Below are 288358 nucleotides of genomic sequence, written 5' to 3' on the forward strand. Positions count from 1 at the left end.
TTCACCAGTTATTAAGATTCGCGTTTTCTTTACGTGATTTAATTTTCAAAATATTTTTTAATATAAGCTGGTTTTTTTAAACCACTTTTTTCACAAACCACTAGAAATTATATCCTAGGCTGACAAATCATCTTCGTTCAGAATCGTTTTTCGTATACAATGATAACTATCATTGGATTCAAATTTAACACTCCTATAATATATAATAAATAATAATGATCCATACGGCACCTAATGTACAGCAGAGCGGTACTCACTTGCCCGCTTTTTTTATAATTAATTGGTAAGTACAAATACCAAATATCTACCTATTTTAAAGTTATTCAGGACCAAAAATGAGATGATAAATAAAGATTTACATGTTATTAGCCTTTGTAAATACAGAAATAATTAGAAAAATTACACTGACATGTAGACAAAATTATGATTTATCAGAAAAATAAATTGCAACCAAAAATATACATATAAAAAAAAGCAGATAGCTGGTTTTTGTACTAAACCCTCTAATTTAAAATAATTTAAAATAGATAAATACCTTAGATTTTTTAATTTCTTTTGATGGACTTTTTCTATAACAAAAAAACAATAATTTATTTAATCATTAAGTGAATCATGTATATTCATTGCAATCCAATGTGTATAAGTAAAAAGGAAGGTTAGGTTCCTAGAAAAAGGAGAAATACCAAATTACACATTAAATTATCCTATACCTATGTATAAAAACTAATATCTAAAATAATTTATATATAGAGTACAAGCAGATAAAGTTAATTTAAAATCGTTTTACAATGTCAGTACATGATTTATATTATTGTTTTATTTTATACTTACAAAAAATTTACATAATCTGTACACAAAGAAGTAGCAGCCAAATCTAAAAACAAATAAATATATTACCTATCTTTATCCATTTAAAGTTTTTAAATTACTAACTGTGAATTTTTTTGAAGGGTTGTTTAAAATCCAAAAGCATTTCATTGCATTCATTTAGTTTTTTTTTTTTATAAACTTTCTTCTTTGTTTGAATTGGATCATATTCATTTTTTAAATTATTTATAAGTTGAATCTAATGTGAAAAAAAAGTTAATGAACCAATTTTAATAAAACTTAAGGACAACATTAAAAACCTGTTGATTTTTTTTCTTTTCCTTTTTAATTTTTTTTACTATCCTTCTCAATCTAAAAAAAAAAAATAATGTTAAAAATATCTTTTTAGTACATACATATAGTTTTACAAAACAAAAAACCAATTAAAATCACTATTACATTTTTATTATATTATAGATAGTAAAATAATTAATAAAATTGATTGTATTTATACAATAAACCTAATGTTAGTAACCAATAAGTTAGGTTAATATAAAATATTTATAGCTAATTTTCGTGTTTTGGGACTATTAGGTTATTTGAACATTAAATAGTATTGTGTGTAACAAATTTTGTTCTTTTAAGTATACATTTTTTTACACAATACAGAGTAGAAAATAACACAAAAGATATCGATATCACTGGGAATTACAAAAAACTTTTTTTTTTTAAATTTAACTACTTTTTAATTTGCTTATTTTATTAATTTATCAATTTTATAAATACCTTGTATACTCATCTTCATTTGTAGTATATAGTCGAGTTTCTTTATTTATTGTTTTTGTTTTTCCTGAGTTATTTAAAAACATAGAGAATTAATTTAAACCTTTTGAAAGTACAAACTAATACAAATTTACTAAACAGGGTTAGAGGAAAAAAGCATCAGTGAAAAACGCAAGTCAATAAAGCAAAATACATATGGAAAAAAAATGTATAAATTAAATATAAAAACTGGAAAGTATATAATTCAAGTAAATAAAACAGACCGTTATTCCATTTTTTTTAAGAGATGATGGTAAGGTTACTTTTATTAGTTGTTTGAGTTTTTTTCTTATGTTCATTCAAACAAAAATCCTCTTTACAATCCTTGTTTGATTGAATCTTTTGATTTTTTTCTGTCTTCAATACAACTTTATTGTTATCTAAATTATTATTATTAAGCACCTAAAGAAAATATAACAATATTATAAAATATTTTTATTGTTTCACAAGAATACAAACCTTTTTTTTATTTTTCACTTTTTTCTTATTTTTTTTTCTATAATTGACATAACAATCAAATAAAATAACGTATGAATAATAATTACTTAAATACATAGTATATAGGTACCTACATAATATATTATAAGTTTATAACAATCATTTAATCATTTATTTAATTTGTACATGGGCAACCAAAAAATTAAAATTAAGAAAACAAACAGATTTATTAAAAAAAAACTCTTTTTACTATTTAGATATATGTTTTTTGAGCACATACTAAACCCCACAAAATATAATTTTTGCTATAACTGGAGTCACATTTTTAAGTTAAAAAAAACTTTAAATATCTATATTAATCTTAAAAATGATAAAAATATTTTTTTTATCCAAAGTAATCAATATCAAAATAAACAAATTATTTAGTAAAAAGATACTATTGTGTATTTAAATTTTTTTGTTTTAAAAAGCTCAAAATAATTTTAAAAATAGAACAGAAATTTATTGAAACACAAAAGCTAAAAATTTAATATTTAATATTTGTAAATGTAGGTCTCACTAAATACTTTAGAATAATTTAATGTTAAAGAAATTTTATTTTATTTTTTTAAACATTGAATAAAATAATAATATTAGTATTTAATATATTAACTTTCATAGAAACTTACAATATAGATTCTATGTCACTTCCTTCTGTAGCATTTGAAATAGAAATGAAAGTTGCCAATTCATCTAAAAATTAAAATTAAAATATTAATGAAATACAGTAGAAATTGGACAAGTGTACCAAGAGCCAGCATTTTTTCTCCATTTTAATTAAAAGCTAGTTGTATACAGTTAGTACAAGTACTCATTGCAAGTGTTAAGTTGGAAAACATTAAAAATTTGAATTTGGTTGATACTGAAAAAAGTTTTTTCAAAAAACCATATACAACTAATAACAAAATATGACTGTAGTGTTCACATTAGTGACAACACTCATAATAATATAATATGAACTTGAAACTACCAGTACTCATAGAAACATGTTCATATATTATTTAACATATATGAATATGATGTACATAATTTATAATTAAACATTGTTATTTACACATTAAAAGATAAAGAGTTGCTAGTAGTAACCAAAAGTCGGTGATACTCAAAAGCGCAAATCAGCTTTTTTTTTCGATAACCTAAAAGCGCAAAATTTATTTGAGCTTTTAAACTATAATAATGGGATAAAAGCACAAAAAAAAAATGTAAAACCTGATACACTATATTTTACCAGTTTCATGACAAATAGCAACGATGGTTATTGCATTTGTCTGCATTATAACAAATTACGATGACAATCTAAGCAAGTCTTAAGTTATGACCATTATTGAAACATGGAACTTTTTTTGGAACTTATTTTAATATTGCAAATTTTAATATCACTGTAAATCATTTATTAAATATAAATATAATAACTACTTGGTATTTTAATAAAATTGATTTGGGCTTATGGGATATTTATTTTTGCACTTGAGCCATATTTTGCATTTATGAGCTAAGCCACCAAAATTAGCAAGTTATATGAATAATACTTTGCTCGTTTTAGCCAAAATCCTTTTCTACATACATACAGTGGAACCTTGATAACTTGAATTGATTGGGGGCGAAAAAAAAATTCAAGTTATCGAAAATTCGATTTACAGAAAATATATAAAAAATATATTGTAAGGTAGGGGCCAAGTCATTTTTTCGAGTTATCGAGGTTCCACTGCATAACATACTATAAAATCATATGGACTTGTACTGGGACATAGCGTTTTGATCGTACTTAGTAGTATTTTGATCTAATCAATGTTCGTTAAAATTATTTTCACAATAACAACTCTACAGAAAAACACACTGACCTTTATTTAATTTAGTAGAGTCAATTACGTCTTTATTTAAATTCTTGCAAATATCATTACAAGTCTCAGTATTAAACTCATCTGATTTCAATGCAGCTTTCTTTTTTTTTATTTTTTTATTATTTTGTTCCTAAAAAAGATGTATTAATTTAATACCTAAATGATTTATACTTATTTTTAAAATAATACAAACCCTTTTTTTATCTTCCTCTTTCTTTTTCTTTTTCTTTTTTAATCTATAAATTAATATTCTTACATAATTTCTCATTTTTAAGAACTTAGGGATGAATAAGTCATTATAAGTTAAAAATTATAATATGTGTTTAAAATGTCACATTAATAACAATATAGTGATCATAAAAATAACTATACAACAATTAATAATTTATAAAAACTGGAATTGGTGTTTTTAAATTAAAAATAATTTTTCAGTTATTTTATTAAAAAAATAATTGTGTACAAATTAAACAATAGGTAATAAAATAAATAATTCAACTATTTATAATTAATTGTACAACATAATATGAATTATTCAATATATAATAATGAGAATATTAACTCATTTTAACTTACAATGTTAATCCTTTTTCGACTTCTGAAATATATTTTGCAATAGAAATATGAGTTGAAAATTTATCTAAAGATTGGAACAAATATATTGCATATAAATTAATTAATAACATATTATGAAATTATATAAAAGCAGACCTTTATGTAAATAGGTATCTTCGGTTTTGTCACTGGTTTCTGAATAAAGGATTTTTTTTGGTGATATGGAGATTAACTGAGTCTAAAATAATAAATATATAATTAAAACATATTTATAAAGCAGTAACATTAACCCAATAATATTTCTATGAATATTATTTTAAAAATTTAATAAATTACATACATTACATTTCAATGGATTGGCTGTAGAATAATAAGATTTCATTTCATTTCTAGTTGATAGCTATAGTAAAAAAAAATAAATAAACTGATTATGAATACTAATTTTATGAATATATTTTTTAATTATTTAAGACACCTTGGTTTTTTTCTTTTTCTTCTTCATTTTTTGTTCAACTTGTTTAATCTACAAAATAAAGCATTTATTAATTATACAAATTATTTGGTATAATAGCATATTTAAATAACTATTTTTTTTTAGATAAAGTTCAATTCATAGGAATTTGTTATATTTTTTTTATAATGAACTGAAATTATAAACTAAAAAAAAATAAAAATGCTCAAAGTTTTGTACATTACATAAAATAATATTAATGTTAAGGTATAAAACTATTTGAGACTATAACAAATAATGGTATAAGTATTAGCACTATTAAAAAAATTAAATTAAGTAAAAACAAAATATTTTTTTATATAATTCAAATGTTAATAACAATCTTTTTAGTTTGATCTGCAAAAACTGTGCGAGCTTAATGAAGAAAAAAAAGTAGGTCAGCATTGCGGTGGAGGAAGTTTATCCATATCGTCCCTTCGGTTTTCGTACAGGATAGTGTAATTTTTCAGTACTTGATAAAAAACAATTCTGAGCAGACGAAAGAATATTTTTTTATTTAATTAAATATTTAAATATTATTCATTTCTATAGTGATAAACAAAGCGTTAGAAATTGAAATCTCATTATTTCGTAATTTTTCCAGATGCATTAAATAACTATTGAGAAAATCAAAAAATGACCTCTCTAAAGTACCAACTCAAGAACATTACCTTTTAGAAAAGATGCTACACTTGATACTTTTGAGCAAGTTAAGATTAAGTGTTTATAGAAAAAACAAAAGAAATAAATATCTTTGTGAAACCAATATATTCCTCGCTAACTCAGAATCTAAAAATATGCTTTAAAAATGTATGATAAAAATTAAAATATGAAATAAAGCTTATAACCTAACTTAAGTCATAGATAATATTATAAGCTTTAAATTTAAAAACCTTAATATCAAATTTACATAATTTAATTCTCTTGATACCAGAAATACAAGACTACATCAAAATTCTAGCTAATAATGTCCAAAGCTCATTCTTCAGTACAAAAGGTTAATTACAGACTACAGTAGAGTTTTGTTAATACGGACTAGATAGGACCCAAATCCAACCGGATTATTGAAAATCCAGATTAAACGGAATGACGTTCTTTTTTTTACTAATAAATATTTTTCCAAAAACACCTTATCTTTTTATACAAATTAAAAGTGTATTGATTTACAATTTTACATTACACATTATTATTGTTATTAATCGAAACGATAATATCCTTATTATAGGTATTCTTGAATATATATAAATTATACAATATGAGCAAAAGTACAAAATATAAATTGACCAGATTAGAGAGACTATAATGTAATATACTATAGTCTATATCCTATAACTTGTATGCACAATCACTTCATCAAAGCTGATTAAAACAGTGTCATTCCTATAATCTAAGTTGACTCTGCAGTATAATATGTCTGATCAGATAAAACGTCAATGTTTTTCTGTATTTTATAATCATCAAATTAATAATATTACTTATATCATGTTAAAACTATCAAATGTAGATCTATAAATATCTTTAGATGATAGCCTATAGGCTAGGAGCACTTTTTGTTATATACCTAAAAAAAATTTTTTTTCTAAACTTATATTGTTTTTTTCTCCATCTCAGAAAAAGTAAGTTATTGTTGAGTACCAGTTATTAAAATGAGTATTATAGTATTGTATGATTGTTAACATTGTTAATGTTAATGACTTCAATCACAGGTACTTGCAATAAAATTAAATAAAAATATAATATATATAACAGGTAGGCATGTCTTTTATATTAGGTAACATACTACACCACTGAAGTACCTAGCAGCAAACAGCATATCACACAAACATAATTTTCTATTGTTGTGGCCAATTTTCTTCATAATACAAATTATAATCTAAATAAGATGTTATATCTATACAGTCAATACTTATTTACGCTCTTAAAATACGGAGTACCCGTGTGATCAATATATTAGTTTATTAATATATAAGTAATCAAATTTTGCTTACCCGAGTCATTATAAATTATAAGCGGTCGTGTATTGATCTTGATTTTTGTCTCTAAACAACAGTGGTGTATTAGTAGAAAAACGTGAATTATATTAATAATAAGAACTATACATACATTTTGTTACTTAATATTTCCACGTGACAGCCGTGATAACCATAGAATCATTGGTAAGTTTTCATAAAAAAACAGATTAGAAAAATAAAAATTCTACAAAATGTCAAATTATCATTAATAATTTGTATTTTGGAGCCAAATGTTGAAAATATTATCATTTTATATTATCACAGATTATTGATAAATCCCTAGATAAATCTATGCATGATGCGTAGAGAAGATTTATACATCGTGAATCTATGTTATGATCATGGAGATGTACCTATATTGTATATACCACTAAGGTAAAAACTAAAAACCCTATACCATGGCTAAATAGACATTTAGCCATGCCCTATACTGAGTGCACCGAAAGCACGGTCTTCTAAGACCGTGACCGAAAGAGTGCAAGTCGGCTCGCGCATCCTCCCGCGTCTCTCTGCTATCGAAACCGGTTGGCGGTTTCCCTATGGCAGAGTGACGTTTGGGATTGCGTAGTAAAACCGACTTAGGTCGCCGCCGACTTGCGCTCTCTCAGCGCACTCAGTATAGTACATTTTTTTAAAATAAAAATGTGTTCGATAATTAGATAATATATTATTATGTTGTTACTTGTTGCTCTAAAGCCATACTTATAGTACCTAATAATAATTTCTATTGTTTTCTTAAAAGTTCTGGGGTGTATAATGTATATTATTATAAATATAATTTTGACAACTATTAGATGAAAATATTCTTATATCATATATAATAATAATAATATATATATATTTGAAAAAATGATTAGTATGTTTTATTATAAATTGTAATTAAGTACACAGTATATGGTATACCTACCCATGTGTTGTATTAAACGTTATTTAGGTGTTAATTACTTCCATAAATACCTCATTCAGTAGTTAAGGCTTCAACCCCTTAAATCTCAAACGCTATTTGCGCTTATGGGCTATGACCCATTGTTAAAATGATTCATTTAATTTAAGTTATATTATTTTAATTTGATTTTACACCCGCAGATTCAACAGATAACTGTTGTCAATCAGACAGCTAGCCACATAGTGTATATGTAGTATGTACCCTAAGCTCGGAACCTGCGAGATGATGTCTAGAGAATAGGTGGTTCCCCCTTCTGTAAAACCACCACTGATAATATGACATATCTATAAAATTAAAAACACTATATATTTAATATCATTGATTTAAATACTTTTTTTGTAGCCCATGGCCCATAAAATTTACAAAAATTATTTTTTTTTTTTAATATAAAATATTAAAAGTTAATAATAATTACATATTATATGTATGTATATTTTTATTTACTATTTACTTATTAATTAAGGGTGCTACACCAACAAATGTTTTTTTTTATTTCACAAATGCATAACATAGAAAAATGTAAGTCTAAATAATTAATTAAATACTGTCATGATAAATAATATTTAAATTGGTTTATTATCAAATTTAAAATTATGAATATTATCTATTACATTACATGGGTTTTTTGGTTTAGAATTAAATTTTAAAAATAAACTTATGAAATGTAATAGATAATTTTCATAATCTTAAATTTGATAATAAACTAATTCAAATAATATTTATCATAATGTTGTGTTTAATGAATTATTTAAACATACATTTTTAAAATTTAATTCTAAAGCAAATAATGAGCATTCTCCATGCATTTATAAGTCATTCCAACTTCTTGAAAATCAAAATATTAAATAAAAACTATGAAATTCATTAGATAATAGTACCCATTACACATTACTTTTACACAGCAATAAAAAATAAAAATCTTTTTATACTATTTATAGTTAAAAATAAAGAACATTATTTATTATAATATTATATCAATTTATATAAAACATGTACAATTCACTTAGAAGTTGATAATAACATTATACAAATAAAAACAAGCAACAGATTAAACAAGTTTATAAATTTCAAATAGATCATCAAATTCGACTTCACGTTGAGTTCCAATATCTTCTTCCTCATCCATTTTGAATTTTGGATTAATTGTCATAAATTCTTTTATACCAGCTAATACAAATTAATAATATAATTCAAAATTACAATTAAATCACAACATTAATGTTCATAAGTAAAGTAATAAATGAATATATCATATTTTAACAAATAATAACATAACTATCAACTTACAAAGTACTTGAATATGTAATGTACATTTATAAATGTGATCTAGACGTGCAGTTATAACTGATGATAAATGCGGTTCACCACATTCATTCATGGACATAATCTGTAGTCATATAAAACAGAAATATGTTTAGCTTATGATCAAAGACATTAATATGTAAAATATAATAATAAAAACTTGCTTTGAATTGTAATAAATCAGAAATTTGTAACTCAGTAATATTTGTTATTTTTATCTGAGACATGTTCTTCCAATCCACTACTAACATATCACAAATTTCACTTGTAATGCTATCACTAGATTTATTGTTTTCATTTTCAGTATAACTATTATTTTGTGTAGAAGTTATAGGTGTACATTTTTGACCACGTACAAATACTGGAACTTTATGGAATTTAATATTTAATTGGTTTTCATTTTTCCAAACTGAAATTCAATAGTAGGTAGTTATAATAAAATTAAAGTTCAGTGAAAACTCTTTTTGGCGAATCTGAAGGGACTAAGAGATTTCTTTTGTAATACAGTTTTCATAATAGAGAGTTAAAAATATCAAAATTTTAATTATTTATATACCTATGTATTATTATTTATCATACATAATATTATTTTTACATTACACGAGAAGTTAATTACCTACATAATATACTATTAAATTATTAAATGTAAGTTATATTTTATACAATAATTTAAATCTTTATTAAACTCGTTTACTCTGCCAATATTTTTTTATAACAGTATTATTAACAAGGCCGTAGCCAGGGGGTGTTTAGGGTTCAAACTCCCTTCCTTCCCGAAAATTTTTTTTAAATAAGACTAAATAGTTAGAATTTCATATTTTATTACATAATATAACATATTTATACATTAACCCCCCCCCCCCAAAAAAAAAAAAAAAAAAATAAAAAAATATTTTTCTGGCTACAGCCTTGATTATTTCGATGATAAAAGTAGATAATGAAAGAATATAATTGTACTTGTAAATTTTGTCTTTTATGCCTATTTACTTTTATAATTTATATTTTGATAACACGTAAATTGTATTATGAAACATAAAATATTACTTAGTTATTTGAAGTGACGTATTCGATATAAAGAATGAATCCACTAATGAGTTATATAGTAAACCAACTATAATTATGTAATGTTAAAATTATTTAGAGTTTTTTGTTGTAAAGGTTTCGTTATAAAAAATTTTCACTGCAACACATTTGAAGTAAAATAATTTAAGATAAATGTAACATACTAGGAAGACTTATACTTTTTTGTTCTTTGGAATTGAGAGTTGGAGTCGCTAATGAATCACAACGAAAAACTTCTCTTGTTACTTCAAGTTTTTCTTCTTCAGATTGTATGGAAGGAGAACTATCTTCTTGAAGGTTTTCTGCATTATCTAATTTAAAACGTTTGTGCATTTTACAAACTTCCTTTGAGGATACAATAGAAGTCTCAGATAAAGTACCCACATAATCCTAAAAAATTATTATTATTTATTTTTATGATGAGTATAAAATAAGTTATAAATTAAATAAATTACATTTTCAACAGGTTCAATATTTTTTTTATTTTTTTTATGTGTTCTCTTGCGTATTCTTTTCTTAGGATTTTTTAATAGTGTAGATGAAGTTGAATTTTCAATATCATTATTGGGTTCTTCAATTACTTCACGATAAAGGGACAAAACTCCATTGGCAATATTAGGAACCATATCAACATCTATAATATTTGATTCGGCTTGAGTATATTTTGGTTCATGATGAATATTTTTACTTTTTTTCACTATAACCCTAAAAAAATAATAAGGTAGTAAACTAACAATTTATTAATAAATGTTAATTAAATACTGTTTTTAGTCTGTCAATGGTTACACGGGATAAATAATCTATTAGTGTATTTATAAATATTTTGTTTTAAGTTTTACATTGTCTGTAAAAAAAATCAGTAATTCTAATTAGCTTATCAAAATCATATCATAACATTAATTGATCATGGCATTATATTTATGGAAAACAAATTTTAATTTGAAAAAATTAAACTTATAAAGCAATATAAAATGTATTTTATACTATGTGAATAAAATAATTATGTAGGTATATACATTAAATTATTAGTAATTAGGTATAAGTTACAAAATAACAATTTATCGTGGCAATTTTAAAATATTTTGAACATGGAAAATATTTATCTCACACAACCACGGTAGATAACCGTGCACACGACCAAGCATTAAAAAAAAAAAAATCATGCAATTAGTAACAGGTTAAAAGTATACTAACGCTATTTCTTCATTAGCATTAATTGCATTGATATCATCTTCATCCAGAAATGGTACATTATCGTAACATAATTCTATATCACGAAGTTCGTTTAACACTTTTTGTACTTTTTCTTTAAGTTGTTTTATTGATGTAATACAAGACTTGTCTACATAGAGCCAGTAAACGGCTGGACTCCTATCTGGTGTCAGTTGCAAAAGGTTTAATTTAATACGCATTTTTAAAAAAAAATACTCCAATTACTTGTGTATTTAATATAATTTAAAATTAATAGTAGACATTCATAAATGTAGTATAGATTAAGTAAATACAAGAATGACGATTGAAAAATTTATAAATTTTGAACAAATAGTTGATTAGAAGTCACTTTTATGTATTTTTTTTATGAAAAATTTAATTAAACGAATAATATTAACTAAATAAAAGTTATTTCGATAATTTCACTGTAGGTATACATTTATTACATTTAATATCTTATAGACGAAACAAGTCAAGAAACACGATGTAAAGTGTAAATTGTAAAGTGAGAACTTATGACTTACGAGACACCGGGCAGGTAGATTAGGACGATTAGGTAAGGGCCAAAACAAGTTGTTTTTATACATCTGTGGTAGTGTGGTAAGGGCATAGCATAAATTTTTCAAAATATACCGACTACCGACACTACCGACACACGATGTCGATAGACAACAAATATTCTTATCGCTTTTGGTGAACGATGCCAACTGTACGATGCCCAACAGGGAAATCACTGGTAGTAGCTGCAGTACTGCGGCTACACTGGAATACGCACGATTGGTGTTATCACAGTTTTAGAGCTTTTAAGCGTTATCGAGTTGTTATTCAAAAATTTCGAAAAAATCCGTTAGCATAATACCATTGTTTTCTTTGGTCTTAGTGCCATGTCAGTATGTGATAAAAAATTATAATAATTAATATTTAATAATAATATAGCCAAAGGTATTGGACATTAGCCAATAACATTTACGGTTGTTATGTTTTTGAATAATATATTATTATTTTTTTTTTATATAATTTGGGTGTAGTATAATTTGTTGTGTTTTATTTTGAACGTTTTCGTCGTATATTCTCATCGACGTAGTGTTTTTTTGATAATAAAATTATAGCTATAACAATAAGTAAGTTGAAGTCGTAACGCTCGTTTATTTTTAAACCGTGTACCGTTGTAAAATAATAAATCATTATGGCTCCCACGTCTAAAAACTCAAGAAAATCTTTGTCAACAAAATGCCAATTACCTGGTAGCACAACAATTGACAAAGAAAACGCATTCTTACATAGTGTTAGCGAATTTCACAGTAGAATTCGACGGAGGGAATCGATAAGACTCAAGTATAAGGTAAGTAAGCCTAAGCTTAAGTCTAAATGTATCATCATATATGTGGGTTTACTGGGCTTGGAAAATAGTGATATATCCGAGGATATATCTATTTGTTATTATTTTTCAATTCTTGTTTACAAAATTCAACAATTTGTACATTTTTAGTACACCAAGCCGAAAAGATTACCTAGGTATTTGAATTAATAAGTGAGTGGCTTGATTTGAGAGATCATTAGGTGGAGCACTATAGACTATTTGTTGTAAATGGATAATAGTACAATAGGTACCTTATGCCTTCATAAAATTATTATTTATTTTATTTTATTAATCAAAACTATAAATAAATTGTCCATTTCCAATACTGGTGTTATCTTTAATACTTACTTAATTTAAATTAGAGGATAAAATTAGGTATATATAAATATACCTATAATATATTATCTAACTTATCTAATAAAGTTTGTATGTATTTTTATCTTGGCAATACAATATTATTTTAAAAATTTATTTTATACCCTTGCATTACAACTTTCAGAATTATTTTTATACACCTTCCTAATATATACTTGTGATTTGTCCTACATTCTAGCTTTAATTAAAATTTATTTATATTACAATAGGTAATCGGTGGATTAATTTGGATATTTTTCTATCTTTTATTCATAGAATTAAGAATTAATATAATTATCATTTTAGACTGTGTTATACAAAATGATGTTAGTAATAGTACAGCAAGTTTAAAAAAGCATACTGTGGATGGGTCCTTTCAAAAAAGTCTCAAAGTAAAATTCCTTGAATTATCTTGAAAATATTTCATACAGCTTAAAATTGAAAACTTCGGGTCATTAGAACATAAACTACCTTTTTCACTAAATTTAACACTTCTATTAAAGTGACCTACTATACAGCAGTGTGTTACTCACTTGACCGAATTGACTGCCCTATTTTATAATTATTTATTTTTTGTATCCAATTCTCAATATTTTAGATTTAAAATACATTGTAGATTTTATTATACTTTTGGGCTTTAGAAGGCTAAAAAAGGTGGTTTTTATTTTTAAAAGTATTTTTCTAACATAAAACAGAAATTAAAACAACAAGCTTTGTGGGTAAATTAAAAAAAACGATAGGAATATTTTGATTAGACTAAATACCATGTTGATAATAATTTCCATATATCCAAAGGATATTATATTTATTATTATATTATTAGATATTATTATTATTATTATACCTATTATTTATTTTCTTAAATATTAAATGAGTTTTGAGAAGAAAACATTTTAGATAAAAGTCATAACAAGTGTAAAATTATTAATTGTGAATTATTAATATAGGTAAATACAAATAATGAAATGGTACCTATATTATTACTATAAAGCTTAATTATTTTAAGGAAGTTCATTTACATCTATCCTTATACTTAGTTTATGTATGAGAATTAGGGATATTACAAAATATCATGATAAAGTATAGTCACAGTAAAATATTAACACTTGACTGCTGTAATTAATAAATAGTTTAAATACTTTTATAATTTGTATTATTATTTATTTACATAAACTTTAAGATATTAAGTAAATAAATGTATTATACTTACCTACTACTTGTAGGTTGCATGAACAATCACTAAGCATTTTTTAAATCAATAGTGAGCTAATTGTTCATTTGTCCCATAAACATGATTTATCTTAAGTTAAAGAATTTAAGTACCTACATACATAGATAGTTGAATGAATTAGTTGCAATTATTTATGAGTTATAAATAATACACTATCTATAATAAATTTATTTTATTTTTATAGCAGTATTATCTTATTACAAAGAAAAGTTAAACGTTTTTATTTTTAAAAGCTCAACGTTTTTCGATTGTAGGTATATGTGTAGTATATAAATATTTGGCAGACTTAAAATTTATTCTAACTTTCTTTTTTTATATACTTTTAGATTTAATATTTAATAAATTAATAAAAAAAAGTTGTACTTCAAAGTTTTGTAAATATATTTTTTGATGGTTATTTTAAAAATGAAAAAATGTATAATGTAGTGATATTCTAGCGAGTGTGTGATTATTTTTTCCTTATTGAATAACGCTGGTAGGTACGGGAGCACGTTTCCCCCCTTTTATGACTGCCACTAGCTGTGCCATCCACTGACTACCGGCGGGCGGCGACTGGTTGTATAGAAACAAATTATTATCTATTGTAGATGTATATGTATGGTGTTCTCGAATTGTGTCGAAATTGACAGGCAACCTGCATAAACGTTATTTAGATCAGTTTGTAATGTACGTCTCACGTGCCCAGGCTATTCTTGGTAGACAATGTTTTTCAACAAAAAATAATTTGAATTTATAAAAACTGGTGTTGTACAACATAATTTACATACAATTTTATTGTAGTTAATTATGCTCTTGATTAAAATCTAGATACTTTTAACACCTCTTTTCTAAATTTAACTTCATTTTTTGGCTAATTTACACCTAATTTTATTAAGTATTTAGTAATATGTTATAATACTATCGTGCTCGTTGATGTAGTTTTTTGTGAGTTAAAAATGTATAATATACGGTTGTATATAGTGCCCGAAGACACTTGTCAAGGCATGCAAATTGTCAAGAATTCTATTGAAACAATGAATATACATAAGGTATTTAATTTTGCAATAATCTCAATTTCTAAATGTGTATAATATTATACAACACGATTGAATGTTTTTTTTAAATGCAAGTGTTAAAAACTTAATTTTTTTTACTAAGAAAATAGAACTAAATGTTAAAATGTTCTGCTGTCCTAGTCTCCTAAAAAAACGCCATAAATCGAAAAAATAATAAGATCATACCTACTATATTACGTTTAATATTTTAGTTTTACAAGTTTTTCCAAAGCAAAAATGCCGTAATTATGATTATTTATAGCGTTAGGTTTAGGTATGTAATTAATAGCGTGCTTGGTATAAATATCAAGACACCGATATCTTGGTGAAATAAAAACTGAATAGTTTCATTGCATTTATCAGGTATATTGCTATGGCCTAGGAAACTGTGGATTTTACTTTGAAAAATATTATATTTATTTACTTAAATTTTAGAATTACAAAAAACTACTCTACTACTTAAAATGTAATTTTTCTCAAAATAGTATGGAGGGAAATTACGGCATTCTTCCTTAGTATGGCAGTATTGGTATATAATAGTCAGGAAAAGAGATTTTTACTTTTGTGGAAGCCTTTTTTTATTTCATAATAAGTTTGAAATATTTTTTACTGTAACCTAATCAAGTGTGAAAATAATTAAAGAAACAAGCGGAAATAATACAAAAAAAAAAATATAGGTACAATATAATGTACATTATAATATTAATATTAATTCTTATTTATAATCTTATACAATAAAAAATTTGAGTTTGATTCAACGTTAAATTAAATAATAAACTATACCAGTATATTAATTAGTGTTTATTCTGGTTTAATAGTACATCCACACATGAGCAATATGAGCATATTATACATTTTAAAACATATTTACGGTATTAACTTTGTATTGCAATTTTTAAATCATTTACGAAATTTTTAAGAGAAAATATACTTATAATACACATATAAAATTATACTAGTTTAGTGATATTTTTAATATATATTTCAATATTTGCATGTTTGTATTAAGAAAATTATTGGAATTATAACAACGATTTTGTAAATTGAAATGTAATACAAGTAGATACTTAAGGTTTCCATTGGTATGCGCGAAGTGTGGGGGAATGACTATAGTTTTAGAACAGCGTGCCGCTGTAGTTGCGATAGCAGCACAAGACGGCCGTAAAATCATAACTTTTTTACAAAAAAACATGGTTTTGTAATTCTAATAGTACTCAAGTCTTATTAGTTGTAGAAATATGATTTTGGTACCAAATTAAACGTGAAAAGTTATACTAAAAACTGTTGGAACAGAATTTTGATATCTCAATTTGCTGATTTTATATATAATTTTTTTTTAAATTTTAAAACTACCTAACAAATTTCAAATATAAATCAAATCGGTTTGAAAACAAATTTCAAAAATTTGTTCCAACAGTTATTAGCACAACTTCTCACATTTAATTTGGTACAAAAATCATGTTTCTGGCCTGAGTACCTACTATTGGAATTACAAAATCATGTTTTACGGTTGATTTTTTCCTAGTGTGCCAGCTTCTTAATATATTATTAATTTTTAACCTATTCAACAAATAAAAGTGTTGAAGCACATATCTATTTGATAAAACCTATTGGCCATTGATATATTATATTAACTAATTTTCCTTTTTTCAAATAAGAAAAAGATTTAAATGTGTCTAAACAAACATACCTATTATAGTAACATTATATTATAATATAGGTATTAAATATCTTATTATCACATTATCTTATTTTTATTAAAAAATGAGTCTTAATTAATTACTTATTAAAAATTTAGTACCAATTTCACAAGAAAAATGTACCTCGTTAGATCGAAAAGAGAAAAAAGAAAAACGGAAGGTATATTTTGATAAGAGAAAAGTATCTTTAGACAATAGGATATGTAATAATAGCGGTTATGAGATGAAAAACATTTAGGTGGACGTCATAACGAGTGTAAAATTGGGAATTGTTAATATAGGTAAATTCAAATAATGAAATATAATAGACAATTGTACCAAAAATGAAAATGTGAATAGGAAAAAGGAAATCGGATTTTTATTATCAAGGAAAGTGTTTATTAAAGGGATAATATATAGTATTACACTAGAAGAGTGAAAAAGTGCATAATATAAGTCAGTAGTTCTTAACCTTTTTTGATTTATGACACCTTTAACCACTAGAATCAAACACTACTGTCACCCTAACATCAAAATAAATCTTAGCTTTATATTTAAAAATTATTCTATTAAAAAAAAAAACAGTACCTAGTACCTACACAGAAAAAAACATTCGATACAATTAGTATGAATATCATATGATTTTTTTTAAAAATTGTTTTTCCTTTTCTGGTTGAATTTTCGTGTCACCCCTAAGCTGGGTTCATGTCACCCTAAGGTGACTTGTCACCCCGGTTGAGAACTACTGTAATATAAGCTATAGGTATAGGTATTATAAGCTGAATTTAACTTAGAAGAATGTAAAAATCTGAAAAATTAATTTTGATAGGTTAAGGTAGAATATTTTAAAATAGCTTTGTGCTTCCATCATCAGACATAGCAGTCAGACAGACATAGTGTAAAATAAAGAAATATTATTTTTTTTTTTAATTAGGCGTATATGGTTGGAGCCCGTTTTTTCTATATCTACTATATACAATTATTATAGATGTATTTTCAAGACGTTGCCATTGGTGGGTAGCAAATATCGTGCGCCATCACCTTTCTTAGACAATTGGTCATTTTAAACCATGGTAATTTTATTATATGTTCATGTTTTAAACAATTGAATTATTATATTGTATTATACTCCCATAGATAAATCTTTAAAACGGGACTATGCCTATCTAGTCAATAAATTAATACGATTATATTAATATTATTATTTTATATACTATGTAGGTAAAGTATAGTTATATAGTATCTAGAAAAAATATACGTATCTGTTTATCTATCTACCTATTAATCAATTGTTTTACATGATACATATAAAATCATAATATGTTGTTTAAAATAGAATGTTTTAATGTGTTTTGTTTTTTGTGGCACATATTATACTGCAAAAAGTTTATAATTATCTTTAAATACGACCAAGTTTTTAATTTGAAGTCACTTCTAAAACATTTTATTACTATTTATTATGTATTCTATACAAATGTTTTAACGGTTATGATATTTTTTATTCTATGATTAAGTGGATTTTTGTACTTAAATAATAAACTACTAGATGTTTAAGTATACAATTAAGGTAGTATTATTCATCAATAAACTAAATATTAAACTCTTAATAAAGTTACACAATTAAATTATTTGTCTTGTGCTTCGATAAAAATATCAAACTATAAATAGGTAAATGAAAAAAGTTTATTATTAAAAAAAAAATTACTTTGATAGCTAGGTATATTTAGATTTTATTTATATTAGTGAAATTATTTAATTTTTGTATCGTTTCTTAATATATTCTACTGTCTAAATCTACTTATATACATTGTTTGTATAATATTATAATGAATTCTTAGGTTGTTAAAATGTTTTTTTTTTGAAGGTATATAGCTGGTATGTATTTTTTTACAGATATTTTGTGAAAGGTAATGAGTATTAGTTCTCGTCATGCAGCAATAGATTAGTAGTTCTAAATTTTATCTTATTATTTAGGTACCCCAATTCATTGATTGTTTGACATAAATAACAACTGTTTTGTAAATATAATAGGAGAATAATATTTTAATAAAATTATGATATCCGTGTGTTTGTTTGAATATTATGAATGGAATGCTGAAATTGTATCGTTATGTAATAATACTTATATTATACGCTCTTGGTAGGTAGTCTAGTATTTATAGTTCTATATGGTGTACCTATATTATTTTAATACTACCGTATATTGGATAAATCGAACAACATTCCATGACAAATCTCATTTATTTACCGAGATGTTAATACTCGTAATACACGAGAGCGTGTAAAAATTGAAATTTTTAAATCTAAATGCTTATTTGATCTACTTATTTTATTTTATAACTTATTATTCATATATTTTTTAATATTATGTTTTTGTAGACTAATGTGTTTTTAATATAGGTTTTTATTTAGGGGGTTTTCTCTAGCTAATATCTCTTTTTTGAATTAAAATATTGTACTATATTTTATTTTTACTGATGCATTTCTTTCAAATCGAAAGAAACCAGCTCTTTATTTGATTATATTTTAGTTTTATTTGTTTTTATAATTTTTATAATCAGCTAAATAACTTTTTGATAATAGGTATATTGTATATATGTATTATATATATAAACTAAAGCTATATTGATTAACTTTTAACTCAATTGATCAATGATGCAGTTTAGTTTTAATCTATGTGATCAGTATATTATCTTTCTTATGCCTTTAGAACTTAAATAGGAATAAAATTATTTTTTTTAATAAATGTCCTTGTGTATATTTTTACCTAGTGTTAACATTGTGAACAATTCGTGTACATTTTCTCTTTTCTGAATTGACTACTGCGTTTTCATCTTCTATTTTTGTTATGTATTAAATAATAACAATCCACAGTCCACACAAACAATAATAACGAAATACGTGTGTGACAATCTTCATTAAAGTCCACTGACCGATTGAGCTATAGGTAAAAAAGAAAACTCCTCTATGTGTAATTTCAAATCGAAGTTTGAGGCTTCTATGTATCTTATATCTAGGTACCTAATAATGTAGTTTATTTATTTTAAAATTTAAATATATTTTTACTTAAAAAAAACTACCATACGTGAGTACTATACTACTATCAGTACTTATACTAAGGTTTATTAAAAAATAATCATATATTAAGTATAAATATTTATTACAATTTTAATTTTAGTAAAAAACTTCTAATAAAAAATAAACATTCAATAAGTAACATAAGATAGTCCATAACTTCTTTCATAAGATACAATTTTAGAAGGTACAATAATTTTTCTTTAAGTCGACATTTTTAAATTTGTAATGCCGTGATTTTTTTTAGTTTATATCAAAATTGACCAATTCATCATAATCCACGACTGTTATGTATAGTAATTGTAATATTTATTAGTTATTACTTATTATATTAATCGACAACGATTAACGGATGTTATCTATCGTTGTTTATTTATTATTAAATTTAAAAATAAATGTATTTATTACAAGTTCTTAGTAACATTTAAATAAATAATAAATCAATATAATAATTATATTATTAATCATCACAAAAAATTCGTATATTTCAATACAATCTTTAATACATTGTTATTTTATTAATACGCGCTAGATAAAAATATACGTAATCTATTATCCGATTGTTGACTGTAAGATCAAAAAAAAAATATATATTATTGTTATTCATTTTGTGTGTCATAACTGTTTGTAATCTGATTAGAAAACCTATTATGATGTACACAACATGGATAATATATATATTAATTATATAATATTATCTACGGTACACAGGTATTAGTGAAATTTTTTTTCTTGTAATTTACAACTTGGCTTCTTCATTTTAAAACTGTATATCATTAAATTAATCAATAATATTAATTAAATATAATATAATGTTACTTATATAATATAATGATTGTGTTATTCTAATTGACGTGTTAAATCAATTGAATAAAATATTATACTTATAGTTATATATTATAGTTATAGGATGTATAAAATATTTAATAATGATTTAATTTATAGTTATTGTATGAGTTAAAATACTTTTTAAAATTTTCTATTTACCTGAATTAAACGTGTAAATGAATAATATAAAAAGTAGTAAGAAAATAGTATACTTACATAATTGGTTCACTTTTATTTTTTTATTATTATATTTTATTTATAAATCGCTAAATGGTCATGAATATGTTCTTAAATATTTGTTTTAAAATAAGTAGGTTAATTTTTTTTTATTTTCCTCCCTTACTTTTTTTTTATACATATATTTCAATATTTATATCCGTTTTTTTTTATTATACTATTGTGTTTATTTTTTATTCTGAATTCATTAGTTGCTTAGTGTTTATACATGATATTTTCTCACCAATTAGCATTTATTAATAATTCTTAAATTGGGTTCATATTATACAGTGTCGTGTCGTGTCATGTACCGTACATTTAATACTCAGGTAGGTCGTAGGTAATACATATAGACATATTGTTAACTACAACTTCAACCCTATAATACGACGGTATTGAAGATTCGACTTCATTCAATTTCTATTTTATAAACAAGCACTTAACTACAAAACAGTAATATTTAAAAAAAATTAAATATGATTTAAATAAACTAGTTCAAAATGTAATTAATACTACCTATTACATGAAAAAATTTTCATAAAAAGCTATTAGGTTTGACGTTTTTTGAAATTTTTATCACCTTTTTTTAAAAAAAATAATATATATTAAAACATTGTAAAATTAATTTAGTAATTATAGTATAAAGTATTGATTAGAAACTTAATTGTTATTTCGTTTTGAATCTATAACATAATAAAATATACCAAATATTTAGTAAATACAATATTGATGTTGATATATTTATAACCAGATAACCTCAACCTGTATACTATAATATACAAATGACATTTATAACTAATTGTATATCATAAATAATTGTTTTAATATATTTTAGTAATGTGGGCTTTATAATTTAGGATTCACAAAATATTAACTTCATAAATTTATATTTTATAGTACATTTTCTGAAAATGTACCTATAAGATGTGTGAATTGAATTAGTTTCGCACGAATCCTAAGAAAGCGTAATAATTGATTTAACTCTGAATTAATACTTATATTTATTAAAGAACATAATATTTTAATACCTATATAGTTACTCTTATATGAACTATACATGCTTTACTTTTTATTGAAAAGAATTGTTTTAAAGAGTTTAACTTTTTATTTGTATAAATTCATTATTGAATGTTTATGTATTAATTACCTATACACTATACAGGTTATAATAATATGATAATTGTTAATTATTAATTATATTGTTTGAATTGTATGCAGAATTAAATATAGAGACTGCTGTAGGATATCGTGCAATTGTTTCTATTTATATACCTAGATACAAAACTGTTGTGTATTATTATTTTCTATGGTTTATATGTTTCAAAAAATAATGATAGTGTTTTTAAAAAATGATTATTGGAAGAGCTTGGTTCTAAAACCGCGCTTGCAGATATAATTAAAATGTCTTTAAATTATTAAAAAAGAGACAAAATATTTTGAAAATTTTAATGTATATAGGAAATACTAACATAAACATTTAGTGAAAAATATATACGATTACCTATTAGTTTTTAAATTACACTAAAAGCACAAAATCGGGTTTTGTTAAAAACTAGTTTTTTGTAAAAAAAAATCTATTTCTCTTTGATTGTAGACTCTGAACAGATCAATAAATGTATTGATTTTACAATAATAGTTGTTTTTTCTGTCTGTTATCCTGGTCATTCTAAAAGGTGATGATATACCTACACAACAAATAAAAACCACATTATTGAAAAATTAATGCATTCATTGCTCTGCTCAAAATCTAAAAGTTGAAAAATAATTATTTCACCTTTTTAATAAGGTATCAACTTAATGCAATTACAAACTAATTAATGATATATAGCTACATAAAAATCTCCGCAATATATTTTTTGAAGAAAAAATAACCAATAACCACTAGATTCCATGCTTCTTCAATTTAAATCTAATTTTTTCTCTAAAGACCTATTTTCTTGTATAATAATGTACTCTTGTTATTTATTAAACATTTAAAATAAAGATTTATTTACTAGCAATTTTGTTAAAAGTTTTCAACTACTTATAGTTTCTGTATTCAGTGCCACAGTGCCGTCACTAGGTTTTTCGCTGCCCTGTGCCAATTACCTATAATATGCCGCATTGCCACCCCTAAAATTCCAAAATCATTTGTCCCACAGGTTGCACATGCCTTCCGCCAGCACCATGACTGTATTTATAAAAATTATTTTATTTGCTTATATGATGTTTACCATGTACGTATATATAATATTAATATTGTTATGTAATTGTATGCATTGAAAATACATTCATTTTTAAAATTTTAATTGTATATTCAAGTATTTAAATATAAAAGTTTAAAACAAATAATTTAATAAAAATATAATTTCTAGTTTTTACCAATTTTTAAAATATAATTGTCCATCCATTAACAATTTTTGTAATCGTCATTTTAAACAATAAACAATATGAATGTTTGTTATTCTAAATGACCAATAAAAATATAAGATATACTAATGCAGTAACACTTTAATACTTTATATTATGATGTAGTCATATATAATATCATTATATATTATTTTTCTATTCAATTAAGTGTTGTATACTTATATTAACCCAAACCTAATAATGAAACATTGCAACCTACCACCCATCCGCTATTACATAATATTATGAACATAATACTGACAATAACACACTACTGATGCCACTGTTTCTGTCGAGGTTAAGTTATTATTATTATTATTATATTATATATATGTATATCAGTTAAATGGGCGGTACTCTTTTCGCCCAAAAATGACCCTTCGCTTTTTGCCCACGTCTCTTTTCGCCCAAATATTTTAAAACTACTTTCCCTTTTCGCCCAAGATATTATATAGCACTTTTCGACCAATTTTTATAATACACACTTTGGGAACACTTACTTTAAAATATTTATCTTTAACATAATAATAAATTTGTTATATTTAAATTATTTATTTGAGTTAATTAGTTTTATAAAGCCATTTAGCATTACCCAGAGAGTACCACGAGGAGGCGGCTTCTTTTACTCTCCAAAAATGTATTGTGTTTTTGTACATTAATATAATTTTTATATAATATAAGTAAATTTTTATCAAAAGTATAAATCATCAAAATTGTGTTAATACAGTATTAAATAGGATAGTTAAACGACATTGATTATTTATGTCTAAAAATATCTACAAACGACCAGTCAATATCTTAATCTTATCTATATAATCTTTGGAAACTATATGTTTATAATTTCTACAATGGTCCGCGCGTGTATATATCGATCTCAGTGTAGTCTATTTATTATTTTACAAATATAAGGAGATAATAATTGTATACTAGCCTTAATAACATGTGCAGTTTCGTTCACATTCGATTCGAAGTGTTCCAGTGCGTTTTTCGACAGAAATGTTTACAATGTTTACGTTTACATCCAACATTTACAATTTGACGATGAATATTTGCTGTATCGTACGATTCGTGATTATGTTCTCCAGTCGTTGAAAGAAAAATATCATTCTTGTTTGAGTATATTAGTGCACTACAAGTTCTCGTAACACATCTCCAACGAGTAGAACCGTCTTTTTTACTTGTCGATCCGAAGTTATACTTAAAATTATTATACACTACCATACGACATCCTCGTTTACTTTCTAAGAACTCCATAATTTTATTTAAATTTTCAAAAATAATAAAATCGTCAACAATGTTTAATAAAAAATAACTATCAAAAAACGCACTCGAACACTTAGACTCGAAAGTAATCGAAACGGCAATCAATTAGTTTAGTATAACATTTCTGTCGAAAAACGCACTGGAACACTTCGAATCGAATGTGAACGAAACTGCACATGTTATTAGGCTATATACAATTATTATCTCCTTATATTTGTAAATAATAAATAGACTACACTGAGATCGATATATCTACACGGCGGACCATTGTAGAAATTATAAACATATAGTTTCCAAAGATTATATAGATAAGATTAAGATATTGACTGGTCGTTTGTAGATATATTTTAGACATAAATAATCAATGTCGTTTAACTATCCTATTAATACTGTTATTAACACAATTTTGATGATTTATACTTTTGATAAAAATTTACTTATATTATATAAAATTATATTAATGTACAAAAACACAATACATTTTTGGAGAGTAAGAGAAGCCGCCTCCTCGTGGTACTCTCTGAGTAATGCTAAATGGCTTTATAAAACTAATTAACTCAAATAAATAATTTAAATATAACAAATTTATTATTATGTTAAAGATAAATATTTTAAAGTAAGTGTTTCCCAAAGTGTGTGTGGCGACGTGAACAATACACAACGAGCCGCCCAAATTATTTACGATGTCGACAGCGTACAATAGGAAAAACCCATGTTCTAGAATATTCCACGATGGTCTCGCTAGAGTATACTCGGGGATGTTCTAGAACAAAGCGGAGCCTATAAATACCAGCTGATCAGATGCTCAATTTTCATTCCGTCAGTGACTACGTATCGCGACTTACCGTGTTATTCAGTTCGCAGTAATATTGTACGCGTAATTGGTATTTGTTTGTTATATTTCATTCTTGTACATACATATCACAGTAATATAGTGCTTATATTTTATAAATTGTGAGTGATTATTTATTACCATAAACCACAAATTGGTGACCTCGACGTGATGGAAAACAATGAATCGTCAGTAGCAAGAGTCGCGGTGAAAATTCCCGAGTTCATTTCTTCGGATCCCGAACTTTGGTTCGCCATGGTCGAGGGAAGTTTTGCCAGCGCAGGTATCAAGATCGACAGTACGAAATTTGGGTATGTTGTCGGCGCATTACCACCCAAATATGCGGTTGAAGTGAAAGATATCATAATGGCACCACCATCGGAAAACAGGTACGTAAAAATTAAACAAGAATTGGTCAAACGTCTCAGCGCATCCCAAGAAGAAAAAACTCGCCAACTATTGGAACGGGTCGAAATGGGTGATAGAAAACCATCGCAATTTTTACGCCATCTTCAAAGCCTAGCTGACACCTCCATTCCTGAAACACTGTTAAAAACGCTGTGGATGGGCCGACTACCGAAAAGTATTCAGGTAGCGCTGGCGATCGTCAAGGACTGCAAACTCGAGGACCTCGCAGCACACGCAGATAATATTGCAGACGCGTCTGGTCCTATGCTACCTCAGATCGCGGAATCAACTGTGAGTAATACTCTGAAAGCTACGTTAAATCTTAAGCTTTCACAGCTAGCGCTAGGGATTAATCAGGAAATCACGGCGCTGAGAAAAGAAATCGCTGAGATCAACACCCGTCCTGCACGTGGGCGAAGCCCCGATCCTAGTGCCCATCGTTCAAGATCTCGATCACGAAGTCGTAATTCACACGGTGTCAATGGAATCTGTTGGTATCACTGGCGTTTTGGATCCAACTCCCAGAAATGTGTAAAGCCATGTACATATAAGTCGGAAAACTAGAAAGGCAATCACTGATGGCGGCCAGTGAGCCAATGCCATTTCCACGCCGCCTATTTCTAACCGATCGTGTCTCACGAATACAATTTCTTATTGACACTGGAGCCGATTTATGTGTATACCTACCCACGCAGTGTGGTTCAAGGTCAACGAGATAAATCGGACTACTCCCTATCAGCAGCCAACGGGACGACCATTGCTACGTACGGAACTATTACACTTGCTCTTGATTTCGGACTTCGTCGAGTTTTCACTTGGAGATTTGTGGTCGCGGATGTATCCAAGCCTATCATTGGTGTGGATTTTTTAAACCATTATAATCTTTTGGTAGATATACGTAATCAACGTCTCTTGGACGGTCTCACGCAACTCACTGTACAGGGTCAAGCTGCGAAATGCGACATACAATCCATCAAAACAGTTGTCGGAACAACAAGGTACCATGACTTATTACAGGAGTATCCTGAGATAACCCGACCTGTTGGAGTAATCAAGGACATCAAACACAACACCAAACATTACATCCACGACACCAGGATCTCCCGTCGCGTGTAAACCAAGGCGTCTAGCCCCTGACAAACTCAAGGGAGCCAAAAAGGAGTTTGAGACTATGCTAAATTTGGGTATAGCTCGACCTTCTAAAAGCCCTTGGTCTTCACCACTCCACCTGGTTTCAAAGAACACTACGGACGCATGGCGACTCTGTGGAGATTATCGTGCACTTAATACTCGAACTATCCCAGACCGCTACCCAGTTCGTCACATCCAGGATTTCACACACTTCCTTCACGGAAAAACATTTTCTCAACAATCGATCTGGTAAGAGCCTATAATCAAATTCCTGTAGCAGAGGAAGATATCAATAAAACGGCCATAATAACACCATTTGGACTTTTCGAGTTTCCTTTTATGTCTTTCGGACTCAGAAACGCAGCTCAGACGTTCCAACGTTTTATTGACGAAGTACTCCGTGGACTTGAGTTTTGTTTCAGTTATATCGATGATATACTGGTAGCTTCTACTTCTGAAGAAGAACATATCAAGCACTTACAGATCATTTTCAATCGGTTACGTGAATACTCTCTAGTAATCAACCCTTCCAAGTGCGTTTTCGGACAAAAAGAAGTCAAATTCCTAGGTTACCTTATTTCCACAGATGGCACACGTCCTTTACCTGACAGAATCGACGACATCTTGAAATACAAGAAACCGACATCAGCAAAAGGGTTACGACAGTTCCTGGGTATGATAAACTTCTATCGACGTTTTATACCCGGAGCTTCAGAAGCACAAGCACCATTGAACGTCTTACTGGTTCCCAATCTCAAAGGCAAAACTCCTATCAACTGGACACCTGAAGCTACTGCTGCTTTCGAAAATTGTAAAGAAAAACTTGCCTCAGCCACGTTACTTGCTCATCCTCGCGACAATGCACCATTGGCCATTGTAAGTGATGCTTCTGACACCGCAGTGGGCGCGACTCTCCAACAATTCGTCAACACGGGATGGCAGCCTCTCGCATTCTTTTCAAAAAAACTTTCAGTAACTGAATCTAAATACGGAGCCTACGATCGTGAACTCCTTGCTATCTATCTTGCTGTCAAACATTTTCGACACATGGTAGAAACTCGCAATTTTACCATTTTCACTGACCACAAACCCATCACTTTCGCCTTTCAGCAGAAACTTGAAAAGTGCTCACCACGCCAATTTCGTCACCTAGATTATATCTCACAGTTTACTACAGACATAAGATATGTGCCAGGTAAACAGAACATCGTGGCCGACGCTCTCTCTCGAGTGGAAGTTCTTTCGGATACACTGGATTATACTGCCCTGGCTAAATCTCAACAAGAAGACGACGAATTAAAAACGTATTTACGGAGTGACACTGGACTACAGCTTAAGCAAATTCAAATGCCCGGCATGGATGTTCCTGTGTTTTGCGACACCATGACACCAACCGCCCGACCTTTTATTACAAAATCTTTTCGACGTGCTGCTTTTAATACTGTCCATCGTCTTTCACATCCAGGCATAAAAGCCACTACCAAGTTGGTAACACAACGGTTTGTATGGCCTTCTATCAACAAGGACTGTAAACAATGGGCCCGAGCATGCATCGAGTGTCAACGAGCTAAAATAACACGTCATGTTTCAGCACCACTTGGTTCATTCCCTCAACCATCACAAAGATTCGAACATGTACATTTAGACCTCATCATTATGCCATATTCAGAAGGATTCCGCTACTGCCTTACGTGTATCGATAGATTTACTCGATGGCCGGAAGTGATACCTTTGGAGAACCAAGAAGCAGAGACTGTCGCCCGAGCATTTTATACACATTGGATTTCAAGATTTGGTACACCTCTTATTATAACGACTGATCAAGGGAGACAATCAATCGAATCAACCTTTTCAAGTATCTAGGATATTTGACTGGTACAAATCACCTTAGGACTACGGCCTACCACCCTTCAGCAAACGGTATGGTAGAACGAAGCCATCGACAGCTTAAGGCCGCTATCAAATGTCACCAGAACAAACGGTGGACTGAAATACTCCCAACAGTCTTATTAGGCATACGAGCAGCTTGGCGCGAGGATCTGAAGTCCACATCCGCAGAACTTGTATTCGGAGAACCACTTCGTCTACCTGGTGAATTTCTCTCAACAAGATCAGATGACGCTAAGTTTGAGAACGCAGCAGAGTTCATCAAGGATCTTCGACACCAGATTCGCCAGATACAACCGGTAAATGGAACCTGCCACGGAGAAAAGAAAAATTTCATATTTAAGGACCTCGCCACCTCCAAACAAGTGTTTATTCGTCATGATGGACCGAAAAACTGTCTACAAATGCCGTACGACGGCCCATACCCAGTTGTAAGTCGCAATCGGAAAACCTTCTGCATTGACGTGAAAGGGAAAAAGATAACAGTGACTATTGATAGACTGAAACCAGCCTACATAATTGCTGATGACATACACGAGGAGGTTAGCTCCAGAAACATGAAACATGCCACACCCGAAACTATCGCAAATAAGGAACCAAAAACAGAAGAACCGACACCAGAAACAAAAGACAGGAAAACGCGTTCCGGTAGGAGAGTCCATTTCCCCGAACGTCTTCAAATAAGTTCCTGCTGACTCCATCACTGGTAGGGGGGTGATGTGGCGACGTGAACAATACACAACGAGCCGCCCAAATTATTTACGATGTCGACAGCGTACAATAGGAAAAACCCATGTTCTAGAATATTCCACGATGGTCTCGCTAGAGTATACTCGGGGATGTTCTAGAACAAAGCGGAGCCTATAAATACCAGCTGATCAGATGCTCAATTTTCATTCCGTCAGTGACTACGTATCGCGACTTACCGTGTTATTCAGTTCGCAGTAATATTGTACGCGTAATTGGTATTTGTTTGTTATATTTCATTCTTGTACATACATATCACAGTAATATAGTGCTTAATATTTTATAAATTGTGAGTGATTATTTATTACCATAAACCACATGTGTATTATAAAAATTTGGTCGAAAAGTGCTATATAATATTCTTGGGCGAAAAGGGAAAGTAGTTTTAAAATATTTGGGCGAAAAGAGACGTGGGCAAAAAGCGAAGGGTCATTTTTGGGCGAACGGGGTCTTGCCCCAGTTAAATATCACATACCTACCTATTAATTTCTATAGTAGGTTCAAAATTATTGAGCGAACAAAAATATATTTATTTAAATAGTATACCTATATTTTTCAAAATTACAAAATATTTCAAATAGATTAATGAGTTTAATTTTATTTTGATTTATAATTTTATCTTTTATAATTGAAACATAATTAATTATTTTTAATCCATCAGATAAATATTGTTAAAAATTATTAAACTATATTTCATTTTTATTTTACATTTGAAAACGAGTTTATACCTTATATATTTACCTTTAGGTTTAAATTAAAAAAGTGCATAAATATATTCTTTCAGAGAAGTACATAAAATGTAAATAATGATCTACCAATTATGATTTAACTTAAAATATGATTGTTTATTGTATTAAATATTACTAAAGAAAAAAAATGACGTATCATAGTTAATTTACTATAATTTGTGAGTGGTTACGAAAACTTGATTTTAGAAGAGATTGACTGTTCGTTATCAAACAAATTCGTATTTCGGTCTTTTATAATTACAGATCACTCTATATTATTCTGACTAGTTTATTCTTGATAAAACGTTTTAAATATTTTTGTTGGTAGGTATATTTAAAATACCAGCAATTATACTTTACAGTTCATTATTACAGCTTTCTTGTAGGCTTTTATGGGCAATAATAATATAGAAAAATTGTTTACCATATTTTTATTATGATTGATGGTAATTTAGTAATACATATTTTTGGTCCATAGCTGCAAAACTGGATTTATGAACAAGCACGTTAAATTGTGCATATATTATGTTGATTCTAGGGCAAGTCGTTTTCGTTTATTATAATTTAATAAGTTTTATGTGTTATGTTGTTAAAAATAATAGTCTAAAATAATATTTTAACAATATACAATTTCTTAATAAAATTTATGTATTTTATTCTTCTTATTAATGTGTAAGTAACCAATTATAATGTATTAAAATAAAATATTTATTAATAAGTTTATATAATATGGTACAGTGTGATTTTTAATGTAGATGAGTGTAATTTGACATTTCCTACCTGTGATTTAATTTGGATACACGATAGTTAGTACAATTTTATTAGGCAAGTGCATCCGTACGTAAGTTCCACAAAACACAAATTGTCACAAATACAATTTTTCTTCTCTCTTTATTCACACTTATATATGACTGAAAACTTTAATGTATAGTTGGTATGGTTGAATTTTGTTAGGTTAGGTTAGGTTATAACTTATAATATAGTAATATACTTATGCAATGTAAGGTATAATCCACATATTATATGTCATAATATATAGAATAATAATAATAATAATAACAGTAAATTAAATTATCAGCGAATATTGAATTTAACAAAATGGATTGTTCATACACCATAGGTGATAAAAATAAGTCTAGATAGTAGTAGATATGACACTTGGTACAAAAAATAATGCATTTAATTTTATCGTCTTGTAGGAAAATACCCATTGGTGTATTTTTATTTGTATAGAAATTCACGTATGTAACCGTTTACCTTTATGATTTGTGTTGAAGCTTACCAAACCCCCGGCCATGCATGCTCACTAACATTCAAATGATAATTGCAATTGTGAAGTAGATAGATAATTTTTTTATGTGGATGTTTCTGATTTGAAATTTGAATTAATATAGTTGTTGAGTTATTGCATTTTGTATAATTTAAGATTAATTTTCAGTAAAAACGTTGGTTTTCATATTTTAAAGAAGTTATTATTGCTATAAAACATTTATTTATTGCATACATATAAAATATAGTTCTAAGTAATTGAAAATAATATGGTCTTAAACTTTTTTAAATATTCAAAAATTCCAAAATCAGGATTTCAATAAATAAAATTAAATAATATAAAGTCGACGACTATATATGTTTGTTCTAATCTTTAAGTTGCGTATTATAAGTTTTATTACTTTACTCTTAATACCAAAGTTAACAACACCAAATTTGTTTTGTTGAACGCAAATTTGCTGTGTTTAACATTTGTAAGACGGAGAAAACACAGGCGGATGTTGAGATCTCTTAAAACTACATCTGTTTTTGCACATATTATTAGTACATTATTTATTTGGTTTATACCTAGGAACTAGGGTTCCTACAAACCAGGGTAATACACCCTAATTCTTAGAATTATGGAACACATATCGACCAGTTTTCATGAAATTTGATCGGGAAACAGGTTTAAGGGTAAAAACTATGTAGAATAAAGTTATATCGATTGCATTGCTATTCATCAGTAGGTACTATTTGATACACGATTAAAGATATATCTTTAACCGTGGTTTGATATAAGTTAACATATGTATTCATCTTGGCAGAATAAAATATAATCTATTCTTGAATAAAAATGTTTAATCTTCGCATTTTGTAAATATGTAGGTAGTGCATACGGGTATATTTTTTATTTTTTTTTAATACGGATTAAACTATTTACATTTTATAATGTTTATTACATACTTACTAACTTATTTTACTTCAGAGAAAAATTAAATGATTTCATGTAAGTATCTAAAAATTAAACAATATACCTATTTGTCGGAAATTTCTGATTTTTATTAAACGGACATATTTTATTGAAATTTAAAGGATCATGTAATATCGTGCACAATATATTATTATTTTATGTGTATGCATATTATTTTTTATATACATAAATTATTAACAGAACTCTCTTTATTATGCTTTGCCGGGTTCATATATTTTTCATTAATTATTGATTGGATACATTGATTTTATAAGTACGAGTATTTACCATTCGATTTTTACGTAAATTATTTAAATTTATTTTATGATAATTTATAGTCTCGTTAAGGAAGTTAATAACTATTTAGTATTTATTTGTATTCCATTTTAAGATATTTAAGTATTAGGTCTAGATTATTTTATCAAAAATAATAAAATGAAATATAATATTGTATAGCAGTGTTAATTTATTATACATCGATTCTTACTAGCATTTCTCCAATGTACTCCATACAATTTTTTTTTCGTATATATTTGTACACAAACATTCCGATATAACTTTAAATCTCTTTAATCTTTACAATTTATAACAAAACAATTTAGTTTAGTAGTTATAACATTCCTGTATTATTTCTGTATATAGATATAAACTCATTCGTATTCTTCAAAGTTTAGTATCTAAACGTATTATTTTATCTCACCATTCGCACCATAAATGTATAACTTACTGTCTGTATTTAATGTTGAATATTTTTTGTTTATTATTTAGATATTTAGATATTAATTGATAATAATTGTTATTATAAATGTGAATTATGTGTCATAGTGGTATTTCTTTTTAGTTAAATAATTATTTTTATGTTTTTGAAAATATTATAAAATATGAATGCACAATTATTGTGTATTTTATATGTACTTGGATTAATAATTAATTATTAGTAAACCGACCGTGAAATTTATTTTATTATAAATCATATCAATTTCAATCAAATTAATATACATTTTTATTTGTGTTAAAATAATAAAGTTAATTTTTGATTATTCATCAATCATCATTAATCATTAGAATGGCTCAAATTTTAGAATTATAGGAAAATATAGAAAAAAAAATATTTCTAATTCCTTATCATGTATATTGTATAGTATCACACAATTAAACATTCATTACCCTTTTTGTTTTCACACTTTTGTCATTTTGGAAAAAAATCATATTACTTATTGAATTTAAGTTAATATATACTAGAGAAGTCGACCTCCATAACTCCTATATAATAAAGTAATATACCACTTGTTTTCATGTCATAATTTTAAATGTCGATTAGGTCCAATAATTTATTTGAATATACATTGTAGTAAATTATAGTTTATAATACAATAATATAAGCTTATATATTGTTTATAATTAATTGTATTGCTATTTTAAAATTTATTATTTTTCATCGGATATTTCTTAGCTAATTTATTAAATCGATCAAATGTATAATATTTCAAATGATTTGAAAACTTCATATATTTTAAAATTTAAATTTGAACCCGAATGCCTGATATGGATACCATCAAATACGATTATAAATATTAAATGTAAATAATATTACGATTTATACAATTTCATATAATATAGAAGTGCACAAGACTTAGCCTTTTTAAATTTAACTTTAGAAGTATATCAATAATTGACTTGATCTAGACAAGAGTCCTTAGTTCTTTTTAACTCTACTTTTTATACCTAATGATAACCAATAGGTATTATATGACTTCTGGTGACGGGCACTTGATAGTGTGATTCGAATAGACACTTTAACTGTCTACTGTCATATATATGTTTACAAAATCGTCAAAACCTGTGTTTGTTTAGGTCATGAATTTGAACTGATTGATCTATGAGTAATAAGTTTAAAGTTATTTTTTTATTTACTCGTTATATAATATATATATAGTGTATACATAATACCACTGAACTGTATACTAGTACCTACACTAGTAAAGTTCAGTGCATAATACTTATATATATAACTGCATCGTTTTTAGGAGACCAGAGTTGAAGGAGGACCCTTCGCCTTATTGTCTTGTATGGTTTTTTTATCCCAAAATTTAAATATTTTTGTGTTTATTAAATTGAATTTGACCTATCATCTTGGAAATAAGCTTATAGACAGAAATACATGTTGTAATTTTTTCATTTTTATTGAATGCATAATATAATTAATAGAAATATTTTTATTTCTAAAATTAGACACGTTGGGCCAAAGATATAAACACTATATTGATTTTAAAAATATGACCAAAATAAAATTTAGCTTTAAATTAATAAAGAACACGAGAAATTATTCTAAAACATAATTGACCTTGCTAATTTTCAAACGTAAAAATGTGAATTTGTTTTTTGAGAGTTATATGCAAATTATATATATATATATATCAGTAAGAACCTTTTCCCTGACTAGATAATAGGTATGCCACATAATATTTTGCATCCGATAGTCGTCATCGTTATAGTCTTCAATCATCGTGGGCGGTGACATCATCGTTTCCTTCGCCGCACGATTAGTGCTGGAATCAGCCGGCAGGTCGCGTGTCGTGTACCGAATAAAAATAACCCACGCCGCGTCCGACATTGGCCCTCGCGCGTAGTACCGTAGTCGTGCGTTCGTGCCAGTGGTCGCTGTACCTGCGTTGTTTGTCAATCGCTTGTTTAATGTGAGTGTTATAGTATAATGCAGTGCACAGTATCATAAATCTTAATACTATAGTGTCGTATATTATATTATTCGAGAAACGGAAACCGACTTCACCGCCATCGTATCACTAATTGATGTCCTGCTTTGAATATTATGTAAGTTCGTCACGAGTTAGATCAAAAAAATAATGAAGACGACCAACTCAGTATTTCGGATAATATTATAATCTATTGTGCGTCGTCGCCGAAGTCTACAAAGTCAGTCGTGTGCGTTGTTTACGTTCTCTCCCTCTAGGTATCCGTTGACTTCAGAGTCGATTCACGGTGTACCTATGTACAACTTATACTCTCTATTTACGACCCTCGTCGTAATATTCTTTCTCCGTTCAGACGTTATCACCGAAAACAACTTGTATAATATGAACATTTTATACTTGGTAAGATCATATTATTATGATCGTTATTTTACAGTTTACGATGTACGTTTTTACTTTAATTTGCAGTCAGAAAATGTTCAACACATTTTCTATCCGCCGAGTTTTCAAGTGTGTACAACTATTAAGAGGCGTTTTTTGAGTGATTTATACGCTATACCGCCGCATATTATAATACTATCACATATATTATATATTTGTTTAAGTACCGGGTTGTTTGAATGTATGAGAAAAGGTGATTAAAATTAATTGTTATGGAGGTCCGAGATATAGGATATATGATGATTATCGTGATTCGTTACTGAATATTAGGCTTTCTCGAATTTTTAACATTAAATCTTTTCGTTTGTTTTTTAACATATTTTGAATTCTTTTTTTGTTTTGTTATTTTACATTGATCATCTTTAACAAAAGATCCGAGGGCCCATAATATTATCATTGACAACGTTTGGTTATATTAGGTAGATCGTAGGTATATTATAATTTGATAAATTCGATGATTTATACAAAATGTATACAGAATGATGGACGTTAAAATGTAAATCCAATAATTACAATATTGTTCAGTTATGAGATAATATTGTTGATCATGTTTTTTTGTTTTTTAATATATATATATATGCGTATTAAGTTATAAATATATGTACCAATGAGTAAAATATTTTATCAATTTCTTAAATTTTTAGATAAAATATAAATCATTTAGGTTGTAGGTACTAACATAAACAAATAGCATATAAATTATAAATATTATTTTTGATAGATGTTTATTTTCCATCATATATTACTGTAGATAATTTATAATGCGTCCGTTTACAAATTTATTATATTAAGTGCGAACCAATACTCGAACTTCGAAGTCAATCAATATAAATTGTCTAACATCAAATAATATTTATTTCAAGACAGCGTATGGCTCGCGTTTGACTCAAATGTTTTAAGTTTTCAACAGTAAACTATGAACTTTCCACCATAATAATATGATTAATAACCATGATAAAAATATTGTTTAAGGTTATATGGGCCCCATTTGATTGTTCTAAACTTTTTTGCTTGTGTTTCTCAACACTCTGTGAAAGGTGCGGAACCGGTTTTCGCGTGACATTTCTATAGCGAACGAAACCGGGCGGCAAAACCCTAAAAACATTACTATTGCCGTCTAAATAAATCGTATTTGATTTATATGTTTACAAGTTCATTAATGATTTCCTACAACTGCTAGTGATTTGTATTTTGACTTAACGACCGAAAGCTTTTAAATGTTATCTTTTATGTTTCTTTCCCGATCATAGTGTTTACTATACTCTCGTGTTATCATTTCAGTAACTGCAAACACGTGTAGGAGATTATTCAGAATTTATTTGGTTTACTTATCTGTTTATCGAGAACATATTGTATTTTTTTAATTTACCATTTTAGCTATGTACTAACTAGTATACTGATGAAATTACCCTAATCATCGGATTAATAGTATGAATATTATTAAAAATATTATAGATTAAGAATCAAGATAGAAACATTGAGTATCTATAACTATTACATTTATACATAAAACATAATATATAATACATATTTCTTCGTCTACTACACTTAGTATTTATTTTAAATTATTGTTTACTTCATATTTTTTGATCGAACATATATCTAAACAAAGATTTTATAGTAGTATATAATGCTATTTAGTGTCCTATGATGTAAATCATTAAATTGGCTTAAGGGTCTTCGTAACCGACATAATCGATACTATTATAAGTTAAAAGTCTAGTTATAAACTTTATTTCATATGAAACAAGAGTATTTGTTGAAAAATGTGATATGATTATCATTTCTCATGAAATGATACATTTTAATTTAAGTAAAATGTTATTAGATAAGTAGTCTATAATATATATAATATTTTTTTATAATTTTAAAAAGTCATCAAAACACAATATTATGTATGATTATAATATTGATGTTAATCATTTTTACTTTAAATTATGTCCAACTGTAATCTTATTCATACTAATATTTATCTTTTAAAATTAAATGAAAATGAATAATAAGTGGATCATAAAACTTACATATTTTTTAAAAGATTCTTATTCTAGTATTTATATATTTTATCCGTTTGGCTGAATAAATACAATAATAGTTTCATACTATTTTAATGACATTCAAATTGTCGTTAGTAGTTTTTAAAAATAAATTAGAAAGTCCGAAGTGTAGTACTCATCATAATAATTCATAAATAATAACAAGAAGGACGCTGGGTTTGGAAATTTGATACACGTATTGTTCATCGAGGATTCGTTCTCCAGACGGCCCCTTTGATTAATTGCGTGCAAAAATTAACAAACATCAACCGTTTGTCTTAGAAGCCTTAAACTTCAAATTATTTGATCAATTAAAAACAAAATCAGATTAAATTAAACATTACTATGATATATGTATACCTCAACAGCTGTTCATAAACTTTAGGAATATGAAAATCAGTACTGAAATGGCAAAGTAATAGGTATATTATACTATATAGGTATGTAGGTCACCCGAAAATGTCAACAACATACTTTATTATTGAATAATAATAACTGATATTGTGACATTTTACTTTTCTATCTCTATTCAATAAGCAAACAATATACCAACATAATTTTTTTTTTTGTTAACTAAGCTAAAGTTCGGTGTACCAAGTTTGATGTGTACCATGTACAGTATGTATCTATGTAACGGAGACGTTATTGTATATGGATTTAATACATACCTAATTAATTTCCTTATATTTACGTATAGCCACGTAGATATATGTATATTGTACTTCTTTGTTTTTATAGGTAATGTGAACCGATATTTTATATTGCATTGCGAGGTATTATAATTTATAAGGATAATATTTCTAAACATTTTAGTTTAACGGTTATTTGTTTCGTTAAACTACCTAATAATATTAAAATTTTATAATTCCGTGTATTTTTTCCTTAATCTTATGTTGTGGTTTTTTGTCCATGTGTTTTTCTAAATTTTCTTTTGTGTGCATCTAAACATAATTTTATGCTTCTGTATATCCTTATATAAAATCATTATCTTGATGCTGTACTATGAAAAGTGTGGTTTAGAATTTCAAGACTTTGTTTTAAAAATCTTAAGTATAATAGTACGAAGAAAAATGATTATAACTTATTCTTAATGTTTATTGTAAATTGCATAATAAGCACGGCATGTGCCCTTTGTGATCAAAGAAGAATGAGCGCCTTTCTTTTGTCGATGTTCTAATTTTTGTTTTTGGTAATTCATGCGAACCATTATTATTTTTCTATGTTTTAATACATATATACTGTGGTTTTGACCGATAGGATATAATAATATGTTAGACGTTACAACGACTCGACTCACGACGATGGCGACGACCAAAATAGAGAGAGACATTGCTGATTTGGATCAGATCCACTTCAAGACTTAATAATTTTTTCTCCACCTTTGTTTCTGCCAAAGTGTAAAATTCCATGCGTCCCTTTTACAGTAGTCAAATTCGACCATCGGCCATGAATTCGTGTTTCCCACCATTGGCCGCTTTAACACTGAAAGATAAACGCCGAAATTCCGCTTACTTGGAGACCACCGGAAATCAAACCAGTGGAAAACCTAACGTTATACAAGATATGGAAATGTTTTATATAAAGCAAATTGCTCATAATCTTAAGGTAAGAACCAAAAAGAATTTTTAAAAACATTTTAAGCGTAGGTATATACTATGTATATTGTTTTTATATATAACAATATTATGTATGTATCTAGTGACGTAATTGATTTAACAATTTAACGTTTTTTCCTATTAAAAATATATTATATTTTACATATAATAGGTAGTAAAATAAAGTGTGTATCATCTATTAGATATGATTTATACGATAATTATTTAAAAACCATGTATAAAAAAAGAGGTAAGTAGGTAACCGTCCTACTGTACAGTAAATGTCGATAATATCTTATTATTGAGTAAGTCACTTTAATGTATATGTTCAATTTTAAATTTAATAATTAATAATCATTTCATATAAAAAAACGATTTTTAACGAAGACAATTTGTCTATCACCTATTACTAAGTATGTTTATATTGCTATTATAGTAATTTATTTTTCTATTAGTAATACGATAGGATGAATTAATTTTTGCCAAAAACATGATTGCATTTGAAAATTTTTTTGTTTGTATATATATTATGTTCAAAGATCAAGTACTCAATAATAATAATTTTTAATCACAACAAAATTACTAAAACCGTTATTCTTCGTTTAAATATCTAATTTCATCCAAATTTGAACTTGAAATGTGTATAAACTAAATTTTGTTTTTTATATTTTTTTAGATTTTTTTGTTACATTATATAGATGGGTGGCCAACTTAAAAAGATCTGTGATTGACCTCTAAGGTTCTTTAGGTTGTCGCGATCGAAAAAAAAAATACTATTTTTATTTAAAAAATATTATATGTAACATGTACATTGTACATACATATATTAAGTATAATTAATAGATATCAGTTTATAGACTCATTTTTCAGAATTATTTATTCCCTTTTTCTAAATCTAATTTTTATATAGTGAGATGTACAAAGATACACTAATTTACAATAAACAAATATTTTATTTGTTTTCGGAAAAAAAATTTAAGAAATTGATAAATGGTATCGCGATCGACCCTAATTCACCTTGCTATCGACCTGTTGGCCACCCCTGAATATTATAGATTACTTGAAAACCTTGTATACATTTTCAAACCTTTTTACTAAGCTAAAAATGTTTTATAGATATTTATAAAAAACTAAACAAAAACTGTATTAAACTATTTTGATTATAATTGCTAATTATATAATAGATAATAATATATATTATGTAAATATAATATATTATAGATATTATATAACTTTATGTTATCATATAATATGATTGATTGTAATATTATCATTTGCGAATTTTTTTCGCACGAGTGGTTTTATATAAATAATGATAAATAACTTTAATAGGAAGTGCTTAATGATAGAGATTTTTGACAATACTTTATTACATTTACTGTGGTTCACACGAGCATATTATAGTTATTGAAACTATATCTCAAATAATATACTAAGCTGTTTTTAAATTAGTTTTTGCATAAAAAGTTATATTTTATTCTATATTAGAACACACGGGCTAAACTCTTTTGTACATAAACAAGACATTATACATTGATAGGTATACAAAAAAAAAGAAAATATACATAAAATTATTAAAAGAATTTAAAATAATTTAAATTATAGAACTTTATATATTATCATAATTTATTGTTGTATAACTTAAAAAGATTATTATGTTAATTTATAAAGCATTCAAATTCTGCCATAAACATTGACCTCGTGGCTGTTTAATACAAGAAATGGCTACTCAAAGTAAATCAATCTAAGTCCATAATGATATTCTTCTGTCTTGTTTCTTGTCTTGAGATATCTTTTTAATTGATCGAAAAAGTTGGTTTAATTATTGACTATCGCTTTACCTATATAATAATTTTAATCACATTACATTAGAACCAAAGACAACACATGTCTTCTTATGCTTGAAATTTTAATTTCAAATAACCAACACACAAATTTAATTATTGCGATTATTTTCATACTTTTTCTTTATCTGTTTTAACATGAAATAAAGTTTTTAATATTAACTAATCTATCTGAGAAATTTAACCTGACCGATTTTATTAAAAGTTATATCGATAGATTTATTTAAAGTCGGGGTTTTTATTAGTTTCTTTTCAACCCTTAAAGGTTGGTATAGGGTAGTTCACTATTAAATAATTTAATTTTGGCTTACAACGATGGAATAATTATGTCTTGTATGTTTTATCGTCGGTTACAGAAATAAAATAAAAATAAATAAATTTTTTTATAAATAATTTTGAATTAGTTATTTGTTATTCAAATGTATTATAAAATAAAAGCCAATGCACTAATGTTTGTAGCTTATAGACCCTAAGACTACACGACCTTTTTTAAGAGTTTTAGTGATTGTTTTTAAGGATATCAAGAACCGATGTAGCACTGTATTTTATATTCGTTTTGTTTCTGGATCGAAGTTGAGTTTCATAGCTACAATAAGTATATAATATACTAGTATATATTAGCATTATCCTATTCATAATTTACAAATTATGGCTTATACTAGGTATCTAATCAATTGTTTAGTTATATATTATTTATAATTACTTTATGATAAAAATGTTTATCAATTTTTATTAACCATGTACTTTGTAGTGTAATTATATTACTATAATTAACTAATTTTCAAGTTAAAACATTACTATGAGCCTATGAAGATTATAATCATTAGTCACTTATCGTTTATTTTTGCTCTTGTTCGATTTTTTATTTTTTCTATTTATGTAATAATTTAGAAATAAGGGTAATAGTTTATAATTGAACCTATAATACGATTTCTATATGTGTATATATATACTTTTTTATCGTTTTTTTTTTGCGTGATAAATCGAACGGTTAGTTATGCATATTTACCTGTAAATAGTTTTTTATATTTTAAATTTTAAAAAAAACCATATCCATCGTTGTATGAATATTTCTTGAACTGCAAAAAAAATTTCTTTTCTCTAAAAAAAATATCTTTTAATGTATTATAAACATGTAAATCGCCGTTCATTCACTTAATAATAATGATATAGGATGCGTCGTGATCGCAGTGTTTTTTTATATTTTTATAATTATAACGTAGAATATCTTTATTTTTTCGTCGTACCACCGTCGTTTAGTGATCCTTTTTTTTTTCGTTCGAGTCCGCGTGGGTACGGTCCGGTAAAATTCGCCATGCCCGTCGACATCGACCGTAGAGTTCGTTAAATAATAATGGAAAAGACCCGTTATGATTCGACAAACCATTATTACTATGCTTCATCGTCATAGGTATATTATGTATTATTATTGTTACATACGATCACACGAGTTGATCGCCACGGCCCCCGTACGGACACAATATGCGTACCTATATGCGTATTATAATCGTCGTCCATCACCATACGCGATCGGCACAATGGGAAGGTTTCTGCGCTGGACAATGCGCCGCCGATTTACCCAACACGCGCTGCAGTATGTAGGTACTCGTTCATAGTCAGTCACCTCAGCAATAAACTCTCGTGACCGGAATCTTAGAGGACCAACTTGCTACTATAGCCAAATGCATATGATTATTATTATTATATTGTTATTTTTGTTATTATTATGACAAAGTGCCCCATCATCAGGTAGTATATTATACAGGTCGATTATTTTTTATCACGAATCAGCCAATAACACAGAAAAATGTAGAATAGTGCTAATAATATTTTCGTTTGTTAAAAATAATAATTCAAAAATTACTGTATTTATAATATTACCCGATAGTTTGCGTTAAAGGAGCTACTCTGTGGCCTGTATATATACATATATACTATATAAGCACATGTATCTATATCGCACAAACATATACGGTTTATTAGCTGCGATTAATTTTTGTAATATTATTTAATGTGTTCGGAATTAAATTATTTTATGCGTACTATGTTGAACAAACCGTTATTATTATTTTATATTATATATACTTATATATGGACCTCGCGTATTCGATATCCGCAACCGTTAATTAATGCCTCCCTAAGTAATATCATTTTCTCGCTGAAGTCTCTGCCGCACCGTTATCGCATTAGTATATTATATTCCTATAATATAACCTATTACCTACACCGTCTGATGTTCCAGTACAGAGTACAGACATATTATTAAATGTATTGGGCGCAAACCCAAATTTTTTTCTATTTTTTTGTGCATGACACGGCGTTAATCGAGTTCTCAAAATATATATTTTATACCTACGTCTATGTAATTGTTATATATTATATAAAATAATGAAAAACATAAAATTAGTAACAAGAAGAAAGTACACTTATACTATGTTTGTACGTATGAATTGTTTATAATACTCAGATATGTACATACAAAGTATAGACAATATATAGTCGTATAAATATTTTTAAAAACGTTAAAACACGCAGTCATTCATTATGTTCGAATAATATAAAAACCGGAAACTATGTAGTGGCACCATCGTAATAACCGGTATTGAATATAATATGGCAAATATGTAATAGTCACGCTAATAAAATATTTGATAAGAAATTTTTTCAACATATCCGATCTTAAAAGCATTTAAAATTGAATGTAATCAATAGAAAAAACGAAGATACTTCAAAGTAATATGAGTTGTAGCTAAGGACATTATTATGATAATATTTTTGTGAAATTCTACTTTTACTTCAGTAAAAACTTAGCTTATGTGATAATTACTTTTGAGTTATGAGTAGGGCAGTGAAGTTATTGTATTAAAAAACATAATAAATTGATTGCATTATTGTATTAAAATGTATTGAATATTGCGCTTATAATTTTTGAAAATTGCATTAAAAAAAATCACGTATACAATTAAATTAAAAACAAATATACTGTATAATCATTAATCATTATTCATTATGTAGGTATTTACTATTTAGGTATAATTTAATTAATAAAATAAAATATTACAATACATAAAAAAAATTAAGAACAAATATTGCTTACGTTATTGCATTGCACGATAAAAGATTATTTCGCCGTTGTGCGAACGGTTTTACCTGAAAAACATACCTACATGTATAAATTTAGCACGCTATATATAGGTACGTAATTATACAAAAATGATGAAAAGTAGTTAAAATTGCACTAAAAGAAAAATAATGGCCAAAATTGCATTTATTGCAATACAAATGTTTTTTATTTAAACTCATAGTTAACTGAAACATATTTTAAGCTCACTTAGCAATAAATATAAGCATCTACTAAAAATATGCAAACGCAACAACTTCACTGCCCTAGTTATGAGTAATACCTTATATCATTTATAATAAATAATAATCAATATTCAATGTAACCGATTGTAGAATTGCGTGGTAATTTTAAATATTTTAATGATGGTTTATAACGTATTATATTTAAATTTAAAAACACTACTTACCTAATAAATGGGAGAAATGCAAATATTGTGTCTCGTTTTAATTTATTTGGCTATTCCAGTGTATCACTTAAGTAAATGTCTACTTCATATTGTATTAAAACATATAAAAATGTATTAATTTTATATCTGTTAACATTTAATATGATCTTGATTAATATAATCTCTTTAAATATAATTTATGAAATATGCAAAAATCTTTAGTTTTACTGTATATATAATGTATATATTACAAAATATTAAAATGTAATATTACATAATGTATTAATGTACATGAATTTTTTTAATTTTTATACTAATAATAAAATTATTCAAAGTTAAAAACATCATTTTTTAAAATCTATTTTAACTAAGCTTATAGTCACTCTCTTTCTCTTTCTTTCTATCTAATGACCTTATATTACAACAATATGTCGTTGGTATTCATTTTAGATATCAATTACTCATCTAGAAATCATAACTTATTTCTTTACACGTTTCTGGTACATTCAAGTTCGCTACTACTTTTTACAATACTTCCCATTGAGTAACACATGCAATGTATAAACCTAATTACGCCTACGTCCATTTGTAACCAATCCATTGTGCCGAATTTTATTTGATACTTTTAATGAATGAAGACATTACATACGTATTGAACTATATTGTATGATTCTTTTATTTCTTACTTAATATGTAATTAACAATTTTAATTTATTATATATTTATTTTTAATAGTAGAAAGATAAAAATTAATATTAAATATGTATTACTTTTAAGTTTGTGTTCGACCCTGCAGTAATAAAATAGCAGATTTTATACGATTACATCATACAATTAGATGATAATAGAATTTGGTTCGTGGAGTGCGTGCATATTTAAAAGTAGATAATTATTGTATCCATAATAAATTTGTATGAACCATTTCCGAACCATCGCCGTTTATGTGTAATTATTATTAACATACTCGTTCGCATTAATTAATCAAAAAACAACCGATGTTGGTGAGTCATATGTGGCATATTGCCCAGTTACAGTTACAGTGGTAGACATCAAATAAGCATAGATACAATGGAAAAACATACGTCTTCTCTATAGACAAAAAAAAAAACAAATAGTATCAGTTCTAGAAGTACCATATTGTCTCCGATTACAAATTTTTAATTTTTGTTTTGTTCAAAAATATATTCTCGTGTCATCAATTTCATTATTAGACCTGCTTTATCAATATTGTTTAATGCGTTGTCTGTGTGAAAAATAAGTTCATTATTTTTGTATCTGACATGTTTTTCCAGCATTATTTTTCTGTTATTACGATCTATATTCAAGTTTATGGAAATTGATGCTAAATAAATTTGTTTATTATTTCATTTTTTTTTTTACTTTTCTTTACTTTTTCTATACAAATAACTCAAATGTATGTCAATTTTTAACCTAAATAGGTACATATTATTATTACTTTCGGTAATTTTTAAATTACTGTTAAAAATCTAAACATAGTTTATTGTATTTATTGATCTTCGCATTTTTTCACATTTAGTTTAAGTTATGTTATAAAATAAATTAAATTATAAATAAACTATAACATTTTCTAACCATTGAAATATACAACGCATTATTGTTTTATATATTTTTTTTTCTTATTTTAAGGTGAACTATGATCATTTATATAAAATTAACTGTTTATATTTAATAATAATTAATAACAAACAATAATCCGAGCTAATTAAGATATATTTATTTTAATGTAATTCCATATTATTATAGATGCGGTTGTTTAAGTAAATGTTGATTTCGAGTCTTTAAAGAATTATAATTAGTTGTCATTAAATAATTTGTATAAATTTACAATCAAAACGAATTTGGTGTTGAACCCGAATAACGCTTAAAATGATCATGATAAACACAATTCATCATTTTCAATTAACAGCTATATATAGTATAATATATACTATTGGCATACGCCAATTATAGTTTAAAGTAATTTGTTGTTTTTTTCTGTTCCACCTATATTCCTATACTACAAATGTGCCTATTTTTTTCTTTAAATTAGTTCTCCTTAGTATAATAATTTGTATTACCAACCGACCAGCATCTATTTTTTTTTTATAGCCACAAAAACAGAACTGTTTTTAAGTGCGTTCTTGGAAGACAACAAATATTGAGTTTTATTAAAATTGTTTTAACTAATTTATTGTCGCTCTTTCTCTATATAAAAACAAGGGATCAAAAGTAAATATTTCTAAGGTCTTTTTCTCATTACACTTTTGTATGGATTAAACTGTAGTTTAACGCCCTTCCATTTTTTTTTTTTTTTTTTTGAAGTATAGAGTCGTGATGTCACACGTGTTTTGAATTTTATTATCATCTGCGTCGTAGGTACCAAATAGTAATATGTACAAAGAGCCCACAGATGTTATCGTAGACACGTGCCTAGATGATACAGGATATTGGTGTGTCGGTTCCTTAACTTCCTGTAACCGTATATCCTTCTTATTTCCAGACCACCCTATTCTTACGGGATGTTCGCTGTGATCAGAAACATCAGAAACAATGCGGGAATATTGTTTCTACTTATATATAAGTATATGTATATTTATTGAATATTTTATCCTGGTCACTGTGATATTAATAAATATGTATCATTCAAATTTTAATTATAAATTAATATCGTTTAAAATTCGTTGTATTTAAGGGGCAATATAAAAAAAAATTTATTTATTAAATAATATTATAATATTTTATTATTTATTTATAATTTTGATAATTAAATGTTTTCAAAAAATTAAGATTTTTAAGTATAAACCTCTTAATATAGTACTAGCGACCTGCCCCGGCTCCGTACGGGTGGTTTCTGATTAAAGTGCACAATACTAGTAGGTATATTATTCTGATATATCTCGTAGGGCTCAACCAGCGTTTGCAGTGGAACTTTGTAAGCGCAAAAAATGTGTTTATTTACGAAATCACATTAGAAACCTTTAAATTTATCAATGTTTCTCTACTATATTATGCATGTTATATATAGGTATATTTAAATCTTCCTTTTGAATCACTCTTTCAATTAAAACAACTCGCATTAAAATTCGTTGCGTAGTTTTATAAATCTAAATATACATAGGAACAGATAACTATACTTATTACTTAGGTATGTATATAGCTAATACAATTTTTCGGTTATAAATTATATTAGTTATTTATAATAGTAAGGTAATTCTATACCGTTTTATAATTAAATTATACAAAGTTCATTTAATTTTATTTTGTTAACACTTATTTTTTATACTATAGGATTGTTTCCAACGTGAATGCTAAGCCTTATATATAACGATAAATATATTTATACACACACATTTTTTTCAATTTATCTTACACAGTAATTTTCATTTGAAATTATTATTTACTAATAATAATAAATAATAATAATAATTTTTTTATGTATACTATATACCTATTTAATGAAAGTAAAATATAATATTATAATTTATAAGTATATCGAAATAGCCTTTAGTATTGACCATTAACATATAGCTAATATCCTACTTTGACCTTTTCGTTCTGTGTATGAAAATATATAGTTAAATTTATCCTCAATAAGCTTTGTCCGTTGCAGCATGTAACTATATCTTTTGACCTTTAACAAACATGCTAAATTATTTCTATTTACCAACACTGTATATTAATATGTTGTGTATAATGTATCATGTTTGGTAGACCAGCTGATGTCAACGTATTTTTTTATAACACACGTGTGTGCTATGTTGTACTTATATAATACGTTGATACATCAATGGTCATTGTGATTGTATTTTTTTTATTGTTACTCAAAAACGTACTATTCTTCCCTTTTTAGGTTAATTAATAACCTATATTTTTTTAATTTAAAAAATATGAGTTATTTACAACTATTTATTTGAAGTAGGTATTTATTTTAAAGAAACATCACGTATAAATCATTAAAATCAGGTTATAAAATAAATGGTTTAGTGTAGAATCGAACCTGGGAAATTCAGAAATTTAATTTTTTGCACTCACTGTTCATGTTTCTTTTTATTCGTTTTCAACCTATTAAAATACGTATAATGTTACTGTGATTATGTTTATTTATGGTGACATAAAAACGTAGTTTAAAAATTGGCTTGACACAAATCTTTAGATACGCAGTTTTTTATCACCCATTTAAACTATAACTGTGCGTTGTATTTGGGATATGTCTTATGAAATATGAGTTATAACTATAGAAACTTTCCGTAGCCCAGAACACATATGATATGATTTGTCTGAAATAATATGTTCTCGCTATCAACATGCATTGTTGATTATTGCTCTATATATTTTGTTGGGTTCATTGCACGCGTGTATTTATTTTTTATTTTCTACTTATATAACCTTTTTGATTTATTTTTATTACTTCGAACAGGACTACGAATTGGAACAAAAAATGGAATTCGAGATGAAAATGCGTGAGGGTACGACACGACTTCTTGCCGCCTGCAAACACCAAACTCAATCGTTGCAAGCCGCCAAGAGCTTGTTGACTTCTAACGAAAGAATGACCGCTTACATCGCTGAGCTGCACCGGAAGAGCCGAGAACCCCCACAGTAAGTATTGATGAATTATATATAATTATAAAATCTATGAGTTCACCGTATACAACCGTACGATATTTTGTATATTTTCTTTCTATAGAATCGGATGGAATGGTGGCAAAGCTCGAGTGTCACTTTCAGACTTACGACTCCCATTGATGTGGCGGGACACCGACCATTTCAAGAATAAAGGTGACTATCGGCGATTCGCGGTGTTCTGTTTGGCCAAAATCGGCACGCAACTGTATGATACCAGCCTCATGTTCCCAGTGGACAGATCTATGACCGACGTCACGTTTAACGACGTATTGCTCTTGTAAGTCACGTGTTTAAAGTTTCGTAAAAATTTTTAATTTTTTTCTTCATTTATTTTTTGTTGCAGTGAAAACGTTGGGCCAGATTTCAAAGTCGACTTAGAAGTATATGCTCATGTACTGCGGGACGATTTTTCGATTGCTAGCACACCGAGGAAAATCAAGAACACGTTGCACAGTTCCATAAGTCGCACAGTTGGCAAGAAGTTGGCTGCGACGTTGAGAGATGAACTAAATAGTGGTAAAATGTAAGTTTTGAATATTTAGAACGTACAAATTGTACACAGACGTTGAAATTTTTAATTCAGTAATCTGTATAAAAGTGCATTATAACAAATTTTCAGTGGACCTAATTTTGAACTAATGGCGTCAGCCAAACTGACTTTAGAAGAAGTAGATGATAGAGTACATACGCACGATATGAAAATCGAGAGCACTCGTAAGTAAAACATGAAAACGCAATAATAGGATAGTCGAAAATATATATTATATTTTTAGTAATTAATAATGGTTTTATGATTTTATACTAGCAGAAAACCGTAATAACCAGTTACCTCTATTCGGTCATTTTTGTTGTCGGTTGGCTGCACAGCCCCAATGTATATCGTCTCCGGTATATTCAGGGTGTGTACGGCCACGAAATGAATCATGTTCCTCATGGGCCAGACTTCAAGCATTTGAACTATCTATATGGTCAACAGCAGAAGAAGCAAAATCTCAACCACCACGAAATTCATTTCGCGTTGATAAGGTATAATACTATGTTAATCAATGTGATCGTTATAGAAATAATAATAAGCCAAATAACTTCTATAATCGATCGACGAATACAGTATATAAAATAACTTTTATAATTTCAACTTAATATGTATAATTTCGATTTTCTATTACTAAAAGCAGGGTTTTGTACTCAAATAACTTATTTATATTTTTGGTGTTCATATACACCAAAATAAAATATTTAATAAACATTCTAGAACTTATAATCATTATCATATTTTTCTAAGTTATCTAAAAGTTTTTCAGGTTAAGACTTCATTTAAAAACTTTCATTTTCTTTGATTTCTCTATATCTGATGTACTATTTGAATAAAGGACTTTTCTTAAAATATAAATGATATAACTATAAATTATCAATTATTGATTGTTAAATAAAATGTCGATTTAGAATCTAAAGAATCTAAATTTTAGATAGTTACTTAGACCAAAAACGGTTTATTTCACTTAAGAGTTAAAACATATTTTATACACATCAATAATTATTATTAAAAACCAAATTACAACATTGAATTAAATTCAAAATATTCACACGAAGACATTGTAGTGTAAAAATCATGTTGTGAAATGTATAAAAGTTTTGAATTACCTAACACAAATGTTTTATAATAATTAGATTTCAATGAAATTGGAGGTTTAAAAGAAATGTTTAGATTATATGGATTTTTAGTGTTCAGATTGTTGTAAGTGTAGCGATTTTTGGTCACTACATGTGTCCCTAATCTTGACCAAAAGGTTAATTTTATGTAAAAATAACTCTTATTTTACTGTGAAAAAAATTTTATAGTAAAAGTAATCATATTTTGTAATATTATAGTTAATCATTGTCCAACATCAATGATTTTTTTTATTATTTATAAATTGATATATTTTAATAATTTATTGACATAATTCTTATAAACTTTAACCATCGGTTAATAATTTTTATTTTTTTGATTCACAATATGTGACGAGTGTATGCTAATATAGTATTATAATATTTTGTTTTGTTTCTTCTAGAATACAGTAATTCGAGCACTAAAGACTAATAATGAAATTGAAATATCTAATGAATCTGAAAAGCGAACAGTATCATTTATATTTTCAGTGGAAAATGGTGAAGAGAAGGGTAATTGGTTGAAATATTTAGTACAACATACCAAAGAACATTACAAGTAAAGTATATTCATATGATCAAGAGAGGATTTTTAAATTGAATCCATTTCTTTTCTTAGGTGGAAAAAAGCAGCTGAAAATGTCATGGAAGTACAATTGCTAGAAACTAACAGGCATTCATTTGTTAAACCAGAGCGACAAGGATCACTTTATGATGAAACTCCACTGTTAGGTAAATTTACTCAACAAATTTATATCTCTAAATATTGCTCGTCTAGGTAATGAAATGTCTAAATTTAAGTAGTGTAAATGTTTGAACTAATATTCAAATCTTTAAATTTTCATGTTATTTTCCAATATCAACTTAATTAATTCAATTAAAAAAAAAAAAACTAAAGATATTCAATTTGTATTTTATACATTAAAACCTAAACCCTGCATTGTGGGATTATACAAAATCAACTTTAATGCTTGCTATACTTAACTAGACATTTCATTTAAAAATGTAAACATGATTTTATTAATCTTAAATTACTCAGTAAAAGTATTTAATTTTCTTTGTTTAGAATCTTTTGACAAGAACAGTCGCGATAAGAATAGGCCTAGTGTAATGGATATGTTTTCCAACGGAGGCCAAGTATCTACTAGCAGTCTTAGCTCATGTTCATCCGCCAGTTCTATGTCTCATAATTTACGCTCAAACTCATCTTCATCGTCTTCATCAACCGTGAGCAGTAGTGGAACCCAAAAACGATTGCATTGGCCATTTTCTAGAAAAACGTGATTGGCACAAAGTTTCTATTTCTTCATTATGATATACATACTGGAGTGGGCTACACCTTATTAAGATTCCTAGTTTTATATCCTTATTTACCATTTTTGTACCTGCTTAATGTTAAATTTTAAAAGAGCTAATTCTAATAGTTTTATTATTCATTTTTATCTATTTTGTACCTATTTCCATGTGTACTATTTCATTAATTTTTCATTTTATTTTTAAGCATACTATTATGATTTGAAGTATAGCCCTCTCTTATTCAAGTGTCTTTAAGACTTATAACAAAAGTATTAAATTGAACTGTGAAAAATGAATACTTATTATTTTAGAATTATAAAACAAAATTTTTTTTATTTATTACTGATTATTATCATTTAATAATATGACAATTTTTGTATTTCAAATGTGTCCTATTGGCAATTAATTCATTACTATAAAATATCCCATTTTCATGCTAAGTTAATTCTAAAGCTTTTATATTAAATTTAAATATAATTTGAAAGTATTAATGTAATAATTATTATAGTAATGAGTAATGAGTAATAACTATGTTTTTTTACTGATTTTTTAATTGTGTCAAGTGTGTATAATTTAGTAGTACATATTTGTTAAGGCTAAACACTCTTACATCTTGTATACACATACAAGGACATTGGACATAATATATATATATATATATATTGGCATAAAATTCTGGTGTGTTATATTAAATATTATTTAATTAAAGCCAGAAATACTATGAGTGGGACGCTGAGTGCCATATCTATTGAAGAATATATCCACAATTACAACATGATGTTTGAATCAATACTTTTAAATTTCTAGAGCCATTAGCAAAGACAAATAAAATATAAACCATTAGAATATGAACATATGGTAACATAAACCCATTTATGTGTAATGTTGTTTATTAAGTAATTATTTGGTGAAGTTTAGAGTACAACTGACCATTTACTAGAGAGCTACTAGATATTGTTAGTGTTGGACATTAATGTATTATAAGTAATGCATGATGTTATAACAGTCGTGATTAACTTTAGTTATTAATATTTTAACATAATATCGAGCTTATTAACTTTATTTGAACGATTGATGTATTAGAAGTTATATAATACCTATTGACTACACTTCCATGGAATATTTATTTACATTTATAGCTATGGCCAGTAGTAGGTACTAAATAGTAAAATTTCAATGTTGCTAAAGCAATTGTAGTAATTCGTTCAAAATATTATTTGATTTAGTATTGTATATTTAATAATTTTTAAAATATTTTATTGTATGTATTAAAAAAATATCAAATTAAGCAGTTAGTTTCAGATAAACACTAGGCCTTAAAGGGACTAGACAAAGGCATAGAATTGAGTAATTCATAGTAAAAATGAGACTACAGATTACTATATATTATATTATATTATACAGACGTAATAAAGTTTACCAAGATAAATTGAATAAAATTAATTTTATAAAGCTCCATGGATTTATAGGATATAAATAATTAAATAAATAATAATTATTTAGGGGCTTACATGGAATACATATTAAGTCGGATAAAAAATGTTATAACTTTGCTCAAAAAATTATTGTTACAATACCATAATAGGAAGGTATCTTATTCTCATACTACGAAATTGTAAATTCCTTAGGTATTTTAATTGATAATAATTATAAATTTAAATGCCTTAGAGTTAAAAATTTATAAAAATTAAATGTTGATAAAATCTAATGTTTAAACAAAAAACACAATTTTTATCAAATGATATATTTTTAATAAACAATTTGTATCTATGACATAATAAGAATATTTGCTACAAGTAAAAATGACATGGGGAAAAAACAATTTGAAAAAATAAGCCACTCATTGTTAACACTCATTAATTACAACCTGATTATTTATTATTTTAAATATCTTGACACAACTTAAGCTTCAAGCATCTTGGGGTATTATCTGGTATAGTAACTGAGGCCAAATTTTTTATGAGATTATTTACATGTGAACCTAATGAGTTGTAAAGTCTTATTAAAGAATTTAATTTTATCATTAATAGTTTATAGTTTTAGATCAGAATGTAGTCTATAATTTTATACATAAGGAGAAGTATCGTTCATTATAATATTTTTGAATGTGACTTTTTGGATTCACTAAAATAGATTAGTTTTAATTAATTATAGATAATTATATGAAATTATTAAATTTGTTAAATTACACTGTTCCTGATAAGTTGTTCAACTAAAAATATACCAAAATAACAGTGCATAGGTAGACAATATTTTATAGTTGTGTAATACTATTAATACTAGTATTTTTACTACCTAATGGTTTAAATTAGGAGCATACTAATATGACAAAAATGAAACTGGTTGAATACAATTTAAATCATGGCTTTTGTTGATGACTTGTTTTATTACAAAACAGATAAAATAAAATAATTTATTCTATCCTATGGTTCTAGACTTCTAAATTTGTTTATAAGTCATGACGGCTTTATGATTTTTATTAATAATGTATTACTCATGTATACATGATATCTATGTTCTACAGACTACGGTTCTCAATATTCGCGATTTGAATAGGTACCACTTGGATATTTTAATTCTTTTATTTACTATGATATACTGAATTTAAAAAATAGATAGGTATTAATGAAATAAATAATAATAACCTGGTTGTGTATACCTACGTTTACTGTAAATGGTAATAAACTATAAACTAATAACTAATAAAATATTCATAATAAATAATGTAAAGGAATATTTAAAAGACGAACTAAGTTATATATTATCATAGTCTGTGATTTAAAACTTAATATTGATCACACCAATCACGACCACGGTTTTATAGACATATTTGATCTTCTAACTTCTATTACTATAGAGTGAAAATTATTGAATCACAGAAATTGTTTAATCTATGAAACTACTACCACTAACAAAATAAATTTACGTTCAGCAAAATCAATTTTATGCTATTCGCTTTAATAACAATGTAAATTTACTTAGTGACAAATTTAAAGAGAATAATAGTAACTAGGGCGTCTCATAGGTTTTTATTGATATTTTAATTTATAAGTGAGTTAAAAGACTTAAAGTTTAAATATTTTACATAACTATAACATTTAAAAATTAAATTATCAACAAAAGGTTATTCAATGCTTTAAATAATATTATTACCTTTAATGATAGGTAAATTTACTCTATTATTAAAGCCAACAGTATAAAATTGAATTGCTGAACGAAAATTCGATGTAATAATATGTATGTAAAACGCAGACAAGGAAATAACACGTCATGCAGGAGTGGCGTTCTCTTTATAGGCATTAATGTATTATTTATATTATTATAATTATGATACATAATAGGATACTTCATACTTTCTATTAATGGATTATGGTTTGACAATCAAGTTTACTGATTCAACAGTCGATTCTGACCAATAGCATTTAAGATTAAGAAGTAAAATATAACTAATAAGAACCATCAAAACCTTGACAATATAATATTATTAATATTATGTTGAATAATATGAATTGTTATATTTTATATTTTTATATTTCTCTGATATCAGCTTGACTTTGAAAGAGGTGGTTGTGTATCATATCGCATGATAATGTGTTGCGTTATCAATATTCAAAATTTGGTCATACTGCGCCTTTCAAAACTCAAAAAAACTGACAACTGAATTTTAGTTATTAATTAGACATTTACTGTTTAGTTTTAGTATAAAGTATATACTTTTTAGTTATTATTTACTATTTACTTTAATAGTTTACTACAGTTTTTACTTTTTAACTTTAATGACCTATCATGTGACGGTTGTCTGCTAACTGATTATAATCCTAGAACAATAATAATACACAGTACCTATTCCTTTAATGAGAATATTGAATAATACATTTATAAATTATGGAAATAAGCGATCCATATTTAAAGTATAAATTTATTGTGAAGAAATGGGAAAATGAATTTATCAAGGTTAACAGTCGAAATCCCAGAAAGGTAATAACAATAGTAAAATTATACTAATATTATAAATATTGTAAAAGTTGTTAACATTTAAAAATAATCCTTTCATTTTAGGAAGATATAAAGTTAGCTGAACAAAAAGTGCGACATGCCTACAAAATGTACTGGAAAATTAAAACGTCTTTACTTGAAAAAACTTTGATTGATGGACTAGATGATGCAGATGATTCCACAATTGATGAAACATTATTTCTCAGCAATATTAATGATCAGACACAAGTAAATAAACCAGTTAATGATGATCCATCTGTTGATATTAATAAGCCATCAGTTTGGGGTAAACATTTGAATAATAAGCCTAAGTCTGAAAAACCAATTTTAAATAAGCACACTGAAAACAGCATTTCTGTAAAATTTTCAAAGAAATTATTTGATGGTTGTGATTTTAAGAAAAGAAATCCTCGAAAAAGTATTGTAAAAAAGAAAACTAGTGAACTTGATTGTTCTCAAAATGTATCTGACAATTCAACCAACATAATCTCTAATGATTCTAACACACAAGAGGACAGCGCATTTCACGATGATTCTAATTTATCTGTTAATACTGCAGAATCTAATACATTAATAAACAGTACAATTCAAATTTCTAATATCTCTAGTTATACACCTCAACCTTTAAGCTTATTGCAAAAATCGATTATTAGTTCTCAAGCATCTCCTAAAATGATGACAGTAAATAGAAAATTAGATGAAGGTTGGCTGGAAAGGTGTAATGAAAATAATTCTAAAATAACTAATTTAACCAATGTTCAGCCTGATTTTAAACAAACAAAAGAAATTGAAAGTGATACAGATATTGTCTATGAAAGTGATAATGAAACACAAGATATTCCATTATATTCATCTCAAAGAATTAAAGCTCAAGAATTTAGTGATAGTCAAAATAATATTAATCAGGAAACTAAACTTGAAGATAATGAAATTTCTAGGAGCTCAAAAAAACGTTACAATTCTGATGAAGAATTTGAAGAATGTACAATACAATCGAAAGTATCAAAAATTCATGATCATGACAGTGTTAAGTTATCAACTAAAGACGATCGAAAAAAAGTAATATTAGAAGCAAAAATTTCTAATGGTAAAGCTAGTGAAAACTTTGTAAAATTAGATATGAAAAGAAAAATTTATAGTCGTGGCAAACGATCAGTTAAAACTACTACTTATAAAAAAAAACAGTGGAAAAATAGAAAGAAAGAACTTGGTGGGGATTTCTCAGCCACAGATCGAACAACATTACAAAAATGTTTTAAATGTGGAGATATTGGGCATTATTCTAAAAATTGTATCAAAAGTAAGTCTTGATAATAAGTTTAAAGTATTTTTTTTTATGTTAAGTATAACAATAATAATTACCTATTATTATTGTTATTTTTTATAGGTAATGAATTAATTCCTTTGGAAGAAATTGGCGAAGAGGACAGTCCATATCTTACTCTTGAAGAAGCTGAACAATTAGCTCTTGAAAAAAAAGAAAAAGTTCATTGTAAAAAATGGGCTCGGGAATCAAAAGATCAGGTATATGATTTTTCATTAAATTAAATACAAATTTTAACTTTGTATATTAATAATAATAACTTTTTTAGAACCATTCAATAGAGTACCCTCCAATTTTAGAAGATACTTCTAAGTCAGAAAATATTTCTCCAGTTTATCAACTTCTTGAAGATAATAATATAATTGGTATTTATTTTTTTATGCAATATATACTTTTATATTTTTGTATAATTTTATTTTATTAAATAATACCAGACACTCCAGATGAAGTTTTTGAAGTTTTAAAACTGTTTGGTCATACCGAATTTCGCCCCGGTCAAGAAAAAGCAATAATGAGAATTCTTTCGGGCCTTTCAACTCTAGTCACATTATCAACAGGCTCTGGTAAATCATTGTGTTACCAATTACCTGCATATCTGTATGGAAAAAAATCCAAATGTATCACATTAGTCATTTCTCCTCTCATATCATTGATGGAAGATCAAGTAATATTTTAATCAATTACATATTGATATTAAGTGAAGAGTTTTTAAAAATGTAAAAAAATGTTTAAGGTTGGTGGAATAAGTGCAGTAAATATAGCATGTTTGCATAATAATCAGACTCCAAAAGAACGGGATATTATTATAGAACAACTAACTAAAGGAGAGCTGTCAATACTTTTAGTATCACCTGAAGCTATTGTTTCTGGCTTTAATACAGATTGGTTATCGAAACTGCCTCCTATTGCATTTGTGTGTCTAGATGAAGCCCATTGTCTTTCTCAATGGTCTCACAATTTTAGACCATCGTATCTCATGATTTGTCAAGTACTATATATATTCAATATAAATTTAATTTTAAGAATTTTTATTGAATTTTTCATTTTAGGTATTAAGAGAAAAATTTGGTGTTAAAACATTTTTGGGTTTAACTGCAACCGCGACTGTTTCTACTGTTTCAAGTATTGCTAGTGAATTGATGTTGGATAATGATCCAAATTCGATAATTAAAGATACTCCTTTACCTGATAATCTCATGTTGAGTGTGTCGAGAGATAAAGATCGTGATAAAGCCTTAATCAACTTACTGAATGGAAATCGTTTTAAAAATTGTAGATCAATAATTATTTATTGTATTAGGCGAGAAGAATGTGAACGAATTGCTTCATTTATTAGAACTACTTTTCAAGTAATATTTTATATATAAATTTAAAATAAATTGTATATAATATGTATGTATATATATTTATATGTGTGTGTATGTATTAATTAGTCACAACATACTTCTAACGGTAAAAGAGGTCAGTTATCTCAAATTGCTGAGCCATATCATGCAGGGTTAACTGCAGCCAAGAGGAAACGTACACAAAAGTATTTTATGGATGGTAATAGAATTTAGATATTAACTTGTAAACAAATTATAATAATTAAATTATATTATTATTATTATGTAGGTCAACTTAAAATTGTTGTGGCTACTGTTGCTTTTGGCATGGGAATAAATAAGGCTGATCTGCAGGGTATTATACATTATAATATGGCTAAAAGCTTAGAAAGTTATGTACAAGAAATTGGCCGTGCTGGGCGTGATGGAAATGTGGCACATTGTCATATGTTTTTGGAATCCGAAGTACAATTTCTATTTAGTTATACCTTATATTTATAGTTTTATAAAACATTAATGTTCTTTAAGGGGAATGATATTGCTGAATTAAGTCGTCATATATACTCAAATTCTGTTGACCGTGCATCCATTCGAAAATTACTTGAAAGAGTGTTTGTAAAATGTAAATGTAATGAAAATGAATGCACTAAACACGAAGTAGCCTTTGAAGTAGAAGATACTGTTTCCACTTTAGATATGAAACAAGAAAATATTCAGACACTATTATGTTACCTTGAATTAAATACTAAGAAATTGGTAAAAAATTTGCCATTATCTTATATTTTTTGTAAAATAACAAGTTATAAAGGACCATTATTTTTAAAGCAACTATCAAAGACTGTAAGTAAATTTTTTAGTAACAATACCATACCATATAAAATGAATACAATTTTTTTAATAATTTATATGTAAATAATCACTTAAATATATTTAGTGTCCGCCTCTTGCTGTTGCTTATGCTCTGAAAGGAAGTTCTAGGAAACCATCAAATCAGCTAGAATTTTCAATATTTGAAGTAGCTTCTGCCATAGGATGGGATAGTGGTATTGTTAAAAAAGAACTAAAAAACTTAGAGTGGACAAACAGTAAGTTTTCATCGGTCTTATGTATTGATACTAAACTTAATAAAAAATGTTTTTATTAAACAAACCAAGTTTACACCTGGTGCCATCTACTCACAATTTTTGTCTATTATGTGGCATAGTAGATATTTTATAAAAGCCATCTACCCCATTACTGGTATTGTTTTAATAACACCTGTTAGTGCTTAGGTCTTTTGTATCTAATTTAAATGAAAATTCAAAATATTGAACTGGTAAACTTTTACAAAATTTACTATCTCTTCTATCCCAATTCCCCCATTTATGTCTTAAATCAAGCCTGCAAAAATTATATTGTGTTTGAAATTTGTTTCATACAATATTTTAATGTTTAAATAATGTATTTTGTTTATTTTTGTAGCTAATGGAAAATTTCATAAAAGTGGAGTGGCTGTTGAATTTAATTGTCTAGGCTTTAGAGTATTAGCCCCAGGCAATATGGACGTAGAACAATTAGATTCGACTCTTTGCAATTTATATAGTATATCGCACCAGCAAGAAACAAAATCACTTTCTGAATTACAAAATTGTTTTGATACTTTTATGAGGTATAGTAAATATTACATTGTTACTTTTATTAATTTTTATTATCATTATGAATTATTTTTTTTTGTTTAGATCTTCAACATCTACTTTTATTGAGTGTTGTGATGAGATTAATTTAGAATTATGTGAAAAATTAAAGAATTCTGTGAGGGAGTATTTTACTATTGACAATTTATCAATGCTTATTCAAAAAGATCATGTATGTTATTTAATCTCATAATTATATGTCTGAATTTACTTAAATTAAATTTGATTATTTTAGGATGAAATAGTTTTAAATAAAACTGATGAAACCCGGATCGCGTCAGATGTTAACCGTATATTCAATAGTTACATTGATTGTAAGTTTACCGCTCGAGCTGTAGCTAGAATATTTCATGGTGTTGAAAGTCCAAACTTTCCAGCTTATGTTTGGGGACGATCTCCATTTTGGCGTATTCATATAAAAAGTAATTTTAATGCTGTGTGTAAAATTGCTCAGAAACAAATAATTTCTAATTTAAAATAATTTTTACTTATATTTTTTATTCTTTAAATTAATTTATTATATTTTTATTGAAGGTTTATAATAATTTTTTTTATGTGTTGATAAATAACAAATTTACATATATAAGAGTAAATACATAGAGTAAATATTTGTTTTTTTTTTATTTTTTAAGTTTCACAATCTACATTTGTTTGTTTCAAAATTTTAAATTTTTACAATTTCTTTATATATTTATTCTGTAACATAATATCATACAAACTCCAGACATAAATGTCACATAATTTTTAATGAATTATTTCATTTTTTGCCAATATTCATTATGTAATGATAAGCAATAGCTATGTTCTCAACTGGCTAGGCATAAAAATCTGTGTCTGAATGTTGTATTATAATATAGGTTAAAGATATAACTGTGTAAGTATTATTTTATAAATAAAAATTTTTCTTTTACCAATGTACCATAACTGTTTTTTGTCTTTTAAATTGCCTAATTTATTACTAACCATAGTCATTTTTACCTATTATTAATTATTAATTAGTAAAATAAAAATATGGTAAACGTACAATGTGAGTACCTAGCTTAATAATTCTAAAATATGCTAACTCTCTTATTTTTGTAATTATTACATAGTTACTAATAATTTGCATTGTAATAATTATATGCAAATGCATTAATAACATAAAAATACATTAGTAATTCCAGATTACCATTATTTAAAATTATTCACTCGTATAATTGTAAACTGTCATTTGTGAAAAAGAAACTTGACCAACTAAATAAATAAAATTAAGTTTATCTTTAAAATCTATTAATACTACTTACACAACATGATAATAGGTTACCGAATATTATATAAGCTGTTACACTTGTGAAAACAGATATATTTTTCAAGGAATAACTTACACGGACAATTTATAAGTAAAATATATTACAATACTTTGGTTATGTTTACTATATTTACAAAATTCAATAATTAAATTGTTTAAATAATTTAAAGATAAACAATATAAAAATAATATGTTTTTATATAGATAAACTCAATCAACTTTGGCAGTAAAAATATGTTTAAATTTTTTACAATTCTGTTAAATACATAAAAAAAAAGAAACATTAAATAACATATTATCTAATTGAACATGTTTGTTATAACCATAGTATATCATATTATTATACCTACTATGGATACATTTAATTTTTTGAAAAAGAAAATCTATATTATTATATTATAAATAAATAAATAAATAATTCACAATATATATAATTAATATTGTATAATGATAATAATTAAGCTTAAACATTATTGACTTAAATTTTAACGTCAAAAAAGGTAACATTAAAAATAATACATATTATTAATAAATCATTATATATTATTTATCTGTCCAAAGCTTGGTAAATATAAAATAGGGGATCTTATAAATAAAAAAAAGACTAAAAATGAGGATTTTAATTTTTCGATTAACTTAAAGCTTCATTTTTTTAACTGTCAGTCATTGATTATAGTATTTTTATATTCTACAAGTAAAATAATTTTTAGGCACGAGAATCAACTACATTATATTATACATACTGTACTAATATAATAGAAATGGACAAATAGAAAAATAAAGTGATACAATTTTTAATTTTTCAATAGCTAAAGAGTTATTTATCTAAATGTTACAAAGATTCTAGTATTGAAGTAGATATTTTGAAGAAATAAAAGTTAAATAATGAACATAGGTACCTACGTATATTATATTAGATTTTCTACTAAAATTATTAACTGCCATATTTTCCATTTATGTCTAATGTATATATTATATATTTTATTTACAGAATTTTTTTATTTTTTTTTAGTTATTCTATATTTTCTACAATTCAATTTAAGAAATTTATGGATTAAAGTTATCCAAAGAACCTAAATGTAAAAGTGCATTTTTTTACAGTATAAGATAACATATATAAATGTAAATTAATTAACTGTTGTTTGAATATGTTTATTGAACTAATTAGAATTATGCGAATTAGACTTAGGTATGAACTTTATGTCAATGTAAAAATTCTATCAGTTAAAAAATGAAATGATAAAAAACCGTTTAATTCGGGGGGTTGAATTGGTATATAATGATAAATGACTTTTATATTTGAAGTACAATTTTGTATTCATAAACCAATCACCAACACTTTGATATCTGTTTAAATCAATAATAAATTTATTAGAAACCAACTTCAATGATAGTTTAAAATCATTGCTAATTGATTGTACAAAAGATATCTATAATAGTTTATCTTTTACACGAATATTTTCAACCAAATATCAAAGTAATCACCCGAAAAGTGTTATTTTGAAAAAAAAAAACAAATATAAAATGGAAATAACTCGGAGAACAAGTTTCTTCGGACGACAGATCGATAATTTTTGACTATTGTTTTCGGTGTCTCGTGATTAATAAAAATAATATTACCTATTTAAGTCTTTGGTATTCATAAAACTGAGGGAGGGATGTGAAACCGTTAATGTTAATGTGACACGTTGAATCGCAGAGAGACGAGTGTGTTCGTTACCTTGCGCTTTTTTAACAGCTGTAAACACTCATTATTACGAAAAGTATGTACATTTTTGAAAATATTTATTCCGGAAAACTGAAAACGTTTGCAAACTCAACATCATTTATTTATAAGCATTTAAAGTTTAGAGGCTACGATGAGTACACGGCGAAATATTTCGTGGTCCGCTGCCTGTACTCCACTCGTCTAAACTTTAAATGTTTATTAATACAGAACAATATTCGATATTTGTAAATAAGGTAGGTAGGTACATCAATTTTTTTTCCAACAGAGTATTTTGCTTCAGTCGATAAAATTGAAAAAAAATGATACCAGTATAATATAATATCATTATTATCGTATACCTAAATGCGTATAGGCGTATGTATAAGCACTACCGTTAGTTTTCCAAAAAAAAAAAAAAAAAAACGAGTGAATAATATTCGAAACAACGAGCTGTCGTTCGGCTGTCGAAAGCGAAACAATCGCTCCGCGTACAATAATAATTAGTCTATAATATATATAATAATAAGAGTAGGCGTACGCCTAACAACTAACGTTTAACTTAATGCGTATATATAAATAATATTATAATATTATTATGACCGCGCGACGGCGACGTCAGCAGCCGCTGTTGCAAATAATAATAATATTATTATCACGCGGTGCAAGTCGTGTGCGACGTCGAAATCTCATCCGTAATTAACTATATAGTTGCAGTCCGCGCCCGCCGTCATCAGTACCGGTTGGCCGACCTGCCCTGGTGATGGTGATGGTGGTGATGATGTCGGGACGATTTCTTGTTGTGGTCCATCGGGCCGACCGTCGACCGCGGGTGGTACACGTCGTTGACGACCAGCTCGGATCCGTCGCGCATGCTCTCGACGCGCGGCGATCCGTCGGCCGCGATATCCTTGCGCCTGCCGCCCGCGTGATGATGATGGTGGTGATGGTGAGGCCGCGAGTGTTTGGGTGACGCGGCCGACTGGTGCAGGTTCTCCCACGCCTGCCTGTAGTACCGGTTCAGACCGCCTCGGCTCTCGGAACCGGACGAGTCCAGCGAGGCGACCGTGTTAGTGTCCGGCGACGCCCGGTGACGGTAGTGTTTGGCACTGCGATTCCTGCGGATGTGCGTAAGGAAACAAAATTGCACGTTAATATACTTATATAGTTATTGCGCGGTTTATTATGTATTGTGGCCAAGAAAGTGATGCGCTTAACGACCGGCAGTTAAAAAAAAAGTCCGATTTTCGTTTAACGCCAAAAATAATCTCGATGTTATTATTACATAATATTACTGCAGGGCCGGATTTAGAACAGATGCCGCCCTAGGCCCTTTTAAATATGCCGCCCCTATCCCAAGAAAAAAAAATGTATTAAATATTTATATGATTATTTTTTTCAATTTCTTACAAAATTTGCAGCCCCCAAAAATTTGCCGCCCTAGGCCCGGGCCTCACGGGCCTAGTCGTAAATACGGCCCTAAAGATTAGATATTGACTCATTTTTTGATGTCAAGAAACATAATATAAGTATAGTTTATGTAAACCTCATTAAACGTACCAATAAAATACGTAAATAAAAAATATCCAATCGTTCATGCATTAATATATCTACTTATACCTAGTACACATCAAATTAATTTTTTTATATGAGTGTGAACATTTTGAGTCTTGTGGGAGTTGTGGCGGTGATCAAAGTTTTTCGGCACATTCAGATTTCAAATAACCACTAGCAAAATAATAATACATAGTAATATATTAATATTACATTAATATTATACGTTCAATATATGTTTTGATACTGATATTTTTTTATTACAAAATTTTAAATATCCATATGATAAATTTCTGTTACCAAATCAAAAACTTAATCTTGTACTGGTAACAGTTAACATTTTTTTTATTGATACAAATGGAATTAATAATAATTTTTCTGCTTAAGGTTTTATTCGTTTAATAACAAAATGTAATTATTATAAAGTTGAAATACGAATAATAGGTAATAATATGTGGGTTTCCCACTGTACCTATTCCATATTTTGCTTTGATTGAGATAATCAACAATAATAACTATTAAAAACATGAGTACGATATTATTTTTGGCGTGCGATAATCGAACTTTTTAGTTTTTTACATTTTGGCGAGATAAATAATACATCTCCATTCCCCATCGTATAAAAAATATAAGTGTGAATCTCTGTGGTCATCAACTGATCCAACGTCGAAACTGCAATAATCCTGTGCTGCCGTTCCCATATTAAATATAAAGCGTGCGAATAACAGAAGCATGTCGTGCGTCAAAACGGTGCGGCTTAATACAATATTGTTATATACGATAGTTGGACGAGATCAATGCAACGACAACAACAACAACAACAACAACAATAATGATGATACTAATAACAATAACAGTGCGATAAGAAAACGTTGTGGTGATACATATCAGTCGTACCTTAGACTTATGGGTTTCGGGTAGGTATACGGTTTGTTTTTGTTTTGTTTTGGTACACGTAAAAATTATAGTGTGTTTATCGGTGCGCGGTTATTGTCATAACGGGTTAGAAAAATAGCCAGCTCGGCTTCTATACGCCCTAGAGAACTGACGCCGTCCGACTTGCTGGTCGGGGAACGGCATTGCCAGTAGTGTATACCATCGGGACGGCATGTTATGCGCACCGGACGGAAGTTTGTGGTTCCTATTGCTGTAAACAAAAACAAAACAGCCCACATATAGCAGCCGACAAGCGATTTTTGTTGTTAGTCGCACAGACACACAAGGATTTCAGACGCGCAAAATATTTATTTTTCTTTAAACCTAAGTCCTACTCTGCTTCAGCACACCACATAGTAAAAAACACGTTACCTTTTCACTAGTATGACGATTGTGGTTACAACTGCTGCCAGGAACACGAACGCTCCGAACACACCCAACGCGATTATTGCTCCTGTTTAAACATACACGAAAAAAAAAATTAAAGATATTGTAATTTTTATTGTTTATTGCGTCATCGAATTAGTATTAGCTTACCCAAATTTAGTTTAGGGCCGATCTTGTGTTCGCTTTCCACCTGAGACGGTATGTTGGCCGCGTTCGGGTTTGTTCGGACGTGAACACTATCCGGAATCTCGTTGTCATGCGGATGCGCTGAGGCAATTACCACATTGGATGACGTCTGGCCGCTATCGTCCTAATGAAGTGAAAGTAACATTCGCTTAGTTTCCGGTTGATAAAGCACCGAATTTTCAGATTTGAACTAATAATCTCGGATAAACTATATATATCGAGCTTGCTTAAAATTTGTAACCCAAAGAAAGTGTCTACTTTTCTTTATCGTAGAATTCATAATAAAGTCAATTATCATACCTGATCGTTAGCTGGTTTCGTTAATAAAGTAGGTTTGGTTGTGAACGGACGTGGTTTTTCACGATTAGGAGTAGGTGGCGCTCGGCTACTAGGAACAGTACTAGTCGATACAGTCTTAGTCACCAACACGGGTGGTACAATCGGTGTTTTGGTTTCTTCTGAATAGCAAATATTACACGTTCAATATTATAATAAATATAGTTTATTGGACTGAATTTATAAATAACTGCAACACTAACCTTTACAATAAGGTGGCTTATTATCGTATTGACCACTTGGTAAGCATATTAGTTGTTTAGGTCCGACCAAACGGAATCGTCTAGACACACATGTATATTCTACTAGTGTTCCGATAATACTGTCATTGTTTGACATCTGGTATTCGCCATTAGAAATGACAGGAGGATCATCGCATTTTTGGACTTTTATATAAAAAATAAATTTAAGATATTATTTTTATAAAATCAAAATGTATGAGAAAATTATTTATATTACCTGTACACTTTGGAGGTGGACCATCCCATCTTTCGTCTAAATCACAAATTAATCTGTCTCTGCCAATTATTTTATATCCTTCATTGCAAGTATATTGTACTTGGCTTAAGTAGTTGACTGTACCATTGATTAGCTTATAACTTCCGTTTGAAATGTCCGCAGGAAAACCACATTGAATTCCTGTAAACGAATAATACGGATTAGTATTAACTTAATTAAAAATACTTTTTTTTAACTTACGTTTACACACGGGTGGAAATTCATTATAAAATCCTGTTCCAAGACAAGTACGAGTGGATGGCCCAATCAATAAGTGGCCCTCATCACAAGAATACTCGACCGCAGTACCGACATTGAAATTTTCAGCAATCATTGTTGAATTTGGAGGTTGCTCTGGCCTACCACAAGCAGTCGGTTCTACCCCCAGAAAAAAATTTAATATTTAATAACTTTATTAATTACAACTTATTTGTAGGTACGTGTTATTTATTTAATTATACTAAAAATAAATTAATACGAACGGTGTTGACAAATGAAATTTAGCGGAGCATTGCAATTAGTGTCTGACCATAACCATCCTTTGGAACCATCAAATCGTGCGCAATCGCCTCCATTTATAGATGTTGTTTCAGAACCGCTTGAGGGTAAACTCCAAAACGATACTGTTTGATCTTCGCCGTTTAGCCATTTCCAATTATTTTTGTTATGAGCATCCCTCACGGCACCCATCCAATATTGACTTTGTGAATCACTCCTGCAATAACGTGACACAGGAGTTAAATATTGAGAGGTTAATAGAGTTATTATAATGCACATATACAGTGAAAACTTTTTTTGACGAATCTGAAGGAACCAAGAGATTCCTTTTGTTATACAGTTTTCATTATAAAGAGAGCTTAAAATATCAAAATTTTAATTATTTATGTATAAAGGTATGATGTACCTACCTAAGTATTATTATTTATTATTTATCATATAAATTATTATTTTTACATTGCATAAGTAGTTATAGTAGTAGTTATTTAGTAGTTACATATTATTTATTATTTTATTAAAATATAGATATTAATAATTATTTTACGTAGGTATTATATTTTATACAATAATTTAAATCTTTATTTAAACTTGTTTACTCTGTCAATATTTTTTTATAACGGTATATTATTATGATGATAAAAGTAGATAATGAAAGAATATGATCATACATTTAAATTTCGGCATTTATGCCGATTTACTTTTAAAATTTATATTACGATAAGTCGATAACACGCGTAAATTGTATTTTGAAACATAAAATATTAATTCATTATTGGGAGTGACTAATACGCTATAGAGAATAAATTCACTAATGAGTTGTATAGTAAACCAACTATTATTATGTAATATTAACGTCATATATAGTTTTTCGATGTAAAGAGTTTCGTTATTAAGAGTTTTCACTGTATAAGTCATAAGTGTTCGTATAACCGTATATGCATACATATTGAACAACATCGAGGTGATTCATCAAGTAAGCCCACCCTGATATTTTACTTTGATAATGAATTTATTTAAATTATGATTTTCTGAATTTTTAATTATATTTAAGAACCATAATGTTGTATATTTAGATTTTTAAATTATTTAAAGTGTTTTCGTGTTTATAAAAACTAATTTTTTTTAAATATATTTTTCTGTTAACTGTTAAACTGATGATTGTTTTTTAAATGTTGATATTTATTTTAAATCTAAATTAAAATTTAGTTGTTTCTAAGTTGTTAAAATTTATATACTCAGAATAATAGAGTGGTCCTTAAAGAAAATTTTATAAATATTTAAGATATGATTTAATATTGAGTCATTTGAATCTATAATAATTTTCTAAATTATGAAATATTACAAGGTTAGTATTAAATAGTATAACTTTCAAGTCATGAAGGTTTTCACATCTTCAAACTCATTATCATGGATTTTATAATCCTTAATACACAAAGTTAAATAACTTAAAAATTACTAATTCAAATTTCAATTTATAACAATAAAATTAAAAAAAAGTTTTTTGCTTATAAATTAGCAGAATTAAACAGCAATTCTCATTTGAAAAAAAAATATGACATCCCCACAGAATACTCAGTTAATGGTATACAAATTTAAAAAAAAAAAAATCAGAATTCGAATAAATTTATTACTAAGGAAAAATTGGGGAAGAGCGCGCTTGATAAATCTTGGTGAATCACCCTGCAGTATATTAGACTTCTTTATTTAAGCTTACCTATGTCTCCTCCACAGTTCCCAGCTGACAAATCCTTGTAACGCGGGGTTACTTTCGTCAACTAATGTACCACCTCTTGATCTACAAAAACCTAATGCGTCTCTTAAGTTCATTGGCTGACGGTTATAAAATATATAACACTTTCCGTTGTATGTAGCAGTACTTCCTGGTGGTTGATCTCTGAATTGTGGACATCTTTCAATTGGTAACGCCTAAAATATATACAAATAATCAATAATTTCATAAGTCATGCACTTATAAACATTGTTTTAAATTGGAGTAAGTGATTTGAGTATACTAATATTTTTTTTTAATACGCAGATAACAATTTTTTTATGATAATAATTTCTAATATTAAATCTAAATATTGTCATTTTATGAAATACCTAGATACTTTATACTCAAATCAAATTCAACTGACAAAATATGAAGTACATAATTTATAAAGGCATTTTATAAATTCAGTTATTCTTCGGTTATATTTTGAATTTTGGACTACCCATACTTACATAATTTGTCAGTATGTATCGAGAATATGTAAGTTATTTTGTAAATGTACAGACATCAATAATTGTACCACTAGTCTATGTATAATAACTAGTTATTCTATACATTTTTTTAAATAAAATATTTATTTAATTTGTATGTATATACACTTAACTTTCATCATTATTATAAGTATTATATATTCTATATTAAATTGAAGATAAACGGGTTAAAAACCTTAGCAGTTACATATATTAAATATTATAAATTAACTATGACCTGTTTATATGTATAGGTACATTTAAAAGTAATATTTAAATTAACTTGATATTTTATTTTTATATTACAATAATTTAAGTTCTACAAGCTTACTTGATCAGTATAGACAAAAGCTTCACATATTGATAACTGAGTGGATCCACTAGCGGTTTCCATGTGGACACTAACGAATGCTCCTGGCATAGGTGGATTGCACGGAAGGAACAACGGTTTTCCTTCGTCAATAAAGCCAGTGAATCGGTTGCATATGGGATTTGTGCCCAGGTCAGGCCTATTGTTTCCCACTCGCACGATGATTGTAGCAGGTTTATTTTTACCTGTAAAGTTAACAGCCAACACTTACATTTTATTTATATAATTTTATGTAAACAATAAGTAGTGTTTATCATGTCATTATGACAAGTATTATTACTCGAGAAATCTTTAGACCATGTGAAAAGTTATTTTCCAAAAATCAAATGTATTTGCATTGTTTTATTATATAGAAGCGACAATATAGGTAGTTAGACCAATGACTATAATATAGCTAATATACAAGTATTATAGTGGGTACTACTTTCTTTGACCGGTTTCTTGTGCACGTTTTTCGCACGTGCTAATAGAATATTGAATGATACATAATATGAATAAAATTGGTTTTATTCTTTGTACCTACCTAACTAATTTACCAAAAATACCTTTATAAATACAAACAACTCAAAAGTAATATTATATTTATTTTTAGATTAACAAAATTCCTTCCAAAGTGAAAACAATCGTGATCGTATCTATATTTTTCATAAAATGAACTTAAGGTTTACAAAATAAAATTTATTGTTGAAATATTCTCTTTTCTCCATCATTTTAAAATTTAAGACATTTATTTAATAAGAAATCTAGGAAAATAATAAAGTATAAAATTGTCTATCTTCATTTTTTTTAAATTAAATAAAAATTAAAATAGTTGATCATTATAGTGGAAACCGACACATTATAGTAAAACATTTATTGTGCCTAATATGTAGGTAATTATTCGTATACAAACTTGAAAATAAAAATAAATACTCAATTGATAAATTAACCTAATGAATAATTAAGAACTGTATCTGCATTTTAAATTGAATATAATATTTTCTAAAAATATATCAATTTTGAACAATTACATTTTTAGTAGTACTCTGCAGTATTTTGAAAGTAATATTATATAAAGTTAATTTATATATTTAACATAATTCTACAACTCTATGTAAATTAATAACTAGAGAAATGAAAATCTATTTTAAATATAGGTTAAGCAGCGTTACTACCTACATAATTTTTACAAGGTTGGTAGATTGATTGCACCATTAAATTCATTAATGAAAAATACATTTTAAGTATTTATGTTTTTTGAAATATTATTTATTTATGGCATTTGGTAAATTATACGATTTCCTCGATTTTATTCATACTTTTTTTACAGATGACCTAAAATTATATTCTGGAACTAAATTTATATAATGATAATTTTTAGAAAATGTGATCAAAAATTACTCAATGCATTTTGATAATGGTGTCTAATGAATGATTTCGATGTAAAGTAAGTACTGAGCTTAAAATTTAAATTATTTGTTGAATAGTAGATAATTTCGATAAACTAATAATTATAACATAAAACTTAAAACTAAAAAAAAAAAAAAAAAATAAAAAAACTACCTACCTAACCTAACTGTTATATTATTTTGGTATAATCCGTATACCTATGTCATGTAAAAACTTGGACGTATCGATAACATACGATTTTGAATTTAATTTCACACATTACAACAGAAGCACTAATAATTATAAAATATTTTTATAAAAATAATTTTTCATTGTTAAATACTTATATATTTTTCATTTATATTCTATTTACTTGGAAATATTTTTTTTATTATTATTAATATTAAATCCGAGTAAATTTGTTGATAAATTATACTATTTAGTATATAATTGTTTATAGACCTAACGTTCTACTCAATAGATATGTTATAATTAATATTATTAAAGAGTAAAAAATATTTCTTATAAATTAGTTATTATACCTAATATACTTAATTTAAATTCTACTAAATAAATACACCTGGATTTTGTATTATCAAAGAGTTAAAAATGTATTGAAATGGAATTAATGAGAACATATTTTAGTGTCTGGTGCAAATTGATCGTATAAATAATGGTATAAATGATATATTTATAAACTAGATATTATATGTTTAATTTAAAACCCATTTAATACTTAAATATACCTCTATCTACTAATAAATTACCCTTTAATCTTCAATATTGATTTATAATGATTTCCATTCTCCATTATTATTTTACATTCCATTTCATCAGTTCAACAATGTTAAGTTGTTTTTTTTCCTTTTAATATTCAGGATTTTGTATAATTACCTCAATAGCTACTAACCATGTTATTATAAATTAGAAATAATTTAATAAATGTTTAATTAGAGTTTGATTGCTAAACTCAAAATTAGCACAGTTAAAACAACTTCGTCTTGATAATATATTCAGTTATGTCCTGTCTTAAATGGTATAATCATGATCATATTATTTTTTAAGTATAGTTTTTAAAGGTTTAACCTTTAATAAATGTATTTGATAATAATTAATAAACAAATTAAGCTATTATATGTCGATATTTATTTTTAGGACGTTATCATATTGTTATCAAAAAATGTAATTCAAATAAATTTGAATACCACCAAACTTAACGAAATAAAACTTAAATAATGCACTAAATTTATTCATTACTTTAATTAAGATACTGGCTTACGCTGGATTTAATTAATTAAGTAATTGTATACTGTTTAATTTCATTAAACTTAATAATATTATCAAATACTTTCTCATCGTTACAGCAAAATTTTGATTTTATAATTTATAATGTTGCATTACAACAATTTATCAACCAAAAAGATTTCTTATTTTCGTTTAACTATGATAATAATTTTAAACTAAAATACTCACCACAACAAGCTTTGCCGAAATCCAGTCTCACTAACTGAACCATATATGGTTCCAACAGATTAACATACCACCATGGGGTACGTTCCGGTTTAGTGAGTGTGCATGTTTCGGGGCTGAAAAAAGAACTGGTACTACCATCGATGGCTTTTTGAGGTAGGCCGCCGGGTTCTGAGCTGATTTGCATAGGCGCTTTGCCTGCAGCCACATTTAACACTATATATAACAAAATTCAATAAGAAATTATTTATCTATATAATACAACTATGTATACATGTAGGTATGTCATCCATAGTGAAATCTTGTAAAACTGGTGTAATTATAAGATAATATAATTTATAAGTTACAGTATTATACATAGGTATATCTATTTAAAACGAAAGTACTATAGCGGCAAAAATATTGGATCATTAAGAAAAATATATTTTTAATCCAAAATTTGTACCAACATATATTATTTGAAATTCTATAATCCTACTTTCTTTCATAAGAATTTAAACTGTTTGAATATTATATTGCTAAAAGATATTTTAATTAAATATTCAAATACAATAAATAATCTATTCGAATATTATATGCATGATATATAAATAGGTACCTATATGTAATACCAATTAAATACTATACAACATACATATATACCAGGTATAATTATTATATACCTATATAATAATAATTTGATAAATCTATCAATGATGCAGAATACTCGAGATCTAAATAGTCGAATTACTTCACTTTTTAGTTGATGCGTGAAAACCAAAACGAATTTGTCATATAAAATCATAAGATACTATATAGCATCATGGTCGAATCAAACGATCGAGTTTGTGGGTCATAGAACATGGATCAGCATAAACGTCGTTCTTACCTCAATCATAATAAAAGTAACAATAAAAACTATGTTTAAAAAGAAAGAAAGACAGAAAAGAAATTCTATCTGTTATTTTAATTAGGCGTGGGTTTTTAATTGCCATTATTATTATTATTATTATTTTGTTCATATTTGTTTATGTTGCGATGTCGTGTTTGGGTACAATTTTTTTTCTATTTATACATAATATTACATGCATATAATAGTATAATATTTATATTTATATTATTTTATTCATGGCGATAAATTATTTAATTTTTTTAACTGAAAACTAATGTCACATTTGTTGCATTGTCCGTTTATATACGGATATACACACTTAAACTGTACATCGATTAAAGTTTTCCGGAAGAAGTCGCGCATGATCCTCCAAGGAAAATCCAATTTGTTTTGCTTCGGTCGGGCAATTATTATACGTGTACTAACACAATAACACTAAATCAGGTATATAGGTAGTATACTATAAATTATAATAATATACCTATCGTATGCGCGGTGGCTGCGTGGAAATTTTGTCTTAAACGTTTTTGTATTATAATATAGAAATAATTTACCGGATCACTCGAGCTCGTTATTTTTAGTCATAATATAATATAATGTAACACAATGTATCGCAGAAATACAAAAGAGAACAGAGCAGTAAACGCATTATCATGTTTAAGTACCTATCTATCATATAGCCATCATGACTCAAAATCGACTTAGGAAATTTCCAGTACACACTTCGTCATGTAAGTGCATGTGTGTGTCTATAACATAGTTAGTATCATGCATATATTTATATAATAATGTATTCGTATGCACGGTGTTATAGCCTGGAAACTTTCCTATATGTAGGTCTTCCGGCCGGATGGAACGCAGCCAGTGAAAGCGGAGGGAGTGGTCATGGTCCGTATGATTCAACCTCCTCGTCGGTTGGCAACAACACAAACCCTACTTTATTAGTTGTGTCAATAGACATAAAATACTATCATTTTTCCTAATAATAATGGAATTCCTGACCACGCCAGCGCAGACATTAAGAAGGAATTCTGACTGTTAATAATCAAATAATTGGTTATAGGCACCTAAACATTCTACACAAGTACTTAAGAAATAATTTTCTACTTACGACGTTACAAAAGTATAGTCATAGTCCTCTTAGAAATGAATCATTGGATACAACATAATTGTGTATTGTGATTTATACTTTAAACCATTTAAAAATTGAAATGATTTAAACATTTGTATATATTATTATGTAAAATATTAATTCGTCAATAAAATCCATACTATACCTGGGGTAATTATTACATTTTAAATTAAAGCTTAGAAAAATCAAGATTGATAAAATATTTAGATGCTATATACGTTTAATATACAGGTTCTAATTCAAAGTATAAACACAATTTCTATTTTTTATTATTTTGTTAGTTACTATTATCACTATTTACGGTCAATAGTGTAAACTATAATATGAGTTAGTGAGTATACTATAAGCTCAGTTTCGATTGTTTGATAGTATAAAAACTATTAAACAATGTATTGATTTTTTAAAATTATATAAGTATAAATAAATCTATTTAAAAATAGGTTATTTTTATTTTTGAGAACTTTTAAAAATGATCTTAAGGAAGCGGTATACAGCGTGTATAATATACCTACGATAAAGCAATAATTTGTATACCAAAAATGTATTTTTTGGGGTGATTTTTATTTTAAACATTTATTTTTTGGTTTTTATATTGATTTCGTTAATTATTTATGAAAATTCGTAATTTAACTTTTAAGTACACAATTTTTTTCTTCAAAATAGTAGTGATAAGATTATGGCTTTTCAAAATATTATAGCCGTGCTATAATCTTTCTTCTGCATAATATTTATGATCAATTCATCAACAAACAAATACTTAGGTACACTTCGCTATTTTTGTGTTTTTGAAAAGTGTTTTTTAGTCATTTAATACTTTGACTTTGTACTTTGTACACAATGTATAAATTCATTTTTACTTGTAAATTAAATCGGATTATATTTACTAAATTAATATAATTTTATCGACAAAAATAACTGGAGCTAAATTTATCAAAATAAAATTGATCTTTTTTCTACCAAAAAATTCGGCCAGAGTAATTTTTAAATAAAAAATAAAAATTAATAATTACTACAATTTGTTAACTAAAAAAAAAACTACATATAAATTCTATACTTTGGTGTAGATACTGATGTTTTATAAATTCATTTCAGATCAATCTCTCTACATGATTTTTAACACCAACGTGATGATTAAAATAAAATTTGTTTAGAGGTTATTATCAAAATCTCCATTACATCTAATAAAAAAAACATTCTCACGCATGATTGTTGTTTAATGTATTACACATATCTATATTATAACTATGAACAAAAATAATGATAATGATTATGTTGGAAACTTATTGACGAAAAACACAGTGATCGTCAACAGTTATTGGCTGAACAGACGAATTGTCGGAAAACCTAGAGCACGTTTCAAGTGAGGTAGAACCGGTTGTATATTCGTCTGATCGATTTTTTTCTTCACAGTATTCTCGTCTACAATCTACGAGGTGAATGAAAAATATAACCGACGTGCTTTATTCAATTGGTAAAGAAAACCATCATTTTTGTACAGCGTCTGTGGTTTGTGCAGTTCCAAATGAGTGGACTCGTCGACGGACAAGCAAAAAACGAAAATTACACTATACTATTGTGACTATCGTTGATCGACCCCTCCTTAAACCCCGATGATTGGTCCTCAGGTCATGCAACTCTTACTACATCTTACCCTTATAATAATAAAATTGGCAATATATTCTATAGAATATATTATTTTATATTATTTAGGTATTATTATACTCATATTTTCGACAGAAATGTATATTCGAAATATTTAATTGTTGCTATACTTAAATTAATTTAGACTTTCGAAAAATTAAAAATGAATCATATATATAATTGAAATGACCAATTTTTCGTTTTTTTGTTACGTAGGTACATAATATATGTATTAACAGGCTACTGAGCATAACAATGAAAATGGGTTTGTTACTGTTACTTTCATACATAGACGTTGTTGTTTTTGTTTGAATAATGTTTGAAATATAGATGACCTGCTGGGAGATAATGTTATGACCCCTAGGTAAAAGTTTCACTTGCGTGATCTATTGTTTCACTTGACAAAGCATATAACTAAAAAACAAAATGAATACAACTAGGAATTTAGAAACAAACAGATCTAAAGTTAAAAAAAACGCATTTTGATAGATAAAAGAAAATGGTAAATCAACTGTTTTCAATGCTTTATTTATTTACTACGATGATTTTTATGTCTTACTTGAAACCAAAAAAATATTATTATTCATGTAGATATAAATGCACTTAGACATCACAACGCATGTAATTGTATATAAGTCATGAACAAACACCATTGATCACTTGATCATTATTTTTATCAAATTATACTAGTTACCTCTAACTTCTAAGGCTCTGAATCATAATAATATATTAGTAAATTACGTAATGTATACACCGAAACTATATAAATATATAGGATTCGTATAAACATACACATTAACTTTGGTATGTGGATAAAATATTTATATATTTTTTAATAAAGATCAACAAATATTGTGTTTCTATACTTCGGGGAGATTCGTTTATAATTTAACATGGGTGGATTTTCAGAAAGTGGAACAACTGGTTTTTGAATGTTGTTTAAAAGGGTCCAACCCCATTAAAGTAAGGTAGTTATCTATAGACGTATACTGAAAAACGTATAATTTAACAATGTATCATGCACCTGCTCGTTTCTTTACTTTCAAAAATAATTATTTCGTGAGTCAATGTAATAATATAAAACAAAATGTTAAAATAATATTATTTATATTTTAAAAATATGTAATAAGAATTTCAAAAATTCAAGTATTTGCTGCTGTAGAAATTATTTAACACTAATATAATTATGTACCTAAATATAGTGAAGCATTAAATTATGTATATATAAATTTTTCATACAGTTTGTCAGTTATTATTACGATTTTTACACTATAAACGTGTATCTAATATAATAATTAAGGACAAATACAGGTAATGTATTTTTTATACATATAATACAATATTATTATAACAATAATATAATTATTCTATAGAGAATAAAAAGGCCAAGAGTGTTATTACCATTATTATTATACTCAGAATATTGAGGCTTAAAGACTATAAAGAGAGTAATGCTTTTATGTTATAAATACAATTTTATAATGTATAACACCATATTTAATTGTTTAATCTCTATAAATATTGATTAAATGTCATCACATGCATTGAAATTTACGTGAAAGTATATTGAATGAAAAAGAAAGCAGCTAACATTTTTAAATGTTAAAATTAAGTTAACAATTTCTAATAAATCAACAAAATTTTCAAAGTCATAATAATTGTTTCAAGTTAGGTAAATATATTTTACAGGAATATTTTTTTACAGTATTTAATTTAAGTATTCAAAATTAGAAAATTTAGGAAATACAATTTGAATTGGATTTATTAAAGTTGAAGCGATAGTTATTCAATGCTCACAATATATGTTTTAATATTAAATAAAGTGAAAACTAAAAATGTTAAAATGTATTGATTACCTATGTAGAAAAGAAAGTAGATTATTAAAATATTTGCCCTTGGCCTTAGATATACATAATAATAAATCATAAAAAAAATCTATGTAGTTAGTACACCTATCTTTAATATGAAATGGTCACGACTTAGACAGTAACAATAGATTAAGAATTTCATCTCAAGGTCCCGTTGCGCATCTTTTAAAACATTCAAGTTCACAGACAAAAATAAAAACAATATAAAATGATAATGATCAATATTTAATTTTTTTTTACTTTAGAATTACTTTTACTTTATTTAACTATACTTGGTGATTTTATCTGCTATCTAATAATGATATAATTCTATATTATTAAAATAGAAAAATAAATCTACATATTTCAAGTTAAGTAGGCATAATAGTCATTCAAAACCATGTTTAATTGTACTTGACAAACTAATTAGGTAAAAATAAGGTTAAATTTAATTTGCAAAAATTATATATTTATTTCTAAACATGACTCGTAATTTAATGATATGATATTAAAATAGCTTAAAGTCAGTAGTCACAAGAAAATAATTTTAAGAAACAGTTTATATAAAAAGTAGGAGGTAAATTTTTTTTAGTCAACGTTTTATTTAGAAACAATGTGTTTCAGAAATGTTAAGCTATAGTATTTTAAAATGTAGAAGATATCATTTAGAAATAATAATTGCTACATGCATTTATTTAATATAAAAATAAAATATCGTCAAATTGTTTAAAATAATCAGATGTGAAATTAATTCACACACTCGCAAAAATACCAATAAAAAATCTAACAATATCAATGACACACATATATACTGTGTATGTATTATAAAAAGAAAGAGAACCCTGAATTTGATACTACTGCACATTTTCAGTAGTTCCAGTGAAATTTCTTCGTGCCCAGTATATTAGTACCTACGTCTTTACACCGCGATGCAAGGCGCTATATAGATACGGAATGTTTGACCTAGATGCTGTGGCGGAACCGGTTGCAAACCAATGAGAGCCGACCGTGGCCTTCACCTAACTGGAGGCCACGAAATAACACACGCATACGCGGTAAAATGCAATACCTACGCATCGTCTCTATTATGAATGTCAAAAAGAAAATAATTATACATAGTTAGAGTGATACACTTTTTATAAGTGTAATAGATACTACTAATAAATATTTATTTTTGAAAAATAAATCTAAAATTAATACTATTAGTGTTTTTCTGAGTGAAATTTTTCGTGAAAAAAGTCTTAGGTCTTAGATCCCCTAAAAATGTTTGAACCATACTATATATTATAATATCTATTATTCAATATTTTATTGTGTAATTAAATATTGTACATTAACAACTAATCCATAATTGCATTAAAAGCTAAAAATGTACCTATTATCAAATAGTATAAATATATGTTACATTTTATAAAACGACATATTTTTTTTTATTAATTCATAGTTTACTAATTTATAAATGCAAAAAAATTTTAACTAAATTTTAAGTAAATACAACATTATTATATAGGTAGGTACTAAGATTTGTATATTTTTTTAAATAATAAAAAATCAATTTTGTTGATTGCGCATAATTTAATTTATTTGTCAACGAATGCAAATCTTATTAGAAAACTTGCCTAAATTAAAAAAAAATAATAATTAATAATATAAGTCATTATACACAAATGACAATACTATGTAATAGTATTATGGGTATTTTTATAAGATTAAATACAATATGATAAAAGACAACTCATTTTGTCACTGATTTTTTTCTTTTCAAAATAATTGAAAATTAATAGATCACGTTCCTATAAAATTGAGTTAGCATACCTGTTTTTTTTTATAGAATAAAAAACTGTACTTATATGCATGTATAAAATCTACTACGAAAAAAATCCTACATGTTTATTTGCTAATTATTGTAAATGCATGCATATTAATTTTTTTTTTACAGACCTAATATGATAGCAACAAATGTATACATATAACAGCAATTTTCCTGGAATATTAAAATAAATCTAATTGATTTTGAAAAGGAAGTGAACTAAATTATTTTCTTTTACAAATCTAATTAACCAATTATTATTCTTTATTAGTTAATAAATAATAATACTTTTATACATCAGCACATCGGGAATGTATTTTTTATAATGCTTCAGTTTAATTTTGGACAGTGTTACGTATTTTTTAGAAATAGAAAAATACTTCTTAATCAATTTAATATAATACAAAAAAATCAATTCACTGCTAAAATGTTATAATAAGGCATTTTAACCTAACCTACCAAACAATTAAAAAAAAATTATTTATGATTACAAATATTTCACCAAATACCTATAGGTACATTATCAATAATTATAGTGCCACAGTGATTTCAATAAATATATATATATATAGTTATAGTTAATAATCAATGATCAATGATCCCTGGTGGAAAGTTATTGATCTTACATATTTTGTTTTAAAAATTTATAGTTCCATAAAAACTATCACATCTTTGATATTTTTAACCAACAATAATACTACGATTCTTATTTTGTAATACTTATTATATTGATGACTCTAATTTAAGAATAATTCTGGTATTTGTAGAAAAAAACGTGACTGGAATTGACTAGGTATGCCCTTTAATCTACTGCGGTCGGTCAATGAAAACTCTACATAACTTTCGTTTTAAAGAAAAATCACACGAAAAACGAGAATGTAATGTCATAGATCGTGCACGAGTAACTTCTACATGCAAATACGATTGGTTATGTCGTGATTTTAATGCATAATATTTTTTTCATTTTCAACTGATACATTTACCTAATTTGAAAGTGAATTCAAATAAATATCTAAAAAATAATTATTTAAACACAATAATAGATTATAATTTATAATTATTCTTAACTTTAATTTTTATCAATCATGATTTTCTAAACAATTAATAAAAGCAATAAAACATTTTTTAGTTTAAAATTCTATCATTTAAATAGATATTATTGAATAAAAATTAATACATTTTGTTGTTTTATTTTAATTTTTTGTAACTTTAAATAACATGTTTAAAATTATTAATTTTGTTTGTAAATAAATATTTAGTGGTTAAGGTATTATAATCGAAAATTAACTATTATTAGTTAGCTTTAAATTATTTTTAATTAGAAAGTGAATTAATAAAAATTTAACCATCAAAAATAGTTTTTGTTTTAAAATTGAATTTTCAGTAATTGGAATTGCCCTAACTAACTATAACCAGGAATTACGAATTAAACCGTATCAGTACTATGTTACAATGGACGCTACACATTGATGACAAATTAAAATAGAAAATCATGAAATAAATTTTCAGTATGACTGACAAAGACCCTCGAAATTAATTCTTTGTCTAGCTTTTAGACTTTTTTTTTTACACCGTTACCAAATTATGTGTTATTGCTACCTATATCATATTGAAAAATACTTATTCCATGTTTGTTTATAAAAGCGAATTCTCGCACGTATTGTTCATCACGATTCTAATATATTTATTATTAAATGCAATGTGACTGCTTAACTTGTTTTTAATTTATGATACACGTTGCCCATTAGAAGTTGAAAAGCGGTCAGGACCTACATTTTCACCCACAAGACACAAGTATAGGAAGATCACGTATTGTTTGTGTAATATTGGCTCGTCTCCCAAGCACCGTTAATTTGGCACAAAATGACCCAATGCAAATATGGTTACGTATTTTTTTTTTTTATCTTAAACTGTAGTTTCATGCACATTATACTTCTGAAACATTGTTAATATAACTTTATATTTTTAAATATTATCATCAGCCTCATTAAGTCGGTCTAACATAAAAGAACTATTGCATAATAATAATTGTTTTGCATTTTATAACTTAAATTTGTAGTACATTTTATGTTACTTTAATAGTTATGCAAGTATACTTAGTATTTACATAGATACTTACACAAAGATAATATATTTAAATGCATTATTTAGAATATACCTATACATTTATTAATATTTAGGCAAGCAAAATCAACATTCTACTAACACACTTTATGTGTATAATATAATAAATGTTGTATAGATTTTATATAAAAAATTCAGTGCACTAAATATTAGTTCCATAAATGTTTTTGTTTGGTTATTCACACCAGTAAAATTACTGGTTGAATACAAAATATATTGATACTTTTAACAATAGTTGTATAATAGCTAATAATTTCATTGTAATTTAAATGGTATTTTTTTTTTTATAACAATATTTCAGTTGTTTTTCCTTATTTCATTAATTTTATCATTTTTTATTTAGTTAATTTATTCTTACACATGTTACATAGTTACATAAGTAAAATCTATAAGACTATATCTCCAAATTCTTCGTCTTTATTGATATTTGGTTTATTTTCAGTATCAATTTAAATTTAATATTCATCCATTGTATGTATTGATTCTATGATTATTCATCCGATATCTACTTATTTTTACTAACATTTTTATCTCTAAGTTTAAATTATTTGTCTTTGTTTTAATTTTAATTACCTATTTATAAATTTCATTTTTTTTTAAATAAATAAATAACGTTATCCAGATTGTAATCTATAATAGTAGGTACCAGGATAGGATAGTGAAGTGTAATCCTTAAAACTTAATTCATTGATATTTAAATATTTTACATAATTATATACTTTAAAATTGTTGTTTGTGTTTACTCTATCATATACCTAGGTCCTAGGTATCAACGTATAAAAGGAAATATTGTAATCTAGGTAATAATAAGTAGACTTTATTATTTGCCAACACTTTTCTAAAATCTTTGAGGACCAATATCTATAGCTTTATTACATTAGGTATACTATGTTTCAAATTTATGTTTGAATAAATTAAAATTGTTTTCAAGATGAAGAATCATTAAAAAAATTAAAAAATATTATGAAAAAAATAATGCATTTGTTTATACCTAGTATATTTCATATTATATAAAACAATTATTTAAATTCATCTTGCGTGTACATAAAACATTGGTTACCTATATGCGTTTCTACTACACAATAGCATATATTTAGGTTAAGAGACCACGCTTATCCGACATAGGTAAATTCATTATCCATGTACTATTTAAATGGTCAATTATGGTACGAATCTTACGGATTTATAACGCTCAGATGACTCTTCTAAAAAAAAAATATATTATTTGCCTACCCACATCTTTTGAAGATTTTCATCGTAAAAATATTAAAAAAATACTTATTTTTCTGTTACTCAATTATATTTAATGATATGGAGGTAGTAGAGTAAGGTACATCTTCATAATTTACTGAATCGAATTTAAAGAAAAATTTATAAAATAAATAAAATACCAATTACTTACATTAAAAATAATAATGCAAACACAATATTACAAGAGTCAATTATCTTTACCTAACTGTTTGTAAAAGCAATATGACATAGTTTATGCACATTAACAATATACATATTTTTTTTGATTTAGCTAGTTTACAGGTAACACATATAAATATTATTACCAATTAAAATATAAAATACACTATACACTAAACACTATGTATAGCCATATTTTAGTAAATAGTGTAATAAAATGTAATCAATTTTTATTTTACTTATTTGCTAATGTATATTATTCATTATAATTTTATACATTATGTATAACTATTTTACTTTTTAAGAGTAATTATTACAATTTTTTTAATTTGTATTGTAACACGTAATTAAATTGCAAAGGTTAAATACAAAAATTTAGTTAAATATTTTTTATTTGTTTGAGAATTTTAAAACAATTGATGTAAGAATAAAAGGTAAACATTTTTATCGTGATGTTTAAACTTTCTCAATCAAAACAGTTATAAACTCCCATCTGCCAAACAATAAAAAGTTAATTATCAATTATCCCTAAATGGTCTTACCCATTATTGTAATACGTGAATTTGATATTTTCATTTGATAATAAAAAGTCCCTACACCTATAAGGATTGTTGGAATTTTAAGGTTAGGAAAAAACAAACGACTATTGAATTTTGAATGATTGCTACCTTGATAATGATTTGGTAAACTCATTGATTACTCATGCCGATTGACAATTATCATGCAACGATGGGTGTCGATTGTCAGATCTAAACGTGCGGTGGAATGAAACGAGACGCAGGCGAGAAGGTGTAGTTTACCGTTGTAATAGCGGTATTATGACTATTATAATATGGGAAGACGTAGAAGTATGTCCGAAAAAATTGGGCCACGTATAATCGTGTACATAACACGCAAAGTACCATAATAATAACGTGTGTTTAAATTCATCACGGTGACAAAAGGATTTCCGTATGAGTGTGTGACATAAAATTAATGTTGTGTTTGATCGAGAAAATATGTTATATGTGTCATCAAATATCAATAAGATAATAAGCGCACGCGCCTTTGTCGATGTTCTCATTGTATCTTATTTTCGATTTCAATATGTCAGTATCGTATCATTGTATGTAGATTCAAATATTTTAGCCACTGTTTTTAACACACATACTTTTCTACTTAACTGTGATTATTTTAATTTATCCTCCAACGTGGCAAGATTATAGTGAGTTTGTAAGTCAAAAAAACAGGTTCTTTATTTATGTGTGTGTGTGTGTGCATGTTCCATGTATATCTTATAGTGTTATACCTACCATTGAGTATACGTATTGGTTTGTCCCACGAAAGAGTATAGCAGTTATAATGTTATAATGGTGCCGGCCCCACAAATTGAAGGGGTCACAGAGTAATGAATACGTCACCCACTTTGGAAGTTATAATCGGGTCACATTCGATACCTTTTCACTTCTAACATTTTATGAAAATAAGAAGTAAACACCCATCTATATAAAAATATATTAATTGTTTCAACATTTCCCATGGGTTAAACTATATGATTTCCCGTAATGGTCATTTTAGTAGATAGGTATAACATATAATAAATTATGATACAACATATTCAAATTCGGAAATTATATACTTTTCTTAAATTTTATAAAATTACTATAGATAAAGTAGGTACCTATAGTATAATATATAGTGATGTGAATTATAAAATAAATTAGGTTATTATCATTATGTTTTTTTTATTTAAATCAAACATCAATTTTTAAACTTCTAATTTTAATTTTATTTAAATAGAAGGTTATCTCAGCAAGAATAAAATTAATTAAAAAAAATACAAAAGATTTACCTGTACAATACGTAAGTCGTAACTCGTAGGTATAACTTTTGTAATAATAGTGTATCTACGGACTTATAATTCTTTAAATAAATTTAAATTCAAGGATAATCTTAAAACAATTTTAATTTTTAACAAATTTGTTAATAAAAATATATAATTTAGAAAGGTAAATAAATTATCTCTAGTTCATGAGCTTACGTTTAAAATAATTCTGCTCAATAGGTATACTTAAGGTTTAAAGATTATTTTTACTAGGAGAATATTTTTTTAATCGATATTTTGCAGTTGTTGTAGATAACATACTACAATTTTTTACGGTACTAAAATCTGTCGAAGTATCAGCGGTATACTATTGTTATAAAATACATTCCATGTTTTTTACTCATGAAAATATACTTTTTCACGGAGCATTAAATTTATGAGCATAATTTCCCACTTTGTATGATTCTAACCGACGACAATCATGATACTATTTTTTTTTTTATATGATCTTGGCCAACGGTATCTACTAATTTTTCTAAAAAATCACCGTGTTTTTTGTCAACATAAACGGGAGGATATACATACATAATCTCGTCGTTCGCTTACTAGATTTATTTATATTTCATTATAATAAATATATATATACATACAGTTTATACACACGTTACACACTATATTAAGTTATACTATGAGAGTTATAAGCGAATCAATTTGCAATAAAATATTGGTACTGTAAATATTACTGAAATTTATAATATTTAAAAAAAAAAATAATTAAATTTTATTTTAATCGTGCTTATTGCTTATAAACGTGAGAGAAAGTACAAAAAACAACAAAAGATCGATAAAATGTTTATTAAAAAAACATAATGAAAAAATATTATTTGTAAAAAAATAGTTTTTCTATAGTAATCAATTGTTAGCATATGGAAATTTTATAATAGTAAGGAAAGTAATGGATGGATATAGAATAAGCTCGAAGACTTTCTAGCCGTCTATATAGCTTAAAAATAAATAATATCCGTATCTTTTAACAAAGTCGAATACGATTTTTAATCGATTAAAAATGAATCAAAAACTCGAAGTGTATGGAAAATAATTTTAGATCATAAACATCACCAGCATTTTTGATTTATATGATTATATAACTATATTTCATATATTTTTTCAAATTAAGAAAAGAAGATAAAACTTACCACAAAATGGTATTCCTTCAGGTAGCCATTCACCAGTAGATTCACATACTCTTCTTGCTGGTCCTAGAAGTTCAAAACCTCTTTCGCAAGTATACGTAGCTATTGCACCAGTGATTAACGTCTCATTAGAGAAAGATACGGTTGAGTGTGCTGGTGCACCAGGAAATTTACATCGAGTTTCAGTTGAAACTGCCCAACATCCTACGAAACCTGTAAAACCAAATTAATATTAAAACAAATCACAATCAATAGTATAATATACGAAAAAATTTCCATACATATAACAAATTAATTTGTTTTTTATACATTAAAAAGAAAAAAATTAAAAATGCATGTGGGGTTATCAAACCTTAAATGTACTTACATACATAATACATACCTATATTTTATAAATAAATACGTAAAATGTTATTACTATATTACACATTTACATTGGAATACAACCGTTACTACTTGCATGCAGAATATTTAATAATAATAATATTAGTTACCTCTAACTATATATCTAATATATAAGTATCTACTGGCCACTACTATACATTAATACTACCAAAGAACACAAACGAGTATACAGATAGGTATCTACTATATCTACTACAAAAACTGCTATGCAAATAAAATTTAAAATAATATTATTATTATATGGATAAAACTATATACAGAATCTTAAAATATCTCTTTGATTTTGTTTAAATTATTTAATACTTTACAATCATATTATGATTCTGTTTAATATTTAATCATATTGATATTACATTAGTAATGAAAATTTTTTCCTGAATAATACTATAATTAAATCAGGAATTTAATGATCTACTAAAATCTATAGATTAATATTTAGAATATCATACGTCAAAAGTATTTTTTGTTATAAAAAAGTGATTATATTAATAATAGTAGCTATTTTATAATAAAAATTAAATACCAGGTAATTGTAATACGTAACTACAAGACTCCTTCTTGATGACAAAAAAAAAGTATTTTTTGTTATTCTATACAGCAAGTAAAGGATATTACATAGGTCATAAAACTATAAAAGTAAATAGTGATAGAACATATTGTGTTATATGGAGCAAATACGGAGGACTTACGGAAGAAAAACGATCTGGGCTAATCATAAGCGAAACAAACAACCGTGTCAAATGACCGAGTGGCTCTTGGTTATGTTGTAATCATCCTCCAATTTTCAAAATTATCGCACTAACATTTCTATGAATTTCCTAGTGTAACCTGAATTTAAATCTACGGTGAATGGTGATTATCATAATAATCAATATCTATTTAAGCGTTTCCTCTTATTGTTTCTTATACTTCTTTCAAATATTTTTAATTGTTGGATTGATAATTTAAATTTTAAACACGTAGGAAATAAAAAATGCTTGCAATAAATTGTAGGTACAGCTAATATAGGTGTTTTAATATTAAGAATATATACTTTTAATTCTTGATTCTACATAGTTACTGATATATTAGAATCACTTTTATAATTTTATTTATCTTAATTTTCGATTCTATGAAAACAATCTTTATTTATACCATAATATTATATATCAACACATATTTTGAATATTATATAGGTAACATTTAATATTTACTTAAATATTTTTTCATTAAGTAGTATGGTATTCTAGCTAGGAAGAGTAGATACATATAGTATATTATAATAAAATTAAGCATAAAAATAAACGGTAAATAAAATATAATATGTATTATAATACATACAAATATACCTATATATTGTCTATATATTTTCTCTATAATATATATATAATATGTATTTATAATAAATAATATGTATTATTGCAGTATTAACTAAAATAACCAAACAGTAAATTATTGTATTTATGTATAAAATATAAAATAATTTTGTTTTTTTTTATGTTTATTAATATTATTATAAAAGATTGATTATAAATACAATTATAAATTATATTCTGTAAATACATTATTAATCATCCTTGTTTTAAATGTAATTATTGTATGTAGTCTACACTAACCACATAAACCTATTGTGCCCCTAATGTATAGATTGTTTATTTTAAGTAAGGAAAAAAAAATTATATTAATCGCTATATACTCTAGAGTTCTAGACTCTAGATCCAGGGGTCTCCAACCTACGGCCCGCCAAGCTTTTTGCACCGGCCCGCCAAGCTAATTAATGTTTTGAAATATAAAACAAATTTTGAATTATAAAATAAAAAATTATATAAATAAACATACATTTTTTAAATAAATCTTATCTATTCTTATTTATTTCTCAATTTAATAACCTATCTATTCCTAGATAGATAATTTTTTTTTTTTTTAGACAACACATTTCTAAAAACTTTGGCCCGAGATGCCAAAGCGTATACCAAATTTGGCCCACCGTAAAAAAAGGTTGGAGACCCCTGCTCTAGATTATCTCCGAACACAAACATTTTATAATTTTAGACTACTTAGTCCTAAGTAAAACGCATTATTTATATTCACGTAAAATATTTTTAAGGTGCCTACTATAAGGTACAAGCAATACAAATATCAGCAATCAGTATATTATTATATATCTATATTGTATGGAATTGTATGCATAAATATATATACAGCATTATTCAGGAAATATAACTATTGAAATATACATGTTTTAATTAATTAAACGTAAAAAATTTATTCAAATGTAAGTATGAAGTATTAAAAATTATGTAAAAAAAAAGGAATGTGAAAGCATAAACCAATTATTCTCGTTTTTATCGTTCCAAACAAATAAGTACAATAAGTATAAATACAAATATAGGATGTTCGGTTATTTTGTATTTATTTTTTTTATTTACATTTTTGTATAGTCTTAATGACATTATCACTTTCTTTAGTTAAAATAGTTTCCCCCGAAATAATTAAATAAGAAAACTCAGAATAATTTAACTCCCTATAATAATTAAGATCTTTTGAAAAAAAGTAATACAATAAATATTACGTTTTTTTGTTGACTCTTTCATCAGAGCTTTTATCTATAAATTGTATCAACTATATAAATTAATAAAAATAATTAACCCAAAAAAAAAAATTGTTTGACGTGTTTTCAAACTATCAGTTTTTATGCATATGCAACAAATGCAAAGTTTATTTACCTAACTAACTTGTTGCAGATTATAAAAGTAAGTATTTAAGTTATATAGGTACTCGTGTACTTTCCTGTTTTATAAAGATCAGGCTCAATTCAAGTGAATTGGAATATATAGCTATAAATTGGTAATGAATAATTATGGTGATGATTTTGTTTTGGGTATGATAAATATACCTATATATAATATACAGGTAATGTCGACATTAGCCATCCGTTTTGACTAATGTGTAATTTTTCGTTTACAAATACGAAATATGATCATTATCCGGATAATGTTTAAAGTTATATATTAAATACCTATAGATTATACATAGAGTTTTGTTAGTATTCTATACAATAATAAAGCGTCAGACTACCAGAGTATAATATTTAAGTCTATCCATAAGTTTCCCCCAGCTAACATTGGAGATAGTGTGATAGTCTTTTTACCAGATAATGTCGACAGAGGACGAGCAAACCTAAGAAACATTATATGTGCAGTTTTGTCTATTGAGGATGAGCAATATTATAAACTTGGCAATAAATAAGGTATACTTTTCCATAGTTATACACCAGAAATCAGTTTAGTGTTTGTCTATTATCTTTAATTCCACTTGGTGAGGTGGTACATGTAGAAAAATCATTGGAGAAAATTATGAGTTTAAAATCAGTGGTGGTGGTCAAGGATACAAAAGGTATTCATGTAAAGGGAAATGTGACACCAATCGTTGTAAATTTAAATCGAGTAGGTTAATCATTGGTAGGTAAATATGATGGTAAACATTAATAAACGTACAGTATGCTTTAAAGACATTTTTGTTGACATTCGAAAGACAATTTCCACATTTTTTAAAAGTGAGAGAAATTTGTGTTTAACTTTAATTTTAAACCGAAGTACAGGTTTTAATGAATAAAAAATGTCTTCATATTATATTTTATTTATTTTATGGTATTTAATATTATGAAATTTGTAAACTACTGTTAAGAGTTGTAATCTCTTGGTTTTTAAGCCTTAGCTATAATTCGTTGTTATTTATATTAGGTCCACGTAATTGTAATGAATAATGATATAAAATCTGCATATGCATTTATATGAATAATTCAATTACCTTATATATTTAAAAAATAACACTTATTTTGGTTCATATAAAAGGCGTAATATAGTCCCGTATTCTTTGCCGAAATTTATTTTTTTTTTTACCTAACCTAACCTAACCTAGATAGACGATAGATACTGGTCTAAATCTTATTTTTGCAAGTATTAAAATGATAAGTTCAACGGACATAACCAGCAGTATTAAAATGTGAATTTTTATCTAGAGTATAAAATTAAAGCTATAGAACTCGAGTTAGAATCAATAACTAGCCCGGGAAATAGCGCCTATATATAGACTCAGTGAAAGAGCGTGGAGTCGTGCTGTTTCACTGTCTACTAGACCAACACGCTGCAATTAACTAGTACCTCGTTATTATTTTTTTTTTTTACAAATTTATATATATATATATATGATAGAACTATGAGGTAGAGATATGAAAAACGGCTACCTACCTATAGTTGCAGTTTAGCTACCACTCAAAAAACGTACATAAAATATAAAAATCGTCGAGTGAGCTATAATTTGTTTATACTTTCTTAGGCCTTAAATGTTTCAGTTGGGTTAAATTGTATTCTAAATAAATATAAAATATGAGTTACAGCGATTTTAATGAAATAATCTGAATTTGTAGTGCATGATAGGTAATTATGTTTTCATATTTTGACAAAAAAAAAATGCATACATCATATACATACTTCAGTCTAGAGAACATCTATTCGATTTTTGTATGGGTTACCTAAATATGTTTAGGTAAAACTGGGGTCTATATTAATAATTGAAAATAAGAATTTGCTCTTTTAGAAGGAAAAAAATAGTAAGGAGCTAGTAAAACATTTTTAAATTTTGGGAACAAAAATTGTTTATTTTTTTTATGTGACTTCCAAATGATTCGGTAAGATATGATCTGCCTTTATTATAATATATATAAAGGTACACGATCGTGATAAACTAAATTCCTGTGTACATTTACTACAGGACGTCGACAATATTCAATTTACTGTCTAGTTAATAGGTTTGTTTAATATATTATTATAATCATATATATTATATTATATATTATTTATAGAACTGCAGTAGTGTACAGTGCCGAAATTAAATATTTATCGACGGGGTCACAAACTTAATAATTAGTTGGGTCCAATCAAAATATACCTAATTAAAAAAAAAGTTTGACCAGGTATAAAATGTCAGTAGATCAAATAATAATAAAATATATTATATTTAAAATTACACCGATCGGCCAAGTGTACGACTTGAATACTTGATGGTGAAGAAGTATCCCCGTCTCTGTACCTTCGCAGTCCGCGGACATCAATAGTTACGGTACTGGTTGCATGTGTATGTATAATATAGTAATATGCATACAAATATATGTAAATTAAACTAACCTGTAATCGTCAAGATGACGACGAGAAGAGAAGATCGCTGCATCTTGCAGCTAAGAGAAGAGGAGCACCACCGTAAAACAAATTGCGTAAATTGCACACTTCGGTGTAGTTATGATATTATCTCGGCAGGGGATGAAGTCAAGACGATCGATGAAATTAATCAAAATAATTACAACGATAGATACGACGCGTAAAAATAAAAAAACAGACGGCGGACGAGCACCGGAACGCTACAGCACTAAGCGAATCAGCGTGACACTTGCGACTGGAGAAAATTGAAAAATACGAAAGTTACCGGCGGTTAAACTAACCAAACCGGTCATCGGCGTCGTCGTTACCGCCACTACCAGTCATCGAGAGGGCAGAGCGTCAGCGGGAGCAGCAGGTGTAATGCCGCCTGCCCGTCAACCGTTCGGTAAGAGGGAAACTCTTCGGGCGGCGGAATGTCTTACGGTGCCGCGCTCTGTCCGCCGCATTCGGCGTTTCTACGATATCGCGCGACCAGTGGTGCCGGCCTTACGGTCGTCGGTTCGTTCGGTTGATCACAGTGTAATTTGGTCGCGCGCGACGGACTGATCTAGTTTATCCATCATGGCCGTCACGTCTCTATGCTTGTGTGCCGATCGCGTTCTCCGTTAACAACGATTAGGGATACGTGAATATAAAAATATTATTTATAAATAGTAACAACAACGGCAATACAATATCGCAAAACCGAAACGACGAATTACGACAACGGTGGCCTTAGACGGGGTGCGTGCGGTTTTTAGTTGCTTCGTTTATTTCTACGCTGATATGCGCTCTTCGCGATTGTCCGACCGCTGTGCTACGCGCGTACGTTGATCCTTGTAGTTTTTTGTGTGTGTCGATGGGATCAAGCCTCGAGAGCCATGAAGCCGTACGACAAATCAAACGTAAGTAAAGGTCGAAATGTCTCAAGGCTCTTCCGATCGGCGATCTAACGTCTGATGATTTCCGAGTGATTTTCCCGCCCGATTGTGCTGCGCGATCACATGGTCTCGCTCGGCACAACGGTTGATACGTCCGCTTCTCGTGTGATTTTTTTTTTTATTTTCATTTTCATTTTGCAGTCTTTTATGAGGAGGGTCACGAAACGCGTGTCCGAATACATACCAGGAATGACGTGGATGAATACGCTGATTAGCGATGCGCAAACCGATGACGACCGTACGTCAATGACCGAAAACGACGACCAACCTCCAGTGAAGAAACTATGTACGTCCAATAACTCATTCACAAACACCAAATACCCGCCTACTAATTCTACTGACAACCACAGGGGTTCAAGTAAGCTTTTATCTATAATTTTAGTTAAATAATGTTTACTTCTTGTTGACTGACGATTGTTGTACTTTCATCTGTGTAGATGTGAATGTCCTTTTACCAGAAATATCTGCCGTTACTTGTATACCAAGTACAAGTAAACAAAGCCCAAAATTTACAAGCCAATCGAGTTCTCCCTTAGGTATTCGTGATACTGGCCTGCGAGCTGGCATTAGAAGTAAACCTCCTGGTAAGTGTGATTGTTAAACATTATTCTTGAAAGTAGATACATCAGAGTATTTGTAACATGACTTTATAATTTCTGGTAGTGTTAGAACCCATGTATTCTTTTTAATATTTTCAATTTGAATAAATAAAATATTTTAGTGGGCATTTAAGGTTTAAAAAATTAATGTTTAAATCACTTCTCAATACACCTACAATATACTTATGGTTTACTTATCCATTCAAATAGTAGGTGATTGAATTCAAATTATTTTTATTAGTTGGCATGTTTAAATTTGCACTTAATGGAGGAGTATTTACAATTATCTCCTAACAAATTTTGAAAGACTATTAACACCAAAGAATAAAAAGAGCTATTCATCTAAATAAACAATTATACTATAAATGAAAACCTTTAACACTGTTTCAGTTTATTAAAATTAAATTGTCAGGTAATTAATAATAACCAATCCTTAAATTACAAATTAAAAAAAAAATCTTGTAACTATCCTTTGTATAGACTCAAAACAAATTAGTGAATTCATAATATCTTTTGTTCTTTTAATTTGTGATAAGTTATGATTTATAACATGGATAAAATACTTTTTATTATAGCTATAAATTTGTTTAAATAGCAGAATATTTGATTTCAATATTTTAATTTTCTTAGATAATGTCTTTTAACTAATAATAATATAGAACATAATATTAACTAAAATTATTAAGTTACTAGAACTGTACTGTATTTTTATATTATCTATGTTTATTAGTTGTTTATACAATACATTCATAACATGTACGTTAATACATTTATTTACTTATAGCTTTTGTTCTGAAAAGATTTGTAATTTATGGTATATACCTACAAATGCTAAACATCTGAATTGTTGCTTATATTTGATTGTTATTTTTATCTGACCATCTAATTTACATTTTTTTTAACACTTGTTGCTTTATAGTGCATAATATGCATTTACTTGTTATTGTAAATAACAGTTTAAAAAATGAGTTGTGTACAGTTTTAGTCCCTTAGTTAAAATATAAAATACCATAGGTAATCCAGCTAATAAAAATAGTCTCATTTAGGTGAGTTTCTATCAAATCAATATTAAATTAGTAAATAAATTGAATTTTATTTTTGAATTGGGTGGATTATAAAATTATAAATCTTTTATATTAATCATTGAATTACCATATTATAACGTATTTATAATTATATCATGTTACCTGTTATTTTAGGAACGTATTTAAGAGGATGCTTAAGGGATCCCTAGATTCATTTACATTTTAATTTTTGTAATTGATGTATTCAAAGACAGTATTCATTATACAATATCAATATTTTATGATTACAAATATTTGATATTATTTATTTTTTAATTTTGAGAAATATTGACCATTTACATACTCCGTTGACACTACTACTAGTATAATTAATGAAATTTGGTATGTTATCACTCACTTCACCTACCAAAAGCAACAACTAATGCGAAATGATCCAACTGTGTATTATTATCATTAAGACAAAATAATTTGTACTGCATTTACATTATACTATTTTATATTTATATTTTAAAAGTATTAAATTAAAAATAAATGTTAATTTTTTATACAATTATGTTGATATAAAATATACTTAAACCTTTCCAACATATTTATATTTACCTATAAAGATAATTTTATACTTTTACACTTATAATATACTATTGATTTTGTTTTTATTACTTCCATAATACAAGAGTTATGATTGTATAACAAAATAACTTCCAGGGTTTATAAATGCATAATATATACTAAAATTACTGTGTTATTTTAAATAAAGGTTATAATAAACGAAAATGTGATGTGGTAGATTTGTCAAATATTACCAGACCCGGTCCAACAACAGTTTACAATTTTGCTTCATCAACACCTACAATAATTACAGCAACTAATCAACCACTTAAAATTAGTAAGTATTATAGTTATTAATTTTAATTCAATATAAAATACATGGGAAGAAAATAGTTGTTTTCAGTTCAACAAAACAAATTTTCTCTCCTGTTTGCTCTTGGGTTTACTTCTTTAACTTCTCTTTACCCATAGTCTTACCATCTGAAGTGTTGTCTGCCTAGTGGTCTTTTTCCTTTTGGTTCCTCTTTAATTACTGTGTTTATCATAGCTTATTTTTTCCTCCAAGCATGACCTGCCCACATCAGTCTTCTTTTTGCGACTTCCCTTGACATACTTATACAACGTAACAAGTTATGTAGTTTCTTATTGGTTCGAATTCTCCATTCTTTGGATCCTAAGACTAGGTCCATAGATTCGTCTTGAAACTTTTCTTTCAAATTTTTCCAATCTTAATTCCTCTATCTTTCTTAAAGCCCATGTTTCTGACTTATATAGGATTCACAGGATGTATTAATGTCATGTATATTTTTATTTTTAAATTTTAAGATATTGATCTAGATTTTAGCAGGGTTCCCATACTTAAAAATAGTTGTTGGCCAGTTGTATTCTTTTTGAAATCTCTACTTTTAACTCATTGTCCTGAGTTAGAGAACACCTAAGTATTTAAATTGTGGAATGTCCATCTACATTCATTTTTTTCCGTGGCAATACATTCTGTCTCTTCAGTTAAGTTTCATATATTCCGTCTTATTATCATTTATTCTGAGCCCGAATTTACTCACATCATCCATTAGTATTTCAATATTGTCTCCTCTACGATGGAAATATCGTTGGCATATGTTAGCAAGCCTATCTCTGACTGTCCTAAAGTTCTACCTTCTGATATGTTTATATTTCTGACAACCTTTTCCAGAACTAGATTAAAAAGGATTGAAAATAATGCATCCCCTTGCCCTTAAACCAGATGTTGCTTTGAACAATTTAGATGTAGAGTTTGCTATTTTTATTTTTATTTCAAAATTTTCTATAGTTGCTCTAATCAGGTCAATTAACTTATTTGGCATATTGAACTCTTTTTAATATATTAAATAGGGTTGGTCTATGTATAGAGTCGTATGCTTTCTCAAAGTCTACAAACAAGTAAACCTCCTTATTAAACTCCCACATTTTTGGAATATCTGCCTTATTATGAATATTTAGTCTAAACCCCCCTTGTTAGTCTCCCAATATGCCTTCAGAGATTGGTTTAATTCTATCTAGGATGTAATATGATAAAACTTTGTATGTTATATTGAATAAAGCAATATCCCTATAATTGTTGCACTCGAGTGGATCATTTTTTTATATATCGGACACACTAATGCGGTTCTTCAATCTTCTGGGATTTTTTCTTCTTTCCAGACTAATTCTACTAAGATATGACGTATATTGGATTTGGCTTCTTAATCTAAACTCTTTAGAATCTCAGCCTAGATTCTATAATCACCCAGTCTTATGATTTTTTAGCCTCTTTAAGTTATGCAATATACATTTTAATTAAATTTATAATTTTTACATGTATGATTATTAAGACTGTGATTAAATTTATTTTGTAGGTTTAAAAAGATCGCTAAATTTAGACAATTCATCTACTAGTAATGAATTTTTAACACCAACTTCATCAAAACTGATCAAACCAAGTAAGTTTGTTTATTATTGATAGTTTTCTATTTATCTACTATTAAATCTTTAAAAATAGTTTAACTAAACAAACTTTGGGTTGGCTTTCTATTTAACATTAAGACATAATATATTATATGTCCTTAAATTATCAAAAATTATACAGTTACTTTGGATACTAAAAGCTTGCAAAAAATAAATTAGACTTAAAGTTTTTTGAAGGTTTCAGAAACTTTTTTTTATCTTTGGGATGTAAATTTTTTAGTATGAATCTACTATATATTTTATTTTATATAACTAATAACTGAATACTATTAGATTAACCCATTTACCATTACTTTTCTTAATGCAATATTTATTTTCTGTAATAGTTCACTGTTATAAAGTTTTTATAAGTTAATATTTGAAATAAAAATTTCAATTAAGGCGGCTGATCCATCTCATTTTATTCTTGCTGAAACACTAAGTCAATGTATTCTATTATCATTTGTTGGCAAAAGAATTTTATTGATATAAAAACATACTAGAAATAAATTTATCAATTATTTTATCATTGAATTTTAGGGGAGAATGAATCGCATCAACAATCTTCATTAAAATTTCATGATACATCAACTAACCACCAAGTACCCTCAGCATCATTTAGGTGGGATACATTTGTCAATTATGGAGAAGTAAGTACTCTATTTTATACTTATCAGTTTTCATTTTAAGGGATTGAGTATTTATTTTATTTTAATTAAATTATGTGTGTTATTTCCAGTTATCAGAGCGTCAAAAATTATTTGCCCAAAAGTCACCTTTAAATTGTTCTCAAGTTATGTATGGGGGCAGTTCTGCACGTTCAAGTTTATCAAAAATTTTAGGTAATACTCCACCAATTCATAGAAAAGCAGTGATACCGATATCTTCTTCAAATAATAGTGAAATTAGAACAACTTCATCTATTCTTCTAGAACATATTTCCACTAAGGTTAGTCAAATAAATAATTTAAGAAAATATAGAAAAAGTACTGAGTCATTATATTCTCTATATTGTAATCAAGTGTTGTATTTTTTATTTATATATACAGCATAGCAAATTTGAGTTCAGCAGAACCAATTTTATGTTAAATATAAATATCAGAGAAAATTGACTTTTTATAAACATTTAATAGAACATTACTTACATGTACCTATTGTGTAAAGATTTTACTGACATACCATAGAAAATATTACATTCATAAGAAATTGTTTAGCTGTTATTAATATTAGTATAAATGACCAAATTATCAAATTTGTAGTTAAGAATGTTATCTCAAACTCAAATTTCCAATTAATATCGCTCATTCTCTCAAATTTTCATTTTTTTTTAAATGTTGTAATTTATTTTTATTTATCTTATAAACAAAATTTCCTGTGTATTATAAAAAGGTTTTTACATATTGTATTAGTTTTAAAGCAAAAACAAGAACACTATATAGGGTATCTTGAAAGGGTATAATTTTTAAACAAGTTTTAAACATTTTAAAATTATGTAAAAAAAAAACCTTTTCTAGATTAAATTCTTTCCTATTAATTTAATAAATAGGTTAATTCACTTATGTGAACATCATGTGTGTGCTTAACCATCAAATTTAATATTCATAACATGTTAATTATTCAATTTTAGCTTACATTAAAAGGACGTCTCACCCGCATATGTTGTCTCCATCTTACACACCTACAACATAATAAATTTGTGTACTATTTTTGTTAATAATAGTGTATTTTTTGTTTTAATATTAGAGTAAATTGACCTATTATCAAACTTTTAGGTGAAAACATTATTCTGTGTTCTCTCATTGGTTTTTTATGATATTTAAATTTTTAAGTTAGTTATGAATAGGAAAAATATTCAATATTTGAAATTATTATAATTCACTTCAAAATTATAAAAAGCATAATGAACACACACACATTGCGCTGATGGTTTTGATCTGTTATCTCTGTGCACCCTTGTTAAATTATTTTTTTCATGATCATTATAACATTGTTCTTTTATCTATAACGGTATCATGTCTAACAAAAATGGTCAGAAATCGAGCCTAGTATCTCCGAGTACGCCCAATTCCACAAAAAAAAATCTGTCATCTGAGGAGATCAACTTAAGTGAACCCGACGTCATGTCTCCCGATGCAATCAACAAGTCCATTATTCCCACTCAACACGACAACACCAGGGTTCTGCCATTTTATGTCCAAGACATTAAGAACTTCTCCGCCTTCAAAAACATGTTAATCTCTGGTTTAAACAGTTTTAAATGCAAGTTATCACCTTCTTTTTTGATTGTCTACCCTCAAGGTCGTGAAAATTTTAATATAAACTCAAGACACCAAATACAAACTGAGGCTTGTTTTCACATTTTCATGCTATCAATATATAGGTTTTATAATATCGTCATAAGAAATCTGTACCGCTCGACCCTCATGTCAGACATATCTGATGTTCTTTACAAACTAGGTCACTCCGCTAGCCGTATCGTAATGTCACTAAAAACCGATGCCCACCTCCACTCTTTTTTTGTGGACCTCAAACCCAATACCAATAACAAAGAAGTTTTAAGTCGTATCATCAATATTGCATATAAAAATAAAAGTTGAATTACCGTACAGGACTAAGAGTAGTCTGCCTCAGTGTAAAAACTGTCAGTCCTACAGACATAATGCTAAATACTGCCACCATCCCTCATGCTATGTTAAATGTGAGGTCACTTCTCACACATAAGTACATAACCAAGGAAAAAAGCAGCCCAGCTACGTATGTCTTTTGCGTGGGTTACCATACTTCAAACTACAAAGGATATCCAAAATACTAAGCACTACTCAAACATCATAATTTAATCCTTCTATTCGACAAAATCCAAACACTGTACTCATGTCTAACATTCTAAAACCTTTATTTCCCAAAGCCTCTTACGCTTCCATCGCCGATCCTAATAAATAATACTCTATTATTGAATAATTTCACTAACGATAACATTTTTTCCAAATGTATTTTAGATCTTTCCTCACTAATTAATCCCTTCATTTCCCTCCTTACAGCCGTACTGCAAAAGCAATCTATTCCGTAGTTCATTATTCTTTATTTCACTAGCCTAATTACCTATTATGTTATATTCACCAATAATTATTTCTGTCTATCTTAATGTCACTATTATTTATTTAATATTAAGTACTTTGTTATAATCGTTAAGCTATTATAGTTTTATATTCTAATAAGCTAATAAAAATAATAACTTATGAGAGAATACATAGTATTCTTACTTAAAAGTTTGATAATAGGTCAATTCATTCTAATATCAAAACTGAAAGAATAGGTACTATTAAAACTGAAATTTACTATGTTGTACACGAGTAAGACGGAGGCACACATGCAGTTGCGACATCCTCTTAAGGTTTTAATTTATCCTTTCATTTTTTTTTTTTTTTTAAGGTTTAGTCTTTACTAAATATTAACAGCTTGGCTAGATTTTATTTTGACCTATGATTGTTACTAATTTATTTTTTTATATTTACTTCAGAACAAGGAAATCGAAGAAAATAAATTTATTATTCAACCTAAAGTGCATCAAAGGCATAAAGCAGTACAAAAAAATGTACCTATTAAAGTCGAATCCACCATCAAAATTGTTGAAACAACACCTGAGAAATCTGATAGCAAATCCAGTGAAGTCTCGTAAGTGACACATTTGACTTTATTGAAACTATAATTTTCTAATTAGTTTTAGCTTATGATTAGTATCATATGTTTACTAAAATGAACTGATAATCGTTTCATATTCAATAAATCATTTAAAAATAAAATATAATTATCAATAAAGTTCTTATATATGTTGATACATGTTGTATTAAGATGAAAATGTAAATTTAGTAGTACTATAGCATGATAGGTGGTTATTCTATATACCTTTTTATGAAAAACAATCGAAGTATGTGTTTATCTATATTTGTGATAAATATCTCTAATATAGGAGGATTTAAGTTATAACCCAATTCAATGTATAGATTATGACAATATTTGATGCAAGTTATATAATCATTATAAATTATAATCACACTTATAAAGACTATTTTGGTTTAAATTAGTTCAAAATTAAGTAAATCTACTTAAAAAGTTTACACTTTAACAATTTATAATCAAGTTAAAACAATCAAAAATGTTTTTAAATCCAGGTCAGTTATAAGTCTAATAAGCTGAGGAAACTGCTATATTATACTATTTTATTACATTAATTATATAATTTTATATTTATCTTCTAATAGAAATTGTTGTTTTTCAGTAAAAAAGTTTTTACTGTTCATTTTGATTAATAAATAGAATTCATTTAAGATTATCTTATTTTCACAGATCAAATTATTCTGGCCGAGTTGATTCAAATACTACTAGAAAACTTCGAGTTAATCTTTCAAAGAAGGGCCGTGTTCTTAAGTCTGATGAACTTGAAATGCCCACTGAAGTTAATTTGCCTAAGGTTTCTTTGTCAATGACTTCATTGCCAAGTATCGATTTATCAAATACTAATGTTGAGGATAATGAATTCTCATTCAATCAACCATTAACAATAGAACAATTTAGTTCACAAATTGTAGAGAAAACAAGTAGAAAAAAACACAAAATGACTTTAAAGAAAGCACAAAATACCAACATAGAAATAAATAGTAAAGATCAATCTAGCACCAAAATTCCAAGTACAAATTTTAATAGTTCTACAAGTGAAACCTTTGTAAAACAATCTACTAAAGTATCAATGACTAATAATGATACTCCAATTGAAAATTCAAATAAAAATGACAAGGTGTCAGAATTTAGATTTATTGATGATAATAGTTCTAAAAATATTCTGAAAACCTCATTGCCATGCTCTGACTCAAAATTAGAATCTACAAAACCAGTAGATAAGGATTATGTCAGTTCACCTAAAAAATCAGAAAATAGTAATAAAAATCAATTAGTACCAGAAAAATCATCTACTGAACTAAAAAAGTGGTCTTGTGATGCGTGTTGGGTTTCAAATGATGCTGATAAAACAAAGTGTATTGCTTGTCAAACTCCCAAATGTGAGAAAACTCAAACACCAGTATTAAATGTTGTCAAATCAAGTACATGGACTTGTGATACTTGTTGGGTTCCCAATAAAAATGAAATCGAAGTTTGTGTTGCATGCCAAACACAGAAGCCTGGTACAACCAAAAAACTTGCGATTCAAAGTACTACTTGGACTTGTGACGGTTGCTGGGTAAAAAATAAAAGTGATTGTACCACTTGTATTTCATGTGGAACTGCAAAACCTGGGTCTGCTCCAGAAAATAAACCTTTGCCTTCAACTCAATTTAAATTTGGGTTAAACAACAACACATTTGAAAATTCAAGTGCTAGTCAATTTAAATTTGGATTTGATAGTAGTAAAAATGTTCAACCATCTAATCAGTTTAAATTTGGAAGTACTGAACCATTTTCAAGTTCTGATAATGTCAAATCAGACACTTCTGTCAATGAATTTAAATTTGGTGTAGTTAACAATAAAACTGATCAACCCCTTAATACATTTAAATTTGGCTCTGATAGTAAATCAAGTTTGCCAATAAAGAAAGTAGTTGAAGGAACACATATCAATAGTATTGATAATTCCGAAACTAAGTTTAAGTTTGGTTTTGAAATGCATCCATATCATTCTGATGGTCAGTTTAAGTTTGGGCAAAGTGCCTCAACTAATAAACCAATTACACAGTTTAAATTTGGTTCAGATAAAATTGAGAATGATAAATCTGTTCATCAAAATCCTGTTGTTGATAGTAATTTAGTTAAACAATCTACAAATGAATTTAAATCATTAGTAAATAATAAAAATGAAGAATCAGAAAAAACATTAGAGTTACAAAACCAAAGTAATAAGCGTAAAGTTAATGACATTAATGAAAATGCCAGTCCCAAAGCATTGTATAGTTCTGTTGTAAGTAACAGTAATAACTCAAATTCATTAATGAATGTTGGATGTAAAAATGAAGATCTGTCTAAAGAGAAATTTGTATGGGATAACAAAGTAAAAACTGTTGAAAATAAGCCAATAATGAACTTTGGTTCAATTCAGCCTGTTCAATCTGCAACTGAAAATACAAATCAGTTGGTAAACGGTCATTCGAATCCTATTGAAACATTGAATGAAGAACAAAAACCAGGTTTAATTAAGACTTCTCAATTATTCAGTTTTGGTTCTTTAGCAAAACAAGATCAAAATGTGCCTGTTGACCAAAAAAGTCCTAAAATGTTTACATTTGGATCTACTACTAATGATAACAAATCATTTGCTTCACCAATAATGGGTAGTAGTAGTTTTCCTAGTACTGCTCCAGTTTTTGGTGCAAGTAATTCTATTTTTGGTAGTGTAACTACTACATCGACTCCAGCAACACTGGGTTCATCTATACCAACACCTCAATTTTCATTTGGTTCATTAGCTCCTCAGGTTACCAACAGCTTTTTTTCAAAGTCTTCTAACGACAATGATAAAAAACCATTAGCTCAAACTTCTAATTCATTCAATTCTACAAATGTTGGATTTTCATTTGGTGCACAATCTCCACCCGTATTTAGTGTTCCTAATGCTGGAGGATCTATAAAGATGTCTGCAACGGTAAGGACCACATTTTTAGTTTTGTATGGTTACATTATATTAAAAACCAATTTATTATTAATTACAGGATGAGGATCCGACTAAATGTATAACAAATAATATATTCAGTCAACCAAGCACAAAACAACCTATTAAATTAGATCCTAATGCACCTATTTCAATTAATTTTACTGGTGGAGCAACTACTCAATTTACGTAAGTATTAATAATTTTATTTAATTATTTCTAAAGTATTTTCTATATAAAAGTTTCTATTATTAGTGCAAAACCAGAAACAACTGAGCCTCCTACTAAACGAAAAATTTTAAAACCTGTTAGAAGGATTCGGTAAAACATGGACGTACTGCTTGTGTATTTTGTAAGTTGCATTGTTTTTATTGTATAACAAGATTTAAATGTAATATAAAAATTGTTCAATGTTTGAACTGATTCTTGTCATTATATTTGTATAATATTATTCTGTGGTTAACAAAAGCTTATTTAAAAACAGGTTGAGGTCAATATTTTTTTAGACAAATAAACAATTATTATTTGGATATTAAATTACATTTGACAACATAATTTGATGGCGCACAGAATTTGGAGATATGTTAATAACATATTAATAAAATATTTTTTAATTTTAATTTGAACTATCTGATTCAAACTATATACATATACTAACTACTTTAAACTGTCAAATGGTTTCTTTTTTAATATTATTTTGGTAAAAAAAAAAAAAAAAAATATTTATATATTATCAACTATTGTCCGTTTTAATTTTTGATATTTTGAATTGTGTAACTTATTGAAAAACAAATTTTATAAACAAATAAATGTATGCATTTTTCTTAGAATTTGGTTCCAACAGTTGAAATTTTACTTATGTTTATAGATGCAACTTATTATAGATATATAAAATAAAATGATAATTTATTTTATTCCACAAAGCAATTAGGATTATGCTAATATTTTATATATTAATTATTTTCAAAATAATATATGTTCTGTGTTTCTTATTTTTGTCAGTTATTTTTTGTCCATTTTAATTTTATTACTTATAATTAATCTATTAAATTAAATCTAAACATTATTTATTATTAAAAAATATAAAATTAATTCAACATTTAAAATATCTATGTTCTCATCTTACTGTGCGCCGCCTTTTCACTTCTATAATCATATTTAAACTGTTTATAACATGTTTATTTTATTTTTGTTAATTTAATACATTGATACATATTAACATGTTTTATTGTTTAATATTTGCTTTATGTTATAAAAACATGTAACTGTTTAAAAATGATATTTTTAAATGTATTAAATGGATGTACAACTATATCGTTTTAGTGAGTTTAATTAATTTAATGATCATTTATTGGCTACTATGTGCCATTCTATTGTTATAATACAAGACAATTATAAGTGTTATTATTTAATAACTCGTGGTATACAGAACACAACATTATTTTATTTAATGTTGTATATTATAATATATGTTAAATAATGTTTCTTTTCTTTTAGTGGTTATATTTGTTTTTAAGTGTAATATTCTAAGTCTGACCCTAAGAATTTCTATTGGCAACAGAAGTGTGGTTATACTGTATGAATTATATTCAAATGATCCCTTATTTTTATTTCAAAAAATAATTCCTAAATATACAGGTATTATATTTTATTTTTGTATAGTAAAATGTAAAAAATAACTATTACATTATTAGTTAAAAGTTAGCCAAATGGCTTGGATGTCTGTGATATTCTTGTGGGTCAGGCTATGTTCGATGAAAATTATAGCAGGCTCACTCCTTTGAAATAAATGTATTTTTAATTTAAAAACTTAAATATACATTTAATATGTTATATATATAAAAAAAAGTAAAATAAAGGATACTTTAGGTATTTTTAAATTTCAGACAGTTTATTTCCATTTATTTAGTTGCATCAGTAAGTAGTTATTATTATATTGTTATCTTTTTTTTTATATATATACATTTGTTGTAAAGTGTTGCTGATTAATATTTTGTAAACTGATAAGTGGAAATAAACTAATTTGACTGTGATGTAAGGATATAATTTATTTTTGTCCAAGTGAGTAATTTTAGGAGTAAGGCTGCTAATTTGAGCTTCATGTAGCCTATTTTTCTTTATAAAGTGTACAGTCTTTTAGTTAAGTGTACTTTAAGTCTATAAATTTAATTTTATAATAGTTAACATTACATTTCTTAAAAAATTGTAATTTAGGTACAATACATAATAAAATTATACGTTTTGTTTATTTTTTAAACATCATTCATTTATTTTCTTAAGTATTTAACAGCTTACAACCATTTGAATGTTTTTCAATTGCATAGCTGTTAATGTAAGTTGCAATCTAATAATATTATGTAAGTCCATTTGTTTAGTGTTTTTGAAATATTTAAAAATTAACAATTAACAATAATATTTTAGGGCATTCTAAATTGCATAATAGGTGGCTTTTTATATAACATTAAAAAAGTGAATGAATAGGTTTTTAATCTTTTAGAAATGACTTTCCAATACGGATTTTAATGTTTGCAGGTAAATTCCATTTAATGCCTATTCAAAAGACATCAGACTAATTACTTTTAGTATACAATTGAATTTGAATGTGTTTTAAAATATTGTCTTTTAATCAAGAAAAAATTTAAACTTCCTGTAAAAAGAATAAAACGCATTTATTAAAAAAAAAAAATGTATAGTTAATATCCTATTTTAGTAAGTACACAAATTCACATAAAAAAATATTTGAAAATATTTTATAAAATAATTAAACAATCTTTTTTTAAATTTAGAAACTTATTTTCAATTCCACCAAAAGTTATGGTTATGTTGTATTGTTGTGTACACATTCTATTTTTTGAGGCCTTATGCCAAGACATATTTGTATACATCTGTATGTAAATATACTATTACTAATACATTTATCACTTTATAACCAACTTTAAAGTATTATCTACACCTATGGAGTATATCAGGGTAGGGTTCTGACCCCCCTCCCTGAAGTCTTCCTTTTAAAAATAAAAAATCTTATTTTCCACCATTTCGATACACAGAGTTGATTAATAATAATTGGTAATTTTTATTAGATATAAAATCAATTGTTAATTGATTATTGATTATAATTTGTTATAACTAATTATATAAAATTGTTCAATGTTCAGCAAAAAATAATGTAAATTATTTACTCAGGTAAAACCCTAACCGAATTAAAATCCTGCATACGCTATTGACTTACACTGTATATAAATTGAGCATTTTACTAAATGTGTCTAAATGCTATATTTTATTTTATAAAAGTGTTTTGTTTGAAACAAGAAAAAATTCTTTTCTTAAGATAATATTTTGACACTCATTTTAACACGTTGACTGCCATGAGGGTCATTTTCGACCCTCAGTAGGATGGGCCTTGAGGGATAATTTTGTACTATACAGCTAATCAATTTTGTCAACTGGTGAGGTCAAATAGCCCCTCAATTACCGTCTAAATATCATATTAACAGATTCCCTATCATCAATTGATTAAAATGCTCGACTTAGCATTAAAATATTTGTATTTCTAATTAGTTTTTAAAGCTTTTAAAAGTTCAAAAAAATGCCCACTTAGGTAATTTACTCAAAATCTGCATGGCAGTCAATATTTTTTAATAAACATATAAGTAAAAATAATTGATAACCTATTTTGTTATTAGAAATAGTATGTGGATGTTAATTTACCCTGAATATACATCTGTACTTGCTACAATACTTTTTTTAGCTAATAATAATTATAATTAAATCTGGTAAATCAAATGTTTCAGTTAGACAGGTATAAATTCAGTTAACCTATTGATGAATAATATTGACTTTCACCTTAACACGGTGTATGGTCAGGGCCAGATTATGGTCATAATTTAGGGGAGGTGGTATTATTTTTATTGAGGCCTTTTCACCTAAAACAATTTCCTTTTTTTCTTCTGATTTATTACTGTGGCCCCCTTCAACTTGCAACCTGAAGCTATAACACCCCCCCCCCTTGATCCAGCCCTGTGTATGGTAATTGGTAGGTAAGTATTTACAAGTTAAAATTACCTATGAATTATCTATTTATCTAGCAATTCACAATTATTTTTCATTTATTCTTCTGTATTAGTTGTATTTTGTCAATATCAAATACCTGGTGTAAAATGAAGATTATTGATGTATATTTTGATTTTGACGTATTATGTACATAGATTAGTGTATAAATATAATACAAAACTAGAAAATCCAAGCAGATTTACATTGTACCAAGGCCGCCCGCAGAAATTTTTCTCGGGGGGGGGGCCAGCGAAAAAACAATACACTTATCATAAATTCTGTTTTTTATTTTTTTTATATTTAAACAAATTATCCTAAAAAACGGGGGGGGCCGTGGCCCCCCCCCTGCGGGCGGCCTTGCATTGTACTGTGATTTTATCAATAATTGATTGAAAAACAATTATTGTTTACTATCTGTATAATACTATAATTTGTTATGAAATAATGATTCTACATAAAATGTAAGAGAAAATGTAAAGATATTTTTATTGATTTTACGTTGAAGACGTTTGTAAAAACTATTAACTAATAGGTAAGTGAATATTACTTAGTGCATGTGTCATTTTAAATAACAATCATACATTTCACTTTCGTCACTGGTTGATGTTAGATCTTGTACTATTTTAAATGTACAATACAGTAGTCTCCCTAATCCGGAGTCCGGATTGGATGGGACCGGACTCCAACCGGATTACCTATCGAAAATCGAGATTAAACGGAATGGCGTTCTTTTTCTTACTAATTTAAGTAATAAATGTTTTTCAAAAAACACATCTATTTATACAAAATAGGTACTAAAAATGTATTGGTTTACAATTTTACATTATTACATTATTATTGTTATTAATCGAAAGTCTAAACGATAATATCTTTATCATGGGTATTCTTGAATATATAAATTATACCTACACTATAAGTAAAATTACGAAATATAAATTGTCGGGATTAGCGAGACTACTGCATTTAAAATATACTTAAATCAATACACTAGTCCTAAATACCCATAAATTATAATTAGAGACAGGCGTACTTAGTTTTTTTCATTTGAGCGGTGATGAGAGGATGAACTGTATTCTGTTTAGTTGATTGTCATAAATACGAGTTGTTTAAATGCATAAGAAAAAAAGTTCATGGGGGTATATGACACCCTCATCACCACCGTGAGTACGCCCCTTAGAGAGCAATTATTAAGACTTATTAAGTCCTAAAAATAGAGGCTTATTTAGTTAGTAGTTACATAATATTATCTATTCCTCTAACAGTCTACTGTCTTTGTACTGTTTTTATAACTATACAAATTAAATTAAATATCATAGTATAATACCTACTGGATACTATAATACTATATCTTATTCTACCCCCATAGTATGAACCACGATTATAAATCTTTAATCGTGGTATGAACTATGAGTCTATGAAGTATATACGACCGAGGACCGAGGTAGGTCTTGTGCTTTTGCCATTTGTGGCGCACATATATTATAAGTGTGTAAATGTGTAATCTCCTTGTCACTACTTCGAACCGTTAAAATCACGCGCGTCTGTTGGCAACAGTGTGCGCTGACAACCAATCGGGTTACCTGTACTTTTTCGAACGTTTGTAATAACGACCAATTATGAGGAAACGAACAAATTGATAAACTGACGGAATTTCCGCTGGAGTTTTGAACATTGCACTGCCTTGCCCCGTCTCGTACGTTAATTAAGTTTAAGCAAAACGGATAATAGTTACACTGGTAAGTCGGTGTTGCTTAATGCTTATTAGATATTGCGTTCGAACGTTAGTTTTTGTGTAGATAAGTCTGGTGTATCAAACATTATCGTTTCGTTTGGTCGTAATATCACCGTCCACTTTTTTCAATATTATATTGTTTTAACGTGGACTTAGATACTCAGTGTTCCTTCTTTTTTAAATCTGAACCAGTTATTTGTCTTTACTGTAACTGACTAGTCTGCAGACGTTTCTGTTGGTAAGTATTCAATTCAAAAAATTAGAACCATGAACAAGGACGACGACTTGTTTGAATTCGACGCTCCCAAGACGTTCGTAAATTTGTACGAGATTGCAAATGCCAATGATGACGGTGCTGACAGATTTTTTGGTAAGTCTGGCAAGATAGAATTTGCGTAGAATTTTATATAACTGAAGTTACTCCTTGAAAATGAGATATAGGGTCTCTTGTTTTAACTAATATGTAACTTAGTTGTGGTTGTTTGTAGCTGTTTTCATCATAATATAATAGTCTGCAACAAAAATTCTAGTATCTACCTATCTATTTTAATTATTTGAGATAATTTATTAAAATACCCCAACTACAATAAAAATAAATATAGTTATACAATATAAGCAGTTGAACATTGGTATTAATTAGAACCAACACTTATAGTTACTGCAATGTTACAGTGCTATAATCAGTGTTGGGTAATTTATAATTTACTTATTTACTTATTTTAATTGATTAAGTTGCTTTACTGATTAGGTACTCAAATAAATTTAGCTTACTTTTCGAGTAGAGAAGTAATTGTTATTTTCTAGTTACAAAAAAAAGAATGCTGTTTTTATTTTTTTATTTCTTATCTATTGTTATTCTGCAAGCAACAATTTAATAAGAAATACACTACCTATAAAACATAATTACATATAGTTTATAAATAACATTATGTATCAATAACGATTACCTATTGAAAACTAAATTGTGGTTTGTTGAGATTAAATGATTAAAATATACCTACATATATTAGATTGATATACCTAACACCCGCATTGTAGACATATTTTTAAAGGTATATATTTCAATTCGTTATAGGTGCTAAATAATTTGAAACTAACGCGTTATACTAAATAAATTACTTATCAAAAGTAATTTATATTATATTTTTGTTATTTAGAAATAATACTAATAAAATTCTGTAACTTGTTACTTTCATTATGTTACTACTCAACACTCGCTATAATATACCAATGCGGTTGATTTCTATTTATTTATTTCTTTATTCCAAAAGAAAAGACACTCAATGATAACTAATTTTTTACTGTCTGTTCTCTTCTCCCACTAAAAAGTCATTGCTGTTTAGACAAGATAGTGAGATATTAGTGCCTCTAATGATTATTGATTGATTTAATAACTGTTATTTAACAGCCAATAAACAGATTACTAGTGGGTAGGTAGGTAAACTTTTGAAGCATGTTATTTAAAAAATCGTTATCTTCTCTTTTGGAATTAAGTAAAGTATCTACCTATTGTACTTCAAACCTTTTTTATTTCTTATTCAAAAAATACATACCTACTTAAAAGAAATTCAGAATTCTTTTGATTTTTTAAAGAGTTTTATTCCTTTGAATGTTTTAAAACAATAATTTATTTCACTAATACTTAATAATATTTAGTTTTGAACTCTTAACATTTCTACTTGTTTTATTATTTTTTTTTTTTTTTAAATATATCAATATTACTTAATATTACTTTAATAATTCTTGAAATATTATCTAATTGAAATAACAATAGGTTTTTAAACTACCTAAGTTCTCTGTTAGTAATAATTTTATTTTTATTAGATATTGTTGAAAAAATGGAAAGTGCTAAATCTGAACCAAATTTGGGAATTGTAAAAAAATCAACTGTGAATGACCATGATGTTCTAGAAGAAAATAAGGAAAATTTTTCACCCGATGATCAGTTTGATGATCAAAATATTAAGTAAATATTTTATTTATTAACATTTTCTTGTACTCAAATCATTTAATACTCTTCATCTATTTAATAATTTTTAAGTACTTTGTAATTTAAAGTATATAATATTTATTTTTGGTTTTAATGAAAATAAGATAATTCATAAATATTATAAATATATTAAGTTATATTTTACAGTTCATTGGCTCATCAATTAATTCGTTCTGCAAAGAAGTCAAGAACATCAAAATTACATAATAGACATTCAATTACTGTGGAGGGAATTGAAGTAGAGTTGCCACGGATCAAACATCATGCTATGATTACCAGACTAGATGAATTAGAAAACACACCTAAATTAGATTTGCGTACTCGTTCTGTAGTTAAATCCGAGTACAAATATGAACACATTAAATCAGGTTCGCAAGAAACTCTTATATTAGATAAAAGTTCTAAAAAATTCATGAGTATTGCTGAAAAAGTCAGGAATTTCTTCAACAACACACCGCCTAGGTTTCATTCTAAACCCACTGTCTCAGCTGGTGAGTCACTTTCATCCGGTGCTCGTTTCGTGTCTTCTTGCTTTCTATTAGCCCATACAATTCTGTTGTAGTAGTTAGTTCTTGTTTATATTTTGTAGTAAACAATGGCTTTATAGGAAAGAATATGCTACAAGTATTAATATTTTTATTATTTGTTTTAATATTTTTTTGATACATCAATCATCTATTGCATGCAACCAAATGGTTAGATTTACTACTTTCACTACTAAAATAACTAAAACATAAAATATCTTCATTAAACATGATAAATTTGATCATTTTAATTTGTTTTAGGTTCAAAGGTTTTTAAATCTAGAAGTCTTTTTCCTGGTGCTTTTGAGCCAAGTATTAGCTCAAATAATACTAATAATATTATTGAAAATAAACCAACAAAGTAAGCCTTTTTAACCAAAATCTTTTCATTTCATAATTTAATTGGTGTTTAATTTGATTTAGAAGCAGTAATGAAAGCAAACAGATTTATAATAACCTTAATATAAATATTCCTACAAGCAGTATCAAAGTGGTAATACAATTCATTTTCATTTAATTTTAAGTTAGAAATATATTATTTTATAATTTTTAGCCTAGCAAAACTCAAAAAATAAAAGTTCTCAACTCTCAAGGTGGTGTTCAAGTGGTTGAAAATAAAGAACTTGGCCATGGTGGTATTAAAGTTTTAGAAAAACAATTACATACTGTTCCAAAACCTTTTAGTTTTGAATCTCGTAAATTGTGTGCTACCAAACCTCAAGTAAAATAATATTTATATAAATTAAGTAATGATAACAGGAAATAATATATTTATATATTTTTTTTACTGTGGATTTACAGAGTGTGAAAAGTACAGAGCAACCATGGTCTTTTAAAGCTCGACCTGCTACAGTTCTAAAAAAAAAACCATTTGTTCCTAAGCATGAAAAAAAATATACTGAACCAAAAAATATACGTTTAAATACTGAAAGACGTGCTCAAGAATGGATGGTTTTTGAACTTGAAATAAAAGAGAAGTTTTCTCAATATGAAGAAAATTCTAGAATGGTGATATTTCTGCTCTTTGCATTATTGTATTTAATTTAATTTAATTTATATTTATTATATTTTAGAGACAAGAAGAAATGAAGAAAAAAGAAATGGAGTTGATTAAAAATATGCGACAACAAACTATTCATAAACCAGAACCGATCAAAAAATATAAGCCAGTCTTAATAAGAAAATCTGGTAGACCAATTACTGTACCACACAGCCCAAGATTTTCAATCCGTCCAAATAGGAATTGTTTAAACTCTATATCTGAACAACTCTAGTAAGTTAACACATATTTTGGTGTAGCATTTATTTCTCAATATAATATTAGTCATAAAAATGTAAATAAGATTTTATTAAAAAATTTGTTTCATTTTTCATTGAGTAGATAAATATAAGTCAGTTTCTTAATATAGGTACTTATTGTTAGTATCAAGATATTTCAGCAAACTAATTACATATATATCATTTGATCACTTTATCTATTAAATATATATATTATAAATTAGAAGAACAATTAATACCAACTGTTTAAAGTTCAAGTATTATCTTCTGTTTCGGGAATCTTGATTTCTTAATAAATTCCTTAAAAATAATATCAAAAGGTATCCAAAGTTAATTAGAATACCTGCTCTTATTATAACTTATGTACATGAGGAAAATATATTTTTTTATATACTATGGCCATCCTAAGAACGTTACTGTGTAACAACCAAAATTTGTGTGATCTCGCTCATTTCCACCTCTAAACTTTCCTGAACGTTGGCCGCCATCAATGCGTGCTGCTGACACCGTCACCGCTCTGCCTCCGCACGCCTATTTGGATGTGCGAACGAGTAGCGTTCTTAGAGTGGCCATAGTATAGAGATATTATATACTGTGGGTATAATTTCAGTATGTTATCCACATATTTATTATGCTTTACAGTCAACTCTTATTATACATTAAAATTAAGTATGGATTTTTAATACTTTAGACATAGACTGGCAAAAAATGATGCTATGTGACAGTTCTACAACTTTCAACTAATTATAATCAAAATGTTCATATATTCTTAATGTTGAGGCTTCTGATTTTATAAAAATTCTTGGAATGAGATTGTTTTATACTATATTTTTATTTTATATCATGTTACTTGGTTTAATTTGGGCAATTGAATAGTATTTTTTAAAAAAATAATCAATTTATCAACAATAATATAGTCCAAAAAATATCAAATTGAACATTATTGATAAAAAGGTTGAACCCTACATTACATGCATTAAAAATATTCACGAGATTCTCCGCACACGGCCTTTTTAACCGTGTATTGAAATATATAATTTTTATCATTATTTTATTGCTCTTAATTAAATTAAATTGTTAAATTCTTTTATTGATTCTTAATATAAACAAATTAAACTTCATATAAATGTGTTATGTATTCGGTTATATCACAGTATACCACGCGCACAACCTTTTAGACAGTTTTTTTTAATAGATAATAAATAGATAACTTTTAACTCTTCTATATTACAGACACAGAATTGTATACAATTTAGAGTTGTATTTAATTTTAGTTTATCACCTAATTTGAAGGTACCTAGGGTGGATTAGATAAACATTTCATGTGTTTGAAGCAATGAACAACATTTTGAAAGCCCGATCTTTTTAACTGTTATGAAATGAGCTCTAGGGTTAAAATAAGTCATACCTTATAAATGTTTTTATGTATACGTTATTTCTTATGCTCGTTCAACAAATAAAGGAAAAGTAATTACAAATTGTTGATTATCATCAAGTAATTTGTATTAATTAAAAAACATTGGCCGTTAATTAATTTTGTATTATTAAACTTTGTTAACAGATTGCTTGGAAAAAATTTGTTTTTCATTTTTTTTTTTTTTAAATCTAAAAATCCGTACTCTAATAAATATTAATATAATATTTAATATTGGTCTATTGAATTATATTATCACTCCATACAATTCGGTCGTTATTAAAGTGTTAATTTATTAATATATTTTAATCATATTTCTTTTACCTAGATACCTAGATACATAATTAAAAATATTTTCATTTTTTTTTTCAGAATATTGAAGACTCTAATCATCTGAATACCTACATTCATTTATTTAGTATACATTTTTTTTTTCATTATAAATATGTTTTTAAATTCTTAAATCTTTTTATTTTATAGTGAAAATACGTATTGTAAATATCAAATGTATCAAATATATTGACATGGGAATAGCAAAATAATAAGTTTGTGGGAAAACATTTTGCTTTAAATAATATTAAAATGTTTAAGGAATAAGGAATATTGTTACGTAAAATTTGTCTTCTTTGTTATACCAAATTGTATACCTAAATTTTCTATTTTTATTTTATTTTTATTATTTAGTTTGATGATGTATGACATAATTATCTCTTTTAATAAAGTAGCACTTATTTTGTACTATATCTGTATTATATTAAAAAAAAAATGTTATTACTATACACTTTTTATATTATAAAACATGCTTGAAATTTACTATAGTTTGATATAATTTTGCAGAAAGTAAAATAAACCAAAATTAAAAATTTCTAAAATTAGGAAAATAATTATGTACTCTAGAGTTTTAGAAATCCCATTTCAATTCTATAATTTGTATAAAAATAATACAATGTTATAAGATTAAACATAAAAATAGTACTTACTAGTTTTTTTTATGGTTATTTCATAAGTTCCTTGAAACTATTTAAAATTGTAAACATAACATTTGCATTTTTTCTATTGTTTGTAGTCTATTAATAATACACTGCAGTTTTAATAATTTAATATACATAGTTATGTTGATTTATAAATTTTAAATACGTGTCTATCATTTTAATAAATATTATATTACGGTGCAATGAAAAATAATTACATTTTTTTAATAACAATAACTATATCTATGGTAAGTTCTCAAACTACAGTTATGGTGTTCTTAGTATGTATTTATTTTTAAAAGAAATCAATTGATGTAGTTAAATATCCCCCTCTACCCTTGTTTGTACATGTATTATTTATCTAAACTCTTGTAATAATTAATGGAACTACTATTATACAATATACAACCGAGATATTATATAAGTGTTATACGTTACAACCATTCGAGTAATTGGGAGTGTATTTAAACTATCGTTTTGATCCCAACATAATGTGCAATGAATATACCATTTATTTTATTGGTTTTTGAACGCCAAGGGTGTGTCTCTTATCATTAACTATCGTCTAACACAACTACAGTGATATGTATTATTCTCGTACGCTATAGTGACATCTAGATAAAATACATTATTTATTTTTTTTTTTTAAGACCTCAAAACGTTTGTTCTCCGACGTATACGTATATTTTATATACCTACACGAGATCATGGTACATTATATTTTATATTATGCTCTCCGGCAGGCGCTTTCCGACAATTGTTCCGGATGATTGACGTGTATTTCACTATTTCATTGCGCGTAAACACTAAACACGTATCTAGCTGTTTAATTCATGTATGCACATACTGACATACTTATTAAGTATTAATTAGATAATACTTACGTTATTGTCATAGGTGTGTGTAGAGTCACGTGTTAGGTGCAGCAAACATTTTTATATCATTTTTTTTAACTAATTGCCCAAAAATACTTTTATCTTTCATACTACTGTCAATTCGCCATCATCATTATTCGACATTTTTTTCTTGTCTCTCGATTTGTTTATTATAGTAGTTATATTTGTTCAAAAAAAAAAACCTAGTGAATTTATTTTTATTTCCCTTGAGATTTAATTTATCGACATTGGGAACTATATTATGTAGAATATTAAATGTATAGCTCGTAAAAGAACCTACTTACCTATTAAAATCAATAATGAGTAGTAAAATTAATTAGACTAGATCGGGCTTCACCAACTCTTTCAAATGTAGGAGCTAGAGCTCACCTATACATATATATATAACTTATAAGTTATAAGCAATTGCCACACAGTCGAATTCCCATTGTTCAATTGTATAATATTGCGATAATTATTTACCAAGCATATACCTACCGTGGCGTGTGTAGGTACGGGATGTCATATCATGATTTTTCTTTTCCACTTGACACACTATTCAACGGACAACGGTTAAGATTTGGTTTAGTTGATTAGTATCTATTTTAAACGTGTAATTTGATGTCATAATATCATTCGTATGAGTTAGCGTTTTTTTCACATAAGTCATGGCCCATGGGCTCATTAGCAAATTGAATTTCTTTTTTCTTTTTAATTTTATATTGGAATGAATTGACCTATGAATCATAGACTATGATCTAACTCAAAGGTAAGAACATTATCGTTTTGTTATTAGCTATCGTCGGTTTTTACAATATTTTAATTTTTAAGCGAGTTTTTTTTTAAATATAGAAAATTTACCATCTGTTTATAAAATAATCAAATTGATTAATAATGTGTAGGTAATTGACAAGTTACATGATAAAAGTTTATACTAGTTACGAGTATTTTTATGTTTTAGTAATTTGCATACTTAAGTATAATATATAATTTTTTACTTAAATTCTACCATACATCAATATTTGTCAATTTGTTTTAATATAGCTAACTATTCAAAGTCTGTTCTACCGAAATCAAATTTGCTATGTTTATATGTTTGTAAGATGGTGACAACTCATAGCTAGGTTAGGTTAAGCTCTTAAGGATTAACACGTATGCAATACTGATTTTCTACTTCCCATTGATCTATAAAATTTTATTTCTGTATTGGCCATTTATCACGATTGTTAAAAATAATATCAAAAATCGAATATTCATTTACAAATTTACAATGTCAAGCTGCTAAATCATAACCATGAAAAAATTGAAAGAAATCGTTTTAAAATTGTATAGCAGTTGGTCATCTTATATAATTTGTCACCCTGGGCAAATTTTTACTTCCGTATAATGTGTCTAATTTCTCGTTACATTTACGTGTCCCCAAAGACTAAGCTAGTCGTCAAAAATACAATTTATATTATATAAAAATATTCATAGAAAACGAGTTAGAAAAAAAGTTGTTGGCCAGAACACTAGGTACCTATTTGTATCATATTATGTTCCGTGAGTCCGTGACGTCGTATATTATAATAATTATATTGTCATAAGTATATAATTTACAGGCATCGGAAATTGTGTCTGGTGCATTAAGTCAAATGAACTTTCACTGCCGCAGCCCGCAACGAGAACTATGTATATAATATAGCCACTGTATAGCTGTGTAAGCTTCACACGTAAGTATGTATATATACTTTAGTAGAATTTGGATGTACACATTTATACCATTTATAATAATAATATATATTTTTTTTAGATAATTTAGTAGGAAATATATAAACTATATAATTGATATTTTGTTTTACACTAAGTAATAGGTATAGTATTATGTGTGTACTTATATAGTATGAATTAGCAGTAAATTACAAGTATGAATTGGAATTTACAGTTAATAAGAATTTACCCAGTGGTGTCACTATTTTTGCTTGTTATTAGTAACTTTATTAGCGCAATAATAGTAAATTACCTATTAATATATATTATAATATATCGTTATTATTTTATGAACAATTTATGTAAAGATGTGTTGATTTCGTAATACACTAATAATATATGTTATTTATAGATTTACAATTTTAGAAAATATTGTGTTAGTAATATTTTGTTACCAAATTGAAAATATTAGCAAGTTGTCTAACTACTTTTCAATATTTTCATAGATGCTCACAATTGTTCATAACATTAGGTAATTATTATTAAAAATTATTAATTAGTATTTAGTAATTACTATAATTATTATTAGTGGGTATAAATTATGTATTATACTATTATTGTAGCATTATCGATCATTAAAACAATTTATTAATGAGTATAGTACCTAAGTAGGTAACTTTTCAATAAAGAAATTTTAAGAAACCGAAAATAGTAATTATGTAATTACCAAATAATAATTGTTAAATATGAATATAGAATAAATAGGTTGGGTGGCACAGGTACTAGAAAAATAAACTCAAAATTGAATACTGCTCATATGAATTTATTATTTTCTAAAAATGCAGCTATATTTTTATTGTTAATGACAATATAAAATATTAATATAATGAAAACAATTATTTTGATTTTAAATGGCTTAATACACTAATAAAGGTTTAAAAAAAAAATAGTGTTTTTCAATGATAAGGCGAAGAGTAATTTTTCTACAGTATATAGGAGGTACACATAATAATAGTATGATAAATGAATTCGTCAATTAAAATCAACGTTGATTTACATTTATAATAATGCTAATGATAAGAAGTATAAAACAGTTTAACAACTTAATATATAATAATAACAATATTTACAAAGTATTTATATGTACACAACATGGGTAGTCTGTGATGTGATTATTTGAAACAATTCAGTCTTCATTTTTTCTTGTACCCATCATGTCCATGAGAATCATGGTGCTCCTCGTGGTGGTGATGGTGTTCCTCTATCGGGAACCATTCGGATATCCACACGGGTTTCCAGATTTTCTTCCATGCTGGCAGCCAAATTTCTTTCCAGTCGGGTATCCAAATTTGTTTCCAATCTTCTTTCCATTCCAATTTCTTGTCGGGGATCCAGATCTCGTGTTTTTCTGTTTTCCATTCTTGTTTCCAATCTTCCTTCCATTCGAGTTTCTTGTCTTCAACCCAGATTTGTTTCTTCTCGGTACGCCAGATCTGTTTCCAGTCTTCCTTCCATTCTAATTTCTTATCCTTGACCCAAATTTGTTTCTTTGCGGGTTTCCAAATTTGGACCCAGTCTTCCTTCCATTCGAGCTTCTTGGATGGAACCCAGATTTGTTTCTTCACTGTCTTCCACACTTTCTTCCAGTGAACCTTCCACACGACTTTCTTCTTCCACAGATCATGCGCTTCGTATTCCCATCCATGGTAATCCTTTCCAAGGTGTTTGGATCCGGGCACGTATGCCTTGACCAACTCGGGAACGTGTATCTTATGCCAGTCCGGTACCTGTTCCTCCTTCCATGCGGGAACTTCAATGTGCTTCCATACTGGCTTGTAGACCTTCTTCCAATCGGGTACCTTCACTTCTTTCCAGGCGGGTACGTCGATGGATACCCACACTGGCTTGTATATTTTCTTCCAGTCTGGAACTTGTATTTCTTTCCAAGCTGGAACCTTGATTGGCACCCACACAGGCTTGTATATTTTTTTCCAGACTGGTACGTGCACCTCTTTCCAACCTTGTTTCTTTGTTGGCACCCATATCGGCTTGTAGATTTTTTTCCATGAAGGCTTCCAGATTTGTTTCTTTCCTGGTTTCCATGTTTTCACCCAGTCAGGTTTCCAGATGAGCTTCTTTTTCCAGTAACCTTTCAACGGTTCATGGTGGTGCTCGTGATGGTGGTCGTGATGGTCGTCAACGCCATAACCATGATCTGGCACTCCAATACGGCTTTGTGCGACTGCCGGTTGCCTATATATACAGTATAAAACGTGTTATATACCTATATAATATTTATTTATACTTAATATATGCTCGTTGTTGTAACTATGTCATTATACAGGTATAGTGAATAGTCATACCGCGAGGTAAAAGTCTGTGTTACTATTTATTATTATTTAACATACCTATGATATGATAGTATGATACCTATGATAGAGACGAAATGTCAATATACGAGTGTAGAATGTAGATAAAGTCAATTTCTTTAGTAACTCTGTTTTTTCTTTCTTTTATCTATTCATCAATGAATACAGTCATTTTTTTTTAAAAAAAAAACTATATTCCACGTGCGTTTTATTTTACAATAGGTTTTCCGTGTTTGATTTCCCATATCATTGTTCGAATGTTATGAAAATTCGGCGCCATAGTCCTACCGTATATACAAAGTATATACGTACTTACGTTGTTCTTTTTATTGTCATCGTTTTCGCATTGAAAGTCGTACATAGCGGATATCGATTTTTCACAGTTTTCTCTATACACTTTGTAATAATTTATTCGGCAAACAATATTTATTATGATAATAATAATAAAGCGATTGAATTAAAAAAAAATAATAATAAAAAATAAAACGGGATGTCTATAAGCAGAGGATCGGTTTCACGTGGATTTCTCTTTGTGACGAAAACCGATAACGACCGTCATCGTTTCGCGTGGTTGTATTATTATTTTAACTTGAACGCACTATAGAACAATCGTACGACTCCCTAGGAGATGATATATATGAATTATGAGTGCCGTAATAACCAACACCCACCTGTTATCTTATTAAAATATTCGTTACTTAACGTGTGATAAATGTGTTCGGTGAAAACGTACGTTACAGGTATCGATGGACGCAAATACAATAATTATTGATGTCAGCAGATAACACTTTGATATAATAGTATGCATATATTTTCAAATACTTTGCTAATATAAATTATAATCTTATGAAAATGAGTGTTCGGAAAAATTAAGAAATCATTGCATTTGAGCGAATATTGAATTATGGTGTTTCATCGATAGTACATTTTTATACATATTATGCCATCTAACTGTTTCGAATTACCGTTAAAAGCGGTTTATCATTTTGTAACGACGTTTACACTTCACGAATTAGAATATAATACGTAAAATAATGTCCTACTATTATCGGTATCTTCTTCAAAAACGAGTTTGGTAAAACACGATTTGCATAAACAGTAGGGCGTTTGCCACAAATGAGCACAACAAATAATAAAACTGGAAAAAACGAATCGTTCCCGGAAGACAAGACTAGTCGATAATCATCAGATTTTAAGGTCACTAAAAGTTCACCAAAATTGAGTCAGATTAAAAAAAAAAAACTACGTCAAATCTAAATTGTATATTTTCTAAGCTTTTGTAGTGCATTTTGACGTATTATTTGAACGATGTATGGAATTGCAGTATTTCGAAGATGCATATTATACAACGATTAACCTTCCTATAGGTAGCTAAGTATAAGTCTGTAAGTCGTATAGGTAAGTCTGTGTAATTTTTCTGACAGAATGTGTGTACTTACTGCAGACCGGTTTGCGCGTAATCATTGCTTAGCGATTTTTTGTCACGCTTGAGAGATGTCGATGACGCATCGTCATTAGGGAAGGCCACTTGCTGTTGCGGCAAGTCGACCGCCTTTGACCAGACGAGGGTGACGTGGACGAACAACGCCAGGAACACCTGTAAAAAAAGGGTTAAAAACGTGTTTAAAAATAATTTAATATAAATTATAAAAAGTAGGTAAGCGCATTTCGGTGGTGGATATTTGTCCATCGTCCCTTCGGTCTACGGACAGGATAGTGTAATTTTACTGTAGGTATTCGATTTGAATGCAATATGATTGCATTCGATAAAAAACGATTCTGAGTGGACGAGGGGATCTTTTTTATTTAATTGTATTCGTTTCTATGGTGATAAACAAAGTCGTAATTATTTTATACTGCATAATCGTGAAGTTGTACATTTTTTCTCCTTTAACCGCTTTTGTTTCGAGTATTATTTCGAAAATCGAAAAATGACCTCTCTAAAGTACCAGCTCAAGAACCTTTTAGAACCCTTTTACCTTTTAGAAAATATGCTACTATATGGTACTTTTGAGCAAGTTTATGGGGAGAAAAAGTGTTTACAGAATAAAAAAGAAATAAACAACATTGTAAAACCAATACATTCCTCGCTCAGCTCAGAATCTAAAATATATATATTATATCGTCGCGATGTGTATGTATATTATTATATAGGTAGTCATTTAAGTATACGCGTTTTGCCGCTTTCACTGTTTCGCGAATGCCCGCGCGTATAGTATTATTATTATATATATATAATATGGTTTACGTCCTAGGGAAATATATTATATACAATAACATAAGTAGTTGACTCTGAAGCACTCTCCGGTAGGAGGCTGTTTTTTTTAATATCCGGAAATCACGACTAAAAGTTGAACTCGACTTTCACTCGAAATGTAATATATACTCGTTCAGCGGCAGATCTACGCGCAAAATAATAATATTATTATAGGTTTATATACAAACACAATATCTATATTTATTATACCTATATAGGTACGCGAGTATAACATATATATATATACAATAATATATAATTATTATCGTTTCTATGTATACAAAAACAGATCTGCGTGTTTAAGTGTAAATACATATACGTATATAATACCTTCCTAATTCATAAGAAGAAATATTTTAATCGAGTGGTATGGCGTAGTGTAGTATAAAAATAGAAATAGAAAATTTGAAAAAAAAATATCAAGCGCCGGTCAAACGTGATTTATATCGTATCTGGTCCACAATAATTTAATGCGGAGAGTAATAGTAATATGGTATGGGCGTATGGCGTAACTGGTGAAAGCATCCTGGCCGAAAAGAAGCGCGTGTGTTTCGACGAGTTTTAATTTTTTTGTTTTTTTCAATGTCGTCCTTCTTTGCACGCATTTTTTTATTATTATTATCATTGCGTAACGATTTAATATCCGATATAGTATTATTATTATTATTATTATTATTTATTCGTATCGACATAACGTGTAGATGAGGCGAGATCCGATGTTTACGGTGAAAGTTCGGCATTCGTAATCGTAGATATATAATATATTTATCCCTCGGACATGCAACGGTGGGCCGCAAAGTTGAATTGAATAATATTGTACGGTTTAAGATATTCCAACTATATCCGGACAAGTCGCGCACATAACACGCGTTATATAACGGTTATATGCGTATAATATATGTCGGCGATGACGCGTAGATATATATAGTAACATCGATTAAATATGTAAAAAAATATAGATAATCGAATACGATCGTCGGAGGAATCTGGCAGTATATAATAATGTCTGATTGAAAAAAAAAAATACAGTATCGATGTATTGTTTTTCTGCGAGTAGGAATAATAGGTAATTAATAATTACGTACTTTTAATAATAATATTATATAAAACGAAAACACTGCTTTTTTGATCCGCCAATGCCTATACTTACTGTATGATAAAATATATATTAAAATAATGATATTTGGCTTTCGGGTCGAACGGGGTTGTACTATATACTATATAGTATATAGGAATAGCGCGGATGTACCTAACCCCAACGGTGAATTTAATCTACTTGAGAAATTCACGGGTATGATTATATTTATAAAACAGTTTTGTAGGTCTGGCTAAGAGTATAATATTTTGAGAAGTTCCTTGTACAACATTAATTACCCATTACACATGAAAAATTCTAAAATTTAGTTTTAAGTTAATTTGAATTTGCATTTCACAGGTCATTATTGCAACGGTATGTCTAATATGCATCTGAGTGAATACTTGCAGTCTGTCCAGTTAGATTAACTGCTGCAATTTCGGAGTATGTGTAATGTATATATACGCATATGAATAAATAAAATATGAATGCATGACACTGTATAATATAATATAGTAAATACGTATGACGCGATGAAAAGGGCTAACGGTAAACGCGTGTATAAAATATATCAACAAATCGTTGAAAATTTTGTGGGTCGGTCAAAAATAATAAATAACGTTTGCTACTCCTCAACTAAAATTTGTATACCTGAGTTAATGCATTACAAACAGGCAGCCACACTTCTGGTATGTGGAATTCAATCGATCAGACGGTCAAATCCTTCTATACCTATTTATTTAATTATATACTACAGATGGCAAACCAGTCACACTGACCTAAAATCCCGAACTTGTTCAAAATTAATCGTCTAAAAAAAAATGGTTAAGATCAAGTTTTGCTAAATATTGTCCTCGTTTGTACCTATTTAGAATAATTCACCTACTATACGTATATATACAATACGCGTATGCGTGCTGTATGCGTTACCTATCAACACAATAAAACAAAAATATTCTTCTACAAATAACGATTTGATTTTTTTTTTTGGAATTGAGTTGATGAATAAAAATTTGGTGGTTAGTCTAATATATGTGTATATAGTAACGAAATTATGGAAAAACAAGGGTGTAGTAATTTTCTATCAAAAAAACGATTTTTTTATATCACATGTAATTGGTGAAAAAAAATTGATTATTTGGAGAAAACTATATATGTTTGTTTTGTGGAATTTGTACATAGTACTTAGGACGATACTAGTTCAAAATAAAATTGTACTCTACCCATTAAAGTCGTGTTATCGACGAAAGCGTACTGTAGAGAGAGAGACAGAGAACTGTAACCCCGGCGTTAAAGTCTCCGGAAGAACGCGGGAAAGTGCGCGTGAGAACGGTCGCATACTCGGTGGACTAAAGCAATTTACAAGCTAGAACACTATTGTGTTGTGCGCGAGCCCGGTCCAAATATTAAGTGTTGTTACTACACTATTATTATTATTATTTACAGAATATATATATATATACTCACGAATTTCGGGAAATTATGTTTATACGAAAAGGATATACATTATTCGTTTTATATACATAGGTAGGTGTACAAAAACGTAAGAAGAGAAATTGTGAAATAAATATTATAATATATATAGGTATTATGTATAGTGTCGTGATGTTCTATTATGAACACAACCAAAAAAAAATATATATATACATGATAAGAAATCTGATCATAATTTATTATACGTGCTTTCAGAGTGTGCTATATTACCGTACTGATATGTACAATATCTGTTTTGTATACACACTTCAAATATGCATGCACGATAAACACTTAATACATAAAACTATAAGTGAGGTGTAAATACTATAAGCTGTTTATTGTATAGACAAAAATTATAATATACATTATCTATAATGAAATATGATTTTTGAAAAACATGAGAGGCTTAGAAAAACTTTACTTTGATAATCAAAACTTTTGTTTGTTTTATATTTTTATAATATTAATGATAAAAGATATGATACCAAGTATCATTTAATTTTTTTTTAAAAAAAACAAGCATAAGTATAGGTACATTTTTCGTTTTTCAAAAAACATAGACATCACCTTTAGTTTGACGCACGATTTCGGAAAATATCGAATGATAATATAATATTATACACCACTGTAACGGCGTTGTTCAAAGAAATAAAATCCGAAAACTTGATCGTACTTATAATATGACATCGCACAATATAAAAAATAAGATATAAACCGAACGATCATTTTTTTTGCGTAACATGCAAATTATTGTTAATTTTAAAACGCGGATTATACTATCAAACGAGTTAAATAAAATATATTACTATTATATTATTATTATACCGTAATATATAATAATGATAATCGATATTGTGATATAATAAAATATGATGTATTATGTATATTACTAACCACTATTTGGTGGCGATCCATAATGTCTTGTGTTCAGTGCTTGTGTGTTTTTGTGTGTTTACTTGCTGCGAGCCACCACGATGTCTGCAAGTCCGTTGCCGATTGACATGTAGTAACAGATCTCCGAACCGTTTTATATCGAGTCGATTCGCCGTCGCCGGGGCAAGGTCGTTTGTCCCTACCACGTATCCTCCCCCGAAAAGAAGACCGAAAAATATACGCACGCACTTTCTTCCCGCGCCGCTATTGCGGAAGGCGAATGATGACTTTCACGCGCGCGCCGCGAGTAGGTATACTTGGACAGTGGAGACTTGCAGCGCACCAAACATACGAAATGTGTTATTATTATTATTGTGGTTGTATGTGATGTGATGTCGTCGTCGAGTTATTGCAAATCGTGTAATACGCGGTAACTATGGTTATTAACGAGTATAGGTACACGACCCGATCGCGGCACAAGTTTATGATTATGGTATACGTGAGTTTAAGGACGCGGGATCTTTCATTTCGTCTGCTTCCTCGATAAGTTCGCGTTGTCGTCGTATCGATCATTTACGGGAAGACGAGTGCTATACGCAGTCGACCACGAGATTTCAAACGATATCTTATTATAATATATTTATTATATACTGAACTATTGTTTATTATTGCAAGCATATAATACGATGTCGTTGCAGTGTTTTGAAGTTTTCTGCGGCTCTTGTATTTTGAAGTTTTATAACGACGTGTCTTATATCGAAATATACGTGCACAGATGTTATATTGCGTTTTTTCTTCGGTGATTTAAGTTATTATGGTTATTATTATACATTTTTTCAAACCTTAAAATTTTAAAATTTTTATAGTATTTATTTTTGTCTTGAATTTGTTATGTTTTTTTTTTTAGTGTACAGTTATAGACTAGGTACCGATTGAGTTGTAATATTTTGTTTTATTACCTATGACGTATCCTACAATCGTACGATTTGAACGACGTATACAATAATAATAATATATGCCACTTGTATTATTCATATAATATAGACAGTCGATTCTGCAAAGTAATAACAATTTTAAGAGTGGAGTTATTTTAATATTGTTTTTGTTTATTCTGAAATAATTTATTACAAGCATATAATGACCATACCTATACAGTAATATATAATTTAATGAGCTTACTATACACTAACTACAAATTAAAATCCGTTTAATTTATAAAAACCATATGATTTAATATACAAATTAAGTATATAAAAGCCTTTTGCTTTATAATATAAGAAATAATTGATAGCTATTCGTATTTTATAATATACTCATCGATCATCATTTCTTAAACAAAATGTATTTACCTATCTTTGAAAAATAAAATAAAACACGATATACCTAAGTTAAGTTATAATTTTTTATTAGATGCCTGTGTACTTTTATAAGACTAAACAAGCTGAATATTAAACGTAGATACTTAAATTGATTTTATTTCAAAAGGTTCTATGTTTTTTTCCATGCATGTACTATATATGTTTAATCTATACAATGTTTGTATTATCAGGTGAATCCGTTTCTAACCACCTCTGTAATTACTTTCATTAAGTACAAGGTATAATGTGTGTAGGTAAAGTTTAAAATATTTTAACGGGTGTCCTGATCATTAAAATAATATATTCCTAATAGAAGTTAGACATGATAGAATAGTTAAAAATTATAAAATAAATAATTTTACACATTTATAATTGTATTATGCGTTATATTGCTTGATAAATAAAAATTAATATTATATTACTCTAATTTAACTCTAATGCAAATCGTTAATGTTGGGCCCGTTATAGCTGTTAAATTAATATTACATTATTTATGACGAAAAATGTTTTGTATACTTTATAATTATGAGTAACTCTATATAAATTATGAAACTATAATACTATATATTAGCTATTTATAAATAAATAAACAACATAAAAGATTAGAACATAATATTTCAACTTAAATGTTTAAAAAATATTGTTTATTGTTGTGATAAGTGTATTTAAAATTTAAATACCTACACATCTTATTTAACACATCTATTTTCAGTCGTAGAATTTAAATAATTTAATTGCTTTTATGAGGATAGTAAATAGGAACTAAAAATAATAAATTATAAATACATTCAACTGCTATAGGAGAAAAAAAATAAAATTTCACTCACATATTAATCAACAAAAGTGGCTATAATAATAATACAACAATTTGTTTAAGTAAAAAATCTGAAAGTTACATAGGTATTAGGTACACATTTTTTTGTTTACGACAAACGTGTGATAAAATAAAATATAGTGTTCTTTCGAATATTTTGATTTTCAAAGATTTTTGGCCATTAAAAATTAAGTCACAAATCACGTGTAAACCTATTTAATAATACATTTAACGTTATTTCAATACATATAGGTGTAAGATATTATGGTTTTCTGTCCAGACAAGTTTCACTCATTTCACTCTCTATATTTAATGAAATACCAAGTGATGATGCATGTTATTTATTTTTTATTATTATACAATTTCATCAATATTCATGAAATCTACTGAAAAAATCAGTTGTAGGAGTGGTGATTTTTTAAAAAATAAGTATACATTTATAGAGATAGACATATCACTAAACGCGTGACAATTTCATTTCGCAAAGCATTTTTACTAAAATATTCTTGATGTCATTTAATTCTCAAGAACGATATTAATATATTATCACAACCGTTCAATGTTATCTAATTTATCATAGTATTATTATATATGAACAAGAAACTTTATACCTAGTAATACGTGTATTTTTATAATAGTTATACTTCGAAATTTATAATTTGACCATGGTAAAATAGGTAGGATAATAATAAAATACGCTTATATTAGGAATATTTTATTATTATCAAATATCTTTTTGAAATCTGAAATAGTTCGAATACTTTTTCGTGTTTTTAATCTTTTGTTTAAAATGCACATATATTTATAAAATAGACGTGTGAACGTTAGAACATCCCATAATAAACGCATTTAGTATAAATAATAAAACTCATACTTTTTTTGATAGGTACAAAACGTTACTGCGTTTAAAAAATGATATTATAATGTTATTATGACTACTGTAATATTTTGAAGATGTTTAAGATACCCCGGAACTATATTTCATTGGTCGTTTCGTATAGTGGGCACTCGTATACTTCATCTAATTATAAATAATTGAGTACCAATGCATTGTGCACGTATGCATGTATGCGATGCATAATAAACGCATAGTATATGTAATTTTTGAGTATATTCCAGCTGTTGGCCATAACAATATAATACACGTTTCTCGGCGGAGTTGAACGCATTAAAAAAATATTATGTAAGTTTACGGTACAAGAAACATGGTGATGTGTTCAAAAATATTATCAGTAGCGAGCACAGAATGTTGGCAGCGTAAATTCAACCGATACACACACTACATAATATGCTAGATTGTATCCCGAATTGGGTTTAGATACCTACCGGTGTACGTATTCATGGCATATTAAAAAAAAGTTAATTTGGGGGGTTAAGACTTAACCTTCTGATATTGTGGTTGCAAATTATTACGAATTGGTTACTCATTTTTAGTGTGGTTTTACTCCGAAAATTTGAATTCGGGGTTGTCAGGCATGATGAACCTTGTCGTATGTCTGTAGAATAAAATTAGTTATTTAAATTACGATAAATTCAAACGAAGCACTTTCGGTTCTATCTCAGTTGTTATATGTATAATTAGTTTCTCTTTTAGCTCAATATGATAATACCTATAACATTTTGAGATAAATTTAACATATTTAACATTTATTTCGCATTATCTCACTTTAACCATTCTATAGTTAAAACGAAACATTTTTGTTCAATTTTAACGATCCACGTATTAACTTGATCCGGAATATTTTGCAACCTTATATTTTATTTACTCACATCTGAAAAGATTAATATGCTTAGGTATAATATAGGTTGATTAAAAAGCTGTCCGTGATCACGGAACGTGGCAATATATTATAGCATTAAAATATATCATAAATTTATAAAAACATAACACAACGAATAAAATCGTCTGGGCCCCTGGTGTTTCTCGTTTCCGCCAATGTGTATGACCCAATATGTATCCTGTTTAACATACAACTCGTTTGGATACTGTATATCTAGTGCTTGTGTACAAAAAAAATTGTATGACCATAATAATAATGCTATATAATTATAATACAATAATTATTGATTATTATTACTATTTTTTGGATTAGTTATACTTATTACTTATTAGTTAGGTACTTGTTTTTTAATCGGTGATTGGTCTTACCCATCACGTGTAACTTATTGGAATATTCAATACTCTGTATCGACTGTACAAGTGTACACACTTAATAGATGTATATTTTTTATGATGTATATATTGTATATTTACAACTTAGGTATCAATTGATTTATATACATATATAAGTATATAGTGATAAAAAAAATATAAGCAAATTGGAATTCTCTGATACTTAATTTTTTCGTAATGCTTGTATCGTTTTTACTATTTTTGAATGTTGTTCCATTATAAGACTTGATTGTATTTTATAACTCAGATAAAAATCAAATACATAAAACTGTAAACGTATTATGAAATTTTTGTCGAATTTTGTTAATAACTTTTCAATACCTAACATTCACGAATAATGTTTAAAAAATATACACATTATAATATTTTAAAATGTATGTATAGATATATTATATTATATTCAGGGTGATTTATAAAATGAATAAATTTTTAATACTACTTAAGGAGTGCGTTGTGGTGTTACAAACTTCCAGTTTTTAAATGAGAACACTATTTTTAATGTATATTATTCAGAGGATATTTATTTATTTAAAATTCAAACGAATAGTTTCTCAGTTATTAAAAATTAAAATGCTAATACCAAGGATAATATATTATAGTATTAATTATACTTTGGTTTTTATTTAAAATAGTTATACTGTATTTTTCAAAATTAATTTTATGGCACAAATTATTATTTTTATTATAGACAGTAGACACATATTCGAGTGAGATCTTTTTTCAAGTTCAAGTTTTAGGGTCGTAATTACATACATATGCAGTCGAACAATTATGTAGACAACGTCAATAACAATTAGTTTATAACTTTTATCACCTCTGACCTACAATAGGTACTACCGTTGACACTCGACCATATCATATTGTTTGAAGGCAGTCATATTGTATATGGTATAATAATAATATGCGTATATTATATACTGTATAGTCGCTTATTAATATGTGACTGTTGAGTATATCAATTAATACTGATTATTGAATATTAAGTTCGTGTCGGGGTCGTGATCCACACAGTTAATATATGACATGTATCACGAGCATTGTACACAATATATGTATAGTATATCATGATAATAGACTCCATTATTCTTAGCTCGAAACGAGCCGTCAACATTCGCCCAGAGTCAGATAAATGAAAACATTTTAGATTATCTATATTATTAATCGAAATAATAGCTACATACTTATACGCATAGATCTGCAGCTGAGTACTGGTAAAGGTGTTTCGTACGTTTCCGGCAATATGAACGCTATTTGCAAAGATTCAAACATCGAAAAATGAATTAACTTTCATCTAATTTCGTGCGATTTTAATATTGTTATTGTAACATTAACTGCAACATAATAAGACTGGTATTTATGGTTTAATAATTTTCCATTAATCATTTCCGTCGATTAACTGATAAGGAATAATTATACTACATAAAAAATAATTATAATATATTATATTTATATATCTATTCGGAAAAAAACCATTATCTTATTCTTTATCTTAGTGGTAATAATGTGCATATTATAACTTTTCGGTAGTAGGTACCTATATGGGAAGTTGTTACAGTGTTAACGCTATTCCAGAGCTTATTTTTAAATTTAAATAGTCCGATGAATATAAATCTTGTATCATAAGAGTATTATGATTCAAGATGGACCAATTAAAACATATTTGCTTTTAATTATTATTATTTTTTTTTTTTGACTTAATAATATTATACATAAATAATTTTCTCTTCGTCGTGTAACGGTGAATGATTAACAGATAAAATAAAATTATAAGTAAACACTTAATTTTATCCATTATATAATATGTACATGCACATTTACACATTATAAAATACAAACATTCTATACTCGTACGGTTAAATAATAATAATTATGTGTAAAGTTAAATAATAATATTCATCGACATTTTTTCCTATGAGACATTCGGTCGGCGGGGAGTGTCTATATGTGGTCATCTTAAATTTGTTTTCTTATTATTTCCACAAGATATTATGTTGTTAATTTAGGGTTAGATTAGGTTATTACTTATATTATTACGTCTCAAATCGATAAATCGTGAATTTTTTTTTAAATAAGATTTTTTTATTGCATACATAATCGCAACGTACACACTATACATTATAGGCGCATATAAGTACGTTTTTAAAACAGCCGGGCTCAAAATAGGTAATGGCTAACCGTTAATACAAAACGATGCACGATATTATGTGTTATATATGTTATTGTTTAATAATGCGTACTCGGGCACGATATGATCTGAGCAGTCGTCTCACGTACTATGGTACTTGAAGTATATATATATGTATACTGTGTGCCATGTAATAGTACTGTCCATCCTGCAGTAGCCACTTCCAGTTCGACGATCTATACGTAATATAGGCGGCGTGTATACTATTATTGTCTAACAAACTGTGTCCGTTATCGTAATCGTACATACCTATGGGTTTTTTAGGTCTGTTGCGATTGCGCAATGATGTTTGTGCCTCGGGTCGTTTCAATGCGTGCGTCATTTTTGTCCAGGCATAATAATAATATTAATAATATTGTTATTTTATTCCATACGCCGCGCGGCGCACTGCCGTACACACATCTGTCCAATAAAGTTGGTTTTAAGTTTTTTTTCGTGATAAATTTACTTTATTTACTAAACTGCTAACTCGTTAATTTCCTAATTAACCTAACATCTTAATCAGTTATAAGTAATCTATTATAAAAACATAGATAGTTCTAGTTCATTTTGGAAATTAATAAGTCAAGTTATACGAAATATTTATAACACTGTCGTTAGGCTTAAAACTAATTTATTATACTTACTACAAATTATATAATTATTTAAAAATATAACACAAGCGTGTATTATTTGCCTAATACATTACAGTTAGTATACTACCTAATGTACCCAATGAAAAGTAATAGAATTTATACATGTTTAACAAAATTTTTAGCATGTTAATATTTAAAAAAATTAAAATTTGCATAATTAATATAATATGTGACTTGGGTAGTAATAAATCAGCAATCTCATTAACTGCGTCTCTAGAAAATGTTAGATTACAAATAATAGTTTTAATGATGGAATACATATAGAATCTTTATCTATTTCTGGACATAATTGATAGGTACATTATAATAGTGCAACAAAGGTATAGTAGAACAGTTATTTATCAATTTTATAATTGTAAATAAATTCAACTTTTGTCGTGAAATATTTCAATGACTGCATAAATCAATAGAAAATAATATCATACTTGCGTCGGATATAAAATTCAGTTTTTCTGTTTAATATTACTCATAATATGGCCGATTAGGTAAAAACTCTATACGCGTTTAAAATAAAAATTTGACAGAGATCTCTGCCTAAGTTGCAGTCGTTTTATTAACGTTTATCGCGGTCATCAATATAACACTCATCGATAAAAATTGGCCATTATTGTACACAATACGAGTATGTAGGTATATCATTATTTATTATAACCACGATAATGATAACATATTGATAACAATAGTGCGAGTTTATAATGTAATAATGGTTTTGAAAAAAAAAACGATCGTCTCTATAGATCAAACATAATCGTTTCCGTTGTTATTATTAGAGCATTCGCTTTCACTTCTATTACAGCAGGACAAAATACATATATTATATATATATGGTTGACTTCTGTCCGAACAGTTCGCGCGTTCAAGTCGTTTTCGATAATTATATTATATTATTATTATAATCGTATGTTATATGAATAGGCGTATATATTATACCACTCTGCGTGTAGCAGTGCAGCCGTGCACCAAACAGTTATAATTTGTAATATATTATATCGATCGGAATGTTTAAATCATACGCTGCATACTGCATATTATATTACTAATATATCATATTATATATTATTATTTATTATCATTTAAACTTCATCTGCGCTGTTATAATTTCTTCGGAGCCCCTAACGGTTTTTGAGAAATTTTTTCATCGATATGAATGTTGTATACCGTCGTACCTTGCAAAGTTAGAAATTTAATACTATCATATGTATAGGTACCTAGTTGTAATAACTAATAAGCTCAAATCGTCTGTAACTGCTGTAGCGCAAAACATTATAAGTATAGATGAATAATTTTATGTATAGATGAGGTTGGTATATGTATCGAAATAGTCTCGCATCTGCAGTTCAGTGGAGAAAGCAGATCATCCGAAATAATTAAATTATTCCATTCTTAATAAAGTTTAACAAAAAAAAAGAAAAAGTGATTTTTAATTAATATTTTGAATACCTATTATACATAATATAATAAATAATAATATATTATGTACCTATCTATATTCTTGTACTCGTTACATAATTTTTTTTCTTTTGTAATATATTTGTTGAGTGATTGATGTTGCTTTCGGCTAACCAAGTTTTGTTGATGCTACTAAACTTATTGCTATTTCATACATTTATAATTTATGTATATTTATATAAACGAACCCATGTGTATATTTAATCACTATTTTGCAAAAACATGTTTTGTATATTGAATAAATATAAAATTATTACAATAATGTGTCTTAGATAATATATTATTTTTAAGTGGTTAATAATTTCTAAAATATTTACTATTATTGGTTGTGTCAAACAATACCTATGTATATTTTAACAAAATGTTTTATGTATTCAAAAAATAGTAAATTAATTTCACTTAGTTTAATACCATAGGTATAATTTTTTCATTTTTTTTTTCGGATTTTTCTGTCATCAATCAATGGTTTCGAATAATGTTTAATATCCACTAAATATACATTTAGTGAAATAAAAAAAATAACATATACGAAAGTGACCATTCGGTGAGCTGTACTTCCGGCTAACCTAACCAGTCGTGAGCGCCTACTCTCAAGTTCTTCGCTCAGTTACGCCGCAGTTGTACATATTCCGTCATAATGCACATAACAACAATCGACAATATTATTATTACCATATATATTTTATATTACAACTGCTTATACTCCGATGTAGTATTCCAATACAAACATATTTTTCAGTGGTTTCCGAGTATTTTTTCCTCCGTTGTTTCCGTCATCTTAGGTTAGATAGGTGCATTATATATGTATAAGAATTATAATAATATGTTTGTGTACCTATGTGTGTGTGTGTATGTGTGTGAACTCGCAATAATCCGCATACAGCGTAATACGTAAGCTATACATGTAAACAATTGTTACGTCAACACACGATTATTTATAATGCTACATAACCGTGTGTCTGTATTATTATGTGCCTTTATACTACCGGAAGTGGGTTTCCGAATAACTTCTACTCATCACCATACGCATTGAACCGCGATCTAACAAAGTTTATAATTGAACGTGATTCGAGATTTGTAAAAATTAATTGAAAGTTCTAAACAAAATTGAATGACAGAAGTCTTAAAAGTTTTTTTCAAAAATTCAACAAAAGATTACTTCACTCATCACTGTTATATGATAATATTTTTTATAATAATATAATATAAGTACCAATAACAATCAAATTTCTAAGAAATTGCAGTCTTGGTAAACGTATTAAAGTTGTACAGGGATAACGTACCATATGTCGGTACACTTTAGGTACTTATCTAAACTTTAAAATACCTACTTATAAATAAAAAAAAAAATATTTTCAAAAACGTTACTTATAATTTTTGATAAAAATAGTGTTAATCTTTAAAATAATCACCTGTTGAGTACACTATATGTACCATTGAGCTATCCGTAAAACGACTTATGTACATTTGAGATATTTAAACTACCTATCAGTTCATATTATAATTTATATATTTTTTCCGGAAAAATATTTGACGACAATTCAATATATAATATGTACGTCATATATATATATAATGAGTAGATAGACTAATCACAGTTGCAATTTTCTTTAAAACATTCATGTTTGATTTAGATGTACCTAGTACCAACTATATTTATAATAAAATATATTGCTATATTAGTTAATTACCATTTACTTAATAGTTACAACTTAAATTTATAATAATTATACCATTAGATTTTTATTGATGATGCTTATTACAATCGATATATGTTGGAAAGTACAGTACTAAAATAAATGTGTGAATAGATTTTTCAATAGAACTTTATGTAGAAGAATTTTCACGAATATTAACATTATTCATTTTTCTTAATATTTATTTGACACGAGCAGACCAAATGAGGCTAACTATTTATTAATGTTGAGATGTATCCCCAGAGACGTGCCGTTAAGATTTAGCGCCCGGAGCAAAATAAAAAATATTAGCCCCTTAATATTATAAAAAAAATTTTTGGCACCCCCTTTTAAAAGTTTAAACCATGCGCCCGGGGCACATGCCTCCTAGGCCCCCCACGGCACGGTTCTGTGTATCCCATAATATAACATTTGAGGAGTGCATATTGTTTTATAGGCAAACATCAGGGAGAGTCTGATTAAACTATAAGCTATAAAAACATTCATTTACAATTTAAGCGTCGGCTTATTATGTATTTTGAAAAAAAAGTCGTTTTATTATTGTTGGGCGTAATTTTTATGGCTTATGAATTTAGTAATATTATTGTTGGTATTCTATGTGAACGTAAAATTAAACGTTTTAACGCCTATCACCCATACATGGATAATATTTTTAGCGAATGTTAATAACATGTAATTATTATATAATTTTCTTAGTCCACGACTCCGTGTTATGATCAATTATTAAGTATTATGTCAGTATTAAAAATAAACTGTATACGGCTAGACGTTTCCTAATGCAAATTATTATAATTACGCGTATAAATGTATGTTTATATTGAACATTAAAATTTCTTAGACCACCGCATGTATGATGCATTCAATTATTAGAAGTTCGTGGTTTTGGTGGTCCAAAATAATTTTTTATAATAATTGCCAAACCAAAATTTCTGGAGAAAAAAACTTTACGTAATATAAACATAATACCGTTAGACGAGAAGGAGAATCACCATCATCCGCTTTGCTCTAAAATGAAAAGATAATAATTAGGCGTTTTATATTTCATAACTTATTATGTTATATAGTTATTATGACAATATATGACATCACGCACATAACATTATACACATTAAATTTATTTTAATACTGCAGTGCACACAACAATAATCTAGTCCAGTAAAAATGAAATATTATCATAATATTATATTATAATTTAACATATATTATTCAAATATCAGATATTGTCATCATCACATTTTCGTATGTTTACATAAATTAACTAAAATAGTAATTATCTACGTATTATACATAAGTATTATCTATAATATGCATGGTATACCTACCTAGTATGTACGACGGCGATATAAATGCGGTTGATGTTTTTCTTTTCTGTAGGTAATCTATGGAAATCCTACACAAATAAAAAATATATTGGTATTTTGTATTATTATATGTTTTATTTTGTTGATTAAGTAACTATAGTATATATCTATAGGTTTTTCACGAAATAACACCATTTAATTCTTTGACGTCAACAAATGATATACTATCTATAATACCTAACCTATATGATTACAACTGTTATACTATTAACGTCACGTTTCCCAAATAAGAAGAAAACGTGAATATGACCAAAGACATGAATGATACTTGGCTAAATATTGATATTATTTTTTATACGATTTTATTTTATGTAACAAAAATATATAACACCCACGTCTTACATAGTATGTATATATATATATATATATAATTTATATATATATATACATTATGTATTTATTAATAGTATGATTATATAGTGACTATTATAATACTTATACGAACATGTTTCACACGAGATTTAATATATGGGGTAGCCTAATTTCCATCAGGTGTCAACGTTTTAATTTGTTTTAATTTGTTTCGGATATTGTATAAACATTTTACGCTCGTCGAAACACAACTTCTAGTCTACTTCGTGCAATGTACATTACACGATTTATTATTATTGTATAGAATATTCGTCTGCAAAAGACTTTCTCGGCCATAAAACGCGATGCGTACCTATCTATATTATGTTATTATGCATATAGGTTCCTATATAGATACCTTATACCTATGCTGTCCTGAGATGGACCAGTATTACAACATTATGGCCTATGAATAAATGGTAATTAATCATTTTGTGGATATATTATATTATATTATATCCAGTGCGGTTTTTCTGCCCTCGTAACTGTCACGTGTGTTCCTATTATATACGTATGTACCTGGCACATAACCGCGTATCGTAGTCGCACAAGTCGTCGCGCGGCTTAACCGGTTGCGTGCACGATTTGAATTTCATTTATGTGTCCCATTGTGATAACAAGCTACTATATATACTGTACTATTATCATGTCGTTTGAGTATATAATATCAATAGGTTAATCGTGTTAATAACGTTTCCGCGAGTAAGGTATAAACAAAAGTCGGAAGGACGATGACCGGAAGAACTCATTTATATAATTATTACGATATTATATTGCAGGAATCTAAAAAAAAGCTATGCCCACATATATAGTACACACCTATAATTATACAAGGTTATTTTCTTTTTAGTAAACACTCGTATTATTTTCACAAAAAGTATTATCGTTTTCGGAAAAAAATAATTTTTGTACTATATTTAATTAATTATAAAGCGTTTAATACAACAATATTATTAAAAACATTTTATTTTTCTATTATTTATCATTTTTTGCTTTTTTAAATGACGAGCATTGGAGAATATAAGTTTTACGGATTATTGGAAAAACGTTTGGTACCATACCTCTGTGTAATTCCGTTCCGTTTATCAATATTTTAAATACTTCAAAATTCGAATGTTATGTATTGAAACTCTCAGAAAAAAATATTTTTCTTCGGAATATGAAATAAAAAATGTAACAGTTTGTGTTCTAACCATGTAATATAGGTTATGGCGTTTGATAAAAACAAAATACTTGAGCAGTGACATTTGCTGCTAAGTTCAAACTCGCGATGTCTGTATAGGTACTTATATTATAATAATATTAGCACTGCAGATAAAGATCTTAGTGTGACGTTTTCAAACTTTTAAGAGACATTTTAGAACTTTATCTATTTTATGTAAAACTATCAATTGTTTATCTCTCAAAATATAATGATTCACATTTAAATTAAAATATTAATGATCTAGAGTGTAGATTCTATAATCTATACTATACTATACTTAACATTATATTATAATAAAAACTCTTCTCTAAAAAAATTCCATTTGACACTTTTCTCAACTCAACCCTTTACCTAATAATTGTTTAAATCCCCCCTCCCGGTTTACTTATACAATAATTAGCTGTTATTATAAGATTGCTATACAATAAATTATAATTAAATTTCTATATTGTATTACTGTGTTTGATAGAAAAATTTCGTATGACGTATAGATACGTTCACTTACAATCGGATATTTATCATTATCACCAAATCTTGTTTTGGTTGATTAGAGCTTTCGGTTACAGTCGTAATGGATGTAATAATAATAATGAAAAAGTGAAATCAATATATTATAATAATAATATACAGCAAATAGACGAGTTTCGCGAACCGTTTTATCATAGTCGCCGGGGACTTAATATTATTATAATCGACAATACTTAACATTTGTATTTCATTGTCGTGCAATTGAGCATAAGAGGGAACAGGTGTTTGGTGTTTATATATTATCGGATATTATAGTAATAATTATGAAAAATATTTTATGAGTTTAAAAACTTTGTTTCATGTCGTTTCGTTTAATTAGATTTCCCTAAAACTATTTGAATGAAACAATATTGAGAAGAATTGGTATTTTTGGCTTAAAATTTTTTATGAATCTACTAGTTTGTAGGAATAGTTTATGGATAATTGAAAATTGATTAATGTCAATTTTACCTTAGGTATTTGTTTTTGTTTAAGAACTACTAAGTTATAAGTAAACTGAAAAATGAAAATGACATTATCTTATAAGCTGTTTACGTACTAGCTGTATTATATAACAGCTGATGATTAAATCTTTATAGAAAGGCGCAATATGTGTTTTGTTAATTAATATCAGGAATTTTAGTATTTTCGCTTTTTTCTATTGATTAACCCGAACTGTTGTAGTGAATCACACGAATTTAATTTAATGATAACTGTGCGAAAAATTCCTACGCTCGTTTTAGAGATGAAATTAACAGAATGACCAAAATTATTTTTTATTGCCGTTTGATGTTTTTATATTTTTAGCTTCAGATAAAACTTAATTGACAAAAATGTAAGTGGTCGTATCTATTGCAGTTGTAGTCTATTTATATGAAATGAACACTAATACGTATATTGCTAAGTTCATAGGTTGAATTTTTTGCCAACTTTTAATACGCTTTGTATTTGATATTTTAATATACATGAATTTAATTATATTTATTGAAAATAAATACGCAAACTATCTATGATGTACATTCAACAAAGTATATGTTACATGATGTATTCGTTATTTGGTACATTTGATACATACCACCTATACGTTTCAAGCACATCTTTAGTTATAAGTTATAAATATCTATCGGGTCCTATTAAATAATTCGTTTTGTTTTTATTGTGTGTTGCAGCCTTCGTGGTATTAAATAAATTTACAAAATGAATAGAGATGTGTTAAAAAGTCTTAAAAACTCGTGTGTTAATAAAAAACAGAATGATAAATTAAAAACTAATAATATAATATCTAATAATACCTTGGATCGCTAGAATTATTTGCAACAAGTTATTAACGACTAATTTACCACGTGAATGCAAAAACGAAATTACACGCACGTAAATAAGTAATATCCCGTGATACCTGAAAGAGTATATGGATTGTATACACATATTTTTTTCCTTAAAAATAAAACATTATATGTTATGTAAACATAATCTATCCCGGAGACGGAGAAAGAGATTGGGAGATATTGAATATTCGTAGGCGGATAGCGACCTTGCGAATTTCTTGATCAACTTTCTATCGGACGTAGTATAAGCTCTTTACCAGTTTGTACATTTTATTTGTTTCTACGCGTTTTACACACATTCATATATAATATATGATAAATTATGTATTATAAGTAATGCCCACGTCTACCATAGGATTCGGAATATTATGCAACGATCAATATTTTCCTTAGTTTTTTGCCCTCAAATCACTAGTTTGAGTTTCTGATTTCTTGTAATGGATGTATTTTAGTACTGAACTACCAAAGTAAAAAATGTAAACAAATATTTGGTTAGTTGTTATTATTCGAGTGGTTATAAATGTTCATTAGTTAAAAAAAAAAACTTTATTTAAAAATTATGAATATATATTAATTGTTTGTAATAAAGGATATTTTCTTATAATATAAATAATATAATATAATAATATGTTTTACAATAATTTTCCTATTATTTATTTTCATAAAATATTTCAAAATGTTTTGTTAACGAAAAATGTTTGTACTAAATTAGATAATTTCAATTAATTGTAAAATATTATAAATTATTCCTGTCAATAATTATTATTAAATAACTAATTACAAAATTAAACAAATACCGCAACAAACACAACAAAACTAAATAGTATTATCTCATTAAAATAATAAATCATTAGGGTTATTTGGGTTTTAAATGTTACTTTTTTCGGAAAAATATTTAAATTTATAACATATTAAAGTTATTATTTCTTTAAACAAACCCATTTTCTAAATTTTCTAAAATCAAAATTTAGATCCATTAATATAATGATAACTATTTTTTGTTTTTCACTTATGACATACATTCCACAACTCTGCACTCGTATAATAATAAATTGTATGTTCATGAAGTATTTGACATTTTGACACAACAGTAGTAATTTTGAACGTACACAAACTACAGGGCACCGAGTTATTGACGAATTTAGTTGTTGTGATGTATAGTATGCCAAGGTTTAAAGGACTCATCACACATAATATTTTACTTCAAGATAATAAACTAAACTCCTTTAAAACATTCAAACATCTAAGAGTAATCTAGACTTGATTTGATTTTATCTGGTTTTTAAAGGTTTTTTAGGGCTATTACTGGTTCCTTTTAATTCAGGTTAAAATTTATGATATAATGAGTATAAAAAATAGTTTATCACTTTTGGAGTAATTAATGTGTAAATTACGATTATGCAATTGAGTATTACAAGGTTTATAATATTATCATTGTGTTAGTTTGTAAAATATAGTCATAATACGTAAAAAGGAGTTCTGAATCAAAATTCAACAGAAATACTTAAAAAAAAAAAAGTTTCAAACATTAGAGAAGATATTTTTTAAGCTTTAAACACTCTCTGACTATTATTTTTACAATTCGTTGTAGTATATAATAAAAATAATTTATTAAGTTTCCGATTTAATTATTTTGTGCAAAATGTATTGCTCGCGAGCTTATTATCACTACGAAAAGAACATACGAATAATAGCATTCGATATTATATGTTCTTCAGAGCAGTCAGCTTTATTAATTATTTCAGAGTAATCAAATACGATTTACAGCGAGAATATTAAAATAGTTGTTCTATAATATTAGTCTTCTCATTTTAGATCAGTGCGTGTTCAAGCTTTTACTTGTATCGACAAATAATTCTAATTAGGCATACTAACTTAAAAACTTTAGATCGAAAAACGCATGGTTATAAAGTGTTACTAATACATAAAAACGACTAATTATTTATTATGTGTAGATAGCGTTGTAATGTTAAGGTATTATAGTTGCGCTATATCTATAATCCTTTATAATCTCATTGCTTGTACCTAAACTTCGGTCGAATGTGCCTATAACATATTATATTATTGCTATATTTTGGTAACATAAACATTAACGATCGCGCGTAGCTATATAAAAAAAAAAATAATAAATAAAATAACCAAATTACTGTTGCAGCTGAAGTTATACAACACGTAGGTCGTAGACGTACATATACCGGCTATAATTTAAGTGTAGTTACAGGAAACGCCGTCGCTAGTTGCAGACTTGTGCTAGCTGAGGTGGGTTCAGTTGAAATATATACATAATATGTATACTGTATAGGAAGTCCGGACACATCCCATCGTGTCCGAGATGCGCGAATTCTTTGTAGTTAACCGTTGAATAATATACGTACATTATTTTTATCTTCCGCTATTACTTTCCATTTTAAATGTATATAAATTAACCAGCTGCAAGGTCATCTGTATTTGAAGAGAAAAAATTAATAAATTAATTAATAAATCTGGGCACCGGCTAGCAGACAGCACACCCCATATCGTACTTGTAATCTGTATCCATCATCGTTTTTTTCCTCGACAGAAATCAACAAATAATATAGATGCTGATGAAATGATAATAATTATCCATTGCCGCTGTAAGTGTGTGTCTACTTTAGGTTTAAGATTAACTACGTCGATATATTACTGCTCATTTCTCATATAATTTTTACAGAATGAAACTTCTTGATTGGTTAGAACAACAATGTCTAAAACGTTGAAATATTTGTCTACAATTTTCACTATACATATATTATACAAATTATCTGTTGACCACTTTTCCTTTTTATTTTTATCCGTGTTTTTTCGTCAATTCTCATTACAAATAATTTTAATTCGTAAAATGATTTATTTTCAGTGGTTTTGAGGATTCATAATATTTTGGCCAACTTTCGTCAATTGATCGAATTTTTGTATTATTAGATAATATTGTAATTTTTATTTCATATTTGATTATTTTAAATCAATGTAATTGTAATAATATGTTGTATAACAAAAAATATTTATTTGTTTTCAAACGATTTATAAAATCTTATTCTTATTTATGTTAGTAATAATTCTAATAATTAATATTTTTGAAAAATGATTATGTAAATAAATGTACAATAGTGTTATTTAAATACTAAAAAGTAAAATAAATAAAAGGAATAATAAGTATAACTTTGAAATACTTAGATTAAATCTGCATCAAAATTTCCATTAATAGTCAATTTTTTTGTTTTTTTTTAAAAAAAATTATTTTGTGAAAATATACGTTCAGAATATTTATAATAAAGTTTTAAAGTATAATATAAATCGAGTAAAATGATGATTAGCTCACAAAGTATTAATTATATACTATTAATATTTAATGGTATATAGTACCTATACTTATAGTTATCAAAATAAAATGTATTTTTGTTAGTCGCTTGCCAAAGTGACCCCGTTTTTGTTATCTATTAGTTATTACTTGGCGTAGATTTCCGGATTCAATATATAGCTTCGGGCAAATGAAACCCAACAATTATCTTTTATGTAAGACAATTGACCCCTTGACCACAACAACTGGCTTTGAAGGTACTTATAAGTTATTTTTATTTGGTAAAAATTATATAACATACAATTATTGGGAAAAAAAACCAGTATTTGTATAAAAATGAATGTATTTTTATTGATTTTTTATAATTACGTTTAATATTTTGATAAAAATATATTTAATTATCCGTTCAAAAAATAACATAAACCAAGAAGAAATAAATAAAATCGTTCAACAAACACAAATAGTTATAATATGTTATAACTTTATAATATATCAGATTATTTAATATTTTTAATATATTAAATAATATACTATAAATATCAAGTGATAAAATATTACGAGTAATGAATTACGATTAATTATTTTAGAGTGAAGTTACGGAGTACAATACTGACTCGATGGACTTAAAAACTGTATATTATTATAATGAATTCAGAGAAAGTTTTTTAGATGACCTTATAAAGTGCTATTATCTATTCAAGCTAATCAACCGTACTTATAAAAACCACAGTGATCATAAATAGTACACCGTGGTTTAAAATAACTGCCTAAGTAACTTAATAGTTACGAAAGGATCATTAAATCACGATTAAAAGATACTATAGTACTATACTAAAACATCAAAGATAATCTTATAAAGATAGAGCGATCTTCAATAATTTAATATTATATGTATGTTATAATTATAAAGTTTATAACACACATATTAAAACTTCTTTATTTAAAATACAAACAAAGAAGTTTAAAAAAAATACATTGAGCAATAAAAATGTATAAAATATCATATCGTATACCAAATTTAATGAAAACAATAATGAAATTGAAATTATTTAAACAAAGTTTAGTAATACTTATTACTAATTACTAATTAAATAGGTAAATAATCACATAATATACATACACACATACGTAAAATAAATTTAATATTTTTTTAAATTTCATATAAAATTTAAAATATTATTATTTAATTTATTTACTATGGTACACTAACTACATATTCTTTATAATTGTATTAATTAAAAAATAAACTCAACCCAAGATTTAAATACTTATGCTAAAAAATCATTAATCAATAACACAGTTCATAATTTTCAAAATTCTTTATTAAATTCTACGTATCCTGTTTTTCAATAATTATTTATGTTGAATACACATAAAACATTTCAATATTTGAAATAATATATAGTTTTAATTTATCTATAAAGAATAAGAATTCTTCACTGGAATCTGCAAACAACTAAAAAAATCCCCGGATGGTGAGTTTCGTCAGACTAGAAATGATGAGGTTATAGCAAATACACAATATACACAAAATTCGGATTGTCGAGAAGTCATTTCACCGCATTATAGCTACACTTTATGCATTCGTGGATAGTGCCGTCATGATCAAGAATCGAAATTTGAACCTAACCTAATTAAAACCAGGCAATATAAATTCAACTCCTCACAACATCGTGTAGCGGAAATCAAGAATTAATTACGACTAGGTAACTGAATTATTATTTGCATTTAGGGTACTCGTCCAATATGCTATCTACCGCACGTTTGATGGTTTAGTATGCTAACTACCGTAAATATTCTATCTGCCGTCATTTTATGTTGGTGGAGTATGATATCAACACATATTATTTTAAATGTAAATTGTTTTACCTTTATAATGCAGAATTTCTTATTTGTTATTTTTTTTATACTGTGTAGTTATGTATTCATATTTCTGATCGCTCCGAGGAATGATTCGAAGAGGTTTATTTGGTTTTTGTAACGAGCGCCACCACTCTTCTTGAAATTGGGAATTTGGGATGGTAATAATATGTTAGTCGCTCCCCGGGTTTTAATGTTATATTTATTTTTGACGTGTCTCCAAAGAGTTTCTATAGTTTGGGTATCAGCACCAGTTATTGGATTATTTGGATATGAAATTTTCTAAATGATTAACCGTTTTATGAATAAATCCGTGTTCATTTTAAGTAGAATACGCTCGACATTTATCGGAATATATAGTAGTACCTTGTTCAACTTCATTTAATATAATTGGTAGTAACGTATTCCGATCACGCTTTTCAATTTTAAAAAAACGTTTCTCAAAAACGCCATCATGCTTAAAACACAAATCAAATATCCATGGCCCTTGAATTCGTTGTCCGTAATTTTGATTATTTATTACTTCGTCTTCATCTGAACTCTATTCATTTTCATCAGACATTTCCTAGGGTTTGCGATCTCTAAGACGTAATCTTCCACGATTATATTTCCTTTTACCTTGGAACAAGGGTTCATCTATTTGCACAACTAGGCTAGGACCTCCCATTTTTTTACGTTTTTGAAATTCAGTTACTGCTACGTCTCGACATAAATTATACCAGTCAACTATAGTTGATCTTGATCTTTTCGTAAACACCTCAACTTGTGTTACCTTTATTTGAAATACCCAATACTAAACAAGTCCTACGATATCGCACAAATTTAAACCACTGTTACACTTTACATTTTTATCCATATACGTAAAAAAGTTGTTGTTATTGCGTATGGAGTAAAATGTTTGGCACCTTTTTTTCGTACATCGATTACAAATTTTTTTCAAAATATTATCTTCTGAATCGCGTTTTCGACAATTTTTCAGAACTTGTTTTTAACTCTCCACCACAAATTGCTTGGTTTTTAATTTTTGTACAAGTTTGGTCGAATTGTAGTAAACCGCGTATACTTAAAAAATGTTCGCACATCTCTTCATTTTGAATTATGTGTTGATATAAATAATTCATAAAGATAATTATTAAATAATATTTAATAATAAATAAATCACAGTAAAACTACGTATATAATCGACAAGACTCGACAGCCGACAGGTATAATATAAAGGTATACCTACTAACCTATACCTAACTTACTAAGGATAAAATATAAATATAATATGATTTGGGGTTTTAATAAAAGCTTAATCTTAAATCTTAATTTCAAAATGATTAAGTATGTATAATATACAGCATACGGAAATACAGTAGATATCATACTAAACTATAATAAAATTACAGTAGGTAAAATATTTACGGTAGATAGCATATTGCCATATTGGATGAGTACCGCATTTAGAACAATATTACCGTCGATCGTAATATTTTCCTCAAATTAAATGTATAATAACGATTACTTGCATTTAATCGTTGATTAAATAGAAAACCGAAACATTAAAAGATAACGTATTTAAAATACACGAAAATTGTAGAGCGCTGGTATAACCACACAAGTATGAGGAGGAACGAATGTTGAAGTCCTCTGCAGTGGTTTAATGTTTCTGACACTGCTGGTTATTTTTTTCAAAGGCTGCACAAAATTGTTTGAAATCAAAATTTAGCACTATATGCAGTCCGCGGAATTTGATTATATTTTTAAATGTTTTTTTAGTTACAACTAGTTTTCTTTACCATTTGTTTTTGGTACTACTTATAGTAATATAGTGGATTAAATTAATTTTTGACTAAAATTATATTTTTATTCATTATATAATTCCACTTAACTGTTATAATACTTATAACATATAATATAATATTAGGTATTGTTTTTTATTTTTTAGTCAATACTAACTTGATGTAAAACATTGATTGTGATATTAATAGTCAATAACATAAAGTTAATCTAAATACTTTAAAAATGTCATATGGTATATAAAATATAATAATATATCTAAAAGTATTAAGTACCCATAAAAAAATGATCAAAAATGTCTATTCTTGAAGTGAGCAAGTACTACAAAAATACCTATTTAATCAAATAACGGTTTTTTTTTTTTTTTTTTTTTTGAAGTACCTAAAATACCGGATATAAATATGTTATACCATCTATAACGGTAATACCAGTATACCCACAATGTTGTAAGTCTAGACAACCGCGGAAGACGTATGATGAGTAGTATAGATTTTGAGTGTATCTCGTCGTTGAGTAGGTTACTTCAATTGATATTTTAAATTGTAATTCAATAATAAATCATTGCATACGAAAAACGATTCTGAGCGATGCATCAATCTTTAATTTGAGTAATATTTTATAATTAATTGTATATAATTTTTAGCAAGAAGATAGTAATAGTAGAGCTAATTTTGCCATTTAAACGTTGCGATCATACACAGACAATATTGGTAATAAATAATAATTATTATAATATTATTATATCATAAAACGTTAAATAGTTTAAAGTCAATACAAACTTACAGTAGAACTGTGCAAATATAGGTTCTTGGTATAAATAAATAGCTTTAAATTTATTAGTCTAAAGATTTCAAAAATATTTTTATTTAAATATAAATATATTAAATTTAATAATGAAAAATTTAGAAGTCTTTTAATTATTAATATTTATGAAATCAAAGCAAAATAACTAATGTCTAAAGAAATTAGATTGTTATTGTTATTTTTTTTTAATATATAACAATTTCATTAAGTCTTGTGCTTAAAGTCTATAAACAATTTTTTCTATGTAGATATTTTTGATACTTTTGAAATTTTGTATGGAAATCTTATGAGGGACTTTATATTTTCAAACTTTTTATCTTAAAAAAATTAATTTTATCTATAAAATGATAATTCAATAATTTAGTGAACATTTTAAATATTTATGCTAATTTGATAAACTGATAGTGCGTAAATAATCCTATTTTATCGTAATTTTGTTATAGTTTTTCCCGTAAAATTGTTTTTCCATTAAACCATACATGTATTAAAAGATCTTTAGTTGAATTATAAATAATTCCTCATGATTAAAAATGCATTTTCAACAATGCACTACCGAGATTTTAATTTGTATATAATATATATTGTATAATACTTTACTATGGCCGTATGCAATTAAATTTGCAAGGTTAGGTGCGTAAGACACATGTTTTGTTATAAGCATTTAAAGCCGCTCAAAACATTTAAAGTCGACTATCTCAACACTCAGCTTACAATTTAAAATTTTTATAATACTAATATATACCTAGTACCTACATACTTATCTATTATAGACTATAGTACTAATCGTTGACACTATAGATAAATATTTAAATACAATAGCGTGAATTAAACTAAACATGCACAGCATCCACATAAAATAATGTATAAGTATATATGACTTGCACATTCGTTGCATCTAAGTACCTAGGTAATATTATAAAAATCGAAGCTTTTCATACCTCAATGCTAAAATATTGATACGATGATACATACACGATACACACACAACATGATTTCTGTTTATATTAAGTCAGTAATACGTTTTGTTTTCGATTAGCTTTATATATACGTACATTCGATTTAATTACGTTTGTACTTTGTATGAATGTATAATGGCATTTTATTGTATAGTTAGCCATCATTACGAAATAGTTAACTAGGAAATCGATACCTACTGATGATAATATAGTATTGGTAGTATTTCCCCCTTTGAACGGTCAATTGATATTCACGACTGTGAGTGTGTTTTGTTACATTATATTTAATATATTATTATTGTTATAAATGTTATAACATTATTATATATACGTTAGACCGCTTTCACTGCTGCGAGTCTAAAGCGGGACCGACAGACGCGCGGGCGGACCGTAGCTTGTGCTCGCGCAGGACGTTTGCCAAGCACATAATACTCTCGTACCTACTTATTTATCCAATCTAGCTAATACGTGTCCATCTACTATAACAACGTTACAGTTATGTCACAACGAAATATTGTATGTTCCAATTTCTCGTTGTGCCCGAAAAGTATGCCAACTGCCATTTTATCTATAAGAATTATCATCACGTAAACATTAACAATGCGGTTAATGATATTATATATTTTATTATTATTATTATTGTCCAAAACAACCAAAACAAAAAAAATAAATAATTTCATATTTGATAAATGTTATATTATTATGTTTAGATAAAGATCAATTGGGTATTTATGTAATTATCAGTAATCGGCTATTTGCTGAAATTTTACCAAAAATATATTGAACTGATAGATTAATTTTGGATAGTTAAAAAAAAGCTGAGCAAATGGGTACTGCTCCTCTCTAGTATAGTAAGTGTTAATTGAGTCACTATAATTTATGTGTTAAATTTGATTTAATATAATATAATTGTACATGAAAACGATTCTGAGCAGTAATAGTCTGTTAGCCTGCAGTATAAAGTATTCATTTCACAATAGTCTAATTTTGATATTAAAATGATTTATTTAACAATAAATATAACGGTAGGTTATAATAAATTTTTTTGAAAAAAAATAAGTGATATTTTAAAATTAATATAAATATTTTGAAAGTATCATTACGTAAATTTTAATTAATAATATACGTAAAAGTTGTAAGTACCACATAAATAATGTTGTAAATTATAACAAAATAATTAACATCGTTATTCATCGTTAAATATCTCGTAATTTTACGAGATAACAAATTTGAACTTAAAATGAATAATAAAAAAAAAAAATTGTACGTTTTAAAACTGACTGAATAATTATTTATTCATATATATAGAAAAAAAAATCAAAAATTTCTTATGCCCATAAATAGCTTAAAAAGACCTAAAATATTTCAAAGAAAAATAAATAATATCAACATTTAGTGAACATTTTAAGTATCAACAGTTATTCGTTTTTGAATGAAAACAAAATAAATAAATACATTTTGTCGTCCTCCAAAGTACCAACTAAATTTAATTTTCCACCAGAAACCACCCCTTAAGTTAAGAATCGAAGTATTTATGTTACCCTAAAAGGCGATGACTGGTGACAGACACACAGACACAGACACACACACACAAACACACACACACATAGACACACATACACATACACAGACACAGACACACACACACAGACACACACACATACACACATCATTGTTAAATAAATACACTTACTGCTTTGCTCAGAATTTTAAACTATTATTGGATTTTAGTTGGACGTGTAGTGAACGTTTTTACGATACTTTAATATATTTTCATCTGTAAGTGCCAAACTTTTTTTATAGTTTTGTACAGTTTATGACACATAATATATTGTTATGATATCCTAGAATATTTAGTTTTTAAAATTGAAATATTCATATTATATACAATACATATATTTAAAAATGTTGTTTCAAGTGTTTAAATGACAATAATATATTATACTTGATTTTAACATTATGTTATAAGTACATACATTATTATTACAGTAGTGCTGTATGAATTTAATTATTCATAACTATAATAATATGAGTAGGTATAATAAGAGTATGACACTGCAATAATTCTCTATACCTATATTATTTATTATCAGTTAAATGTATTTTTAAATCATTTTTATTTCGCACTCTAATCACTCGGGTATAACGATAACGGTTTAATTATATTAGTTAAGTTTATTAGTATGTATACTGTATAGCTTATTTGGTAATGGAGCTACTGAAAATTTATACATAATTTTACTTATTATTCCTTCAATTAATGTTTAATTGTTTTCTACATACATGTCTGTATAGAAAAAATGATCTAGAAGTAAAATCATTTACATAATAATTGTTTGTATTTGCTCTTGAGTTTTTTTTTTTATTATTATTATTTATATACCCCACAAATCGTATGGAATTAAAACAACAAAATTCAAATAGCCGGAAGTATAGAATATCAACATACTGAAATTAAAAAGTTGAATTATTTTGTAAACACACTGCGAAAGTGTATTATTTTTAATTTTTTACGTGCACGTCATTTAAAACGCGTCATAAGTAAAACTGTTAAATAATCGTGAAAAATAATATTACGATCATGTGTAAAGTGAATAGGTAGTATTATAGGTACCACGTATTTTATTGCATACCGGTATAGAGACGATGATCTATTGCAACAACTTTCACTGGCAAGGTCGTTGCTACACTCTATTACTCTACCGCAGGTCGCTCAAAGAATGCCAAAGGAGATGAAACTTTACCCCAAGGACAAGATATTAAGAAATGTATGAATTATAAATATTTATATAATATTTTTACGGCTATTAACATTCGATCTGTCATTATAATAAATAATAATAGGTACTATCCATATGTTGTTGTATTTAATGTATTTAAAGGTTTTATAATTTATTTACTACTTTAAGTAAGTAGATATTTTTGTTGTTAACGATGATTTTATTTTTTTAGTATATAATATTTGTTCAAGTCATTATTTTTTAAGTTATATTTCTAGCTCATATTTGTATTGCTCTTAAAGGTACAAATTATATATTAATTTAAGGAAAGAAAAAAAATATAATATATAAGTCTGCAAAATAAATAATAGTAATTATTGCTAATATAATTATTAGGAAATAGATAAAACTCGAACCTTAACTGTTTCTCGATACAAGAATTTTGTTTCGATTAGTACATACACAATATTATTTTCTTTAGTATAAAATAATATTAATATATTATTATATTATAATAGGAATAGTAGAATTACAAAACCTTTCCATTAGACGAAACATTTATTATTATAAAAATAGGATTTACGTTTATACATGATCTGGTGAACCCGATCAGATATTTATTTATACTTTGTAATATTTTCTTATGACAACTGATTGAGACTGCTGTATATTTATTTAAATTATCATTTTACGTATTTTCGGCAATAAGCTTTATCCCACTGTTGTCAGATTGGCTCCGAAAATTTTATTTCTAATTATAGAATAATGTATTTGTATACTTGTTATACTTATTAAATCTATGTAAAATAATAATATATTTAAATTTATTTATAAAATAGAACTATTTTTTGTTTTATTTTGCAAACCAATAAAAATGAACTTTTTACAATATTAATCCGAACTCTTATATATAATTAATCATTTATATAGGTTGTTAATGACAATTAAATATTTTATTTTTTAGTCACGCACATTGCAGAAAAATTATAAATTCGTATGGTATGACTTGAAATTAATTGTAGTAAAATGTGTTATTAAGTATATTTTAGATTCTGAACGAAGTAATGAATGTTATGATTTTACAATGATATGTGTGTTTTTTTAAATTCTGAGCGAAGAGATGAATGTATTGATTTTACAATGATGTGTGTTTTTTGTTTTTGTGTCTGTGTACAGCATTACTAGTCGAAATAATGCTTCAATTTCAAACTTTGGGGTGGTTTCTGATGGAAAAGTGAATATCCTTGGTGCATTATAGAGGTAAAAAGTAAACATTTTCCAACAGTTTTCAAAAATATCGAGAAAAACAAAAAAAAAGTGACAGAAAAACGGGAATTTTTACACAAAACCAGTTTTCGACTAAATCGATTTTTATATATACGTATGGTTGTAATTCAAAAACTAATCACTGTAAATACTTGAAATTTTCACCAAATATTTATGTTAGTGTTATATATATACAGTTAAATTTTTAAAAAAATTGACTCTTTTTGAGTTATTTATAGACCACTGAAATTTTTTATTTTTATGAGAACTTTTTTTGAAGTGTCGATAAAAAAATTTTGGATGACCAAAAAAACCTTGAAAATTTAATACAAAGTTTCTCTTATAGTAATTTAAAAATTATAAGAATACATAGGCACAATTTTTTTTTATTAGCATTTGAAGTTTAAATATTGACAAAACTTCGTCAAAATCATGAATACTTGCAAATTATTTTGTAGTTATAATTCATAAAAAATGTTGCATAAGTAGCTAAGAGTCGAAAATTTAATTCAAAATTTTTCATAAGTTTGGCTTATAATAATTATAAAAGAACTTAAATTTTTGTGTATTCAGGCCATTAAAACATAAACCACCTTTTTCACCTACCACTGGAAATTATATTCTAGGCTGACAAATCATCTTCGTTCAGAATCGTTTTTCGTATACAATGATAACTATCATTGAATTCAAATTTAACACTCTTATAATATATAATAGTGATCCACACGGTACCTAATGTACAGCAGAGCGGTACCCACTTACCAGCTTTATTTGTTATTTATATTATAGCCTTATAGGTAATTTTATATTAACCATAGCTATTACAGGCCTTTTACTTTAATTTTATATTTAAAAGGATATTTTTAAAAACATTTTCTAAGAAAAAAGTAACTTGCAATTTTACGCTTAGCTGTATAATTTAAGTATGAATGTAAATCGCGCAATTGAGTATTTTACTGTGTTAAATTTGATTTCTATGATGGATCAATGACATAGAAAAAAACGATACTCATCAAAGAAAGTCTATTCTTTATATTATAATAAATATATCTTATTATATATTTTTATTAATATTATCGAAATTTGTTAAACCATTAGTTATACGTTTATTCACTTTTGCAGAGTTAATACCGACTTGGTTGTTATAATAAGACAAGTGTAAATAGGTTTGTCGTTTGTAGTATACATACCTAGGCAATAAACTTAAAATTAAACTAAATATTATTTAAATGTCATTGTAATATATAAAACATAATAGGTAATAATGTAATATACTTTAAAGTCCTCGAGTAATTATTTTGAATTAGGTACAATAAAATAATTAAAATTGCTTTACTTTGTTTTTCCTATTACGTCGGTATTAAAATTTTAAATGTTAATAAATTCTAAAAAAAAATACCTACTTATTTTTATATTTTTAAGTAACTATAAAAAATAACCTATGTAAAATCTCGTATTATATTTATGACAGAGCCTAAACAATTAATATTTTTAACCAGACTAAAAACTAAAAAGAAAAAATTTTAAATAGCTTTAAATAATTTAAGTAACAGTGGAATGTTTTAAGTTTCTTATATTAATACTTGTTAAATCAGAGATTAATAACATCGTTATTATTATTACTATAATAGTTATCCAATGTCAGTGAAGGTTATACATAGCGTTCAAGGGGGGAACGAAATAATAAATCCATCACCCCCCGAGTATTTACAAGTCAATTACGACGATTATTAACGATTTTTTTTTTTTTGTCGATCGTGACAACTTAAAATATGTCAGAGTATTTATCATTAAGTTTACCATCCCTGCCCCTGATGTATGCATATAATATAAAATATATAAAGTCAATCTCGAGGGGGTTAGGTCAATCCATTTATCGCTCCATCTTATAACCCCTACTATATTCAATGTATGTCCTATGTAATACATTTACACGATAAAATATTATATAAAAATGGATCCTTGTTTCCCTTAATTATCGCACCCCGCGTGAATGGCTAGACCGATTTCACTTATTCTTTTTTTGTTGTTTTTGTAATTGTCAGAAAAAGCCTCTTATGTTATACAATTTTAGGAAAATCCAACAAAAAAGTAAGGAATCTGAATGTAAAAAAATAACAACAATGACGTCACTGTCCAGTAAGAAAATAAACTATATTTTTGTTTATTGTAAGGTCGCTATTGGTTATGATTGAATATAATATAGTTGTTGACCTGCATGTTGTTATATTTGGTCAAAACCATAACAACAAAATTAAGAATTAGCGAAATTGGTCCTAAACAAAAATTTCCACCGTTAATCTCAAAATTACAGCAATAGACTAACATACATGTTACTAACATAAGTTATACTAAGTTATATTGTTTTACCAACTATATAAAACCACAAGATGGCAAATTGTTGTATCTTATCCACCGTAGTAAAAAAAAAATTGATATAACTTTGAAATTTAAGGGTTAGAAATTATAAACTTACGTAAACATCTCTTGGGATCCGCAATGCACCTCACACCTGTGGTGGATTGCTTACTTGATATATTATCATTTACTATATTCACATAATCACTAACCGATAAACGTAGAGCCTGAACAATGATAGATCAAGACTTGTAATTTATGCGGTGCATTAGTACCACATATTTAGCGTGCAATAAGGAAGCATTTTAAAGTGGTGATAGCACAATTTTTCGAAAATAAAAATAATCATTGAAAATGTCGAAGTTTTGAACAGCACGTTAAATCGAATATTAAATAACGAATCAATCAAAATTTGAATCATATTATAAAATTGGCAGTTTTAACGGTCAAAGAAGTGCATGGGGTCAGCTAGTACCTATAATATATTTATAAGATTATTTTAATTGGAGATTGGAATACGATTTAATAATTTGTAATTTGTAAATTGTAAATATGAATATTTGAAATGTCTAGCTAATATTTTATGTATTCAATAGTATTTGTAATTTGTAAAATAATGTTACAACATTCAACTTTTAAATATTATTATAATAATTTATCTTAATTTTATAAACAAACTGTAAAATGTAATACCTATTTTTTGGCACACAAAAATGTTATCGAAACAATTTTCTATTCGATGAGAATTGTATTTAATATTGCATGTAGGAGTTAAGTTACCATTGTTGTTCGAACAACAAAAATTGAAGTTGGCAACTCATGCCCATTTACTACTACTATACTATGCTACTAGTGTATAAAAAACGAACAATATCAATATGTATAAAGATAGATATTGATATTTGATTCTCATCGATTACGTTATAAATAAAATGATTTTAAAACTTTCTACAAATATTATGACTTATGAAAAAATGGTGTAACCTTAGATATACTCGTAAATGGTGCAAATCACGTTCAAGCAATTAACATTATTTTAAAATATTGTCACATATTATAATACGTATTCAGAAAACTAAATATTTTAACAACTTTAAGAGTTTTGAGAGAGTTTATTGGAATTATTATGTAAATTTATATGATTCAAATGATTTAAGCTAGTTTTTATTATATTGTGATATATTTCATTAAACAATTATTAACGTTTTACTGTAGTTTGGTTTTAATAAAAATTAAAAATTATTAATGTCTAAATATTAAAAAAATAAATTAGAAATAAGTCATACATTTAAAGTTATTTCTAACTAATGTTCCTTTATAATAATTCTAAATCATCTTAGAAATCGTAGGGCATATACAATCATTAGGCTATTATAAACAGTGAAACATCCTTATAACGAAGTCTCAAGAATTCGTTAAATATAATAACGCATGATTAACAAACGGTCATGATTTTTATAAATAATTCGTTAAACAGAAAATTTTGTTAAATCGAAGTTCATTTTATTTAACTTCATTGTAACATAACTTTTATAGTTTAATAACATAGTAATTTTATTGTTTTTCCTATATCAATGCAAGAATATACAATACTGTTTAAGTATTAAGAATCCTTATAATAGATACTTGTATAATTATTTATTATTATTTTTTTTTTTTTTGAAAACAATTTTAATTAACACCTAATTTTTTCATATTGATATTTATTGTTATGGAGTTATATCTATTAATTAATTATACCCAAGGAAAATTATCTATATAAATATTTAGAGGTTACAGAGTAGAAATTAATAATTGTTTATGTATCTTAATATTGCGTTTAAAGCAATCATATTATAAAATAAAGAATAAACTGTAAATACTTTTAGTTTCCGTATTTCAACCGGTCCGATACATAGCTAGTTGGAAAGTATCAACGAACAATAATTATTATTCTCGTAAGTTAGTAACTACTAAGAAAGTAAATTATAATTAATACAGCAGTAATGAATAACTAATTATACAAACAGCTTCCAAATCAACTAATTATAATATTGAATATCTACAAGTTACAACAAAGGTGCTAGTCACCGTTCAATTACTTATCTCATTTTTCAACGTAAAAAAATGTTTGTAATTTTTTTACGGACACTTTATTCAACGTGTTCACAAAGTAGTTAATTTCAAACAAAAATGTTTTTATCGTCTTAAAACTGTGACTGAAAGAAATGTTTTTTTTTTAATAAGCTTATCAAAATATGTTATTTGATAATAATTCCATAATACTCGTGCCTCGTGGCTTGTGCGCACTCACAGTCGTATAATATGCAAATAAAACCCGTCAAAGATCTAATTTTCTAGCACCAATAAATTGAATAAACAACTTAAATCAGTAATAGAAATTTTTCTTCAAAATAATGGATTTCAATTATATTTAATATTCTAAAATGATTTTCGAAAAAAGAACAAGTCTAATTGTTATTACAGTTCTTTAACTAATCTAAGTTCTATCCAATAACTGATCCCGGCATTAAAACCAAAATGATTAAAATGACCTATTTTACCACTTTATTTTCTTATCACGCACCCCACAAAAAACACTAACTAATTTAACTAATTAAAATGTTCATCATTTTAAGTATAATTAGCAATTTTATGCATTGAAATATCTATGACTCTCAACGATGAAAACACCAAAACAATCTTTTAATTTGTTAGAGACTTAAGCCGACAATTATTGTCTTATTTCTTATGAATAATTGTAAATAATACTTTGTAATTAAGTGTAACTTGTATATAATTTAAAATTGGCTTACGCAACTGTAGATATATTTAATAATAATTTTTTCTGTATGTTGTATTATGTTTTACACTTATACTCGTGGGCATATTACAGTATTGTTCTGTAGCTCTGTTATGTCACATTTAAATACTTAATCGTTAGTGTAGGTATTGATTGTATACCTATTCCCAAAAACAATAGCATAATATGATATCGGCTGTAGATACGAAGTATTCTTATTTCATCCAAATTAAAAGAAAAATAATACGTTGGGGAGAGGAGGGTTAAGCAACCAGTTATACAATTTTACTGATCAATCTGCTGTAGCAGACGACCACTAGAATGACTATGGGCGTTTTGAATAAAAAAAAATCCAATATAAGAATTACGTCATTACAAGACAAGCGATGCCGCCGTAATTTTTATTTAAAAAAAAAAAAGTAAGAATATGAAATAACGTTATTTTTTCCCGCCAATCCTCGAAGACCCGAGACACTTCCTGTACAGCTAGAAGCGATCATGATTCTCTGGAGCACGCACGCCGTAAAATCGTAGAAGGATAGAATATATATTGTAATATAATATTTACAATGTACATAGTACCTATGTAGAGGCCGCGCTGTATGTCATACATATTATACGTATAATATAGTTATATAACTGAAATGTAAAAATAAAATTGCCGCCTCTGCTGTTATGAAAATATTATATATAGGTATACATATAATTACAAGGGACGTCCAGCAGCCTGTGAATTTGGCAGGTTAGATAATAGCTATAGATATCGATCAAAGCTCTTTGAACTATTATAGAACATATATGGCTAACACACCTAATAAACATACTCGTATTTAATATTTTTACGACGTATAGCAAGATAGAGGTATAGCACTATAGCGATCTTCTATGATAGAGAACGTGACTATACAAATGACCTTGTTAAGTGGGGGGAGGGTTATATCTGGAATTTTTATAGATTTATGACACATGGCATAATAATATACATAAAATAGAGTAGGTATGCTTCGAATATAAAATGGATGTAACACGGACTTTGTTATAGGGGTTGTCTTGTGGCCGGCGCGAAGACGATCTAAGTCTTAACGTGTGAAAGATTTATTGAAACATTTGAAACATTCTACTTTACACGCACCACGAACGTTAATATAATAAAACTCTACTATTGCAACAAGTTACAAAAATTAAAGAGAATAGAACTATTTCAACTCGGTTGTAGATAGAGAGTTTGGTAGCAAACCGAGTTATATTTGCTGGTAATATTAGGCGTTATTATTTTATTTGGTTATTTTACTATTTTACTTATTTATAAATATACTTAGATGTTAATATATTAATTAATATAATATACTATATAGGATATATTAAACATATACAATTTGGCTAATATGACATCATAATTATTCATAAGTATCGTGAAAGAATTTATTAATACTTTTAATTTTTAACTTTTTTTATAATATGAACCATGTCATTATATTTATTTTAATAAAATTATACCAATATGAGTATAAATGTATATTAATTTAATTAATGTATTAATGTGTAAATCAAATTAAGATTTCCTCGAAATATTCAAACACATTTCAAATAAACTATTTAATGAGACTTATTCGAATGCAGAATCAATCAAAATAACGCTTAAACTAACAATTAATATTATAGTATATTATTGTTCTCTTAAATACATATATATATATATTAAAAAAAAGTGCATATTATTCGCGTCACAAAAAATGGTATATTTTGTAGATATTAAATTCAATAATCAAGATAATCTAATTTTAGGGACACATTTAACTACTCTTATGTTATTATTTTCCCTATCTGCTGTAATAATAGTCATAAGTCATAACTCAGTTGGTTTCTTAGAATGTTATGGGGCGCACATCTGATTCTCCATGAATTTTCTTTAAGTTTACTCGAATTGCCTAGCGATTTTAGAAATATCATAAATATCATACTATTTTTACTAATTAAATATAGTAACTAACTCTCTCTAGTATCAATTACAACTAGATCTTATTTTATATTAGAACCACCATCAGTTTTAAAAACAAAGATTTTTTATTGATTCTAAATGTGATAACAGACAGAAAAGTAATAACACACGCATTATTATAAAATTAATTCATTCATTTCTCCGTTCAGAGTCTAAAAGATATGTTCAATTTAGGTATATCCAATTATTAAAATTGTAAAAGTAAAAGTTATAAGTACAACCAATAATGGAACATAATAAAACTAAATATTATTAATATTATTCAATTATTGTATAGAGTCTTATAATTTAATAATAAATTATAATATTATTATGCTTCCAAGTTATTTAAATGAATAAATTATGGTTGTTTTTATATGATTTATCTCGGATAGTTAGACATTAAAATAAATATAGAATCCGTATAATTATTTAATTTTTAAATTAAAAGCGTTCGTTATGTTTTATGTAGTGAATAAACCGATGTATTTATATGTATGTCCGTGTCGTGTTTATGTATTAATTATATAATGTGTTATGTGTAATATTATACGTATGTTTAATATTTGACTGATTATAATTTGATTAAGATTAGTACTCATTTTTTTATGTAAAAGCAATAATAAAAAAGAATGGTCAAGTGGGTAACGCTCTACTTTCAGAAGTTATCGAGTGAACTTCGGACATAGAGTAGGTCACTTTAAAGGGTGTGCTATATTTGAATGCAACGATAGGTATTATCGTATTATTCATACCCACTTGAAATCAAAAGAAATTTCATTATTGGAGTATAATATATAGTTATAATAAAATATCATATTATAGGTATATACAATATACTTACAATAATATTTTTTTAACCACGTATGTATGAAAAAATTATATTTACTTTTATTTTTATTTAATATACCTAGTAACTTAATGTATTAATAATAAGTAAACGAATTGGGATTCGACAAATTAGGTTACGGTGGCGTGAGAAGATACTCATAGTATACGATCCACTGAGTAGTAAAAAATGTGGTTTATGTTTATTGATCTAAATAACCTAAAATTAAATCATGTACTTACAGAAAATGCCAATTTAAATAACCAGTGTATGTTTCAAGTTTCATCGATTAATAATTTTTAATTTTAACAATAAAATCTAAAATTATTTGATAGTAAATATGTAGTTATTTTATTAGTGAATTTTGGATATTGTGAAAATTAAATATTTTGAATATTTCAAATGTCTACATCCTACAGGCCCATAGCCATGGGGAGGGAGGAAAAGGGAGGCGTTTCCCTCATTAACCCCGTTGTTTTCCTCCTAAAAATATTAGAAAGACATTATTTTTAAATGTAATCCCTCCAAAGTTTGCTTTGCCTCACCTGAAAATTTGGTCTGGCTATGGGCCTAAATAGCATTAAAATAAGTGAACTACCTATTTTGAAAATTAAATTGTATAAAAAAAGTGCCAATCTAAATAAATGGTGAAAATTTCAAGTACCTACTTACTACTTATACTTTTTAAATAATAACATTAATTGAAAATAAATCTTTATCGTTACGCAATTTCATAAAATTTTTAGATTCAGACGCTCATAACATTTTTTCCTATAATGAAGATCGAGTTTTCTTTATAGTTCATGAAGGAAAACTTTGTGTTGAATTTTTTTAACCTTAGATATAAATGTTAAAAATGTTATGAATTTTCAACTACAAAATTACTCGCGAATTTTCGTGATTTTAATATATTTTGTAAAAATTTAAGCTTTAAACTCGTATAATAAAACAAAATGTGACTAACAACTTTTTTTTTAATTATACAATCAGAATAACTTATAAAAAACCTTGTATTAAATTTTCAAGTTTTTTTGGTATCGACATTTCGAAAAAAAAATACTTAGAAAAATCGAAAATTCCAGTTTTCTATAAATAGCTCAATAAAGACAGGATATTTTGAAAATTTAACCCTGTATAGATAAACATTTTGTGAAAATTTCAAGTATTTACAGTGATTCGTTTTTGAATCGAAAACTGGTTTCGCAAAATATTGTATATTAAGTTCAATATTACTCTGGGTCGTAGTAATTCGTATGAAACTATAAACCTATATTATTTAGAAACCAGTTTAATTGTAAAACTGTTTACTACGCGTACTCAAACATATATTATAATAGGAATACAATACCTCATCTTAAATGGCTAAATGTGTATAGTTGTTTGCTAATGATATAAAATAATAGAAGGCCTGAAGGCGGATAATACAGGTGTATAGAATTATTAAAATAGATAGTATACTAGTATTAGATCATGAATTATGTTCCTATATAATATAATATATTTCAATTAGTCTTATTGTTTTGTTGATGCAATAATGATTAAACAGTTTTCAATGCGTGTGAGAAAATAATATTACAGTAGGTATTGTTTTGATATATATATATATATTTATACAATAATAATTATCTATCTTTAGTATGATAAATATATCTACAATCTACATATTATAGATTATAGATTATACATAACAACTACTGACAATAAGAAGAGCATTTTGGCTCAGAAATTTTGTTACCAAAGAAAGCCGTCAATAACTTTGTAATTGTACCTACGCGTTGTTCTCGTTAGGTATCGGTTACATCGAGTATATACGTGAGTATTGACCGCTGTTGTATGATTTAAAATATTATAATAAAACCAGTATTTATATGTGATATAATAAAATATTGTTATGCAAATAAATCATGTATATGAGCCCAATAATTGTGGGCGTATACAATTATATAAATAAATATCAGGCATTCAAAAATTTATAATATATGTGATGTATACCCACCTAGACCTAACCCAACATATTAAGTGTATAGTATTTGAAAATCTAGACTTCAGTAAACTTAAGAGAAATTGCAAAAATTATAATTAAATGCACAATTAAAGTAAAAACGGTATTAAATATTTTTGGTGAATTACAAACACATTATATTATGTACAAAAATAACATGGTATAATAAAATTTTAACATTATTAAATGTTAGGTATCTAACATTACTAGGTACTAGATGGACACGATTGAGTTAATAATGAAAATAATAATTCATCCGTCTGGATACCTCTATAGATTATACTATATAGTATACTATAGTAAACTATGTACAGATCAAAATATTATAATTATATATAATATATGTATATTGTATACTGTGTGAAAGTATTATTGGAATGTCCAGCATAATGCCTAGTATGCACTGCAGCTTAGTTATGCAATACCACGACTTTAAGAAAGGTCTTCTTTTTAAGATAGAAGAAAATAAAAACGCGTTCATCGTTTTAGTATACATAAACTACTGTCGATCACATATTGTATGCTTTAGAGGTATGCCGTATGCGTCTCTAAGTACCTATAACTACCTACAATTTACTGTGTATAAAATTACTATAAATAGCTGTAAATCTACAAGCTGGCGACCAATGATCATCTTCGCTGCAATCGAAGCCTTCCAGCCATTTAGTCGTTGCGACTTACGTCACAAACTCGCGCACGTACATAATACATACATTATATATATATATAATATATATACCTATACATATCTGACTAAATGATAGTACCTATGAGGCTACGTGTGCCTTACACATAATATACGTTCAAAAATGGATTCATATACAATATGATATTTTTACATACAACATCATATAGTAGTGACTAATGATAACCCACGATAGCTGAGGATTATTATTTTGTCTTGTGAATCTACATAATATATGTTCATGGTATAGGATATAGTGGATAATGGATATACAAAGTAACTATGAAATAACAAAGAAGTATGGAGATTGTTGAAAAGTGATACTTTTTAAATTTTTAAGAAAAAAAATATTTATTGACATAAAAATGTAATAGAATGAATTATTATTTAAAAATAATTTTTTCGTCAATGCACTTTGCTTTGAAGTTCTCCATACTCATTTAATGTTTGTTGATAAATTAATTGGATTTCATGACGAATCACGTTTTTTAATTCTAACAGAGTTTATCCACATTAACACAAGATTTTAAATAACCCTAAATAAACTGAGATCAGTAGATCATGGAGACCAAGACACAATTCGAAACCTAATTTAACCGTTTTTCACAAAACTATCTTACGTATGCAAACACATGGTGTTTTAGCATAAACTGCACTTTGTGATTGAAATAGTTTGCCTTCAAAGTTTAAAATCATTAACATTTGCACAAGGTATCAAAAACGATAAGGAGGAGACACGGTACACCAGAACAAAAACTCATTGACAGATTAATGAGGATAAATATATAAATGGACGAGAGACATCATGGTTAACTTATTAATAATTCATTTCTATATAACAATCAATTTTAATATTACATTTTGATAATAAACAGTCATAAACTATTACATCAATACAATACGTTGATTCACTTCTAAAAAAATATTAGATAAGGAACTTGTGAAATCAAATTAATATTTTTTACTATTTTCTTGGTATAGATAAAGTGACATGGAAATATGAACAATATGTACATTATTATCATGTACATTTGATGCTTTTGTAGTTTAGTATATTATAATTTTTTTGGTTTACATTAATAATTTTCAATTTTTATAAACATTTTTCTACCCAAAACATGGCGAACAACTTTTAAAATTGGTCTATAGATAATAGATATTTCAAATGAAATAAATATAAAATGTTCTTTTTTAAAATAAAAAAAACTAATATGCAAAGTATCAATGTCGTTGATTTTAGATTTTTGTTTTTTTAATCAATAACTAGTAAATACAGTATACTATAAATATTGATTTATTAAATGTTTTAATAACTATATAGTTATTTTAAGAAAAATACTCGATCATTTTATTTTTCATAACAAAGGCGAACTTGTTAAAAATAGCAATAATAGTTTTAAGTTCTAACATCTCAATACAGCTAAATAAGATCATTCAATTCCTGTAGGTATATAGAAGTAAAAAGGTTGTTAGGAAGATTTTTAATTAAAAATAAATCAGAAGTCAGCGTTCACACCAAAAAAAAAAAAAATGAAAAAATCATACTCATCAAAAATCATACAAATCAACTTTATAAAAGAATTATTATAATATAACTTAAAAATCGTCAATTCATATGAAACGTGATAAACTCGAGTTTCTCAAATTTTAGAAAAACTAAATAATGGGTAGGTACAATGAATAAGATTAAATCTACAAAAATCAAATTTAATCATAATTGGATCAATCTTTTTACAATAAGATAAAGTAAGCTGTTATTAGAGCTCGCTCCACTCATAATCTAATAGAATCAACAAAAAAAAAAAAAAAATTGTCAAATATTATTTTGTTTAGATATATATTTAATAATTATTTGGTGTAAAACAACAATATTTTTTAAAGGTACTATTAAAGTAGATGTTTAACTACTATATGTTCAATAATGATTTGCAAATAGTATACAAAGAGAAATTTCGAGAATATTACTATGTTAGTAAATAATAAATGTTTATTGTTCATATAGTTTATGAATAAATAACAAATTTTATTATATCTTGTTGGTGCGGCGTAACACGCGTTAACTATTTTGTATAGACAAATCGTAAATATATACTTATATAGTTATTCCATGAAATATTCAATTTCAATTCTACTGTAGATATCTTATATTGCTATAATGTTATTACTTATTAGCATATGTTAGTAATGGGTGAATTAAACCAATTCTAATAACTAAAAAGTGGATTTGATTAAACGGAATTGATGATTATAATAATACTTATGTTATAATACAAAACGGAAATAAAAATGTAATATATATATATATATATATATATATAAGTACTCAAGAAACATAACGTAACTTGTAAATAAAAAATAAATAACACTTTCACATTAAATTATCTAAAGTAATGCAATAGTAAAAATATTTTGTGAAAGCTTTATAAGTATATATGATTTACTAGTATATACTAATAATATTATAAAATAAGATCATGCTTAAATACTAATTAAAAAATGTATGTACCTATATTGCATTTATTTTACAGTAAAATTCATCCGACAAAGAACGAGAATAATTTTATGCATATTACCTATATGGCTACTTCGTTTTCTCATTTCAGATTATAAATATCATTTGAGAGGTACTGTTTAATTTAGTACATTTTAAAATATATCTTAACAAATAATTGATAATTTGTGATTAATTATAATTAAAAGTTTTTGAAAGTATAAGTATACCTATCTTATACATCTCTTACGTTTTTAATATTTAATACTTTCATTTTTGTTTTGCATTGTAAAACTAAATTTTAAATGTCATGTTAAATAAATTATATTGAAAAAAAATTCTAGATGATTGATTAGTTTTATTAGTTTGAAGTATGAAAAAACTATTATTCATCAATAATATATTAATAAATAGAATATTATAATAATGTTTTAAAAATAATATAAAACACTAAAATATTTTATGAATAGTTGAAAAAGAGGTAAAATATTTAAAAAATTATAGTACTTATGTGTAGAAAATACTATCATAAACATTTGATAAAAATTTAAAGTATAGGTAGTATAGGTACTTTTTATGTTACGAAATCAATTTTGTGAATACTAGCTGGTTTTTATTACAATTTCTGTTTTTCTTTATTTTATTTTTTCGGTTTTTAAAAAGTCTTAGTAATTTTCACATTTTAACCCATAAAGCATCAACTAGATCTAATTTTAAATTATAATTATGTCATACTATCATATGAATATTTTGTTTTAGTTCCTATAAGGTTACGATAACGATGCATAATCAACAAAACATGTGTTAACTTTTATTTCAATTTGTTTATTATTCATTTATTCTTTTCGGTTAAAAAAATTACTTTAAAAGGTTTGCTAGAATGCTAGAAATATTAACTATACATAAACTAACTTATTCTGTAGAATAAAATATTTTTAGAAAATTTCTTACAAACACTTTTAATTTTATAGAAACATAAAAATTCTTTGAACTTATAATTATACATTTGAAATTATTTAAATGTATACCTACAATAATTATACTTATATAAAAATATACATAAATCGAGAGACATCAGTCATCACTCTCTATAATAATAAAACATAAGTAATTTTTGAAAGTTTTAATATTGTACCGGGGATTCAGATCCCAACTTTCATGGTAATTCCCAGGAACGGAAACGGAAATATTGGCTGCAGTTAATTTTCAGTATATGCGCTAACGCCTAACATTGACCCAAAATAATATAATATAATATTTATATGTTCATCGACATTTTTTAAATGCTATTGTAATTATTACCATCTCAAGTAGTAGAAATATAAAATTTAATTTGTACCAAAATTTAGGTACTTAATAATTCTTTCGATTGTAGATTGTAAGTATATGTTTCGACAATACATTTTTGAGATAAGAGAAGCAAATTACATAAAATATTTTATTTTAGATGCTGTGTGATGTTGTTATTCCACTAACCGACTAACCAATTCACATATTTCAACAATATATCATTAATGACGTTTAACTTTTAAGCTAGGTACTTAATAATTTTAATATATAAAAAACATGACTGTGTAATAATATGTGTAATAATATTATAATAACTAAACATATAGGTAATAAATGTAATACTATGTAATAGCAAGATTACGACGTCAAACTTTGTAATGATTATCACTTACCAGATGAGATGTCGAGTAGTTGGAAATCTCGAAAAATTATTTTTGTCATTCGAATTCATCGAGTATCGACTTAATGAGAGTTGAAGTTGAGTGTGCACACGAATTAATAAAAAAAAAATAGCTCAAATAGCCATTAGCCATACGTATTTAATAATCGAATTTATAGATATTCATTTTAATACAAATTACAAACTCCCAGAATATTATTTTTACCTGGTAATAATACCTGGAAGTTCCAGGAGTGCCAACCCTAGATTTATCAAGTAAATAAAATTTTTATATTTTCTTGTTTTCTGCAGTTATTACCAATGACATTTTGTTATAATCGTACCAAATATTAAATGGCGACGTTTTTATGTTAAGTCACTATGTGTGGTATTGATTTCTATTTTCTTGTGACGAGCTGACAACTAACGATGGATGTTCCGTGTCATTTTTTCTTCACTAAAAACTGAGTGATGATTACTGGAAACAATGAAGGTAAATATGTCGTATTCTATATTTATTTCTACATCGCAATATTTGTATATTACTATAGTAGTATAATTTAGTTAGTAACTGAGTTAATACCAATCGAGTTATTATAGAACGATATTTCACATTTTAATCAATAATACCAAAAAACAGCCACTTATTTGTAGTTTAATGTAGGTATATTATTGACATGAATCGGTGAAATGTGGAAATCAAAAATATTTGATCAAGTCCATACTTTTCAATCCCACTATATTTTAATATGGTGTATACCTAATATTCCTATGTGTATGTTACATATATATATAATATAATATATGTACAATGTACATAATATGTAATATGTTTAATTATGATTAACTTTAAAATACTAAGTATTTTTTATCCGCGGAGAGTATAATTTTATATTTTAAAGGTTCATCTAATTTGCATAAGAATCACTGTCCCGAAAAAATTAGTTCATATGAACATTTTATAATTGTTATAATATGTGTAATACATTATATAATTTTAATTAATGTGTATATAATATATTTTAAATGTGCATCATTATAACAATTTTGATTTAATGTTGAATAATAAAATAAATACTTTATTAGGTTATTTGTATATGCATACCAAATTGCAATTTATTGTTAGCACAATTAAACCGAATAACGCTTAAGTAATAATAGCGGGTCTCATATGTATCTATACAGACAATTATAACACTCTAACTCATTAATTGTTTCCTGTTTCGTCCACTCTAAAATCTCAGGATATACCTGTGTATGTAATATGTATACATAATATAATTGATAGTAATAATTGTGTGACCGAGCGCTAGGAAATAGGATTATTATACATAATAAAATAGTTTATACTATAAACACTTATGTAATTAGGCCTTAGATATTATATAGAGCATTTTCACGATTATTATAGGTATTATTTCGAATTTTTAAAATAATTTCAAACCTAATTACATCAATTTTGTACTTGTACTTTAATACAATATTTAAACAAATAGATAGTCAATGCGTTAATTCGTGGGTATATCGTAGTAATATGTTATTAATTATTATATATTATGTTTTATTTTTGATTAGTAATTTTTAATTAATATTTGGCTTACCTACCACAATAATCTGATAGATACTAAACTAATATTATAATGGCTATGTACGCATTACGCATGCACATAAAATCGTATAGTTACGTATATAATAACAATTATATCACCAATTTTGAATACTCGTACGTATAGGTAACGATAAAATACAGAATATATAATTGATTAATATTTAATTTGGTAGAAGGTTTATACGCATAATATAATAAACTTTTTTACCAGTATTCTTTAAATATTATTATATACTCATAATGATGTACCTATAAATTATTGTTTTAGAAGACATATTAACTATTAAAAAAAAAATTACTGAAATATAATTAGTATAATAATTGTGATTTCTCAATTGAACATACATAAAACGAGTGAAGGAAAACCCGACCTTGAATTACGGTTTGATGTTTACAGTTGTTATAAATAGATTACAGATTTTGCATGATTATTTAATTTTTATCATTATTTCTTTTTATATATAAATTGTATTTGAAGAAGTACATAAAAAGTTGGAAAAATTAAATAATATTGTTATGACTTTCAATAGGTAAAAATTTCTTTAAATTATTTTTTTTAAAAAGTTGTAATTGCGGGAGAATTCAGTGAAATGTCATTTAACTTTTTTAGAATTTTAAGCTACTCGCCTCAGCGTTGAGGCGTATATAATAAAATTATTATATATGTATTTTAGTTATATAAATCCTACCTTAGACATTCTTATCTAAATTTGATTATTTAAGTTTTAAATGGTTTTACAACAGTTTTAACTGTTTTAAGTCACAATTATGGCGATTGCGTAACAAAAGTGAATAAGAGCAAATAACGATACCTATTGTTAATATCGTATTATTGCTACACAACAATATTGGAGTTTTGACTGCTCTTAGATTTGTTAACACTCATCGTTTTATGTAGATACATGACATCTGGTTTGCTTGCGTGTATCAGTGGTGATATCTTAGAAGAAAGATAAAAATTAAACTAGTAAAACAAATGAAATATTAATTGGGTGGGGAGGATGGAGGATATTTCCAAAAAAATTTCGACGTGGCAATATTTTAGAATGCATATTGTGGCTGTTGTTTTTCACCTTTAATTGAATATGGGTACTTAAATACTGGGTTCCCAATAAATAGACCGAACCGAACCTGATTTGAAACACCAGCAAAATGTAATAACAACATATATTATTTATTATTCATTATATAATGTATTGACTAAATTAGTATATCATTATTATCTATTTATTTTCCTCCCACGAACGGTTAAGTTTAGAGCCAGCATGATCTATAATCTATATGATGGTCGTGTTCAAAATACATAATATGTCGGCGTGTAGTGCCCACTCGGGTAAATTCCAAAGAACCAGCAAGGCCATAGGTGTGAGCGTTACAAATCCTACTGAAATTTGATTTCAATAATTAAGTAGTCGAATAATTCATAGTTGTTTCGAAATCGTTCACTGATCCAAAATGTGTTATGAGTTTTATGACGGTTAAATTGTATCAAAACTAATATTAATTTTTAAATAATTATCATATGATTTTAAATATTTTAAATTGTTAACATTTAGTTTTATTTTGTATTAAGAGGACGCCACAACCATATGTGTTGTCTCAGTCTTACATTATATACAACATAGTAAATTTTCGTTCAGCGCAATCAATTTTATACTGTTAGCTTTAATAATAGAGTAAGTTTACTTATTATCAAACTTAAAGTAATAATATTATCTAAGATATCTTATAGGCGTTTATTGAAGTAAGTTACGAGCATTTTAAAGTTTAAATATTTTACATAACTATAACTCATTTAAAAATTAAAATATCATTATAAGCCTATGAGATGTCCTAGATAATATTATTGAGTTTGTATTAATAAAATGTCATTAAAAAAAAAGGTTATGAACTTCGCACATCATATTATACCGGATACGTAACGATAACTGATATTCGTCAATGGCACATAAAATACCAACGCTTAATGCCATCTTAATAAAATTAAGAAGCAAAGCAAAGTAATCACTGATCATGTAAAATATTAAAAAACAGTAGAAAAATACAATTTTTCATGGGAACAGACGAACAGACAAACAAATATAATGTAAATTAGCAAATTTGCAGATTTGACTTTTTAATCTCTATTTCATTTAATTTTTTAACCAGCAACTATATTTTAATTATTAACATTATTATATCATACTTAATTTATTATTATTTTTAATATTTTTAATTAATTGACACTCTTTAAGTTTATCAAATATTATTATGATTAAAAAAAAAAAAAAGCAGAGTAAACAATCACACATTTTTTGGGAGACTACTCTCTAACCTCCACGTGATGACTCCTGGATAACTCTAATAGACTGAAAGGACTCTACTCAAAGAACTCAAAAGTATTTACGGGACTCAATTCAATGTTATCCGAGATTTTCAATCGATATTACATTTCAATGAAACAATATTACGTAGGTATTAATATATTGGATTAATTAATAACAAACAAGTTGCATTAGTTTACAAAAAAAAACCCTTATAGGATTGTTTAAAATATAATAATAATTAATAGGATAGATATAATATTCCGAAGTTAATTAAGTAGGAATTCGTTGTTTTGACATAAAATATTGTATGAAAGTGAAAATTAATAATATTTAATTTTACCATGTTATGAATGTTTTGATGGATATGTATATATAAGTTTTAAGAAGGTGATGATGGGTCGTTAAAATTATTAAATGCTATTAAAAAATTGTATACAGTACCCAAGTACCTAAAGCACATGTAAAAAATGTTATGCTTCAAATATTTTTATTTTTATTTTATATACTTATTGTTTATATAAATAATAATATACTAACAAATTGCAATTGTATTGGAGTTTTAAGTTGAAAATGTGTACACATTTTATAATATTGTTTATTCTAAATAATGAATACATACTTTTGAACTTTTATAAAGAAATTAAAACCACACATGTATGATTCTAAATTGGGCAATACATTATATTTTTCATCATATAGGTATAATAATTATATATTTATATTTTATACAAAAAGTTTTTAACCGGTTGGTTTAACGCCTCAAAATGTAGAGGACCAAAGCGTATATTATGTTGCCTATATAAAAAAACTCGTTTCTAACTATCATCACTTATTGACTATTTTACTTGTATATAAAGTACTTAAGTTATACTAAACATGAATATGGAATAATTGTTTTCTTTGCATTCGTCCAATCCGATTGCTAATTATTTCATTTTAATACATAATATTATTCTATATTAATACCTAATAGGTTTATATATTATTGACTGATGTTATTTAAATTATTTCTTATGATATTACATTATACATATTAGTCTGAACTTAAATACAATTGTAATATATGCTGTGTTGTGTAGTAACGTAATGCAAATTATAAATCATTGTAACGAAATTTATGTTTAAGTGTAGTTTTTTTTATGGAGTAACTAATTATTTTTAACTTAATTAAAATAAACTATAAACGACAAAACGTCAAAACCTAGAGGTAGAATATTCGAAAAACTATTAATCGATTAAATTTACAAACAAATCCGAAAGTTTCGAACTTTTAAATAATAATTAACAATATTGTTGTTAAAGATTTCAGAAATTAATGTTATTGATGGAAAATAAAAGAGTTTTGATTCAAAAATTAATTTTAATTCACATTAATTATGACTTGTGAGTAATACAAAGTCTAAAATAACACTTAAATGTTATTGATTTACATTAATTACTGATATTAAAAAAAAAGTAATGTTATTTGTAGCTTCCTACTTTTTGAATGAAAAGTAAAGTAACGTAATAAAAATAACGTTGGGTAACGCAAATTTAATTTAAATAAAAATATTTACTGTAACGAGTAACGTAATTTTATTACTTTACAAAAGTAATTTACCCTACACTACATGTATGTTAGTTTCATGTATTATGTACTATGTATTATACTTTGTATGATGTACCATACGTGCATGTAAAATATGTTGCTCATAACAAGCTCCATATTTCGTACAGCGTTTTTATTTTATACGAAAATAATAAATAAATATAAGCAATATACGCTAATAACGTCATAACGTTGTTATATAATATATTATATTAAAAAAAAAAAAATCAAATAACATATTAAGTAAAAAAATACTTAAACTAAAAAGAATTATTTACATTTGGTGGACATAAAAATACATTGACTTAGGGGTATACTTAATAAAGATTTACAGTGAATACGGTGAAATATAAATCATTTTTTATGGTAACCATAGCTATCACCGCTACCACCATAATTATTTTGTTGATCGTCGTATCCACCGCCATATTCATGGTGATCATGATGTTCATGGTGATCGTGATGTTCTTCTACCCAAACCTTTTCCCACACAGGTTTGTAGACTTTCTTCCAAGTGGGTACTTGAATCTCTTTCCAAGCTGGAACTTTGTTTTCTTTCCATTCGGTCTTATATTCGAGTTTTTTCTCAGTTACCCATTCTTCCTTCTTTTCTGTTCTCCAGATTTGTACTTTTTCTTCTTTCCATTCTTGTTTCTTTTCAGTTATCCATTCCTGTTTCTTTTCTGTCCTCCATATTTGTACTTTCTCTTCTTTCCATACTTGTTTCTTCTCTGTCACCCATTCTTGTTTTTTTTCAGTTTTCCATACCTTATTCCAAATTGGTTTCCATATGAGTTTTTTTTTCCACAAATCATGTGCAACATATTCCCATCCATTTTGGTCTTTGCCTAACTGTTTAGATCCAGGAACGTATTCTTTAACCCATTCCGGTACATAAGTTTTTTTCCAGTCAGGAACCTGAATCTCTTTCCACACAGGTACTTGAACTTCTTTCCACGCGGGAACTTGGACTACTTTCCAGTCAGGTACTTTAACTTCTTTCCACACTGGCACTTTAATTTCTTTCCAAACTGGAGTTTGTATAATTTTCCAATCTGGTACTTTTATTTCCTTCCAAACGGGAACTTTGATTTCTTTCCATACGGGGACTTTAATTTGTTCCCAAGTTTTTTTCCATACTTCTTGCTTGACAGTTTTCCATTCTTGTTTCCATTCCTCTTTCCAAGTTAATTTCTTTTTCCAAGAACCTTGTGGTTCTTCGTGATGATGAGGATCATAACCAACTACATCTGAACCATAACCACTGTCAGCGCTGAAATATAAATTAATTTAAATGTTTAAAATTTGTTGAATTTAAGTGTGCATTATTTCCTTAGTTTTAAAAGAATACTGATTTAGATAACCTTATTTATATGCCTAAAAACCATACCTTAATTGTTGTAGAGTAGTTTGATAAGGTGTGAGATATTTATATTAATGTATATAATTTTCACAGTTCACTTTTAAATGTGTGTTTTGTAGAATTATAATAAATATTTACATAGTCGTTAAGATATCATAGATTTGTATAATTTTTAATTTTAACAATGCATGGATTATCAACAAAAATATAAATGTATATACATATACCTTATACTAGTATCGTATTAGTGTAGTATAAGGTCTATGTGTAAATGTAATATTGATATATTATTTAAAAACATGGTTGTTTATAAGGTAATTTTTAAAGTGTTTAGATAGAATTTTTTTATTTACTTACTGCTTTTTTTGACGCTGAATTGGCTGTAATGACTTTTCTGGTGCTGGTGTTGGTAAACCAATTACAAGCGATACTAATGTAATCGCCACTATCAGTGATTTCATTAGCAACTGAAAAATGAAATATTTAATAGTTTATAGGTACCTACATTATACTATGTATGTACTTAATGCAATATTATTATCAATAAATTATAAACTTATTTACGGTTTGTATGAATTAAAGTAGTAGGGTTATTGCGTTGTGTAAGTAAAACTTTTTTCTTGAATTCGATTTAAATGATATACGTTACATAAAATATGCATCTATTACTTCCGTAGATGTAGTTTTTGTTTTCTATAGATAATAATGTTTTGTCTAGTAATAGATTGAGTCTTAGACTATTTAACTAATTGACTAAATATATGTTCGTTACTTCTTTTTTATTTATAATATTTTTTCATTTTTTTATTTAATTCACATATTTAATGGCGTGTTACAATATGGTACCAAGTTTAGAATTTATAAGATTTATAAGCTAATAAATAATATTTTGTTGAATTCATAAACACGAATTTTAAATTCTTCATTATAATTGATATGTCCAATTATCTGTGAGACTCTAAATTGTATTCAGGTAAAATTTCGATTTGTTCTGTTTTAGTCGCACGTATAAAATAAATATATTTAGACACAAAATAATAAAATACGTATGTAGTTGTAATTTGCATTTGAAAAAATTGACTTAAATATTACCTAACCTATAAGTAATCTAATAAATTGATCAATAGATTAATATTTGGATTAGTGATTGTTGTTGAGGCGATCATTGTACGATAGGTAGGTATGATGGTCAATTTGTAGCCTGTAAAGATTGTATTTTAAATTATGTTTAGTGGGTGTCATTTGTCAAGGACGAATTTTAAAATATGTTTCACCTTTTACAAATTGTTTTGAATTACTAAGTGTCCCAGAATAATTAAAATCCTATTTGTACAATGAAGTGTATGATAATATATTGATATAGTACATAGATTAATATTAACTGTAAGTTCTCTAGTTTTCTAATTAGGTATAATATGTTAGGTACTATGTAAATACAATATTGTGTGTTAATTTAACACATAATTTAGTATATAAGGTATTTTATATCTTTGTACAACAAAGATAATTATTAATCATTTTGTATAAATGTTTATAAAACTTATATAATTATTTAATAATGTGAGTACAGCAATAATAATATCATGTTAGTGTGACAACATTAATTTTTGTATAAAACATATTATCTTTAATATTTCGAATAATCTGTATAAATGACCATTAAAAAAAAAATCTATTCGTTTTAATCAGTGAGGTAGCTAGAGATTTTTTCTAGATATAGGTACCCGATGTTTTGATGAAAATATTAATATAATATAATCATATAGATTATAGACGACACATTCAATAAGATATAAAAATTATTAATATAATAATTCTTTTTGGAGAAAAGTGAGCAGGCCTTGGCTACACGCCAATGGTTTTAATAACTTAATTTAAAGAAAATACAAATATAAAAATTGGATGTTACAAATTGATGAACTAAATAAATTTCTTAACAATAAGGATCTCCTGGGAACCATGTATTCGTAATGATGTTACATAAATTATAAAATAACAAAACGTATGTTCTGAATTCTGCAGAGCAAGTCAAATATGATGTGTATAATCATGTTGTAATGTCACGAATATAAAATAGTATTATTTAAAATATAAGTTTAAATTCGATTTGATAAATTATACTAAAATAATATTTAATATTGAAGAGAAGAGCTTGGGTATATTACTTAAGGATTTACTTGTTGTGATTAACTGCAGGCCAATGAAATAAATTAAATATCAAATAATGGATATAAATAATTTGATAAAATAGTGTAAGTATACAGTTAAATAACATTACAAACCTTAAAAACATAATTTCTAAAACACATTAACTGTTTTTATTTTTGTTCTTACTATGACATAAAATATAATGAAATAAGTAATAACTATTTATAATTTATTTTAATTATATCCGTGCGTAACTTCTAATTAACGATCCCTTATCAATAAGCATCTTCAGTCTCATTGATTCCCATTAAATATAAAAGAATATACTTAGATGTGTAATTATTACAAAAGTAAAACTACGATATTATGCAAATCTATTTGTAGACAAATTATTTTTTAATGTATCGATTCTGGTGATATACATGTTGCATGTATATATTATACGTATATATAATATAGTACATTGATACCCGCTTAAAAAATACATACCTAATTATTATATAAATGAAAGTTTTTTTATGCGTATATCATATTATACCTAATAATATATTATAAAACTATAGTTGCTGTAATTCTATGTGTACGAGTGTCGAGTATATAGGTAAAAACTAAATGAGTACCTACTCTATTTTGACATACAATTACAAGATCTACAAGTAGTTAAAGTGGTCATGCGATATATGGTGAATATGTACGTAGTGGTATGAACAACGCGTATATGCTGAATAGTGGAGTGGCAAACACATAATATATTGAGTGAGATAAACACGATCAAATAGAATGGATAAGAACTGCGAAATACTATTATAAAGAAAAAAAAATAAAAAGATAAATTTAAATTTTGTAAGCGTAAAATACCTAGGTTTAATATGAAGAAATATTTGTACAAACAATATTAATAACTATATAAGGACCATGGGAATAATTTATTAAATGAATAAGATGCTTATTTTTATAGTGATGCTTTATGGCAACTATGAAGATGTGTATCAAAATTTGACGTCATGATATATAAACGGGATACGCTGTTATACAATACTAAGGAAATTTGATTTTAAAACAAAAACGTGTGAGCGCCTATAATAAAATAAGATTTATCGCGGGTGGATTCAACATTTAAATGCATACATAATACTGTCCATAATATTTCATTCTTAAGCCTGTTAAATATAAATCATTATGAATGTATCTGTCATTAATTTAGACTTATTTGTATTTTTCCAGGAAGTGCCTAACGACTAGTTTTTATCAGATTACGGTACCCGGTACACGCACCGTTTGTGTTTTAAAAAGTCAGAAATTTTACTTTCGTTTGTTCGTCTTGGGTAAAGAATAGTCAACGTGGTTGTACCATACACTAGTTATAACTATATTATTAAAATAATATTATGTAGGTACACACCGATAAACGCGTATAGTCATCATACACAGACCGTGTCATCTGAAAGACGTTAACGCTGGTACTGCAATGAGCAGCCGTGAGGTAAGCCAACTTGCCTACTAGGTATATTGTATTATAATAAATAATAATAATAACATTATACGGTTGTTCGCGATGCAGACTTTCTTTGGTTGTCATAAGGTTGTAGGACTTAAGCAGGAGTGAGAGAAAATAATACTTGACCGTAAATCGCGTTTTCGTTGCAGGGTGCACTTTGTTGGTCATCGTACTTTAAAAGACGAGCAGAAAGCGAATGTCAAATATCTATATACCATTATGTGTATATATATGCAGGCATATCATCGAATAATCGTGTGTTTGTTTCTGAACACGAAATTTTAGATTTTATTATTCAAAATATGATTTTCATTTACTATCAAACGCATTAACCCCTTCAACACTTTCACCGCGGTTGTATTTGATATAATGACGTATTAATATGGCCGGAAAACGCATTCATCGTTTACGATACTATATAATATAATTATAATATAATTTATATACATACACACAATATTGCTCATAATCGCGATCACTTTTGTTACAGGTAGTGTTTTTTAAATTTTATATTATTCTTATACAAGTAAAAGCTTAATAGTGGAATCACGAGCCATTCAATTGACCGTTCACGTAATGGTTTATCACTTTGTTTGTTGTATTATCGCGATCTCATAATACGTATAATACTATAATACTTATATTATATACATAATATAAAAGTCGAAATATTCGACCATTCGCATGTGATTCGGTTCTCCGCATTGTATTTGATAATAATTTCAATTCAATTGATAAAATAAGCATAACGAATGGTTTTGATGTAATTAAATCTGCAGAAGAAAGTCCATTGATATAGATCTAAAATGTACTATATAGGTACATATATTATTATATTAAGATAAAAAAAGTTAACAAATGCGTAGTATCAAATACCTACGTAGTATATAACTTACTAACTTATAATAACTTACGTTCATGAAATATGCCTGTGTTTAAATCATAATTCACAAACATTGTAATATAATAATAGTTTTAATATAGATACCTGTCCAAACCGTTACGAGTCAACTTAATAACCGTTCTATATACCTTTTTGGTAAGTGGTAATGCGTTAGATCACAACATAATATTTAAGTAAACTTATATTACGTTTTAATTTGAAAAATATACATTTATTTTATACTAGAACTGATTACTATTCTATAATAATAAATTATCGTGATTAAACATAATTCATGGATTTTTAACTGTGGATTACTGCCAAAGAAATATAGAATGGGTTGCCCAACGAGAAATTAAACATAAGTGGAACACGTTTTATTTGTAGCTAAGTAAGAAAAGATGATTGTTACGTAAAAAAAGACGCGTCAAATAAGGACATAATAAATAATGAAATACTTTAGTGTTACACATTATTATTATGATGTACGAGCATATGAGAATGACAACATTTTGCCAAACAAAGAATGCGTTTTCCCAAACCATTTTGAATATAATTTCCGTTTTTGGCATAAAAAAAAATGTATTAATTATTCGACATACTTTAATTTTTTTTTAGACTCAACATAACATAGCACAACATTAAAATACGTTGAATCTTTTGAATTATTTTTTATTAATGGGATACAATTTTACACATAATTTATACAACCAATTACAAAGTTACATAACCATTGTTCACATATGAATTGGGCACGAATTATATTATACAAAATAAACGATACAATATTTCATTGCCTAATAACGAAATTAGGTTTATAGATTCTGGTCAGGAAGCCTTTAATTTAATTTAAATAATAATTAAACCAATCAATTTCCATGAGTTACCGAATTAATACGATTGCTATTATATCTGCACGACGTGACTTCTTTCACAATAACATTATATATGGCATAACTAATGGCATTTATATTGTTTGCAATTGGAATCAATCATATATTATTAAAACGTATTATATAGTGAGGACTGAGAAGTGGTAAGTTATCATTATTAGAATGGCTGATAAAAGAACACATAAAATAGTAAAATTCTATAAACAAATACTAATAATTTTAATTTTAATTTAAATTAGTTAACATTATTATGTCAGAATAGTCATATAATATAGTACTGCAATATCTACAATTTCCTATCAATTATTGTATCTTTAACAAAATGATTTATATACCAATGGTAGTATTGTAGTATAGGAAAGTAAAACAACTATTTAACTTTCATTTAATGTTAGAAATGTCAATCATTTAATCTATTATCTATATTATTTCACAGTTTAAAATAATTTATTTTATGTAAATTACTTATAACTTTTTTCTGATTAAAATTCAAAGATCAATTTTAAAAACAAACTATTCTCACATAAAATTTTCCTATTCTATGCAGATCTATGTGGAGTCTAAATATGAGGAGCTACCAATCTTTCAAATCTACAAAAAAATCAATAATCGCAATCAATAACACGCTGTTTAATTACTACATGTGCATCATTCTTGGTCTCCAATCACACTTTACACCCATGTTAGCATGTAAATACGTACCAACATTTAACGCATCTATATAAACATTTTCGAATCTAATTAACCAATCGGTAAAACTTAATCGATAAAATAACTCGACATAAATAATATTTACGAAAATCCGCTAAGAAACTTAACTCAATAATAGTACAAATACATTTTAAAATAAAAATAAAATGATCTCCAGATTAGTTAATCATCTATTTTTAAAAAAGTACTACTTTTTAATCACTACTGGATGACTTTTTTTACTCTGTTTTATACCAAGCAAACTTAATACCATCTTTATTATAAAACTGTGCATCTAACAAAATAAATATTTACTTATTATTATGTAACATCGTAAAATATTACACAATTACAGCATTTTATTGATTACCTACCCATTCTTTTTTTCCCCTGAAATAGAATAATGAAACATATTTAAAGTATAACGTATTATTTAATTTAACTTCTTATAAATAAAGTATTAAAGTGCAATAAAATAAGTAACACTTTATTAAATTCTAAAGTAGATAAAAATATTTATTTTTTTTGTTAGTTTATGGAAAAGTGGTGATTTATTTTTCAATTTGTATCTCTTTATTAACTATGTTTTTTATGAAACCAAAAACTATCTACACGAAGTTCAAATTAATAGTTTCAATTAAATAACAAATTAATTTTTTTTTAATACACAAACATTAACAATGATCTTAAAAAATTTAAATAATTGAAAAACTATGACCATACAAATTAAATTATCATTTATTATAATATTGTTAATTATACACAATATTACAAACATCATTAAAATATATGAATAATCCAACGAACTGAGTTTTATAGGATTAAAATTAAATACATTAAAATGTACTAGGTATAGGTACAAATTAGTCACAGATATTTTAGTAGGTACCTAATATTTTATAATATGCGTCAACTAGTTGTTTTTAAAGAATCAATAGGAGTAACCTATAATGGATTGTATTGGATTGTTTTTTTCCGTTATATTTAAAAGTTATGTGTACATGTATTATATCACTCATTAAAATATATTTTATCATATACGATATACCTATATTTAATATATAAATATTATATAAATTACAACTAAAACTATATATTATCTGTCAAAGTATTAAACGTTTTTTTTTTTTTATATATAAAAACATATTATAATGGTTGTATTATAGTTGGAAGTTGCTTTTAGAATATATAGAAGAAATGTTTAATACTTTTAATTTAACCTCTTAAAAATAAATAAGTGAATGTATAATACCTACTTAAAAAAAATTGTAATTTTTAAATTCAATTTTATTGTTTTTATACAATACCTATTATAGTAGGTATTATAAATTTATATATCAAACATTAAGTACAGTCAATTAAAATTAGGTCAGTACAGTTAATATAGTCTTCACTCACTACTCATTAACAATACTTATTGCAAGTTAAAATACATTATAAGTTCCTAAAAGAAAAATATTATTATTTTTATAACTGAAATAGAGTAAAATAATTAAAATACCTAGATTAGTTGAGCTATTTAATATAAAAATCAATTTTAGACGGTATTTTTAGTTTAAAAATGTATCAATTATTAATTATTATAAAATAATATTGTTATGTGAATTGCAGGTTTATAAATCATATTAAGTTGAACTTACCATCTTGTATGATCGTGGCAACGAAGGCAAAACTGAATTTAAAAAAAAACTGCACCCGCCCAGTTGTGATTTTGCCCGACTATACTGCAGCAAGCCTAAACCGACAAAGAGCACTGTACCGAATTCACCGTAAGTCTTTGCTTTTTATATGTTTATAAACAAAATCAGTGGGGACCTATTACATATTATCGCATAGGCACTTACTTCGTATATATATATATATATCTTTCGGACATCATGGCGAAAGGTCTTCTCCCGGAGTCTGTCATCATCCAATGCCACCGCTACAGCAGCAACCTGACGACCGCGACCAAGCGCCAATATGTATGTTCGCGCACCAGTTACAATAGTGCATTACACCTTCGTTGAACCCTATTACGACCCCAAAAATGATAATACTTATAATAAAATCGTGCAATCACTAAATAACCACGAGTTACGTTTTTGTGTAATGTTCGTGCTTGTCTAAAGAATTTTTCTGATTTTCCCGATCGAATCTATGATTATTAAAGGTTAAACTACTTTTTTGTGGAAATTCGTTTTTTCTATGCTCCATACCGTTGCGCTAATTAGTCAATAAAAAGGAAATAATTATGTATTTTATATGTTATGAGTTTATAACAGTCATAGTTCACAGAGTTTAACTTTGATGTTACAATAAAAAATGTTTTAAAAAAATAGTTACACAACTTATTAATAAAAATAAGATACAAATTAATGGATAAATTCGAGTAAAAATAATTTATAAATTACACTTATTATTAGTTATCAGTGTGAAGGATATATAGATAGTTGATATTTTATTATTTTTTTTTTATTTTACAAATATTCGATTTTACTTTTCGGTGCTCTTGCTATAACTGTAATTTGTAATTCTATACTTAATTATAAGTCTATTAATAAAAAATAGAAAATAAAATTATCCATCACATTTGATACTACTAATTGCATTTTATCTTATAATATATATATACAATATGAAAAGTCGACATTTTATGATGTTAAGCAGGAAAAAATTTCGGAACAATATGTTAAGTATATATTATGTATATATACAATTACTAAATTGTAATATTATTATTTATAAATCAACAATCGTATGCGTGAACATTTTGAAATTATTTACGATGCAATAAATTATATAATATGGTACTTTTTTAAGATTGTAATAATATTTTTTAGGAAATTTTGATTCAATATAAACCATAATAACAAGATACAACTTTATGTCATTAACGGTATAGCCGTAAAGTTAAGATTAATTTCGTCGGTCGGTACAATTTCGAATCACGGTACTAATGATACCTTGTAAACATATTATGTATAATGTATTAATATAAGGAAGTTTATGGACGTCATTATTTATTACATTTTACCATTGTCTCCCGGAGATCGTATATAGGTATTAAATATCAGTAAATTGCGCTGTCTAAAAGAAATTAAAAAAGTGAAGGAATATATTATATATAAAATAAAATATTTTATGCAAGCGCTCTAATTATCCTAATATATAGTTATAATGATAGTTTAAGTTTCGATATGACGTATAATATATATCTCAGCCTTACGATTTTATTACTGCATCAATTGTAACATATTATTTTAATCATATTTTTATAGGAGCTACAGTATAATAAAGGATCGTAAATCAGATTGAAAATAGCATGCACGTAACATGATGATGGCGACTGCGTGATCCTTGAATAGGCTTGTATTATCAATGCGAATATGAAGGTGTGTATAAATATATATATTTATGTACGTGTGCCCGAGTGCGGCTCTGCAGGGTGGCGTTAAAAGCACATTGCTATTTCGCGTAATGCGTAGGGTTAGATAACAACACGAGTAGTTTTTGTTATGGAAACATAATAATTGTAATTATTGTATGTGGTCTATATATTTTTTCGTAATGTAATGTAACTATATGCATTGTTGTAATAACTACTGTTCACGAGTAAAAGTAAATCTCTAAACAATTCCGCACCGCAACTGAAGTCTCCGCTCCAGACGATCTGTGAAAAGTAATAATAGGTACATTAATAGTGAAGCAAAAAATCGCTAATTGGTCGGAATTCCAGTATATCATTTATATCACGTATATATATATATTTTTTTTTTTTTTGAAAAAATCAATTTCCTTTATTATTTAGTTGTGTACCTTATACATATTATACACGTACAAGAAGTAATTCCAAATTACGCCATTGATTTAGATATATTTAAAACGATAACATACATTTAATTTTTTTCTCCAAATACCTCACCTTTACATTAGTAATATAGACATGATCTGAAATATAATATATAATAAATTACAATTTACAAACATTTATTCATGTTACTGTAACGGTAATATGCACGACAACGACACAATATTTAAAACTTAGACGTTTGTACTTAAAACGTTGGACAATGCATATAATAGTATATTAAATTATTTATTATTTATATATGTTTGATTTACCAAATGTCTCTATTCTCTGGTAATACCTTTTTTTTTTAATTTCGATTTTCTGAATTTTTAAATGCATTCAAAGATTATATATTTAAATCATTTTTTTTTTTTTAATTTAAGAATAATTCTATTTAATTGTAAATTGTTGAACTCGTAATTAAATGAACATAATATTAAGCTTTATACGAACCAAGGTCTGAAGATATAATATTTCTAATAATGAGTAGGTATTGGGTTTGAATAATATTTGAAATAAATATACCTAATATGTATGCTAGATCCTGGGTTGCATAAACAGTCACTTAATATTTTAAGTCAACACTGAGCTAATGGTATTTTGAACATGATTCAGAGGTACATTACATTTTAGTAAATTTTAAATACATCAATTATTTTATGCAACTTGGCACACGGTTTTACAAATTATTAAGTGTAATATATTAATGCTATAATTTTAAAATCATCATAGAATTCATAAAGTGGTGGATCCAGAAATTTATCAAGGGGAGGAGTAATACGATATACTCAACCCTGAATATAACTAGCATTTCTCACAAGTCACAATGTAACAAATTTGTATACCTATAATAAGCTCAAGGGGAGGGAATTACCCAATTACTTCCCCTCTTTGGATTCGCAACTGAATTCATATCCTATATAAACCTAGCTATTATACTTAATATATAAAGTTTATAATCATGCAAAAACTACTCGCTCGAATATTTTGATTTCAAAGCATCTATATTTTCAAAAATCTGCTTAACAAAAAAAGGGCGATTTTTATTTCAAAAGAAATGTGTACCGTGTACTCTTAAATTAGGCACATAGTATACACATTTAAGTATTTATAAATATATTCTTATAAACATAATTCAAAAATTCAAAATTCAGAATTTGAATAAATCTATTATTAAAGAATAAAAAGTGGTTAACTTGATTCAATGGTTAGTGAATTATATATGATTACAATTCTAACTTATAATGGTGATAGTGAGTAGTGACTATTTTATAGGGACTATAGTATAGATGCATCACGTATGTATGTATTAGCAACATCATTTTTTTATTCAAATCAATGGACTATCGCGAAAGTGATTTCATATTTTTCTAATATCACGCGTGCTGTCCGATAAAACGACGATGTCGAAAGTCAATATTTTCTCAGACTGGTAGTTATAACTGTAATATTAACATTTGTGTATGTAATGTATCAAATTTAATATAAATTATGTATTGGCACTATGTTTAATACATATATATGTTATACGAAATGAGTAGTGAACAAAAAATCCAAACGTCTATTACCTACTATACGGTGAAGACGATCGCTGATATGGCCCCGAGGCGACGTACAATATGTCGCCTTAATTATATCATGTTTATTTTTTCGAATATGTGTAGATGCGTATTTTCTGTATCGCCGGTGGGTGTTCTTACATAGCCGGTTAACCTAGACCCGGTCAACCACGAATACTTACTAAATGGCGATGTAGGTTGGTCATCGCTGCCAATCAGCCCAACACAGCACGTTCGTAAAATAATAATAAAAATTATATTATACCCGATGCATCCCACGCCGAGTGTTGTTCGCGCTTAATATCGTTCAGACGAACAACGATGAAGGATTTGTTCTAATTCGATTTGTTTTTACACATTTATTACAGTCTTCAGTTACCAATAATATCGTCTAACGTGTGGGATCTTCAAGGGCACTATATATGCATAGTTTTTAGTTTTGTATTTTATCTTCAATACTTATAAGTAGGCCAAAATTCTAAATTAATACGAGTTTTGCACAATTTTATCCGACGTATTTTACATAATTTGCATTTGTATTCAAATATATTAAAAATGTTTCTAAAAAAAAATTTTGACCATTGCTGAAAACAAAATGGCTAAAATATTTAAAGAATAATTTGGTGTAATATATCAATCTAATTTTCAAAAAACATTATCCATCATAAATCATTATTTGTATTCTAAAAAAAAAAAAACTATTTTTAAAAAGGAATTTAATGATATTTTATTACTGGTACTCAAGCACTTCACTAAGGTGAAATCACCTTTAGTTATATTTAATTATATGATCTATCAACATTATCAACATTGAGTGTAAATAGTAAAGACTTTATTTAATAATGATAATCATTATACCCGAAATATACTTCTAAGACAAAGCGTTATACAATAGTGTAATACACTAATATCTTTTATACTTCCTATACATGTGATATAATATATATACTCGTATAAATAATCAAGCTGTTATTCAATTACTCGACTAACTCCTAACATAAATAGTTTTTATATTAACACAAAAATAATAGCAAATATAAATGGAAACGATAATTATCAAGTAGAAATATATGTATTGCGATAAAATCATTTGTTGTTTTTAATAATTTTAATAGAGTTTTAAAGAAATAAATTTAAAATATAAAAATATCATTATTATTTGTCTTATAATATTATTTCTTCTCTTAAGCGTGTAGCGTTATTATATATCATGTATAAGCAACTAATATTTTATCTAATCGATTTTATTTGTTTGAGAAAAAGTGTGATTTTACATAAATCTTAATGTGTTAAAAAATAAAACACTTCCAAATAATTAATATTCATATAGCCCAATTAAAAAAAAATAAGTCAAAATACAAAACTTTGATATTCTTACGAAATCCTTCTATTGACAATCGTATTTATTAGCCAATATGATTACGTTTGGAGTAAAAATGTGTGAACAAAAATAAAATAAACAGTCAATTGTGAATTATAAGTAGACAGTATAGTTTCAATTAGTAGGTACCTAATTAAATTAATTGACAAAAAAGAAATACTTATATCTATTTTTTGATGAGAATTCACAAATTCTACTAATAAATTTATTCTTTATCATTACGAATAATTATTTTTTTTTTTTAAAGTTATTGTTTTTAGATTCTGAGTAAGTCGTTAAATGTGTATTAATATTACAATGACGTGTGTTTTGCGTGTTTACTAAAAACTTCTGGGGCAGTAAAAATGCTTTAATCTTCAGTTTTAATAGTGATTTTTGTAGCAAGTTGTATCTAGTATTCTAGTTGCTACTTAGGAGATCAAATGTAAAATATTTCCAGTTCTACGTTTTTACGCAAAATTAATTTTTATTATAATTCAATAATAAATTACTGTAAACTTTTTATTTTTTTTTTTCGATAATACATTTTTATGAGTAATTTAATTTCAAATTTAGATAATCCAATTTAAACCAAATTTAGCAATTTTAGTTATATGTTCTGTTGTAATTAAAACATAATATATTATTCGTAATTACTGGAAACTTATCATATTACTTCGCATATACACTGCACTACTATAGTTACTACTATATGAAATATTTACATTAATACCAAGCTACTTATATAATTTTGGCTTTTATTCTACCTATATTCTAACCTATGTCAGTATCTAGTTTTAAATTAATAACAACTATAGTAATATTATTATAACTATTATAATATTATAAAATGAGTGATTTGTTTTTGGCGAAAATAAGTCAAATATTTGTCCATATTATTATTAGAAAAATAAATTAATAATATCAATATAAATGTACCTATATTAGAAGTTTATAATAATATGATCATGTGATTTTATAGGTTTTCTGTCTTAACTTAGAACTGTTTTTTGTATACAATGATTTATCATTGAATTCATATTCAACTCTTTGATTATATAGTAACCTATTCAATGAAGAGGTATATTTAACACGTATTATATAGCAGAGTGACCTTATGGTTCTTTTACTAATTTGCTATCCAATTTATTCTACTGATCTATAAAAAATAAGTAATGTAAGTTCTCTTCTTTATTTTATTTTTAAAATTATATAATATTATATAGTATTTATACTTAACAGTTATCTTTATATCTACAACCTACATAGGTTTCTCAACAACGTTTAATACTTAAAACAAAATATGCATCTGGATATTTTATAATAACTAAAAATACAAATATTTGTGTGCATATAGCTATATAGTATATACTTACCATTTTAATAAGTATTCTTTTCTGTTACACCTTACCTTATAATGTTTTTTTTAAAGTCCTTTCCCTTTTTATTTAGTTACACAATAAAACTATAGAATTCTGAAGAGTATAGATAACTTCTAATATTATGTTACTATACTATAATATATTTAACGATTGATATTAATTGTGAAATACATCGTGATTAAAGATGGTAAATAGCGTAGTCGTTGTCGAATTAAAGAGTACAACCCTTGTTTTATTACGATCATATATTTTTTTTTTATTTAAGAAGTTATGTCTTACGGTTCGTTATGTATACTGAACAGTCAACGTACTAATCATCATTTTGAAATACAATGAAATAAAAAATACTTATACGTATAGTTATTGATTGTACTTACTACGTACAAACACAACACGTTTGAATTTATCTATTTAATATTTTATCATTTTAAATATACCTTAAAAGATAAAAGTTTCAAACTTTTTTTTTAAATATTTTTATTTACAAAAAAAAAGAATAGTATAATTATAAGAAGTATTTGAACGTAATAAAAAAATAATAAAATTATATAGTATGCAATCCTTGACAGTGTCTCATAAGCTCTATAAATAATCACAGGATTCTCAGTGAAATTTCACTAAAATTTTGAAAAAAAATATATCACAATTTGTTGGTATAATATATTTTAAATATTTATTATTATACTATTGTCTTAATTTTCAACTGTTAAATTAATTAAAATATCTACTTGTTTATTATTCTGGGCATCATATATAGACTGTATAATATGACGTATGTGTATTCCAAATCTCGTACTACAAAATTTATAATTCAATAATTGCACTAAAATAATAATAATAAATAAAGTTTTAAATCCAATAATTATTAAGGATATTTTATACTAATTTATAAATTTAAAATAAATTATTCTCTTGAGGACTTGAGATATTATAAATTATGCAAACAATGGTATCCGTTATATTTATTAATAGTTTTTTATATCTCATTGGCTTAAATTTATAATATACTTTATGTTATAATTAACATTAAGCAAATTATAGTGGGTCACATATTTATAGTTATAATTAATAATATAATAATAATAATTTAATCCTTATAGTTAAAGAATTAAGTACATCAACTTCTATAAATAGGATCTAACATAATATGAATAATTAAATACTAATCTATATCGCACTCTAATATTTCTATATTGTCACACTTTACGCGACTACTTAAATAAAATTAAAAATATTATATTATTGGTACATATGTCCTCATAGGAGAAAAATTGATAATCTTCCAGAAATGTAATGTATTATGATAAAAAATAACATTGTATTTGTTTATTCTTACAAATACTCACACTAGTCCCACTAATAAAGACAAACCATTGAATTACAACACTGTAAGTTGCTTATATTTACTACGAATTATGCGAATACGTATCTATATAGCCAACGGCAAAACGCGATTGACCGACACAGATGAGTTATTTACTTTTAAATGTCTACTGCTCAAACACCTATGATTTCTGAGAAATAATATATTATGTAGAATTATTGTAGATATACGAATGGCGCAAATACATTTAAAAGTTACTTAACAGTTACCAAGTTCAATTATTATACTTATATATAAAAGCATACCTACTATATTTTCTTTTGAACTCCGAAAAATAATGCCGAATGTAATACATATTACATGTATGTGTAATTATTTGACCCTCAAAAACTAAAAAAAAAATAATTTATTTTATTACTCATGACCTATATATTCCCAATCGTCATTTTTTTAATTTATTAATTATTCAGTAGATATCCAATTATATAAACCACAGTTTCTGTTTATTTTTGCGATTCCTTGATAAATTCTAGGCATATTATAATATTATGTAGTATGTACGTAGGTAAATATTATGTTACGTGAATAATAAATTACTTAACGTTTCTCAATATCGCCAAAATTGAATTTTGAACACGTAATATGTAAATAACAATTGTATTATTTTTATAGTATATTACATTAAGTTTGTTAGCAAAAAAGCAAACAAGAATTTAGGGATTAAGACTTAAGTTAGAAATTTTGATTTTGTGGTTACAAATTTTTATGCATTTATTACTAATTTTTAAATGCGATTTGATTTCGAAATTTTGAATTTGAGATGCCAGGATGACGCACCTTATACATTGGACAAATATAAATCGTGTTTTCTTTACCAATGCATTGTAGTTAATAAATCCTAGTACATAGGTAATTACCAGTGTTGTTTGATATTGGCATTATCTTCAATAATATATTAGTTGTTCCTGTACAGCGTTGCCTATAACGACTATGACAAATTAAATGTCTATGGCTTCACCATAAGCTTCGTTAGACGCAGATTTTAATATAGTTATTTACTTATTTGAGTGGTTTTGGCTAAATATAAAGTACAATTTTCAATAACTATTTTATTTTTGTGAAAAATGGCAATTCTATACAAATAAAAAAATATTCAATTTCTGTTTACGCAAAATAATGGGAAAATATGAGACATTTTTATAATTCTTTCTTATTGTATATTTAGAGCATTAGAAGAGAAACCATTATTAGGCAGTTGATGTTAAAAAAAGTAAAATATGTTTTTGTTTTCTGATACAAACTATAAATTTAAATGTTGTTATTGTAAAGTCTATTATATATTATATTATAGAAATTTAAATTTCAGGTGCATTTTACTACTATATGCCTAGTTATACATATACTACAATATGACTATAAATATGTAAGACAAATCTTAGTCATTTGAATATCAACCATTGCAAGCAGATTATAAGAAGATATGTTTTTGTATATTTTGTATATCGTAAGTAGATATACATAAGGATATTATAAAATGAATCTTTTCATATTATGTTAAAGTTATTACTTATTATTATTTTATAAAAAAAATAGAATGCATGCTTTGGATTTCAAAACAAGTGAACATAAAAATCCGTATCAGGAATAATTAAGTTGAGTAAGTTTTTATTTATATTATTATGATTTAGTATTTTATTTATAATATATTATGTTCTAGAGTAAGGATTCCCAACCGTTTTATCATTGAGTACCACCAGTCACTTTTACAATAAAATATACGCGTACACCTCCATTCTAAAACTAAATCAGGAGTCAAATTTTTTTCAACGTATATTTTTATTATTCATTCATTTCTTAACATTTTTTATTATTTGATATTTATGAGAGTAAAAAAAAAATCTCAATTTTTAGTTAAATCTATAAATTAAAATGTCTTTGCGTACCATGGGTTGGGAACCCCTGTACTGGAAAAGTTAAGTTATATTATTGTGAAGTGTTTATTACTAACCTTAGGTTGAGTTTATCAGGATTATTGTTTTTCCATTTATTATTCTATTCCGTGTTTACATTGAATTTTCCTGATATTAATTTTTGGGCAAGCCTCCAGGTAGGTTTCCTAGATTTCAGTCGTATGTTAGGACCAGTGTTTCTATCATTTTTTATTGGGAGCAGCGTATTCGAAAAGCATTTAGTCCATTTTCGTATTAGTGAATAGTGAGTTGTACAAAGTACTATACTAAGTAAGTCGTATTATATTAGAAAAAATACATCTTAAGTAGTATACAACCGTTTTATCAGCGATTAGGTATAAAATCAGTTGAATATTTTCTGATCATTATTATAACGTTGTCAAGTTTTACTTCTGATTGTAACGTTTTGAATGTAACGTTAAAATCAAATGTAAAACATAATATAATCGTTATAAAACTATAAATATTATATTCTGCTATATTGATACAGCAATCAAACAATGGTTTATTTATTTATTCAAATATCTTATTTTGTAGCTATAATTTAACAGACTTATGACTTTATGAGCTTATGATATTTTGAATAAATAATGTCCTATATAAGTAAAACAATAAATTAATGTGACAACACCAAATGTAAATTAATATTAACTACCCATTGGTAATAACACTAGGTATAAATAATTATAATAAATGTGAACGAAATTACATTTATACAGGAAATACAAAGATAATATTTATATGCCGAGTAGTGTTTTAAAAATGTTTGTTATAAATTTAAAGAATTAAATACATAATTTTGCATTATATAAAAATACTAAATAAACCGTTTTGTAATAAATTGTCCGTATATAATAATATTATAATGGTCTGTGAAATTACTGTGAGGCAACACGCACATAGCCCATAGGTATGTGCATAATACAAATGAACATATTATTTACCATAGAGTATCATACCTATATATAATCATCGTCTACCGTTGTTTAATTAATCACATCCCATAAGTAACTTGATTATAAACGTTAGATAAGGAATGTATATTTTAAATATCATGCAGGTTCTGAATTATGATCATCCCACGGACGTTCTTAGACATTGTTAACTATTCTATATCAATTATCTTGATTTTTGAAATCATAAATAATAATTAATTTTGCTTTTATATTTTTTTTTATGAAAACCGAAAACCCGAACAACATTAATTTATACAAGCCGCTGTGCCCTCTGTTAGAAACCGATTCGCGGTAGGTTTGTCACACATAATACAATATATAGAAATTAATATGAAATAAGTTTCAAAAACATCACATTTGGTCGGTGTTTAAATATATTCAACGCATCAGCACGATAATTTATCACGGTAATAAAATCCCGAACAAAGTCGTCGTCCCCTTCTGAAATCCATATGTAAATGCGATCCACGCATCCCCGGGACGTGTGGTGATATATTTTACGGCGGGAAACCGTGTAAACACTTTACAAACACGAAATCCGTCGAGAAACCAAAAACACGTCGTAACGAGTGCGTGCGTAAAAAAAAAGTCAGGTAGGTATGGATACGTCGAAAACCGTAGGACACGACATCTAGAGAGTTCAATGCCCACCATAATATAAGAGTGATACACAATAATTTTATATACAATATTAATATTATCGTTGTCAACGTCGCGATAACCGTCGCCGCGCCGCCTCCGTCGAGCGATGTGTGGCGCGCACATGTGCAGGTGTTTGTATATTATTATGTTGTTAAGCAGATCTCTGATCTACTGATCTACCGGTGTCGCGTGTGTATACAGTACTGTACACAGATAATATACTATAGGTAAGGTACGACGGGCGACGTTTTATACGGTAGGTTAGTGCTCACGACGATCGGAGAATTTCATCTGTGTGTATACTGTTCGGCGGTGAGTTATAAATTGTAAAAAAAAAAAGAAAAATACTTCTGCGAGTACGCGATGACGGGTACCATTCGCCAATCACGATAATATTAATGTATACACATTTATAGAGATCGATATCACGCGTTTTCTCGTGTAATACACGATGACGTATTTCGTTTCGTCCGTCGTCGTCGTATAGTATGATGATGGGTGCACTTCAGCTTCTTGTTTTTTAGACGATTTTTTTTTTTTTTTTTGTACGCGGAAAACACAAACGCATTTGTCGTTTTTCTGGCGTCCGGACGGCGTAACAGATGGCGTCGGTCGATCGAAGTCACTGCGGAGAGCGTCTCTCGGCAGCGGCGGGAAACCGGTTTGCGGGGCCGGTCTCGGCCGCTGGTGGCGCGGAAAAGTCGGGCCCGGCCACGGCGCGCCGCTCTCACTACTACTAAACGCTTACCGGCCGGCGACGTGCTCGTCGCGCGCGATCAGCTGTTTGTCGTGGTCGATGCGCGCGCGCGCGCTCTTCAACACGTGAAGTCCGCCCGCGATTCCGGATCGCAATTCAACGCGGATATCGTCTCCGCGCACACACGGCGAGTCCGACATCGACGACGATAGCAACTGTAGCTGCAGCGGTGCGACACACCATACGGCAGGTAAGATCCAAGAGTTTCATCTCGGAGATTGTGTAAATAATTTAGTTATAGTTATTATGATATCCGGTCCGCGAGGCGATCCGTTTCCGATCCGAATTCTTATTCATCTCTCGTTTACGAGATCGTGTAAAACGATGATGATATGTGATCGTGTTCGAGCTGCAGTCGGGTCCGACCGTTTGTCGATGCGACTCCACCGATCGATGGTAGGAAAACGTGAGGTAAGACGGTTAAGTTCACCTCGTGACATCGTAGATAATGCCGCGTGCGTGGACCGCCCGTAATGTAGATAGGTTAGGTCCTATATTCATATATTGTACGGGTACTCGTAGTGATGGATCTAGGATATTTTTCTTTCCGATTGGGGGGGTGAGGACCCAACGTTTTTCGTATTAATTTCGTAAATACAATTTATGATTTGATATTTAGCTTTACAAATATGATATAATAGCAATATTAATATTATAACTGTCGTGAGGGGGGTGGTACATAATCAAACCCGTAGGGGTACGTCACACGCGCCGACCGTTTTATACGCGTAGACTCAGCAACGACGACTCTAACTTTAAAGAATGCGACATTAATAATAACAATAATATCGTATATTTTCTGGACTTACAAAAACAATCGCCGTTTCTTTCGTACAATGGAATACTATACTGGCTATGACCTATACGCCCGTAGCACAATAATAATAATATCACAACAACTGCAGTTTTTAAATATAATACCTACCTATGTTTATATATTTGTATTGTTTTGTAAGAATCTATTATCGATTTTAAGATCGGAATATTCTAGTGTTTAAAAATTTGTCCGATTTTAATATCGTACTGCGTGCTCAAATACCTACCAGAGAGTTAGATAAGAATATGTATATTATAACGTCCCATATAGAAGGAACTCGTTCACAAATCCCAAAATGTTAAGTCAGTTGTTTATGACTTATAACTCACAAACACACACAATACAATCATAAGATAATACGATTACAAAACTATAGACTTAAATACCCTAATCATAGACGTATGTAGGTATACTGATAAAATGTACTCCCCAAGAATGTAAACGAACCCAAATAAATGCTCACAACGTTGATGTAAAAAAATATTTATAATTACCATTACCTATTATTATTGATTCTGACTCTTATTAAAAAGTATTAGGTTTTAATTTTTCTTTATGTAAATACTTTAAATTTAAAACAAATTTTTATAAAAACGTGTTTCCTGAAAGGATATCCTTTTTATGGTTATTATAGCTTTGTTATTTTGGGACTTTGATTACATGTTATCTTAAAAAGGCGTATGCAATAAAATAAAATTTTCACAATTTTAAGAAATACTTTTGTTCGATTTAATTTTTTTTTATTTCGCAGTAAATACTATACATAACAATAATATAAGGTCGGAAACATTAGATGAAAAATAAAAATTCGCCTAGACAATGCATTATTGTTTTAATTTTCCTATTAAAAATAAATTATTCTAGCTATTTAAAACCAACTTTCTATAAGATACAGTCGGATATATAATAATTAACATGAGAAAACGAATGCAAAGACACATTTATTAGGTTATTTTTTCATTATAATATTCATACCACTGTATACATTTACTGTCTTAACGAGAACTGAGAAGTTGGTATAATTATGAACTATATAATATTCACTAATTAAAATAAGTAGTAATGAATATTAATAAATATTTAGAGAAAACCGTATGTTATCTTTGTAACAAACAGCTACTTCAGTAGCTGCAAAAGAAAAATATTTGTATTATTCTTGATTTATATTCTCAAAACCATATTTATTTTGAAAGACGGTTTGAGTCGAAAAGATTTGTAATTTATTCGTAATATATTCATTTGTTGGAACTTTTAATATAATTCATATACATACACGGTACATCTTTAAGTATATTATTTTAATGGTCGTCCAACGGATCAACACACATCATATTGATACTTGTATCGAGTTGCCCGTCGAACGCACGAGTTGCACGAACGCAAGGGGGTCGATGGGAACCATTATATTATTATTATTATTATTATTATTATACGATGACGGTCAATAATAGCTCGATTTGGATATCTGATGCTGATAACATTTCGATAATTTGTAGGCGGCTTTGGTCGAACTCAGTGACCGGTGTCATTAATATTATCCCGTCAACAGCGGCCGACCGTCTGCAGGCGGGCGCGTTATTCGACAATAAACAAAAAACAAAAACAAAAAAAAAGCTCACATACCTTTAGGACGTGACGTGGGGGTCGTATTAAATAATATAATGTTAATAATAATAATATGTTGTAATAACCAAAGAGCAGAGTGCAGCTGCAGTGCAATGCGGTGAATCGAAGACGGTTTACGTTTGGTTCTGCGCGCTGCATATAAACCGACGTTTGAAATCGGATCGAGAACTGGTTTATGTCGAAGCGAAAAAAAAAGCGCAATAATTTTAAGACTGTATTTTTTCCCCTCTCGCATGTTTACCCCGCACAGGTCCCACTATTCTTATTCTCAGTGGAGTAAGTATATATTATTATACCTATATACACACACCGGCACCGACTGTCTTGACGTAGCCGTCATTAGGATCTATAATATACGGTCCCCGAACAATGGATATACGCAGTAGTAGTTGTAATAGTAGTAGTTGTTGTAGTATTATTATTTATAGGTTTTTTAGACACCGCGCGACGGTCGATACGCACGAAACCCAAGCGACCGCGTCCTTCGATCCATTGTTCTTGTAAATTGGTCGTCCGACATCGGGAGCAACCGCGGTATCCATAAATTTTAACCGCGACATCAGAATTCTCGTCTGTTGTCGCCTCGCAGCCGACACAGATGCTGCACCGTTGCAGGCAGCTAGAGAGATAGCCATTTGCTGCGCTTGCCGTCTTTTCGTCCGGTCGCAACGCCTATGTTTACACTACAATATTACATAGTATATTATACATAATACCTATACCATATAGTTTTTAATGTTTTTATGTAGCTCGCTAGTCCGTGAATTGCAACTACGTTTTTTTTCTAAGCATAATATTGTAGATTCGGTCTCGCGTATGATATTTTGATGGACAATAATATATTGTTATTGTTATTACTAATATGATATCGCTTGTATTGATATACGAGCTATCGTGGACACATTCACCTACTATATATTATATTTAAATAATTTGAATCAAACCGTTTGATTATTAGATTATAAAATAATTATAATTACGAAATAATAAATATCATATAAGTACAATATAGTAAAATATTGTATAAATACTGAAAATATTCCGAGAAATCGATTTATATAATAAAATCTTTAAATACCTAATTTTATTATAGATACAAAATATGTCAAATGTACCTACCTATACCTACCGGCTACTTTTATAGTAGTAAATATACATTTATTTTATTTGAAATTAAACAATCCACACATATTCTGTATCATAAGCTTAATTTATTACAAAAAGGCTTTTACAAACGACTTGATATAGGAGAAAGAATCCACCTACTGACGACACTCCTGGATTGAGGCTATGGAGTTAAAATAGAAGAGTAGCCGAGTACGTCGCGACATCATTTTCTTTTTAGTCTTTTGGGTGGGTTACCGGCTATTAACTTAGTTCAGTTTTTTGCTATAATATTTAGGTGGTCAAAGAATGAGTTATGGTAACGCGAATAAGAATTGATAGCAGTTTCAGTCACTGTATTTATTTTTAGGTGTGTGGGCAATGTTTGATTAGATACGTAAAAGAAGGATTTTGTTATTAAACAAAATATTATATTTTAGGTTATTTGAATTTTATTTAGATCTAGTTTTTTAACGGAGCCCATTTATGCCCCCCACATGGATGCTTTAAATACAAAATTTAAACATTTTAATAATGTGTATAAATTATTATATTATTTTCTTTCTATAATTTATTTAGTTACATCTTTAATATCAAAAAATAATCGTATAGTTATTATAGAGTTATTATTTATTTTATAGTAATTATCATATATAGTTAAACATATATGCAATGTAAGACTGTAAAATTATATACGTAAAAATAACCATTTACAGTAGTATTCTCATATACTTAGTATTATACTAAGTTATATACTACTTATATACGTAAGTTGAATTTTATTTTTATGGTTTCGTTAATAAATATAAATTTATGATTAACAATTCATTTACAAATACATTTTTCATTAATGATATAAGTAAATGATGCCCATATATTTTTGGTAAGATTTCAAATTCATTTTTAAAATTGTATCGCTAATCAAAATAATATACCTACTTTGATTTTTACAACTATTCATCTAATAATAAACAAAAACAACAAAAAAAAGGAATTAAATCATCTTAAAATCCAGTGATTAAAACTAAACTGGTTTTTGGGATACGTCAAAATCTTATCACTTACCTTATTTACGCTATGTATGGATAAATAAATTAATACATCAAATAGAATTATTTTTATTGGGTATTAATTTTCTTAAACCTTCGATTTTTCTTCCCGTGTAAAAGTATTAAAACCAGTTTTTATTTACTTTTTAACAAACTATTCAACTAACCAATTATAATATTTATTTATTTTTATAATATATTTGAAAAATAAAATTAGGCACCCATATAAAAAAAGGTATAATAAATGTTAAGTCGCGCGTACCCGATGGATTTAAAATGATAAAACATTGCTACATTGTACATTGCTTATAATATCATACTATATTAAGTTTATCTTGAGTATGCATTTTTATTATTTAAATCAATAAAGCATAAAAATTCCAATCAATGTCTAGTTAATGTGTCATGTATTCCTCAAAAATGATGCATTTTCAAAAACGCTACAAAGAATACTATTTTTTCAATTTTATATTTGTTTTGAACACCAAATTTATTAATTAAGTACCTAGTATATTTTATTAAGTCTCATGAAACAAGTAGCTATGATTCCAACAATAATAAGATTTTATGATATCTTTTTTACTTAATACAATGATAAACATATAATGCATAATATACCTACTAACATGGTAGCAGGATTTTTAATGACAAATATTTAAATTAAATTAAAGCCCAAATACTTAATACTATGTGTCTATGTAATTTCAATTTGCTTCTAAAAATTTAGAAAATTTGTTATAGCTTTTTAGTTAATTATTATTATAAAAACGATTTGAATTTGAATTAGATTATCTTAGCATGAAATTAATCTAGTTTTAAATGAAAGATGAAACGATCTACATACTTTAAATGTTTATACTACGATGAATTAAAAGTAAGACTTGGTGGATTAACAAACACAGCATTATTAATAAACCAAAAAACAATTTTAATAAAAACACATGATATTTTATAGTGTTTTATTATATGTATAAAATAAGCATAATATATGCCTTTCTTTAATTATTATAGTCATATAAATTAACTAGAAACATTCATAATATAATATATTCATACTTCAGTGTTTTATTAAAAACTATTTAATTTTTACAAATATTTCATTGCGGTGTATCTATTTAGTATCTACTTCTTATTAAATAAAATATTATTTGAATTACAAAAAAACCTGTTATGCATTTATACTTACACTCATAAACGGTTTTATTTCAAATCGTAGTGTACCAGTGTACCTACTGAAATTCGATAATAATATTATATTCCCATATATTTTTTGGGTTATTGCATAAACTATAAAGTGAATAATGAATATGCATTTAAAATAAACATCATATTATAATAACATTCCGGTTTTTATTTATATTTGTTCTTATCAGTCCATCGTGTTAAAGGTATTAATGTTATGAATTCAGTAAATTATAACTAGGATTAGCACACGGTTTTATAATAATTAGATAGGTACTGTGTTTTCGAAACGAATAGTATAATTATAATTAATAACTTTGATTTATTATAGTATTAATATATTTATTTAAATAAGAACATATTTGCTTGTATAAATTATATGGTGTTATATACTTATATATCATGAATCATGTATGATATGTTGTGTCAATTGTTTTTTCATAATCATTTAAAAACAAATTAAATTTCAATAGTTACGTATCAATATATTTCGCTAACTCGGTATCTCGATGTAGTAGGAATGACACGTTAATATAATGATTGAAAGGTACGATAAGTCATATAAATTGTTTGTTCGTAGACATGATAATTCTTCTATGTTTTAAATGGTTAAGGAGTGATGTCTAGAAATATATAGTTTTTTGGGCTAAAATTTACTTTATCGGATAATTAATAATTACCCCTATAAAATAAAATTTAAAAAGTTCGTTTAGTGTTTATTTTAATTCATTGATCTATTTAGTCTGATTATTGCTAGACAAACATATTTATGGCTTGTAAAAATGTATAGATGTTTCGATTAAATTATATATTTACAATATTAATTCAGTAACATTCAATAATTTTTAAGGTTTTTAACAATTACTTGAATTATTATAACTAGTATAAGTTTATAAGTTTATAACAATCTAGTTTGACGCATTTGTTTCCTCGTCCTAATCACAGGAGTTATCGCAGCACATCTTCCCAAACATCGCCATTTTCGAAAACACAACTATTAAAGAATAACGACCGGAATAATAACTAAATGAATATCATCGATGTAGGTAATTTATGAGTTCAAAAAACATGTCTACACGGGTTAAACATATCTGTAACGGTTCCTGGAATGAATAGTAAAAACTTTCATCGTGCGATAATTTTCTCCGTCAATTACGACTGACAGACAGTGTTTATTTCTCGTTAAACATAACTAATGCACAACAGCTAGATTTTACATAAGCAATATTTTTGTGTTTTTTTTCAACAATTGGATACCTAATACGGCATATTACTATGAGTTATAGCGATTTAAAATTATCTATTAATGTATACCTATTATTATGCATTTTCTACGCGTTGTTTAACGATTGTTCAATTATAATATTTAATAAAAATAGTTATGAATTATGATTTTTTTATCGTACGTTTTCGATTATTAATTTAAGTACCTACCTTTAATATGCGTAATTCTATTCATACGCGGATACCGCCATATATTGTAATTGTTCTTATCCGCGAATTATCATATTTCCCCTGCATATATAATAATAATAATATACTTTTCATCGCGGTCAAGAGCAGTGAAAACGATAAGAGTTTGAAGAAAAAATACTTATGAACAGCTACCTACTTTATTTAAAATATTATCGATAGTAGGTTTTATTCGACTCTTAATTTCGTCTATTATTTTTCCTATAGGTACCTATAATATTATTGTAATGCGTACACGATGATATGCAAAGACTAATAAGTAATAACACATGTAATTGTGTACATGTTTGAATGTAAAACGTTTAGTGAGGGTACCGGTTTTTCTCTTCCCTCACGCAGTAATCGAATATGCCGTATTATAAATTATAATTTAATATGAAAACATTGACATCGTTTAACCTACGATCCCTTTTACGTCCACCATAACAATGATATGACACAGCACGTATTGGATACAATACAAATTATAATCTTCAATCGGTCCCGAACTTCGATAATATATTCCTCGTGAATGACCCGTGATTATAATGTATTACCACTATTAATTGTTTTACCTACATATATATTATGTACAAGTATTGTCTTTGTCGACTAATCCTTACACGAGTATCTATAATAAGTGTCAACAACGCGTTTCGACTCTCGTCGTTGACGCGAGCGCATTTGTTTATCGATTGTATCGATTGCGGTGAGTTTGTCTATGAGGTGTTATAACTGTCCGTTTTAATTATTATACGTGTATTTTTATATTCAAAATATTTATGTATTTTTTTTTTTTTTTTTTATAACGGTAAAACTGTGTTGGTGACACTTTCAGAAATCTGTGTGTGCTATGTTTTAACGAAATGCGTTTTTATTTTTTTTTATCACTCGAATACGTAAGAAAAATCCCAATAATATAAATAACATTAGAACTACTCTTAGTAGCAACATCTGAATTTAATATTTTAACTAAAATGTTATATTTATAGTTATATTATTTTTCGTCAGTTAACATGTGTTTAAGTATATTTTATCTTTTAAGATAAACAATGAACGAGTTGGTGTCATTGTATTTTGAAAACATTATATATTTAACGTAGCGTGGGGAGGCGCGCCCACTAGAAATTAATATTATTCTGTTCAACAATAGATTTTCACACTGAATATCTTATAATATTATATTTTTAAGAAAATAGAGGTACTCATAAATAAACACAGTTTAAAATCGCTACAGGAAAAAAACGTGTTTTACATTTAATTTACATTTTTCTCTATGAAATCAACTGTAATTTTTAAAACATTATAATAACTTCTAATTGATTTTATTTTCTTGTTATCAAGTCTTTGAGATTTTTAAAATCATTATATCTTAAACGTTGAAAAAATGATTAAATTGGTGTTTTTTTGCAAAATAAAGCTGATGATATTTTATAATTTTTGTTAAAAGTTGTCTGCCACGACGTGATTCAAAATCAGTAACCTATTCTAATAATTTGTTTAGTAGACAATATTGCTTACTATAAATCGTAATTCAAGGTTATTATAAATTGTAATGAAATACAAAACGAAGGGGAAGCGTGATTTTGTAATAAAAATGATGTATGTGTATATTTACCACATTAATGTTTAGAATTGATGACCATCACTTACCTTTGGAGGCGTCGAAATATATACCTTAGTCGAAAAATGATTATTAATCGTATTGATATTTATAGGTGCCATGAAAATAATCGTCTATAATACTGCAATGATGTCCGGTGGATCGAAACACCGATTTGGTCGACGGTTGGACGAACCGCGTATTGTGCGGGAGGTGAAATCTCGTGTACTTATTACATACAATATTATATATGTATAATAATATAGCGTCCATCGTTCGTGACGGTACCGGTTTTCAGTTTTCCATCGAGATCATAGCCTGTTATTAAAAACGATATACGCTAAATAACATATTAAAAAAAAAAAACTGCGTACGTTTTTGTACGACGATGGGTGTAACCTATTAACCCCTTACCCCGACGTATACACGTACACACGCGCGCGCGCATATACCTATACATATTCACATAGACATACTAACGTTCATAGGTATACACACACACGCACACACTCAGTACACAGATTTACGCACGCACTCAACATACAGCTTTCGACCACATAACAATATTACTTATACGATATTATTATTTACCGTTCGCTCACTCATTTCAGTCTCGTCTTATCATCGCGACGTTTCACTTTTCATCGTCATTGCTATATCATCGTTGTCGTTATTTGTTTTGTTTTTTTAAGATTTCGGACGTCGGAATACGATAACACAATAACATTGTAATATCGTGATATTTTAATATCGTAGTGTACAATGAGACAAACGTTTTTCAGATGTCCCCGTGCGCCGTCGGATACGAATCTATACTGTTAGCCGACCAGAAGTACGAAGATCGCGGAGGACCAACTTTACCGTCGCCACCGAATCCGACGCGACCGACACGCAATAGGCTACGACCGCGTCCAGAAGATCGCCAAAAGTTACGGTCTGACGCAGCCGCCGCAACCGACGTGTCCGCGCTGTGCCGACACTTTTTGGCCGCCTACAACATACGACCGGATTTCTTTTGCAAGTTTCAGGGCAGAACAAATTTGTTACAATGTCAACAATCAGGTTAGTCATTATCCACAAATAAAATATAGTTCATTATAGGTACTAGGTAGTAGGTAGTATAATAATGATACCTATTTACGCGCGATTTTCTGACGAAATATTATTACGCGTTTGAAGCGTAGTTTTATTACACTCGGATTTCTACATACAATATTATTAAATGACAGTTACGCCGTTTTATATGCACATGTTAAATTTACCTATACCTATACAAGTATATATATATTATACAACATGAATATTATTCATAAATAATGCACACTATAAAATATTTTTAAAAAACATCATTTTCCAAAGGCTCCATGGTGGTTATACCGTTTGTTAAATATGTTTATTGTACTTAAACGATTAAAATTATGTACAAAACTGGTTTTTAGTATTTAAATATTGCGACTCGTATAAATTAGGGACTATTATAGTATTATATTATCGTATAGTAAAATAGAATATACTGAAATGTTCATATACTGTTATTAACCAGCTAGATAGTCATGTAAATTAAAAATATAGGTACCTATCTATAAGTATAATACGAAATTAAATTGAATAATCTTATAAATATTATTAAGTAAAAATATAATTTAAATATGTTTGAGGTTAAGTTTTCTCTATAGAAAACTACATTACTTCTAAAATTTATTTAGAAATGTCAAATAATTTAGCAGTTTAACATAAACATATAGTGTAATTCACGGATGTTAAACATTCTGAAATTGTCAATTGTCATACAGTAATGATTGCAATATTTTAGAATAAAAATTCGGTTTTTACACTTCAAGATAAATTTGTAAATCGTAATAAGTATATATGATTTTGGGTTTTTCGTCATTATTTTGCAGTTTAGGTTATCTTAGTTTTGGTTAACGCCTAAAATCTTAAGTTAATCCAAAAATATAATAAATCGTAACTATAAAGTAATAATGGGTAAAGTAATATACTAAATAGTGATATTTAGTGTTACTCAAAATTAGATAGAATTTGAAAATCAAAATATCTGTACCCAGCCCAAAAACAAATAGAATATAAAATAATATTTATTACACAAGTTGAATTGATAGTGTTAATATAGTAAACAAAGTTACCACCCCCTCTATAACAATGAATTATTCAAAATAATAAGTGTTGTACTATATATAATTATAATAGTGTTCTAGGCACTATAGAAACACGTAGGTCTACGTACAGTAATATTTACTTCATTAAATATAAAAGTGTAAAATTATCATTTTTTCTGTTGATAAACTACATAGTTTTCTATGAATATTTATTAATTTAAAATAATATATTTTAATGGAATCTACATTATCGCTCACTATTGTAAATCTTCGTGGGAAACCTAACTTGTCAGCTTATTGTCTTTGATTACAAATTACAACTATACAATTATGAAATATCAATCATTAATCAGTTGTTATATTTTAATCCTATTATTAAATTAATTAATTAATGCTTTTTAAAATAGATTTCTCAATAATAAATAATTATTTGCATTATTTTACAATTTACATTATCACAAATTACAACTTTAAAATATATTGCCCGTTATCTTATTTAAAGTATGTTAAAAATTATTTGCATCAATACTTAAATTAAAAAAAAAAATGAATATTAAATTATATTATTAAACATCACCATCTATATATTTAATAGGTTTGTTCATTATTCATTTTAAATGTAAATAAACGATAATAATTTTAAAAATTATGTGGTGGGTAATTTTTATTAATAATTACTACAATTTAAAAATTATATTTTTATTAAATATACTTTTACCTACATTTTTTACAATTTAAATAAACTCTATAACTTATTAATTGTTTATTTAACTGTTACAATAACACAGAATCATATCTGAATCTAAAATCTGAGTAAATATATTTAATTAGTTTCTAATTTCTATAAATCAACTTATCACTCAAAGCAAATAATGTAATTTTATTGTGCTACTGCATTGAAAATTGAAATATTTCTATTGATTATTGTTGATTGAATATTATAATATATATACATAATTTATTGTTTTGTAGGTATACCGTCTATTATTAGGACTATAGGTATATTTTTCATATAAGTGTAAGACATAATAAAGCATTTTTATTCAAATTTATACTGTTATTCTTTGTTACACTATTGTTACTTAATTATTAATATTTTAGATAAATTATAAAAAATAAATAATATATAACTCTTATGAGTTCAAAAATTTTATCATTTTAATTCATTTTATTCATATTTAATTAAAAAATATATTAAGTTGAATAATAATGAATATAAAACTAAAAAAAGTTATTTTAAATTAAACGTACTTTTTTATAAAAATTTACTTTAAGTTAGATATTAAAAATTGAAAAAGTAATAATATTTTGGTACAGTTATTATTTGTATCCATCCAATGGGACAATTTGGAAAAAAAATCTATTTTTCCTCATTTCACCAAAGTGGGCTTTAAAGTTAATTTACTCGGATTTAAGTTAAAAGAAAAAACATATTATGCTCGTAAAAACATCATGTGACTTAATTGATTTTGTAATTTAAAACAATTAAATGTTAAACAATTTATTACAAATATGATTTCTTATAAAGTATAACTCTTTCAAATAAAACATAAAAAACACACACATACATATCATTGTAGAATCAATATATTCATCACTTCGTTTAGGAGAGAACCTCAAAGAGACTTAAACTGTGGAACTACAGATGTATTTGATGTAACGGATATGACGTATATAATATAATGTTCTATAAGAGTAAAATAATCTACAAAAAAAAAAGTATAAGAAAATAATAAACTAGTTACTAATAAATATCATACAAAAAAGTAATAACAAACTACAATATTAAAGTATCACTTAAACGTATATTTATATTCTTTAGTTTAAGTTAATTGCGTACTTAAAACATATGGTATACATATATAACACGCTTAATATAGATAAATCCACCAACTATAAACTAGTAATTATTTATGAAAATATTAAATTTTTCTTTTTTCGTATATATATTATAATTATATTATTATTTAATATAATATTATAAGAAATTACTAGAATAACTCCACTTTGAATCGTTTTTATCCAGTAATATATTTACAATTTTTAATATGATAATCTGTGTTCACTCAACACGATGAAAATATTCGTTTGTATTTGAGTGTTTTAAATATATTGAACAGATTATTATAACAACCATTTAGAATGTAATACATTTAACAGTAAATCACATTATTTTGAATAAATAACCGAAAATGATTAATGTTGCGTACACTAGGTACGCCGTGAAAATTAAATGGATACAAATCATTTTACTTTGATTAAACTCTTAATACTGGTTTAGTTAATAGAAAAGTTACAGAGAGAGCGCTAGTTATATAAATTCATAAATTATAATATTAATTTTATAAGGTATAATAATATCTTATTTTAATAAATTATTTAATTTATTTTATGTTAATTTGCATTATTGAATTAGCTAGTTTATCTATATTATTGTCAAAATATCTGTTATACTTTAACTTTATAAGTAAACGAACATTTTTTATTCAACTAATTAATCAATTTTATAATAATTATTAACTTTTAAAAAGATGTATTCATCATTTCATACTACGCTCAGCATAGGTCACCTTCTCACCTATTAACCTATCTATAATATTGCGCACTGTGTTACATTAGAACCTGATTGGAGTGATAAATGTATTGATTTTACAGAGACGTGAATTTCGTTTTTCTTTTTGTTAATCTGCATTCACGATTTTAAAGCATAAAAATAAGTTTGGATTTTAAACTTTGAAGATTTTTCTTGTAACATATTGAATCTTGTTGGTACTTTTGAGTATTCAAAATTGAAAATACACAGAATTTTTCAAAATAATTAGGAAAAATATGGTACAATTGAGAATTTTTACTCAAAACCAGTTATTGACAAAAAAAACTCGATCTGTCTAACAAATCGATTTGTTATTTTGGTGTATGTAATTCAAAAATGAATAACTGTAGAAAATTGACATTTTCTAATACATGATAAAATATTCAAAATAACTCTTTTTGAGCTATTAATACATATTTTTATTTTATTTTTTATTTTTTAGTTTTATAAAATATAATGACAACACGCAGAAAAATGTCAAATCCCCTAAAAAGTAATTTAAATTAAAAATTACACCAAAAAACCTAAAATTGTTATTCCTCATTTATTTTTAAAACTTTGTCTACATTTTCAAAATTTCAAATGTCTATTTATAGCTTAAAAAGTCAAAATATTTTTAAAATTTTACCACTAAGAAGATGCTAAAATAAAATGTTGCTAAAAATTTCAAGTATCTATTGTTATTTGTTTTTTTGTTACTGTACAGCAAAGTGGTCCAGAAAGGGGCAGAATTAAAAATACAATAAACAATATTTTAAATAAATATATAATTTAGTACACAAATAAAATTTCGAATTTATGGTTTATTATGCTCATTAAAAAAAAGTTTTATAAATTTAAATGAACAGATTTTTTAAGCAAATAATTTTTTTATTACATTGTATAAATGTTACATAATATTTGTATTACATATATTTTGACCTCATAGTTAAAATACTTAGTACAAGTTATTTATTATTTATTCATTCTTAAATTTTATTTCTGTATAGTTCTGTCAAAAATTAAAAAAATACAGAATAACACTTCTTTGAAAGTTCGAAAAAACATAAATAAACACTTAATAAAATAATAAGAAATCAATGAATAATAATAATACATTTTAACTATTATTTCCACTTTTTAAAAAGTTATTTATTAAATAGTTTGTTCATAATTAAGAATATTTAATTATATTTCCAACTACGTATTAATACGTAAAAAAATATAAATAAATTACACAAAATGCTTTAATTTATAATATTAAGACTAGCAGCAACAATAATATAATATTGATTAATAAGTATTATTCTTTTATCGGAGTTTTCATGTACTTTAATTAATTTTAAATTTTAATTATTTTTTTTTAAGTAATTTCATCAGAATTATTAATACACTAAAATACAATTTAATATTTAATATTTCTGTTTTCATTATAAACTATACAAATATATAGGTACATTACTATCAAAAAATAGTTTACTTTATAATTATCACTTAAAATATTACTACCTTACCTAACCTAACTTAAGTATTTTTAACCAAATTTATGAACATAAATATAATTAGCTTATAATTTTTGTGACTATATAAAAAATAAAATATGTAATATCTATTAGTTTAAAACATCATAATAAGTTCCTTATAATAATGATATTAAACATTAATCGTGATAAGAAAGTATATAATTATATATATATAAGTATATGGTAACCGTTGAAAGATAAAGGTTATTATAGTAATTGTAGTTATGATTGACCTTAGATGACTTTACTCTGATTAAAAGTATTATATACAATGATGAACTCAGCTGGAAATTTATTCGTTTTGCACTTGTGAGAATAATTTAACAATTTTAAAGCACATTATAAAGTAGGTAATAATAACTCCAATATCTAACTAGAAAACTTAAATAATTCAAATCTAATATCCATACCAACATTTAAAAAAACATAATAAATAAGCTTAACATATTATGTAAAAAATAAAACATGCAAATTTTATTTATAATCCATACATTTTATTCATATTACCATTAAATTAAAAATCGTTATTAAGATATTATTATTAATCAGTTAAAGAATATATTTTTTTCGCGTAATTACCATACTTTTATCATAAATGTTAGGTAATTTATTTGTTTTACTTATTAACTTTAATTTTATAAAACTATACTATTTTGATATAAGATAAAGTTACGATATTTTTATTCTATAGTATCTCTTATTTTAAATTTAACACTCGTAATATTTTAATATGGATTGTATTTATTAATTTTTATTTTAAATTTTGAAATAATTAGTAATTTACATTATTTTTAAAACTTGTAGAATCCATAAAAGAAATATTGTATATATTTAGCATTTATAATTCCATATAAATTGTATAATTATATATAGACATATATTTCTGCTTTTATATTTTAAAATTAATGATTTTTATTGAATTTTAACTTAAGCTTACTATCATATTTGGACATTCTATCAAAACCATTAGGTACTTATTTTTAATTTTAATAATTATATTGATACCTATTTGTATTATAAAACAATATAAAGTCTTGTATAGAGTTACACTGTAGTTTCACTGTCTATTTACTACGCTCTACGCAGTAATTTAATATTGTATATTTACTTGGTAAATTAGTAAAATTTAGATAACAATTTTACTTTCGATAACTGATAAATATTATTATTAGAAATGCTATAAAATATTGTGTTGTGAAATTAAAAAGATTATCGGTATAACAAAAAAAAAAAAAAATGATTATTTTTCGAAATATTATAATAATATGCAAGTATACAAATGTATTATATTTCACTCGGTTGATAAACATAAGTTATAACTTGAATAAAATAAATAAGACATAAACTATAAGATAGGTAGGTACCTAATACAGTAATACTAATCGATTTACAAGAGTAATATACTAATACAAATACAGCAATATTGCTCTAATTTTATTCTTGAAGATTCCGAATGCAATATTGAGTGTATATAGGCTATAGGTAGCTGATAAACGTGTATTAAATAGCTGTTGGCTACATACTATCCTTAATGGACAGAACTTGCTTACGTAGAGAATACTTTATTTGGGAGCCGATGACGCGAACGCCTTGTTTTAAAAATTTTGTCGGTTCGCTCCTCCTTAATCGGCACTGTTATAGATATTTATTCCAATCATTGCCAACGGGCAGAATATACATTAACAAATTATACTGCACACAGAAGACGAATTTTTGACGAACCGTTTTTTTTACCTTCCACGCAAAACATCCGGTTATGCTAAACACGAATACTTGTAAAAATCATATGATCGTCACTTAACCACTATTATAGTAATAATATAATATAATGTAGGTACCTATAAAACAACGTATGTTTAGGCATGTGGGGTCGTTCATCGAAATAGAAAAATTCGATTAATCGTTGTGAATACCTAATAGTTGTATAATCGCTATTTTTTTCTCTTCAAATAAATACATGATATAGTATATTATTATGTTACGGTAAAACCTAGGTTTAACTATCTGACAGTTCGACTTTTATCGTTAGGTATAATTGGTCAACTCTATATTTTTATTAGTTAGTAATTGAAGTAAAAAATAGTTCTGGCAAACTTCGAATGATTATTGCAGTTTGAACTCTTACAAATGAGAAATGTAGAATTGTAAATCTTAAGAAACCAATATATTAGTGTAAAAGTACAAACAAAATTTGGAAGTTATACAATTATCTTAAAAAATGTATAACATATATTATAAATATATGCCAAAAAATTACATGTCCATTGTCCAAATAAAATATAATGCAAATAAAACTCTTTATTAATTCTCTTTTAATTCAATAATGTATTATATTTCCCACAACATATATCTTAAGAAGCATTTTGATTATTATTTTTTTTCAACGATATCGTTAATATTTTATAAAATCATTTTTTAGCTGACATTTCAGAGCCATTATCATACAACAACTGTAAAACAAGTACTAGATATTTGTAAAATTATTTTTTACTATTAAATCAATTTTTTAATATGCTAAATAGCTAAACCATCAAAATGTATTCATATCATAATCAAATAATACTATAAATTAAAATTTAAAATCGATTTTTATCCTTATTAATTTAATAAAAAAATCTCCATTAGTTCATCCAATTCAAACAACTTAATTAAATGCGTATTTCATAAAGTTATATGAATAAGCCTAGTTACCAAAGCCATATGGCTTAATGGCTTTTGCCATTTAGGTATTTAATTATATCATTATAAATTTATAATGTATTATTTAAAATTAGGTTAAATTTTAAAATACAATTTAGTAATTTCATTTTTGTTGTATTTGATTTGGTCATTTTTTTTTTTTTACATTCAATTATATTATATTTTTTCTTTATTAATTGTACGGACAACAATTTTTGTTTCATACATATCATGTCTTCATTACATTCACTTATTGTTCAGTACTTATGAATAGAATTTAATAAAAAAATTTAAAATTAAAAAAACCTATAGTTATGTTGAAACTCGTATTTTACTGTAGATAACGTATTATAATATATAGGTACGTAATATTTTATTGAGCACGCTTGTACATTTATGTATGTTTTATTCTTTTCCTCGTGTCTTTACGAACCCCTAGTGTCTTCTTAATATACCTATGTGTGTACGCTGCATGTACTGATGTATACATATATAATAATAATAGTAATAATATGCCTCAGTATATGCACATACACACAGTCAATGCACTAGTATAGGATACTACAACACGACCTCGTGATGCTGTAGCAGTGGGTTCGGTGGACAAGTTGGAGTGGTAGAAAAATAAATAAAGAAAACCGACCTCTATGTGCAGTGCGCGCTGCGACAACTGAGAACTTTGTGTGCGCTTTGTACACGCGCTGGGTATTTTTTCTCTCACAAATGTATGTACCTTATATACAGGGTGGACGATATTATATTATATTATACGGTGTGATGATGATGGTGGGGACTAACGCTAATGCTCCGTGAACACCACCCATAAGCATATACCGTTGCAATTTACATAATAAATTAACCGCTGTTTATAATGTGTACGTGTAGTATACGTACCTGTATATTATATACACGCGTGTGCACATAATAATATTATTATATGTATACGATCTTCGTTTGTTGGTATACGTTCAACAAACCCGATGACTATAATATAGAAGAAACGAACCAGCAGTGGTGACGATATCCTTTGTACACGCACGCACCTTATATATGCTGTGGACGCTGTGGTTTTAATAACGGTTGGGTCGGTTTAATAACGTGTTCACGTCGTTTTTTAACACAGCGCATATGTCTATTGTATTTAAAAAGTCATATTACATCGATCGATGTTATTAGATTTCGAATTAGTATAGACGTCTATAAATATGTATTGTTTTACGAACGCGAACGTTCTTAAAGTTTTTCGTTGATTATTATAGTTTATTACTTTTCTCAACTGTAGTCTGTAGTCAACTCAAAGTCTGAGATGCCACAAACAAACCATTCGTATATTATGTAACCATTGTACTTGTATATCGACTAACATTTTGAACACGCGGATTAAGTGTAAGCAATTAACGAATCAGTCTCGGGTATTAAAGTAAAATAATAATAATATCTATGGATACGCACATAATAATACTTAATGCATACTTATAATGTAATACTGAGTACGGGTTTAATGCAGAAGCTGCTGCTGTACGTTTACTATTGAGTACAAGCGCATTCCAGCGAAGATGTGATTAGTACGAAATGGGTATCATTAGATTCGACAAATATCTGTATATAAATTTCTCCTCGCCGCAACGGATTTATGCCTCATGTGAACTGATGTCATATTAAAACACTACCGGTAACGGCAATTTGTATTCTCGATGTATATCGTTTCAAAGTCGTTTTTATTCGTTACCGTCTTGAATACGATTTTGGTAAACGAGCGTGTAACATAATACAGCGACATCAATATTATAATATTAATGTGTGTTGCAGGTATTGCATTACGTTTATATATATATATATATATAATATATAGAAATATATAATGTTTGTCTTTTGTGCACTGCGTCGTGTTAGGAAACCGAAAACAAAACGAAATCGTTTTTAATCAAGTAATATTTTATATGAACAGTGAACTCGCGTGATATTAGAAGGATATATACTGCTGTATACGTATAGAACAAATTAGAGTACCTAAATGTTTGTACTATATACATACCGTTCCACTATATATATTACGTATCCCTCCGAAAGTATTTCGTACATTTTAAAAAAATTTTATATTCATTGATGGACACATTATATCCAACCATCCGTATCGGTGAATAGGTTTAAATAAATATAGTAATATTACTATTATGAATAGTTGAAGTGAAAAATACGATATCACATTTCTAAATAAAATCATACCGATGTCCATGTCGTTATTAAGTATTGATATTTTAATATTTATTTTAATGTGTATTTTTATCGTAAAGCTTAGCCTTAGTTGATAGTTGAAGTATAATTCAACGAATATAATAAATATTTTTATGAAGCCAACAAATGATATGTATATATTTATGATATGGCCTTATTACAGATAAATTTGAAATGCTTTTATTGAAATTAATATATTTTAATCTAATAATTATAAAAAAAGTATGTGTAAAAGTAATACTATATCAGCGCGTATATTATGCATTATATGTGTGAAAGTTAGTCGATTATTACTTCGTATTATATAGATACAGCTATCAGCTGATTAGACAATGTAAGATGAAAATGTCTAATGTGTTCTATGAATGTCAAACATATTCGTGGTAAAATCGAACGCTCGCGACAAACTCTAAATAATATAATAACATAATATGTAATATTTTGGTCGTGATCGCGTATTATGTTTACGAAGACGTTTAAACGTGCGTGCGTGCGTAGGTGCATGCGTTCGTGCATTATAAACAAATGTGTGTGCCTGGTATTATAGCGACACAAACACATCATTATATTATATTAAGTTCGCAGATATGCATCGGATGTAATGAAAATTTAAATATGGAAACATTTATAACTATAAAATATATACCTATATGGTAAAAATAATATTATGTATAAGCGAAACTCTGTGTCGTGTCTGCAGCTGTCGAATTGAACCCACACTGTCGCAAAACTTTCGAAATCGATTAAAATTCTATAATTTACTCGTAATTTTATAAATTTATAGATTTCACAGTCATAGGTGGAGATCAAAACATAATATTAACCATCAAACTGGTGCAAATTTGGGTTAAAAAAATATTTTGTTTTTCCTCACTGTTGATACTGTATGTGTTATCTCTATTATCACTTATCAGTCTAGGGCTGTGAATTTGTAGCTAAGTACATTTTTTTAGATTATTCTAAAATTACATAGTTTTCTTAACAGATAGTTTTAATTATATAGTAATGTTTAAATATATGTTTTTACTTTTTATTGCATTTTAAAATGAATTTTAAGGATTTTAAATACATTAGTGTTATATTCACAACTCAAGTTATTATGCTTAATCATTTTCATGGTCATACATATTTAAGTTCAGTTATTTCTTTTAAAAGATTATCAGAAACATAAAATCAGTCTAGTTTTTAAAAAGTAGTAGGTACGTTTAACATAAAAACATTTAAAACGTTCATTTTTAGTGAGAGAAAACGGAATTTTATTCAATTATCTTTTTATAGTCTCGAGTTTGAGCAGTTTTACACGCCTAGGATAACTTTGATCAGTCACAAAAAAAAAAAAACAAAAAGTATGAAAGACTGTATAGTAATATAAATATATAATACATATAGAAGTTTGATTTATTTTTATAGAACTAATAATTATCAAGATCTTAAATAAAATTATACAAGTCTGGATTAAAGATCCATTCGACACAGGAACATTAGACACTTAGTGGGGAATTTTAAACTCTCTAACTTAACCTCATTAAGAAAAAATTGTATTGCCTTTTACAATTTTACTGTTGTAGGTATATTATAATTGTTTACAATTTAAAATAACATTTTCTTGTTTTGTCTCTTGCAAATCGTAATAATTCATTCAAATCGATCAATAATTTCAATAAATTATTTTCTTAATACTACATATTATAATATTATATAATTATAAATTAAGTTACATTCTTTTTTTTTTGTATTTCGCTTGGTTTATATTTTTTTTTTATTTATGTCAACTTAGAAAATGTGAATCAAAATATTTGGAAATAATAATAGGTATTCGTATTGCAACTTCTTATCATAAAACTATTTGCCATTAGAAAAAAAATTGGGGAGTGAGATAGACGTCTCAAATCAATGTATCTCGAGTTCATACACCTCTGATTCTCTCATTTGTAAGACATAAAATTATACCTAAATATAATTGTTTTTCCGTTATATCTAATTTGGTTTTAAAACTAATCCAATTAACCTCGTTAGCAATACCATTATATTAATACTGATGCATACAGAACACCCGCTGCTCAAAGAATACTTGACAGGTGTATGTGATGAGTGGAGGGTAGAGTTTGACAGATGCGGTGCCGTATGTAAAATTATATATACACATATTATACTATATAGTATTGAAGAATGCACTTATTTGTAACTCAGAAAGTGTTATGTGTAAATACCTCTCACCAGTTTATGCGTGTACATCATTGCTTCTCCTATAGTTATTGTAATAATACTATTAGATTTAAGTGTACATTTTCGTTATTCTTATCCATTTCAAAATCAAAGCTCTTATACTTAGTTTCGCCGCGATCCTGTGATTTCTGAACACTTCGACTCGTGACCTCCAATATTTCCATAGACACATGCAAGAATCGCTGGCATCTACATTTACGCGTTTTACGTATTATGTATATGCGCCCCAGATCAAATATATTTATCCTTTCCCTCTATCATTGTCAGTTTATCTACTTTCGAGATAGTAATACCTTATATCATATTATTGCTTTACTTTTAACCGAATCAAAGTGATTTTCGGCCGTTTCAAGTTGTCCATTATATTTTTTCTGTTTAAAAGTTAATAACGATTTCATATCAGTGTCCAGTACCTATGTGGAATCGGAACCTAATTTGCGGTTTTTGAATGTAGAATTTTTAAGTTTTAAAAACTCTTGAGTATGTCACTATATTTTTGAAAATTTCTGACGCTGGAGTTACTTTCAAAATCTTAAAATTCTCGTGGTATATCAAAATAAGAGTTTTCAAAAGATTATAAGTTCCGGAGGATTCATTTTCTATTTAAATCTCAACAGGGAATAAATCATTAATATTTTTTTTTTAATCAAAAATGAATTCTTTGATAGTAATTATTATGATATATTTATTGTCGCTATAAGTTAAAAATATAACGAGATATATATGTATGACGGTATCGATGTACCTACTCGTAAAAATGAAAATTGAAAAAATTTTTGCAATTTCACTTGATGATATGGGAGAAAATTCTCAACGTTTTTACAGAACAATACATAAAAAAAACACATTGTAATAACTAATAGGTATATACTTGTGATATCTCATGATCCAACGCTATACAACAATATTATTGTATGTAACTTAAAATTATTCTGCCGGGAAATTTACTGTTTCACCCCCCTCCCCCTCTACATAAACGAGAGGATGGACTTTTCGCACATAAACGCCACTTATACATGTATATATATAGATTATAGATAGATATAAATAGATAAACACATTGTACAATATATTATAATATACACTCCTATATGGTCATTGTACTACGTAGGTCTCCTCAGGCGAACAAAATACTATATTATTCACTATGTGTACTACGCGTACCTATATACTTTACATCTATACATATCCTACCGGTTTTTATTTTTCCGTTTTAACCCGCGATTTCTCGGACGTATATAACGTACGTGTGTGTAGATGCCTACGTGCAAACACAAAGAGACTGTTAAATATTAATAAGATCGTTCAGTTGTCGTTCAGTTTTTTTTTTTAATACCCTCATAAAATACATTATCTCGTGTCTAAGCGCATTCGTGTGAGGACATCTATAATCATACTTCTGTTACGCACCACCGGTATCGTGAAAAACTCTTCGTCGTCGCAGCAAAGCAACAGTTATTGAATTATTTTGTTCAAACGGTGTCCGCCAAATAACTTTCAGACAAACAGTAAATAATAATATTAGGTACCATTTTCGTTTTTATATTAGATGAAATTCCATCGATGTCTACATAAAGTGTGATTTTTAACGCTGATGATATAATACATAATAATAATGGATAATAATTAATAACATAATATAATATAAATTGTATAATAGGTATACTCTTACTATAAAATTATATAAATTATTGCACGACGGTTGAAACAACAGTCAAGTGTCAACAACAAGAGTTGAGTATTAATTTTAATTTATAACAATTTTCACGTATGATAGTATTAAATTTAAATATATTATTTATAAACGACTTGCCTCATAAATTTTAGCTTATGAACATTAACAACGTATTTGGATTTTAATTTATTTAAAAGCGTATTTTCCCATTTATTTGGTTCTTTGAGTCAGATGAACATTATTATTTGAACGAACTGATACCGTTAAATATGTCTCATTTATTCCTTCAGTATAACAGGTATATCAATCATCTTGCATCTGGAAAAATTGTATCGTTGCATTAAAACGATAAACTAAAATATGATATAAATTTTCAGCGTCAAAAATCACTCTGACATTAATTTAAATTTACGAGAGACACTGTTCGACGTGTGTACCTGTAATTCGTATATTATGTATTTTATTATATTATGTTTTAGTATTGGTCATTCCAACTAATGTACAACTTCTTTAGTTTGGCACAAGTCCAAAATGTATATTTTCTTCGTAAACCAAAGTTCACTTAGGAGTTTTAATTAACTATGTCTTGTCGTGCGGCAAATGAGATTTTCAATTAAGAAGTATGTTCATGTTTTTTTTTCACACATTTTGTACTAATAATACTGTTAGAAAATAATATTCAGTTTATTTTAAATTTGTTGAGTTTGACGAAGCAAAATAAGTGTTTAGAAACACCGTGTCCATGAATCCTATTCGGTCTTTTAAATTGGGTTTCTTTGCCGTATTAAAAATACTAACGTTGTACGATTTTCAATATCAAATTTCGATAACTATATACTAGTACTTCAGAAAAATGTTCACGTTACATAAATCTAATTAATTTATGTACGGCATAAATATATAAATAAATAATTATCACACATTATTTATGTCATGTATAAGTGTAGTGTGTACATATAAGTTAAAAATAAAATAAAAATAAAAATACAACAATAACCAGTTTCGTGCAGTTAAACGTAAAATCAATCTTTGAAGACGTCCTATCCAAGACAATCATGTTTACAGGAAACCTACCCGACTAGAGAATGTTTTTTTTAAGAACGAAAAGGGTTCGTCGGTTCTCATAATATGACTCATACCCGAAACAATAATAATAATAAAATATCTATAAACAGTCCTTATGTATATTGTTTAACTATACTGTATATATTATAATATTATCATATGTTATTCTTTTCAGAATATAATTACCGATTTGATTTTGTTTACGGTTCCTTATATCTTAATCTAGTTTGGTGTTTGAGACACCAACCACCACCCTTACATGGGATACTATGCATCCACATAATAAGCGAGAGATAGAAAACAAACTTACAAGTGTGTGGTCCTTTTATTTGTCTGGTCTTCAAAATACATCAGCTGTATTATATTATTATGAGTGCGTTTATTACTTTATAACGTTCCCATATCGTGTACAATATACATAGTATAATAGATATTATATACATTTTATATTATAATGTACTACGTTGAATCCCGATACTATATACGCGTTCGAGTAGTAGTTCCTATGTATTCATGCTGTAGATACTTCCACCACGTTCTACCTTCCTTTTTTATCTAATAATAATGCATTTTTTTTCAATATTTCTGAAAAACCATATTTTAAATACTAATACAATTTTATTAAACATTTAAGCAGTGCCCTATAGTGGTACAAACTTATTTTTTCTAAATAATGAACACTATTCTATTGCAAATTGTTAACCAATTGATTTTTTTGAAAATGTTTATTCATCTAAATCAAAATTAGAACGAGAAGCTTTTATGTTTCTGACTTGTATGCACTAAAGATAATTGTTCAAGTAAAAATTTCTTACATTAAATATAAAATAATAAGTATTAAATTTGTAATATTTAATCTAGTAATTATTACACTCCGACAATTTTGACAAATTATATCTTTTATTTTTAAATTTTAATAACTTAGGACCTTCATTATTTAAAAGAAACATTTGGGTGAACATAATACTTATAATGAATCACTCTATGTATATTTTCTAACCCATTAACCATTAACACGTAAATCGAGGAAGACCAATAAAATAATTAATCAAACCGATGGGAATCTGTCTGAAACGAGTTTCGTAGTGTATCATAATATTATAATGTATGTAGTATGTGTGTATATATGTGTATATAATATATAAACAACCATCCATTATTGCGTTTTATAGAAAAGTGTGCTTGCGATACGTATAGCGAGTGTATATAACTATTTAGGGCTTCTAAAGATACGCTTTGCGGTCAATGTCACTAACAGTTGTCGGTTATCACTTTTCGCGAGCGAACGCACACAAATAGATATATTTTATAAGTATAATATGGTCTTCAATACTTCAAAGACAGTATTCCGCATACATCCGGGTGTGAACAAGTACCTATATGTGACGGAGCGCGTACGGTGTGTCGGTGTACATAATACATTATAGGTACGGCTACGTACCTATCAATTTTGCATCTTTTTTCCGTTTCTTTGCAGTGATGGCTGACATGTTTTTATTATTATTTATTTTTCAGACACCTTTTCCGATGAATAAAAATCCCCTTTACGTTTACGTTATTACGGTACCCGGATAATCGTGTTTTAGGCTCATTTTTCTAATCCGCAAAACTCGTTTTGGAAAATAATAAATAATAAATAATATATAGTAATAGTACACATAACAACACACATGGGTCGTGGAAACCAGTTAGCCGTGGCCGCCGAAGGCTGTTCGCGGACACTGTGTGATATTGCCGCCACGCAGGCCTTCTGGAAATGTCAATAACCCACTTACCATACACGTAGCACTGCAGATATAGGAGCTGGAACCCGTCGTTAAAGTCCTTTGGGTCGACGACAGTGCAGCCCGCAACCAACATAATGATGAACGAACGCTTTTCTTTTTCACGAAAAAACTAAAAACCCTATAAATTTGAACACAAGTGTATTGGTTATTGAAATTGAAAAAAAAATCGTACACTTGAATATATTGAATTATTTTGTAGGTACCTCGTACCTTTATATAGTTTTAATGACGACGAACTTTATCGTGATGGTATCTACTTGACGACGAAACGCACATATTTAGTTCGATTTTCTATTTTGTATTGCTCACGTTTTTATATTATATACTTCTAATATGTTTTAATGATAGTTACTTCACAATAATATCGATTTGCTACTACGCTACTTACGCACGTTGTAGTATCATCTTATTATATCCCCTTATGAGTTTGTTTTTTAACGTTGTATTATTATTATGTACGAATTAAACCTAAAATACATATCAGACCTAAGCGTATTTACAACCCGCTAAGTACGGATATAATATATATAATGTTAGATCGATCAAGTATAAGTAACATGTTATTAAATAAATAACATTACAGTCAATCATACGCGTAATGAATAGTTTGTAGTAGTATTTTTACTTATATTATTGTCATTATAGTTTAGCCAGTAGAAAAGGAGTTAAGATATTAGGTATGTTAGATACCTAGTTAATGTACTTAACATATAAACTGCGGAGTTGTATGTTGATATATCGTGAGTATACACGGTAGTGCTCAAGTTTAAAACTGTAAAGTATAATGACATAAGCAAGATTATGATTTAATATTTATGGTATTTTGTCATAAATGTGAAGAAATTCTCTATAACTTACATTTATTTTTTAGAAGACAAAAAAATAAATTGCAAATTAACTAGGTAATAGGAAAAAATTGAATTTGTATTTCTCTTGCTTTGAAAAAATTGTAGCAAGAACTCAATAATACTGGTGGAAATATTTAAATATATTTTTCTACCTAATTATTATATATGTTTAGTACAGATAAAAATAGTAGAGTGAGTTATTTAAATTTGTTTTATGCACCAAAGATACAATTTTATATACAAATTTTAAAATGCCTGTAAATAGCTGAAAAATAGTTAAAATATTTTAAATTATATTATACATAGAAATTGATTTGCATATTATACTTATAAACATTTGGTGTACAGTTTAAGAATATGCGTACAATTTTATTGAAAACTGGTCTTGTGTTAAAATTACCGTTTTTCCTTGCCTCAGCAATACCTATTAATTATTTTTATTACCTATTACCTATTACTTATTGAACATATTTTATGATATAATTTATTATATTGCTATTAAAGTAATTTATTTAACAACTGATTAGTTGAATATTTTTGCCGAAAACATTGCATTTTCTTATATTGAAATTTTTATATTTTATATTTTGTACCCATAAAGCCTTTTAGTAACGTGCAGGGTATGAAATGATATTATGATCATTATATCACAGCATTAAAATGTCATATAAATCTCCGTCAATAATTTTATTCCTAATAAAAAACGGATGCTCTTAAGATAAATATTGTTGTAATACGTTAATACCTAAATTGAGATTTGAAACACACCGATATCTTTGTCCTGAAAAAATATGCGTTTATATTTAACGGAATTATTATGCCTATTTATATTATGTTATATATGCCTAGCCACCTAGGTTAGAGATCATCTAGGTTCTTTAAAATTTATACTGCAGCAGAGGATTATTAATGTTGGAAAAATACGCTTTACGGTTGGAATTTCATGTTCGATACATCGGTTAGTTTGTTTTCCTCTCAAAGATAAAAAAAAATATTTCGTTGAACATTTTTACAAAATTTATGGTTTATAATATGTGTATTATATATTTTGTGTTTTATATTATATATCATGTGTTGTATAGTATATAACTATCTCGTCTGCACTGTTTGGTTACACACAGCATTGATAACACGATGACTTTTTATTTTGTCGACGACGGAAATGGAGGTACTCGCATGGCCAGAAAATAGTAGATAGTATAGGTACGAGGTACCTACACACTGTACACTCACGTACACAATAATATTATTCATAGTATTAAAATACGTAAACAGCGGGTGGTTTTTTATTTATCGTTGTCCGTTTTGTAAAACGTGAACCGCGGGCACGCACGACGATAATATTATGTTCTGAAACAATAATATTATACGTATTATCACAGCGGTCGATGATGTCGGAAAAATTAAATTACCACCTGTAAGCGTCATTATAATATTATGTGACGGTATAATACACATATCTTATTGCGCGGTGAGTGACGAGTTAAGTGAGAATCCTGAGTTTGACCGTTAAAATCGTATATCATAATTCAATATCTTTGTATATATACCTATAATCTATTTATATAATATATATAATCTACATTTGAATTCTCTATTTTATCCCTTTAATAATACGTGTTTATTCAAATTTTGGTTTTTTAATTGTTTAGTTTTCTTAAAATCATATTTTGTAGTTACCATTTTTTATACAAATTATTTTCTTTTACTCATATTCATATCATTCATTTTGAATGTTTTAACACTAGATTGTTTTAAACATGTCGATGGTCTAGTAGTTTTAAATTTATTAAACTCTATGATGTACTAATGATTATACAGGTTTAATAATTTATACTGGTTTTGCATAATTAGATATTATTTTAAACCTAGTAGTATTTATATTATAGTACTAAAATTTTTAGAAACTTTATTAAAAAAACGATAATACATTAATATTAATAACTTCAATTTTCAAATATTCACATAGTTTACAATATCAACCCACATTTTCACGGACTTCTATACTATTAGGCATACAATTTAATAATAGTTCGTTTGAATTTAGATTCAAAGTAACATTTAAAAATTGAAATAATAAGTTAAAGTCAAAATATTTATTAATTAATTTATATTTAATTTGGTTAAAAAAATCATCTGCTCGATATTATATGTATTAAAAAAAATGTTGTTCTTATTTTAAAAAAATAGGAAATTTTCACCCCTACAGGAATCTATCCTTAAATGATACAAAAAATTTAAGTAAATATGTATTCTTTATGTACATACTCTAAAATTTTAAAACCTAGAATTTAAATAAATGCATTATTAAAAAAAGGAGGGTGAAGGGTTGGTACTAGTCTCTCTATATATTGGCCAGTGGGTGGTGTTCAGGTGTATTGCATATAACTATTAATATATTATTATGTCATATAATATCTATACGTATTATGTGTCTGAGGTCTACTTTTAACCACACTAAGCGATATCATTGACCAACTATACGTTATTAACGAATTTTCATTCATATGCATTTGCACCTGCAGTATATGCTATTTTATCATACATAATACATATTATTATACAGTGGTAGGTACATATAATCGTTTCACGCAATTACGACTTCGAGACCCAGGTGCAAAAACATTTTAGATGCCCTTGCTCGGTATAGGCGTCGTAGGCGTACTTCGAAAATTAGCCTCTCACTCCGAATATTTAGTCTAATCATTAATATTGTGGGTGGTTTATGGGTATTTGGTCACCCTCGGGGCTTTGATACTTAACAATTTTATTAACATCGGACATTCCTCATTCGATATTCTTATAGAACACGTACAATTCATATCTACCGAAAATATCATATGTGACGAATGACAATTAAAACTTTTAGTATGTCATCGCCAATCGCCATTAGAAAATTCCTGTTAATTTAATAGTTTTGATAATTATAATTTATTAGATATGAATTTAATGGAAAAAATATTAGAAATTAAATATAAGCATACCAATACATTTTAAAATTAAAAAAATAAGAAATATCAAACAACACGCAACATCACTTTTTATCTTTTTGTTATAAATACTTGTAATTCAAATAAAGTCGTATACTATGCGATGATTAAATATGATATAATTTTCTAAATATTCGATTGCTTTTTGAAACTTTTCTTGATGTTTTAATATATACAAGGTGTAATCGCTGTTAAAATGTTCTTACAGCAGTTTAAAATTATACTCATTTAAAGTTGTCCATCGAGTTGTTAATTAAATGGGTAATATAGTACTATAGTAGAATAGTCAATTAACACGTTTGACATGAAATAGCACCACAATAGTATCAATAACTGCCGATTAATTAGATCGGGCTAAAGAAAGTTTTAAAGAGAGTTAAATGACTGCAGTCTAATGAAAAAATCGTTTGAAATTATCATCGGCGCTATATGCATATATTATACTCTTCGGACCACATCTCGTGGGCTGTGGACCACCACACAAACCACGCTTAATCAGACACCGCGCCATTTAATGGAGTTTAATGCATTCGCGGAGGACACGGACTGGCCGACCGACGACGGAAATTATCGCGGTTCGTGGTAACCCGCGCTCGCGAGTTAACCATGTGAACAGCGTGGACCGCAGTCAAGATGATTGCCGTATAATTATTATAATTTACGGTACACTTGTAAATGAGCGATTGCAATATTTTCCGTTGGTCAACGGTAGGTTAATCAATGAGAGGAAAACGCGTTGTCATCGACCATTTTCTAGGCGCCCGTTTAATTCCCTGGCTGTAATCATATCGTTTTTACATCAGCGTTCGCTAGTGAGTGAGGTGCAATTGTGCATTATTGAGAAACAATCTATGAATATATTTTGTACATGCTTGCGATACGAAACGCATCGCTGGCATTTTCCGAGGCTTTACGAATTTATTGACAAGGATATTTTTTTAAGCGCCTTCAAAATAAGTAATAATCTCTAAATTCATTGTAATATATTCGCGTTGTTGTTAAGTGATTGGTTTTCATGTTGTATAGGTATTTATAGAAATAATGGACTAAGAAATTATATAATTACAATAATCATCTTATCGTGTGATGTTGTATGCGGAAGTGTGGAACTTTGTTTTGGACTTGGGGTCGTCACGCTATTTAATTAAAATTAACTCCCTCTTCCCAAATCGGCTGATATGACACTCGTATGAACGGCCAACGACTGGGGCTCTGTATCGGCAGATCGCCCAGAGACTGCTCTTCTCGGCGCGCGTGTCGCATGAGTTGCGTTTTATTTACACTAACATTACCTGCGACTCTGCGCACACATTATAATAATATACAAGTACACCTGGTATATTATATATTATGCACATGCGTGTTCGAAATACGCGGATAATGATATTAATTATACATCACGCCAGGCACGTACCTATACATAAGTAGTAGGTATAATGATAATGATTAATAACACCATATTATAATAACGACGACGCGAGCGAATACAAAAAAATTATTGTTTCGAATAACCCGACGCGTAACGACTTGCAGCGGTTTACTCTTATATGGGGTATTATAATAATATCATAATATATTGCGCTCGCATTAGTGAGAAATAATTATCCTCGTGAAAGCATATCATGATGATATTATGATAATGTGTGTACATTCTGCAGGAACGAAACGAAATTATTCCGTTTTTCGTATATTAACCGATGACCGAGACGCATCCATCAATTTTATTATTATTATTATATGACGTATAGATGGGCGAGTGCGCGCAAAAATGTTATTTATGTGACAATAAAATATACCTATAATATCTGTCTTCGGGAAATCAATTTCGACTCTCCCTATGCTTGCCGTAATGCCGTACATACGTTTTATCTACCGCTTGTACTGCACCTACACGCATTTTCAACGCGTTATAATATTTATTATTAATTTCGTCCGATCGGAAGCCGTTTCTCGGAGACTAGAGCGGTAGGTATGAGTGTTACGACGATTTCCTCGACAGCATGTGTAAATGACGAACGCGCGTATTATAGTCCTCTTTCGACTTACTCCGTTGGAACGGTTGTTCGATTTTCGTGATTTAAAGTTGAAAATTTGCCTCCTACAAGTATACTTACTTTTTGGTCTGGTACGGTTTACCGGTAGCGTATGAGGAAGAAAAGGCCTCAGAGTCGTCTCTTTACATACACAAACCTGTCGGTCTTCGCAGTACGCTCGGGAGGAATAAAACGCTGCGATCGCCTCGAAAGTCGCGGCAGCAAACCGTTAAGTCGTCCCAGTAGAAGCCGCCGCTCGCGCGTCCGTCGTACGCATTATATATATATTATTATTATAGTAGTCGTAGTGGCACGTCGATAATTCTCTCGGCGGAGGCTCTCCAGCCTCCGATGCAGTAAAAACAGTCGTATTATATTATTATATTATATATACGGCTACTCATACTGTATATATACACACACACGACGTACCTACCCATACACATAATGTATATCCGATATTCGTGTATGCCTATTATACGAGTATAAACATTCCCTGCACACACACACGCGTATATTAAGGAAAGGGTCGGTGGGGAAGAGATAAGGTGTTTCTCTCCATTCGGTTCTACCGTCACGGAGGCGGCGGCGTCGGCGGTGGCGGCGGCCCGTGGTAGAGGTGAAAGAGAGTTCGAAGAAATACCCAAGGCGCAGGTATTATGTTATGTTCTCTTTCTCATTATTATTTTTATTCTTTTTTTTTTTTTATGTTTTATTTCTTGTTTGTTCAAAACCTGTTTTCGTACCCGGCTATAGGAGTCTGTGCGCCGCCGCCGTCCCCACCGTCCTCTCGACTGTTGCTTGCCCCCTCTGCGCAACATCACAGGACCGATTTTCCACTCGCCGTACGTGTAGGTATACATATATATCATCGTGTGTACAGGTATACGATGTCGGGTGATCTCGTATACATATGTGTGGCCCTGGACAGGTGTATATAATGGCAGATACGAAAAACATCGATGTCGTCTCTATAGTTACTGCCGCTGTCTAGCAGGGAAACATCGATGTTTTTCGTCTCCACATTATATTATTACTCCATCAAACGTTCGTTTTCTTTTTTCGTGGTGGGAACCTAACCTTCGTTATATAAGTACCTATTTAAATAAACGTGTATGATAAGCCCGTCAATGCTTTCCCTAAAAGGTCGAAAAATGCAATCTCTTCCGTGGCAGACTTATATAGGTACGCGCGCTGCGACCGCCGTGACGAAAAGACGAGAAATGATCGAACGAGCGAAAAAAATCGAATCTATTATACCGGCAAGAGCGCCAAGACGATGGCAAAAAATTGTCTCGGACAATTGAATCGGTCACAAAATTATTGCGCGCCAAATGTTCTCCACGTCATCTGCAGTGCGTTTAACGTTTTTATTGTATATTATGCCCATGACAATTATTATTGCTATATAATATAACATGTTATAGTATCAATACCGTAAAATGTTATACTGACTGAAGTCTGTAGACTTTTTAACTCAATTTTTTTATCGTATCATCGTGCGTTCGACCGAAATAATATAGAACCTAATATAATATATATTTTAATGGAAATGTCCATCCGATAGTGTGCATAAGGTATTTCGGGTTTGATATGGGTAAAAATACGCACTTGGAATTGAATAATAGGTATCTGATTTTATGATTATAGAAAACATTTAAATTATATATCAGGTATAATGTATGTGTATTTCAATTCGTCGAATAACCCACACACAATAAATAGGCATACCCCATAAAACAGCATATATTTCAATGACGTTGTTTGAATTAACATTTAAATCGTTTTTTTAGTGCTCAAAATCGTTGTCGATTACTCTGTTATTTATGCCGTAATGCACCCCGTGTACATATATATTGTATACACACGCTCTTTTCATTCATAAACTTAGTTTATTTTATCGTAAGTTTTTTTTTTTTAAACACAATTATTTATCTGTTTTACTTTAATAAATAAACGAAATTTATTTTTCAACATTCATAAAATTATATTCAATTAAAGAAGGTAGAGATAGGAATATCTTATATCACGAGTATTTCAATGCATATACAATATTCATTCAATTGTACTCGTTGTCGACTTATAACGTGCAGAACACATACAATAACATAGTATAAAATATAATAATAGAGGACGTAATATTATTCAACACATTTTGTATGCCTAATATATTTATATAATATTATGTAGGAATATATTATGTATAATAGATTTATAATAATATATATAATATTATATAGTAATAATTATTTTATGGGGCACTGTCTGTTTCTATTTAGTAATTGATGGTGAACGGAAAATTATCAAGGAACATCATTACCTATATAGATAAATCTGGATAAATGTATTTGAGCTTTCGCTATTTATTACACAGGGGTTTCTTATTTAAATAAGTCCGTTGACCATAATGTGCGTTTGTCGACTGGCATTATAAGTATGCATTTACAACGTATTAAAATATAAGTATACTTTGTACTTATATATACTATCCATATAATACTTACGCTTTACTGAACAACAGAGTGCATAGTATCGAAATAATACGCTATAACATTACATTTTAAATATACAGATAAACAGATATGTATATAAATATATAAAAAGAGATATACATATGTGTGTGTGTATATGTATGAGTGGATGGAATTAAAATAATTGGATAAATCTATTTAAAAAACCTGGTCTCGTCAGAATGAATATATTGTGATAAAAATTATATTTATACTATGCATATTGCATGTATATAAATGCAACGAGCTGCATATTATGTATACATATGTATAATATTGTATACACGTATTATGATTTATAATTAATAATATTCTTAAGTTATACAGTTATTATAGCATTTCTAAATTTATTATTACAATATAATTATTTTATTGTGAACCACGAATTATCTTAGAAAATTAAAGTATTCTCAAATTTGTATTTAAAGAGATATTGATAATTATAGAAAAATATAAAATGGTAAATGTGCACGTTTAAAAAAAAAGGCTCAAATTCTTTGTATTTTCTAAGATACTATCCACTCCAAATAAAATTATTATCCTGTAATCACAAATGTATAGTATTTCATATAAATTAAAAACTATGTAATATCATCACTAATTTATATGTAATAATGCTTAATAGTCAATAGGTTCACAATATATTTTATTCTTTATAAACATCGTATTCAATAAATTGATGTTACTACTTACTAGACAATTATCAGTATAACACCTTGTAACCGTGGCGGACAATCAAATTTCACAAAGTCCGAACTTCCTAGTTTCTATAGCTTGTACCTATGTATTCTGTAGGTACTATCTGACTGTCTGTGTGCATTTAGTATATTATATTTTTTATGTATAAGTACCTAATTAATTACACGATGGTATAAATTCTTGTTTTGGTACATTTCAACTATGATCCAGTGGCGCTTATAAGTGGAGGGGACGATATGTGGATCGCCCCCTTGGAATTTTATTTTGTATATTTTATATTATATGTATATATCAGAGGTGATTTTATAGACTTCTGAGTTGTTTTAGGTTATTACAATTGACAAAAAAAAAAAAAAGTTGTTAATAATCGTTGCGATCGACTGGTATATACTAGGTATATATATAAAAATGTTATGTGGTTGGAGAGGATTGGATTTAATTTCACCCCCTCCCCTTGAACATCATGTTTAAGTGTGTAACCTAAAATTGTTCACAATCATTAATTGTATACGATGAAAGAGTTTTGAATCGCATAAATTATCTTTTAAAATTTAAGTCATAATATTTTGCTACTTGACACGAATATTTAAACGCATTATTGTCATATGTGATAAAAAAAAGTATTTAATCAATTATCCAATATATTTAAATAGTTTTACTAGAGTTCGAATTATAATTATGTATCCCGAAAATTTTTTCGATTAATAAATTACGCATCTTTCGATAATTATTTTTCTTTTTTATGTAAATAGATTTTTATACAGCACAATGTAATATTTATATATACATATCTTTAAATATTTTAGTTAACATTAATTATTAACGTGCTTATTTTTACATTTGTCTCATTTTTTTTTTAATTTTAATAGTTTATAAATTAATTAACCAAATAAATAATACCATTTTAGATTTTAAGCGTATTAAATTTAAATCGATTGATATATTCTTACTACATCGATATAGATATAATATAATATATTTTAACTTTTAATTAAAACAATAAAAATATCTTAGTAGTGTTTAAATGCTATTATAATTAATACAAATTTATCTTCAATTCTAAAGAATATGTCTTTGTGTATATGTGTGCAATAATTATCATTAAAATATAAACACATTATAGCGCGTATTTTATTATTCAGACTCTGATACAAAATAAAAAAATAATTTAGTTGAAATACTCTTAAAATTTTATGTAAGTAACTTATTCAACAAACAATTGTCTAAGTAAAAGAATATATTACCTACTTACACGAGAATTTGTTTTTATTCTCCAACCATACTTATACAATATATTCTCATCTAGAAAATATAAATTTAATATTAAACGTGTTCGATGATCCATAAATCTTGTTGTTTCTTTACATTCTTCAGTATCACGAATCTTTTATAAAATGTAGTACGCCGCTAAAATACGTATTGTTTAAGCCTTATACCTTATTAAGTATCTTATAAATAAATTGTCGCAGTTGAAACAATATAGATAATAGATACATTTTAAGTAGTCACAAATCACAATATTCATAGATTATTCGAGCTTACATTATTAATTTTATTTGCAGTTTGATACAATTAAAACATTTATACGATATTACGTAATTATATTAATTATTGTTGATTTTATAAAAAAAACTTTTGGTCTATATATTTTTATATTGTCAATTTGTCCTGTATACAAGGACATTGATGTATTATTTTCATTAAATTTAATAAATGTGTTACTATATTTTTCCTGTAATACTGAATTTAATTAAACAATAGTATATATCATATTTTTATAACATTAAGAATTGGTTATATACCAAGGACTAGTAGATTACATTTAAAAAAACATGGAAGTTAGCAAGAAGCGAGTTGGCACAAGGAATATTTTCTTCCTTATTAGTTTTCACGTAGATATACTCTCTTATTTTAATAATAACGTTTAAAATAAATTATCATTAAGTGGTAAAATTAGTTATAAATGCAGTATATTTAACACATATATTTTATTATATTTTATTTCTACGAAAAAACAATTTACAGTTAATATCATAATTTAATGGAGATGTATGTCATAATAGGTACCTAACCAATAATCATTGCTTACAACACTATTATTGCATTATATTATAACTTATAACGCGAACGATAAAATATCGTTGAAATATAATATGATAACGTCAAACACTATTGTTGTCACATACAATTTTTGTTTTAGTATAATAAACGTACTGCTCCGATTAATTTTTAAAATTATATAATTATCTGAAAATATGTGTTTTAGACATATTGTTACCGTAAACCGAATCGCGTGAAAGCTGTTATCTAAATGAAATTTTTTTTTGTTAAAAAATTAAATCGCTTGTTATAATGTAACGCGCATTCAACGAATATTAGGTACGTTTTTCATATTTGTGTTTCGTTTAGGCGTTTGTTTTACACTTATATAATACATTCGCGCACCGCAGCGACGGTCAACGGTCGCATTGGTATCCAAAACGACAGCGGTATATGGTAAGCCGTTAAGTGCACTTTAACGCAACACGCTGCAGTATATTATGCGCATTCGTTCTATACCTATAATGTGATTTCCGGAAAACAAAAATAAACGAAAAGTAACAAACCGAGAAAGTCGGTACGAATGACCTTGATTTTGATTAACCCCCGCGGCCGAGTAGCAGTAAAAATATAGCGAGCAAGCGCAGACCACAGATATAATAACGATACGACTCGGGATGGAAACGCGACGCGCGGGTACCTTATATACCTGCCTACCTGTTGCCTATAGTTGCACGTCCTGCCGCCTACCTTTTAGACACGCCATGTATCGATAGTTAGCGCCGCCGCCGGTGCTCGATAGTTGAAGAATCCTCCCGCGGTCGTCGGTCCGCCGCCGCCCCGAGCTCTCTCGCTGCCGCTGCAGTCCGTGTCCGTCCGCCGCGTTGTGCGATCGTGTCCGTTCGCCGTATCTGTTCGAATTTTTTTTTTTTTGCGTAATTGTCTATGTATTGTGCGCGAGTATTCTTGCGATGAAGTCGACGACTTCTCGTCAAGCTGCAAAACAAAGTTAATACGTAATTCGGACGAGTGACTTGCGGCAAGAACCGCGATGACTTGGCGACGAATGAAGACGGCAGTTCCTTAGAGAAACACGCGTACCTACCTATATATACCACCGTGCCTGATTCGGGTGTGATGGCCAGCGTGGGCCATTCTAAGGTGTTCATACTCGACAAATACTTCACGGAGCTACAAAAGTTCTGGGAGACGGAAATCAAGTTGCAAGGTAACGATAATGTCCTGATATTATTGTCGTTATAATGATTATTACTGTCGTCGTCGCGAGTCTCCGTGCAATCTGATATAATGTATTCGATCATCAATCATATCATTATATTCTAATTATTCCTTTCGATTGTGTAATGTATCTCGAAACGTGTGACTCGTACTCTAATACCCATGATTCGTGTTATCTACTCGTTATTATTGAATAAATTAGACTATGTGATTAGATGATTATCTTTATAAACACATGCTCTTTTCAAAAAATTGTAATGAAAACACTAGTAAAAAAAACCGTTATCCTTGAGAAAGAGACAAAATTATTAAACTACAACTACAGTATCATCGTTTTCCCCAGCGGCGCAACAGGTGCCTTAATTTGTATTTTAAAAACGAAAAGGGCACGTCATTGAAAATGATGTCTTAAATTATGTACGTTTGTCCCAACAATAAGGAATAAAGAGCGTGGTTTTCTGACGTGTTTCAAGATAATAAACGTTACGGAACAAAACATCAATCAACGAAAACTATACAAAAACAGAGTTAGTTTTTTCAAACTATCACACGTTTTTAACAAAACATACTTATTATTATCGAACGCACCTTCTAATAGTGGAAAATGATTTGTTATAGGAATACTAAGATGGAATATTTTGACAAAATAAGATATTAAACCAAAAATAGATAGATGATTTATCAAAAAACTAGTTCTTAAAATATTAATACCACTACTTTTATTAATTCTATTTAATAGTATGATAGTATTTACCAAACCCATACCCTTAATAAAAACAACAATGTCCATTTTGTAAACCGTGTTTTCGCAAAGATGGTAGATTTAATCGTGTTCGATATTTTGTTTGTTTATAAATAAGACGTATGGTATTCATATTTCGTATACTTTTTTTTTAATAATAATATAATATATAAAATTTATAAAATTGAAAAATAAGGTACAAAATTTGCATACTTTTTTTGCATATTGTATTCAACAATTAAAATTAAATTAAGAACTTATTTACTCATTATAGTATATATTTTATACTCGATTTTATACTTCGATTGTCCTTTTAGGAACTCCCTAAAGTTCTATGTCATAAAGTTATGAAACCGTTGATATTTCCCTAAACAAAACATACGAGTTTTGTAAAAAAAATAAAACGATTTTTATCAATGGCATTATTTTGTGGTTCATATGTACATGTTCGTATTTTGTAAGTAATATGTGTATGTATATCATACTATAATATTGTGTTCTCCGTCGGTCCAGACGGCGGTTTCGTTCAAGGACAGGACCTTTACGAAGTCCGGTTTGGAGGGCATATATTATACGGGTCTTCTCCGGTCTATACGGTTTGCATCACGTTGTCGTCTGCCGGATCTACACGTTCGATATTTTGATTTTTTTTTCAACTCGATAAAACAAACATTAAATTCGTGCTGATTTGCCGAGTATACGTCGGTTTTTGCTCATCATTATAATATAATTATGCGTAATGTTGAATATCTTCAAATACTGACCGTATTTAGTCTACAAGAGCACGTATTACAATATTACATACATTTATATGTATATATTATATATATAATAATATAATATATTATATTGAGCTGAACTGCTCGTATAAATCACTCGATAAGGGCCTGAAGTGGCGGGTACACCAGTCGTCCGTCGGCTCCTTTGACTCGCGACGTCCCGTAACGCAGCACGAAACCCGACTTGCATGTGCGTGTGTGTTTGTATGCATGTTGTGTGTGGATCGATTATTAGTTTTTTTGTATATAATGTCCCACAGTTCTCAAGGTCCTACCCCGAACGATGGCTGACCATGTAATATTATTTCATTTTTTTCCTTTTCATCCGTCCTCGTATTTGATGCACGCCCACAACAATAGGACCCCAAATATCCGACCGTATTTTTATATACTACGACACCAAAGGTTCTTAAATACTAGTTTTATGATCAAAACTCTGACATATATTATTACAGTTTCATTTTATTTGTCAGAACGTCTTAATTCTCCAGTGTGACTGCGAGTGTGTTTATGTATGTTTAACCGTTAGACACTAACGCATTGAGAGATGATGTAGTTTCTGTTTTGATACAACAATATTATTCACTCAATAGTTATTACTTTTTGTATAAATTGAATCCCACACATTTGTTTTGCTCTGCTGACAATAAGACATAATAAGCAAAAAGTAAAAAATTAAATCATTTGTGTTTAAATATACCTATCATAAGAGTCAATATGAAGTTATACATCTTAATTCTTAATATAATATATATATTGTTATAAAGTAAAAAATTTAGTTTATGCAACTTAAAACTATTCATTTTTAATTAAATATTTTTTACTGTATGTTATACATTTTCACAAACTCTATACTAATTAAAAGTAACAAAATGTGGGAAACATCTTTGTTCGTTTTTTAAATTAATTTTTACTACAATTATAGAATATATACTATATACTGAAAAATTCGTATCTTCAAATAATAACATAAAAAATAATAAGGCTAAAAATCTATCACACCATTGTATAATCGTCGGACTTTTTTGGACATTCGTTTCGCCAACGTTAAAAGGGGAGGCAGTTTATTTTAATTTTTAACAATACTATGTGATAATTAATCTTAATATTTCCAGTCTGTGGCATTTCTGGATCTCCCATTAACTATTATTTTCTACTTCTGACATCTGGAATCGGTATAGATACTTATAAACACTTGATCCTCGGTCGTAAATTGTATTATAGTTTTTCCAATATTTACGCTCTACTTGTTAAAATTTCATATCTTGACGTTATTTTGATAACGCTCGTTCGAAATGTAGATACCTTTACAAGATTTAGAACACAATATTACTTATGCGGCGTCACAGCTGCCAGGGCGAGAATAATATATCAATATGATATAACGTCGGATACGCGTGCAACCTACCTATAAATATTATAGGTAGGTGCACACTTTTTCATATGACTTGTTAACACTCAGGTAATACTTCCATTAATTTGAAACCCGATAACTCGTTGTTATTTTATAAAATCATTATCGGCGCTAGTGTTTTTTTCTCATGTAGAGATTTATACAGAGTGATTACTTAAACAAGATTTACAATAAACACTTAATATATCAAAAAGTATCCATTATCATTTTTGAAAATATTGTCATTAGATAATTTTAATTCATTACTAATTCATCACATTTTTGTAAAATATTTATCATTTTATAACTGATGTTTACGTTTTTGAGTAACAATGTACATTTTACATTTCTTATTCCGAAACAAAATATTTTTCGATTTTAAGTGCAAAATACACATGAAAATTCACCTATCTTGCTTGCCATAATTTTATTAAATTCTGAGTATACAAACAAAGATAATAATATTTTCAATAACATAGATTTTTATAAACTACAAATTGCAATTAAGAATTGCTTTTTTCGACAGTGTAAATTGTTAAAGTATCATTTTTTCAATCAAATTTTATGTATTAAGAACAAAAACCACTATAACAGGTTAAGAAATAACCTAGAATAGCGTAGAAAATATATGAGGCTCTTGAAAATTATGTAGTAATTTATTAATAATTTATATTTATATTGAAATTTCATAATTTGTAAAAAAATTCGAAGTATAAGTAATTAGTATAAATTAGACTAAATACTTAAATTAACTTAAATTTAGATGCTTAAATACTTTTAAAAAATTATTGTTAGAACAATTTACAGTAAAAAGGGATCGTTGTATTGTTTTCACATACTATTTATCGTGTAAACTAATAATATACCTATGTTGTAGTTTTTTAGCACAGGACTCTCTTTAAATAGTTATCAAATTGAATAATTGATTTTAACCTATATTTAAAAAATTCTAAAAATCGGCATTTTAATAAAAGCATAATTAAAAAGAGGAGTAGGAATATTTGAAGAATCATCCTGTATATAAATAAAAAGAAAACAGAAAAAATACCAACAGACAATATATCTACAGTTACTGCACTCGTGCCCTTATTTTGCGTAAGATGTCATGTTATAAGTGTTTAACAATGCGGATTCTGATATTAGATATAAAATATAACAATATTATACTTACGTGTAATTATCGGAAGAAGTGCGTTTTCAGAAGTGACATGTGTTTTTCGGTAGAGGTCAGCAGCAGCGACGGCAGCAGACGAAATTATACATTATACACACACACTCATATATAAGCGCGGCTTCAGGTTCATGGTTCATCATCACTATTATAATCAGAGGCCATTCTCCTCTCGGCCGCCCCAAGGTTTTTTCAGTTTTATTATTATTACAATATTACTCCTTTTTTCCCTTCTTTTCCTCGCGCTCGTTTTAATATATGTATACTGTATATATATATATCTATATATATAAGACTTGTGTGTATACCGTTTCAAGTTTATACCGCAAGTCGAGTGAACACACGTCGCTCATTAGTCATTTTCAGTACGCTTACACAGATACAAATATACACACACGAGCGACGAGCGACTTAGAGACCTGTACAGTAAGTGGTTTTCGATCTCTCGCGGGTCCGATGAAATGGAATTGACATGTTGACCGGAGGGGCTTTCTCTGTCTATTGGATCGAAATAAAAACATCGCCCCGAAATTTTATAAACATAATTTGAAGTATATTAAGTACCTACCGATACCTAATCTACACTGATATGTGTATTATACCCGTATACGTTTATTTTCGGATGATTACAATATCGGATTTTTAAATGATTTCAATGATTTTCGATTAATTTATTATTATTATGGTTGATTTTGTGTTTTATAATATGTACATTGTTCGTTATGTAGTCTGTTGTAATATAGTCCCTATAGTATAGAGCCGACATAATAATATAACGCTTTTTTAAACAGTATTATACCGTGGTTTTACGTGATATTTACCAATTCTTGCAGTTAAAGCTGTGCTATCCGTTACCGCTTATGATTAAAATCAGTTATTGTCATTGTATTCTAAACAATGCATTAATAATTCCTATAATTTGTTTCGTCGATTACACAATCGACTAGTCATTGACCAATTATATATATGTACTCTGAACAGATGGAGTTAAAAGTATTTTTTAAAGTTGTATAATTGACCAGACTAAACCTTCTTTAAAATATCGGAAACATAATATAGATTTGATCATTTTAATATTAATATCTTATACCTTCACCTTCATAACAGTTGACTTTTCAATCTTTTGTTTATTACTTAGAAATATAATTTATATAACTTTTGAATAGGTACGTTTATATCGCTGTACAACAGGGTTAGAATTAGCAATAATTTCAACGATTTTAAACTGTATTCTAAGTGGAATATTAACTATACAGACAAAATTGGAGCTCATATCCCCATCCCTAGTCATAAGTTATATGATAAATAATTTGTTTATTAATCATTATTAAATTCATTACTAAGTGTTCCAATATACTTATAAGGTCTACATAAAAATATAAATTATATCTAAGTTCTAATGATAACTTAAAATATATTATATTCTTTGAATAATAGTAAAAACTCAATTACAATATTATTCATATTATTAAAGTAATTTTAATCAATTCAATTTGTATAAATATATATTTTTTCAAATAAAAATTTTAACTATTTATCAAATAATATTTCACACCTATTGACAACTGAGTGATAATGATTGATAATAATTTTGGTCTCATTGTCATACTAATAATGAGTTGTGCAAATGTATAATGTATGAAACTAAAATTAAAAATTGTATATAATATAAAATATTCCAATACCTATATTATTCATTACTCATTAGGTATGTAAAAGATTGCAGCTTATTTTATTACTGATCCAGATGACGTGGTAGAATAAATAATTTTATCTCAGATATATTTTTTTTATTCTTTGTAGTTTTTATAGCTGACTGTCCGTGTTGTACACTTGTATATCATACTAATAAAATAATATTACTCGATACATTTGACAACCCGAGTTCGTCGTTCCATTACAGATTTTGGTGTAAGAAAGTATAAAAAAAAATTTAATTGCCATTCGATTTTTGATTGTTATCGGTGATGAAAATTATTGCTGCCTAGAAATATTTTCAAAAATTCAATCTCAATGTGTGTATCATAATGAAATGCGATTTCCTACATAGGATCATCGACAAAATCCGTGTAGGAGCGGTGCTCAAACAATAGAACACCCGCGTAGCTATTCTCAAAAACCTAAATAATTATATTATAATATATAGTATACTTATCCCGTGAACCATAGACGGAGACGTCACTGTTCGAAAATCGTTTTGAATTTGAAGACCGTTAAATTATGTACGGTTTTTAAAGATACCTATTTTTTAATTTGTAACGTACTTGCTTACACAGTTTTATTAAGTATGTTTTCTCGTCTTTAGCAGCAGTACTATGCTTATAGTTACAATAGAATGTAAACAAAAACGATATTAAATTCCATTAATCGAAGCATGTGAATAATACGCGTCTATGAAACTTTAATAGATACTTAAATGAAAAAAATCTGCATGCGAGATCTACACGCCGATTTGAGCATGGGATATCAAACCATACGTGTATTAATGTATATATATATATTATAAATGTGTGTACGCTACACAACTTATATATATATATTGTACGCATATTAACTGGAAACGCGTAGCTGCTAATTTACATTTATTCTTATACATAGTATATATTATGTATGTAAGAACGCAGTAATAAAATCGACAATATTTTTTAACCGTTATATTATATTATATAGGCAGTGGACATGTTTTGCAAAATGCAATAATAATAATAATAATATATTATATACTTACTCTTATAAAATACAAACGATGCGATTCTAACGAATAATAAGTATAATAACGACTGGAGATTTTTTCTCGGGGTATTTTTCGGAGATATTTTTTTATATTCTTTTTCCCGTATAGGAGATGCGTATTATTGTTATATCTCCGGTTATTTCGTATTTTATAGTTATTATTATACCTAACCTACCTACCTGCCCGTGGCTTTTGAATTTCACACCGTGAAAATATAATAATATAGTGTCGTGTTTTCGGCAAAGAGACGGATTGCGCGCATTGTGAAAAAAAAATGCGAAACACAAAATTCATCAAACCTTTTTCGGCGCTCGTGCACGTACACACTCTCGCACAATAGTATACACAAAGACGACGTTTTCGTTGTTAATAAACGAGGGTTTCAGTTCATCAAACGATTTAGTAGGTGGTACAGGGCCAGTGCATCCATCGAGCTGCCTGTTTGATCCGGGGCACGATGTTCACAGCATAAAATGTTCTCCGACAAACCAGTTTGCGTTCGAATAAATCTCGTCCGCATTTTCCCGACCGCGGACGAGACCTGTGAATTAATTACCGAATAAAACATATTATCGTCCTCTCCCTCTTTTGACGGGGAAAAAAACACGTTTTATCGCCACCTTTTCTCGAAATAAAAACCAAAAACGCACTCACACCGTCTTTCATCGTTGTCGCAACAGCGATTGAAATCTTTTTGGACTTTCGTGGTCTCGAAACGTACGTAGTATATTATATAATACATATACATAGGCACGTTTGACGTGTTACACTCGTATTATTTTATATAAATCATCGCAATATTTATACGCCAGACAGGTCACGAATAAACTCGATATTGTTAATACGCTCTTGTTGTGTGTATATCCGACCGTCCGCGTCGTAGTTGTTATTACAAGACGCCAGACGTGTTCTTCGAGTGGTAAAGTGTAGTACGAGTGTACACGTCTAATTAGTGCGTTTTTGTTTGCTTAAAATTGATAAAACGGTCAGGGACCAAATTTTAATTCGATATATAAACGCTTGTACGCTGTATTGCGTAAACCACTATAATATTATAATATATATATTGTTATTTTAGTGTTTACGGTTCCTTAAATGATCTTTCGGTCGATGGTTTCGCTAAGCAATTTTTGATTAGGCGCACTAAATTTGTCAAATTTTTGCGCAACCCTAGGTTACGTATTTGCAGGTCAATCTAAATAAACATATTTATATTTACGTATTTTATTTAAAAAAATTATGTATCTAGGTAATCAAAGAATAAACACTCTAATATTGATTTTTGCATACAATCATTGACAGATCCAGAGGAGTGAGCTTAGGCTAAGGGGCCCAGACCCCCCTCCTGACATATTATTTTTCCAATTTTTTAGAATCTTGATAATACTATATTTCAATCACAATTTTACATAATTGTCGCTTAATATATGAAATAATCAATAAATAAATTATTACAATGATACATTTTTAATTTAAGAATAAATAGTATATTATATTCTAATTGTATTTGTGTAAAAATTGTTGGCCCCTCCCCCAGATTTTTACTCTGTATCTGTGTCTGCCCACCAGTTTTACTAAAGACTTCAAAATAAAGAAATGATAAATTTTATTACTAACGATTGTCTAATATTTAATACTTCTAAACACAATCCGACGTGTAGGATATTGTAAAATATAACTATATTTACCGGATTTACGGATTGTGTATATAACTGTATATTGTATAAGAAGGTAGGTGAAACCTTAAACGTGAAAAATGCATTTCCTCATAACACAAACAGTCCTGCGTGTTGCAGGTCGTAGCAGGTTTGGTACTCGTTGTTAAAAATCAAAATAATTTATGAAATCATTACTCATGGTCGTCATTATGGACGGTTATAAATCTCTGCACGGCGTATATACGTATATTAAGTATATTATATTAATATTATTATAGTGACTCAATGTGGCGGCATCGGCGTCGGTGGCGAATATAATATATGGACCCCCAGCAGCCCGTGTCTGCCAGTAGAGTGTTCGGCGCATGTATATAACAGCCTCCGATATCGTTTTGTAGGCGACGTACGAAAAGATAATTTAGTGCGTTGAAAAGAAACGCGATTAGTGCGGGCACTGCAGCAAGATGAGACCCGTTTCGGGTCCAGACTTGACCTCCGCGCCCCGGTCACGTACCGCACGCGTCCGTAATATTCCCACGTCACTCGTTGCGATAATTTATCATAAAACTTAATGACCGACAAGGGGATCAATCGTGCAACCGACGAATTGGGTGCAGGGGGGGAGTCGACACTTCGAACTCAGCCTCAATCCAAATATGCGGTCGATTTTAACCCCCCACGCGACCGTTTGTGGTGAACTCGTTCGTTCAAGTACCTATATAGTTATATAATATAATTCCACAAAAAAACATTAAGCGTATGTCCCAATCCAAGCACATTATTTACACTATGAAATTTTCAAAAAATAAAATTTGTCAAGTACTGTATAGTAAAATTTATTGTTGTTATCATAAAAGACTCGGACTTAGAACCAAGTTGAAAAAATCTGATTCTGTAACCAAAAAAGGTAAAAAGCAAATCCAAAAGGCAAAAACGTTCATTAAAACCAGAAGTTAAATAATTTTTTTTTCTAGATTGAGTGTTATACCGATGTCCGATATTGACAGTAATCTTGATATAAATTTTTTGAAAACCAAAACTAAAAATAAATTAAAATATTATTGAAACAATAAAAAACCAATATATTATTATAATTGCATACATTGCTCTGTTTTAAATTCGTTTCGTAATAAAAATTTCCTAAAATCCATCTAAATATACAATCTATAATCAAGCTATCGGCTAGTTGAGTTCAACCCTAAAGATTAAACGTTATATCTAATACATAGAAAAATTTTAGTTATGATAGTTTTTAAAATTCAATTTTTTTAATAATATTTTATGCATTTATTATTTTCGAAAACCGGTATTTGTTTTATTAATTTTTTACAAACTTCTCGGCATTAAATACGGGTTTAACGTATACAATAATAGATGTTCTATCTGGACGAAATATCGCGCACGGCATTATAGGTTCAAAATCCAGATCACGCGTATTCCGCAAGATAAATAAAAAAAAATAAAAAATCAGCTTGTATAAATTTAAAAATTAGTCTTGTAATTACGTCGTCGCGACGACTCGTTGCTGCATAATCCAAATAAATTAAAAATATTTTAATTTAATCTATCGATGCCCAAACCTATAACCACACGTCTATAGGTATCATATTTATAATATAACTCGCGGACTCTCGGAACGTTCTATTATTTATGCGCATACGTTTATTTAAGTATAATAATTATAGATAGGTATAGATATTTGTATTTTACAACTAAACGCATGCTATGATTAATATTTAACATATTATTGTCGTGCAGCAGCAGTCGATTTCGCGTAAAGTATTTAAGTAGTATGTGTAAGTGTATAATAATCACATTATAATCGTCTGCGTTTTATTTTCAATCCATCGGACCAAATTTTACTACCTATTTATATTATTATTACGATTATAATCTCGATTTCACGCCACCACGACGGCGTCGCGGTGCTTGAGGTCGTATTTAATATTCATTATTATACATATAATGTAGGTGTCTAAGTTTTACATTTTCACAACTAGTATTTGCTCAAAAATCGAAATAACCGTAAAACGCGTGATAATTATAATCGTGATATTTATTTGATGAACCTAAAAATACCAATTATTTTTTAAAATACAATCGTCGCAAATTGTTTATTGTTTAAAATAATATTTATCGGAAAATACATTTTTCAACTGGCGCGTACTCATCCTGCATTTTCCAGTAATCACCACTTTTATAAGACCAATCTTACCTAAAGATATGTTCTATACGGTGAAATTGAACAGTTATTAGTCTATAGCTACAATTCACACGAATATAATTAAAGTATAATCGACAAAAACGAGATTTGATAACATTTTTGTATGATATCTTTCGCATTTTGATCAAAGTTTTAATTTTTAATTTTGTTTTGCTCTTGCAGACGCATCCTGTTCAAACGAGGCTGTGCACTTACAACAACGGTTGCGAAGTCTAAGCACCGAGTTGGTCACTCTTCGGAACAGTTTGAACCAGGGCCAAGGAGCGGCGGCGGCTCACGGTGGCCAGGGTTGTCCTCAACCGGCTCCTATCAAACAATCTTCCGGATCGAATTTCACCGGAAGCAACAATAACAACAGCAGCAGCAACAACAACAACAACAACAATAACACCATACTGGCCGCCGGTAAGTCCGCACCTAGCAGCCCATCGAAGTCTACGTTACCACCTCCAGTGTTGCCGAGGACTTCGTTGCCCACTTTACCCGTTTCAGGTACTATATTCAACGATAAATTGTGAGAGTTTGTGCCAAACACGTCGTAATAATAACCAAATAACATATGATAAATTTCTGTAAACTCTTTTGCAAAATCAACTTGTAAAAATGTCTTGTATATCGTATTACCATCGGCGATATTTGATATTCCATATGTTATTATATGCGCACGCCACGCGTCGTATATTATGTGCATTTTTACGACATTCGAGGTTTTTCAAATTCGAATAAATTTACAGCGTGCTATATTATATTGTACACACTATACATATTAAATTTATGTTATTATTTGTGGCCGTCAAAAAGTACATAATAATATTGTAGTATATAGCGAATACACGACGTTAAATGAAATGCAACACGTGTATTATTTTCTTATGGATTCGAAAAATGTTGTACACGTATTACAAAAATATATTACCTATTATCGTACATCAAATATGTCATATTAAACACATAGGCCAAGGTTTATATACACATTTACAAAATTATCCATATCTCCGTAACAACATCACTAAAACACGACGATTTAAAAACAAAACCCCGTTTTAAATTACTACAAGACTAAAATGTGTATAATTTATTTATCAAAATTGTCGTCGTGTCTATAACTTACTTATAAATTATAACGTCTTTCGAATGTTAGCATAGACCATTATTGAAAATCAAAAACAATCGTCATCTTCGTTACGACTGGCTTTTTTTGCTACATCCAATACCTATGTCCTATATGTATTTCAGTAGATAGGTAATCGATATAACATATTAAACGAATCAATTATAATTTATTCTCAAACCCCGGACTTGTATCCGATACCGCACCACCGTACCTAAAATACTCATGATGCGATATAAACACGACGTGCATAATGATAGCAATTCGAGTACGTAATAAAATCGGCCGGTAATTACTCCATCAACCAAAAAGTCGGACATAATAATATTATATCCTATTAGTGCGAATCATCCGTCTCGCGCGTGTATAATAATTTATCCATTATATTATGTAGGTATATATACGTATAGCAGCGTACATTATGTTAAACGTATACAGTAATAATTATACCTTTGGTGAAATTAATTTCCTCGTAATCAACGACAACAACTGTAATATATAAATAATAATAATAATTATTATTATTTTATTTATTTTGTTACGTAATGATCATCAGCTGATGATGCTTTTATTATTTAGTAATGGTAGGTAACCTACGTCATCGTACTACACTATGGGAAAAATTTGGTTGTAAAGTATAATAACTGTAGTAGAGTTGTGAGCTGCAGAGTAATAATTAAAAGTATAATCGCATCCTGCAGAGGAACACTTAGCTATGGTTTTTATGATTGTAGAAGTACCTATAATAGCTACAGTGATCGCGGTGTTTTATATGTGGATAAATAATATTGAGTATATTACATAGTTCACACGAATACGGTTCGTTGGATTTTCTCGGTATAAAATCGTGTGTTAACGGTGCAATATAGGCGCATTAAACGTGTTCTTTGTAACACTATATACCTATAAGTGTTTAGCTGCATAATAGACTTTTAGTTACTTCGAAGTCGTCATATTCGTGTTGTATTAGAATAATAATATGTAAATTATTAAGAATACAAATGGAATAATGTTCGGTTTCCAGTGTGAAAAATGGTTGTATAATTTGTCAAATTTTTATAGCTCACAAAATAACGAGCTCGTCATTAGTCATTATTCTTTGTTATCGTATATTGTAACATAATTACGTATTTCCAAAATAAATATATAAATTGATTTTCTGGAGAACCATTTCATGTTCAACAAAAAATCGTAATATCTTGATACCTCCTACGTAAAGTCGTTTATATTAATGTCTAAACGCGTTTTGACTTTAGCGATCTTGCAGTTTAATGATATAACATGACGCATATACTAATATTATACCTGTTGATTTTATTTTTATTTTTTTTTTTCATATGCATTTAGAAAATATTTATTTTGTGATTTTATAGTTTAAAAAAAATACTAGATCCTCACCTAGGTACTTAATGAGAACTAAAGTACGCTTCCGTAAATTATACCTAATAATACCATTTGCCATTTTCAAATAACTGAATTGTGAAATATATACTTAAATCTTACTTATACAATGTATTTTTTATTGTGCGCAGATAAACTGTTCAAGGGCAAAGAAGAATCGCAAAACGGCGGCCAAGCTGCCACCGCCGTTGCAAAATGTATAAGTACCACGCCGTCGCCGACTTCGACGACTGCAGTGGCTACGCAGCAAAAGACTGAATCGAATAACCAGCGGACACACCGCCGGTCGTTCCATGGACCGCCGCCAGCCGCCGGAAGCGGACCCGGCAGCAATGGGTCGGCCGCCGGCGGAGGCGGTGACCTAATCCATCTTCCTGGGCCGTTGACCGAGGATGCTGTGCTCAAGGCGTTGCAAAGTCGGTTCTGCGCCACCCAAATGTTTGTGAGTACCTACCTAAATTATTATTATTATCATTTTTTTTTTTAAATTCTCAACATACATTTTTTATTACTGTATAATCTTATCTTTGGACTTCACAAAAATGAATAAACTAAAACTAGGGATATCCGTATTGACAAAAGTAGGGCAGAGCGATGGGTAGCAAGTTAATCAAATTGTCACATTATATTTAGCCAAATATATGTTGTTATTATCACAATACATCACAATACAGTTCAAAACGGTATATGGAATAATTCATATATAATTTTTTTTATTTATTTCGTCGTATGGAGATACTTTATTGTACTTAGGAGCATTACGTATGATAAACACACACATGATTATAAAATCCGCAGTACATGCTCATAAATTATGCAAATGAGTAATTAATCATAATTAGTTTATGAATCATTGACTTAATCTATGCACCCTTTAGATAATCGTGAATAACTATTTTAACTTCCATGACGAATTGAACCAGCAGTTTAAAAAAATATAGCAATGATAAATTGCATCGAACTGGAAGATATAAGGGCTACGCTTCTCTCAACCTAATGATAGACGTACTTCACGTGTTAACCACATACAACTTAGATTTTTAGCCTGGTGTGGAGTATGAAATCCATCAGGGATTAAAATGAATGAATTATAATATTGCATTATTATTAAAAGTTCTTGTGCTTGAATTTCATACGGACAAGAGTATTTATGGAAGAGACCTGTGGTGAATACTGTCCGATTATGAATGTTCGATTCGTCTCAACTTCTAATTACAAAATCGTAAACCAAGCAACGTTTCAATCGCATAATATGAATAGGATATTAACATTTAGACCTGAGAAAACGCGCACTCCGTATACACTGTAACGTACTTATACTGTGTACCTTGAACCTCAAGACCTCAAACCTCTCGGCCCATGGGAACTGATCGGGCACATGTATGTACAAGTGCACGCGATACTATTATGTACAGCGTGATCTTTTTTTTTATTACACCGTGAACCAGGCGAGACGCGCGTGAATCACTGGAATGTATCGTAAGATTTAACTTTAAATCTTTTCAACACTATCGTACACGACACGTCATACCTGCAGTATAACACCGCTATACAAGCAGCTGCGATGAATTCCAATAATTCCATGTACTTTTTTTTTTTTTAATAATTTAAACGGGGTTTTCACCTTCCATTTTCAAAAGTATTATAACTAACGAAATCACACGACAAAAACACACAAAATATAATTTAAATCCGGCTCCTGGTTAGCGATAATACATTTATATCACTCGGTATAACATACATCATTAATTATTATTCACCATTCTTTATGTGTGCTCATTGAACAGATACTGTCCACACGGTTTATGTTATATACATATATGCATATTATAATATGCGTGTATTATTACCCATGAAGAAATTTTTTTTTATTAGGTGTTTGTATCCGGTTGATGGGAGGGGATCACGAGATTTTTTTCATATCTCTTATCAACCGACACCGATCTCTTGCGGGTGGCGATTTCGTGATTTTCGTTTACCCACCTTGTTTACCCCCCGCTGCACGATCTCTTCGTTAGTATATTATACACAGATGTACAGTATATATACTATATATGATGTATATACTGTGTACATAATGTCTGAAAAGTTTAGAGCGTATCCATTTCCAAACACTAAACATTCTTATAGTCCACTTGTGAATGGACATTTTTTACGGAATCTTATTTTATTTACTATATTGTTTAAATTTCTGGAGCTCGACTTACAACAAATACGTTTTACCGAACATCAGTACCGATGTCGCATTTACAGATCATATATTATTTTACATTTTGCCGTTCTCAAAAACTGAAATTATTGGTTTTTTTCCGTCTCTGTGTAATCCCATACTAACCTCGTCTTAGATTACTATGTGCACAAGACAAATATTGCAATTCTTCTTATCACACGACCATCGAACTTTTACACAAAATAGATAGATATGCATTATTATGTACACACAGCTTTAGACCAAGAAACGTATATAATTATAGCATTATTATTTTATATTGTTAACTCGCGGTCACGAGGAATACCTACACATGAATAATAATAAGTAATAACGTATTATAGGTATAATAAAGCTCCTGCGTATAATTGCATTGTTGTTGTATTATTTTTTTGTCTTAAATATGTACCGTGTATGTATAACAATGAAATAATAACAATTAACTAATGTCGGTCGCTTGTTGTGTGAAAATTTCAGACCTTGCTACCGGTCGGGTGTAATGGAATACAATAGTCGAAATTATCAAATTTTGCAGGTGTATCCGTGAATAGTGTCTTCCTTGCAGGGATTTTTTATGGTGTAAGGGGGACCGCTTAGGGCCCAAACTTCCCTCTTCAAAAATAGGTCACTATTATAATACATCGACATTTCATAAATATCTAAAACAAATAATTTTAATATTACTTGAAAATTAATAAAATATTTCAATACTTGGAGGAAAATAGTGTAATAAAATAATTTGTTCATATCAATGAGCGTGATTCCGGATTCGTATACTAAAACTTATTAGCATAAACTAAAAGTTTGATGTGTCGATAAACGAAAAAATAATAATTGTAGGTACGGTTGCAGAAAGAGTGGTGACAAAACCTTCTGATGATAATTTGTTCGACGTTTTATATAGAGTATAGACCGTATAGGTACATGTATCTTATAACATAAACGACACAATATTATAAATTATTATTATTTCATACCTAAGTAGTAATAGGTACACATTTACCTCTGCTGCTCTGCGCTTCGTTTACATACTGCGTTTTCACATGTATATTAAACTACAAAATACAAATGCAGTATTGACATTTGAAATAATAAAAAAATGTGGCAGCGTTATCATTTCGTCTCCTCGCGTTCATAAAAAAATATAAGTACGACCCCCATAACATTATTTTATGCGTATATAAACATTATGTGTGTGCTGTGCGGCTAAACAAATACAGCCGTATGTGAATCTACCATAGCTATATAATATATAGTCATACAGGTGTTGTGAATACCACAAACTAAGATATCTTAGTTTGTCTCGAATACTACCTTAATCATTTTCCAGCGTTCCATGTGATAATATCGTTATCACATAGAGTTTAACTCACGTATAATATATTATTATTATATATTGTTATATGTACACCAAAATCATACTCGATAATAATATAATACCGATGATTACTAACTGATGTGATGGTAATGATGATGATGATGACGATGGTGGAGGATTTCACTCTATAGTTTATGGTATAGTGTGGTATTTTAGAACGCGCGCTTCAAACCGTCGATATCATAATATAATTATGTGCACGCCTCACACACTCACACCCTATGCGCGTTATGTATACGTACAGGGTGTGTCAAAGTGTCAACAGATGACGGAAAATCGTTCTTTAAAATAACGTGTTTATAGTATTATGTTTCGAAAACTTATATTATAGGTGGGCAATCGATAAGCCCACAGTAGATAAAATATATTGTATTAGATTGCATCCGGTAGGCCGTGCAGCCGCCTATCATATGGCCTTTCCTCAACGTAAAAAATCACCACTTTCCGAAATTTGATATTTTTGACCACGTCGTTTTTTGATTCAACCTGGAGGTTGTATTTTTCTTGTTTCTACTATCCCGTAATTGCAAACTGTGTACAGTGTACACGTATTATATATTTAAATCGGAAAAAGTCCTTTGAATATACTGCGGAATAGTATAAATTAATTTTTATCCAAAAAAGTATAATAAATAAAAAAAAAGTACATATTATAATATGTGTACCTACTTATAACTTACGTAAAACGGACACTATCATTGCACTATATAAAAAACTCTTGATAAGCTATTAAATAAAAACCAATATTTTGTATGATATTACCTTTAGCAGTCGTCTGTTATTCGAGGAAAAATTTATCGTTTAATACATGTAAGGATTTTTTATATGGATCTATCTGTAAATTGAAATCAAAATGTTTGTACTGTTAACAAAATAAAGTTCGCCAACTGCGCTGATCGATTTAAAAATATTTATTTATTATTTATGTTTATATTTGGGAAAGTAGTAAGATAAGTATATATTTTGGTAATTTAATAATGTGTTTAAAACTCAGATCTCTAGTTACATTAATTGACGATCACATCCGTAAAAAGTCGTATATAGGTATGCAGTAGTGAACATATTATCTTTAAATGAGTGGTCGGGGGGAGAGGTTAGTGCATTCCAATCAGTGGCAGCAATATACTTGCGCGCTATGTATATATACCATAATATAAAATATCTGTATATACGTACAAGTACAGCGTCTACTTATATAATAATAATGACGATAGTAATAAATAATAAAAACAACCGTCGCTGATTATTATTATGTATATATATTTTATATATTTATATCGATTTACCTGGTGCGCTTCGTATACGCACGCCCTGAGGCGACGTCCGATGGATCTTTTGCGACTCCGGTGGGAGGGAGCGGTGGTGACACATACATACATACATACAATATATTATGATAAAACGATAATTACAATATACATACAGTAAATATAGGATGTGAAATTAAAAACTTAAATCGGGTATACCTGCGCCCAGTGCACACACGCACACTTATACCTGTGCACGTACGAAAGTATATTATATAGGTATATTAGGATCTTGCCCTCGGGACGAAGCTATTAAGCATCGACGTTCGATAAAAAATATTTATATATACAGTTGGGCTGCAGGGCGGGCTTCTCGAATTCGACGCCGGCGGATTTGACGAGAAACCCCTAATTTGTTCGCCAAGCCGAAACGAATTATTATACGTACGCGCACGCGCGTGTGTATGTGTATACTTACCGGAAAACGACAAAAATAAGAATAATAATCCATGAGAAATTAATTTTCCAAACCGATAATAATTTTTTTAATATGTATACCGCTATAGTTCGTTATAACGAAAACCTATACACATAATATATATTTATATATATATATGACACGTATCCCTATAATATTTAATACTACTTTTTGTTGTTTTTTTCGTGTGAAGAAAATCGAGAGAGGTTTCGTCCAAAACTTTAAACGGTAAAAACGCGTGATTATATTATAAGTTATTATACTTAATATTAACGAATATAATATACGTATAGCAGTTGTCGTATTTTAATATCTTCTGCCTCTATCACAATAGTGTAAAATAACTCGTTTTTTGGTGAGTTGTTTAAAACTTAAATTTCCAATTATAGTTGTAATAAAATTACTTTTCGATTTATATTCGAATACTTTTCTTAAACATAAAATTATTATATATTTTTCGTTAGACGAAAACACGCGAACAGATCGTCGAGATCACGAGCCTTCACCTCGATCGGCTGAGAATTTGAAATGATTTTTTTTCAACATTTGTGAAACGAGTCTAAAGCAAAATAAACTTGAGGCCTTTGACATCAATTTTTTATGATTTGTTATTGTTGCAGACCAATGTAGGACCCATTCTGTTGTGCATGAACTCGTACAAAGACATCGGCAACCCGATGACACTCACCAGTATGAGAGGCGCCACACTAGACTTCAAATTGCACAAAGTAATTCTGGACGCGGTAAGACAGCAGACCGAATCCGGATATCCACAAGCAATCATACTGTCTGGTTAGTATATTAAGTTGTTGCGTGATGTTATTATAATTAATTATCGACTCCACGTAAGCTAGGAAACATCACCTGTTCTTCCACCGAACCTTTGATTACGATTAAAATAAATAAATATCACATATTATACACAGAAATATTGTTTTATATAACGTTATTGTAACGATGGGATTCTCGTTTAAAGGTGTTAGTGGTTCTGGTAAGACGTACGCTTCGATGTTGCTACTGAGACAGTTGTTCGACGTAGCCGGAGGTGGACCTGAAACGGACGCTTTCAAACATCTAGCCGCGGCGTTCACCGTTCTGAGGTCATTGGGATCCGCCAAAACGTCTTCGAATTCGGAATCTAGTCGAATCGTAAGTCATAATAAATATATTACTGTAGTATAAAGTATGTTAGATGATTTATAGTGTACCCATTCTCACGATTTTTGACATTTCTAAGTATATAATTTATCTAAAAAAAAAAGATTTAATAGGTATTTAAAAATCATTTGGTAGTAGATTATATATTATGTTATTTAAAAACTGAATGGGATAAAAAATTTGTTGAAAAATCATATAATGTATACAATGGTCGTATTTTTTTTCCAGGGTCATTTCATCGAAGTACAAGTAACCGACGGTGCTCTATACAGAACTAAAATACATTGTTATTTCTTGGATCAGACCCGTGTAGTACACCCTTTGCCAAACGAAAAGAACTATCATATATTTTACCAGATGTTGGCTGGTCTATCACAAGAAGAAAGAGGTAGGTCCTATTATACGAAAATTATATCATAATATATAATATAATACCTTCAAAATCAGTTTAAGAATAATATTCATATTATATTTCACTTTTAGTGAAATTAAATTTGGAAGGATATTCTCCGTCCAATCTACAGTACCTGATGCAAGGCGACACCAGACAGGACGAAGCTGAGGACGCTATTAGATTTCAGTCATGGAAATCGTGCTTAGGTTTGTATCTATTATAACTATGTGTATATAACGTTTAAAACCATCGTGACATTAATCACACCCAACTTAATATTATAATATGATATGTTTTATCTACGTAAAGGTCTCCTTGGCATTCCGTTCATGGATGTGGTGAGGGTATTGGCCGCGGTGCTGCTTTTAGGAAACGTCAATTTCGTTGACAACGGGTCTGGTGAAGTGGTGGCTAAAGGCGAAACCGAATTGGCGTCAGTAGCCCGTTTGTTGGGCATCACGTTCCCGTCGCTCTTCCGTGGCATCACCACCAGGACACACTCCGAAACTACTCGGGGGAACACCCAACTGATAAAAACGACTTGCGACGCAAACACAGTAAGTCAATCAAAATAATAGGCATCGAATGACAGTTTTATTTTTCGAGTGTACACGACACTACAATGTTGCATAGAACATTATCAGAATACACAGACAAGATCCGTCGGTGAATTTTATCAGATAATGAGTTTTAGTTAGTTTTAAAAAAATTTTTAAATTAAATCTCGATGTATGCTTAATACATATATGCGATAATTATTAAGATCGTTAAAGTACAGATCGTCGATCTTGTTCACATATTTATTTGTTTTTCGCGTAATTTTACAAATAAGTAATGATTTGTCATAATGTGAAGTAGAAAACTTTGAAAAAGCTACTTTGTTTAATCTTAAAACTTCGAATTACTAGTTTTTTGTTTTAATACTAATTTTTATATATATTTTTTTCTCGCTTCACAGGCCAATTCGATTAGAGATTCTCTGGCCAAGGCGCTGTACTGCAGAACTGTGGCGACAATTGTGCGCCGAGCGAACAGTCTGAAACGCTTAGGTTCTACACTGGGTACGTTGAGCAGTGACTCCAACGATTCGGTTCACAATCAGGCCGAGGTCGCCAGTCAGCATGCGTCCACCATCGGCACAGCCGGTTCCAAATCGAGCAAGTCGATGGCCGCGCTCAACAACGCCGTCAACATCGCTAGGCATGCCACGGACGGGTCCATCGGAATCTTGGATATGTTCGGATTCGAAGAACCAAAAGTACGTAGTGATACGATATAGATATAGAATTTATATAATTATAAACATTGAACACTGAATTTCTCCATTGGTGATGAACATGTCCTTATCTATAATAATTATTTATTGAATAAAATGGTATTTAGCTTTTTAGTAACAATTAGTCACTATTTATTGGGTTTTCCTTTACAAACCGGTCGTATACTAAGACAATACCAATGTAATAAAATTAAAAAAAAAACCGATTGTGGGACGTTCAACATAACCTAATTTTATAATTAGACATACGCATAAAATAATAATCACCTCATCGAAATTTACAGCCAAGTCAACTTGAACACTTGTGTATCAATCTTTGCGCCGAGACTATGCAGCATTTTTACAATACACACATATTCAAATCCAGCATCGAATCCTGTCGCGACGAAGGAATACACTGCGACGTGGAAGTCGATTACGTCGACAACGTTCCCTGTATCGATCTCATATCTTCTTTGGTGAGTAAACCGATTTTTTTTATTGAAACAACTTGTTATACGCGATATCGTATTAAGAGTTAAGAATGTCTATGTCAACGAGTTAACATATTAAGTTAAATTGATTTGAATTGCACTAACTTAACTTATTTAATTCTCACGTTGATGTAAAAGTAACAGAATAATTTTTAAATTGCCTCAATTAAGTTGAATTTTGAATTTTTACTACTCATTACTTATCAGTCATTATCAAAAAATATATTATTACATTTTTCTTATATTATCTATGTATGTAAAGTTTTAAATAATATACATAATAATATACATTCAGCAATATATTTTATGTTACATAGGCGTGTAAATTAAGTTATTTTATATTCAATTATAGATATTTGTTAAAGAAATAAATTAAACAAGTCTATCTGCAAAAATATATCGTTGACTTCTCGGATCTTACATAATTTATTTAATAGCTTATAGAATATGTTAAATGTTAACACATAATAAATTGTATACCTACCCAATTGTATAACCCTCGTAACTTATTATAACTGGTGGTTTTTTTTTTTATAGAGAACCGGCTTATTAAGTATGTTGGATGTCGAATGTTCCATCAATGGATCTGTGGAACTGTATCTGAGAAAAGTGAAATCTCAGCACAGAAACAACCCAAGACTTTTCGAACCCAAATCGGTGGAACAAAGATCATTTGGCATACAACATTTTGCCGGCAGGGTTGTGTACGACGCTTCAGATTTCCTAGGTATAGAATGGATACATTAAGTTATTATTGTCATATGCATAATATGTAAATAATTAAGATATAATAAATCTAATTCCTCCCGACAAGACTAGACATTTTTCGCCCATATCAAATTATAATTTATTTAAAATTTAAACTAATATCCCATGTTCTTTCTAAATCCTTATAAAATTCAATTCAATCGTAAGGCTATAAATATACACAATAGAAGTCAATTATGCAAAATATGATTTTTATCAAAAATTGAATAATTATTTGTTATAAATTCGATTTCGAAACTATTTAATAGGTATTTACTAAATGATTTTCATCTAACAAATACAAATTTTACCTACATTTTATTTTAAATTATAGTACCTATTACACTAATTTTGTGTAACACCTTTGTGTTTTTACAATATTTCAATTTTTAACCAAATTATGAGAATTTTTCGTATTCATAACTTACTTAAAAATTAAAATACCTTAATAACCAATGTTAGAACACAGATAATATTTTTACTTCAACGTTTGATTATAAGTCAATTCACTTTAAAGATTACCACACAAAATAGGACTGCTGAATACAATTTGTGGTTATATGTTTATAGAACAAAGACAACAACATATGACGAGACACTAACGAGTCTATTACACATCTATTTTTCAATTCAATTAATGATAACTTTTTTAAAAATGCTCAGATAAGAATACAGAAAAAAGTCCAATTACTATGATACATAGTAACGATGTGATGAATAAATGTTTGGTAATATTGTGATTTCAGAAACCAACAAAGACGTAGTGCCCGACGATTTAGTGTCAGTTTTTCACAAGCAGTCGTGTTCGTTTGGTTTCGCCACTCATCTATTCGGGAGTGAACTGAAAGCGTTGTACAGCATAGAAACTGTACCAAGAGGAATAAAATTTCGAATATCACCTACTTCGCATTCCGATCTGTGAGTCAAATTTAATATCGTAATTCTGTATCATAAATTAACGTTTACCTATATTAAAATATATTTCGGTAAAATAAAACATTTATCATCTACATTCTACAATATCGATAATATACTAAATATATACACTAATATATATAATAATACATAAACAAAATGTATTGAGCCGTTGAACTATGTTGTTAGTTTGTCCGATAGATATCACTAGTGAATAAGAAAATTTGTTTGCTTCTGATCCGATAATACTCGTAGTTTTCTATACAACACAATACGGAATACGCAAATTAGTTAACTTTTCGTATAGCCACTTGTTTTTTGAGGGATAACCTTTTCTTACCCCTCCCTTAAAAAAAATATCAAATTCTCTTCTGATTGAAATTATACAATAAAAATGGGTAATTCTTAATTTTAAAAATGTTTTTATTACCACTTAATGTGACAAAAGTTTGTGTTTAAGTATATGTAAAATTGAGCAGAGCAAGTTTGATGAATCACACTGTAATCATGTATCGGTCGATTATTTTTTTATCTATAACATTTCATCCTTTCTCATAAATCTACCAAAAACTCGGGCCTCTCCCCCCCCCCCAATAACAATTATAAAATAATATTATTAGTATATAACTATATACTATACCTAAGAATGAAGTCTAAAATACTCTTATATTCTCATCGTGCTCAGTTTTATAAATCTATGTTAGATTTAACTAAAAGTCTGTATCGTTGATTGTTTCCAGTTTAAATGGCAACGAGCCCGTGTCGACGTTAACTCAAGACTTCCACACACGGCTAGATAACTTGCTTAGATCGCTAGTACACGCCCGGCCACATTTCGTGCGTTGCATTAAGGCGAACTCGACCGAGACACCGGACAGGTTCGACAGGGCGGTAGTAATGCGACAGATACGATCATTACAAGTTTTGGAAACAGTTAATCTGATGGCAGGAGGTAAGTCGACGATAACACATTATAACGATTATATTATAACGATTTTCAACTCAACTACGTAAAATTTTAACAATTTTTTTTTTTTTGTCAGGTTATCCACATCGAATGCGGTACAAGGCGTTCAACCTGAGGTATAAAATGCTGGCACCGTTCAACAAACTTTTGCGAACCGACGATCGGGCGACCGAAGACTGTCATTTGATATTGCAATGCATCGAGGACAAAATTGACACGAAACAGAGCGAAGTGAGCATGAGTTGGGCTTTTGGCAAGAGACACGTCTTCCTGAGGTAAATATTTGTTACATGAATTTTTCTAAAAAAAAAACTTAGCTCATCAATTACAATTAATTTAGTAACATCCATTTGTTTAGTCAACACAATTATGTGCAATAATCATAATACAACAGGGTTATATAATTCTATGTCAATAAATAATTCTGCAATAACTGAACATAATAAAAATATGGTCGGCCCAACATAATATATTAATTGTACAAACCTATTACTCGGAAAAGTAAAAATACTATTTAGTAAAATCATGTATATTTTTTGTCCAACCAAGATAGTACTTTATTAACATTCGGTTGAAGTTTTTTGGAAGCTTAAAGCTTCTGTGTGAATAATTAAACATTATCTTTGAAAACACTTCCAGAACTTAAAATTAAAATCTGTATTTATATCAATTAGGAGGTCGCACTGTCTATGATGTATATAGCCGTACACAATGACCATGAAATTTCATTAAATTCTAAAAAATTGTTTATAAGAACAAAAATACCATGCATTACCAGTTGTACGTCATTCTGATACTGACGACATACTTATATTTTAATTGTTCGTGTTTTAGTGAGGGTGTAAGGCAACACCTGGAAAAACTCCGGTGGCAGACTCATCACAATGCGGCTGTACTTATTCAGTGCACGTGGAGGAGTTGGAGGACCAGAAGAAAATGGCCGGGCACTAAGCGAGTCATGATGCAAATTCAACAAGTGTCTAACCCGATTGTGCAATGTACGTGTGCCTATATTTGAATATTTTTAAGTAGTTATAACTTAATAGCATGCTTTTTCATCATTTTTTATACTAATATCAATATTAATATTATCTAAGAATCGGTACAGCTATATATGTATGTACATGACTCCAGGATTATAGTTTAATTTTAATCAACGGAATGAAACGATATCAATATTATGTTATACTATTGTTATTATTTTTGATATATATATATATATATGTATATATCTTAGTTTTTCAATGTTCTCAGATAGTTATGTAATTTTAAAGATATAAACGTACGCTCATTTGTAAACTTATCTAATAGTTTTATTTCGTCTATAATATTACAGGTCTCAATAACAAAATGAGTATGGGTGGAAGAAAAATGACTTCTGGTAGTCAAATCCCTAACGCCGGAGTAACCAACAGTGGCACAGCGACTTTGACTAGACCTAGGCCACAGCCCATAACGGGAACACCTCCTCCTGACCAGACTGAGAAATTCGATCAGAAAATAATACAGACTTGTAACCTATTTGGCTTGAATCTGGTAAATATTTTTAAGCAATTGTATAAGAATCATTCGGTATTTTAAATAATATTTATGTATATTATAATTTAGTGGCATTAATATTTCTCTTTGAAACTATAATATAATATGTTAGCTATAATCGTGTTGTAGGTGACAGTCTATAACGTAACTGTTTTTATTTTCCAGGAAAGACCTCCGCCATTACCTCCAAGTCGAGCTTATACGATATCCGGTAACACAAAAATGGGATATCCGCAAAGCCGAATTATGAAAAAATCTTTTCCTGGTATTTATATTGAATTTTACAATATTTGATAACTCGATATCTAATACATTTCCAATATATATAATATATAATGCTTCGATTTTCAGAAGAAGGAAACTGTGACGTTACACTGATGAAAGGCGATGCTGTGATTGTGGTGGGTACATCCAACAGGAGAGGACACCTACTTGTCGAGCATTGTAATAGGAGCTTGGACGTGCCATTCCAATTTTTGGAACTGAAACCGAGACCCGTCGCCATCTAATATCATTTTCCCCTTAATGTACACATTGATGCTCAAACACGAAACTTATGATCAAACGTTAATTTATATTCACCTCATGTATTATATAAATATTGATTGTTGAATTTCTAGTGTAAAATATTATATATACGCTGCCGAAATAAATGTTTATCCTAATAATATAACTGTTAACTAACTGTACTATAAAATATAAAAAAAATAAATTCTAGTACAAATTAATGTTTTTCATACCTGTCATTCGAAATATAATTTTATATTTAAGTAATAAATATTATATTGTATTTATTTATCATAATATTATGTCATTATATTAAGTATTTTAAGTTTTAATTGTCTTTAAAGGATTTATTTAAATGAAATTAACTAGACGATGTAATAAATTATTGTTTTATTGTTTTATATTATTATTATCTTCGTAATTATAATTGTGCCAATATTATATACTATGAATACACATAAAAGATGAAATTTCAACTTGTTTGTATCAAAAATCCAATTTTAATTCACAGCTCATTTATCGTAATACGATTATATTATTTATTATTTTGAGAATGAAAATGACAAGAGACCTAGGACGTTACCGTAAAATATAGTAACTCTTTCTCAGGCTCGTGAAAATGTTAGGCCATTACGGTTTTTGATATTCAGAAGTATTTGAAATAATATTATTTACCTAATTATTACAAATTAATAATTATGTATAAATAAATAACTTTGAATGTTAGTTATATTTCTGAAAACGTTTTAATTTGCCTGTAGAAATACTTTGTGTTTTGTGTCTCTAATTTATGATAATTCCGTGTTTTTGGCGACAACTTTCTTGTTTAATCATTCGCCATATTTAAGACAGAGATCTACACTTTTATCGCTGATACGTAATTATACCAAACCACAAAACAGATTTTATTCCGTGACAAAATCATAAAGTGGATGTGGATATTACTCGACAGAATCAGTGATATCGGGGCGTTCGTATACCTTTTATACTTCGTTAACGTAAATGTTTATTTAAATGATGCTTGCAGGTTTCTGGTTTATAGATAATATATTTAACCGTTGAACTTGACACCAATGGCATAGACATGATTTCTGAAAGAGGGGATCAATATACAATTTTAATTAATTTAAAATTCACATAAAACACAATAAGATAAGCTATAAATTATAATAAAGTATAAATAATCATAGTCGTCATCGACCATTTCGACCAAATAAGCAATACTTTGCTATAAATAAACCAAAATAAAATTATAATGGTATTTAGTTTTGAAAAAATTGTTAAATTCGATAGCTCGATTGATCATAATTCATAATATAACAAAATATTACACTATAGTGCATAGTTCATACTAAATATTCCAAACAAAAACAAAAAAATAATAATGCCAATGGGGGAGGGGGTCTGAACCCCACGTCCCTCCTTATATACGCCACTGCTTGACACGGCACTCGATGAGAACCGAGTTAAAATGCTAATAGTGTAGTGCAATTGATGCCCAATAAATAATTTAAATTGATAAATTGGAAAAAAAAGGAAAAGAAGAAAATTGTATAATTTAATTTGAATTATTAAACAAGTTTACTTTTTATTACAAATCATAGGTCATTCATATGACTCCTTAAAACACAGTCCATTTGTTGTACATAGACGTAAGGTTTTTTTCTCTTGGCTGGTGACCCTCCCCTCTCCCCATTTAAAGGCTGTGTAGATATATGATACTGGATAGCAACAATTAAAAACAGTGTATTGCGTATTGAATAATCACTTACGTGTGACGTAGTGGTCTGAAAGGTACAAAATACATTAAAATATTATTTTTCAGCCAATATGTCGTAAGAGTTGCCTATATTGAACCTTATAATAATATTATATTATCAATAAAAATTATTTATTCTTTTTCCCGTTTCTCCGCGAATCGAGTAGTTCAGCGTTCATAGACACACACACACATTTACATAAAATTTAGAATGATTCAATATCTTGAGTTGCATTGAATTATTTTAGATTCTAAGCGTAGCGATGAATTTATTGATATAACAATGATGTGTGGGTCTTTTGTCTGTGTACGCACGATAAGAAGTAAAAAAAAAAATGATTCGATTTTCAATTCAAGGTTGGTTTTAAACAAAACAAATTGGATTTAGATTGTAATTTAAATAATTAAAAATTAAAAATTCTTAATATTTTTCAAAGTAATCAGAAAAAACGAACAAAAAGTAAAGAAAAAATGGAAATTTTTTCGTAAAATAATTTTTAACAATCGATTTTTTTTTTAATTTCCGATAAAAAAAATGTATAAATAGGCATAAATGTTATAAAATATAATACACGGTTTTTAATAATTTGTAAATTTTCCAATTAAAAAATATCAAACATTTATTATAGTCACAATATTTTGTTAAAATCATTTAAAGTTAAAATTTTGTAGAGAAAATCTCAAAACTTACAAATTATTTTATAGTTCGAAATTCATAGACATTTTTTTGTTTATATACGATTTCAAAATTAAATATAAGATCCTTTATAAGTTTTGCAACCTGTTATTAAATATTTCTACCGAAAAGTCAAATTATTTTTTTTTAGGAACTTTTGAAATTCGTTTTTTTTTTACATTGGATATTCAATCGTGTAATACGTAACAATACATAAACAATACATCGTAACAATATCTGTTCGCTATTGTTATTCAAGTATTTTTAAGCAATAATTATGTATAAAATCTTTAATTTTTTATTTTTTATCAACTTAATGTAGTTTAAAAATAAAAATAAATGGCTTTAACTAAGTAACGAAAAAAAATCATGAAATGTACTTTGGTATGATATAAGCTGAACGACCGTCTCCGCTCAAAATCGTTTTTCGTATTTCAAAAGTCAATAAATTCAAATTTATCATACCCATCAATCGACCTTTAATGTACATTAGACTCAGTAGAGCGATACCCCTTGCCTACTTTTTTAGTATTATATTCATAATACGCGTAGTCTTGTAAAAATATCGTATTATTTTCGTTCGCGTGACGGAAACGGCAACGACAAATTAATGACCATCACTATTTTCGGCTATACCTATGGTGGTGCAAATTACAAACTCTCTTTCATAGTCCTTCATAGAAATTTCTCTTAAGTATTGTTCAGCGTTTTTTTAATTTTCTTATTGTTTTTTTTTTTTTTCATAAATGGTACACTTTATTCTGTGTCTGTTACACTCATGAAATAATAATATACAATAAAATATGTTACAGTTTCGTTTTAAAATAATTGCGCTACTTACACTTAATAAATGCATGAGTATTTAAAAACTAAATTGACATTGACCAATTTTAATTTTAATTAAAAGTTTTTGATTTGATTTTTATAAATAAGTTGAAAAATATATGCTTAACAAATTTCGATACAGCTTGTGCTATAAATAATAATAAATATATAGGTACACTAATTAGATTGATCGAATGCGAACGAATGATAAATGGTTCGTTAACATAATAACCTTCAAACCTTAGGTCGTTGCTGATATTTTTTTTTATCAAAACACGAAAATAAGTTTAGATCCTTAAATGTCTTAGAGCGCTATCGCAGAATGTCAGTAAATTTTGCTAAATCGCTAATTATGGCAATTGTGTGAATTACAATTTATTGCAATTCGCAATACCTATGTTTGACAAAGTAATATTTTTTATTTTACTTTAATTCGCATCTCGTACTTTATAACTTATAAGTTAAAATATTAAAGTCTTATAATTTAAATAAAATATATTATATACATATGGCTTTAAATTGAGCAATTTATTCGATCGACCAAACAAGAATAACAAAAAATTCAAATAAAATAAAAATAAACCATTAAATATTAATTGATTAAATAGGAATTACAAATATTTGAAACATTATTTGCATTTCATCATCGAGTTCTTTCAAGAAATCATAATATTATACGTTTTAATAGATTTTTTTTCTTTAGAAAAAATTTACGAGAATATTATATAAATATAATAGAAGTATATATACCTAAATTGTATTTATTTTTATACAGGGTGATTCACCTAGAATAATCACGCCAATTTTTTTATTTAATTATTTATTTATTTAAATACTGGTTTTTGAAATTTTTATATATAGGTACTTAAAAACGATATTTCCACATTTTTAAGTTTTTTTGTATTACTTAATGGAGTGTTATATAGTGATAAAATTTTCTATTTTACCATAAAGAAACTTCTCTTGTTTGCTGTACATTATTTATTGGGTAGTTTTTTAAACCTTTCAATGAACTTACAGTTCAAAATTTGAAAAACTAATTTATCAATTATTAAAAAGTTTATATATTATGATAAATACAGTCTATAAAAATAGTTATACAAAAATATAAAATAGATGAAATATTGAATCTAATATTTATTATACTTGGACCATTTTTACAAACTATAAATGTTGATAAGTTATTTATATTAATAACTAACATTTATTTTCTATTCATCGTAGACTTAATAGTAGTCCATACTAGGAAACTACATTATAAACAATTTCGGGGATAATTATTCGTAATAAAATTTACAGTGAAAATGGAGGGTCTCATTTAAAAAATAAAATTTTATTGTATGTCAACAGAACACTTGAATCCCTAATGAGTACAATAAATATTAAAAATTTGAAATCAGAATATGATCCAATTGTCAAATTTTAAGTAGCTGCATTTTTTAAGAAAAAATATAGAATAAGCATGCTTGATGAATCATTCTGTATAACCTAGTTAAATTATTTTTATCTCAAATGCTGAAAATTTGAAAATAAGCATAGTGATAAAAAAAAAATAAAATTACATTAATAATTGCTTTTATTTGTCGAGTAATCAAAAAAATTATTAAATTTAAACAATTTTCATTATTTTCTTTTTCAATAACGTTATTAGGATTTAGGACTACTAATAATACCTTTTCTCCTTCTGAAACATATTATCTATGATTCATTGTTATTTGATATTTCATGCTGCTGAGGAAATTTATTTATTTTTTGTTTTTGTCACTTGAAGATTTATCAATTTAAAACCAATATTTACCGACAGACAACGAATCAACTTGTTTTTTATCATTAGTCATTACCTTCTAAACTTCACACTTTATAGCTAATAAATTCGACGCCCTTGTACTCGTATATTATAATAGTCAAACGTAGGTGTAATCTCTTATATTATTATGTTTATTAATATTATAAATTATTATAGTATAGGTATTCAGGTAAAATATGTTTAAAATATAATGATATAAAATACCTAGATTATTATATAACAACGCGACGTTGTTAAATTATATAAATTATATAATTCACATACTTAATTATACAAGGTGATTATTTTTAATATTATAAACATTAATCTTCTCGACAACTATTAACATTTTAATGAATATAAAAGTACACATTTTTTTAAATATAGTTTAAATCATAAGAAATCAACATTTATGAAAAATATTCTATTTATTATGTTCTAAACAAAGAATATATAATAATTTTGTATACAGTGATGTGTGTTTAATTTAATTTAGTTTTGTATCAGGAGTTATTTTTTCTAATAGAAATATCAAATAATTCTCCGATCATCAACTTTGAAATACCATAATAAATCTAGTTGGCATTTATAAAATTCTCAATACACAATCGGGAATAACAAAAAAAAGAATAGGTACTTACATTTATTAAAATTGTATCGTTATTACATGGCACCTACATGTTATTACATGTACCCCTTACCCAAAATTTAAAACTTGTCTTAGAATCGTTTTTCATAGTTTACAATGATTCATTACTGAATTCAAACTCAACATGTCCTTTACACTCGACACTTGCTGAACAGCAGAACGGTTACTTACTTGATGTTTTTTTTTACCATTTCTTTTATCGTTATCAATTTTCACATTTTTAACTGCTTGAACGAAAACATACATTATTAATTTCACTTTCCAAAGTAAAATAATTTTCTAATTATTCAAATATACGAACATATTTTATAAAATGTTGTTCCAGTATTCATGAATTTATGATATTCGTTGAGAATTTGCAGAAACAAAGAACACGATATTTGTAGCATACTGCTTATATAATATACAACTATGGTTACTTTATTGCTAGATTTTTTTTCTGTCGCCGATAGTATACGTCATAGAGTAATGTATACACTTTATTATGTATAATATTTTTAGTAGAAATTTCTGTGATCCGACATCACTATAGGTAACTTTATTTAGTTAATTCAAATAATGTGTTCTGTATGTACAAACGCCGTACTAATGCTGCGAATATAATTAATTATTGTTTTATAATTTTCAAGTGCATATTTTATTTGTGCAAACATAACAATAATATTATTTGGCAGTATTCAAGCATTTCATATTTTCATAATATCGTTAATCCGAAATCTAAATATTATATAATATAACATGTAATATGACGTATTTAATATACCTTCTACGCATATCCGACCTGTATCTGACGATATAATAACAAGGAGTATAACGAATTATTTAGTAAAAAATATTGTTTTGTACGAAACGTTTTGAAGGTCAAACGTGTTTATGGGTTTTATAAAAAAACAAAATTACATCTGAAAATCTGGTTTTGACGATTATGCATCTGTATTATGCAGTATAATAGTATATTATATTTAACACGTGTAAGATTTTGTGTTCTTGTACTTTCAATAATCGAATTGCAATTTTTACTCACCGTGTTGGTAGGTTTTGTGTATCTTTATACTTACAAAACCTGCACCGTTTGGCGTGTTTCTTAGTATAACATAATATTATTAATTATAATATTAAAATAATTAAAACAATATCATCGTTCACCTAACCCTATATCATTGTAAAATAAGAAAATATTTTAATGTTCTACTCTCAAAACACATTTTCAAATGCCGATCAAATTGAATATTTTTTTTTTTTATGAATTATCATTCATTTTTAACTTTTCAAACCTAATTCCATTATGATATGCGTATATAAGACATGTCATATGGATTAACTACTATAACAAACATTATATAAATTATTAATTTAAAAATATTATTTAGTTATATTGTAATCAAACAGATATTTTGCAATATAGTAATTAAAAATGATTATATAATATATACTGTACAAAAACCGAGTCGTTTGATACATAATTATGATGACATTTTTAGTTTATTGTGATAAAACAAACAATATGTAATGCGGTGCGTTATGCCGTTATGATGTTAGTATTTATGTGTTAAACTATCAATAAAGAATCCCAATGTCAAGAACCGTTTTGCAACGGTTTAAATGTATAATTATAAATGTCCATTTTATAATGCATTATTGGATACGTTATAATTATTGTTCGTAATTAACACCATGTACATTGTACAGATCTGTTTCCAATTTAAGAACTTACCTATTACCAACGCAATATTTTTTTTTGTTATTACAATCTGTATAATAAACAATGAGTACAATAAGTATGTTTGGTGGTAATAAGAAATCAAAAGAAAATAAGTCGCCAGTGACACTCCTACAGTAATATATAATAAATATATATTTTTTTATATATAATATTAATATATTATTAATTATAATGTATTATGCTAATACATAATACAGGTCCTTTTCTATAATCACCACTTCTTTCCACCATCCTCTGTCTTTTAAGTCTCTTCTGTATTTGACTTGATTAATCTACTCCTATCAAACTCGTGTCCTGATACACGCGGTTACACTATCGTTGTTTTGATCGGTCCAATAAGGATCTTTTTTTATCCGATACCACAAAGTTATTTTATTTAACATTTTTCCTCCTGAGTACCAGACACGCCCTATCAATTTTATTATTTTGCTCTTAATTACTGCTACTATGTCCGATTGATTTTACAGTCCATTCAAATCATTATTATTTCTGAACTCACATTACAATAACTTAAATAGGGAATATAAATCAAAAAATTCTTGTATAATACAGCTCATGCCTCATACCACACACGTGACTGCCGGCTGCAAAACGGGTTTTTATTTTAGATTTAAAATGCACTCTCAACGGATTATTTTGGTCATTAGCAATGAACTTGAAAAGTTAACCAATAACTAGACGAAGGTCATTTTCGTAACATATTATTATATTATTAAATTCGAGAGTATTATAATTCACTATTCGTTAAATATATATATATATTTATTAATATTTTGTTTATCACATGAACCAAATATCTGGAGCGTGTTTACATTGATAACAATTATGATTAGTCAATACTCAATAGGTACTAACAACTTATTGATATGAATCAAACTGACAATAATATATGACCGCGAGATCGCAACCCGTTTCTTTCAACATTGAATAATTGGACAATATTTGTCGATGGGTTTATTTATAGCATAAAACATCTCGTCAATCGTCACATCATTATGATTTTTTTTGCAAACCCGTTTTTAGAATTAAAAACATTGTATATAAAATATAAATTAAATTTAGTATCTTCGCTATTTTACAGGAGAGATGAAATAGTTATTTGTTATACATTTTTAAACACGTTTTTGTTTTAATTTTAGTTGCATTCAAATCTCTCAGATTCTGAAGAAGATTGGTGAATTGTAAGTATGTTAAATGTGTTACTATTTCCAAGATTTAAATGATTCAGTTTTATAGTATGTTCATCGAAACTCGAAAGACATTTGGACTTACAAATGACATCAATCATTGGGACTGAATATTTTTATAACCATAAGACCTTAAAAAATGCATTTAAAATTTCTTAACTTTTGGTACAAAACGCATTTAAAAAATTGGAGAAAACAGGTAACTATAAAATACCCTGAAAAAATGAACTGAAAAATAGACAGAACTACAGAAGAATAGGAAAATACATTAAACCATCATATACATTACTAACAAGATCTAGAAACTCTCCCGATTACATGGGGAAAACTATTTTCAACAGTTTAAACAATAAAGTAAAGAGTCTAATAATTAGTTTATGTGGAAGTAAATCTAATAACTCCAATTTATAAAAATCAATTGATAAAATAGTTAATGATTTTGATAAGAATGTATTTATACAATTATAAAAAGTCAATATGTTTAACAAACGCAATCAAATGTATTAGGAATATATTATTATTATAAATATAATATTTAACCCTGATTTTAAACCTGTACTAGAATATCTATTTACTTTATTATATTCATATTGCATTAATTAAGTATTACTTTATTGTGTAATAATTGTATAATTATTTTTCTATAAACAAATATTATGATATCCATGAACTCAGTATACCCACATACGAGCTTATACCTCAGTTGGTGTACGTATCAGCTAAGTATTGACGGTATTGTTAATGTAATTTATTGTAACTAAGTAACTGTAATTGATTTTATTGAATAAATAACCTATAAATCACTAAGTAAAATGACAATATGTTTTAATGTAATGTTTAGAAATGTATATTATTTAATCGTAAAATGTTTAGGCTGGGTGAGTTTCAACAATATATGATCTTCACGAATATCATATAAATGTATAACAACATTATCAAACCTATACCTATTAAAGACCTGCACGGGCCGGGCTTACCCAGCCCGGTCCGAAATTGGCCCGGCCCGGACGGGCTTTGGGCCGGGCCGGGTTTCTATAAAATGCAAGACGGGCCGGGGCGGACCTTTAATAGGACAAAATTTACGGGTCCGGACCGGGCCGGACTTTCCCTAAATGGAAGGCGGGCCGGGCCGGACTTCCTTTACATCAAAGGCGGGCGGGCCGGGCTTCTACATTAGAAATTCACCAATATAAAAAATTTTTTGTTTAATATTTTTAGGGGGGCTTTTAGGCTAAAAAATTATTTTTTTTCGGGAGAGGTGCTAAGCTCCCGTACGCCAGACATTTTGTATTAAATGTGTTAAATATCCTGGCCGAGCAGTTTTTAAAATTACGAACCAAACGTACATGGTTCGGCTTCCTCACCAAATGGAAAATACTATTCCTGGGCCGGGCCGGGCTTTCTAAAAATTTTAACGGGCCGGGTCGGCCCGGGCTGCCAAAAAATATTGTCGGGCCGGATCGGGCCGGGCTTACTCACAATAAACAATTCCCGGGCCGAGCCGGGCTGTCAAAAAATATTACCGGGTCGGGCCGGGCTGTAAATTATCGGCCCGTGCAGACCTTTAATACCTATTTAGTTACCAATATAGATGGATGAGGCAGACATAATATTATAGTTTCTCAATGTCAATGAGGTCATAGGTCGAACTACACATATATTTATTTATGTTATGCTAAACGATTTTCATTTATAATACGTATATCTGTTAATTGTTTCTAAGATCATTAGCGCAATTTTGTGGGGTGTGTACGGGCTTTTTTACCTAGGAAATTATAAATTATGTATTAGCACTGGTGAAATTTACTACTAGCATGTTATTTTAAATGTTCATAAGATTAAAAAAGTCAAAAAGAAAAAAACAATTGAATTCATTGCATTTTTATTTTGTTTTATTATTTAATTATGAAGGATGGTGAAAATTAAAAGATTTGTTTAAAATAAATTGTATATATAATTCAACTCATCTCCGTGCTTTGATTTTAGGATCATCATTTTATTTTTATACCTTTATGTAAAAGTAGAAATGAAAACTAAACTGTAGGTCTTTTCAAAAAAAAATATCCGATTCTTCCTTCTGCGTCAAACAGTAATCGTACGTATATGCGTGACGTCATTGGTGCACACGGACTTTAACACGGCACTTTTTTAAACTTTATTTTAAAAAAAACTACTATCCTCTTAAAACTTTGAAAAAATATCAGAATTAAGTTTACTTTTATTTAAAATTATTATACAATGAGCATTTATGTATACTTGAGAATATTTAAATTTTAAATTTACATAACAATTAATTTATATTTTTAGAATCTATAGTAATTTTTTGTTCATTAAATCGTTGTAACTGGGTTAAGTTAAAAAACTATATTGTTGGGTATCGCAAGTAAACTGAATTTTTCAAATATTTTCAAATTGTTTTCTTTTATGTGGACAGTGACTTCTTGCATAATGTTTTCCCAACACTTGTCATTTTTATTTAGTTCATATATTATTTTTTTTATGACATCTACTGGCTGGTTTAGAAAATATTATGTTTTTTACAACTTCCTTTTTATTTACGTTGTTATTATTATTAAGTACGTATAGCAATAATACTTCTTACATATATACATACCATTGTATTTTAAGTGAACACATTTTGACATGTAATTGATGTATTTTAATCGTAAATTATGATACGACTCTAACCAAACAGTATACCTGTACAAAATGTGTAGCAAATCCTTCAAAAAACCTTTTACCGTTATAATTTTTTTTAAAGCATAATATAATTTGTTATCTTGATTTATCCACAGTTTATTTCGTATTTAATTTTCATTAAATTCTTCATATTCACATCTCTTTTTGTCATCAATATTTTCCCACTCATGCATAGGCGCAATTAGACCTCTAAAACAGGGGGTGCTAAATATGTGAATGCACCTCAGAGATATAGTGTTTTTTGATGCGACCTATTGACTAAAAATAGCTCGTAGGCAATATATTTCTCCGTAATGTATACTTTATTGTCTTTATCATTAATCGTCTAATAATATTATGGAAATATTCGTGTATGGAATGAATTATATTATATGACTTACGATCAAATAATTAAATATTTTTTCAGGAAATTTTCCATAATTTAAAAACATAGCATTCATGGTATTTCATTAAAATAATAAAAGTTAAATACAAAAAACAGAAGGTGCTAAAGACCTTTTTGCACCCCCCCCCCCCTAAGTTGCTCCATTGCACTCATGATCATTTGATATGTGTTTTAGTAAATTTATCATTGATTTTGCTTATTTTGCTTCATCCCCTTGACATATTATGTTTGTGCTCAACACCTTCAAAGATGATTGTTTATTGACGATTTCCATAAAAAAACATCAGGATATTTCTTTTTAATTGGCTTAACTATTTTCATTAAACTCTTACTTTAACTTAAATGACAAATATCAAATTCATCTTTAATATTTGGATGCTATGTGTACGGATAATGCACGTTACCTTTATGTCAATCTGAAAAATAAATTGACTTTGCGATTACTCCTATTAGTTTAATCCATAAATAATTGTTCACAGGCTTGCCTTTCTAAATCACCTTTTAATTAACCTTTATAAACAAACTTAAAATCTATGATTTTTCCTGTGTTCATATTCATGTCCATAATTGAGTAGGTATGTACAGTAGTTCGCACAAAAATCGGGCGAGTTATATTGGCCATATCCTGCAGCTAACTAAATTGATGATAACTTTATAGCTTTAATTTTTTGTTTTCAATAAAATTATTATTGTAAAAAAATATAAACCTATTAACATAAAATGTATATTAATAGGTTTATATATATATATATTTTATTACATTTATTGTAACTTTAATACTGATATTTTTTTAAATTTTTAGGAGTAGTAGTTTTTTTTTAAATAAGTGTCATCATGTAATCATCCACTGTGTTAAATAATACGGTGGCACAAGACTATGAGTACCAGTTCTAGCTTATATATACGATCACTATTTGACGCAGAAGGAAGAATCGGATAATTTTTTTGTAAAGACGAATATTTTAGTTTTAATTTCTACTTTTACACGAAGGTATAAAATATTCATAAAAAAAAATTGACATAACTATTGCAACATACGAAGTATAAACTATAAGAATAACATTTAGATTATGCATGTCATTTACATAGTATAGATATTTAGTGATTATAGTGTTATAAGTTTTTGTCATCTCATTATTGTGTAAAATAAAATATGATTGTGGTCTAAAGACCAAAATCATTATATATATATATATTTAACTCTATATATGATTTAATGAAGCAACACGTGAACCACATAAGATAGCCGCCAATGAAGATTACATATATCTATGTAGGTATTATGTAAGTATTAATTAAAAATTGTTGGAATAAAATAAAATTTGTGTTTATTTTAATAATTTAATTAGGTGTAAATGTGTAATAAGTATAAGTATATTGTGTATAGTAAATATGTATAAATTAATATTATCATGTTGGTGATTGGTATATGAGTTTTTTTACCTACATTATAATATATATTTTATACTTCGTATTTATATTAGTATTTATCATAAAAAAATACATGCACAAATTTAATTAGTTATAAAAAAAAATCATAACTTATTTTTTTAGATTCAATAATGAGAATAATTATTCTTGAGAGTTGATACAGACAGTAATACATAATTTTAATTTAAATTGCAATGTATTTTTAATTTTAAGCACAAAAACTTCTTTGGTCAAAATATTATAATAAATATAAAACATTATATAGGTAACACTATATTATTACATAGACTTATAATAAATATAGTTCTCATTTACCTATACAATTAATAATCATTATAATTATATAATACCTACACCTATAACTAGAGAGCCTATAAAAAAATATTATAAATATTATATAAATTATTATATAGGCTCTCTACCTATTACTATTATTGTTATTAATTAATATTTTATTAATACTGCTCTTGTTATTATTACTATTTCTATTACTATTATATGATTATAATATATAAATAACAGTTATTGACCTGCAGAGGTTTAACTCATTATTTAGGGACCTTACTTGAAAATATTAAATACAAATTTAACTTAGGTCACAAATATTAAAAAATAAAATATTTTCTTTTGACGTGCACTATAAGTTTAAAAATAGAGATAATTTTTATGAAAGCTTATAATTTATTATTATTAACAATATAATAATAATTAATTTAGTAAATGCAGTGGCGAATATAGAATCGTTTATGGTGGGGGATTACCATTAAGTATATATATAAAGTGTTATTAATGTAATATTCCAAAAAAAGAATTATACCTAAGTTTCACTTCTGGGGGGTTAAGCCCCTACCCCCCCCCCCCCCCGTCGGTACGCATACTACTGAGTAAATGCCATACCAGCATATTGTGTCATTTGTCTAACAAACGAACTACAGCAGATTTTATGTTGATAATAATCCATTTTATTCCTTTATTTTTATAATTAAAAATTACACCCATTATAGAATTTAGAGTTAAAATTATTATTGTCTATAGTCTATACAATCTCAGAGACTTGTATTGATATTTTAATTACGAAGCAAGTTCTAAGAACTTTAAAACTAATGTTGTGAACATTTTAAAGAACTCATCATGAAGACATCTTATATTCATATGTGTATGTAGTGTCTTCTGAAATAGTTTAAATGTTATTACACATCACAACAATAATTAAATAATATCGCATAACAATTTTTTGAAATTTAAAGGAAAAAGAGGATATCAGTCTACTATAGGTGTTGATCTATGATGGATCATTGTAAAATAAAAACAAATAAGTGAAGACAGTTCATCAAGCTATATCTCTAAGTATATATTTTCATGATATAATAAAATGGATAAAAATTGAATTAAATTTTATATTTTTTAATACTGCTGTTAAACAAAATAATGTATTTTACTAATTATTATAAGCAATACATAGTACCGAAGTGAATTAATTTTTACCAATATAATTGTACATAAAAATATCATTAAATGCATAAAATATAATAATATGCATAAAACTCTACGTTTTCACAAATAATGTTTATGATCTATAACAAAGTAATGAAAATATTGTTGTTCATAATTTAAATATGAGATAATTTCGTGCAAATTTAAACTTAAAATGTCTAAATAAAAAAAATCATGTTTTTTTTTGCTTGATTTTATTGTGATTTACTGATAAGAAACTTTGCATGTAAGACATTTTCAAGCCTTAACAATACAGATTTTACACTATACATTTTCAACAGAAAAACAATTTTCAAATTTTCGTGATTTTGTCAACATTTGTAGGTACTTTAATAAAGGCTTATAAAAATTAATTATACATACATTATACATTTCAAATATTTATAGAAATATAACAAAAAAATATAAATTGTGTATGAATATAGGGAACTCAAAAAGAGTCAAAATATTTTGAAAAATGTAATATATAATGTATAGAAAATATTAAAAAATAATCATAAAAAATTTAGCAAAGATTTAGTAATCACGGTTATTCGTTTCAAGTTACACCAAAAAAAACAAAATCGAATTTGTCGGAAAATTAAATTTGCGTTAAAAATATAGCATTTTCTTTAATTTTTTTTTCGCAGTTATTGTGAAAAATACCTATGCATTTTTAAAGTATAAAGTGGATATAATTTTGTTTAAAAAACCACCCTTAAAGTTAAATTTTTTCACTACTTATACTTTTTTCCCCTACCCAAAAAAACCTCATCATTGTAAAATCAAACTATATATAAATACATCGCTCCGATCAAAATTATCTATATTATATAAAGCATTATTAAAGCTAAATATCAATGATATCTAACCTAATGCTGTGTATTAGGTCAAAATTAATGTATTAAATCTGAATTCAATAAGAGGTATCATTGTATACGAAAATCGATTCTGAACGAAGATGATTTGTCAGCCTATAGGATATAATTTCCAGCGGTTGGTCCATAATTTTTTTTTGTTTTTCTCGATTTTTTTAAAAACTATTGGAAAATTATTTTTACATTTTACTTTAAGGTATAAACACGGAGCAGTACTCGTTTTATTTTAATCCAAAATATTGTACTTTAATTTCAATGATAGATAGGTAGGTATATAAAATAATATTATCAATACAATACAATTAGCAACATACATTCATATTTCATAAGTATAATCATTATACTAGTATCATGCCCAACACTTGCACTGCAATGTGTCGACTGTCGGATAATGTTCGTATCTTTTGTATGGTTTAAGGTTTTATTAAAATTTAATTTTTAATCTTATGATTTACATAATACAATACTTAGTGTTTATTAATTGATTCATTTTATGGAGATGAGTGGTAACTAAATATAAAAATTGTAAGACATTAAGGTTGAATACTTTAAAAGATATTGGATGAATAACAACATTGGTACAATACAAGTTAATTTAATATGAAATATAGTGATAAGTATGTTAGGTATTTATAATAATGACTTAAATAAATAAATCGATATTTTTGGAATATAAATTTTTACATTTTAATAAATTATGTATGTTTTACCAAATATAAACATTGTAAAAATTATTAGGTGTGTAATGTGTATAGTTGTGTAAACAAGTCATTATCACAAAAAAAATAATTTTCATCAATCAGCATTGTTATCTCTAAAATAATAATCGTGCACGTTGGATCCCGTGATCATATTATATTATTCACTAAAGAATAAATAAATAAATTATTAATTAACCTTTGACTATAATTTCTGTGGATAATATTATTAAGTGTTAAAAGCTTTTATTAACTATGACATTTAAATCACCTTAAACCATTTCATATCAATACTATTTATACGTTTTTTGCTCTCGCAGGTTAAAATAATATTAGATGTTAACACAATGACTTTGAAATATTATCAAACTTCAACGATAAATAGTACCTATGCCCTATCATAATTATAGTAAAATGTTATTGGTGTTTATTAATAATTAGAAATATAGGTACAAGTAATTAGCAATAGGTAATATTATTTACAAGAGACAGATGTGTTTTTGACGAATAATTTAATTTAATTATTCAAATCTGAAATCGGTTTAATATAATTAGTAATAAGTAATAATTAATAATAAGTTTTAATTATTGGTAATACATTATAATGTATTTTATAAATATTGGGCTGGTCGTAACTATATTATTTTGGACTCATAGAATAGTTTTTTTTCTTGATTGATTTTAGATGCATTGGTAATTAAAGCTATTAGTTTATAGTACACTTATAGATGTTACATTAAATATAATATATTAAATTATATAATTTATGTAATTTATACAAAATAGATGTAAACAGTGAAACCTAAATATTGTGTAATTTTTTCTTTTATACATATTTATATTTTTTTTTCAAAATAATTTAACTATTTGTAAATATTTTATACAATAAGTATATAGTTAGAATAACAAAAATGAAAAGAGTAGGTAGGTAGCCGCTCTGTTATACAGTCGGTACCTATAGGTAACTATACGAGTTTGTATCGTTGTTGAATAAGTTACTGTAATGTATGCAAAACTGGACATAACGTCATAAACGAGTTAATATGTTAAGAATTAAGTTAGTTAATTTCAAAATAATATGAACTTACCATACTAGTTTGTCGTTTTAATGAATTCAACTTTAACTTGACTCATTTTTCTCCATGTTGACTTAAAATAAACTTATAGTTTTTCTCATGTAAGCTAATTTTAAATGTTCACATTAAACAGAAAAGTACCAAAATAATAATAATTATACTACTGTTTATAAATATAATTGATTCGTATAATATAATAAATATTATTAGAAAAAAAGATATAGGTAGGTTTATAATTATAAAAAATTAGTATTTATATTTATAGATCTATAGATAACAACTAATTTATCTCATTAATTTTTAATATAGGGTAAATATTAGTCGCCCGTATAAAGACAATAGGTTAAAGCCATGAGATGACGATGTAGGTATTATTACTATGATTATATCCAAATCTACAACTCATTAGCTATTAGTATGATTATCGTGAATTGTGGTTGTTTCAATTTTATTTATATACTTAGTACTTACTATAATTAATATCATTATTATAAAGATATCTATTTTGGTACATAAATATATAATACATTTACACAGTTTTCTATTTCCTGTTCATTACACTGCTGCTGATCTGTAGTATTATTTATTTTCATTCTTTAGTCCTTTCTCACTCACCCCGTTAGTAATTTAGTATAATCAATATTTTTGTAATCTTTTTTTTATTAACTTAACTTATTAATTAATGTTTAGTTAAGTTATTTAGTTAAAGTTTGGTATTTGTTAACTTCATTTGTATGTTTAAAATGTACATAAATTGAAAAAAATTGAACTGATTAAAAAAATTGTCTTAACTTTCTCAGCCTTGAATATAAGTGTTAAATTTAACTCAATGATTAATCATTTTATATGAAAAATGATTGAGCGAATACGATCTATCAGTTATTTATATTATCATAGATAAAATATAGGAGTAGTATAATATTTAACCTATGACATTACCAAGTTATAACCTACATGTTATGATATATTTCTATTTCTATTATAGTAATTTATTTTACTATTAATTATAGTGTTTTACGGTTTAGGATTGAATTAATTTTGCTAAAACATAACAATTAACATTAATTCTATATTATTAATATTTAATTATCATAATAGTATACATTTTTATTACCAATGTGGCTGTGTATTATTATTATCAACCTTTAAGTCAATACCTACCGACTTACTATTGAACGGTGGAAGGTTCGTAGTAGGTATACCTGACAAGCAAGACACCAAGAACATGAAATTAATCTAAAAGTATTTATTGAAAATGTTATTATGAACAATAAAAAATGTAATAATAATAATATACGTATAAAAAGTTTCAAATTCTCATCACGAATAATGTTTTTGGATTACAATACGATAACTATGACAATATGGCTATTTTTCTTTTACAAATCTAATTTTGTTCTGATTTGAACAATTAATTTCTATTAAAAAATCGTGTCTATGTATATGTGATATGTCTTTATTTTATACATTCATCAATAAGCACTTTTTTCGTACCAATAACTTTACCTATAACCTACATAATAGAGGAAAGGGAAAAACGGTTTTTTCATTAGAAAAATATTGCAGTATAGAATAGATTTATACAAAAAAAAAAACACACATACACAAGATTACAGTAATTATAGCCATCTATCTATTAAAATAAATTAAAAATTATTTTTACCGTGCAAAGTCAGGTATACAAAATATATAAAAAAAGCTTATTATTGTTTATTTTCAAATATTTATAAAATGTTGAATATGTCCATACTCGGTAACAAATTTTGAATCGAATAGCTGAATAATAATAACACTAAAAAAGTAATCTGTAATACATGCCTAATGTATACTGCTAAAAAATAAAGTCTTGATAAACATTAAATTTATCGTATTTTTCAGGTACATACCTACTGTATTTTTACAATTTTAAAAAATTCTATTTTAAGATTTTCGTAATTTTTAGATACCTATTTCATTGAAAATGGGTCACCAAAAAGGTACAATATATTCGTTATTGTTACATACATTATGGACTGAACTGTTAGTATGGAACGCGTATTATATCTTATACCTAATTTTTTCATTGAAAACTGAAAAGTATCCCCTTATTGGAGTCAGCCATTTTGACTCCATTAGCTATACTTTTATTGGAATCATAGTAATAAAAATAAAATCCTCAGGAATAGTAAGTTAAGTATCATTTTTAACAATGAAAAACAATGAAAACGAAATCAATATGGGGCTATCCTCTAGTGGGACTAGTTTGTTGGTTCTTAGCAAGTTCCATGTTTACAGTCCAGTAGCTATAATATGTCATTAAAAACGTAACAATGATGCCACTATACCTATGTCTATGATGCATATAAACTAAATTAAAGGTTCAAACTGCAGTTAATTAGTTATATCAAGTCGAATGATAGTAATATATAGCTACAGAGAGGGTGAAAAAAAGGGACGTTTGTTCGGTTAAATTAGTTTCTCCAATCCCCTTTGGAACGGGAAAACATATTGAGATCATTAATATGTCCTATGGCAGGCCATACAACATATTAGGTACTGATCTTATGTCCTAATCTTGGAGTTTATTTATTTACATCAACATGTAATTATTGAGAGTCTATGTTGGAAAAGTACGAAATATAATAATTTTGTCTTTTAAAAATATTTAAATGTGTATTTGGGAACATATCACTCAATTAGTTTTGATCTCGTGAAATAATGCGTTGCTAGGAAAACTATTGTTGGCTACGTTCCAAAAAACGTTGCACTTTTTCCGTTACACATATTATTTATTTTTGAGGTTTAGATACATAAGACAAATTAATATCAATACTATATATATATATATAATCAACATAGATGACAATCACAGCCGTTTATATAGGCAAATTAATTTCAGTTTGTATTCCTTATTCACTGACTAGTGACTATACTGCAGATTATAACTATCATATTTAATAATAATGCTTACTAGCTCACTTCTCATGAAACATCATATTATTATGTATGAAACCTGAAAGCAATATTGTGGAATGTCAAGTGTGATGCAACCAAAACATAAAAATACAACTCTCAATAATTCACATTTAAGCTTATTTTGTATAATAAGACGTTTATTACCAAGTAATGGATAACAAATAACGAGATAAATGAATATACAATAAAATAATATTCATTACCTATATAATACAGTAATACAGTATATAACAGTAGGCTGCAGAGCGATTCATTAAACATATACTCACAGTGGTGAATATTTTTTAATTTAGTAATGAATTTTTCAAAAATTTTAGTATTGGAGCTTTTAAATATGGCTACTTAAAGGCCATATTTTCAAATACTAAGATTTTTTTGTATCAATAACCGTGAAAATGGACTTGGAAAAAATGGGGACTTTGATAAATTTAAATTTAAAGTTATAATAATAATGAATTATAATATTAATCCCTCAACATTTTATTATTTATAAAAATTGTCGTATATATAATCGAGTATAATAAATATTAGATCTAATTTCTATCTAATTTTATGTTTTAATAAAACTATTTTTAAGGACTATAAACCTTAGTTATAACTAAATTTTTATAAAAAACGGCTTATTCGAATTTTGATTTAGGTACAATATTATTATTCATGTTAATTCTTCTAAGATTTTAGTCATTGTATATTATATGCCTTCATTTGCTTTAGTAATGATTATAATAATCTTCTTATATCTATAGACTATAATATCTAACATAAAAATGTATAATTACTTTAAAATTATTTTCAGTTATTTAATAATGTTACCGTTCATGTCTATCTAAGTATTAAATAGTATTATGAGTACCTATACGCATTAGACTATTTGAGTGCTATTCTTTACTTGCCCTGTATCTAACTATAGGTTTATTAATTATTATCAAATTTTGGTGTAATCAACATCGATTTTTATAAAGAGCATATATATTATATATGCGCGTATTTAAGTATTTTTAACAAACATGTTTTAAAACATCTTTAAAGAAAAAATACAATATTTTTACCATAATATTCTCAAACACTTGGTGGTTGGAGGTTGCTAATATGGTAAACAGCCCTGCAATACATTCTTTTCACACCAAATTTTTAAGACATTGTGATATATAGTGGACAGTAGCATAAAACCGTGCGCAATTGAAGTTAAACATTTCTAGTATCGAACTGTATAAACCTATTATGTAGCTAAACAAGCTAAAATGTTTTCTCATTCAATTTAGCCGTTTAGGTATTGTTAATAATTTAGAAGGTACTATTCATTTTTTGTTAGTCAATAAATAACTATTAATTATTTAAAGCAACAAGCGTCTATTACGGAGTGTATATTATGAGTAGTACATAATAAAGAGCGGTGCGGGCACTGAACGCGTCAGTGCATAAAATATTACATATTATAATAATGTCAATAATGATGTTATTTTTCCGTCAGTTTCATTCACGAGCGCGCCCTAATGCCGACAGTTTTCCCTGTCGACGGGTACCAGCATCGACGTCTGATCGGTGGTGACTGCAGACCGACACGAACGTGGGAGAAGCGCGACGCGAGTGAGAGCGGCAGAAAACGCGAGTCCCGTCGAAAATCGTCGCGACATTATCGCGCGCAACGTTCGCACGATAGAATTGATAACCAACAACGATGATAACACTATCATCATCACGCGCGTCGTAAATGATAATGATGATGATGATAATAATAATAATATCGTATTATCGTGCCGGCTGGTTACTGCAGCAGCAGTCGCGGTTGTCGAAAAAAGTGTAATAACTATTCGGAAACGGTGTAGTGTGTAAAAAGAAGAAGAGAAAAAAACTCTGATTATTAAATACTTATCATCATCATCATATCATCGTCATCATTATCATCATCGTCGTCGTTATTATTTTGTAACGCCCAATCCGCCGCCGCTCGCGGGACGTCCACCACGCTATATTTTAACAATAGCGTGCGCCGAATAATTCGTTCAGTTTCACACATCGCACGTCCGCAATCGGACGTTTCGTACCACACGACGTAGGCGACGACAATTTTTGACGCGTTCGTCTCTGAAACCCATCGACGGAACAAGAAGGAGGAGAAATATCGAAAGACGTTCTTTTTTCAGTGTGTGTGTGTGTCGTTGAACAAATTGTCGAACGCCACTACTTCCATATCGCCCGTTTGTCGCGGACCTCACCGGTGGCACGCATTCTGGGTGACGCAGAAAAATAAGATCACTCAGACGCCGTACACGTGAGTTTTTAGTCAATAGATCACAATTCCCAGCGATGATAATATTATCACATAAAAAAAATTAAATAAATTAAGTTATGTAATTGTGTTTTTACGATCTCGTGTTATACGGATGGGGTCATAGCCACGTGTTTCTACCGGTAGCGGTATGATAATGATAATAATGTCTTCCGCGACGTCGCGATAGTCGTCGTCTAGTCTGGGATTTGAGAGCTCTGAAAAAAAAAAGGTTTTTTAAAAATAATTTCTCGTTTGCGATTTTGTCCGCCGCCGTCGCCACGTCGCGTCGTGCCGGCGTTTCGATGATCAGCGGTTGTGGTGGAGGTGGATCACACGTGAGTGGCGCGCGCGCGTGTCGTGTCGTCGTCGATGACGCATTATTATTATATATTTTATTATTATTATTTTGACTGACGTATTAGATGTGTTGTGATAATATACTCAATACTGATATATTATTATTGTTATAGCATACAGTGTGTTCAGAGAGTTTTGTCGTTTTTTTTTCAATGTCAGCTACGCGAAAAATCTTGAAAACGATTCGGCCCACTCTATAATATAAATATACTTCAATATTACATGCCATTTATTGTGTAGTCAATAAACGTTTGACTATATTATTTTGTTATACACTTATATGTATGCATTTCTGAACGTTTTCATTACTTTGCTTTGCTGTTGCTCTTTCGTTTGTCTCTCACACGATGACGATTTGTGAGTTGATACCACGGCAGTCAGCAATAACAAATATCAATAAAAGATAAACGTACAAATATAATATGGAGAATTATATTAGTTATAAAAACGTCTCATCATCGTCGATGAGATCTACGACGAAGTTTGTTTCTTATCTGTCGTTCGTATGATTTTACTATAACCTCTGTTTCCGTTTAATAAGTACAGTTAGTAGGTAGTTCTTATTATTTCGATAGACAAACGTCTGGGTATTAAATTGTATTTTTATATCGTTTTCCGAAGATGCTTTAGACTTTCAAAATAGGCACATAGACATAGTATAATAATATGTATTTAGGTAGTATTTGCATGTTCACAAATTATATTATTTAGAATTTTTACAGAAAGAGATAGGTATGACTAGAACTAATATGAATTATTGGTGATTTAACCTGGTTATGATTTTACGATAAAGCATAATTTTTCATTATCTGATTTTGATTGAGGTTTTAACGTTAGTTTTTGTTTTTTTCTACGTGACGGCTGAAACCGCCGTAATTGATTGGCAATTTTTAATGGAGATTTGTTGTGAAAAGCCATTACTTACGTACATTAATTTGTTCAACGTAATGCTGGCAAATTATTATTATTTTATTTCCTACTCTAATGATAATTGCTTAATTTTTTATAGTTCGTAAACTTAAAATAATACATGAGAATTTCCGATTAAATATGATTTTTAACATACTTTTAGACTACCTACGTGTTTAAATTTGTTAGAAATGTGTACCTAAACTATTATACCACATTACCACATGGGTTCGTATAATCATTAGGTAAACGCATGTGTTTTGGCATAGGTTATGTAGTAATGAGTAAAATTTTGGCGTATTTATGTATTTTATTGTTGTATAAATATTCATCGATGGAGTTGAAAATTATTTAAATCATCCACCACAAATTCTTATTGAATTGTTAGGCTCTATTTTCCGAATCTTGTCAACTTTCGATTATTTTTTATTATGAAAGGTTGTGTTAATATTTATATAAAATTAGTTATTGACTTTTATTTAGAGTTATCACTTATCAACCATATTTTAATAACAGATACATAATAACCTACATACTTAATTTAATACATAATTTATATAAACTATGTATTATAGATACTAATTGTATATCAATTTATTCATAGATTCATATTTGAATTTTTAGTCATGTTTACATTTTTGGTTGTAGGAATTGATTAGTTTTTCATGGTTATAAATTGTATGATTAACGTCCATTAAACAAATTATCGATTAAAAATTAAATCCTTTTTAAATGTTTATATTTTAATTGCATATCGTTTATTGAGTACCTAGCTTTAATTTATTAAGCTCTATCAAAAACTACACAATTTGTTGTTTCTTTCATTGTTGAGCATTAAACATAGCGTTATTCTAGCTCGATTTCTGTTATCGCTGTATTTATGAATGATTACTACCTATGATTTCTTTGCGAAGGGTTAGATAATCTCAAGCAGTGATTTGATTTGGCTTATATAGTTATACATGAACACACTTTATTTTTGCACTGAAATAGTTCAATTTAAGTACCTTAAATCAGGTTTTCTTTTAGACTATTATATGCAGTCACAAAACACTCCTACTATGAATGTATTTATATTATAAAAGGGACCTTGTGGAAAATTATCTAGACGAAACTGAAGAACGAAAAGAAAAAAACAGGTTTTTCCGCTCATAATTCGCATTAAACTCGATCAGTCTACAAATCTCTATACAATTTATTAAGTTCCTTATTATTAGATTTGCGGATTTAATGTTTCCATTTTTCTTCGTTTCCTTGCATATTTCAAACTGTAATTATGAGTATCATTTAGATTTGTTGACTATTAAATAAAAATAAAAAAAATTATGAGGTCAACTAGTATATTATATTGTTTGTATGTACTTTTCCTTCACACGTACAATTAGTAATGTATATATATTTTAAAATCGCGTGACCGTTTCGTTTCCCGTCAAATCAGGAATTGAAATAATCAGATGATTATACTCATGTCATAACTCTTAAACTTTTATTTTCATAGTAAAATATTCTTCAATCCAATATTATTTAATGTGCAAAATATAAAAGAAAATTTGAAAATTTAAAAATTAAATAAAATTTTTATTGTTGTATAAGTAAACATTAAATGTGCATAATAAATAAATATCTACTTACAGAATATACTATAATTAAAACTATTCTTTAAAACTTTTCCATATTCATAAAACGCTAGTATAGACTAAGTATTCATCCATGTGCTGATTTTTTATCCAACATATAATACTATTTTATTTTTAATGAATATAATTTTGAAATGCATGATTTGTTCTGATTTGACAATACTTAAATAGATAAACTCATATAACTTATAAATGCATTATACGACATTATGAATAATAATAATTATTATAATATCTAGGTACTTAGGTACCTATCTATTTTTAATAATATTAAAAGATCTAGTGATCTATCGCATCTATGTAGTTTTGTCTTATCTCATCGATATTAGTAGAAAAAAACAATTTGTCATAATACCAATAGTAGGTAAAACTTATTTTTACATTTCAATTATATTATTCTTTAGTAGATTTTTGTTGTTAGCAACATTTTAACAACTTTTTATTATTATTATACCCATTGATTAAAAAGGGATAGTATAGCAAACATTATTTCCTATCTTTATTTTTATAAAAAAAACTATAGGTACCTACACAAAACTAGACTAATCAATTACCAAACCTATTTAGATAATAAAATCACTTACTACTACTACAAATGAAAAAAGTTAAAATAGGTCAATATTTGACAATTTACATA

General features: G+C 27.5%; 10 protein-coding genes across 28 annotated transcripts in view; 5 read left to right on the forward strand and 5 right to left on the reverse strand.

Moving 5' to 3' along the window:
• Positions 1-7549, reverse strand: part of LOC114128599 (zinc finger protein 271-like) — a 17592-nt gene extending 10043 nt beyond the window's left edge. The window contains exons 1-16 of one of the 2 annotated variants that reach the window (XM_050210736.1): positions 7093-7549; positions 6978-7028; positions 4975-5022; positions 4840-4899; positions 4656-4737; positions 4521-4584; positions 4141-4183; positions 3948-4077; positions 2736-2799; positions 2089-2125; positions 1893-2031; positions 1594-1657; positions 1128-1179; positions 934-1066; positions 832-874; positions 536-569 (exon numbers count right to left, since the gene is read on the reverse strand). In XM_050210736.1, coding sequence (XP_050066693.1) covers positions 536-569; positions 832-874; positions 934-1066; positions 1128-1179; positions 1594-1657; positions 1893-2031; positions 2089-2125; positions 2736-2799; positions 3948-4077; positions 4141-4183; positions 4521-4584; positions 4656-4737; positions 4840-4899; positions 4975-5022; positions 6978-6986 — 1002 coding nt within the window. In that variant the 5' untranslated portion in view covers positions 6987-7028; positions 7093-7549. The remainder of the gene's footprint in view (positions 1-535; positions 570-831; positions 875-933; positions 1067-1127; positions 1180-1593; positions 1658-1892; positions 2032-2088; positions 2126-2735; positions 2800-3947; positions 4078-4140; positions 4184-4520; positions 4585-4655; positions 4738-4839; positions 4900-4974; positions 5023-6977; positions 7029-7092) is intronic. The other variant, XM_050210735.1, reaches the window with a different exon arrangement.
• Positions 7550-8852: 1303 nt separating this feature from the next.
• LOC114128600 (uncharacterized) lies at positions 8853-12191 on the reverse strand. Of its 5 annotated transcripts, none has more exons than XM_050210817.1 (6): positions 11506-12191; positions 10767-11016; positions 10491-10701; positions 9414-9616; positions 9235-9334; positions 8853-9114 (listed from the first exon to the last, which is right to left on the reverse strand). In XM_050210817.1, the coding sequence occupies exons 1-6, from the start codon at positions 11721-11723 to the stop codon at positions 8996-8998; spliced, it is 1101 nt and encodes a 366-aa protein (XP_050066774.1). In that variant the 5' UTR covers positions 11724-12191; the 3' UTR covers positions 8853-8995. The 5 variants fall into 5 exon arrangements, with proteins under 5 accessions (XP_050066774.1, XP_050066772.1, XP_050066773.1 ...); XM_050210815.1 differs by having other exon boundaries at positions 9414-9658; XM_050210816.1 differs by having other exon boundaries at positions 10476-10701.
• A 275-nt stretch (positions 12192-12466) lies between these two features.
• Positions 12467-52868, forward strand: LOC114128595 (rhotekin-like). 5 transcript variants are annotated; one of them, XM_027993142.2, is made up of 10 exons: positions 12725-12865; positions 39515-39695; positions 49456-49637; positions 49726-49941; positions 50008-50187; positions 50284-50378; positions 50470-50690; positions 51716-51870; positions 51931-52043; positions 52378-52868. In XM_027993142.2, the coding sequence occupies exons 2-10, from the start codon at positions 39537-39539 to the stop codon at positions 52593-52595; spliced, it is 1539 nt and encodes a 512-aa protein (XP_027848943.2). In that variant the 5' UTR covers positions 12725-12865; positions 39515-39536; the 3' UTR covers positions 52596-52868. The 5 variants fall into 5 exon arrangements, with proteins under 5 accessions (XP_027848945.2, XP_027848943.2, XP_027848946.2 ...); XM_027993141.2 differs by lacking the exon at positions 12725-12865 and adding an exon at positions 35528-35737; XM_027993143.2 differs by lacking the exon at positions 12725-12865 and adding an exon at positions 35528-35737 and having other exon boundaries at positions 50473-50690.
• Positions 52869-56247: 3379 nt separating this feature from the next.
• Positions 56248-61843, forward strand: LOC114128597 (ATP-dependent DNA helicase Q4). Its single transcript, XM_027993147.2, has 14 exons — positions 56248-56585; positions 56667-57903; positions 57991-58127; positions 58196-58292; positions 58362-58591; positions 58661-58915; positions 58977-59276; positions 59361-59472; positions 59542-59717; positions 59781-60092; positions 60187-60337; positions 60714-60900; positions 60971-61097; positions 61161-61843. The coding sequence occupies exons 1-14, from the start codon at positions 56493-56495 to the stop codon at positions 61404-61406; spliced, it is 3660 nt and encodes a 1219-aa protein (XP_027848948.2). The 5' UTR covers positions 56248-56492; the 3' UTR covers positions 61407-61843.
• A 1868-nt stretch (positions 61844-63711) lies between these two features.
• On the reverse strand, positions 63712-93526 carry LOC114128593 (sushi, von Willebrand factor type A, EGF and pentraxin domain-containing protein 1). Its single transcript, XM_027993139.2, has 13 exons — positions 93165-93526; positions 87598-87807; positions 73766-73978; positions 70886-71109; positions 70028-70239; positions 68298-68530; positions 68017-68193; positions 67777-67956; positions 67521-67703; positions 67282-67439; positions 66946-67105; positions 66781-66862; positions 63712-65036 (listed from the first exon to the last, which is right to left on the reverse strand). The coding sequence occupies exons 1-13, from the start codon at positions 93205-93207 to the stop codon at positions 64652-64654; spliced, it is 2460 nt and encodes an 819-aa protein (XP_027848940.2). The 5' UTR covers positions 93208-93526; the 3' UTR covers positions 63712-64651.
• Positions 93527-93734: 208 nt separating this feature from the next.
• Positions 93735-107565, forward strand: LOC114131201 (nuclear pore complex protein Nup153-like). 4 transcript variants are annotated; one of them, XM_050210807.1, is made up of 12 exons: positions 93735-94078; positions 94256-94472; positions 94552-94698; positions 96496-96624; positions 98162-98245; positions 98790-98899; positions 98989-99198; positions 101767-101921; positions 102594-104877; positions 104945-105072; positions 105139-105235; positions 107416-107565. In XM_050210807.1, the coding sequence occupies exons 1-11, from the start codon at positions 94055-94057 to the stop codon at positions 105206-105208; spliced, it is 3558 nt and encodes a 1185-aa protein (XP_050066764.1). In that variant the 5' UTR covers positions 93735-94054; the 3' UTR covers positions 105209-105235; positions 107416-107565. The 4 variants fall into 4 exon arrangements, with proteins under 4 accessions (XP_050066764.1, XP_050066765.1, XP_050066767.1 ...); XM_050210808.1 differs by lacking the exon at positions 107416-107565 and adding an exon at positions 105368-107140; XM_050210810.1 differs by lacking the exon at positions 107416-107565 and having other exon boundaries at positions 96526-96624; positions 105139-107140.
• A 2980-nt stretch (positions 107566-110545) lies between these two features.
• Positions 110546-116609, forward strand: LOC114131203 (uncharacterized). 4 transcript variants are annotated; one of them, XM_050210813.1, is made up of 10 exons: positions 110550-110669; positions 110885-111035; positions 112490-112631; positions 112803-113146; positions 113441-113540; positions 113603-113672; positions 113733-113900; positions 113981-114187; positions 114253-114452; positions 116244-116609. In XM_050210813.1, coding segments are annotated over exons 2-10 (1335 nt in total). In that variant the 5' UTR covers positions 110550-110669; positions 110885-110932; the 3' UTR covers positions 116245-116609. The 4 variants fall into 4 exon arrangements, with proteins under 4 accessions (XP_050066769.1, XP_027852164.1, XP_050066770.1 ...); XM_050210812.1 differs by having other exon boundaries at positions 110546-111035; positions 114253-114513; XM_027996363.2 differs by having other exon boundaries at positions 110549-111035.
• Positions 116610-120208: 3599 nt separating this feature from the next.
• On the reverse strand, positions 120209-127630 carry LOC114131202 (uncharacterized). The gene is made up of 3 exons (XM_027996361.2): positions 127478-127630; positions 123215-123372; positions 120209-121659 (listed from the first exon to the last, which is right to left on the reverse strand). The coding sequence occupies exons 1-3, from the start codon at positions 127496-127498 to the stop codon at positions 120600-120602; spliced, it is 1239 nt and encodes a 412-aa protein (XP_027852162.2). The 5' UTR covers positions 127499-127630; the 3' UTR covers positions 120209-120599.
• A 48073-nt stretch (positions 127631-175703) lies between these two features.
• LOC114121659 (uncharacterized) lies at positions 175704-184771 on the reverse strand. Its single transcript, XM_027984084.2, has 3 exons — positions 184632-184771; positions 177237-177346; positions 175704-176789 (listed from the first exon to the last, which is right to left on the reverse strand). Exons 1-3 carry the CDS (start codon positions 184632-184634, stop codon positions 175871-175873), a joined length of 1032 nt encoding a protein of 343 aa, XP_027839885.2. The 5' UTR covers positions 184635-184771; the 3' UTR covers positions 175704-175870.
• Positions 184772-196798: 12027 nt separating this feature from the next.
• Positions 196799-262815, forward strand: LOC114121651 (unconventional myosin-Va). Of its 4 annotated transcripts, none has more exons than XM_027984072.2 (19): positions 196799-196963; positions 206389-206668; positions 246708-247037; positions 249189-249499; positions 254990-255161; positions 255346-255518; positions 255756-255915; positions 256011-256127; positions 256231-256478; positions 256880-257179; positions 257482-257655; positions 258208-258397; positions 259164-259335; positions 260073-260284; positions 260376-260574; positions 261134-261297; positions 261636-261835; positions 262004-262103; positions 262190-262815. In XM_027984072.2, exons 2-19 carry the CDS (start codon positions 206389-206391, stop codon positions 262345-262347), a joined length of 3660 nt encoding a protein of 1219 aa, XP_027839873.2. In that variant the 5' UTR covers positions 196799-196963; the 3' UTR covers positions 262348-262815. The 4 variants fall into 4 exon arrangements, with proteins under 4 accessions (XP_027839873.2, XP_050059530.1, XP_050059533.1 ...); XM_050203573.1 differs by lacking the exon at positions 196799-196963 and adding an exon at positions 205742-205831; XM_050203576.1 differs by lacking the exon at positions 196799-196963 and adding an exon at positions 205742-205831 and having other exon boundaries at positions 246708-246950.
• The last annotated feature ends 25543 nt before the right edge of the window (positions 262816-288358 follow it).

This window comes from Aphis gossypii, chromosome 1, assembly GCF_020184175.1.
Source record: "Aphis gossypii isolate Hap1 chromosome 1, ASM2018417v2, whole genome shotgun sequence".
NCBI classification, from domain to species: domain Eukaryota; kingdom Metazoa; phylum Arthropoda; class Insecta; order Hemiptera; family Aphididae; genus Aphis; species Aphis gossypii.

Coding starts and splice junctions, on each gene's coding strand:
- LOC114128600 (XM_050210814.1), bottom strand. CDS start 11,723: ATGCGTATTAAATTAAACCTTTTGCAACTGACACCAGATAGGAGTCCA. Junction 11,017..11,505: donor AATGCTAATGAAGAAATAGC/GTTAGTATACTT, acceptor TTATTTTTTTAG/GGTTATAGTGAAAAAAAGTA. Junction 9,335..9,413: donor CTGATTTATTACAATTCAAA/GCAAGTTTTTAT, acceptor ATATGACTACAG/ATTATGTCCATGAATGAATG.
- LOC114128595 (XM_027993142.2), top strand. CDS start 39,537: ATGAATTCGTGTTTCCCACCATTGGCCGCTTTAACACTGAAAGATAAA. Junction 49,942..50,007: donor TTTAACGACGTATTGCTCTT/GTAAGTCACGTG, acceptor TTTTTGTTGCAG/TGAAAACGTTGGGCCAGATT. Junction 50,691..51,715: donor ATTCATTTCGCGTTGATAAG/GTATAATACTAT, acceptor TGTTTCTTCTAG/AATACAGTAATTCGAGCACT.
- LOC114128597 (XM_027993147.2), top strand. CDS start 56,493: ATGGAAATAAGCGATCCATATTTAAAGTATAAATTTATTGTGAAGAAA. Junction 58,128..58,195: donor CTCGGGAATCAAAAGATCAG/GTATATGATTTT, acceptor TAACTTTTTTAG/AACCATTCAATAGAGTACCC. Junction 59,473..59,541: donor ACAAAAGTATTTTATGGATG/GTAATAGAATTT, acceptor ATTATTATGTAG/GTCAACTTAAAATTGTTGTG.
- LOC114128593 (XM_027993139.2), bottom strand. CDS start 93,207: ATGCAGCGATCTTCTCTTCTCGTCGTCATCTTGACGATTACAG. Junction 67,440..67,520: donor TAAGCCACCTTATTGTAAAG/GTTAGTGTTGCA, acceptor TTTGCTATTCAG/AAGAAACCAAAACACCGATT. Junction 65,037..66,780: donor ATCGTCATACTAGTGAAAAG/GTAACGTGTTTT, acceptor GCACATCCGCAG/GAATCGCAGTGCCAAACACT.
- LOC114131201 (XM_050210807.1), top strand. CDS start 94,055: ATGAAGCCGTACGACAAATCAAAC. Junction 94,079..94,255: donor AGCCGTACGACAAATCAAAC/GTAAGTAAAGGT, acceptor TTCATTTTGCAG/TCTTTTATGAGGAGGGTCAC. Junction 101,922..102,593: donor AGCAAATCCAGTGAAGTCTC/GTAAGTGACACA, acceptor TTATTTTCACAG/ATCAAATTATTCTGGCCGAG.
- LOC114131203 (XM_050210812.1), top strand. CDS start 110,933: ATGAACAAGGACGACGACTTGTTTGAATTCGACGCTCCCAAGACGTTC. Junction 111,036..112,489: donor CGGTGCTGACAGATTTTTTG/GTAAGTCTGGCA, acceptor TATTTTTATTAG/ATATTGTTGAAAAAATGGAA. Junction 113,147..113,440: donor TAAACCCACTGTCTCAGCTG/GTGAGTCACTTT, acceptor AATTTGTTTTAG/GTTCAAAGGTTTTTAAATCT.
- LOC114131202 (XM_027996361.2), bottom strand. CDS start 127,498: ATGGATCGCCACCAAATAGTG. Junction 123,373..127,477: donor TGGATCGCCACCAAATAGTG/GTTAGTAATATA, acceptor CTTTTTTTACAG/GTGTTCCTGGCGTTGTTCGT. Junction 121,660..123,214: donor TACGCGCAAACCGGTCTGCA/GTAAGTACACAC, acceptor CTGTATATATAG/GCAACCGGCAGTCGCACAAA.
- LOC114121659 (XM_027984084.2), bottom strand. Junction 176,790..177,236: donor ATTCAGCGTCAAAAAAAGCA/GTAAGTAAATAA, acceptor TTTATATTTCAG/CGCTGACAGTGGTTATGGTT.
- LOC114121651 (XM_050203573.1), top strand. CDS start 205,754: ATGATGTCCGGTGGATCGAAACACCGATTTGGTCGACGGTTGGACGAA. Junction 249,500..254,989: donor TCTGCGCCACCCAAATGTTT/GTGAGTACCTAC, acceptor TTATTGTTGCAG/ACCAATGTAGGACCCATTCT. Junction 259,336..260,072: donor CCTACTTCGCATTCCGATCT/GTGAGTCAAATT, acceptor GATTGTTTCCAG/TTTAAATGGCAACGAGCCCG.